This window comes from Fringilla coelebs, assembly GCF_963513975.1.
Source record: "Fringilla coelebs genome assembly, chromosome: 16".
In the NCBI taxonomy this organism is placed as follows: domain Eukaryota; kingdom Metazoa; phylum Chordata; class Aves; order Passeriformes; family Fringillidae; genus Fringilla; species Fringilla coelebs.
Window position 1 is genome coordinate 10,324,135 of NC_140042.1, and position 288,358 is coordinate 10,612,492.

At 40.2% G+C, this 288,358-nt stretch overlaps 2 protein-coding genes across 2 annotated transcripts; both read left to right on the forward strand.

Annotated features, from left to right (window-relative positions):
* Positions 1–10,849: 10,849 nt before the first annotated feature.
* EMP2 (epithelial membrane protein 2) lies at positions 10,850–28,664 on the forward strand. The gene is made up of 5 exons (XM_084216444.1): positions 10,850–11,224; positions 24,932–25,043; positions 26,969–27,062; positions 27,645–27,791; positions 28,369–28,664. The coding sequence occupies exons 2-5, from the start codon at positions 24,966–24,968 to the stop codon at positions 28,551–28,553; spliced, it is 504 nt and encodes a 167-aa protein (XP_084072570.1). The 5' UTR covers positions 10,850–11,224; positions 24,932–24,965; the 3' UTR covers positions 28,554–28,664.
* A 37,898-nt stretch (positions 28,665–66,562) lies between these two features.
* Positions 66,563–227,453, forward strand: GRIN2A (glutamate ionotropic receptor NMDA type subunit 2A). The gene is made up of 14 exons (XM_084216221.1): positions 66,563–67,077; positions 67,864–68,089; positions 69,530–69,952; positions 154,478–155,070; positions 164,467–164,581; positions 173,972–174,177; positions 175,720–175,888; positions 176,003–176,156; positions 180,652–180,777; positions 183,325–183,554; positions 189,060–189,220; positions 202,454–202,641; positions 213,370–213,608; positions 215,196–227,453. Exons 3-14 carry the CDS (start codon positions 69,548–69,550, stop codon positions 216,984–216,986), a joined length of 4,377 nt encoding a protein of 1,458 aa, XP_084072347.1. The 5' UTR covers positions 66,563–67,077; positions 67,864–68,089; positions 69,530–69,547; the 3' UTR covers positions 216,987–227,453.
* The last annotated feature ends 60,905 nt before the right edge of the window (positions 227,454–288,358 follow it).

Genomic DNA, 288,358 nt, shown 5'->3' on the forward strand with positions numbered 1-288,358 from the left:
CATGCAGCCACACCCTGCACCTGGCAGGGCTGCAGGCACTATCAAAGCAGGCAGAAAAACCACACCAGAAAGCCTGTTTCTCACCTGTCAGGCTGGTTTTAGGTCATGTGAGGGAGGAGAGTGAGGGAATGGCTCTCCAGACCTGGTCTGCAATGTTTTCAGCACATGTGATTCAACATTTTAAGAGCTGTTTCATTATGCTATGCCTTAATTTATGGCATATATTTGTGGATTCCCTGTTTGGACTCAGCTACAAGAAAGTGGGAATGCTTTGTCTGTCACAAACATAACCAAAGGAAGGAGGTTGCAAAAGCTATTCACACAGAGTTTGAAAACCAGGCTTAATCTGAGAGGTGATGCTGCTGTTTTTTCCAGTACAGACCAAAAAAAAAAAAGACCCTTAAAAAAGCCTAAAAACTGTGACATCCAAAGGTTTGAATAAAAAACAAGAGTTTGCTGTAGTCCTGGGTTAGACGTCAGAAGAAAGGAGAAGATGCACATCCACGTGGCCCCCTCACAACCCACCCACTGGATCTGGTTGCAATTCCACCCTCCTCAGGAATTCAGCAGCAGTGCCAATCAGCCTTGGCTATCTATAAACTGTCCTGAGGATTTTGGAACAGCTGCCAGCAGCTTTATTGACAGTTGATTGCTTTAAACTTTTGTTTGGATGCAAATAAAAGCTTTCATCCCATTTGCCAAACACTGAAAGGTTAAGGCAGGAAGAGGCTTTTATCTTCTACAAATGTGACGGTCAAAACTTGGAGGGGATTAAAAAGCTCAGAGATGATCTTGTTATAGCTAAGAAAACCCAAAGCAGAACACAGAATCTCTAAATTGAACAATTTTAGGATCACAAGCTGAGTGCTTTGAAGTCAAACTGTCCAAGTTAAGATAGCATCAACCAATGTCCTGTGCTCTTGGAGTAGCTGTTATGATAAAGTTTAATATATGATTAGATCCCATACATAGATTGCAAAATAAAATATCAAAAAGCCTACCCTTCTCTCTCCTGAGTGGAACTCTGCAGAAATAAGGATATTACAGGATGGCTGAGTTACTCAGAATGGTTTATATACACAAGGGGATGAAGCATAGTGCAGCACTGGCTGACAATATACAACAGATTCCATATGTGCAACACTGAAGTACTTGGAAAAAGTGAATCATCCTGCACAGAATGCAATGAGCAGTTTATGGCATTCAACATGCACATGAATATGGGTTCAGAACTTCACCACACCCTCACTCAAAGCTGGACTCTTACTTATGGGTAAAAAAGTATTTAAATTAAAGTGGACTTTTTCCTTTTTTTTTTTTTTTGTGTGGGTTTTTTTAATATAAGTGTTGTACTTTTAACTTACTGGGGGAACCGAAGTAATTTTTATTTCTCAGGTGTTAGCAACAATTTTCAAGTGCACTTTGTTAGCACACAAGCAGCAGGTTTTGGGCTGAAGACCTTAAACTGACACTGTACAGGACATTGTGGTTTGCAAAAAAGAGATAGGAGTCCTTGCTGTGCATGTTTGGCTTAAGTCTGCACCTGAAGCACACACTAAGTGTGGCGAACTCCAAAGATGAAGCTGATTTTTAAAATGCTGATGGCTGTCTGATAAGTAGAAGGTCCTTGCTTACAGTACAGCCTCATAGGAGAAAATGAGTAGTGTTGTGTACCTCCTGTGGCCTCACTGTCTCCTGTTCAAGGGCTGTAGCTCCTTTTCACCCCTTGTTTATCCTGCTGTGAGGACCAACTCAGCACCTGGTCGAGGCAGCAAGGCAGGGAGATGTTTGGGCATCACCAGAGCCAGTGCCAGGACATTCATCTGAGCTGCCTCAGCAGCTCTGGCTCACTTTGCTCCCTGCCTGTTACTGGGACAGTCAGTCAGCAACCAACATGTGCAGCCCTGAGAGGAAGGGGAGCTGGACAGAGACTCCAGCTTTAACATAAGAGGAGATGAATATATACTCTTGAAATGAATGAGGATTGTGACATGTTGTTTAGAAGGTATTGATAAATTGGGGCAGTAAGTGCTCCAATTTATCAATAAATTACCCTATGGTGGCAGTAAGCTTGTGCATAATAAAGGAATATGAGAAAAGATATACAATTTTTTTTCCCACTGTAATTTAAGAGCCTATGGAATAGGTTTTCAATGAAAGGAGAATAAACAGCTTGCTATGGTTCAGTCAAAAGAATTCAGCAGCAAAGAAGGTTCAAAGTTCTCAAATACTCCGTATCTTTTTGAAGTTTGGTACTGTCTTTGTAATGCATTATTAGAAAAAAATATGCTTTTCTGATGTAAGGGAAATGGCCTATCTTCTAAGAGAGAAGGAAAAATGTAAAACTACTCTAGGAACTTGCATGTATTTACCCTTTTGGGGCTTAAATAGAAAGCTTCACTTACCAGGTTGAGTCAAACCTGTTCATAGTGATGGCAGAATTTGATTCTAAATAGATAATTTTTTTAAAAAAGCCAAAACAACACCGTTTCTTTGAACTGAAATATATATAATAACAGTGCCTGGTCTTGTAGCTAAGAAAACAGGACATGTGGGTGAAGAGGGAGAGGAAACCACCCCCTTCGGGATGATGACTGGAGGTGCCCCACTGTGACAGTAGCCTCTCAGGCAGGACAGGTACTGCAGCTTTAGATACTGAGCAGTTCCACTGAGAGGAAAAAAAATCCAGTCTCCACTCCATTCATACTGTGTTCAAACAGACAAAGCTTGCCAAAACACAAAAATATACCTAAAACCACAAAGAGTCAATGCAATGCTTCCTTATGATGTGGTAACAAGCTGCCCAGGACAAAACTATCCCAACCTGAACGAAGAAAGTAAAAATAAAAAACATGAATGGATAAGACTAATGGGGAAGCTCAGATGAGAACACACACTGGATAAATGACTCATCCCAACAGACCTCACATATTCTTTCAGGAACAATTCAGAAGTCCTGTACAGCTTTTGAACTCAGTGCTGATGACAGAATATTGCTAAATCCCACCAAACCCACAACCATTTGCACCTACAAAGTGTTGTCAGGTCTGTATTTTCACAACAGCTAAAGGCTGTTTGATCTGGGAACTACAACAGCGTCCACATACATAAAAGGCTGCTAAGGACAAGACCTTTACCTTCCACCACCTCCCGCAGAGCAGCTCTGCAGTGAAACTGCAGCACTCCTACAAGGCTATGGAAGTGAGGAACCATCTTATTTGTCCTGTTTGCAGGACAACAGAAAAACATTTGCTCCCAGAGGAGAATTTGACTCCCATAAGCAGGAGATTATGCCCCACATATTCATAGTATGATAATTCAATTTTTTTTATAACCTACCATCTGAGGAATGAATAAACTGTTGAGATTATGCCCTTATAAATACTGCTCTCCCCAACTTTTCTAGAAGAGTACTTGATGCACCTTCAGTTATCTAAAATTTATTTGGAGAGATCCCATCTCATTTCCTGAACATCCTAATGATACTTTCTTATAAATTAAAAGTAAAAAAATACAACTTTAATATTTTTTACCTAAAACTGAGAATGCTGCTCCTTCCTTTAACAAAATCCTGCTCTTTGATCTAAATCCTAACACTGCTGAGATCACTCCCAGCGATGCTGTACAAACTGCCCAGATAATCCATTGCTATAATGAAGAGCAGATGTCAATTCTGGCCAACTGGCCAGGCTGGAGGAGCACACTCATTTCCTTTTGAGTGACCTGTGTGTGTTTCCTTCCTGTGCAAGCAGCAATTGGGCCAGAGGGAAAAGGGAGGAGGGCTGCACACACCCAGCCCTGCAAGGCTGGTACAGACTGATGTGACTTCCCAGTCCTCTCTCTCAGCCTCAGATCCTCCAGTCACTAACAGTCCTTTGCTCAAACTAATCAGTATCTCTTCTTCACTCCCTTTGTATCAACCAGACCTTTACAGTCTGCTGCAAATAGTCTAGTCTTTGCTTCTTTCCCCAAGTCCCCAAACCAGAATACACATACAAATCCCAGCTATTATAATACAGATTCATCTGCTCTGTGAAATTAATTCTTTTTTAAGACCCTAATGATAACACCTTAGTATTGGCAAGTGCCTACATTCAAAAATATTGTGTCAGGCTGCAACATATTTTATGGTAAGATTAAAAAATTATAGGTATCAAAAAAAAGAATTTTGAGCTTTATTTAGATGACAAATACATTTTCTTCTTTTTTTTTTTTTAGTATGAGGGTTAAAGGCTCTCACATATTTCTATGACTGCCTTTGAGAAAACAGTAAATGCCTGAGACTTGTAATAATGTTGCAAGAATTACAACACACTGCTGTTTCCTGATACCCTTATGCACTATTTACTTACCAAGATTTAAAATACAAAATTTGTAGAATCATTACTACTTCAAATTTATGCTTTTCATTAAAACTTCAATGCACTAAAAGCTTAGGTCTTATTAAGGATAGGGCAGCCATGCTGTGAACATTTAGTGTTAATACTTGCAATCACTATGAAAACAATTTCTAGTTTAAGAGTACTCAGGTCCAAATTTTGCCTGTGGCAACATCCATTTAAATAAATGAGATTAAAGAATGCATATCTGCAGGCAGAATCTGGTTCATTGCCATGTCCATGTCTCACACAGCACCTCAATGCTCTCATGAAGAGTTAAATGCATACTCCACTGACTTAAGTAAATCTGTTTTCTCCCTTTTCTGTACTGCTTGCTGTGGGATTTAGTTAAGTGGCCAGTAAAATACTTAAAATTACATGACAATCCAGTAGGAGTAACAATATTGGGTTTTTCTAATAGACACTTAGAAGGAGCTAACACATGCATGGAGACATCATAATAATAAACAAAGATGGACTTCCAAACGATATATAGAATTGGAATCTTTGCAGTGTGGTCCAGTTCTCAGAAGATATGCTAACCCAAAAATTCTTTTCAGATGATCCAGTTCCTGGATTTGAATTTCTATGTGTACATATTTGATAGTGGACAATGTACATGTGCACAAATTTATATGGACAGAAGTGCATCTGCACATCAGGCTTGGTATTTGAGTGAGAATTCTGCTGGAATGCTGTGGTTTACTCCATGGGGAGGGAAGCAGAACCATCCCACTGATGGCTCAGAATCCCTGTTTACTTACCTGTGTGCTCTGCAGAACAGATCCATACAGAAACTGTGTCCTCACTGGTGAAGCTGCATGTCACTCAACTTTGGCTGCAGATGGGTAAGTGTTCTTGTTTGGCCACTTGGAAAAAAAAATCCTAAGTAGCTTATTTTATTTTACAGATCAGATGAAAATCTATTAACTCCTTGCATTCTAAATATGTGCTGTTGTTTGGAGTGCATTGAGTAAGTAGTTCTCTTGGAGAAGCAAATGCCGTATTTTCTAATTAATTCTAAATGATTTAAAGTGATTTAAAAATTTGTGCTTTTTTTGGATTACAAGGTCAATAGCCAAAGTGACAAAATACATTCTTCCTCTAAGCAGTTCAAGTGTCTACTTTTCAAAATAGTGTCTTCTTGTAGGGTACTTTGACCTTCTTTTGGATTTTGTTTGTACAATGAAATCCTAGTCCTGCCACTCCAACTGCGCCCTCCTGCAGACTTCAAACAACAGCAAATTTTCTGTGGCCAAGGCCTTATTATCCCTCTGTAATAATACAATTCAGTCTCCTGAATTCCTATCTCTAGCAGAGTGATGGGTTATAAGTTCTTTTCTATGGTATTTGATTTGTAAAGCTCTGTTTGGAGGGTTGGGTTGCTATTGCAATTGTTTTGGCAGGATGGTAAGCCACACACACGTTTATTTGTAATGTATTAAGCCCTTGACATACTGCATTGTACTTCAGAGGCTCTCCTTTTTTTTTTTTTTTTTTTTTTTTTTTGTTGTAGCTTGCCTTTAGTCCTTGCCAATTTATGTCCTTTTCCAAACAAAGCTACGATTGTTAAATCCTAATATTACAGCATTTTAATAGCTAGATCCAGTTACAAAGCTAATTTTTAATTTACCATTGTCTGGCCAAGTTTTTATAAAATATAAAAACTCTGCAAAGAGACATGATCCAGTAGCCAATAGAATCAAAATACCCTCTGATTTAAACGTCTCTGGACTTAATGCTTTTGCTACTTTCATCCATAACCACTTTCTGAGGGACTGGTTTTAGGAAGTTCTCATAAAACAATCACTGCACTGGCAGACAATTTGGTTTGATCCAGAGGCAGTACTACAGTTTGCCTTGGCTACTTTTTGCCAGAATTTTTTATTGATGTTCTTAAAGTAATTATAACATTAATACAAAAAAAGAGCATTTTCCAGGAGAACACCCAACAGTGAGGAAGAAAGGAAGGGTATGCTCTTCCTTTTTACTGAATGTCATCTCCACAGATTTGCATGTCCTGCAGATCAACTTGGTAAACAAACATTTTAATTAATATTGCCTATATTTATTTGCTGTATAAACCATGGAACTAGCTCCCTGAAAATCTGTGCTTTTTATGCCTAAGTCTTATTTCGGCACAGTCTAACTGCAGCCAATGAAAGACATTAATTTTCAGGATATTTTTGGACTTGTGCAAGAGGCAGTGAAGAACAATAACTGATGGAAGCAGGGAAGGAGAAAAAGGAAATGTCTTCTGATCCCTCAGGATTTCGTAAGTTTGTCAGAACTCCTTCCAAGCTCCTTGTTCTAGACTCAGCAAGCCTGAACAAGGACTTCAGTTCTCAAGGAGTTAAGAATTGTTGGGAAGCTGCTGCTCTTGCTTAATCTCCCAATGTTTCGAGGAGGAGGAGGAGGAAACATTCCCAAGGCTGGAGTGGGAAGGGGTATGCGAGTCAGGTTCTTTACCAAGGATACACTAAGGTTTGTACAGGACTGAGACCAGGGCTCTTAGGGAGGAAAGCAAAGAACCCTCTGATCCCTGCAGAGGGAAAGGAAAAGGGGGGCAAAGGTGTGAAAACCTTTTTATGGCTCAGTGGTTTTTAGGGGACTAATGAATTTATGGCATAGCAGCTCCTTTGGATGCACTTTAAAAGAGCCATGAAACAGCAAATGTCCATGACACTCTTTTGTTTCTCATTGTTTTCTCCATCCTGCTCCTCATTAAACTATCCAACGGTAAAACCATCCTACAGCACAGTTCCTATTTATTGAATTATAGACATGGCAGCACTGCCATACAAGCCTACATTTGAACTCTGTTCCATTGATGAAACCACTTCCCAATCAGCACCAGCTCATTAGTATTACTTATGCTGGCATGGCAATAAATGTAACCTCTTTTTGAAAAGTAAGCACAGAAGGGTCTAGTCGTGTTGCATACGCTAAATCAATAATATGGAGGATTCTTGCACAGATTCTTGAAAAAAAAATACAGTGTCAGTTTTGTTACTGTGCTAGAAGTCTTTCATTGGCACATTGGTTTTCATTGTGACAAACCAACAGATTGGTGTTACAAGGATGCCTATAGAGCATGGTGCCTTATATTCCTCTTATTAGGAGTTTTGGGATAGTATTTCCATTTTGGGAGAAGTCAGATTACAGCCTGTCTAGGCAGAGATATTTTTATCAGAAGCCATTTAACAAGTAATTAAACAATCACCCAACTGATCAGCAGCTCCCTCAGTCTGAAGACTTCTCTTTCTTGGAGTCAGTGGAGTCTTGGAGTCAGAATCATGAGATTCTTTTCTTCCAGGTTCACTCGTATTCCTGTCCAGATAAATCCAAAGATCTTGGTTAGCCTGGTTTTACTTGCAGCCTCTTATTGCACAGAGCACGCCCTGATCCCTGCTAGCTACAAAAATACTGAACTTCATCTTAACAGACACATGATAAAGCATAAACTGTAGCTATGTAATCACTGTGAGTAAAAATTCCCAATTTATTATTCCACTTGTTATATTACAAATTAATGAGAACAACACTTCTATTGCCGGTTCATTTACATATCTGCAAATTGTCTGTAAATCAAGGTTTCACATGGAACTTTCACCATCCAATGCACACTGTGCCAGTAAGATCCACATTTGAACCTGTAGTTCCATTATACAGCCTCTCCTGGGCATGATGGTTACTCAGCCTGCACTTTCAGACTTTGCTCTGAAAGCTCCTCATGTGTAAAAGGGAATTCTAACTACTGGAAAAAAAGCCTTATCTCAAATACACAGGTAAATTGTGTTCACTGCATGGCAGCCGGTAGTGGGAACTGGGAGAGACACCTCTGTTCATTTATGAATTCTGGCTACTTTCAAAGATAGTGTCTAGGACACGGCAAGACAAGCAGGAAGAACTGGCATGGAATGGCATGGCTTGTCTTGTGTTTTCATGCCAGGAATTCTGTTGTCAGTGACTTTGCTTTCAAACACTTTGCTTTCAAACAGCTTCGCTGTCAGTTTAGCAAAGTAGAAGGAGGTACTTGGATGTAACAAGTTTTCCTTCCCATCATCATCCCTCCCGCAAATTAGGGAAGGGAAAGGCAGGAAAAAGGTTAACACCTCTTTCAGATAAATCACTAAAAGCACATCAGTGCAACACAAGCCTGAAAAGCAGAACCTGGAGAATCTGTTTCCAGGAAAAGCCTGTAGTCATCTGGCAGTATGTTAATATTGCTTTAAAAGCATTTATTCAGCTTCTAGCTAAGATAAAATATGGATAACAGCTATTAAACAATTAAAAATGCAATTATGAGGCATTGAGGGTGAAGAAAGGAGACCCAAATTTTTAACAGTAAATGTTTTCCTATAGGGACAATATTCGTCACTAATTAGCAAGCAGCACCTCAAATGCAGCGCATGATGAAGCACAATTAACCTCCTTCCAGTACCTTGAGTTGTAAGCAACATCTTTGGTTTAAAAATCAAGTGTTCTGTTGCCATATTCCACTTACAAACTTATCTCTGTGTGAGGGGAATGTTTTAGTGACTTCAGCTCTAATACTTCAGCTCAGTGGAAGTCAGGCTGTCATGCCTTCAGTGGTTGGCTCAGTGTGAGGTACCACTTTCCTGAAATCCCTGGAAATTGACAATCAGGGTTGTCTCCTCCACGTGATACTTGTAAGCTTCTCATTTTTGCTCCTTCAGCCCCACAGCTATGAACATCTCTCCTGAGAGCCACTTTGAATTCCCACTCCAGTCTAACCTCAAGGCAATTACCAGAAACGAGATGCTGTACAAATGAAGAAGCAGCCACTACTTTGAGTGCCAGTCTCTCCTATCCAGAAGCTTGGAACACATGAGCATAGAGAAATGTAAATTGTAGTGAACACTGGGGACTGTTTATGGCACTGGATATTCCTGTGTATGATCCTGAAGTGATTGTGAACACAAGGTGTGTTTGGCAGTTACAACAGAACTGAAGCTAATATCAGAATGCAAAAGACACCGTAAGAGATTGGAATGCCACCAAATGCCATCCACCCTAGCTGAATTGCTTGCAGTGTTTGGTAGAGCTGGTGGTGCTCAGACTGGCAATGCAACTCTTTCATAGTCATCCTATAATTCTGCTTTTTTTAGCAAGACGTGAGATTCCTAACAGCTATACAAGGGCACTAATGCTGCACATCAGAAAAAATGAAGGTCTAATGAAGTAGGGCCATGCTGCTAATTTTTGAGTAGTGACCAACACAATGTTTTTGCCCAGCATAATAGTTGCTATCTGCGTAAAGCCTCTAGGAATAGGGATGGAGTTGCTGGAATTCACTACAGTTCTAATAGAACAGGTAATCTCTGGGATTGGGAAACACTGCTCGTAAACTTGCACGTACAGTCTGAACCGAAAGAGTCATGGTCTGCTGGATTTTTAGGTAACATCCAAAACAAACATTGACAGCAACTTGCGCAGAACTGTAACAGAGAGCAAGACACAAAAGAACGTATAAAGCAGACAGCTTGGTAATCACACGGGAAGAGCCAGATATCCTCGCCAACATCGCACTGTGGTAAGGGCAGGTGAGACCTTTTAGCCACCCGACCCAGCAAAGAGGCTGTACCCACACCAAAACCTGCAAGGCAGCCAAAAAGCCGAATTACGGTCTTCAGCCTGCCTGAGTCACGGTAAATACCATCGCCCCGCTGACGAAGGCTACGTGAAAGCCAAGCTGGAAACGGGCACGGCTGGTGACTGATGTTTGCCACTGGCGATGGTGGCCGGTGAACTCTTCAGGAGAGCGGCGGGCGTGAGGCGCGGGCAGTGACCCCGCTCTCACCTGTGCTGCCCGGGGACGGCTTTATGAGCGCAGCTTTCCTCAGCCCTCCACACACACGTTTTTCTCCGTGACGAACAAGCCCAGGCAGCAGAGAGCCGAGCCTGGCACGCCGGGCTCTCAGCCAGGACAGCTCTGCCCTAACACGGCACTCGCAGCCGCCCGGGGCGGCCCCAGGCCCGTCCCTCAGCGGCGCCGCCGGCGGCCGGCCCCGCTCGTCCCGGGGCAGGGGCTCGGCCCGGCGCTGAGGGCCGGGAGCGGCTCAAGCACGGCCGGCTGGAAATGGCGCCTTCCCGGCCCCTTCCCCGGGCGGGCGCGGCCGCCGCAGCTGTCCCCGGCCGCTTTGGGAATCGCGGCTGCTTTCCCCCGCTATGGCTCCCGTGAGAGGGCTCCGCCCTGGGCCTCGCCCTGTCCCTCCTGGGAAAAGCCCTCGCCCAGCTACCATCGGGCAGCAGCCGTCCGTCCTTGCCCGCGGCGACGGGTGGCACGGCCGCCCCTCGCTGTGCGCGGCTCTGTGGGACGGGGTCCCGCCGCCCCCGCACCCGGTGCGGAGCGGTCACTCCTCCGGGAGGCTCAGCCCAGACGGAAGGCAGGGGCCGCCCGGGGAGCGGGCCGAGCGCCCGGCCGCTGGCATCCCGTACGTGGGCTCGGCCCGCCCTGTCCGGGGGCCGGCGGGGGCAGCGCTGCGGGGACCGGCCCCGGCGGACGGCGGGCCGAGCGCCCCCGGGGAGGGCCGGGCGGCGGTGCGCCTGGATGCCCGCCCGAGTGGGAACGGGCGGGGAAAGTTTCTCCTGTGCGCGCCCCGTCCGTCCGTCCGTCCCTCCCTCCGCGCCCGCACACCCTCGCAGACACACACGCGCTCACAGCCCTCTCCCGCCGCCAGCGGCCGGGGGGCACTTTTGAAAGCCCTTCTGGTTCCACACCCAGCCGCGGCTGACATCATTCCCGCAGGAGGGCGGGCGGAGGCACCGCCGCCGCCGCCAGACGGTCGCAGCCCCGGAGAGCTGCCCGCCGGCCCGCGCCCGTGAGTAGCCTCGGCCGGGCGGGGGGCGCGGGGGGAGCGGGGCGGCGGCGGGGGGAGCGGGCGGCTTCGCCGGCCAGGGGAGGAAGAAACCCGTCAGAAATGGGGAAAACTTAAAAGCACATATTTGTTTACTACGAAGCACATTTCATTTGGGTGGCTGCGGTGCTGCGCCGTCGCTGGGCCGGCCGGAGAGAGAGGTCCCGGTCCCGTCGAGCCCCGGACCGCTCCTTCGCCCCGGGCGTCCCCCGAGCGGGACGGGGCGGGCCGAGGGGCTCCTCGCCAGTGAGTCCAGGCTGGGCCAAGCCAGCAGAAAGTTCGCGTTCTTCACGGGATAGTTTCTTTCTGTTCTTTTCTGTAATGAACTCTCAGCGGAGTTCGCGTATGTTGCAGTAACGCTGTAGCAGCTCTTGGCAGCTCCCTCCCCGACAGTGGAAGGAAAATACACTTAGATGTAATTCAGTGCAGATTTCGGTTTATGAAGTTTTGGCCAGCATTAAACGTTTTTCTGCTTGAGTCAAACTGCAGTTTCACTCATGGGTGGTTTTTATCTATAGGTAATGCCCCACTTACATCGGGGATGTTGTGTGCCAGATACTGGACAGGCAGCTCTCAGTATCGTGTGTTGTATGCAATATTGAGTATTGAATTTGAGAGGTCAGCTCCTTGTTTGGACATTTCTAGGAAGAACAGTACACGGCTGTCTGTTTCTCAGCAGGCTTATCGATGACTTGTTCTTACCCTCAGAATGCTGCCATCAAGAAACCTGCAGTTCAGCCTCTCTTTTAATATATTGGCCAGAATACTTTGTTCACATGGTGCAGGAAGGTTTTTATTTTTCCCCTCCTCACAGCAGTTGGGAATAGTATGTAAATGATCAGTAATTATTGCTGTAGAGCATCTTAGTAGTGTCCTCTGACTTGATACAGGGCTGTGAAGAAACCCACTAAATAGCTGTGAAATCCACCCTGAATTTTGGTGGCATTTTCTTTAGGAACTTTGGAAGTAAACAGCTATGGTTGGCTTATCATCAGAAAAACAAAATGTTGCTGTTTTTCTTAATTTACTTTCAGACTCTCTATATACAGTGTTGGTGTGTTAGCTATATAAAATAAGCTTTCTTGCCTGACTGAGCAGATGTTTTTTCTGTCAAGTAAAAATAGTCTATAGTGACTCCTTCAACCTGACCTCCTCTCGGATGTTGAAAGCTTTGCTGTCCATGTAGTTCAGGGAAGAGCTGTGAGGCTGGGCTGCTGGGACTGAGGTGCCAGGTGGCTGCAGGTGTGGGCAGGCAGGAATCCACACAAATGGTAGGGAACTATTGGGCATGAGTTTCACTGGGGGGAGAAACAGGAATTGCAGTTTGCTGCACAGTCCAGCAAGATTTTTGTAAGAGAGTGTGTGACAAATGCCATCCTAAGGAATGCAGCTGGGGTACAGGTACTTGCCACGGCTGGTGAAATCAAAGTGGGGGTGGAAACAAAGGCATATGGTAAACATGGCCACCAGAAGCTGATATGACTTTATTCAGCATAAGATTTAAGGACTTCACTTTTGCTTCAAAGACATTGAAAGAAGGAACTCTTGCTGTTCTCTGAACCTCCTTGTGAACTTGTAGAGTTGAGTTAGGAAATAGACTGTTGGGATACCTGAGGGAAGACTCATCCTCTGTGCTGAATAAAGATGTCTACAGATTGTATCACGCCAGCTGTGTGGCTGACGGGGATGTTACCAGGTAGCTGTCTGCCCAGCCAGGAATCCAGGAATTGCTCTGCCAATAGCCATCAACATTAACTGGAGCTGAAATGCAGCAATACCATGAAGACTCTTCATGGTGATCAGTTTCTTGTTAGTATGCTCATTTGGGAAGGAAAATGTTGTGTTAATATAATTTCAAATAAAAACAACATCCAATCAGTAGACAAGACACTACTGGTGTTTTATTCTTTGTTTGTGGTCTGGAAAGACTTCTATCGTAAACATACAAACAGTGTTGATTATGCTGTGGCTTTGCCAGTGAGGAAAAACAGTTACTTTTATTTGGTTACACAGATTTAAAACCTTGTTAATAAAGGAAGTCATTCAACAGACTGAGCAGGTCAAGACTGAAGGCTGCTGCAACATTATTATCTTACACAAAGATTCTGCCTCAGTTCATAGATTCTGGAGTTACTGTTGCTGGCCAACATTAGAAGAAATGAACATCTCTATCTTACACCCACTTTCAGTTAATGCACTTGATCCCTCTTGATTTATTAGCATCTCCTGCTTCACAGTTGCCTTGTGTCTTTCTTTTACTTCTATTATTATGGCTTTTATTTTGTTGTCTTGTTTGTCTCAAGGTCATTTCCCAGCTCAGGTTTGACATTCCTTCAGTGATTAGAAGAATGTTGTACTGATGAGTCCCATATGGGTATTTAGAGAAGCAAGACCTTCCCCTACTTTTGCTAAGTATATTAGGTGTAGGCTGTCTCCTTTCATAATGCAGTTTCCCTGTCATTTAGAAAGGAGATCAGTGGCAGCACAAGGAGACTCTTCCCTTTTCACTTGAATATATTTTGGTTTTCCACTGGCACTTCACATTCAATTTGCGTCTTGAGCATCATGTAAGACATGACATCCCCACATAAATCAGGACAAGAATGTGTTTAATTAAAGAGATAAGTAGGTCTCTGGGGACAAGGTCTTTTATACTGCTAGCTGGCAGATGTACTTTCCAGGTCCTCCTCCATGTTCCTGTTGGAAGAAGACCCAGCAGAACGAGACACTGTGTTATACAGGAACTAATAAGAAAGAGATTTACTCTGAAGTGAAACAAACACTGTATGTGAAATCCATGCGAAACTTCAGCACAGCCAAATTTGAAAGTAGAAAGGAATGCACAGCTTTTATTGAAATCACATTGGTCTCAGAGGGAATGCAGGGGGAACATAAGCACAGCGCTAAGGAATTCCATTCATGGAGCTGTTCAGTGTTTGTTAGGGTTTGCTTGTTTTTTGGATGCTCAAAGCAAACCATGATCTTTGCAGTGGAGTTTCAGTTTTTGCTGGTTTTTTGTTAAAAACTTCACGGTTTTAGAGAGTATATAATTTTGTAAAATACATCTCAAAATGTCAGGTGATGCTTATGACTCCATTAGGAAGATAAGCATCATAAGTAATAGAAAATACATCTTGCTGGGTGAGACTCAAGAAAAAGCCTGATGGCCTGAATTCATCCATCAAAGGAATTATTATATCTCCACTGAATGGAGAAAATGTAATTACACCTTTTTATTTTGCTGGTGAAGTTTCATGGGCAGGTTTAATGATGGTATGTGCATGCCAGGTGAAGCCTCATAATTTGGGTGTGACCTTAAAATACAACCCTCTGGCTGTGTAGAGATCTTCAGAGGAGTCTGTAGGTGGAGCAGAAAGTGGACTGACTCAAATACCCCTTAGAGATGGCTATAGGATATATATTTATGGTTTGCTTCACTGATTCTAAACACTGTGCTATGTTTGGAATTGCATGGGCGGCAAACAGCCAAGGTGGGCAGTAGGAACACTCTCTCAGCTGTCTAATGCAGGTGTTCAGTGTCCTGAAATAGATCCAAATTCTGGTCTTCTTCCAGACAGAAGGAGGCCTTCCAAAGGCCCTGGATGTCTCTGCTGAGGTGCGTGTGCTGCCAGGTGGGCTCTGCACACCCACCTGTTCTCCAGGGCTTGCTGTGCTCAGTCCACTGAAGAGCAAGCCCGCTGTTTAGTTCAAAGGCAGAAACAAACCCAAGTCCAGAGCCTGCAGAACCGTCTGTGAACGACTGAAGGGCTGTTCACAGACTGTGAACAGGGCTGAGCCTGCCCATCTGTCAGGGTGCTTGCTGTACCCTTACCTGGCACTGTGGCTGTGCAGTGACCCAGGCACTGTCCAGCCTGGTCAAGGTGCAGCTGCAGGGTAGAGCAAAGTGACCCAGGGGCTGAGGGGACTGAGCTGTTCCCACAGAGCAGCCAGTGTAGAAGAGCTGTGCACTGAGTGTGCACAAACAAGGTACAGGAATGCTTCTATTTGGATTTGTAGAGTCCACGTGGCAACTTTAACTGCACTGATTACAAATTAGGGTGTAAAAATTGCGTTCTGGAGGTGGGCAGAGTATTCGGTGTAATCCTGTGCTACAGTGTTGCTGTCAGACAAAGTAGTAGTTGGTGGAGAGTTTAAGCTTTTTGTTTTATAACCAACTGTTGTACCACCAATAGAAATGTGTTTTCACACTCTTGACAGATGATGTGTAAACTCTGAAATAACTAAAACCAAAATTTCTCAACACAGAACTAGTCAAAGCCAAATCAAAACAAGCAGTTTGAAAATTTTACAACAGTGAATGCAACACATTTAATTGCTAGCAATTTCCACAGAGCATCTGCCAAAGTTAAAACAATATCAGCTTTTATTTCTACAGAATTAAATGCACTGCTTTCAATCTGGAAAGACAGACCTTTTCTGCCTTTGTTTGTTGGTTAATTAGGTGGAACATCATAAATCACTCGAGCTGTTCTGTTGTATCTGGAATAATCTCTGGATAAGCAGCAGTCTGTAGTCAGTAGAGCCCAGGGTCTGAGGTTCACTCAGAACTATGTTAATTTCTAGTCAATGCTGCAGGTGTGCCTTTTTTTTTTTCCTTTTCATTGACTGAGGACACATTTTATCTGTCAACCTGATATAAAGGTCTGGTATTTTACTTGATCTGACACTCCCTGCCCTGCCAAGGTATTGAACAGAGACACCCTTGACACTGAAATGTGTCCACACAGTGATTGAGCAGGGGTGAGGCCAGGCCACACCTCAGTTCAGCTGTTTGTTTCAGGAGCAGGTTCCCGGGAGGGTTCCCATAGCTTGAATAGCTTACTGGAACAGCCCTGTGTCATTGTCCCAGCTCCATGGAGCCAGAGGCAGGGCTGTGCCAGCAGGCTGCAACGGGCTCTGTGCTTGCTGACCCCTGCCCTGGGGGGCTGGCATGCAGTGTGGGGGCCCTTAGGTCACCCTCAGACAAGGGGCACAGGCCGTGCTCACTATTGGAAGCTCTGCCGCCCACCTGAGAAACAAAAGGTGCCTCCAAGCTGGCTGTGTCACGGTCAGCATGGTGTCACCGCGCTGCCCAGCAGCCTGCACTGCTGCCAGCACTGCCAGCAGCCCCTGGCGCCCGGCAGGGAGTTCAGCCCAGTGCCAGGGGCATGGGTATCATGCAAAAAGCCTGTTGTGAAATGCACAGAGGCCTCAGTGAAGCTGTTGAGAGGCTTCACAGGAGAGCAGAGCTGCAGGGTCCTCTCAGGACAGCGGGTCAGTCTCCCTGCTAGCACCGTCCCTGCATCACGGAAATCCTTTTGTGGAGCTCTCTTTTTCCTATGCTGTGGTGATTGTAAGGCTGTTCCAGAATGTGACAGCTCTAAGAGTTGTAATTTATATCCTAAATGTGCTCACATCTGATTTATAGCCATATATTTTCATCTCTAAGTTACACAGTTCTTTTTCCTTTCATGTGTTTGCTTTTACCTGCAAGCAAGTATATCCCCATTCTGTCTTGATCTTTGAAAATGAGCAAGTGAGAACGAGAGGTTCTTGTCTTGTTAAGCTTAGGAAAAATCAAGCTTTAAGTACTTTCAGACCAGCTTGATTGTTAAGAAGGTTTTAATGTACACCACAGCTTTGTTTACATTGAAGTGGTATCTGGTGCACAACAAGCAAACTAGCTGAACAGAGAGCATGCTTTGAACACCTGAAATGATCCGTGCTGTCTTTAATTTTCTAAGAATACAGTTAAGCTCTACCCATACATACTTAAGTTACAAACATTTTATAACACGTTTTGCTCATGCCTTTGTGAAAGCTGGCAGAATACTTTTATGTTTTGTAAGAAACCAGAAACTGCAATACACAAGCAGTTACTTCTTTCAAATTACTGCTGGGTTTTCTCAAACAATATGTGCCCTTTGAGAAATCCCTTGAACCATGGGGTGTCTTTGATTAAAGACTGTTTTGTTAGCATTTGCCAAAGGCATATGATGCTCAGCATAAACTGAAGGTGGAAGAATGGATGACTATGATGGGAATCAGAGATTAATTGCAACCCTTTCAGGTATTATTTAGTAATATGTCAGCCTGCCTTATACCACTGTGGGTTATGTTGGGATTAGATGCAGATATAGAACATACTAAGTATGAGACTATTATTATCTAGTATTAAAGTACAGTTACAACTATAAGTGCTTTAGGAAAACAGAAGAATGTGTAAAAGATTTACTTTTGAGGATGGTGTGATTTGTGCTGCTGGAGGAGGAAAAGTAGTCTCTTTCTGCTGACCATACAAAACCCTCTAAAAAGCAGTTTTGAGAAGGTGAAGTCTTAAAGACTTTTATTCAAATATGTCTGTGTAGGCAGCTGACTTCTCTACCTGCTAAATTGTCTTCTCAGCATATAGTGGCTGGTAACGTCTCTTCCAGATTTTGCTGGAGTATTTGAATACATCTATCTTGAAGTTTTTAAGCTTCAGGCTATTTTTTAGGATTTTCAGGTAAGCTGTCACAAGGCTCATTTTCCTGGTAAGTGACACTTCCCCACCCCACAACAGGGCATTGTGTCCCTGTGTTCCCATAGCTGGTTTTCTTCTGCTGGGTCTGCCCACAAAGGCTTCATGGCAGAGTGACTTTGCTCTGCAGTGCACACAGCAGGGCCATAGTGAAAGGAGTGGTAGGGCAAGTCTAAACCCAGTCCAAACTTGTTTGCAAATAAATGACTGACAGAGTTACAGAAGTGGCAGCAATGCTGGCATCCCTAGGTCAAAATTTTATTAAAAGCATTCCTAAGAAATTAGAAGCATCTGCTTCCTTTGGTCTCTATACTCAAAGCCAGCATGTTGCATTTTTGCTGCAATTTGCTTCTTGGTTTTGTTTGGAAATGTATGGAACAGCAGGGTTAAAATTTCCTGGACTTTGGAGTTCTGGCTTGGTAGCATAGATCTAATGAGGAGGACAGGGTGAGAAAGGAGGAAGGCTGCAGATGATCTGTCAGACCTGCCTGTAATCATAGTCTCTTTCATTTTTGGAAACTAGGTGGGGTTTCTGAAGAGGAGACCAGATTTAGTGCTTATGAAGTTGCTTGAGGAAGAGCTGAATGGGTGCTTGAGCATCCCCTCACACACAGGTGATAGGGAGGCCATGAGCTTGTTTGCTCTAAGCCTGCTGTTGCTCAGGCAGTCCCACCAGTACCAGCAGGATGGACAGACATCCAAACATGGTAAAAGCAAAAGGTTTTATTAAGCTGTAGATGTACATTTGTATTAGTTGTGGTGCACACAAAGAGCAGACCTCAGGGCTTTGGTTGCAAGGCATGATTTTCTGAAAGAAAACAGAAAAAAACTAGGTCATACTGTGTCTTGTGAGTTTCTCTCCAAGCCCGTGTATTTCACTATCAAAACACAAGCTGACTCCTGTGGTTGTGCTGGAGGTTGCTGGGTGTTAACACAGCCTGCTGCAAAGGCACCAATAAATCTAGAACTGATAGGATGACCCTACTTTATTTTCTGCCATTGTGTTAAAAAAGCCATACATATTGTCATTCAAATGGAGCTCTAGAAAAGAGAGTGGATTCATTTTTTTTGTTGTATTGATTTTTTTTGTCTTCATACAGTGGTTGGGTGCAGGGAGCTTTGATTCATTTCCTTCTGATTTCCTTGCTTTGTGAGGAAGGACTTAGAAAAGCAGGTGGAAGTGTAAGTGAAAAGCTCTCTTCCTTCCCCATAAAATAGGTAGCACAAAGAGCTGTGGGCTTGAGTGTGTTCTCAATTAAGCAAACAAAAAGAGCTGATGGTCTCTGTGCCATCTAGGGGCTCACAGGACACGTAGCCCTCTTGATTCCAAAGCCAGCATCAAGCAGGGAATGTTATTTCATGTGGAACACACATTGTTCTTCATGCTTAGCTTTACACCAGGAAGAAACTGGGTGGGAGCCCATGCACTGTGCAGACTGTTACTTGTACTTTGCATTTCCCTCCTGGGTCCCCATTCAGTATTGTAGAGGTGTACTCAGAGCCATCCAGCACTTCCTGGAGGTCTCCACGCTGGCTGCAGAGGCTGGTTGAAGGAGGACATTTAGTTTCTGTATTGACTGTTAGCTGGGTAACACCTGGGCATGAAAACAGGTCACAATTTGAATGTACACTTGAAGAGTGTTGGTGTTCCCAACTGTCTCAGACAGAAGAAATAAAGAAATGGGAGTAAATTGTTTCAACTGGTGTAATTATTCTCTTGGTATTACATTTCCTGATTTTCTTGTCCTTTATGTTGTTTGATATTTAGGCATTAGAGGATTGTTGTAATCCTCAAAGCTCTTGCTGGCTTGGGAGAAAGTCTGCTGTCTGAACTTCAATTTTGGTTCCAGTTCTGAGACTCATATAAGAAAAAAAGAACCCTTCACACTTGATAAAAGAAAAAGAAAAGAAGAAAGTTAACAGTATCAGTCTGTTTTTCATAAACCAGGGAATTTTGTGCAAGTTTAGAGACAATGGTACAGGCCAAATGTGAGCCAGCTTCGGAGTTCTTGCATGTCATGAGACACCATGAGATGTGGCACATGAACTCTGAGCAAAAACATGTAAATCCAAACAACTTATGATGCATCACAAGATGACAGATTTCTCATGCTACAAGTACACACACTTCTTCTAAATTCACATTTTCAGACTTAATTAGGGGCAGAAGAATTGATAATTAAGGTTTGCTTTGAATCAGTTTTACACCAATGACCTCAAGAAAGTTCAACTGAACTGAATACTTATTGATGGCCCAAAGACCTGCTGTTCTTGTTGCAATGAAACATCTCAGTGCAGAGAGCTGCGGGTATGGTAACTTGTTTAGCAAGCTCCTCTACCCCTTGTTTTGGGTGTGTCTTTTCAGCACTCTAAATGTGGGTGTTCAGAGTCTGCACACCCCCAGCCTCAGTCTGTGCAGAGCAGGAGCTGTTCTGCAGAGATTTCACTGTGTTTCTAAGGGTATGAACCAGGATTGTCTGTGTGGAAGATTTCTCAGACCTGGGCTCAGATGAAGATGATAAAAACCCCTGATCTGATCTTAGGGAGTGAGGGCAGCAGCCAGTGTTGGAGGGTAAGCTTCAGCCTTTCCAATGTAAATGAGCCCAGGATAAAAACCCTGCACTATGTATTGCTGGTTGCAAAAACTGAGTATGCACAAACATGAGAAACAGCCTGGCAGCAGAGTGGAACTGCATGGCAGGAAAGGAAAGCATTTGTTGTGGACATGACATCTGGGTTTGAAAGTAGTGATAAAACTTCTGTTAAGAACTGTCAAAGACTATTTTAATTTTTGCTTGCTTGCTGTACTAAAAAAACTTAAATAGTAATGTTTCTTTATACTGATGGACATGAAAGATAAACTTTATTCTGGAGATAAACTGAGGCTTTTCTGCAGGGGATGTGTTTCTGTGTGTTATGTGATGTGACATAGGGAGACAACCCCGTTTTGAAGCACTGCAGTTCAGAAATGTTGGAAACCCTGGCCTAGATACCTTACTTTACTGTGCAATTCTGTGATGGTTGTAGTGTTTTATCCTGTATAAACATACTTGTCTCTGCATGTCCAGGAGATTATAGCAGAGGCCCTTCTTAGCCACTTCTTCTAAAGTTCATCAGGCTCTCTCCCATGGCAAGTGCAAACTACTGCTTCCAAAAGTCTGCATTACTGAAGAGATTCGAGAGAAGTGTGACTGCTGCATTTATCCTCCCCCCTGTAAAATGGAGTAGCACTGGAGCATTACTTCTGCACTAATTGAAAAGAAAATATGTGTTGTTGCTCTAACTGGCCTTCTGTTTTCGATGTGTTTTGTGTAAGTATCCTGGAACTTAACAGCATTTGTGGGAAACTTTATTACCATAGCAAATCTGTAATTTACTCTTTCTAGATCCAGTGGCAGTCTGCACTTGTAGCTCAGCAGTATCTGTCCACTTCTGCCTTACAACATACCTTATGAAGTGGTACTAAATGCTGAGGCTTGCAATTGAAGGAATTAATCCTTCAATGTCATCCTTACTGTAACCCCCAAATCTGTTTTTAATGGCACATGTGATGAGCTAAGTCAAATATTATGTTCTCTTTTTTCAGAGCTTTGCTGGAGGTTAGTACAGGGAGGTTCCTGAAATAGCTACAGATTGACAGGAGAGCTGAGCTGGAAGGAGCCTCTGGAGGTCTCTAGTGCAGACTCTGGCTCCGAGCAGGGGGTTAGATCAGGACGTTCTGGGCCTTGCTTCAGTTGAGTCAGGAAGATGTCCAAGAATGGAGATCCCACAGCCTCATGGGCCCTGTTCCAGTACTTAATCATGCTCATTGAATATAATTAATACTTTTTTCACAATTGGAATATTCCTTGTTGCAACTTGTAGCTGTTGCCTGTAGTCTTTTCATCATGTACTTCTGAGAAGGGTGGCTCTATCATCGTAAGTGCAGCGTGTCCAAAAAGCTTTTCTCATATATTTATGTGTGTGTAAAAACTATTAAAAGAATTCAAGCCACTTTGGGGAATGATGGGCAATATCTGTTGCATCATCCCAGTCTTCATCCATGCCTGAAGGCAGTGTACTTTAAATTCATATGAACACCTTGACCTGAGAGCATGGGGTGTTTCAACTGCAAATGAGAGAGGGTGAAAAATCACTCTGCCCAGGAAGCAGTTCATGGTAGATAAGAAAAGGAGTACTGCTAGTGTGCAGGATAGGATGTTACCAAAGTGTTTGGTTGGTAATACATTAGTGAAATAAGAATTCTAAATGTTAATGCAAACAGTGCTCTGTAGCTGTGTCCTTCTCTTGCTCTTAGGGAGAGGAAAGGAGCTCCCTGCTGCTAGGAGGGGTTCCCAGGCAGGCTGTCCTCAGAGGATTGGGGAAGGAAGAGCTTCTTGCTGAGGCAGTGGGAGAATCTTGAGTCTGCACTGTAAGGTTTGAATTCCAGCATTTTGTGGAGTTGAGAAGGACTAGTAGCTCTTTCTGAGAGATGAAATCCAGAATTTCTGCCTAAAGGGGGGGTGCAGATTCTGTAGTAGCATCTGCAATGTTGCTGGCTGCATCTTGGAAGAGGGGGGCTGCTCTTTGTTTCCTGCCCTCAAATCACAGAGAGTTTCTCTGGAAAACCCTCCTCCCTTCATTATTCCTTGTGCAGGCTGGGGTGAACCACAGAAACTACTGGATCTCCATGGGAAGGGAAAGTTTGTAGGAGTGATTGAGGTCTGTGCACTTCTGGGATCCTGCTCAGGCATGACAGATTGGATAACCAGTTCTTGTTGTCTTTTCCTGGTATTAATTACTTGGAAATGGTCTGTCTCCTTCTTTTCCCCCAGTGTATTTAATTCCTGTCTCCATGTGTCATTGTTTAGCACTGTGTGCACAGAAGTTGTAGCAGCTTGTGAAGGGAGCAGTTGCCAGCAAGGCAGGAGGTGGAATCTAAAAGTGGTTGTTAGGAAGGGTGTTCAAAAAAGAAATGTCAGACCCATCAGACCTTTCTTATTGTCTTTTTTTTCCCTCTTTTTTTTTGCCTTTTTTTTTTTTTTTTTAGAGATGAAACAAAAATCTCTTTCATTTAATCTTTGCTTTATTTGGGTAAAACAAAAAATGTCTTCTTCTCTTATATATCCTGTCTGAAACACTTCTCTTTATGGCTGAAAACAGTAAAACAAAACCATTCATTTGATTGAAGATAAAGTGGGTTCTTCTGTGCTGGCAAGTCTTGCTTTTGCAACATTGGTTGTAATTAGGTTACATTTTTTGGTCTCTCTTACTTTATGTTACTTCATGTAATAAGATGAAATTGTATTGTTATCCTTAAAAGAATGCCGAGTAAATTTGGTTCTCTCTCCTTATATGGCAGATGATTGTTGCAATATTGAATGCTTAGATACCATCTGTGCAAGAAATGAACCTCAGAAAAATAACAGCCACAAGACAAGAGGGTGCTGTGCAAAGACTGGTATATATCACAGTGAAAATATTTTGATGTGGCATTATACAAACCCACAAAATACCTTCTTTTCCTTTCTTCTTCCTTTCATTCAAGCAAGGCTTGATAGAGAACCATGAATGACATTTCTAGAAGTGGAACTGGATTCAGAGGACCTTGAGTCATACTGTAGAATCACCTAATTGGAGGCAATTCCCACTTTCAGTTCCTCGTTGTGCTGGGAAGGCAGACTTTAACAGAGAGGAAATGGGAAGGAATACACACCGGAGTAGCTGCTTTTCCTATTTTAGGGTTTGACTTGGCTTTCCCATTCAGTCATTGTAATTAGATAGGGATATAAAGCTGTCCCCTTATTTTTCAAAAAAGCTCTTCAATGCTATTTGCCTTTGAGCTTGTTATAACTCTGTGCTGCAGTGGAGATGGAGAGGATTATTCTGGAACTCCTGGTCTCTGTTCACTCAGTTATTATGCTGTCAATTATCTTTTTGTTAAAGTTTTGCAGAGTAGTTATTATTTGCCCTGATGAGAGTGCCAGTAGAGCTGCTTTAAAAATGATGTCAGAGTAGTCCTTTTCTTTGGTTAAATTATTCATATGGTTCATGATTCCAGTAAATGGCAGTAGGAGAGAGGGGATTAGACATGAAAAAAATAATGGAAGTCTTAAAATTCCTAACTGCCCTTTCTTTTGGATATTTACTGTGTTATGTGAGTGGCATCATTTGACATCATAGAATGTGTCCAAAGCAAAGGGACAAATATGCATGAATGTACTGATGAGTGATTACATGCAGATGATGTACAGAGTGGTGCACCTTAACTGCAAAGATCTGCAAGACTGCAGACTCCTTATAGCATACATTAATTGGAAAGAATTTCTGGCCAAGAAGAAATAGGTATGTCAAGCATTTGCATTTTTCTGTGTATTAGTAGCAGTAGTTTTCCCTAACCTGTTTGTTATGTGCCCACAGATTTCCTGGGGATTCCAGTTAAATACAGTTTCTGATTCTCTTGCATATATTTTTTTTCATGTGAGCGGTGACATTGCATTAGGCAGGTTAAATAAGGTATGAAGGTAATAGGTAGCCTACAGAGAGTATTAAGTGACTGAACATAAAATAGCTAACTGGATTTTTATGTAACTAATGGGTTTATTCAGCCCTACCAGTGGGAGCAATACATTGAAGAAAATAGTAGTCCTTAGTAATTATTCAAAGGATAAAACTTATAACTGTATGAACAAAGGATGTGAGGCATAAGGTACAACATAGGTGTTACTAAATCTAGGAGGTAGTTCGTGGTGCACTTCATTTTGTTCTACAAGCATCCTTTTGAAATCTGGTTCTTCCTTCTTTGGAATGATGGTTGGAACAAGACCTTACTGCAGTCAGTGGAAATATTTTCATCACTGCACATGAGGCTGTAATTTGAAATGCACTTCTCTTAAAAGCCAATGTGAAGGAGTTTTCCATCCTTGCACACAGAATAAAACTTCTTTGTGTGTTTATTCACTGCAGCCATCATGCTGGATGGTTGCAAAATGCATCTTTGGGCTTCATTTCAAGTTGTGATTCATTTACAACTGTGATGCCAGTTAAGTATCTGCAGAGATTGAACATGTGCCGTGGACTCCAGCTGTTACAGTCTCTAACAGCACCAGAACTGCAGGTTGATCCACTGGCAGCTCTTAAAGATTGTTCATATACTTTCTTATGTTCAACAGATTTATCTCTACCTAAAGCCTCCCCAGAGCAAGGATGCTGATTCTCCTGGCCTTCATTATTGTGTTTCACATAACTTCAGCAGCACTGCTGTTCATCTCAACTATCGACAATGTAAGTGTCATTTCTTCTCCTTGTCTCTCAAACACGCTGGGATTTCTTTGCTTCATAAAAATTGAAGCAAAGAAATGAAGCAAAGACCTTTCTGTAACAAAAATTCCTTGGGTATGCATGTTGCTGGTGGATAAGGCTGTCCGTGGCATCATGTTGTAAGCTCAAGGCAGCAGTCTCTGCCTGGGAGAGACTTGGCCAAGGAGGATATTTACAGGGTGGAGCCCTGGGATTTGATTCAGCTGGACATGAAGCAGAGAAGGGGGAAAAATCTACTGTCCTTTTGTGTCAAGTAGCTAAAATCAAACAGCTGGTGATTAATGTGTGGGGATAATTTCAGTCAAGGTGTGCTTTACCTCCCAAGTGTTTGTCCAGGATGCCCAGTTAAATCATGAGCGACACCATGACTGTATCTGTGTCCTTTAAGTTGAAGTAGCTTCAGCACAAAGCTTTAGATTATTTTCTGTTGCATTGTTTTCAAATTTCTGTTTTATTTTTGTAATCAAAAAGAATTTACCTTCCAATATTTATATCTAGCTTTTAATGGAATTCTCCATTTTCCAAAACAGCCCACCATCCTGATCAAAAGTTTGTGCAATGGAATCTGTCTATGAGGTCTGATGTATGTACAGGCTTTTGATATTAAAAAATCTCCTGCTGGAAATACTGTTTAGTGAAGACCATGCTCCAAGTGAAATTATGTACTACTCACAACTTTTTATTGCAAAAGTCTACAAACTCAGGTGTTACATTTTAGTCAGGTGGTTGATTGTTCCATGGAAGTAGGTCATTATTTGAGTGCTGGAGCACTCAAATAATGACCCTGCTCCTTTGAATATTTAGAAAGCAAAGGCAGTGGGCAAAGCAACCTAATCTTATTTCAAATCTGCTACACACAACCCAAATTATTGCAGAAATAAAAGCCTGTGCACTCTACTTCATGTCATTAGCTACCTTTGAACATTTAAAAACTTAAACTGTTCAACCATCTTCTATTAGATTTTATATTATGTATCTATATATTATATAGAGCTCAGAGCTGAAAAATAACATATTGAACTGGGACTGCTGTTTATCCATATGCCTACTACCATAATATATTATAGTTTTAACTGCAGTATTGTTTGCAAAGCTGCACAGTAAGCTCTGAGGCTTCTGGAATGTCTATTTAAGCAGCAGATCCTACCAGGAATCGTATTTAAAAGTCTCATTTTGTGCAGCTCTAGTCAAAACAAAGGCCTGGGTAGCTATTGGAATGGGAATGGGTTTCCTGAGGAAATGCCACTTGTGGAGTGCTTGTCATTTTCCAGGCTACTGTAAAAATCTGCTCAGATGCTGCAGAATCATTTTGCCTTGAATGTTAAAACCTCAAAATAGAAATACCACAGGAGGATGTTAATTTGTCAGCCATTACCAGACAGATGCCATAGTGTACCTCAGCACAGCTGCATTGCATTGAGATTAATCATTTCAGTGGCAGGAACCAGAACATCTATAAAGGACTTCTGTTTCACAGGTGATGCTATTTCCTGCAAATTAGCAAATGCTGTTCCTTCAGAGAGGTGTGCATCCTAAACAGGGTCTGGGTGAACAAAGTACATCTTGTCTAGGTGTCTCAAGGAGTGAGTAATCAGTGACTATACAAAATTTCTGCCCAAACAGTGGAAATCCCTTGTGCTTTGGGATGTTTAAGATGCCCTTACGTACTTCACAGAGGTCTAAAATGAGAATGATGTGTGGATAATTATATACCCTTCATTCTGAAATGCCATGAAATCTCACATTTCGTTTGAGTGGTTAAGTATCAAAAATGAACAGAAAATTGTTACAGCTGATGTATCTAATCAGTAGACACTTGGACAACAAAGGAGTTCTGTGGGGTTTTTTGTTTGTTCTCCCAGTAAGATCCCTTTACTTTTATTTTGCAGGCCTGGTGGGTGGGAGATAACTTTTCTACAGATGTCTGGAGAGTGTGTACCACGAATACGAGCACCTGTATGGCTATCACTGATGAGTTCAATGGTGAGTGTCCCTCCATGCCTGTCTGTGTTCTTCAGCAGATCTGGTGAAATTGCTATGAAATTTACAGGGGCCCAGTGGCTACAGTGGCTGCAGATTTACAGAGAGCAGCTGCACGTGGTTAAAAAGGTATTGGTTACTTTAGCTCCCAGTTACTGGGAAATAATAGACACGATGAAAAACCTGAATGAGAGCAATCTCTAGTGCCAAGGGTGGGTATCATGTCTGGTTGCACCTTCCTGAACAGAGCTGTCTCCAGGTCTGGTGGGAGGCTGGGGTCTGCATTTGGAAGCTGTTTGGGACAGCTGGCAGTTTCACTGTGCTCTAGGACATGGATGGCAGCAAAGGGTGTAGCAGAAGAAGTCTCTTCAGTGTTTTCACTCAGTTTGATGAGAAGCTTTTTAATACCAAGCTGGCTGTATTAATACCAAGGAAGCAGAGGAGAATCAGCCTCTGCAATGCACACACAACTGCTTTGCTGCATCTGCTGAACTCCTGCTTACAGAACATGGCTCTGCCCCTTCTCTTTGCAGGAGAAGGCAAAGAGAGAAATGATTTTTAATCAAGGCTGCTTTGTTTTTGCAGAGTATCAATCAATTCAGGCTGTTCAGGCCACCATGATCCTGTCTACGATTTTCTGCTGCGTGGCATTTCTGGTTTTCATTCTTCAACTCTTCCGTCTAAAGCAAGGAGAAAGATTTGTGTTAACCTCTGTTATCCAGCTCCTGTCATGTGAGTGATTTTTCTACACTTTTGACTTTAATGATATTTTCATGAAAGTAGGAAAGTAGGAAAGGGTTCCAAAAAGAACAAGCTGCATGAGAACTCTGTAGTGCTCCTGAGGCCATAGCTTATCCTTCATAATTGTTTAAAGAGTGAGCTGTACCATTCTGTAATATATAGACAGTTAAAACATGGATGTCATCACTGCTCAGAATAAAGTAATTTAAACTTTGAAGGGAAAGAATTTGAGATGCTGAACTTCTTGAACACACTAAATAACTCTCTAATTGTTACAGGCAAGCACTCACTTCTTTTTTTTTGTCAGTCGTAAAAACTACCCAGATGTTCAGAATCATTTTCTGTTCACTGCAAATGACATAGATACACAACAGCACTTCAAATTTAAAGCCTGCCAAATAAACTGAAAATATGTCTTGAAATGCTTCCAGGTTAGTTTGAGGATGGAAAACGATCATCTGCAAAGAAAGGACATTGGAGGAAGCAGCTAACAGAAGAGACACTGAATAGATGTGTGTACTGATAATGTTTTAAGATGCTGACCTTTGTTATTTTCTTCCTCCTGCAGGTCTGTGTGTTATGATTGCAGCTTCCATTTACACAGACAGGCATGAAGAACTGCACCAGAGCCATGGATATGTAATGGAAGTTTCCAAAGGCCAATATGGCTATTCCTTTGTCTTAGCCTGGATTGCCTTTGCCTTTACCCTGATCAGTGGAGTGATGTACTTAGTATTAAGGAAGCGTAAATAAATGTCAGCACCTAGTTATTTCTGTCACTGCAGTACAAAACCAAATTCCAGTAACCATTTTGTATATAATCATTTACATGGTTTTGTAGTAAAGGTATTGTTTCTCTAAAAATGTACTGTGTTCTTGATATGAAACAGAATTAAAAAAAAAAAAATTGAAGGCAGGTGAAATGAAATGCCTGGCACCTCCAGGTCAGGGGTCGGAGCAAGACAGAGCCAAGTTGTTTCTTTTACATATTTCATCATCAGAAATGGTTTTCCTTTATTAGACATTAACAGTTTGTTCCTGGCCTCTTGTAGATTACAAATAAAGCCTGTACAAATTCATTTGTAAGCAATATACTAACTACATTTCTGGACCAGATATCCCTTTGAAATATGTTAAATAGAAGGGTGTGTAAAAAAATGAGGCCCAGATGACAGTGAAAAAGTAAATTCTAAAACAATTCTAAAGCCCAGAGCTGCACTCAGAGCGTCTGCCCTGGCTCAGGACCAGTGTTCTGCTCTTTATAATGTGCAGTAAGTGTCATCAAGTTTTTATTAAAACCACTTGCTTTGCAAAAGTAAACAAGCCCTTTTTGTACTCCAGCAAATGTTTCTCTTGATTGTCTTTCACATTTAATTTAAGCACACAGAGTCTTTGGTGGGAGCACTTATCAGCCAGTTCCCCGTTCAGCCTGGGCCCAGCACAGCTGGGGCAGTGAGAGGCTCCCCACCCCAGCCCTGGATCCCTTCAGGTTAGCCTTGGGCAGCCTTCCTGGGAGGGAGAAAACAGAAAAGCATTACTGGCCCTACATCTGCAGATTTCTAAGCAGACTAGTGATCAAGCAATGCCAAATTTAGGTTTTTACAGCCTAACTCAACATGTTTGTTACACTGGGCTTTTATCACGTAGTGATTTCATGGTTAATGTGTCCTGTACAAAAGCATTCCCTGAATCTGCCCATTGGGAAATTGGCCTTTAAAAAATTGATTTTAAATTCCTTTGTGGATTTTACTGGAACTAAACACTGCTACTAACCAAATCAGAGTGCAATTGCTATGCTTATGAATTCCAGGATAGGTTTCAAGATGAAATGACTTGATGGTTTTTATTTTTCAGTAATTTTGTGAGCTAAAGCTATGCTCTAATACCAGGCTTAACTGCTCAGCAGTGTAATACTGGATTTGGCTGATGGTGATTCTGGAGATCAGTGTGGAGAATGAATGAAGTGGCCTGTCCTGGTTAGTCACAGCTTTGATGCTTAAGTACAGATTTGACTTTTGAAAAGCTCTAACCATTTATTTATTTATTTCATATTCACTACAGCTGGCCCAATACAGAGGCAGCAAAAAAGTAAATAGGTTTTGAATGAGGTATTACACTTAAAAGAGAGCAATTTCAGTATCATAAGGCAGTGTAGCCCTACTGATGTTAATAATTACTACATTAGACGTCAGATGATGAAATTTTATCTGATTTCTTCAGATTTATCCTTGATTTATCACAAAGTAAAAATTTAGGTGCATAGCTTTCTAGGAACTGTCTCCAGCATGAGTGACAGGTTATGTAGTTCCATCTTCATTCCTTCAGCATTCTGTAATGCTTTGGCATGTGCTTGTCTTTTGGGAGCAAAGAAATCCCAATAAGACTCTTAAAAAATTAGGATGAGCAAGCAGGACATCACAGTGAAAGTAATAATAATCAAAGTTAAAAACCCACATCAGTTTGAAGAAAAGAGATTCTCCCCAGTCTAGCATCATGCTAGTATTTTGTCAGGTTTTTTTCCTCTTAGTGGGAGTGCTCTGAATTTCAAGAATTATTACCCTACTTTTTAAAAAAGTGTTTTTATAATTTGCTGAATACATTTCAGGTTCAAAACCTGAGTTTTTGCTAGCAAGCAGAATTTGTCTTAAATAAATAGATGGCAGCTTTAAGGATGAAAGTAGATAGATGGTTAGCTAGGCATTTTGCTACATTTATTAAAACATGAAAGAATAAGGGAAATTTTTAAGCAAATATGGATTAAAGCTCTAATATCTAGATGACAGTCCTGAAGAATTCTAAGTCAAGCTTTTATGCCACTGACTTGCAGAGATGCTTCAGTTTCTTGCCTTGATAATGCTCAGGTCATTTGTAGAGCAAATATTTAAAATAAAGATGTAGATATATATGAACACAGTTTAATTCCACAGTAAAAGCTCTGTCCCTTTAATAAAGTGAAAAGCACACACACAACAAATACACTGATGCACAACACCTCCACTTGTGTACAAACACCAGCATGTGCATGATGCCACAAAGAGGAGATGGGAATGTTCTGCACATGTGAACAAATCAGTCTGAACTAGAGTTTGAGCAGGACAAACATATTTTAGGGGTTTTTTCCTACCTTATATGCCTTTAAAATATACCATTTTCTATACTCTATATATTCTGAAAATGTACATGAAAATAAAGTTAAAACAAATTCTTGTACTGTATTAGCAAACTCAATACGTTTAGCAATCTGACCTTGTCTTTAAGCTTGGGATATATTTACACGATGTTGGATGAGAAATAGTTGAGTTTTTGTGTGAACAGGTAAAATTAAATTCCTGCCTGTAAGTAGAACCAGAAGCTGATTATTTTGTCCTTTGTTGAAGACCTTTCAGGGTAAGCAGAGAAAGTATTGAACTTTTAAATGTATGGTGTCAAGAGAACATTTTGAGTAATGCAAGATCCACTGATGCTCTGAGGAGTTATTACCTATAAGGTTTTTTAAATTTTCCATCATTTGCAGAAACAATCATATATTTTAAGATGAGGTTGAGTGCCTTGACTGTATGAGCAAATAATTTGAGAAACAAGTCAGTGACTTCTGTATCTGCTCCGGTCCAAGCTTTGGATTTGCAAATCATGCAGCACACTTGGGTTTGTACTGATCCATTCAAAACACTCTCCCAACTCCACAGAAATAATTTCCTAAACTCAGAAAAATTCTCCTTTGTAATCATAATGAATAAAAGGAAAAAGTCCCAATTGTTAAAATATTCACTGTCAGCCATGAACCTACCTTTATATTTTTCATCCAGCAAGTAATCATCTGCAGCACAGGAAATAGCCTTGGAAAAACAATCTGAAATATTTATGTCAAGAAAATTTTTTTTTAAAAAAGTTTGTTTTTATTTATGTATTCTGTTCAGAACAAGAGATGGGCATTACTTTGCTATACCTTATCTTTGAAAAGTATTGTAGGATCTGTGCTGCTTAGACATTAATTAGTTTTTTACCCCAGCTACATCAACAATTAATTTTATGTGGTTCTTAATGTGTTCAAAATAATGGAGGGACTGCTTGACTTGTACTGTTCTTATCTTCAGCATTATGGAAGTTTGTGCCATTTAGCTAAACAGACCAAAGAAAAGAATTCTTCCTGTAATTCCTAAAGACAGGAATAAGATGAGCCATTACTTTTCCAAACACTAAAGACAGCTAAGAATCCTAAAACCATTGAGATAAAATAATGACGTTGAAAATTTTATTATATTTTTCATTTTTTTTATAGGTGCAATAATCCCCTCTGAAGTAATAAGATGAAAGAAAATGAAATGTGGAAGTAAAGTAGTTTTAAAAAGAAGACTTCCATTTTCAAGGCTGTAGAATCAAGCTTACAAAATTAATGGAGTAACATAACAGACTGTGACAAGTAAGAAACATGAAGTTAATACTGTCTGTTAATAATGCTTTGACATGAAACCACTGCAAGTAAGTGCAGTACTTACCAGCAGTAGCAGACACTTGGTAAGGTACTCTGAGTGTCCTAAAGGGTTTTTTAAGCCTGTATTTTAAGATTGTATTATCACCAAATTGTCTAGAACATCCAAATGGATCTTCTCATTGAATGAGAAAAGGAACTCTTTTGGGGATGAAAACCTGTGATGAAGAGCTAGGCACTGGAAGTGGCAAAGCCTATATTTGCCTGTTTTCTTCCTGACTGAAGCAGAACTGCTACAAAGGTTTTAATGGAGCAGACACAGGTGATAACTGGATAGGGAAGCACATTTGGATCAGTTTTTGTAAGGGTCCATGACCCTTGGATTTTGTCATGAGCCTCTTTTAGTTTTGAGATTCTGAGAAGGGCCTTTGAACCCTTCCTGAAGCACTGCACAAAGAAGGATCCTTGGCAAGATGTGGATGCCTGGAGGCAGACTGGCTATTGCCAGTCTTTGTCTAGGCACTGGGACAAAGCCAGTTGTTAGTGCACCAACAAAAATAAACCACTCACACTACTTCATAGTCATACTAATTTAACTTAATTTAAATCTAGTAATCTTCATTTAAATCTATAAGCTGAATTTCTGCAGTCTGTACAGTTTCCAGACTAAGAGCACTGGCCCAGACTTCCTGACACTGATGAATTCATGTTTAGCATCTTGCTGGCCTTTGGTTTCTGTCTGTCCAGGCGGGTTTGCTCAAGGTAGAAAACCCTCCTGACACACTGGCAGTAGTAACTTAGCATCACCTTGTGCTATCAAAAGAAAGGCTGAGGAAATTCCCATTGCATTCAGAAGGTATTTGTTTATCTTGGATCACTACTGCACTAACTGAATTTCTAAAGGAAAATGTTCTTTTTAATCCTTCCAAAAAATTTAGCCAAAATGTCAAAAAGCTGTGCATGTACTTAGTTACTTAGTTTTAAGACAGGTTTACATTGCACAGATGAGTAAAACTGCAGGTGCCTTAATGGAATTAAACTGCTGTAATAAATGTCAGCAAGTATGAATCAATGCCAGTGATACCCAAACTGTATCATATGGTGCAGCCTTTGGTCTGTTTTACTGCTGCTGCTTGAGAAGAAAGCTTTTGTTCAATTACTCTTCAAAAACCTGCAAAAGTGAAACTTTCTAACAAAGCTTGTGCTGCTGTTGTAAATGCTAAAGTTCAGAAAACTTCATTTAAAACAAGCAGGCAAATATTGTTACAAAGGAAGGGGTAGGAATATAATGTGTGCATTGATTCACTGACTCAATTTTCTTAGTATATTATCAGCAAGAAGTAAAAAGTGTGCCATATTGAAAATTTTTTAAAATATTACTTTAGACATTTTTGTTTTCTTTTTAGCACAGAAATCTTAGGTTTAAAGTATCAGTATTGAAGACTTAAATATGCTTTGGAAATTAAAAGCCTAAAAGCTCTTAGGGTAAAAGTTTTGTCAAATAATGTTTTTACACATTTTTAGGCCTGACAGATTTGGAGGGGAGAGAGGAAAAGGAAGCAAAAGACAAAGCAGAGGAAAAAGAAGATAAAAGGGGAAAGACGGCTGGAACAGATTTTGGGGCTAGGGGTTTCTGTGTGTTTATTTCTAGCGATGGTGTCTCCTGGGGTTCACTTGCTTCTAAAGAAAAATATTTTACTGTCCCAATCCCATTCTAATGGAGCCTCCTGGTGGCCAGAGAGGAGCCTCCATCAAAGCCCAGCTTGTTCCTTTCCCTTGGCAGGGTCTTTAAAAAGCTGAGCTTTCTATCAGTCCTGAACATCCTGCAGTGTGCACAGTTTAAAAAGTGGCTCAGCTTTGGCCGTGGAAGGTGCAATTCTGGAAGGTACCGTGTAAAATCTCGTGTACTTTTCCTCAGTGGCCATGAAACAACATTATTTAAATGGGTGTTTTAAAGATTAAGAAAAAAACCAAAACAGATTTTATAAGCATGTATCAGTAGAAGTTGGGTTGACTTCTCATCTTTGCATGGTCATTTCCTTGTCTCTGTCCTCTGGAGGGAGACAAAAGCCCTTGTGTCTCCTCAGGGTCCTGACCTGAGGTCAGACTTTGATTCTGTCTCCCTTGGCAATTGAGTTCAGAGTAGTAGTGCAGTTTTGCAGGGAATGCCCTGATAATTCAATTTTGTTCATGTAGGGTCAGTTCTTAAAGCACTTATTGCATGTATGTATTAGATGCCTTTCAAAGGAGAGGAAACCAGAAGCTCCGCTCCAAATGAATTTTGATGCCTGCTGAGATCATTGTGCTCTGAATCTGCCCCCAGAAGCTCTGCAGAGGCGATGGGTGTGCTTTGGGTTCTCACTGGAGGTGCTTCATTACCTGCTAGAGTGATCAGATCCCTGTATCTGGGCAGCATTTGCTGGGGCAGCTGTAGAAGAAGCAGAAAAGAAGGAATTTTGGCCCAGCGCTCTGCCCACTCCCCAGTGGCAGAAATTGGCTGGAAGGATGGGGTGTGACACTGGACTGAGCAGACTGAGCACTTCCAGCCTCTCTTCTTTTCTCCCAGAGCACTGAGGCAGTGTTTGTCCCACAGGCTGTGCTCACCTCAGCAGAAGTGAAGCTGCCAAAGGTCTGTTGGGATAATGTTGTACTTTGGGTAGCTCACTTATGCTTTTTGGTTTGTTATATTTTAGCATAATGCTCCATCTTCTGGGCAAGAGGTGACATTTAACAGGCTTAGAATGTCTCATTAAATTGTGAGTCCTATTCAACATTTTATTAGAGAAATTTCTTTGCCACTCATCCACTTTGTCTTGCCTTCTTTCCTGCTATAGATTGTATTTGATTCTCATTAGCCAAACTTTTTTTTTGCTCCTTTTTTAGAGAGGTCTTTTAAAATACAGGGAATCCTTTTTTTCTTTCTTTCTTTCTTTTTTTTTTTTTTTTTTTAAATGACCTCTCTAGCCAAGAGTTTTAATGATTGCAGTTTTAAAAAGTGCCAGAGAGTTTTGAATTTGCATTAGTCAGGAAGCAGATGATTGTCAGTTTCCAGTCAAGTTCAGAAAGTCACACAATGTGAAAGAGGAAGCAAAAGCAAGCATAGCTAAAAATGTAGATGTAGGCTATCAATTAATGAGTGGTCAGTGCTACCCTTCTTAAAGGACCAAATCCCAAAGTTTTCACCATTTTTGTAGTGAAAATTTTTGCTCTGACTACAGTTTAAACAAAGGTCCTGAAGTTGGGGTTTAAAGTAATTTTTATGAAGTTAGAATGATCCTAAGAGGCCCCAGCTGGACTGAACTTCTGTTCAGTCCAGAATTGACATATTTATAATAGTCTGCCCTGATCCATGGAGAAAAATAGAAACAATAAGATCAAATCTTAGTACATGAATTTGGTGGAAAGAACATTTTAAATAAAACTGAATGCATTTCCTAAATATTACTGTAGGTCACCTATGCTGAAAAAAGATTCTGAAACAAAGAAAATTAATTTTCCAGCAGTAGTCACAGACAGTTCTAAACATTTTCCAAATCCATATTAAAAATGTGGCAGACTGTGTGTCTGTGTTTCACCTTTGTGTCAATTACCAGCTGTAATGACAAGCAGGTCATCAAGAATATAAACAGCATCTACTCCATGCTGTTCCGTGCATACACTTCTGTTCTCAAGTTGAGTTTAACTCAAAAATTTGCTGAAGCCATGGTTCATCAGGCTGATAATTGGAGCTAAGTTCTGACCTGTTGTTGTGAAAAATCTGCAGGATAATTGGGATTCAATTGATAGGTCCATCAGGTGGTGCAATTGCTGCATGGTCTGGATACAAAATTTTTCTTCAATGGCTGGAAGCAGGTTGTGAAAGGAGTCAGTTCTTATTTTACTGAAAAGCAGCTCAAAAAGAATGCAAACAAAATAAATGTATTATTTCATATAGGAAACACTAGTTTTGAAACTATTTTCAGCAAAAAATGATTCCTGACAGTCATGAATGAACTAGCAGGTGCATTATGCTAGAGTTTGTAATTGTTCAAAAGCTTTTAAAACCCCACAAAGCTATGTAAAATGCTAGAGAAAAACTTGTTTTCCTAAGATAAAGGCAATAAACAACCAGGGGAAAATAAAAGCCTTTCATGCAGAAAATCTGAGAACCTTTCTTCCCTTCAACTCCACATCTCTCTGAGAGAGTATATGCTCCTCTGTTTTTAGCTGTCATGCTTAAATATGACTAATAAATTTTGAATCCGCCCAAAATGTAAAAATATACCTTCCACATAAAGAGCTGGCAGATATAAGATGATATATGAAGATTTATTTGACAATATAGTCTTGCTTTAAGTCAGGAGACATTTGAAATATCAGTAAAAAGAAAGTATGCAGCTGTTCTCCTTAACTGTGACAAATTGCTCAAGCTGCAAAAGTCCTGTTCAGTGTAGTGTAAGTTTTTGATAAGAAAGTGATTTGATTTTTTTTCTTCTTTCTTACCTTTTGAAGCAAGGAAAATGGAGAAAGAAAATAAATTTTAAACACGAAGTGCAAGAGTGGAACTTGAGTTGCACAGTAGTGCAGTCCAGATCTTCACATGAGGCTTTTGCCTGTCAAGTGCCTCAGTTAGAATTAGTTCTGTTGATTTTTAACAGGCACTAAGTGTCATAAAGTAGGCTGAGAGGTGACAAATAAAATGGAAATAAGTTGGGAGGTGGTGGCAGAGTGTTGATAAATCATTTAACTGTTATCTTCCAACTCCTAATATTTTTGTCTAAATTCGTATTATGAGTCTGGAGTAGCACAAAGGGATCTAATGGAAAACTAATTAAAAATTATATTGATTAGCCAGATTAAAAGTGAAAATAATTATTTTTAATAATCAATAATTGAATGGCCTACATAAATATGTAGGGTGTGGATTTTGTTTCAAAATTTTGGAAAGCTTGTATCATCACAAAGTTAGCGGTCACGTTAAGTAACCTTTCTTGAAATGGTGCCAAGTAGCATAATTTTGCTTAATTGTTTTATTTTTGTTTTTATTGATTACCTTCCATAATTTGCTTGCTTGAACAGGACTTTGAGGCCAAATGACTTAGGATTTCCAGGAGAGTCCAAGTTATTGTCTTTCATATTAACTGTGCCTTAAAGTCAGCACTGTCTGGATTACAGACTTGGGGTCTCAGGATGAAAATCACTGAGAGTTCATTGTGTTTTTGTTGGCCTTCCCTGGACTGCAGTAATGAACTGCACCGTGCACTGCACGAGTGCTGAGAATACTAATGAAAAATGCTACAAGTGCCTCTTGGTGCTGCCTTGTCAGCTTAAAAAAGTAAGTTATATTCTCTGTGTATAATTCTTACTCTTTATGTTCTGAGTGCTCGTAGGCTGTAATAGCAAAAGTTATTTTCTTCATCTTTGTCAGCACATTAAATTCCTTTTCATACATCTTTCCCAAACAGAAGCCCTGAGAGCTGTTGTTACACCAGCAGTGGATGCTGGCATGCTCCAAGGTAAACTTGTCTCCACAGATGTCATTTTCCAGGGACCAGCTTCCAAGCTTTTCCATATGTTTTGCTCCTTTGTTTGGTCTTCCTTCAACATCTGTTAGTGTGGTGATAGAAGCAGATGAGAGTATGTTTGCCTTTATTTTGGAAGGACCAGTAAGTGATGAAGACGTGTTACTCATGTGCATGGATTTCAAAATAGCTATACCTTTTCCATCTACTTTAGAGTGTAATGAGTAAAAGTCTTCTAAATGATGAAGTTTGGGGTTTCTTTTGGCCATCTTCAGTTGGAGGGTCAATAGTCTATGCACTGGGGGTGACAACTGCTGGGAAGTGGCAGCTTTATTAATGACATGACACTGGCACAGTGTCTTGCTTGAATGTGGGCTCATGAGGATGCTGGCAGGCTGGGGACAAGGCAAGTCTTTGAGTTGTTTTTGCTTACATGATCAGTGCAAATGAGAATTTGAGTCTTGTGACCTCTATTTTAGGTTTTTATGGCTGACTTCCTTGGGAAAGCTTAACACTGTTAGAAGTGCTTAAGGCTGAAGAACTTCTGACCTTCTCATCATTTTCTCATGTTTTCACATATTTGATTTATTGTCATACCTGTTTTGTCTGAGTCATCTAATCTTTCAGTCATTAACTTGCTTCCTTTGGCAAAAATATCTGACAGCCATTTAAAACTTGGGGCTTCTGGCTAGGAAAACAGCAGCAAAAACCACACTTTTTTTGAAATCAAGGCCTGAATGGAAGGGTTTTTGTCTCATGTAAAAAGCACACTGTGGCTTGTCCTTAATACCATAGACTAGGTAACATTAAACATCAAGCCTGAGGGCAGCCTACCTTTGTATTGAAATTTTCTGTGCAATTTTTGTGCATGCATCCAGCCTGACAGAATACCATTCATTAATATCTTTCTTTTCTAATCACTTTAAGCTGCTAAATAAGTAGTTTTACATGCTGTTGCACAACAGCTTAAACCAACTCAAGTCAACACTGCTGTGGTTCCACCTTTTCCCTTCCCTCCATGTGATGCAGACTCTTGGTCTCTTTCCAGGGCACTGACACAATCCATGCAGAGCTCAGCCAGGGAGCTGACTAACAGGATGTGCTCTGTGCTTTTTGTTTTCTCCAGGGCAGTTTGCTTGGGTTGGTGTAGAGCCAGCACACGTGTGATGGACAGGCTGATGATTTAGGCTGTGGTAGTGCTGACTACATTATCATGGTTGTTTTGGGAACCCACGAATGGCTCAGCTGATCTAATAGCTTGCTACTGCTGAAAGGAAGAAAGAATTGGTAATTCTCTTCCCCTGCCCCCCAACTAGATAAAAACTTGTTTATATTCTCTTCCTGATTTTGTCATCAGTTCTGAAGTCAGTTGGATGCTGTGTTGTGCTGATGAATTTGCTAACAAGGCAGAAAAACCCCTTAAGATGCTAAGGGTCTGGCTCTGTGTTAGCAGGGTTTACCATACATTCAGACTAATTCCAGAGGCAGCATAAAACCAGAGAAGAAAAGGTGTTAATACGATTGTAGCTCTGAGTGAGAATAAACTATTTTTAGAGTGCACTTAAAAATATGCCTGGGCTTGACTATGGTTGGTCAGATCAGTGACATTTGTCATGCAAAAGAAAAGATCTTTTAAGAAACATGAGCAAAATCCATGAGTTACTGTGGAACCAAATCTCAAGGCAGTAGTGTAACACAGCATCATTAGATGGGACTGCTTGATGCTCCAGAAAAGTCATTGTGGCCTTTGAAGGAGAAATGTGATTTAGCTCCCTGCTTTTTCCTGTTTGACTTAGTTACTTTGAAGTTGTGCAATTCGATAGGTAATGAATTTCTGGCATCTCAAGGCTGAGCCTTGCATGATGGAGAAAAGGCAATATGGGATTCTAGAATGGATAACTTGGCACTGCATCATCTATGTTGGAACATCATCTATGTTGGTTTAGCATTGTAATTGTGTTTGTTATGTTCAAGGTGTTCTGTTGTTCATAGCTTAGGTCCTGCATCGTTTCCTCTTGACTAACATTGATTCCAGAAGCTGTGGGAAGTGGAGATGCCAGTCCATCTTACCTTGTGTAGGCTTTGTTAGCAAAGTGGAATCACTCTGTGCATGTGTGACCTGCCTTCAGGTAAATGTTAATAAAGATACTGTTGTACTGTTGCAGGAGAGATGTGATTTTTGGCTCTGGGGAGCAGGGAAGTTGTTACAAGCATGACCTCCAGGTCTTGTGCTAATTTGCATATATTTTTTTTTGTACAATGGAAGAATTATTTTAATTGTTTTTTTATTGCTTTTTGATTTATAGATATTTCCTACTCCCTTCTAAGGACACTAACCAGTACAAGTATTTCAAATGTTTCTTTTTAAAAAGCCTTTAAAAGTTGAGATGTATTAAAGTAAAAGAAGTAGTATGGTTTTGTATAAAGTGGTAATCAAAATGCTGATAGAAGGACTTACGCCTCTTTTTAAAGACTGAGAAAGTACCATGACTGTTTGATGAAATTTCTCATCTCCCACTAACACCTACATCAAAAAACTTGGATCTGCTAGAAAAATACCAGGCAATTTCCATTAGAAAGATATCCTTGAATCAGATTTGCATGGTTGGCCTGTTCACACAGAGAGAGACCCTCACCAGAGCCGCTGGCATTGGAGACTCTGTCCTGCTGTGGCTTCAGAAGTCAAAGGCTCTGTGCAAAGGCTCTGAGTTCTTCCTCTGAGAGGCTCAGTGGCTCCCAGTCATGTGGTCACCAAGGCAGACATTGCTGCTGTGGACAGGGGGATAAATAGGGCAACTTACATGTGGTGCCCCATAAAAGGCTTTCTTGGGAAGTACTGTGGAGCAATCCAGAAAATGGATATGTGGGTGGGATCAGAAGTGTCTTTATCTTCACTTTCAAGCTGTTGTTTTGAGGTGAGACCACTGTGTGCTGTGGCTATTAGGTTGCACTGTATGTTCTTACCTTTGCAAAAGAAAGATGGAAGTGCATGGAAATAGAGGTTTTGAGTTCTAATCTGTGAGCTGTAGAACAGCTCAGGGAGAAAAACCTTTTCAATTGCCTTGCATAAATTACCACTGCACTTTAAAATTTGTTTTAATGTAAATGCTTTCTGCATTTAGTGATTTAAATTTGTTCATTCCGAAGAGATACAAAGGCTACTTCCTGTGATCGTTCATGTTTGAAAAGAAGATTCCCACTCTCAGAAAAACACTTGCTGTCCATAGCAAAGCTCTGGAGTCTGCCTCAAGGTATCATTTCAGCCCATTCAAACCCATGCTATTAGATGAGATAGTAACCAAATATATCTGTTGAATGCTGAGATAGCATTGGGGCTTTCAAAACCACTTGAACAGTAAGTTTAAGAGAAAGTGAAATGTGTATTCACTTCATTATTATTTAGCGACGTCTTTAATTTCTTGAAATATACTATAATGCATCTCAGACTTGGAAGTGGGAAGAAAGTAACTTGTGTTAACAATTGGTTATTTTAAATACTGGGGAAAAATCCACCTACTGCATCATTTAGCATCTGAATTGGTATTCAGAACTAAGAATCAGCAGGTTGCTCCTGGGGTATTATTAAAAGTGCCCCTGAAGAAGGCTGTTTTAAAGAGGGAAACCCAAAGTGTATTTCATCTCTGTATTAAGAAGTTCCTATTCCAATTTAGCATGTATGAGAGACTGGAGTAAAGGAAGAAAGATAGATCATGGCAGGAAATATTTAGGGTAGAAAGTGATAGAGTGTAGCTGTAGGAAACAACAGCAATGGACAAAAATATGTGGAGGGGAAATTGGAAGACCAGGAAAGGTTAATAGATTTTGATAGATGAAGAGAGAGTAAATTCTAGGCAAATACAGTGCAAAGTGGAGCAAGCAAACAGTATCCAGGACAAACTTAAATGGAGATGACTCAGAACAAGCTGACACACCAGAATATGCCATAGCTGCTATATCAAAGGCAAAATGAGATTGTTGTCTTTGCCTTATTTTAGAAAGCAGGCAGTCTTTAAAGAGAAATAAGTAAACCAGAAAAGAGGAAAATGCAGGTTCTAGCATTGCTGCTTTGACTGTTGTTGTCAATGCTCTGAAGTGCTGATGGCCCTGAGCAGCTTCTGCTGAAGCCTTGGCCCCTGCCCACGGGCCCAGGCTCTGTTTAAACTCAGCCTTCTGCCCATTCCTGCTTGGGCTGGGGGGAGAGCTCCAGCGTGGCCCTGCCTGTCCTTGCCTGCTGTGGCTGCTGCAGAGCAGGACCCTGAGCCCTGGGCTGATGTCCTGCTGCTGGCCTGCCCCTCACATGCAGAGCAATTTCTTGCTTTGACCTTGGACCTGCTGCCATCCTGGATCTGCCTGATGGTCTGGGCTCTTGGCTGCGCCTGCCCTGCTGCCTTGCCTGGGTATCAATTTCTAGAAGTGAATTGCTTTAAAGGCTTTTTATCTTTCCAATAATTCCTTGCATAGTAAAATTAGAATGAACGTAATGTAAATACCTAGGACTTCTCAAATACTGGCATTAGTTTAAAATAATCACCCCTTCTAGGTCTACAGCTGTGCTGAAAGTGACAGTTTTTTAAGGACAATATGTGTGACCAGATATGTTGCTGTAATGGCTGGATGAATCCAAGAGCAGATGTTTGGAAAGCTGCAGGCAGTAATGGTACTTCATCTCAGATCAGACTTTGCAAGTGCTGAAATTCTTCACAGCTTGCCCGATACTTAAATTCATATTTTTAATATCCTTAGATATTTCAGCTGAAAATGTGTAACAGAAATTATTAACATTATTAACTCTATAAGCATGAGTTACACTACTTTGGAATAAGTAGATCTGATGTAATTCACTCAAGAGCAGTTATACAGAACTTTTCTTGCCAATGATTCACTTCTCTATTCTATTAGTAGTATATGACTTTTCAGCAAGGAAGGCTTTTGCTTTTTTAAATAACATTACTGTGCAAAACTTACTATATTCATATCCTGTTTATTTTGTTAGAAAAACTAGCCATGATGCTGCATCCAGCCTTCTTCCCTGCATTTACACTAGATCCAGCTTCTAAAGGAAGCATGCCCATGTGCTTGAACCTAAATGCTTAATAGAATGCTGTTTCAGTTGATGACAACATGGTCAATGTCTTTCATTTTGCTTCTAATTAGACTATGCAAAAAAAGTTTCCATTCTCCAGAACAGTTTTATCTGCTCAGCTTTTTCTGTCCAAACGATCCATCACACTGTCCTATTAACTGCTCTGCATTAAGGTGAAGACAAATGCTGAGGCAATAGTAGACAGGCTTTTGCTGGGAGTGCAGGCTCTGCTTTGCAAAGTCCCCTGTTTGGGAGTCTAAGACAGGGGCTGGGATTGCAAATACAGCAGCTAATATATGCTTTGAACCATTTGGTTTTTATGTAGGTATTGGCAAAATTCTACTACTTCTGGCATTGCAACTGCTTCAGGATTCCCCTTCTAAATTTTGCTTTCTAGCTCAGTAACTATGGTTTTTGGTAATGGTGGCTTTATCTGTAGCCTGACCTTGGCAGCTGATCCTGCCCATCCTCCATTTTCGGAGGTGCAGTGCATGCTTCAGTTATGTTATCAACACACTGCAGAGATGAGCAATTACTTAAATTTCTTGGCTTTAGCTATGTGCTTACTCATGAAACTAGATGCTTTACTCATCTCCTTGTGAGACATGGGAGGGTGGTTTGAGGAGTTAAATAGAACTTCAGATCTCTGATAGAGAATGTCAGAAATTTAACTAACATGATAAAGAATTCAGTCTTGTGCTGGTTTAGTAGGCCTTTAAAAAAACCATCCTAATAATACCCCAGAAGCCTGACTAATGCATGGTAGTTTGTTGCCAGCAGCTACTGTAGAATAAACAAACCCCAAAGAAGATCCATGTGGAGTGAAGGATTGAAAATGTTTTCAAAACTGGTTCTTTTGGTCAGTTGCAATGGAGACATAATCACACTGAGTACAATTACCATGTGTCTCCCCATGAGATGCATCATGGAAAAGACTAAAAACCAGGTCCCAGTTTTACTGAAATGTCATAACATTGATACTGTGACTTAAACTGTTAGTTCATTACTTATCTGCTGGTAAATTAAAGCTATTTCAGATGTGACTGCAGGGGTGTAGTGACTTGCTAGTGAACAGTTGGCTGAGTATAAAATCTCTAAAATACTTAAATTAACTTGTCCGTGAATTATTGAAAGTATATGATAGTGAAACAGATACCTCAGTGATATTTTTAATGTTATTTCCTTGCCTTGTTTAATCATGTCATTGTTTTACTGTGACTCCATAGAACAAGAGAAAAAGTGCAATTTTGACTTTTTTTTTTGAGATTTCAAAGGATGAAGTATTCCATTATTATAACTTCTCGATGTCCCTGACAAATTTTTTCAACCACATTTTAGCAGCTATATTTGTTGCCTGTACTTCCCTGTGCTTATTATTTCTTCACTACTGTACTTCCTGATATTTTTACCCTCTATTAACTGTTTTCTTTTATAGCTTTCCCTTATTCTTATTCTTGTTTCCAGAGCTTTGGTTGCAGAAGAGCATTGAACATAAATTGTCAGGTTACTAAAAATACAGTTTGCCTCTCCTACTTAATGGCTGTTACTTTTGGAGAATGTGCAGTGGTTTCCAGATGTTCAAATGAAGCATAACAGTTACATTGTTTACTGCAAATTCTAATGGTGTTTGATTCTTTCATACTTCATTTTATGTGGCTTATTAGATGTATATTTGCAGATAGTGAAGACAGTTTTGGCTCTGCTAGTCAGGTAGACCTCACTTATAATGACTGTTGAAATAAAAAGGGTTAATAAAATTCCATTTGTATTGATTTTTCACAACCTTCTACTCCATGAATATAAGATATAGCACAGAGTAATCTAGTTCTTTATATAAATGATGCAATTGTCTTGAGCAAAGATTTACAAATCCTTCTGTAATACACAACATCTAAGGTTGGCATTGCACTTCTGTCAAAATACTTCAGCCTGTCCTAAATTTGTGTTTAATATCTGTGAGGGAAGAGGACAGAGCACTGTGGTATTTTTGGGGTCCCCTGTCGTGGGGAGGAAATGATGAATCTAACTCCATGTTCTTAGAAGGCTAATTTATTATTTTGTGATATTATATTATATTAAAGAATACTATACTAAAACTATACTAAAGATTAGAGAAAGGATACTTACAGAAGGCTTAACAAGATACTAATTAAAACTCGTGACTGCTTCCAGAGTCCCAAGACAGCTGGATTGTTTGGTCATTAAGTAAAGCCAATTCACATGAAACAATCAAACAACCACCTGTTGGATAAACAATCAAACAATCACATTCCAAAGCAGCAAAACACAAGAGAAGCAATCAGATAATTATCGTTTTCTTTTTCCTCTGAGGTTTCTCAGCTTCCCAGGAGTAGAAATCCTGGTGAAGGGATTTTTTCCATAAAATATGAGAGTGACAGAGCACACCTTCCTGTGCTGAATTGCAGGACACTTGCATCTTATTCAGAGAACAGGTAAGCTAAAGGATCTCCATTGCCTCTGATCAGGAATCCTCAACTGAAGGATTCTCTCTGTAGACACCTCCAGTGTCTCCTGAAATTCAATGAATCTTTACAAGTTTATACTTATAAATGGGTGCTAATTCTGTGGTCTGAACTGGCAGACCCAGAGTTCTGTAGATATTAGATGGAGTTTTGTCCTGCTCTGGATGGGTAATATTCTAAGGGAGCACAAAACAAGTCTACCACAGATGTGCAGGCATGTAAAAAGCATAGATCAGCAATTATAGCATTCAGTATTGCTATTCTAAATCTTCCAAACATATTGCCTTTCCCAAGTTGGTCTCCTTACATAGGATTGCCTTACTTTTGTTTATGGTCTTATTATTGAAATATATATGGAAAAGCCATGTAGTGCCTGTGTATGCTAATGAAAGTGCTGCTCTGTGTATATTGTACTGTCCTACTGCCCATACTCTTTGCACATCTTAAAGGATCTTGACCTCTGGCAATCATTTTGAATTTACTTTCATTGTGCAGTGCTATTTGATCTGAAGGGATGCTTAAGTGGCTGAGTAACTGGATAAACAGAAACTGAGCTGCTTGAACAAAACTTCCTGGCAGAGAATATGGATGTGGCTGTGAAAGCAGAAGCCCATTAACTCTACTACTCTGCAAAAAACCCTGAAAATCCACTAACCTGAACACTATTTTGAATAATCAGGTAGTGTTTGTTACTGCTATTTGACTGCTCTAAAGTAAATATAAAATTGCTGCTTATCATGCTTGTATTTCATTTTTGTACTTGATGGCATAAATGCTGATGTCAGCCCATACTCATATGTATGCTAATCACTATTCTCTCCAGAGCAGTAGGAAAGCTTACGTAAAGACAGAACAATGTTGCCAGGTGTTTCTGCAAAACCCCGTGTATTGTTTCAAATACAGTGTTTCCAGTCAACTCCCACTTTTCAAAGATCAGCAAGTCACTGGTTTTCTGAGAACATTTTAGTAGGATAAGAAAATCAAGAGATACTTAAGTGTATTCTCCATAATGGATACTGTACATGACTAGGGAAGTAAATCAGCTTCAGTTTATTCCTAAGTGTCTTTACTGCACAGCTGCTATCAGATTTTCATTTAGAGATAAATGTTAAGTCAGTTTAATTTTGGTGCTAATAAGCAGTTTGCGTACTTGTTCTTGAGTAGTAAAAATACAACCCTTTATATGTGATTTTAACTACTTTTAGATACCTCATTCATATGCAGAAAAACCCTGAAATTAAAACATTTATTATCAGTGATGCAACTGCTTCTGAAATGATGCCTTTTATATATTTGACTATTTAACTAGAAATTTATGAGGAGGCTTTGAAAGAGAAGCTGGCACTGAGGATTTCCCCTTTTGAAATCATTCCTTCTCGTGCATTCTCTTTGGCTGCATGAATTCCTGCACTGTATCTTGTGCAGCTTGTGACCTGAAGAAACACTTTATATGCAAAGGCAAAGCCAGGAGTTTGTTAGCCTAATTAAAGTCTTGATAGTCTAATCAAAGAGTTATTATTAGCCTAGGAATAAGTATTTCACAGAGAGCAGTGTTTTAGAAAAGGTCTCAGTCATGATACAGTTAAACTTAGTATTCCATGCACCTTTGCATCTACCTCCTTCCCCCTGCTTTTTTATTCATCCATTTGCCACCCTTCTGTGCCCTAAGGTGAACAGGTGCAGCTTTCCTCAACAAGGAATGGGAGGGAAGTGACACCCTGGCAACGTTTCACAAGAAGGAAACTGATACTGATGATGCTGGTTTTTCTTCTTGTAGGACCCTCTTGGGGCTAATCCTGCTTTTAGTGCATGCTTACTCCTTAGTCCTTCTTCATGTGTCTGGAATTCCACATTACAGCTGAATGTCCCAAAAGTAATAAATACTGCATACATATGTATATTGAGTGCTTATTCTTCAGTTTTTTGTCATATCTGGTTTTACCCAGCCAGGAAACTTGCATGTGTTTAAGGACCAGTAATCAACTATTCATAATCTGAATGTAGTTGAGATTTCCTTTAATTTCCTGTGCTTGTACTTTCATGCCCTTTGTCATCTTGTGCCTGAGCTGTTCTACACTACATTGTTATTCCAGTGTTGTAAATAGTTTATTCTAGAATAAACTGTTATTATGCTGCATTAATCAGAGGAATATCTTGCAGTTCCTGTAACAATAGGCCTTAGACCAGCAACTAAAACCAGCAACAGCATCTCCTGTTTGATCTCCAGACAGACCAGGACCAGTCCAGACCCCTCCTGAGGTTTGAAAGGATGGGTTCATGAGAAGCCTGTGATTTCTGACTGGCAATGGCAATATAATGCTGGTTTTGCTGCAGGCCAACAGAATCTTGCTGAATATTGTTTTGAGCTCAGCTCAGCCTCTGGCCTGGCACAGAGCTGCTCCCATGGCAGTGGGGGCTGTGGGTTTCATCCTCACAGCTCCAGTTTGCTGGCTGGCTGCTCTGGGAGGAAACAACCACAATTTAAAGGGAGGCTGAGTTCAGTTTTCCTGCATATATCAGTAATGGACCCCAACCCCAAAACCTCAAGCTGAAACACAAGCCCCTGAAAGTCAACATGGAGTGTGCCAGTAGATTCTGTAGTGTAAGATACAGAGGACAGTGCAAGTACCTTTTCCCTTAAATATTGCAGAGAAGAGACAGTCCATAAATCGTTTTTGCAGCTTCTTGTTTATGATTTTTGTTTTCTTGACATCTCTGTTCTGATCTCTCTATTAATTTAATCTGGATGTGCTAGGAGCTTTTTCAAATACAGTTGAGATTCTTCTGTGTTTTCCTTTCTTGAGAGCTTGTTCAAAGGTGCAAAAGAAGGGATCTCAATTTCAGGAAAAATCCTGAATATTTAATTTTTCATATCTCATTAAAAAATGCTAACTACTCTTGAAGACCTTGGGAATGCTTTTGATACAAAGTTAATTATATCCTTTCTTAATGTACTGTGAGAAGAGAATAATGCTTTAATGTTTATGGAAGAACTGCAGATACTGTCTGAAAAACTGGTACTGAGGCAGTTCTCCAAAAATGTTTAACACTACAGCTGTGTGTTTGTAATAGGCTATTATAATAAAGCATAAACCCCTTTACAGGATTTAAAACTGTAATTAGTAAGTGTGCTGTTGAGGACTGGGTCAGCTAAATGAGTGAAGTGGGTATTAAAATTCCTGTTGTGCTTACAGGTCAGTGAAAAACTGACTGCCTGCCAGCCTCCCTGACTCATCTTAATGCCTCAGAATTAAAATAAAGCAGTTAGTTTACAGATGAACTTGCTGCCCAAAGGTTGAAGCTAAGGATGAGGTGACTGATGGGAGACTAGACTGGAGTTCTGTGGTGTAAAAAGGATCACCAGTTTCAGGAATAACAAGTACTTTTATGGTACTTGCACAGGGCTCTAGATTTCCTTGGAACTGTGGGTTTGTGGGCACAGGGACAAGAGAAAGAGGAAGAGGTTTGTGAAGGATGTTGGTTTTAACCCTTTACTAAAGACAAAGAAAGGGCAATTAATTAAATGTTTATTTTAATATATCTGTTATTATGTGCCTTTTCATACCAATCTAAAACATCTGATTAACTCTAAAATACAAAAGTCTATTGCTTTTACATCTCATGCAAGGCTCAAATGCTTTAGATGAGACAGTAGTTTCTGACATGCTTCTTAAAGGTCTTAGTACAACATTTGGAGGAAGGTCACTTTATAATTATATACTTAAATGTGAAAAATAGCTAAGCTGCAACTAGCAACAGAATGAAGCATGTGGAATAAAGTAATACACAGTAGAGAGAGGCAAGTTACTAAATTTAGATAGGCTTCAAATCTGAGGGCCTAACCAAAAATATAAATTATTACTCAATTTCTTTGACTCTGAATGAGTTTATAATCAGGGTCTCTTGAATATCAGTGTTCTTAACTGATGTGACTCCAATCTTTGTTAATTCTTGAATAAGCAGTGGTGGAAATCTTCACCATTCCCTGTATTGAAATAGGTGAATATCAAAATTCCAAACCCAAGCAATACCCAACCCCCACCCTGGGCCAAACTAAGAAAAAAAAAATCACAAATCTAATAATGACCCAAGTAAGGTATGGCCTGAAAAATACATAAAATCTTGTCTGGAGAAAATACAAGTTTTTTCCTAGAAAGGGTGTATAGAAAGCTCAAGGTGTCACATTTCAGTTGTTACTTAGGTGAAATCTATATTGAATTTGAGAAGGAGCTCTGATTTGAAATACTGATTTGAATACTGCCTCAGATTGTACATAGCAAAAATAGGAACACTACTAAGTGGTGTTCCTAATGTTTTTTGGTCTGGATGGGTATGAAGTGAAGATTTGTGCTCAGGTGTCTCTTGCTTTATCAGTTGCTGCAGAGCTTGATTGTGGAACCTGTGTCATTCATGAACCTTCTCCAGAGAGTTTGCTTTATTGGTACCCCTCCATACAGGTAGGTGCATCCCAGGGAGAGGAGAAGTCAGCTGGGGAGTAAAATCCCTAGGCAATGCAAATTAATTCCCTTTTGCTTTATTACTTGTCCTGTGAATAAAATGAAGAAACTGCCCATCAGTCAGTGGCAGTTTACTGTGTGTGTCCCAGCATGGCACAGAAGGAATGCAAATCCAGCTGCAGAATGCTCTGTGGTGTGAATCATGCACCTGGGCAATGCTTAGCACCACCATTCACTGAAGAGCATCATCCGTCTTTCATCCTAAAACATTATTTCAGCTGGGATCATAAGGACAAGGTATTAAATGTAGGTTGGGAATTCTTTTAAATTAATTTAGAAAAGCTAAAGAAATCATTAAAAATGAACCCATTCAGAGCTGGAAAAGAAACCTTTGAAAATGCTTCATCTATGTTGTTGTGTTGTATAAGTGTTAATTAGAATGGTTCATTATACCTGTCTCCCAACTGCTTTAGTGGTAAATAGATGGTTTTTAGTGCTGCTGAATCAGTACTGGATCAGGAGTGTGTAAAGCAATCCCAGTTACCTGAACTGGCTGCTAATTGTGACATTCATGCTTTGCAGTTATGAAAATCTGAGCATTAAATTTTCAATATAATTGCCAGTGTGGAGACACCAGATTTCTTTTTTTTTTCTTTTGGTAATAGAACAGTAACTTTTTTTATTTTGTAAATGACTCTGGTGAAGGGGAAATACTCTTTGCTCAAACAATTCAGCAGGAAAATCAAGCTCATATTTTGTAATATAAGGTATTACTATTGATCTTGGCCAGAATTCCTCGCAGGTTGAAGGGCATTAGTCTGTGACTCTGAGTTGGTCTAATGCCACTGTTGGTGGTGTGAATGAATATATGCTGGCTGATTTTAAACTTAGTTAGTCTTAAAGGGTTTAGTTGCATTGTCACTTAATTTTGCATGGAATTGGGCTGACAGCCCAAATGATGATAAATGACTTTAGTTGTGTGTGACAGATTGGTGTGAGGGCAACTTCTGATGCAGAATGGGAAGCAAATATGGAAATAGTCATCTGCAGCTTGTTTGATGTATTTATATTTATTTGTAAAATAACTTTATAAATATGTGCTAGAAAAGAAGCTTCTACTTGAGAAAATTCATAAAATGCATGTAACAAATAGATGCAGTACATAGGATGTTGGAGAAGAAGGCAAGAGTGGGATTATAGAGAGACTTGCATGAGTCATTAGTGAAGACTAAATTCTTCTTGCCTGTATGGGCTGTGAAGCATGTGGATTTTGATTATTCCTAGGTCCTCCTTTTTAATTATTCTTAGGTCCTCCTTTTTTCTTCTGATTTCAGATCATAGCTAACTGTTAGTATAGCAAGAGAGGAAGCTTTCTCATTTTGCATAATTTGGTTCCAGACTTTGATACATTTTTTCATGTTCTTCATAAAGATAAACCATTTTCTTCCAGAGCCAAACTGGGAAAATGGGAGCCAGGCTCTGCAGCATTGTGTAAATGGAGGCATTGTGTCAGAGATTTTGTATTTTAGGTCAGTAAAGTGTTTTCTTTTTTGGGCCATTTACTGTTTTTGACTGGGAATTTGGAAATGTGGATTATATTTGGTTTTTATTTTTTAAATTAGAGCTGATATTCCCTATGGAAACATTTCTTTTCCAGAAGAGCAGCCTTTTGAGAAATTTCTGGCATGTTCTTTCTGTTATCAATTGAGAAGGGTAGGTAGATAGTGAGAAAGCCTGGGAGAAGAAAACAAACCAAAAGGAAAATGAAGTTGATTAGCTCATAATGAAAACATGTTAGGGAGATTGAAAGAAAAGCATCTAAAGTAAACAAAGCAAAAAATGATATTTGAGTGGGAGGTAAGAAGCTTGAAGAAGGATGGATAGGTTTTGAGGTTGTAAATCTTGAGAGGGAGGAGTTATTTCATCCAGATCTGGAAAAGGTATGAGTGGTTGGAGTAAAAGAAATAAAGAAGATAGAAATGGCTTTTGGCAGGTAATGCTGACTGTTTGTCTGCATTGTGAAAGAATATTCACTCTTGGCTTTTGGGCAAAGCAGCTGTGGGACATGCCCAGCTGAAACACTTTATTGGGCAGTGTTCAGTGGCAGAACTCTCTTCCTCTCCCCCAACTGCCTGTGCTCGGTGGATTTCATGCGCTCTTATCCTTATTGTTCACAAATGTCCCAAAGACATGGGTGAGCTGTTTGGAACAAATAAACAACGAAATCCTGGGAAAGCAGGTTGCCTTACCAGCTTGTTTGTGTCCACAACAGAAGGCCACAGTTGCCTTTGGCAGATCCGCCAGAAATTATCTCTCTTTTTACCCTAAACGGTGGCTCCTATGGGTTTTTCAGAAAGAATGAATTCATTGGTCAGAGTCACTCTCCAATTTTTTTTTTTTTTTTTTACAGAATGACATTTTTTGACTTAAAATTTTAAATAACAAAGCAAGTAACATTTAGTAGAATGAATATGCAAATTTGAAGGATAAGTAGCAATTTAGTAGTGATTTCAGTGCAACTGCCAGAAGGAGAAATAAAATGAAAGTAAAATAATCCCATCCCCCCCAGTATGAATTCCCTGAGTATGTTTAATTTGGGAGATGAACATTTTTCAGCCAAGTGAATGGGTGACACATATTTGCTGCTTGTATTGAGGCTGGAGCAGTAGAATATGTGTTGTCTTGGAAAGGAAAAAGTTTTATTGTTTAATTGTGTTTATCCCTTTTTATTCCTTATCCATAAAGAACATGATGAAAGTAGAAAAGCACAGAGGCACTTCTAGTGCATTGCCAGGCAGCAGGTGTCCCTACTTGGTTATTTATAGAGTACAAGAATGCATATCATGGAAATGGGCTGTGAATGGCCAGTGACCCATCTGTTTTATCTGCTGGGTTTTGGGACTGATTGTGTGGAAACTGACTTTTTTAGCTGAAGAAATTTGTGCTCATATTTGTGCTTCTGAACAAACCATTAGATAAGTGACTTTCTGCCATCCTTTTAGTTCTGAAAATTAGTCATATATGGTTTAGGTTTTTTAACAGGAGGCTCTTGCTGTAGACCTTTTCTCATTCCTGCTGAGCAAAGAGATTTCTTCTGGCCCTGAATGCATCATTCTGGATTGTAGCTATTTAGTACAGCTGATTTACTGATTTTGCCTGTTTTTTCATTACAAGTCTAGTGGTTTTTGTGTTTGCTCCTTGTCCCTTTTGGTTTCAGATTAGCTTGAAGAAATATCATTACCTACTTCCCAATACTTTTCTCCTCTCTCTGCATTAATCTGAGCTTGTGTCCCAGAATTGTGGCTGTCACTGAGAATATGTGAGCTCTGAATGCTTGCTTAGAAATATCCATTTTTTAGGATCTAGGTCAAAAGCTGATTCAAATGCAATAATTTATAATAATGAAACTAGGGCAAAACAAACAAACCAAAAGCCCTAAATGCAGTTTTTCAAGTATGGAGAGGGGGGAATAATCCATTACAAACAAAATGAGTTGAGAACAAATTACATTCTTTACCAAATGAAGCTGTACAGACCTTCTCAAGCAGCTTTAAGCACTGGTAGTTCCTTATGGCTCAGTCTTGCATTTTCAATTTGTGCAGGATGGTGACATCTAGAAATACAGTTACAGCTTTCAAAGAGCAGAAATGAACATGGTGAAGAGAAACTGTCTGACCTCCTTCAGTGCACATTGGTCTATTATAGTGTCACTACATAAAATGAAAATCTGCTCATTGATAGAAGAATTTCTTGTGATTGTGCATCACAACAATTAAAAACATTCCTATGTGTTGTAAGCGTCCGTGGTAATCTTATAAATAAACTGATCTTGTGCCCCTTCCATAATGATGAGGTTATTGCATCTTGGAGTTGCTGATATTATTAGGTCTCTTAAAAGTACATATATGCTGATTAAAATAAAATGTTGAATTTCTTTTCCCTTTGCTTACTTGCTTCAAAATTTGAACTTCCTATGGTGATATTGCTCCTGTTGCTCTGAGGTTTTAACACAGAGCTCATTATCTATTGAAATTCTGTACAAATGATGCCTTTTCTCCCTGGGATGTAGGATCTGTCGTATTAATTCAAACTGGATTTATTGGGGGGATATTTTTATGATTTTAACTAAGTTCCTTATACAACTAATACATTTTTAAGTGCAATTTTATTTATTCACACTCTGATATCAGAGGTAGTGGTTAACATTCACAACACTGTTGTGATGGAGAAAGGTATTTAATAGTCAGTGCATAGAGATTGCCCTCCCAGGTGGAAAGACTTGTAGGATAAATATTATGGTGTACTTCCAGTGGTTAACACAATTAATCCTTTCTCTAATCTCCTCAAAATACTTGATGAGGAAGGCAGAGGAGCCTCCTCTGGAGGTGCTGGGATCCTACAGGATCAGCACTTTTCTGGAGAAGTCAGGACAGTAAAAGGGGTACATAAAGAAAAAAGTTTTTAATGTGCTCTACTTAGGAGTAGAACTAGGACATACTTTTTTCTGGCCACTTATTTAGTCAGTAGATACAGATTTGGGTCAGCCAAAGGTATTATATTGCTATTTAATCCTATTTAAATTGTCCAGTTGTGACATAAATAATTTTGATGTTGTTTTTGAAACGGTGTTATCTTGCTTAGATAGCCATTTAAAGGTCAATATCCCAGCACTTCCTTCAAAATCAAGTTTTGGTTTAAAGTGTACAAAATTGTTTTCCTATCTTGCACTAACCACTGAACTGAAAATATCCTTCATTTACACAGCGATATTTGCAATGCTTCTTCTGGGGGAAGCTACAAACAATTCAAAGCTTCAAAGTAAATCTGCTTTAATGTGTTTAAAAACATGCAAGATATTCCTTGATGGGAAATAGAACACTTCTATATTATTATGTAATATTATGTAAGGATAAAGAAGCTGAGGAGAAAGGAGACTGACTCATCACCAAGAAAGCTGGTGGAAAAACATTTGCTCCTTTTCTCCATTACAAGAGTTTTGTGGATAACTGTATTGAGAGATTGTGAGGTGCTGAAATACAAGAAGTGGGAAACATATCTCTAGTTAGAAACAATTCCACACATTAATGTTTTCTCTTCTGTCCTGAATTTTGCACAGAGATCACTTTGCTTCTCTGAGCCATAAATTTTAAATGTTTTTGTAAAGGCAGGGTAAATGTGGTTCACACTGATTGCACACACAGAAATGCTCATCTGCTGGAAGAGAAGGAAGTGATGTGGAAGAGTTAGGAGTTACAGGTTAGGTTCTGGGCATGAGCTGCAGCATCTTTCCCTTCCACTTTGTGCCTTTTCACCTATTTAAAGTGATGTCAGTTTTCAGAACTGAGGCGCAAATTCAAACCCACTGAAGTTAATCCATGGTCCCAGTGCTGAGGCAGTGGGATAAAAATGGTTGATAAAAAGATTCTTCTGTTTGTTTTGTCATACAAAGAGCTGGTTCATCACAAGTGATGGCACTAACATTTAAAAAAATGTGGAATAGCTGAAGCTTGTTTCAGTGAGACTCAGCTTGCTTTGGCTATACCTCAGGTTCCTTTTCAAGGCTTCCTCAAAATCTCATACAGGAAAAATCACATGAATTTAAAACCTATACAGGAGAATGAAAATACAAAATCAGGTATGACTTTGGGAATGGCAGCCAAAACCTGAACAATCTTATTCAAGCTCTGTGTGTAGAGATGGATACTCTCATTGTATCTCCCTGTTTGCTGTCCCTTGTTTTATTTCCATCCAGAAATTTGCAGGCAGGCTATGACAGTGATGTAATTGTAAACTTTTAAATACAAAGAAGATAACAGCTCTACTTACAAACTTGGAATGCTCTTAAGTAGATGACCAGGGTTAGATTATGGCCATGGCCTTCACAAACTGATTTGAAAAGCATCAGGAGAAATTAAGCAATCTCAATTTAACAGAGCAAAACACTTCAAAACTCCAAGAAGTGAACTGAAATGTTGGTTTCTATTCAGAAAGCGTTTGAGATGTAGTGTTTTACCAGGATGAGGGAGGAGGGAAGCATTATGTGTTGTTTGTTTTGCTTGTGTGTGCTCTTCAGAGTACTTGGAGGCAGTTCATGTGCACACATGCTGTGACTGCATGGCTGTTATGTTCTATAAATGTTCCTGTGCCCCAGCAGATTAGTCTGGTAAGGACCTAAATCAGGGGATTTGTTCAGTGCTATCTATGCTCTGCCCAATTTCTGTTTGCTGCTTATTGTGACTGTGTCTGAAGGGTTAAATGTGCTATTCTTAGCTCTGTTTCTTTGCCTGCTTGTTTCACCTCTGATGCAATGCAGTGCTGGAACTGCAATGCATTGTCAGTTTACATCACATTACACCAGTAACAATTTTTAAATCAGCACGAGGTAATGTGATTTGTTTTCCTTTCCTGTGGTTAGATGTCTACTAAGTAATCAAGGCTGCATGCTAATGACTCAAGAGTAGTTACAGATCATACCTTGACAAAGTAATTTGATGTGGACACTATGTGGATAGCTTCTCAAATAGTTTTTGTGTAAACAATATAAATATAGCTGTGCACTGGAAATCTTCAACCCAGTTTTGAATGTAGTTTCTATGCAGAATCAAACTAAAATAACTTGCTTAATGTAGCTTTGGATTATTTCATGTAGAATAGACTTTATTTTTCAAAATAATGCAGTTGACTAGGATAATCTGTTTTCCTTGTTGTTCTATCCAACTGATTTTCTTGAAATAATAGTATAGACAGGGGGAATTTTTCTATTAGTTGCTAGAGTTTTGCTCTGAGGACAAATATGTTCCAATCATATGTGTGGTATCATTCTGAACTTCCTTTCTTGACAATTGGACAGAACCACAGAGATTTTTTTTTCCTTAGCTCATGCAACAGGATTTAAATGAAGTGTCAAACTAGGAAACATTATAGATGAGTGTTCTAGATCCAACTGAGAAACTGCAGTACAGTTGCAGGCCTGGATTTTAAACTTAGCCTGAGACAATGTTAAGTACTTGATTTGAGGGCAATTTAAGGTCTCAGTGAATCATTTCACTGCTGCCTACAGAAGTGTAAGAGACTGGAAGAGTGGCATTTACACCACATAGGAATGGAGGAATTCTCACTGTGTGGAATTAGTTCCAATGAATCTATAAGCAACCTGTATGGAAGACAATTTTAACGAGCTTAGTCATCCCTGTGCTGCACTTGGAAGGCATGGTAACTGCTGAAATGACTGACTGGAGTTCTAAGTTTACCTTTCCTATAGAACAAGGTGCAGCGTGCAGTTGCTCTGTGCTTATGCAAGACTGCTGTTCTTGGGTGACATGCAGCAATTTTTAGGTAATTGCCATGCAAGGCAATGTATGGAGCTGCTTTTTGTCCCCTTGAGTAGTTTTAACATCCTTTGACTTTTAGACCATCTTTCCATCCATTTTAGGGAGTGGATTATATCCTGCTGTTCCCTTTCCTTCTCTCAGAGGGAGGTCGAACACTGGGATGCTGTTCAGCTTGATAAGAGTAGTCATAGAGGAATTTTGGGATTTAGCCAGAGCTTTAACTATTCAGCAGCTCTTGTGAGTGAAGTAAATTACCCTGAGCATATGACACTTCAAGAGGAGCATTTTATACAGTGACGTACTCGATGCTAAGAATAGCCATGACTTCATGTGGCTAGATTAACAATCACGTGCTCCAGAGGTGATGGATGTGGAGTCCTTCAGGGTGCATGTCCTTCTGCAGGATGTGCTGGGTTCTCTGGAGTCACTGGAACGTGTCTGTGTGTGACACTTGGTAGTGTGTGTATTTAGCTGCTGCAGGGCATGGTTTGAGACATGGCTTTGTAGGTTGAGTCTGCATCTTGGTCTAAGTGAACAACTGTCAAATCAGACCTTATTTTGAATGGTAAATAAGATTGTAATGACCTGTGCCCTTTTCTTCAGGAATAGACAAAAAGTAATTTCAGTATAAGAAATATAAGGGAAACAGTTCCTTTCTGCAGTGAACCCCTTGGTGTGCTTTATCAGTAAAATATTTGGTGAGTTTATAGATGATTAATCATTTGTGTTTTAAAAAATAAATTTATTTCCTTTTTAGTCTTTCTTTTAGAAATTGAGTGCTTCATACTATAATGTTTATAATGTTGTCAGATCTTGTGTGTGTTTATTCCTCACATTTATAAAATTAACTTATTTGGAAAACAATCTGAGAAAATACTATTGACTTATCTCTAGAAACTGAGCTTTATTCCTGCCTATGCTTTCCTCTCAGCAGTCTAAGTGCCTTAATTGATCATCTTGATATGAGGTTTAACTCAGCAGTTAATTGAACTTCAGGGAGTAAAATACACTTTTGTTTACTAAACTGCTGTTGGGCTGGTGAAGACATTGGACCAGCCAAAGCTCCACTGCATTGAGTTAACAATTCAGAGACAAAACATGGGTGTAGATCAAGGTAAGATGCAGATTATCTCAAAGCTTCCAAGAGAAATATGGAGAAATATGTGTTGAAAGTATCAAACCTTCCTGGACCTAGTCTGGTTGGTTGGATAAAAGAAAAATTATCAGAAGAAAAATTATCCAAGTTACCCAACAATCTATCCTGATGTGATGGGGCATATTTGGGGTATCTCCATGACATGGTGTGCAGGACAAGATAGATTTTGAGATAGTACAGTTTTGCATGCACATAATTTGGGTGATCTCTGAAGGAATACAGGTCTTTGTCATTCAGACGATAGCTAGGTGTTCTTTTTTTTCTTCAGAATTTGCCCCACTAAGATTCTTGGAGGGCATTTCTCTTGGGGGGTCTCTCTATCCACCTGTAGTCTCTTCTGAAGTTGGAATTGCCTGTGTAAGTGATGATGGTGATGTTTTAATGACTCTAAATCAGTAAGAACTGGCTATGATAAACAGCAAAGGATTGTCAGCATCAGGGAATTTTGCCTTTTCCAAATACCATAGTGTTTATCAGGGCATGGAACTGGAGTTCCATGCCCTGATAAACACCATGGTATTTTAAACAGATGTTCTAGATAACTTAGATGAAAATCTGTAAGTGTTGTTTTGCAGCTGTGCATGGTGATGACTGGTGGAGCTGATAAAGGTTTGCAGAAGATAAATCACCAACAGAATCTCTGTAAATTATAGGAAGATGTTTTCAAAATAATGAGGGGTTAAAATGATCTGCTTAAACCCCACTGCATGCCTCCTGTCTGAAGACTGAGCCTAATCCTAGCTCAGAGCATTAAGATGTCCCTGTCCCATCCCCAAAAATGGGATTGTTGAGAAAAAAAAAAATCATCCCTTCCAACCTTATAACTTACTCCTGGAGTAAACAGCCAGTCTAGGAATTACTGTTATTAAAAAAAACATTTTGTTCAACTGGGGTAAGAATGAAAGCTGAAATTTCTGCAAGGAGTAAACACAAAGTCTATTTTTCATTTTGTTTTTGAACCTTGAAGTGTTTGGGATGAAGAGCTCTTTCACCTGTGTTCAAGGACGACTGCTGATCACCAGCAGAGATGAAAAGTCAGCTGGTAAAAAATATGTTGTTTCAAGTTTTCAGAACTTGCATCAAGGAAAACTTGGAACCATGAAGCAAATCTGTGAGCTATGACAACAGTGAGATCACTAAGGTTAAGTGGCTATTTAACACTTGGGGTGAATATAAACTCAGTGTGTTTTGAAATTTAAAAAAGAATATAGATCCTGTATTCAGTATCTGCTCCATGGGATAAGAAAATGCTGTTTGTCCTGCAAATACTAACATTTTTTGGATTTTGATAAGAGAGTCTGTGTAAAGGTGAAAGCAATACAAGGTAAACACTGATGGAGTAGCTCCTGAACCCTTGTCCAGTGTTGTGTACCTTGCAAGAGGGCACTGTTCCCCACTCAGCAAGGCAGTCTGAAAAGGAAGTCTTATCTTTTTGGTTATCTTCCATCATTTTAGCTTTCTGGCTAAAACCAAGAAAGCAAGAAATCTGTCTGATCTTTGCAGATGAAAGATAAGATCTGGCAGGCTTTAAACTGGAGCAATATTCATGTTCCTACATATATCACAGTTATTTTGGAGTCTGTATGATAGAAAGGACTGGTGGGAACAGAAATAGTTGTGTGAGGGTAGATAGCACACAGCCGTCTGCCGAGTGAGATTACAGTTAATTGGCTTATAAAAATTAAGCAATTATATTAATTCCAGAAAGTGGCTCTGGGACTGATTTTTTTCAATAAGTTGGTGAAATAACTTCAGATGTTTATATTTTTTAGATGTTTCATATATATAATTGTTGCTTAAAAACCCTAATCCTGCATGTGTTTGAGTGTTGCTGAATGTTTGTAATGTATGTATATGGTCAGGTGAAACAAAACAGGATATTTATAGTTCAAAATATATACTTGAGCATATACTTGACTATCTCATGAGTTTCAGAAGTTTAATACTTGTGTTCATATATCAGATCTTGTTTAGCAGATGGTATTTAAAAAAGTAGTTGATCTCAATGCAAGAATGTCATTGAGGTAAGCATGGGTTTAATTTGTATCCATTTAAGTTGCTCTAATGAAGTCACATTTATGAAGTCATTCCAGTAGCTCATAGAAGACTCGTTATTTGAAAAAAATAACTTTTTTTTGCTTTTTAAGTTTCTTAATGGCTATTATAAAGCTCATCAGAGAGGATGCATGTACATGCATAAAAATTTAAAATGCATTTAGGCATTTATATTCAAATACAAAAACAACACAAATCTTAGTGCTAGTTACTTATGTCACTGAATGTGGGTGGAATTGTCTTGAATGTTGACCTGGCTTGGAAAGATCAGAGAGCAGCAACACTGCAAGCCAAGTCTGCAGTCAGCATCCTCCTCCTGGGTGTCACTGAGGCTCCCACCTATAGGATCCACTTCATCTCAGCCTCTGAACTTGAATTCTTTCTCAAAGCAACTTTGAATATATTTTGTGTCACCCGGAGAACCAGGAGCTTCCCATTTCTTGACCTCTCTTTGCAGAATTCATGCAGGAATTATTTTCTTTTGTCCCATTAGGACAAGAAAGGAAGGAAGAATAGGATTTGTGACAGTAATTTTTTTGGGAAAAGACCTCTTTAAACCTGTATCTTTTGGCTATAAAGAAACCACCACAAACAAAAGGTACGTCTCCTCCTAAGGATTAATTCCATAAATAACCTTGCAAGTAGACAAGAGAGCATTCCTGTGTTTTTAGAAGCCTGAAAAAAATCATTGAATCCTGGCTTCTTGCATCCAATTTGACCTCCCACTCCTAAGAAGCAGAAGCCAGTTCTTTTAGGTTTCAGAGCTGCCCATCAATCAGACAAGAGTTTAGAAGGAGGTGAAACTGCGTTTCCTTTTCTTGGGAAGACATTTCAGAACTATGTATGGTAATTGGATATGGATATCAGTTCCTAGGAATGTGGTCACCTGGGTAAGCTAAGCCTGCATTTTAGGTAGGAGACAAATGTGTTTTTATATGTTATTTTATTTAAAAAGCCCCTTTGTCTTGCTCGTTGTTTCTACCAGTGAGATTAAGTCAAAGTTTGAAAATACAGTCAAATGAAATGAATTAAATCTGCTAGTAATCACAGTGATGATTATTGTCACTGCAGCCTGGAATTCTCCTTGGGCAGGGAAAAGCAAGAGGCATTCTTTCTACAGAAAGCTAAAAATGGGATTCCTTTGGAGCAAGAGCAGATAAAATGCAGGACCTAAAAGCACCATGATAATTGCACTTTAAAGAAAGCTCATACTCAAGTGGCTCAATAGCATTCCTGTATATGAACAAAAGCCATGTAGCCTGTGTGGCAGAAATAGGTGACAGAAGGCTCTGACTCATCATGTGGAACTGTAATTTAAGTTCAAGGGGGATTTTTCTATCTTGGATCTATTCCTACTGGCTCAGATGTCTCATAAGCCTTTAGCACCTAGTTTTAATAGAGCCAGTGCCTACAATTGAGAGATGGGTTGGATGCAGGGAGCAAAATACTACTCATCTTAAAAATATCTTCCAGCTAGAGCTGAGGTAACTTTGTGCTGATAAGAAGCTTCCACTGACCTTTACTAAATTTGATTTTCTAGATTTAGAGAAGTCTCAACTCCCTACAAATTTGCTTAGTGAAGCACTGAGAAGCAGATGCAGTGTAGGCATCTTGGTGCTTCCCACTCAGTACAACTTTCTTTTAGCAAACAAGTTCTGCCAATGAACAATGTGTGAGGGGTCACTGCTGGCTCTTATCAGTCATAAGTAGTAATTTCTTTATGTTAAAACAAATTTTATATAAAATAATATTCCATGAAAATTTGTTTTACAAGTAGTACTAATATTGGTAAAGACAAGTAGCTCTCCTGTCTTTAAAGATTCATGGGGTATTTTTCTAATTATTTTCAAACTTTGCAAGTCTGTCCAGCCCTTTGAATACCTAATACATGAGTATTATTTCATCAAAAGATCAAAATTACAGTAATCTCTAACTTCAACCAATTTTTGGTAGAAAATCTGAAAATATGCATCAGCCATATATACAGGGGCCTTATAGGTATATAAAATCTTGATAAAGGTAGATAAAGGTAGGCCATCTCAAATGTGGGAGCACATAGGATGTTCCAAGTGAGGCAAGAGCAAAACTGTTGCTGTCATTATACACTTCCAAAATCTGAGCATCCTTCAGGCAGACTAACACAAGGTAGTGACTGCTTGGCTGGGAGGACCATCATAGATACATGAGGCAGATTTGTATGGCTCAGGGTGACTGAAGAGGAGGCTTCAAATGGTATTTTTAAAAATTCTGGTTTGTAAAGACTTACCACTTTAGTTACTAAATTCAGTGAGGGTTAGGAGATCATATTTTGGCCCTAAATAAATAGTGGCAAGTTTTGACTGTTCTTTTACTGCTGTAGGCACTAATGAATCAGCTGTACTGGCCATGCAAGTGGTCAGATGTTTCCTTGGGTGTTCTAGGAAGATTTTATTAGAAAATATATTAATCTTTCCCAATTTCTGAGGGGGAATGAAGCTTGGGAAGAAGAGAAGCAGTCTTAAACTAGTATTTACCTGATTCAGTTCCCTGAAGCCCAGGCAGTTCAGTGTGTGATGGGATTGGTACTGACACAATCTGCACAGGACTGCATTGCTGGGACACAGATCTTCGTTAATAGAGCTGCCTTAATTAAAAGCACAGAGTTCATGATGAAATTCTGTTTTGATCCTTAGAGATAGATTTGAATATAAAAGAATTCCTCTTGGGAGCTGCATAGAAGAGTTTGGAAATACATCTGAAGATAAATTTGATATGGGAAATTGATTACAAAACAGGCAGAGACCCAATCCTGGTGAATCCTGAATAGCTCTGATAGTCAGAGTGAGGTGGAAAGGACCAATTCTGGCTGAGCAGTCCCTGGGGTGTTCCCTCTTTGCTGGGGTTGTTTCCAGAGAAGCTGAAGTGCTGTAACAGCCTCAAGCTCCACTCAGTGATGTTGCCTCCTCTTTTTTTCCATAGCAGCTAGCTCATGTCCTTTGCACAACTGAGAGTAGCTCAAGGCCATCATTTCATGCATGACTTGGTAAATTGTGCAAGAAAGAGCACTGCCAAATGAGGAGCTCTGCCAGTTTTCAATAAGAGGGCCATCTGTGACAAAATGTTTTAGCAAGTTTGAAAACAATTGAGTTCTTTCCCATTTTTACTTTGATTTCATTTAGCATGTAAGTAACTTTGCAGCATCCCAAGAGTAAATTTATGTTACTGCATCCTTGTTTGCTCTGCATTAAGTTTTTGTTGAGTCAAGTGGCTCCATTTCAGACCTGATCCTGTGTGGTACTGAAAAATGATTTTGCATCAAAGTGACTTTTGATTCCTGTTGGACACATTTGTCAGGGTAGGTGAAATTCAGATGTTTGTGAAAGATAATAAGCATATAAATAAATTATTAGTAGTTACAGTAAAAGTAACTAAATGTAAAAGTAGTTTATTGCTGAAATTAAAACAATTTTAAATTTGGGAAGAATTCCAAGCAAGCTTCTCTTCCTTAACCCAGCCTGCAATATCTCATTACCATTTTGTTTCATGAAATTTAAGAAGTTGTTGCAATGGAATTTTCACGTAGCAAGGATTATTGATGAAATCTGACATTTGCTTGAGATCTCTCAAATTGTCTTAAACTCTTGCAAAGAAGACTACCTCTATTGCTGGTAGAGGGGTGATAATGGGACCTCTAATATAGTATTTTTTAAATTAATTTTGGTGTAATTTAATGAGAAGAGTTTCAGTTTTTTAAAGAACATGCTTACACTTAGCTTACTTTACTTAACTGCATTTCCTAAAAGCAAGAGGAAAATTAGAGTTGTTTTCTGTAATCTGGAGGTTTAATTTAACTTTTAGCTGTCTAACAATCTGAGGTTAAGAATCTTTCAGCTGGTTGAGTACAGCAAATAGAGAGCAAGTTGGTGTCACTCACTGAGGAGTAAGTGACAGAGACAGAAATCTGCCTTGTGCCAGCCCATCAGACCCTGCCTTGGAAACAGTGCCTGGACCTGGCAATTTGGCTGCTCGTTTCTGTTGGCAAGTGCTCTCTGCAACAGGTCACGTTCAGAAAGAGGAAATCTTTTTGTAATTTGAAGTTATTTTAGAAGGGACAGAGTATGAAGAAAGTTCCTGACCTTTAAATATGTGTTTATGTAGGAGGCAGACCTGGTAGGGAAACTTCAGGTGGGAAATATCCTCAGGAGCCACAATTCCAAACTTAAACTCGTGTTGTAGCTGCCTTTACAAATGGTGCAGAGCTGCCCATGTGGAGCAGGCAATGATTTAGGGGTAAATCCACCTGCCTCCCAGAATAAGGGCTGTCCATGAAGATGCTCAGTGTGCAGGGCTGTTAGTGTTTGGTACAGTGCTTTTGAAGTAAGTGTTCCCTTACACAAAATTTACAGGGGTAGGCACTTCAATGCAGGTTCTGTTTTCTTGTTTCTGCTGAGTGAAATTGACGACATACCATGTTTGCAGCTCTTTAATTTAAAACTGCAAATATACCTAGAGATGGAGTGTGAATATCTATTAAAGCAGCAGTCTTAATTTTGCAGCATTTGCTCAATTCTGTAGGCAGTAATCTGCTTGAATTTGGTGAAGCTTTTGGGAAGACTGCGTATGTATTGCCAAGATTAATCCCACTGTGTTTGCACAAAATTTTAATATGCTCTATTCGAATTCTAATTTGTAAACTTGGACTGTTTTTATCGTGATATTTCACAAAATTTTATTAGAGTAATTGAGGAAAAATATTTTGAAATAACACTAAACTATTTCTAAATTTGGATTAATAAAAATTATATAGCTCTGAAGTTAGAAAATGTGGGTATTTCTTGTATTGGTCTTTCACACCATTAGACTCAGTGTATTGTACACTAAGTATATTGTATACTAAGTATTTCCCAAAAACACTAGGGGCCTTTTTATATTTTAAACATAGGCTAATGTTAGAGCTGCAATTTTTCACCATTGTGAATTTCACTTGCATTTGAGGACTTTGAATCTGTTTTTGTTGCTGTTCCAGTAAATCTCCTGAATGATAACACTGAAATAACCCTTACAGAAGGATGGAACTGCAACCTCATCTCCAGTAACCGTGACAAACATCACTATAATATTTACAGGGGGAAAATGTTCATCCAGGGTGAAATGCAGAGATGCATTAAAACATCAAACATTAAAAAAAAAAAGAAGGCAGTTGAAACTGCTTAATTGCTTTGCTTAGAAAGACTAATGTAATGTCTGAGGAAGTAATCCCTAAATAAGTTAGGAGGTGAGATCTTTCAAAGGAGAAAAAAACTCAGGCACAGACCTATCAGGGAATTTAATGATGAGACTGTCAAGAGCAGTAAAGCTGATGTGTTGTTAAATGTCTTTGGGAGAGATTTCTTGGTGTTCTGTGTCTTAATGTAGTGAATAGCAAACTTCAGAGGGTGAACATTTGGCATTATCCTATTTGAACCCAAAAGTTTCCTCTGGCACAGGAGTGGGGTGTCTGTCAAAACGTGTGACTTTGCCTTACTCTGAAGTATTCAGTGTGGGAATGAACATGGCTGTAAAGGATGGAGCATGGAGGAGGCCATCCCTCTGTGGTACTTAGCTGGCACATTCATTTGTGCTAAACCAAATAAGTTGTGGCAGCTGGAGCAGGATGGTGGAAAGGAAAATGCAGGAGAGCAGTGGAGTGAGGCAGTAGGCACAGCAGTGTGTGGTGGAGGGAGGTTGAGGTGGGCTGTGGTGTAGGCAGGGAGGCAAGAATTGTTTTAAGGCCAGGTGGGTCTAACACCAGGGCTGTGAGAGGGGAAAGGGAGATGGGGAAACAGGCTCCAGGCTTTGAAATGGGGGATGTCGAAAGGAGGATGGAGCAGCAGGGATGCGCAGATGGAACCAACTTATATAGAGCTTTTTTGTGATATTTGGCTGCAGTCTGGAGCTTTTAGGGCTGCTTTTAGTGTGTAAGCTGCTGCTCCACATTCATTCCCCTGAGTCCCACGGCAGGGATTTCTGCTTGACAGCCTCTGCATCAAGGGAAAGAAGAACACTCTGGGGTTTCCCGGGCTACCAACCTTTGGCCGGGCATGTCACTGCGGGGAGAGCGCTGGAGTTAGCCGCTCCTGCGCCCCAAACCCGGTGTTCTCGCCGTTCCCCCAGATCTGACACCCCCTCCCCCGATTGCCTGCGTCTGACTCATTCGCTGGTGCTTGTGCAAGCAGAGCTGGGCGGGGGGGTGGGGTGGGGGAGAAGCCTTCAAAGTATCCAGAGCGGCTGCTCTGGCTTTGACAGGGCGGCCGTGAGCTGCGCCCCTGCAAGGGCGGCGGTGCCGGGGGCGGCGGAGCGGAGCGCGCCGGGCGCAGCCCGCAGCGCCGCGCAGGCGGCCCCGGGTGGAGCCCGCCGCACCTCCCGGAGCCCGTGCCGCCAGTCCCCGCCGCTTCCAGGGAGCCGAGAGCAGCGCGGGGGCTCCGTGCCTGCCGTCCTGGGGAACTGCTGCGGCAATATCGCGATTTAAAAAAAGGGAAGACAGGAAAAAAAAAAAAAAGGAGAAAAAAAAAAGATGAAGATGCTTAAATGCCTCCTGATAAAAGTAAAGAGCGAATCGCAGTTGCAATGGCTCTGCTAAAACTTGACCATGCGGGATTTCAAGCGATAAAGAGCTGCCGGGCTGCTATTTACTGCGGTGGGAACAAGTTGCAGGATGAAATCCAGGCGTTAAGAGACCTATTTTCCACTTCATTGTTTGCAAAGGAATCTACTGAAATGACTTTGAGGATCTTTAAACTGGAACTATGTGGAGGGAGAATGCAGTAAGTACTGCCCGGTGGGGAGCCCGGATCGCGCCCAGCTCCGGGGCAGGGGCACAGCGCAGGGCTCCCGGCTCTCGGTGCCGGCTCCTGCCGGCCGGGGCTGCGCTCCGAGTTCCCCGGCAGCGCCGAGGGCCGGTTAGGGAATGCCGGCTGCTTTGCCCGCCGCGCCAGCGTCCTACATAGAGCTGGGGTTGCTTGAAGAAGTGCCTTAATGCATATTTACTGGGAATTGTGAATGAAAAAAACCGGAGCATTCGAGCTTTCCGTGGCGGGCTCTGCTATAGTGTCTCCCTGGGTTTGTTTTTGGTAAATTGGGAATGAAGCGGTTGCGTTTCAGGAGCGAAAAGAGCTTTATCCCACACCGCTTTAGCTGTGCTCCAGGTTATGCTTGTTTTGAACCTGCCAAGAAAACTCCTGCCCTTGCTCATATTAATTAGATTGCTCCTAGCTGCGCTTTCCAGGTTGGATGTCTCTTCCCTTAGCGCTCAAACCCCTCCATCTCACTTGGAAGCAAACGGGCAGTTGGGAGCTCAGGATTTTCCTGACCTGGATAAGATGAGGGACGTATCCCGGACGGCTGAGGGCTCACGGAGCTGCTTTTAGCAAAGAGCTGAAATCTAAGTGAAGGGGGGCAACTTTTGAGCAGAGTCACTTTATTTCCGCTCACATACCACATGCGATCGAAGTGTATTTCTTTTTCTCCTGTCAAATCTGCAACCTGACTAACGGCTTCTCCTCGTCTCCTCTTGTCCCCCCGCTGTCCCGTCCCGTCCCCCCCGTGTCCAGCCCCCCCTTGCCTGTCTCCCTGTCCACGTAGCTGCCCTCCCGGGATGCGATGTCGCTCGCAGGCTGCGGCGGGGATCACGCGTGCGGCCAGCGGCGCGGAGGCCACGCCTGAGCCCGGGCAGCGAGGGGCGCGACATGCCCGCGGTCGCGACATGTCCTGCAGCGACACCGACAGCAGCACCGGCACCTCCGGCAGCCGCCGCCGCTCCGTCTCCTGAGGCGCTGGGTACGTGCGGCCCGCGCCCGCACGGGGGCGCCCTCGCGCCGCGGCCGGCCCGCCGGGGCGCGCTCCCGGCAGCAGCGAGCCGTGCCCGCGACGGGCTCCGAGCGGGGGTCGGGGGGCCCCGCGGGTCGGGGGGCCCCGAGCCTTCCTCGGGCTCGGGGGGAAGCCGGGGCAGTTCGGTCTGCTGTTCTACCGCGCTCCGTGAGCCGGCGGCCGGCGGGAGCCGGGCGCGCAGGGAATCGGGCAGCGCTGATGTGCAGTTAAATGCTCTGTCGAGTGCTCGTCCCCCTGTGTGCCCCGAAAGGAGGTGGCGATGTTGCGAGCCCGTGTCTGGCTGTGTGTGTCAGCAGCAGACACACAGCGGGCTGTGACTGAGGATGGAGATAGGGCTGGCAGGATGAGAGGGGAGATGTGAAAAATGCCACCCCTGATTGGACAGCCCCGCTTGTGTGCTCTCCGTGACGCTCTGCAACAAGCTTGGCTTTATGTGGCACAGGGACTCCCTTTCTGCAGGGAGCCAGTTATGGGGGTGGAAATCCCTCGGGGCACAGAAACAGGGGGAGATCTTGCAGAGTCAGACCTGCTCTCCTTCTCCCTCCTTCAGATGGTTCAGATCCCTTCTGTGGCTCATCTCTCTCCCCATCCTACTCCGTCTATATTCAGCCCCCTACAGAGATTCAGTGAAGACATGAGGTAACCGATGCAGTGATGCTCATTTATGAAACACCCTCCCCTTCAACACTAGGGACAACTTTGTGTCCGACATCAGCAGTTCTGGGATGCTCAAGTTCTGAATGCTGCATGAGAGGAGAGAAAAGAATTAAGATAGAATATTGTGCTTTTGAATCTGTTCCAGAAATGCAGTAGGATTCCTTAAGCAGCGGCTGCCTAGGAGGGATCTTCAGAAATAAAACAGCATGGGTTTGGGATGCTGTGAGATGTATGGAGCGTGTGGACTGGGGTTTCCAGCAGACCTCTGGCTCACTTCTCTCATTTTGGGCTAAAATACCTCTCTCTGATAGACCGTGACTAAAGTTTAAATAGATGTCCAGGATGAAGGAAAATATTCTGGATGGAAAAAGATTTCTTTTACCTATTTTAGCACAGCGAAGTTAAAGAGAAGGATGATAATGTCTTTTTTTTAAAATGATGTCAGTCATTTTAATTTTGTTGGCTATCCAGGAAGAATGTTAATAGGTCTTTTCTCTGAACTTCTGCTACAGTTTTTGCCTTGCTCGTGGAAGGCCAGCTGTAATACTGTCATCATGCCAAGTTTATGATAAGATATAAGAGGCTTGACTTGGAACTAAGGTGAAGGATGAATTATAAAAAGCTGCTAAAGTTTGCATTATGCCCAGAAGCTTTCTGCTTAAAACCTTTGAAGATATGCAGTATATATATTTTTCTCTATTTTCTTCTTATACATTGTGATCGCTTTTACAGGGGATAAAGCTGGCAAAGATGAGGAAAATTGGCTGTGCTCTCCTGGTACTCCAAGCTCTTCTGGCACCTTTGGATCTTGTTCGTGGAGCAGAGAAAAATTATCCCATCCTGAACATTGCAGTGATTCTGGGAAGGACCAAGTACATAACAGAGAGAGATATCAGAGCTCTCTGGACCAGGGAAATGTCAGCAGACCTGACTGTTGATATCAATGTCGTGACTCTTCTTGTGAACCAGACTGACCCTAAGAGCATCATAACACATGTTTGTGACTTGATGTCAGGCACCAAGATCCATGGAGTGGTTTTTGGAGATGATACTGATCAGGAGGCAGTAGCTCAGATTTTGGATTTTATTTCATCTCAGACTTCTATTCCAATTCTTGGAATTCATGGTGGGGCCTCCATGATAATGGCAGATAAGGTAGGAAAATTTATTAAGAGCTTTTGCTATTCTAATGTACTTCATTTTATTGGTCTCTTTCATGAATAATTGCTACAAGCAGTTAAAAAAAGATGCTCTTAATTGTCTCCCTGTACTTAAAAAAAGAAAAAAAATATGCATAATTGTGTCTTTGTTGATGGCTCATCAAATATTCAGAAATATTTTGGGGTTCATGCCTGAAACTCAACTTTCTAACACTATCAAAGCAGCCCTAATGAGATGTTACTCTCCAGCACATGGAATGGTGGTCAGTTAAAAAACTTTAATAACTAATATTATCAATACATGTAAAACCAGCCTTCTAATAGTAGGTTCATCAAATGATTTTGAGGATAAGATGTAAAACTATAAGCAGATGTTCTGTGGTGCTTATGAGAAATAGCAAGCAATAGCCCTGAGTGTATCTGGGTGCAACAGTAATAATAGGACAATCATAAGCCAGACTTTAGTGATCCACTACAGCATCTGAATTAAGTAGTCATGCACACTTGAACCACTGCATTCCAAGAATTTATTGAATGAGATTTTTGCTAACTGGATAGTTCTGCTTTGCTACTGTAGTTCATGAAAATCCAGTAAGGGACTGTCTGAAATCTGGAGATAATGATAAATGGTCTTGTTGGAAAACATATTTTTATGTAATCTGTTGTGAGACTGGAAGAGCAAAAGTGACTCATGTCTCAAGTTCCTTATGGCTGTAAGGATTTTTAAGAGCTCCTTGCTGGCACTGCAGCATTGATTTTGAGAGGTGATCCCTCCTGAAACAGGCACTCAGTGCAGCGCTCAGCTCTGCTGGGGACTCTGCCTCGCCTGGAACTCAGAGCAGCTCCCAGTGTGGTGTAGGAGAGGAGAGCTCAGAGAGAGTGCAAATGTGGGAAGTCAGCACTTGAGCATCTTTAATGTGAATTGTAACTTATTTCCTGGTATTTCTGTGCTTTAGGGTTCCTTATTCATTAATTATTATTTTTTCTTACGAGTGGCTTTTGAATAGTAAAGGGCTCTCTGAACACATCTGTAAAGGAAGTGGTCCATATATATTATTTTGTGAAGTAAGGGGGGAAAAGAAGCAGGGTTAATTATGATTGAGGAATCAGCTTTGAACTTTGGAAACTTTTTACCTCTGGAATAGACTTTTTTCCATTGGGATAAGAGGTCTGTTTCCCTTATTCTCTTATTTTGAATAATGTTCCTATAGAACTTGTCATACAAGAGGAGGACAATACGTGCTGAATTATAGCAGAAATCCTATAACAATGGCATTAACATCTTGATTTATCCAGAAAGATCATTACAGTCAATGCTGCTATCTTAAATGCAATCGCAGTGACCAAATTATAGAGGCGGTTGTTTCATGTGCTTTTAAATTACAGTGCAGATTTACTTGTCTTTTAAAGCTGGGTTTATATGTATTTAGTGCTTCTCTTTGATACATATTTCACTTAACTGTGTCTGCCAGTGTAAGAACACTTGATCTCAGCCAGGGCTAAGTGATGAAACACTGGAAGAAATTCTTACAGAATCATCTTCACTCTTGGTAGCAGATGCAGGATGTTACTGATAGAGATCTATTTTTACTTTTATGTAAGAGCCTCTAGAAAATGAAACAGTGGGGTTTTTTTTCATCTCAGCAAATTACTACCATTTTCACTGTATGCTAATATTATCATTATTGTATCACTGTCTTTTATTTTAGGGGTTATCAAAGTTTTATTAGCAAACTTTCCTGCTGAAGTTCAGCTTCTAAGATTACCATTTGGGAAATCAAAATTGTCTTTTGTGTGTTAAAACAATCTAACAGAGCAGTCTTCAGTAGCTTGAATTGGCTGAAGGAATTGTTTGTTCATGTAACTAATATTGCCTTAATTTTCAACCTGACCTTTGCAATGTGCAGTGTCTTGCAATGGGGTTTGGAACATTTTGGTAATGAGACTTGCAGGTGTCACTCAATTAACCATTCATTTAGGAATGAATTCCTTGGAGATGAAGTTGAAATTCACAGTGCTGTCATAAAGGCGGGTAGATGAAATCTGAGGGAGAGGGATTGGAAATATGAAATCTTCCAAGTCACTGTCAGGATTTTATCTGGCACACATAAGTGTTGACTGACTTGTGAAGATTATTTTAAGTCTCCTGCTTTGTCTCATGCATTGAGATGCCTGGCTGTGCAAAAGGTGCCTGGTCCCTCTCCTGCTTGTGGTTGTAGTGCTCTTGCACTCTAATAAGGCCATTTCATTTATGTCCTTATCCTGTGAGTTCTGTGCCAGGTGGTTGTTATGTGATGCTGAACTCAACTAAACTGAGGGCACAGGAATGGGAGCTCATTTATAATGCTCTGTACTGCTGAAGATTTCACTGAATGACTCAGAGGAGATAAGCTACCATATTCTCTGTGGCTAATAAATATTATGTCAATGGGAATCTTGACTGACGACCCATATCTGTAAAAAAAAAAAAAAAGTTGTTTTATATTTCTAAGAATGAGGTATGGCCACTTTTGGAGTTTGCAGTGATAAATGCAGGACATACAGCTTTTGAAGCACTGTGTCCCTATCTGAACACCTGGGGTGAGCGGTGTGTTGTCTAGACTGCCTCTTTGCCAGTCCAGCTCTGCTTCAGTTTGCTCAGAGCTTGCCTGCACCATCTGAGGAGAGATTTTGCATGATTCAGACATGGAAAATAGACAGGCATGTGAAGCCAACCAAACCGGAATGTTTTCTGAACTTGTTGATCTCTTTTCACCTGACATCAGCTGTCCAAACCCTACCAATGAACCAGTGGGACACCAGGGGGTTTATGGTACTTACCTGACCCTGCCTGTGCTGCAGAGATACCCTTTGGGCAGTGCCACATGCTCTGCTCCAGCTGATTTTATCCCCTGCTCTTGGCAGGAGCTCTCCTGCCAATGAACTGCTCCTTGGCTTTGGTCCCCAGTTCTGCCACGCACTTCAAACATATTCAGATGTGGGATAGTCTACTGAAACAAGATGAGAATTGTCTGGGGCATCTGTGCCAGCTTGCTGTGCATCAGCATCCCTTGGAGGATGCTGAAAACTGGCTGGCTGTTTATTCATCTTGTATCTCTTGACATTTGAGACATCTCAAAACAACATTGCTTAGGAACTGTTTTCTGACTTGAGCATTTGGTTTCAAACATAGGTACCTTTGTTTCACCACATGCCATGATTATAATGGTAGTATTTGTGATACTTTTTTTTTTTTAAACAGAATATCATGGTTAGTTCTGTGTCAATGCTAAAAGACTTCTTCACATGTGGGAAAATTATCCCTACGTATTGTAAATATGTCCAGGAATATTTAGTGTCTTTGAACCTTACTGCTATTGCCTATTGCAAACCTAAATGTTTCCAGAAGTCTTTCAGAAAAGTCATAATTTGAGGTATTTTATTCTTGTGGAAGCACTCACAGTTATAACATAGTCAGGAAGTGTTAAGGGTAAGGGTAATTTTCCAGAAGGGCTATCAAAAAGTGATACTTCTTGAAACAGATCTGGAAATGTTATACAAAATAACTAACTGCTTTTCCAAAAGGTAAGTGCTAGACATTATTGCATAATGATTCTGTGAGAGCCCTGGAGGTTAGACAGGGTTGCTGGAGGTTGTCTAACCCAGCCCTTGCTCTCTGACAGAGCTAATACCGAAATCAAACCATCCAGTCAAGATTTGAATCTCTCCCTGGAAGTAGATACCACAGCCTTTCTGGGCAGTCTGTTTCAGTAATTAACCTCTCTCCATGCAAATATTTTCCTTTTATCTCATTAGAGTTTCCCTTGATAGCGCAGGCTTTTGTTCTTTTGCTGTAAATCCGAGTCCAGCTCTGTCTCTGCCATTGCAGGCTGCAGTAACAGCGCTCCTTACCTGTCGCTTTCCTGGGGAAAAGATTCCTTCAGCCCTTGCACTTCCAGTCCTTTGGACTTCCTTGGATACCTTGGTGTCTTGTATGGGGAGACCCCAAATAGGACAGGGGACTGCAGATATGGCCTGGTGGGTGCTGCCAGGGGAGCAGTCCCTCCCTGGAGCAGCTGCTGCGCTGCTGCTGCCGAAGCCAGGTTGGGCTGTGCCACCGAAAGGGAGCACTGCTGACTCATGTTCAGCCCTTCCCCTGGCCCCCGTGCCCTGGAGCACTGCCGGACAGTTCATCAACAAGGCATCTCATTGCTAATAAACACCGAGCGAAATTGTACTTTGAAATCTTTCGTTCCTTTCGTGGTGATTTTTTAGGTACTTTAGTGAAATAGTTGCAGATGTTTGCATTACTTGTCATTTTCACCTCATTATAGGTATAGCTGGAATTGCTTTGTTTTAGCTCATTTGAGAGGCACAAAACCGTGCTGCACTTGTGCAAGCCAGAGCTTTAAACAACTGTGATCAGAGCCCTCCCAGACTCCTGGCTCTGGAGCATTTATGCTTCCTTATCTGTATGTGACTTAGATGTTAAAGTTCCTCCACGCATCCTCCAGCTTTGCCAAATGTCTCCATGGTGCAGGGATTCTCTAAAGGACCAAGAAGGTTCAAAAGCCACACTTAACTTTTGTACTATGTGTAAGTGTGCTACAACTCCTAATGCTTTCAACATTGTTTGATGGATGGCAGTTGTAATTTTTTTAAAATCTTTTCTGCAGAATCTTTTCTGCAGAATCTTTTCTGCAGGTCATACTACATGGAATATGCTCATTAATTCATGTGTCTGCCATCTGCATACGTAGATTTCTGTCCAGCCTGTTTAGTTGGCTTGTAAAAGCAGTTCTGTATTTCATTATAGAAAATTGTAAATGTAAGATTTTCTATAATAGCAACTTTTCATTCCCCCCCTTACTGATGGCTGATGTGTATGGCACTATGTGTCTGAGCATGATATTCATGTTGACTTTGTTACTGTTTGGAAGATTAAACCACAGGTTAATAAATACTTTAGTGCAAAAATAGCAGTATTCATATAACTGCTGTTTCAGGTCTAGACATAGTAGCTTGCACTACTACATAGTCTGTTGCACACAATCTTTCCAGCTTCTGACTCATTTAAAGAAGCAATTGAATTTGATTTTCTTGCTTTCTAGCTGTATGAAGGTCCCTATGGGAAGAATAACCTTCAGATATTCTAATTTTTATTTTGAGCTGCAATAGAAATGTAGCGCTGACCTCTGTGCAAATCTGTGTTTACTTGTTCATATCCATAAAGCCAATCTATATGTACTTTTAAGAAAGTTTTGCACATCCATAAGATTTTTAGACCTAGGATAAAATCTGTGGCAGTACCTTTTGCACATCCTGCAATTACACATTCTGTAATCAGTCGTGCTAAATGTTCACAAACGTGCCTGAGATTGGTCCTGCTGAGGAGAATGAAGTGAGTGGATACAATATTCCGTGTTTTAGCTCCTCAGGAGGCAGTGCTATGCCAGGGTGAGGTGGTTGGGATGGAGCCTGCTGGTTTAGACATTGCTATTCCTGTGCTGGCATGGCTGGGAGAGCTTGCTGCTTTCAACTGGGCCTTGGAACTCAGAGGAGCTTTATATTAATGATGTGAGCTTTGCTTTCTTGCTCTCTTTCTCCCACTCCTTTTTCTAAAGGGTTTTCCTGGCAATATATTTTCCTAGAGGTGATTATATTATTCCTCATTCTCTTGTCCATATGAGTTTATCTCTCTCAATTCAGTGAAGGAAAACATGGATGAATTTCTGCAATACTGCAAGAGTAGACTTGAACTATCACTCTTATGGGGCTCAGGGGAGGGATATTTAGTTTAATTTTCCAAAGTAGGAGGAAGATAGTTTTGAAGAGATTAGGAATTTTGGTAACTAATGAGCAGGTTGTAGGAAATAGAAGACTTCTGGAATGTGCTTGATTTTTCATGCAGTGTAGGTGTGGGTAAATTCCTGATGTTTTAGTTTGCTTAAATTTACAGCTGCAGCTGAGCTGAGGGTGCAGGGTTGGTTTCCACACCCCACTCATTTAGGAGAGAGGAGTGTTTGGCTTCACTTTAGTCCTTTGCAGTAAGCGAAATATTTTCATCTCAAAGCTACTGTTTTCTTTCTCTTCAGACTGTTCTTACAGTTTTACCTTGAAAATAAAACTAAGTATCTTTGTTTTGAGCAACAGCATCTTTAAACTGCTAGTAAGTCCCTGTTGTAGCTCACCCATGCAATCTCTCCAAACTATTGCCTGCCTGTGGCTAATTACAACACAGCAGACTCCTGGGCTGTGAAAGTAGGACACAGGACCTTCAGCATGATTTTCAGCTTCTAGAAACTCCTGGTGGCCTCTTTGGATTTTTTTTTCCCAAGAACATTCTCAAATACAAAATTAAAAATTATTCCTTCAAAGCTATAAAATAATTATAGGCCATTACAAAATGTATAGCAAGTTTCTGGCAATTAGAATTATCCAGAGAATGTACCTGAAAGTCTAAAATTATGCAGTGTACAGAACAAAAGGGCTTTGATTTAATGTCAAACACATTTTTTTGTGTTTCATCTATTAATTATTTTTGAGGATGCTTAGATTACTTGAATAGACAGTTCATTAGTGTGTTTTGTCACTTATTTGAACTAACAATTTAATTTGAAGAATTTCTCTACAATTTTTTTTTATTTTGCTTGGAAGACTCTGGTATAGATCTGCCTACATGGTGATGGTAAAAAGGGCTTTGTATAGATGCACAGAAAGAATTTGCGGAGTGTAGCTTTTATTTTTTACAAATCTGTGGTCATCTGGTTTGTGTGTACTCTTTCCCTTGCCCTCTTCCCTCCTCCTTCCTCCTTTGCCTCTACTCTTCCCTGGAGCTATGAAGTTGTGTGGATTTTACTGAGAGAGCCCAGCCTGGATTGTCTCCACACCATCTGTCACCATATTGTTTGTTTAAATCCTTGAGATATTTTCTTCTGTACTTCACTGAAATAAATACATAAAGCTGCAGCAGCATCATTGGCTATTTATATTAGATTTAGACTTAATGTCCTTAGGAGAAAACCCCTGTGCTTGCAGTTGAGGTGCATGAGCTGGAGGCACAGTTTGTAAAGCTGCGCGTGGTTCAGTTCCCTGCGCGCAGAGCTCCAGTTCTGCAGCGTTCAGTGCGTCAGCCCAGGCTCCTCTGGCTCCTCAAGGGGACACCCAGCTGGGCTCTCGTGGCCCTGCAGGGGTTATGCTGCTCAGGGGTTATGCTCTGGCTCCCCACTCTTTCAAGGAAAATGTTTTGTGCCCTTTGGGAAATGCAGGATGTATCTTCCTCTGTCCTGAGCCTTGATAGTCTGGGTCAGGGAAAAGGGGAAACTCACAGGCTCTGTGAAACCAGAACTGGAAATAAGAGGGGTTAGTTAGAAGGAGGAACGTTTTGGAGAGAAATTGAAGTGTGCAGAAGAAATGTAATATAAAAGCTGAACAACCAAGAGCAAAATGAATTTTGCTGATATGCAAATGTGATATTCCAAGTTGCTTATGGGGTTGGTTGATGTTCAGCTGCTGTAAGTTTATGATATGCAGTTAACATTGTCTCCTTTCCCTACAGCAGTTTTTTCTGTACATTCCATACAAATGAAGCTTAAGGGATCAAAATGCCTCAGTATCTGGGGGGAGGAGGAGGTTCCAGGTGTACAAGTTGTCTCTTATTTGGGGAACAGCAAAATTCCTCTGGAGAAAGGTCTGTGCTTTCTGGGCTGAGGGGTTAATGGGGTCCCTTGATCAACCTTTGTGAATGATTTAAACCTCTTGAAAAAGGAACCATTTCTAGTCCAAATTTGTGACTAAGATTTTATTTGCATACTGATTCTTTCAGCTCCACTTGCAGATTAAAGAAATAATTCATGAATGTACATATGTAGATAGCTTGTATAATCCATTTCTCTTCTGTTCTCCTCTTCAGCAGCTACAGAGACAGAACTAAATTTAGGAGATCCAGCAACACATCTGAGGTCAGACTGGCTATAAACTTCCAGAGCATGGCAGTAACTCCATTTGGTTGTACATTGGTCAGTCTTGCTTAGCATGATTAACAAGTTTTTGGATGGGCAAATTCAAAGCACAGGTACATCTAGTTGTAACACACTGAGAAACACATTAAAGGGTTCTGGATGAGTTTTGACTAAAACATTGTAATATTCTGCATACAGCTCCAAATCAATCTCCATTTCTTTTGTACAACATCTTTTGTTGCATATTTGGGTGTGACCAGACCTGAGAAATCGAGGTCTGTGTTTTTTGGTGTACATGCAGGCTCTTCTCCCTGCTTTCTCCTGGATTCCCTTGCTGAGGGTGGAGAAGGAAGGGTGGGAGAAAAACAGGTGGTAATCTTCATGGTTTTAATATTATTTTTCAATTATTTACCTACTCTTTGGGTGGAGCCTACAGGTGGTGGTGCTTTGGTGTGCTGCATTGGCCAACAGAAGTGTGATTTCCCAGCAGGATCACAGCCAGCCATTCTGGGGTAGCTTGGATTTTTTCAGATCAAGACCTCTCAACTTTGTGCATCCCTTGATTAGGGCTTTGAGTAAGCTTTCTTGGAGAGGTGCTTCATTACCACATGACTCCTCAGTCAGGGTTTTGGGCTTCCTGTCTCCATCATAGGTTTGGGAAAGTAATTTCCTTCTAGGCTTTTAATGAAGATAGGCTGAACCATTTCCTTGTCACAAGTTCCTTGCTGCAGCATGACTGAGAGCTCCAGTGCTGGTCTTGCTCCATGGCCTCTGCTCAGTGTTTGTGGCTATTTATAACCTGCCTTTTGTGCACATTGCAGCAAGATATTTCTACAAACATGTTTCATTCAAAGGATTGCTGAGTGGAAAGCTGCTTATATTCTCCTTTTTTTTTTTTTTTTTTTTTCCTTTTCTTGACAGTGATGGTTTGTTTTTAGTGTCCTAACTTTTGGTTCAAGATTTCTGTAACTTTATTGATGGCAAGTTTTGTCTATTTGTGCTGAGCAGTTTGCCTTTCCATGTGACTAAATTAGCAATAGGACTGCTTTGTTTTCACTGCATTGATTTTGTGTCTAGTGGAAACACACTGTGTATGCAGAACTACTATGAAAGTAGAAAGAGCAGGGATTTTATAGCCACCTTTCAGCTCAACAAAATTTGCAACACAATTATGTATGACAGAAAATAGAATTAAGGTAATCTCTTCTAAGTAACAAGTTGCTTTTAGGAGTTACAGAAACATATAATTACCAGACAAATTGCATGTTATTTTTTGTGTGTGAGGCTAATTAAGAGTTCTGAGTAAATTGTGTTGATACAGGCATCAGAGCTTATGAAGTACCTAATTGGGACGAGATAAGGCTTGTGAATTCATCATAAGAAAACAAATGCCAGGATTATGAATTATGTGTCTGCATTCTAGTCAAGTACCATTTAGGATGGTCTGGTTTATTTTCAGGAGTCACACTATTTTTGTAGCAAACGAGCTAACCCTGTTCTTTATTTTGTTTTGATCTGTTTCCCATCCCCTCCTCTCTCCTTCATCTGCCTTTAACTACTGTTATCTGCAAAAAGGCTGACATTTCCCTTTGTGGAATCCAGGTTCCAGAGAAAGATGTGCATGGCTCAGCTGCTTAGCATGTGAAACTTTAAGCTCTGTCCCATAACTGTGTAACAGCAAGCTGGTCCAGAAGTTGTAAAAAGAAATATTTGCTTTCTTCACTTGCTCTTAGACTGGATTTTCCTTACTCAGTCCATTGTCTGCCAAACTCCTTCTCCCAAGACCTGCTTCCAAACCCCCTCCTCAGCTGGAGCCTTCAGCTGCAGCCCATCCATTTGCTATTCCAGTTCACACTTGACTGTCATGCTTAATTTACTTCTAGCAGAAGCAAAGGTGGGTAGGAGGGAATACACCTCTCTGCTTAAAATTCTGTGTCCCTGAATTTTAGGAATACTGGGACTCTTTCAGTGTACACAGAGCACAGAAGCCAGTTGCTAAAAATCATCTTAATTGGAGCAAATAAAAATTCTTTGGGATCCCAAAAACAAAGTAAAAACTATGAATTTAAGCCAAACCTCTCCCTATTTAATAAGCAGGAAACAGAGGAAAGGATTATAAACTGAGCCAGGTGAGCTAGGGCAGTGTTGGTGGGTAACTGAGGTGGTGATAAAACAGAAATAAAAATTACTGATGGAAGTGATCTTTTGTAAAAAAAAAAAAAAAAAAAACCACAAACAAAAAACCAAAAACAGTATGAGAAAATCAGAATTACTCAAAATTCGGAACAGTTTCCATCTCTGTCTTTTCAAGGTTCCTGACCTTGGGATTTTGGGCAATCCTTTTCAGTCCTAAATCATTCCTTCTGCATTCATTAACTACTTTACATACTTGTACAGGGAGGTTCTTGCTTTTCCTGTTGCAATGTGGGGAGTCTGGGCTGGAGTTAACCATGTGGAAACTGATGTATTAGTGTGTCTACTTGTATCCATTCCAATGCAATTTAAAATTTCCCTACTGCTCTTGTTTTTTTTCCTTTAGTATAACCTCTGAGACAGAGAGTCTGATACAGGCTTTCCTGAAATAAAATCCTCCTATTGTTTTGCTGTGCACTTGGCTGGCTACTGATGCTGTTCTGTGTAAGCATTCATTTCTCTAAAAATGGAAGGAGTGTCCACTAATTCTCTGATATGTAGTAATATAAGTACTTTTTTCTGTGCATCTGTATTCACTCTGTTCAGGTGCTTTGTGGCAGTGCCTAATACCTTGCATTTTTTAGGAACTGGAGTCTCAAAATATATTCATAATTCCCTTTTATAATTTAATTCGGTTCCGAATTTTGCATCTCCCATTAGGGCCTTTAGAATACTTGTGGCAAGGACAGATTGACAGGAAAAATATGAAAGCAAATTTCTTCACACTGTCTTAGGTGATTGCTAATTTTGCAGTCTGCCCTATATGGGAATGTGCTGTTGTTACTGTAGAAATACCATCCTGAGGCTCAGGTTCACTGGCACTCGGTACCTAAATTGTTATTATATGCACTGAACAAATTCTGGATCCTGAATGACACAAACCCTGATGTTGTCTAACATGACAGAGGCTGAAAATGAGCCGTGTCTGCAGAGAACAGAGCTCAGGGAAGAGCCAGGCAAGGACAGCCTTGGCTCTTTGAGCTTACTTGTGCAGGGGAAAATACAAATTACATGATCCCCTCCACACTTTGGGTGAGATCATGACCCTGTTGCTCAGTATCTTCTCACTATATACAGATATTTTCACTATATATACTCTCTATATACAGAGATTTTTTTGAGATTCCCAATTTCTCATAAAAACACATCACATGATCTCTGAATAAAAATTTAAATGAATTTGTTGGAAGTTTGTGGCCCCAGCTGTCACCTGCAGTATGTGGGTCTTTACTCGTCATTGAAAGCCTTATCAATCTTTAGTGTGCTTTTTTAAATTGTTTTAAGTTATTCTTTGGCTCCTTCCTGGTATGGGATGACTCCTGGCTTAAGAGAAGCTGAGTTTTGGTTTATCTTTTTTACAGTATGAGGCAGAGATCTTTAAATAGGGAGAGATTTCAGGCAATAATAAAATGTGACAGTCCACCTCAGCAATCCTTATTCCAGTGTAGGTCCTATTGATTTGTTAAGCTGCAGTGCAGCCCTCAGTGGACACTGCCTGAAAAAAGTGGAAAACTTCAGCTAAAATAAGAATGAACTTTGCACATTTCCAACACTCTACTGCATTTTTTTAACTGTACAAAGTAGGTTATAGGCATGCAAAACCTTAGTTTTAAATAAGGTATGCAGAAGAAAGCTCTCTAGGTCAGCAAAGGCATTTCTAAAAGCTGAGGAGCAAAGTGCCGTGAGGAAAAGATATACAAGTCCATGTGGAAAGCAAAAATCTTGCTTGTGGGATCCTGACTTTGGTGTGATTGATTTCATTGGGAAGTAAAGGATGAAGAGCAAGTGCAAAGTAAGCAAATGCTTTAAATAATTAGTCCTTTAATGCTTATTTAATTGCTTTACCTGAACATTTCAATGCTGCCATGTAAAGAGATAATGAAGGGGGTTTTTCCTTTCTAATGAAGGGCTTAATATGTTCTTTATGTAACAGCCATAAAGATGCAGACATAGTCCTGTAATATCTTGTAATATGAGATAGAAAGGCCAAGCATGCAATAGACTTAAAGCATTTTCTGCTTAGAAGAGCAATCTCTAGCTAAAGGAATGACTTGGCTGCACTTGGGGTGTTCTCTCTCATGACATACTGGATTGCCAGTGAAATGCCCTGTTGACAAACTGGTTGGTTTAATTTGAGTTAAACCTGGTTATTTTTAACTAACTTATTTAAACTTCATTTTGATAGCTAGGTTCTGCCTTACTGGGTCATTTTGAGGTTTCATTTGCATATTCCACCCAGTTAAAAATTCTGGTAGCTTTTCTAATTCAGCTCAGATGGTGGAATATTTTCCTTCTTAAAAAGCATTCTAGTTTGTATTAAAAAAAAATTCTTCTTCCCTTAGTTTCTTTTTAAATCAAGTATGTAGAGTAAGCTTGCCTCCCTATTGAGCTGGTTTAATCATTTGTTTTTTCCATCTGCAGAGAGCCAGTTCCCAAAGAAACTTCAAAGAGCCTTGCCTGAGTAAAAGCTTCCAGCTTGGGAGCAACAAAGATTACAGAAATATGCTTATGCAACTGCCTGAAACCTCTGGCTATCTTGACATGGAGAACACAACTGAATATTTCCCTCTATTATTCTGTTACTATAGACCTTAAATATTTGCAACTGAGAGTTTTGCTGCCACTTTGCTTTTGGCTCCCCTGGTGACTGCACAGTGTGATGTGTTACACAAGTGCACAGACGTGGCATTTGTAGGCTCAAGGGGATCACTGGTGTTCTGGGGCTTGAAGTGATCTCTCATGTGACTCCAACAAGAAAACAATAAAACTCAGCCTTGATGTGAATTGTCTGTAGACAAGGTTGAAGACTGGCAGCAGCAGCAAATGCAGACTATTTGTGTGATATTTTAGATTTGTGCAGGCTTTAATCAAATGATGAAGAGGCTTCAAGTGAAATGGCTCCTGGGAGAGTGGTAACCTCCCTTCTTCATTTTTAAAATTTCCTATGCCGACATGTGTAATCTCTCAGTTTGCTAAGAATAGTCAATCCCTGCCCAATACAGGGAGATAGATATGGGATGCATACATTATATCTAATGTATATGCCTGTTTTTGAGGAGGGTAACAAATTTAAAGTAGTTAAAATTGCCAGTGTTTGTGAGAATCTGCTTCATATTAAGGTCAATATAAGTAATTGTCTTTATTTCTGTGGTCTTCCTCACAAGTCACTGTTCCTTATTCATGACATTCCAGTCCAGTGGTTGTCATCATCACTTTGGCAAAAAGCTGATTTTTTTTCTTTTTCTTTTCCTTTTTTTTTTTTTTTGACACAACTATCTGAAAATCAGTGTGTCTGGGATTTGTCCCAAATTAATTTCCTGTGGAGAGAAGAGTTATGAGTTTGGTCTCAGTACAACGATTCTTTTGGATTATAATATCTGTCAGTGGAAATGCACTACTTTGGTTTTAACTGAAGCTATTTCAGATCTTAATTTTTGGCTTAATCAAATCCTTAGCACAAGCAAATCTAATTCTGGCATACTATTTCAATTGCACAGACTTTCATTTCTGACTAAGGATTGGAAGGATTAACCCAGATTTTAGCAGTTCTCTCCATGACTGGGTGGATAGGATTAAAATCTGTGCTGCTCACTGTGGCTTTTTATTCTAGTTTTTGATTAGTTATGTCTGTTGACCAGGGTGGGAAATTTTCTGAGGTTAAGACTACAGTTAAAAGAAATATGGTGAATTCACTGGATTGCATTGTATTTTGATTAAAAACACAGCCCAGACATGCTTTGTCTGTTTACAGCACCACAATTTATAGTTTACTATATTCTAGATAAAACTTGTAGTTTGAAGTATAAATATATATAAATTTATAATCTTTTGTCTGTATAAATACATATTTTAGGAAAAAATAATTGGGTAAAACAGGAGTGGCATTAACAGGACCCAGCTGTGACATCTTGTTAAGGACTGGCTGAATGCAGCAGAAGTTTTTGGGCCAGAAGCTGGAAGGATGTTCCTGTATCTAATTTCTATCAGTGCAGCTGTTAGAAATAGAGAAATTTCTGGAATGTTGTCTGCAATTAGTCTCCCACCTTCTAAAAAGCCCTGATCCTGTAATGAGCTCAGAAATTTGGTACTTCAGCGACCATGAAATGAAAGTTTTACCTCCAGGAGATAAGGCCAGTTGGTTTTGTTTAATCTAGTAAAAATGAGCCTGGGAGGAAGATATGGTGGCTAGATGCAGGAAGAAGAAAAATTGATTAAACAACATAAAATGAGCCAGACAACTGAAACTTGGGTGGGAAATTGAAAGTGGTGAATGGTATTTAGATGGAAAATGAAGAAGCTCAGGAATGGCAAGAAGCTGGCTGGTGTTATGATGGAAATTGGTCAATGAAGAAGGATGAGCATATTCTTTCTAATTCTGCATTCTTCTTTACATTTACAGAAAGCTTGAGATGGAGAAAACCATGCAACAGTATTATAACACTGCCTCCAAATCCAGTCAGGCTTATATAAACGTTAGATTTGGTAAAGGTGAAGTGGGAGGAGTAGGATCCTGATGTGCTCCTTATCAGACAGTCAAGGACTCTGTTCAGCAGCCTTGGAACGAGACTGGCCTTGGGATCCTTGTTGGAGTATGGAAAACTATGTTCTAAAAATTTTTAAAGCCTCATCTCCTAGAAAAGAACATAACATTTCCCCAGAAGTTAGAAGTATCTTTACCTTTTTACGTGAAGGGAGAATTTGACTTTTCTTCTGGTGTTTCTGCCTTTTTGTATTTTGTTCTTTTGTGCCTCAGGCAGCGACAGAATTCTCAGGAGAGATGTGATGAAGATGTACTCTCCACTTGGAAAAATGATGCTGTTTGCTGCTTGTCATCCTGGTGTGTTAGGGAAAAGGAGAACCCGTTACCAGCCCTGGAGCTGTGTGGTTGGGAGGTTGCAGTATCCATAACAGAACCCTTGTGTGTTCTGTGATTTAGTCTCAGCCTAAGCTGGCAGTGATGATGTCTGCATGTCAGACATGCTGTGCAGTGCTTTTAGGACCTAAATTGTGGGCAGTCTGGGTTGCAGTTGCAGCTGGAACCCAAAACATTACAGGTTTTTCATGTCTGTGCTGGATGTTTGTTGCCATTGTGTGTATTTCTGTCTGTAAATAATCAGGTGTTCTTGACCAGTCAGCTGGATTTGACACTGAAAAATATCTTGATGAATATTCTGACTCTCATTTAAAACTTTGATTCATGGACTAAAATTTTTCTTGTTGTTTTTTCTTTTGCTCTGGAGAAAGGGTTTATAGTGATTGCCATGGCATGCAGGGGAATGAGCCATGGGCTAATACACATATAGTGAATATAAAGAGGTGACGATAATGTGATTATTGTGAGTAATCTAATCAAGGGAGTAGAAATTGCTGTATTATATAGCAATTAGTACAATGACATTTTCTTTTCATTACTGTCCTGAGGAAAGGATGATTTTAGGTGTCTGTTCACAGAGCTTGAAGAGTCTTCAGCTATGAAGGGTTCTTCAGAGACATCACACTTTATCTGGCCTTGTTGAGCAATTGGAAATGAGTGTCTCTATCACTAAGAATTTGGTTTTATTATTGAATAGCTATTAAAAAAGGCTACAGAAGGCAATGCCTTCCAGAATCTATAATTTTGTGCAGATTCAAGCTGTGGGAGGATGGATTCTCAGTACCTGAGTGATGCTGTCAGGTCACGATGTACAACAGACCCTTAGGAAAGGAAGACTGTAAAACCTTAGTTATGCTGCATTCTTGCCATTTTCTGTGGCTGTGTTTAAAGAATTAAAATAATGCCCGTGCAAGAACAGAATAGTCTTCCTAAAGCACTTTAAAGAAGTGGGCAAAATCTTTTTTCTGATGATTTGCTATGGCTGGAGAGGAAGGTTAAAATGATATGTTAATGAATGCTACCTATGGTCTACAACACATGGTTAGACCTGTTTGTATTTTTATCTCCAAAAAAGGTTGAACAGCAAATTGGATAAAATTCTGTTCCAAAATGACCAAGCTTGTTTCTTCCCTGAAGCAATTCACACTTTTTCCAGACTTCATTAATACTGGAATTCTAATCTCTTTAGCTCTTACAGCTGTTTCATTTTCAGGGACCTTTGTGGACCAATTATTTTGTTAAAATATGCTTATTAATGAAAATATGTTACCATGTAGAAAGGAAAGGCCAATGCAGGTAAAAAAAAAAAAGTGCTTCAGAAATTTTGAGGCCCTTCTAGCTGTGCTTTTGGGAGAGCAGAAGGAATAAAATTGGAATAGCATACTATTTTTTTAGTGTCTTGAATGGTTTTGTGATGAATTTTTTTTTTTTTTATTTTTTGGTGGGACTGATGTAAAAGAGATAAAAGGGATCCATCTGTTTCCTTCTACTTATGTCATTAAACAAGGAAGTACGAGGTGCTGGAAAAAGTTAGTGTAGCTTTGTGAGTCCCTTGCCAGGCACCAGTCTCTTTTTGAAGCACATGCCTTAACCTCTGAGTTGGCAAAGGCATTATCACTTTATCACTCAGTGCTTCTGTTTTCACTGGTTTACTGATGAGACCATGCACAGAGTCATGAAATAAAATTGTGTTGTTAGCACAGCCAAAACTCCCGGGGCTGCTTCCATGTCCACCAACATTTTCTTGTTTCTTTTATCAACTGAGGTTTCAATTTTTGATTTTGAGAGGACCACTACTTTCAGCTTTATGTTCATCAAATCAGTTGTGTCTTGATTCCCCTGATCCCTCCCCTGTGCTGCCACTGTCTCTCTGCTCTAGACCTACTTTGCTGGGAGAGCTTTGGAAAAGTCTTTGGAGTTTAAGTTGTCTCTTCCATCTTTCTTGCTCTTTTGCTGCATCTGATCTGGTCTGACTGGCACACAGAAGCCCTCAGGGCCAGGTGAGTTGCCTGTGGTTTGCCTCTGCTTTAAAAGGGAGAGTTGGCCTCCTGCCTCAGTTTCGTTGGAAATGCCTTGGAATGGCAGCTGTGCTTTGTCTGCTCTTTTGGGCAGAAAACTTGCAGAATGTGCCCTGTGTTTTTTTCAAAGGGAAGATCAACGTGCTGCAAAGAGAGCAAAACATTAAGAAACATCTAGAAAATCAGCAAATGAACAGTCTGATCTTTTATGTTCAGTGGTGGTTTTGAAAAAACCTCCATGCACTCATAATTGCTATAATTTTAGTCCAAGTTAAACAGGATCTCAAAATCAGACCCTGATTTTCAAAGCTGGCTGTTCTCACGTAAGCCTGTAAGCTTATCAGTAACTGTCTGAAAGGATATGCAGGATAATTTGTAGTCCTTAAAGGACTGAAGTACAATACAAGGCAGATACAAGTGTGTAAAGAGCTCTTGCTCACATATGAACAATTGAAATGTCAGTTGCTTTCTTTGGTGTCATCTTCTATTGAAGTATTTATTTTCTGCTCTTTAAGGGGTGATTAATGAGCTTGTGAGTGATAAATTTACTCAAAGAGTGTTGCTGGTGATATCGAGGCGTTTCTGTGACGGAGGAATTTTGAATTGTTGCAGGTGTGACTCCTAGAGAAGGGTTATGTGGGGCAGGTTCCTTCACTCCTCCAGGTATTAGGAGGTCTGAAGTTCAGGCTGGGGCTTTGTCCAGGGGATGGCCAATCTGCTTTCCCAAACTTCATCCGTGGTTTGGGAATTACAGCAGTTTTTACTTTATCATTATTTCAGACATGGATGGCTGAACCCTGCTGCAGTGTTCCCTTATTCCATGTACTCTGCTCAGACACAGCTTTTGTGGATCCTGGTAATATTTTAGGGTTGAAACAGCAGACATTAGCAGACACCCAGATTTGGAAGGAGAGACAAGCTAAAGAGTTATGACAAAATGGAGCAGAGGATGCTCTTACTCAGGCTGTCTGAAAAATAGTTTTGTAAATTACATTATTTTAGTCTTTACAGGGGATGAGGGGAAAAGAATAAATGACCCAACATATTCCCACTCTGGCACTTACTCCCAATTTCTCCTAGTCCAGTGAATAGTCTCTTATTTACCCTACCAGGTATATGAAAATCTGTATTTTCCTCTGGCATGTTGCCATGTTGATTAAAATCCCACTGATCTCATTCTCTTTGGGAGCTGCCTTGTAGTTTGAAGTTATGAACTGTGAACTGTCTTCAACTGCAAAAAGTCTATCAGGTAAATAAGCTGTAAATCCCAAATGAGAACAAATGCCCTAATAGGATACTGGGCTTGAATATTAATTTTGTTACCAACTATTCCCAGTAGACTTGTAATCTACTGGCTGTTCAAGTAACCTGGTTTTCAGGCCTGAATTATCAGTATGGCAACAAGTATGAATAATGAAATAATGTGTGGGTAAGGAAATACTCTTTCTCTGTCTTTTATTGGCCTTTCATTGAGGCTAATGCACCTTTGATTGCTGGAAAAGGCAAAACAATAAACCAGATAGTGTTTATTTCTCCTTAGCATAATTCATCATGTACACACTTGCTTGTGCATTGACAAGAAACCTAAAAAACATATTTTCTCTGCAGGGATACACTTTGCTAGGGTAGATCAGTTGAGCTGAGGTATATGCTGAAACACACTGAAGTGATACCAGTACTGGTGTAAGCTGTTAAGGAAGTGCTTGCATGCTCCTCTGTGAAAGAACCCTGGATGTTGCATTAATCCACTGCAAGTTAAATTGTAACTGTGCATGTCATTCAGTAAAGCAGAAAGTACCTGGAATCTTGAACGATGCTTTTCTTTTTAAAGAACTTATTCATTTTATATTTGTAAAGAGTATTCATCTCTGTGCCACTGGCCTATGAAAGACTAGAAATAAATCCCATTCCAGATCTCCAGTTATTATCCTTGCATAATACCAATTTACCAAATTGTTAAGGGGGAGTTACACAAGTATCTTGTGTCACACAAAGTAACATCAATCAGAAAATTTTGCATGCTGGTACCCAGTCCAGTGCACAACAATCACATCACTGGGTCTCATTCTGCTCTTTAGTTTGAGAAGGGTGAGCAGAGCACAGGACAACCACTGGGCAAAACCCAGTGTGGGCAAAGATCACTGTGCTTTGAAATGTGAAACAAAGCAAACAGCCTGGGAAGGAGGCTTAACAAGCTCAAGCTGGCTGAGGCAGCAGTGGATGTGTGTGAAATTGAAAAGCAAACAGAGCTGTTTGTGTGGTGGCCATGCTGTTCAAGGAGACAAAATTTGTGTTCCATTTGGGAATAATAACAGAGTGTGTCTGTGGAAGAAAGACAAAACTGAGAATTTTTGCTGTGTGCCAGTGTAAGTCCTGCAAGTGCTATTGAATGAGTTGGGTTTTGTCCAGAAATATGTATCTTGTTGCCTCTTTTTATTGTATGTGTTATTTTTTCCCCTTAAACTTGCTATTTGTTATTAATAATAAATAATAGTAATTTATTATTACATCAGAGTTAAAATGGCAGCATTGGTGATACTATGGGAAAATATTTGGTTATGGTGGAAAAATGGATATTGAGGTATAGTTGTAGAGTGAGAAAAACCACTGACATTTATTATATGCATAAATGCATTTTCTGGTTATCACATGAATGGTGTTATAATTGGCAAGAGAAATATGTTTTATATAGCTCATGCTATGAAATCCATTATTTAATGTAGCTGCATGGTATATGCAAATGCACTGCAGCCTAAGCAGCACTTCCCATTTTAAAGATATTTTCTTCTGGTTGATGGTAAAAGGTGAAAACAGACAATGCCTACATAAAAGAACAATCAACAACTACTTACCAAAGTAAACAGGGATCTCAACTGATATCACTCCTGTTTGTGTACTTGTGGCAGGAAATTTAGATCTTTACAAAAGATTGTTCTTGTCTGGGATACCCTTGAAATGGTAGCTACACTTAACTGTCCCTCTCTTGGAATATAGGATAATTTCTTTCTTAAAAGAAAGCAGAACAGTACTTTGTTTAAAGACAACTGATAGCTTGCCTCTTCCAAATTGTGAATAGTGTCAGGATCCCCATCTTGGCATGCACTGCTGAGCTATTTTCAGGAAAGTGCAAATAAAAGCTATAATTCCTCCTGGCACATCAGGGGTGTGATGGAGGTGTCTGGCAGCATTTCAGTGAAACAATTAGGTTTAGTGCAAAGGATTTTCTCTAGGCATGACTGTCAGTCAAACTATAAATAGAGGGTGAGAACTTACTACCCAGCCTTGGGACCTCCTGGACAGCCAGTTCCAAGCCAGCCAGCACAGGTGATATGTAATGCTTGTCCCAAGGTTTTTGGATTTACAGCTTGAACACTGACAGGCTTGAAAATTAGATGTGTTACAGTCTGTGAGATGAGGCAGAACTTCAGATGTTTCAGTGTTTGACATTTGTAACAAGGTACGTGGCAAGGGAAGGCAGCTGAGATGTGGCTAAATTTTGGGAAGAATTCTAGAATGGAACTATTTATTAAACATAAGTTTTAGAAGGAGATTTGAAACTCCATTTGGCTCTGGCTGCACAGGAGCATGGTGACATGATGATTCATTTGCTTTGTATAAGTGGACAATTGTCTTTTGCACCTTCACAGCTCACTCTAGGGAATGGCACCAATGACACAGAAACAGGTACTTGATGCTTCCTTGAAAAGAAGTGACCAGGGACATTACAGCACCTGGCCAGTGGAAATTTGGTTTCAAAGGTTTCATAATAAAGTGTTCTTCTGCAAGCAGAGTGAAATTTACTTTCTCTAACTTTTATTTCTGGCAATTCAAGTTGGTGAGATGTCAAAAGCACTTGTTACAGTGACATTAATGGTGACAGTTCCTTCAGAGTGATTGCCTTCTTTTATCAGAGAACACAGGCAGGGCTGGTCGACATAGAGCTTGCCTTGAGGGCACAAGCTGTGCTTTATACTGCGGATGGGTATCTGGAAGTTTCATTGCTTAATTATTTAAAATATGTAACAAAAAAAAGGTGAGGATTATTATATTCCTAATTGAACTTGTGAAACATGAGTCCATTCTTTTCTTATTTTGTACATGGGAGCTGGCTTTTTAGATAGGATGTACAGAACAGAGCATGAAAATGTTGGAATATTATTTTCTTTTTGCGTTATAGTGACTTTCCTTAAAATACTTCTGCATTTCTTGTTGCAGCATTAGAAATGTTTTCATTTTCCCTGCAAAATGTAGAGCCTCAGGGCTCTGCACTGCACCGGATTCCTCTGCCAAGGCACATCAAAGTGGGGAAAATTCCAGTATTATTCCCTTATGGTTAGAGTCCACCTTCCTCTCGGACTCCAGTGCTAAGTTTTGCTGTAGGTTCTGGTAGTGCCCTTCCTCCCAGTTACACCATAAAGCTGCACTTGGAGAGGTAATTTGGCAAGGGGTCTCCTCCAACTGACTCCCATTTTACCCATCATTTTACCCTCCTGCTCCCAGGAGCTCCAGTGACAGCTCTTGCTGGTGGAGACCTCCTGCAGCAACATCTCCAAAATTCAAGCTGATCTTCATGACTATGTAAATAATTGGTTAAAGCTGCAAGGTCCCAAATCCAGAATAGAACATGCTGTTTCATTCCAGGCAGTTACCCGTGGATTGTGGAATATTTAGCTGATGGCTTGAAGACAGATTTTGTGAAAAAGCTCCTGCATGCTTTAGCTCTCTGCTGGAGATTACTGGGCGAGATTGCTTTAAGCGCGTTGTGTTCAAGCGTTTTACATAACAGGGAGCAGAGGGAAGGCACGCAAGCATCAGAAAGTAAAACTTTGGTGGCAGCTTTTCCTGGTTCCTGTTTCTTAAGGATTTTAAATTTTCTTTTTTTTTTTATTTCAGGAACACATTTTGGAGCAATGTGTCTGTGCTATATGGCACGATTTCTCTGGGATGTTTATTGTTTTTTGTGTATTAAGATATGTAAATGAATCTTCCTTTTGCCATGTGCAGTTACCCTGAAGATTAGCCAGATTTAGTGAGACTGTTCTGTGGCAGGTGTTGGGTTTAATTTTTAATGTGAATTCAGAACTTGGGTAAAAGTAGTTTTAGTTTTTCTTTCCACTAGTCCACGCTATAAATTTTCCTAGCTGTGTTGTGTGCTATCCAGCCTGCTTTCTCCACTGTTATCTCTTTGCAAATTTGGTTAAATGCTGGAATAAAGCAAAGAGGTTATGTGCAGTCAAGGCTGGTTTTTGTAAAATATGTGAGTTTCTTTTCAGATTTTCAAGGTATTGGATAGTGAATGTGCTAATGTTTGCTTTCAAGTGGAGGGAGTGGATTCTGCAAAAAATAACTGATGCTTTTAGTTCAGACGAGGTGCTGTTGATTTAAAAAGCATCTTTCCTTTGTCATGTTTAATGTACATCCTCTATACTTAAAAAATTGAAATAGAAATTGAGGATATGGAAGAAGTACATCAAGAATAACTAAACATTGTGGATCAATTATAGGTTTATTTTAAAAGAGGGGTTTTAAAATTGAAAATGGATGCTACTTTACACTTAATGTCAAAACTTAATGCCTTACTTCATATAGACTGTTTTTTGTAGGAATAAATCCCATTTATTTGATGTTTTTAATAACTTTGGTTTCCTTTATGCTATTAATTATGTTCATGCATAACTGCACCACCAAAGACATCACAAGTGAAACTGGAGGCTCCAGCAGTCATTTGGGAGATGACTTAAGCTGTGGGATAAACATAATAGTTGGATATATTTGCTAGAATGAACCATAGTGGTTGGAAGTTACAATTTAGAAGTGAGACCTGCACTTCCTAATGATCCCTCTGAGATGAGACATTTTGATTATCTGATCTTCTGAATATTCAGGAAGATGTGTAATGCCATTTTACATCTGCTTGAACTATTTAAGGATAACTGTTGGGAGATGTGATGCTAACCATAAAACGTCTTACAAAAATTGAAATCTGGGACTTGTCTTCAATATTTTGAAGGAGATGAATTTTTGGTGCAAAAGAGTTCCCTTTGCAAGGGGATGTTTTGTCTCCTTTTCTGTGCTGAAGGCAAACAAGACGAATCCCCTGGTTTGCTACACTGAGGACCCAATTTGGAGCTAATTCTTTTGCAGGCTGCTCGAGGTGTGTGAACGTGGCCCAGGAGTGCTGTGCCTGTGGCTCCTGCTTCTAAAGATGATGGCTTAGTAGCCATCATTTCTCTGCTGCAGCATCATTTGCTGCGTGTGTGAGGCTTCCAGCTGCAGGCTTCAGGGACTGTCAGAACTGCTTGTCTCATGGAAAAACAAAAGTAGTCTCCAGCAGGAACATCTCAATCAGGCTGTCTCTATGATGTTGTTCCTACTACAGCTGTAGCTGCTCAGGATGCTTCAGAGCCACGGGGTGTTGGTTCTGGGCAGTTGATCCAGTATGTGGGTCTATCCATGAGCTTAAATAGGACCAGAATGGAAGTCTCCAGGTGTGGGTCCTCTATTGGTATTGGGGACAAGCACCAGTTATTCCTGTTGGAATCCCAATGGCAGCAGCCCTGGGGTGTGTGTTGGGGCAGGAGCTCAGTCTCTGTCACGGTGCAGTTGCAAGGAAAGCGCTTGTTGATCTGTTTATACCAGCTCTTGAGGTTGTTTCTAAAACTCTGTGATTCATTACTTCATCAGATCCATACCCTCAGGAATTCTCTTGTGTGGGAGTGTGCTGAATAACCTTGGGAGGAATTGCCAAGGTTTTTCATTTTTGGTCTGTTTAGAGGAATGCAATAAGAAAAAAAAGGACTTGTAATTGTGATGACAATTATGACTGCTGGTTTTCTTCAGAATTTAGCACCAGTAAAGTGCACCTCTTATATAGGGCAAGCTATGAGTTGTGAAATGACAATGCAGCTTTGGTTGTTCTAGGTCAGCATTGATGTGCATTGGATTTCAGGATCTATGAATGTCAGTCTGCCACATCATTTATATTTGGGTTTATTTTTAGTTTTTCTAGTTGAGTAAACTTTGAGTTTCTGGAGGTGCTATGGACTTCAAGTGCCCTGGAGACAGAGTTTCAGCAGTTGCAATCTTGTGCCTCACTAAAGAAGTAAATCTTCCTTGGCAGAGTGTCGTGACTGTATCAAATGCTTCTGCTCAGAATTTGTTGCTATGAATGTTCTTTTGTCCTAAGATCACGAATGCTGTTCCTACAGAATATTACAACTTGCTGTGTGGTGCAGGCTGCATGTGGACATCCCACTGACAGAGTAAGATTGCTCCTGAATGATGCCTGATGGCAGGGATTTTGTTCAGAAGGGGTTAACTCTCTGAGTAAGCATCCTTAAATGCTCAGTTACTGGGATGCTTGCCAGATGAGGCCATGGATCCAAACAATAAAAAGAACAAACTCAAGAGGTCAGATGTGTCCATACCAATGTCAATCACAAGTACCATGAATCCAAGCTGGATTTCCTATCCATAATCCTACCAAACCTGGGACATACCAGGTTCTCCAGTATTATATCCGTTCTGCACATGCTTGGTTGCACAATCCCTGCTGAAAAACTTCCTAGCAACGTTGCAGGGGGAATGACTTTTTACTTTGTGAAGGTGGGAGACAAGACAACTCAAAGAGCTGTGGGGGTTTTGGATTGGGTTTGTTCTGCAAGCTGTTTTGGTGTGCGTGACAGCCTGCCTGGGGCAGCCCTGCTGAGGCAGAAGGCAGCCCAGGGAATGCTCTGTGTGAGCTGCAGTGACCCTCCCTGGACACTGGCATTGGGAGAGGGAGGAGAAAGCCCCACTGCAAAGTGTTTGGGAGACTGGGCAATGAAAAAAATGAAGGAATGTCTGCCAATGGTTGGGACAGAGACTTTTTTGGGCTGGGGTAGAGATCAGAGATGAGTAGTATTGCTGTCTACGACAGGATTGTTGTCTTAGGCAGGTCACATGGTGGAGTTACATGTACATATATGATGAAGGGGAAAAGGGATGAAATTGTTTGGCTTTTAAAAAAAATAATTCCTGGACTTCTGAGCAAATGCTTTTCTTCAGTCAGATCCACTGCAGTTCATGCTTAGAGTATTTTTTTTCCCCAGCTCATCTGTAGTTCTCCTCAGTGCACCTTTCCCCATGAGAGGAGGGAGAGCAGCTTGCTGCTGCAGGAGGAGAGCATCTGTGAATAACTTCTAGTCATGTTCCATTCTGAAAAATCAATACAGCTGGGAGATTTCAATTGGAGGCAGTATGCTTGTTTTCATCTACAGCTCACATGAAAGTTAAAATTTATGTGCATATTTCTCACAGAATCTCCCATCTGTTACCTTAGAACATGTTTTCATATGTATAAATAAGCTTAATTTGCAGTTGAGAGAACATAAAACATTATCTATAGGCTCTGTAGGTATCTCAGGGGTTGCCTTCTGCAGTAATGTGGTGAAATGAAGAGTGTCCAAGAGTTAGTATTAATGATACAAGAAGGATAAACTTAGGCTGAGATTTTGTTTTACAATTTAAATCAAGAAAGGTATTTTTAAGAACATCTTAGTAACTTTTGCTGAGAATTTAGAACTAGTGCTAACTTATCTTCCTTGTCTAGGACCTTAGTTCAAATATATATTCCATTACTATAATTATGCTTTTAATGTGTAATTTACATTAGAGGTGAGGAGGGTCCATAGCTTTAAAGGACTATGCAATTTCTCATAAGATCTTCAAGTTTTACAGACTCCAAACCACTATCACATACCATGCAGGAGAAATCACCTCCCTTCAGCTAGCCTTCTCTCACAAAGCTTTCCTGCAGTTTCTTAAAAGATTCTCTCGGTGTTCTTGTGTTAAATATCAGAGACTATTGACCAATAGCCAGAGGCCAATAGCCTCCAGAGTAATATGCAACTGGAGGGCAGGAAAGTGAATTGGGAACGAATTCTATTTGTACTTCAGAAGTGGTCATCAACTCCAGGCTGTGGGCAGAGATGGGTAGAACGCTCTCAGTGCCAATCTGCTTTGTAAAATCCTCTTGACTGGGAAGCTGGAGAGAAAGTCTTGAGTGGTAGATTGAAAGCCTTGTCTCATAACATTCAGGAACTGAATCCTGGTAGGACAGAGAAAGCACAATTCTAGGAATTTCACCTGAGCTGAAGAAACAGCAAGAGAAAGAAAAAAACTATCTGGCTGCAGAAATAGCACAGTGAAACACTTAGAGGAAGGTTACTGATGGAACCTATTGCTGAAGGGTTTTGCAGTAACAGTTCTCAAAGCCTCTTCTGTTCCATTTGCATGGCTCAAAAACATCTTGTCTATAAAAAAACCCTGTTTTTCTGTTATTGAACAACAGCAGGTAATATTTTCTCAAGTGGTGCCCCAGTAGAGACCCTGCTTTGCTCACTGCCCTGTCTGGGGCTGTGCTAGGCAAGCCTCTGGCTGTGCTGGCAGCATCCCAAATGTGGCAGTGCCCACACCTGCACCTGTCTGAGCTAGAAACTGGTTCATTTTGAGAACTTACTGGGATTCAGAAATAGTGGCCCATTTTGCATGAGAGAGCAAGTAATGAATGTTAAAGTGCAGTGAATTTGTCAAAAAGCATTAATAGGAAAAGACTGTGTGTTGGGAAGCAATTAAACCTGAGCTGATGGAGGAAGCTCACTGTACTGTGAGATTACCTGCCAAATATGCTTAGGCAAACAAAATGTGCATTGTGAGTAACATTTCATGTCTTAGCTGTGACCTTAAGTGATATTTTAAAGGGGTACTTATTGATACTCATGAATTTGCACAAATTAGTCCTGAATGGGCTTTGAAAGCTTTAAGAACTACTAGAGGACCAACACAAACCAGACTGAAAAGGTCTTTTTCCAATACATCACTGAATTTGTGGGGCCCTGTTATATAATGAGTGATCTAGATTAAAGTTGCTGACATTCAAATAAAGGCACCCAGTGAGAAAATCCCAGCAGTTCTCTCACTGGTTCTTCTCACACTTCTAGAATGTATTTTACACTTTCTTGAGCAGATGAGATCGAGCTCTCTCATAGTGCTTACTTTACTCTATAAAAAAGTGTGAAGCAGCCTTCTGCAGAGAAATAGGCTAGAGTCAGTGGAGGTTCTCTGACACATTCTCAGTCTTCTCAATTTTCATGACTCTACAACAAGAATGCCCAAGGCCTACTTTCATAAATACAAGCTATGCATTGTGAGTTTAATTAAAATAATGGTTGCTGGTAGATGAAATGCACAAGCAACTTTATAAATATATCAGTGTTGGTTAAACATCCATCAGAATTTTCACCTGGTCCTGTCCAATTTGTCACTGTAAGTAGGAAAAAAGCTCTGAAGACTGCTAACCTTGAGGCTGCTACAACACGTATGGAACCCAGGGTGATTCTGATGATTTGCTCCTTAAACTCTCTGTAGGATTCTGCAGTATAAATTGGACATTAGATGATGGCAAAAATGGTCAGGGATGAAAAGCCTATCCATTATCTCAAGAAACATTTAAAGCCAATTTTAATTCCGTTCTTTTGGGGGCAACTATCTGGATAAGAAATAGCTCTAGATATGTCAGATATAATTTTTTATTGAGATCCTTGAAATACTTTTCTTTTTCTCTCAGCTTCTCCGTAAAAATAGACAGGAAAGTAAGCCAAGTAATTTTCATCTGAACCCAATTCCTTATGTTTGAGTTTTCAGTGCAAATTTTCAGCATGATCCTTTGAAGAGAGTGTTGGGCTACTGTACTTGTTCAATGACTGAGGAAAAAGAGTTGCTGACAAAGAAAGACTCATCTTTATAGCAAAGGAGCTTGTGAAAGTCTATGTCGGAAATTAGTTTAGATCTTGGCTGTAAATAGAAACTGTATTTTTCAAGTGAAATTTTGTTTGTTTCTGCCCTTTGCTCTCTACTTTTGAATAAGACATGAGTCAAGCATTAATCCACTTCTGCTTCTGAGTTAGGGCAATAAAAGCATAAGGGGTTAATTTGAGTAATCCAAGGAAAATGATTTATCTGTCTATTAGGTCTGCTGCTCAAGGTAGTTTATTGTATTAGATCACCTCAGCTGGTGCACATAAGGTTCTAATTCCTGTCTACAAACCTCACCAGTGATGCTTAACTGCAGCCACAGAACATGGCTTAATCAGCTCAGTAAATACTGCAGCCAGTCTGAAATGTGCTGGATCCTGTGTGTTTAGGTACAAATGCATTTGAGAATGTGGCCAATAAGTCTCACTTGTCCAGTGATATTCTCCAGAACCTGGTTGTATCCAGAGAAACAGAATTCCTCAGTGTTTGGATCTTGGTAATACCAGCCATTTTTCTGATAAATCCTGTATGAAGAAAGGATCTTCTCATGCTTCTTGGAAGCCTTTCTTTTCCTTCTGTCTTGCTACACATGCTTATAATCTCTTCTAGTCTTTGTCCCCTAGGCTGGCTTCGTACTTGCCAATTCACATATCTGCCCTATGAAGGAAAGAGATCTTGAATTCAAGTAAGCTTCAGTACTATGAATTTAATGTCTAACTAATATTTACAGTTCCTTTAGTTATTTTTCTTGTGCTTTAATTAAGAATTCATGTTCCCTGAACAGCTATTGAAGAGCTGAAGGCCATTCAGTGGACTTAAGTCAGACTTGGTACAGTGTCTGTGTAGCAAATGTAACCACTTAAAGCAGATGTTGAAAATGGGGATTTCTTTCCTGACCCATTTCATTAGATAATGTACATATTATTTCTACTCTGTATTGTGAGTTAAACTTTTAATTCTGTAACTGCATTTAAATGCAAACCATTTCTTTTCAAATTCAAGTCCTTAAATGATGTTTTTCCAATTCAAATATCATGGTAAAATATATTCTCCCAGAGGCTTGGTACAGTGTGAAAATGTGCAAATAATGGATACATGTGCAGTGTACATCTTTCTACCAGATGGTACTGTTCAAATTTATAGTGTGTTGCATAATTGCTTTAGAAGAGGTTGAATGAATTTGCTTAATTTTAAAATTTCTTTTGTAAATGTTGAAGCATTTTTCTTGCAATGTGTGATGCTCGTTCATTGGCAGTTTTGCCACAGCACTGATCTAACCACCAGAGTTAAAACCTGAGTTAAAAGAAGATACAACGTCCTATCTGTTACCAGTTGGAGGGCAAACAGTTTTTGTGATTTTTAAAGAACAAATTTAACTATTCATTCTGGCATATCAGTAAAATAAGCCATTTTGCCTTTAGATCTACAATTCACGTGAGTCAATGCATTGGTACTAGGAATGATTTTGGCTGATTAGTATAAGAAGGCTTGGAAAATTTCTTTTCCTTGCTGCTTCCCTGAGATTTCTGTTAGGGCATTGATTGAGTGTCCAAGCTGTGGTCTTGCACACGAGTAGTTAGAGTACAGCATTTAGTTACTTGTAGTGTGTGTATTTCCTAGTGATTCAGAAATTACTGAGTGATGTTAGTGTTGGCTCAGGATGCTATCTTAATGAAACATAGAGTCCTTCAAACATGCTTAACAAATTTAGAAAAATTCTCATGTTTCTTAACATTGTGTTAAATGCAAAGAAAACCAGTAAAGCTGTCTGGGAGAAAATGCTTGCAAAAGTGTGCTGGGTGAGTCACTTTGTGCAAGCAGATGTCTTCAGTGCTTAAAATGAAGACCACTTGTAAAACGTACATTTAGGGATGAATTATCAGGCTTCTGCCATTCGTGACCTTGGACAGAATTCTGTACATGACTAACAATCCATTTACAAATATAATCTGTGCATGATTTCACCTTAAGGGCAGCTTATGTTGGAGGAGGAAGGAAGCAAACCTGAAACAGTTATGGTAAAATCAAAAGCTTTGTTTTAGTTTTCTGTGAAGCTCTATCTGCTCTTTTATAGTGGAGTAGAATGGAATAAGATCTTATTTTATCACCTGTTCCTGCCCCCCACTTAATTCACTTTTGGTTTTGATAAGCACACTTGGATCCCTATAAGTCTATGGGATCTGATGGGATTCATCCAAGAGTGCTCAAGGAGCTGGCTGAGGCCTCAGTGGTTTTTGAAAGGTCTCAGGGATCTGGAGAGGTACCAGTTTACTAGAAGCTGGCTAATGTCCAAATTTTCGAAAAGGGCAAGAGGGATGGTCCTGGCTACAGGTCTGATGATTTCACTTGGATGCCTGGTAAAATTACAGAGATGATCATTCTGGGAGTTATTGAAAAAGATCTGAAAGACAACACAGTCATCTGTCACAGCAAGCACAGGTTCATGAGGGGGAAGCCCTGCTTGACAAATTTCATTTCCTTTCCTAACAAGGTAACTCATCTAGTTGATCAAGGGAAACCAGTTGATGTAATCTTTTTGGGTTTCAGTAAAGCTTTTTTTACTGTCTCTCACAGGATCCTTTTGGACATGTCCAGCCCACAGCTGGATAAACACATCACATGATGGGTGAGCAACTGGCTGATGGGCTGGGCAAAGGGTTACAGTGGCTGGGGTGACACCAGGCTGGTGACCTGTCCCTAGTGGGGTTCCACAGGGCTCCCTCCTTGCTCCTGTGCCCTTCAAGGTCCTCACACGTGGCTTGGATGGGATACTCAGTTTGCTGATGGTACTAAATTGGGAAGAGCCACTGATCCCCCTGAAGACAGAGAGATCCTGACAAAGCAGAGGGCTGGGCAATCCCCACCGTGTGAAGTTTAATGGAGAGGGGACTGCTTTGTTCCCTGGAGAAACAACAAACTCTTTTTTAAAGCCACTGAAAACTAATTTAAAATTTATCAGATTTAATTTGTTAAAAGGGAATCAAGGTGACCTCTTTGGTTCTAAAATGTTGACACAAAAATACTACTGAAAGGGGCAAAATATGAATTACATTAAAAGCACAGTGGTGACAGCAGCCACCACCTTGCTGCAACTAATTTTACAGATTTTTAGTAGAATAATTTATTTTGTAAGATTCCCTAGAAAAATCTTGAAATGTTAAAAAAAAAAAAAAAAACAAAAAACAAAACACAAAACCAAAACATCTAGAAGTTTGGAAGAAAGAAATAATAAAAAGATTACATAGCTGCTTTAATAAACTAGTGTTTGCATTCTGGTCCAGACAAAATCTGTCAAATTAAACACTCATTAACCCAAATGAACCCTTATTTTAAGCATTATCTCTTTTGGTCAAGCTCTGTCATTGGTGGATAAAATGCTATTAATGACTGTATACTGAGAATCTACTGAGGATTATCTTAGAACAGTTCTACATGTGCCAACACCAGCTTCCCATGATCTTCCTGGCACACTGATAAGTGTATAACAATTGAAATGATACCTGTCATTCAATTTGTCTGTATTTTGGAAATTGCACAGCTTGCTGAACTTTGTTCTGAATCTGTAATTAGCTACTTCTAGCAGAAAGATGAGTTACTATTCTAGTCTACCCAAGACTCATAATTGCCTAAATTTGGATCTTCCAGGAGTCAGTATGTCTGTCTGTGTTTTAGCCTCATTTATAACTTCATGGAAGACTGATCTTTGCTTTGTACTTCATGGCCCATTGTGCTCCATAAGGTTAAATGTAGCCTACTCTGTATAACTGTTTCATAGATCTAAAATAATATATTTGTTTTACTAATGGTTAGCTTCTAAGAGTTTCAGACATGCTTGCTCTTGCACTCCCAGCATGTGAGTTTCAGACTAAAAGGTTTGTACTTAATTATATGGACTTTAATAAATCAGGCAATCAAGCCATGCAAAGCAGAATGGATGTGTTGGCAATGTAGCCAGACTGTCTAGAATTCAAAGTGATTTAAGGAGAAAAGCAGGACCTTGGATGGGGGAAGGCCATGCTGTAACTTTTAAGCTTTCAGATGCAATATTTATATAATCTTTTTTTTTTTCTTTTTCAGTAGAAGGATGAAAGAATAATTTTGTTGTTAGAATAAGAGGAAATTGGTTTAGAGAAAATATTTTACAGCTGCACAAAAAGAGCAGGTTACATGCATTAGTTCTAGGAGTAGCAATACCATGCTAGATTTGTATATGGCCCCAGATATTTGTGATAATGAATGCCAGAATTTCCCATCTGTAAAACAGATGCTGAGAAGGATAACTCTTGTAATGAATTTTCTTCTGAGGTACTGTTAATTTTGTGTTCTCTGCTCAAGACTTTACTTAGTGAAGGGTTATTGTGTATAACAGAACTTTTACTGAGTTTTATCCTTTGGAACATTACAAAATTTCCTTGTTACTGGGTACAGAAATACTGTAGTCCAATCTAGAAGCAATCAAAACTGAAGTCACAAGGAAAATCATGTCTTAAGAATGTGACAGTTGTCTTGAGAAATAATTTACCAGTGTAGGGAAGTTGTGTGCTGTTTTGATGAGCTTTGTTCACAAGTCAAAGGATGTCTTGAATAGTGGAAGGAGGGCTTGGCACCATTTGTTCTTTCTTCCAGACGGTCCTGGTGACAATATAGGTTACATCTGTTTGTCTGGACATGTGATGCTGACTGGTGGTGACTTTTTGAAGTCTGGCATATGCGTCAAAGCCAAGTGATGAAGTGCTGAACAAGGCCAAACCATTTAAGGACTTTGGTGCAACCTGGAACAAGGCCTGGACTATTTTGGTTCTTGGCCTGAGTAAGATCTGCTGTGCACGTCTGCACCTCGATCAGCATTACCAAAGTGTGAGAGAGAGCCAAGAATAAAAGTGAGAAATTGGTCTCTTTCCAAGGCTATGGGCAAAGTTACTTTGGTGGAGAAGCAGCTGGGACAGTTGTGGTGGAAGGGGCAGTGTGGGGTGGGAGTGCAAGTCCTGCTGGGCTCAGGAGGAGCAGGCAGGTGCTGTGAGGAGCTGTTCCCATCCCTCTGCTCAGGCTGAACTCCATGTCTGGGGCTCTGAATGGTTCCTGGAAGCTGGGCATGCTGCAGTCCCTGGCCCTTGCTGAGCCTCTTTGTAGGCAAACTGAAGAAGCCAGAGTGAAATGTTACTGGAGAGTGTGTGAGTGTGTAAAAATCTCTATGTGTATATATACACCCATGATAAAAAAAACCATGACTTTGACATGACATCGACAAATGTGAGTATTAAGTGTTTGGAATTTCCCACTATGAATCTGGCAGATTTACAGGGGGAATATCTAAGTCAACCTGAGGCAGAAAAATCAAGAGCAGTGAGTTTCCAGCTCAGTGGAGCATATTTCAGCTCCTCCCCAAGGGGAAATGCGGAACATTTCCTTATAATTCAGGTGTGTAAATGAGAAGCACTCCGGGTGCATTATATCAGTCTTTTCTTGTGGCTGCAGCTCACTTACAGAATCATTTTTCAGCAGTAGTATTTAATCTGTGGTCACTCTTCTTATAAAATTAATTTGGTAGTTCTGATTAATTTGCATCTGATTTGATGTGAAATAAGAAATTTAGGTTATAGTTTGGTCATTTAGGTTATAGTTTGGAAATTTACGTTATAGTTTGTACATATATTGGAGCAGTGGGACCATCAGTGTATAAAAGATATTTCTGGAAAAGATTATACTATCTATGAGTGTTCTGTCTCTTTCTTCAGACTTCTGCACTGTTCCCTTAAATTAATGAAGATGCCTAATTTATTAGATAACGAAATATTATTGATGTTTGCATTTCTAAAGAATCCTGTAAGGTACATAAAAAGTGAGTTTTGATCCAAGCTGAAATGACAGCACTGTCCTACCCTTTTATTCATTAGATACTTTGAGGAAATAGCCTTTGACACATACATCTCAGAACAAATGTATTTTACCCTATTATTGACAGGCTAAGAGCCCTGCATAAATCAGCATTTCCTGCAGTTCAGCTCTCAGCCTAATTTGCTCTAATAATAAGGTGCCCATGGGCTGAGGTTGCTGTACAGGGGACTGATTCCTTGTTCTGGTCTCTTAATATGACTTTCATCAGTTGCAGCTTCATTATTTCAATACTGTTACACCATTACACCAGGACATGCACACGGGTATTGGGAGAATTTCTTGGATCAGTGAAACAAGATCTCAGAATATGTTGGAAGGAACCTCAAGAGGTCACCTGGCCCAAACCCCAGGCTCAGGCAGGGTCACCTGGCCCAGGCTGCCCAGGCTGTGTCCAAACAGCTCCTGAATATCCCTGAGGATGGAGGCTCTGCACTCCCCTGGGGGAGCTGTGCCACTGCCTGGGCACCCTCACAGTGACAGAGTGATCCCTGTTTCACTTTGTGCTTCCCATGTTTCACTTTGTGCCCTTCTCTTCTGACCCTGTCACTGGGCACCACTGAAAGGAGCCTGGCACTCTTTTCTCTGCATCCTCACTTCAGGAACAGCCAAGAGTGACAGACAGTAAGGAATGAAAGTGGAAGGACAGAGGAAACTGTCATACCACTTGCAGCTAATTCAGAACTGCTGTGGGAAAGTGTTCAGCATTTCAGGTGAAAAAACATTGCCTGCCTTGAGGTGTTTATCTGGTTATGTCTTGATGGTTGACAGCACCTTCCTTAGATTTTAATGTAAGAGATGAGTGCATTTTTATATTTTTGTTATTCTGTTTATATGGAGATTATGATATGGGAATGATCAAGTGTTACAGTTGTCCTGGTTTTCTTGTCTGAGCATTTTCAAGGGTGATGGGCTTTCCATGAGAGACAGCACAACAAAATGAGGATTGAAATATGGTGAGTGCTGCAAATCTGCATAAAAGAAAAGTCATGCAGCTGCCTGGAATAAGGTATTTGCACTCCCTACTCTTGTCTGAGAAAACATATTCTCCCTTTGCCTTTAAAACAGAAGTTTTCTTTGAAAATGGTTTTAGATAAACCAGATTGCAAATACTGGTTTATATAAAACAAATGCAAAGTTGACTGCAGGTGACTTTGAGCAAGATTTTTGAGTCCTGGAGATACTTCCTTATTTATGTATTTCATTTTGAAGGTTTTTTAATAAACATTTTCCTTTTGAATTTTGAAGAACCTAAAACTTTCCTGAGGTTCAACAGTGGAAGACATGTTAGATGTGACTTTTGTACAGTGATATAAACTGGAATTTATTTGCTTATCTTGTGCCAAAAAGTACAGAATTGCAGTACCACAGAAGAGGAGTTCATATTTTAAATATTTAGACTCTAGAACGTGAAATTAAGAAGGAAGAAAAAATGTGCAAGACTATCTGCTAAATCTGATATTTTACTAATAACTTAATCTAAGTATATTTTAAATGCTAATCTTACAAGGACTGGAAAAGTTTTGGATGAAGATGAAATAATCTCTGATGGGGAGAAAAGCCCCAACAAATGAACAGCTTTTTAAAAGTAGCTTGGATTATCAAATTCCACCAGGTCAGTTTACTATTCCAGTAGGCTCTGCAGGATATGCCAAATTAAGATAGTGTGAATATATGTGAGTATTTGTTAACAGAAGCAGTAAAGAAAACTCTGCTTCCTTTGTTTTACTCCATGAAGACCTTGAAACCCCTTTCTAGTATGGCACAAAAATGCTCCAGTGTAGCTTCTGAGCTTCCTTTCCCTCTCTCCTCACGTGCAAACTGATGTGGAAATTTTCTAAACTATAAGAAAAATGGGCTCTGGATATATGTAATAAAATTATAATAATTTGGAAGGTGTGAAGAGGTAAATATATAAATAATCACAACCCCAAGCTGAATTCTAAATTTTTTGAAACAAGTGCAGAATATAATAGGAACTCAGCAACTGCAGTTTGTTAGTGTACTTGATTACTGAAGCACAAAGAAAATCCAATAATCTACTAGAATCTAATTCAGTGTTGCAAAGTTTTATTAGCTGCTAGTTTGAATATGATTGCAGTGAAATTAATAGTGGAAGATTAACATTATCTTCTTTTCACTGTTTATGTTCAGAAATGCTTTTTTGTCTTATTGCTGAATATATGCTTGAAATAATTTTTCTCTGCGTAGCCAGTACTGTTTTTTCCTGATAGAAGGCTGTATTTTGCAACTTTGATAATGATCTGAAAACACTCAGAGAAGCTCCATTTGGTTCTCCAGTATATATAAATGAAACACACTGAGATACAAAAAGCAGTTAATCAAATTTTAGTTCCCCCTTGGCCTTTTTATTATCTACAGAAGTATAAATGTGCTTCTTCAGTATAGTCATCATAATTTAATTTCTTTAGCCATTTAGGTGATTTTCTGTTCTTTAAGTGTCCTTTTTTGTCTGACACTTGTACCAGTGTTTTGAAATGGCAGACAGCTTTATAGGTGAAATCTTAGCTGTGCCTCACAGAGATCATCCTGATTTGTGCCAAGTCTATAAAAATGGCACAAAATGATAATGGCTTTCTCCTACCTTTGGTACATTCTTTTATAGCTGGTTGAAAAACAGAAAGCTGCTTAAGTAAGAACTTTTCTCTGACTGTCATTAATATTCAGATAATTATTTTTATCCTTTCAGTGATAGTTTTCTGATGGGCCACTGTTTCAAATGGCTTGCACTTGCTTACTGTGACAATCCTGTTGCCCATTGAATTGCTCCATGTTTTATGTTTTAATCTCACTGTGAGTTGCCCTGGAGCTGTTGTCCAGCCTCTGCTGTTCTGTTCCTGCCTTTGAGATCTACAGCCAGGGGTCCTGATTTGTGCAAAGGTAACACTTGGGATGATACTGTTGGCTTTGGGTCTAATGTTAAACAGCTACTAAAATGGTCAAATTTTCCAAAAGCCAAAGTTTAATCTTTACATAGTGTTGAGAAAATAAGAGTTTCATTGCACAGCTGTTGGCATGAAAATCAATGTGAACACTGGAGTCCTATACTGCAAACAAAAGGCACATCTGTTCTCTCTGTGGAATGTTTTAACATTTCTCACTGACCATTCAGTAGGCTTATCTCTGTCTTGCTGGCCAAAAAATATAATAAAGTCTATGAGAATGTTTTAGTGGCATAAATCTGAACAACCCTTTACTTGAACAAGGCCACCTTGTAGCCCATGAGCTACGTTGAAGCTTTTGTGAGTGGGAATGCATCAAAAGGTCTTTGGTCAGAGATGAAGGTTAAAAAATAGCTCCATTCTCAAAATTCACTTAGAGTCCTTGAAATATGCAAGCAAATGATGAGATACCTGACTAAACTTACTATTAAAATATTCCTTTTTTGTTAGGGCTAGTGTAAAGAGCTTGTCCTAGCACTGAAAAAACTTATGTGAATGCAAATTTTGGGTGTGGTGTAGGATTTGCTTTTGTCACAGGCTGCAGAAATATTGGCTCATATAAATCCACAGTTGACAGAAGTCAGATCTCTGAATGGTCTTCCAGGTCATTGTCTAACATGAGAACTCAATAATCAGCTGTCAAAAACCCTCCCAGTTCTTGTAACTCAAAAAGTTTGCTGTTCATTTTAGAGAGTTTATGTAAGTCTGTTTCCCAGTGTTGGTATTCCTATGACTCTGCAGTGTTCTCATTTAACTTACAAGTTTGCAACCTGCCAAAGATTAATCTCTCTGCACCGAAGATAGCAACATCTGCCAGTATTTGTATCAGGAATTGGGAGGCAATTCCAAGCAGAGAGATGTGATAGTTTTTGTTTCAGAAAGGAAAACCATCACCCATACACCAGCACATACACTGGTGCACGTGCAGCCAGTCCTGCAGGAGGGAGGCTCCATTTTGAAGACACCATTTCCAAAACACTTGACAATGCAATTTTGCTTAATCTTTAAGTCATCTCTTGGAATTACAACATTTAACCTCTAAATCTGCTTCCATGTGGAGCAATCGCAGAGATTTACCTAATTGTTCACCAATGTTAGTCATTATGTTTGTCTTCAAAGATAAGTAAAAGGACATGAATTATTCTGAAGGAGATGCAGATTTTCTACCATCCTTTTCATCTGAAAACTTTTAATTTTTTCAAAACTTTCTCTGAGAGCTTTGGTCTTATCAAAGAGAATTCTGGTGGGAAGTATTTTCCTCTTCCAGATGTATCCATTGATATTTACTTTTTAAAGTTTTATTCTTATTTATGGTACCTGGGCAAGCCATTCCAATTTACATGACAAAGGAATACAGCTGCTGTGTGCCTAAAACACAGATTGAAGAATTCTGGGTGCTCCTAGTGAGAGGTGGAATCATCCATTTATCATTCATTCATACAGCACAGCTTTTAGAGAAATCTCTGACCCTTCCAGAGAAATATTGCTGCAGTGTCTCCTGACAAGGGAGGAGTCTGGTTACAGATGTTTGCAGCTCTAAGGAAATCCAGTAATACTTCAAGTAATGATAAATGAAACATGATATATAAAATATGAAATGGAATCAATTGCAATTTGTATTTCAGTCAGAAGGTCCACGGGCTGCAACCTGGGGTGTGTTTACAGCACACAGGCAGCAGGATCCCACCAGATAAATGTGAGAGGCATGGGAGATGTGATCCTTTCAGTGATCCTTTCTGGTTGGATGTGAATGTGCTTTCCATTGCAGAAGGCATCTTTTCAGACACATTGGTGGCTCACAGTAACCTTGTTTGTAAACCCTGGGTGATGGGCTACATGCTCTATATGCTGTGTTGGTCATCCATACAAAAACACTTTGTACAGAAGGACATTTGCACAACACTTGACTGCTGATGGAGAAGAAACATCAGAGTGGAAGGGTTCTCTCTGCTTCTGCCACATGCCAGCCTTGTGACTTGTGTGCTGGACAGGTCTGAGGCTGGGGGGCTTCCAGAGGCCTGGGGGTCACAGGTTCTTGTAGCAGCATCTGCTCACTCCCTGTGAAGTGAAAAGGAGGGACCAGGATGCTTTCTTTTAAAGTCTGTCAGACAGCAGGCAGCTGTTACTGTAAGCAGACAAGCCTTTTTTGGAGGACTTTGACTGCTTTCTGGTTTTGCTTTTCTTTTTCAGTGGCACTGCTCTTTCCACCCCTTGTCCATTATGCCTTTGAGTGTCCACTACAGTTTGAGTTCTAAGTAATCACAAATCAAAGGCATTGATTGTAGCATTTGATTAGCAGACAAAAAAAAAGGAAATGTTTAAGACAGAAGGGTTTTGCAGGTCTGAAGCCTGGTCCAGCAATTCAGTGATGCAATTTCTGTATTTTCAGGCTGAAGAGTAGGGACAGACATATCTCATTATTCTGAACCTGTTTCCTGCTGGGCAGTAGAGGTGGGTGGTTAAGCCTCAAACCCAGTTCTAACTTGTGGAGCTCTGCCACTCTGTTAATACTCACTGCACGCTCTCAGTGATGAAATATGAAAACATTTTGATGGTACTTAGGAACAGGACACAGCAATAAAATTTGCTTTCTACTGTGCTGTCTTTCTGTTGTCTCCTGAGCAGCATATGCCAGTGCTTTGCTTGTTTGCTTCATCACTGCCTGTGTGTCGGGCAAACAGGTTGTCACAGGTAAATCTGCAGATGGTTTTCTCAGCTTTGATCCAATTTGTCTAATTTGTAGGTTCCTTGTGACTTCCTGCTTCTCCCTGAACTGTGAGGCATAGCAATATTGGAGCCACATGAAAACACTGTGTGGCTCATTTTCAACTAAATTACCCCGAGCATGTAATTATAGCAATTAGTAAAGCTCCCTCTGTCTTTCAGCATTCTCCAGAAAACACCCTCCTCTTGCAAGTTGGGTAAAATGCCCTAGGTCAGTAGCTGCACAGACAAGTCATTTAAGAATTGTCTTGATGTGACCAGGATAGGGTTTACAGCATGTAATAAAACAATATATCAGCTTGGCAAAAGATGTGCAATGATGTTGTTGTTTGGGATTTGGAACTAGAAAAAACTGAATTCTTTCTTCTACAGTTTTTGTAGGTACATTTTTGCAGTGTCCTCATCCATTTCAGTACTGGGGGAGATCGTGAACACCATTGGAGAGCATTTGGGATGTTACTGAAAATATCTTTGACGATAGCATCATTCTAGGGATGTGGTTACTTGTTTACTTCATCTTTGAAATATAAACTTTTTATTTGGCTTTTCTTTTATTGGTAGTTTTTGTGGTGTGTTTTTTGTTTAGTTGGTTTTGTTCATTTAAAAAAAAATATTTAAGGTTTAATTTAATTTCATTTATCTGCAAAAGCAGAACACTTAAAATTGTTAAATACACAAACCACTGGGGTTTAAATACTGTCAGAAAACAAAATTTATATTTAAGGCTGATTCCATACTGTGGTGGGATCCTTTTTCCTTGCTGGCTTAGCTGACAGTCCACATGGCTGTGTCAGAGTTCAGCACTATTGAGAGTTGAGGAAAAGACCATTCTGTGCCCCAGGAAAAATCTGTCCAGCACTATGGAGAAAACTGAGAACACCAAAAAATGCAGCCATATAAATTACTTCAGTTCAAGACCTGTGTTTTTTTCAACATCACCTCCATCATGGCTTGGTTTAACTGTTTTGTTGCTTTAAACTGTTTTGGGCCAGATTTCTTAGCTGTGAATTTTGTGGAGGGCTGGTGAAGAGGGTGCTCCATGGCATTCTCCCAGAGTAAATCAGAGATTTGGGAGTGTTGCAAGAGGTTACCTGATGGAGAATTGGTGGCTGCCTCCCATATTTTTATCCTGCCTGTATACATATATATAACTCCAAAGAGATTTCAAGCAGAGTTTAGTACTGCAGCAGATTTCTTGCAAACTCTTGGCTTTCCTTGTGTCTTTGCATGAGCTGCTAGGGAGTGGGCACTTTTCCTCAGCAGGATATTTATATAGATGTGAGCTCCTGCGGCATGTATTGCTTCCTGCTTTTTATAGACTGCTGATCTGAAATAGAAGTGACTGGCAAAGAGAAATGTCTTGAGGCACTTGAGCATCTTAACAGAATGCAAAATAGTCCATAATATATATTTACCTACCTAAACAACAAAGCTCTTTCACGAGTCCTCTCTGAGGTTTAAGTGGAATTGTTAATGATTCTCACTGGTTTTCTCTCTCCAGACTTTATTTATTGTAACACCTTTGCTCACAAGTTTTCTTAAGATGATCATTGTACAGCACAGTTCTTTTAGAATAGCCATCATGTCAAGAAGTGCAATCTGTAATGTAATCTGCCAAGCAGTGTGCCATCCTATGCACCTGGTGATTTTTACAAATCTCACCTTTTGAACTCAAGCTTGTAACAGAAACATGCTGGTCTCTGAAGGTGCAGAGGTTCACCTCCCTCCGTGGGAGCAGAGGGATGGTCACTGTAGTGCACTTGCCACCTGAAATATGGTAGGGAATGTGAGCATGTGGTTTTCCTGCAGGGGGTTCTTTGTGTAGTTTAAAGACCCAGAACAGGCTATCAAGCAGAAAATAGAAGGAGCTACCCAGGTTAAAAACAAAAAATAGTTGGTTTAGAAGGTAGGAAAAAGCTTGCTATGCTCTATCTATGAAAAAAAAATTGTGAGCAAGGAATTTAATAAATCAAAGTTTGTAGTTTGCAGAATAGTGAAGTTAAGATTCTGTGAATGTGGAACAAGCTTTTCTGCAGCACTGCACTTGCTCTATATTTGCTCCTGTTCCAAAGTGGAGGCCTGAACCTGGATTTTTTCAGTTGAGTTTTCTTGTGTGCTTGATTACCAGTCCTCTGGGAATCTTGTGTATGCCTAAGAACAGTTTTTATTCCTTATATCCTTTGCATGCTTTGATGTACATGGAATCTTTATTTGTCCTAAAGTCCAGGATAGGATGGTGCATGCAGAAACCTCACAGGTAAGAGATGAAGTAATACTAATGATTTAATTTATAATGCAGTTTGGAGACATTCCTGTTCAGTATCTTTTTTTTTCAAATTTTTTTTTTTGACAAATGAACCTATTTCTACAACTTCATCTCATTCTCTTCACCCTTGCTCCATAGTTTTTCTTTTTTTCAAAGAGAAAAAGTCACATATTTCAACAGTTTTCTCTGACCTTTACAGCTCAGCTCCTGAGCAACTCTGTGTTTTGATGTGTTTATTCAACCACATCTCTAAACAGCCTTATGACTTAGAAGAAATATATTGTCTAATTACATCTGTGAGCCATAGGCAATTGAGAATGCTTATTTGGGTGCATAACTGGCCAAAATATTTTATAAGCATCCCTTATCTCTTGTGTTAAGCCTCACTACAACAAGATAGAATCTAACTGTTGTAAATAAGTCATTAAAACAATGAAAACCCTTACATTTATAAAACAGATAACTCAGTCTGCATCTGCTTTTGCAGCAAAGCTTGTCTTGCTGAACTGGTTGCGTCACATACACAAGGCACACACAGTTTTCTTGCCACACAAAGTATGAACATCATCTTTCCAAGCCATTTTCCTTTCTGTTTTGGTGTTGGTCTCTGAGGTAGCTCCCCCAGAGCTGCAGGGGAGGCCCCTCCTGGGCTGAAGGCAGCAGCAGGATTGCCTTTTCCCAGCTGCCAGTCCTGTGTTGGACCCCAGGGTGTGGTTTGCCCTCCTGGCTGCCAGGACCCACTGCTGACCCCTGGGGGATCTGCTGCCCCAGCACCCCCAGACCCCTTTTCCTGGGAGCTTTTGGTTGTCCAGGTGCTGTGAAACCGCATGGGGAATGTCTGACTGCTCTGCTGAGAGCTCTCCCCTCCTGTGCCCAGGCATGGCCACTCACCCTGGCTGTCAGGGGAGCTTTGTTTGCCTGTGGATTGTTCCTTGACCTTGGATGGGAATTGTGCCTGTGCTGTCAGCATCAATAGCTCTGAGGGGGTGCACACAACCTTTTCATCAGCCAACTTGACCACAGGCAGATGCTTCTTCAATGCAGACCTTAGTGACCTCAGCAGGTCTCTGTCGTTTTGAATTCTGTTCACAATGGTTGTTTTGGTCTGTTTTAAGGTCTTCTGCACCAAAATAATAGCAGGATCAAACTATTCAGCAGCTGCAGTGTACTTGTGTTATCCAGATAGATGAGAAATTCACAGAGAGCTATGCAAAGTGAGCATGGCATCTAATAGAAGTAATTATCAAGAGATTCTTGGTCCAAAGCCACCATAATTATTATTTTACTTCTCACTGTCAGGAGTTAAGCTGTGTATATTGTGCTGAGCAGGTGGAATTTTTGGTTTTTGAAAAAGGAACTTAATAACAAGAGGAGTTAGTTCTTAATGTGGCCATCACCTACTTTGCCAAATCCTGTGGCTTTGTTACCTGCCTATCAGCCATTGAAAAAAAAATTAAAAAAAACAGAGTTATGCCAGGGCCAGTTTTAGTCTAGTCAGAATCTATCTGTGGCAAAATACAACTAAAATATTTGATTCAATAAAGAATTCTTTATGTAGCTGGTCACTTCTATTGTTGCTGTCCTCTTGGAAAGAGTTTCTGTTCTGCAGTGAGGATTTCTGTGCAGGGCTGCAGCAAGGTTTTCCTGTTCAGGATAATGATATGACAAACCACTAGTGGAATGATGCTATTGGGTTTTTTAATGCAAATTTGCTGGTGTGATCTCTGCGAGAAGATCAAAACTAATCATGCTGTGTTTGATAAGCTGCAAATGTAGTGAACAGTCAAAACTGTATGTTTTCTTACTTCAAAAAAACCCCTATCGCTATTATAAATATAATTGACTGTGTTTTGAGACTCCAGATCTCTAAGATCAAGTCTTCAGGATAACACAGAGGTTTTGCTCAATTTTGTCACCTTGCAGAGATAAGAGACCTTTCTATTGATGCCTCAGTTTGTGTGTGCAGGGCAAAATTAATATCCACAATTAGGCCTAATGTACATAGGGTTTTCAATGTATATTTTAATACCTAGATCTTGCTGGAATTGAAGCCTCTGGGATGTTTGCCCAAGCCACCTGGAAATCCTTGGTATATCCACTGAAATGTGCAGATGACCTGTTCCTGTACACTGAAATAATCATGTTTTGATGTGGTAGATTTCCTGTCCTGGTGGGTAGCCTGTATAACACAGGCACAAATTTGTCTGGGAAATTCTAGAATATCCTCTGCTCTCCACATTGGAAAGCTACTGTAGAAAGGCCAGTGGGCATTATCTCTTTTTGCTGAACTGGGGGATGACAGTTTCATTTCAAAGCTTGTTTTTCTGCCTGTTTGTAGTTAATTCTCACATTGTCTTAAACACATTAAAGATCTATTCAAACAACAGCACAGATAAAAATGCAGAAGAATGATTATAGAATGATTATAGAAACTACATATGCTACACAAATGTATGGTGTATAAATGTTATGTAAAGAGAGGTATAAAATCTTTTATTTTAAAGGAGTTCACACAACGGTGAAATGTTCAAAGTTCCTTAAAAGTCAACATGTGAAGTGAGGTGGTTTTTTATTCAGTAAGCCATTGTTGGGAAGCATACCCATAGCTATTAATTATATAGCAGTTCTAGTAACCTTGAAAGTTCTATGTAATGTTTTTCCTTGTTTTTTTTTTTTTATTTTTTTGGGGGGGAGGCTTTTCTTTCTCCTTATGACAGAAAGACGGAGAACATGGTTATCTCAGAAAAAAAGAAATTATTAGACAAGCATGATCGGAGATGAGGGAACACCCAAGGGACAACTTCACAAGCCTTTGCTCAGTCAACCATGCAATGAAATGCAACCTTGTGGAAGTAAAGGCACCCGAGAGACACAGGCAAGGCATGGCCCAGAGTCCACAGGCTCTAAGTCTCCTGTAGGTGCAGCTTCATGCTAAAATACTTTAAAACTACTCTACGTGCAAACTGTGATTTGTTGCTGAACTTGCCAAAGCATATATATTCTGCTTGAAATCAAATGCATTTTCATTGTAGCACAAAGATGAAAGTATATACGATTAAGATTATTGAGTTTCATTGCTCTGGCAAATGAAAGCAGGGTCACTAATCTGAGCTTGCTAGCCCTTAACACCTTACAGGGATCCCTGTATAAGGTAAAAACTTAAACACTTTCTAACAGATGTCCCATTTGATTTGTTATTTCCTTTATTTCTTGAAATTAATTTTAAGGAACATATAAGGAGTTGCAGACTAGATCAAGTAATATTTTTTTTAGTGTGTCACATAAACCCCCTCAAACTATTTTCTCATTAGAAAGGCTATTTATACTGCATCTATTTAAATAAAAGGCATTGATATCATCTACCAGGAAAATGATTTGTTGAAACTTGGCTGGATTCTAGCAAGTGTATTTTTATATTCTTTGGGGAAGTGGGCAATGTGACTGTGACAGTGACTTGGAGGAGTGGTGGTTCAGTGAGTGCTGGTGGGATCAGTGTGAGGCAAGTGTTTGATAGATCCTGGGGATGCAAAGGCTGTTTGCTCACTGTGTTTTCCGTGTGGGCAGTGATCCTACAGTGAGTTCCTGCTTGTGTGCCAGTGTTGTGGGACCTTTGGGGGAGCTGCAAAAGAGTGGGAAGGATTTAGCCTTACTGAAGGGGTGGGCAGTGATCCCACAGTCCGGGGCAGAACTGAGACACATCCAGCTCCAGGAGAGGATTCAGCAGTGAAAGTCCATTATCCTGCAGCCTGAACAATTATGAGAGTTTCACTCTGGATGTCACACTCAGTCCACAGTCAGCCCCAAATGGCAGTACGTAGCCAGCTCCCCACTGAGCCAGGCTCGAGGGTGCCCAGGGAGCTGCAGAGGCTGCTCTGCACCTGGAGCCCACGCGTGCCCGGGGAACGGAGCGCCTCGTGACGCCGGCTGCTCACCTCATTGTGCACTGGGGCATTAGCCATTTCTGGGCTGACTTTATCTCTGCAGGCAGATGGTAGCTCAGCACCGTCAGAGAATTCATTCATTAATTGGTACTTAGTCTCCTGAAAAAATGAGCATTGAAATTTATTTTCAAAAAAATAAGATTCAGGTTTTCGCTACCTGCTTGAGATGTTATGGGCTGTTTGATGTTATTTATATTCCATATAGGTTTGGGATTTTGCAGGAAAGGTTTAATAATTTTAATTGTGTTTTGTAATGTCTTCTATTCCTGTATCCTGCATTGACTAATGCACCCAAAAATTAACTGGCAATACAACTAATGCTTGGGAAGTGGATCAGAAGTAGCATTCAGTCAGGCATAGGTATCCATAACTGTTTGGTGGCTTTGCTCCAGAGTTCCTGCAAAAAGATCTGCTTTTGCAGCTTCCTTCACAATTACAGACTGATATACAGATGGAGCAAAATGATTTCACTTTGTGTCGCAATGCTGTTGGTAACTATTTAAATTCCTGTGCTCTAAGCCTTTTAAAGGTTAGGGAAGATTGCACATGTACTTGTGTGGAGGAGTCCGTGTTTGCTCCGAGGATGAACTGCCAAAGGGCATCCTGTGCTGTAAAATTCAGCCAATGAGCATAAGAATGGCTGTCTCACTCTTACAGTGGTTTGTATAGTTAGGGCTGTCATTTTGTTGTTCCATTGTAGTTGGAGAAGATAAGAAAAGGGAAATGTTGCTTCTCATTGAGCTGATTACATAATATAGTTCCCTAATGGCTTTCATTAGACATTCTCATTTTTAACACTTGTGCAGAGAAGCAAGTAAGTAAAAGCACAAGGAAAAGTTGAGTGAAGGCCAGCAACAAAGGTGGGGTCAATTTTTACTGAGAGATTTCCTCTAGCAATGTCTATTGTATGTGTAATGTTTGGTAAAGAATTGGCAGCCCTACCTTTTTCAAACAAACACCTGCCCCTTTGATCCATGTCATGTCGGTATGTCAGTTGAAAAGTTTTGGCAGCTTTTCTTCTTACATAATTTTTTAGACAGGTACTTGCTGTCTACAAGAACTTGCTGGTGAAAACCTTCTAATTAAAGTGTATTCTCTGTGCTGGTAATTTCAGAGCTGTCCTAGCCAATTCTGCTTTCAACAGATTTTGTATTTTCAGGCTCAAGATAGGCTGCCTAAATCTTTGGCTCGTAGATAACTGTCGTCTTAAAAATAAAACTTAAGTATTTGAAATTCATATGAAGCTAGAATAGGAACAGCTTCTCTCCAAACTATGATTTGTACAAAACTTCATAGATAAAATTAAAGCAAATGCGTGTTTGCTCGTTTGAGCCTGCTGACATGTTTCCCACATGGTGCCTGCTGCGTGCTCAAGGGAGAACATTTTCTGTGCTCCACTCTGGCTTGTGCTCTCACATCCTTCTATCTCATGGTGCAGCAGGAATGCAGGGGCATGGGCTGGAAATGGAGGTTGAAAGGGACTTCATCTTGTATTTCTTGTTTCAAGTTTTCTGTAAAAGATGGGGAAGTTGTTAAAATCTGTTCAGCGCCTGCTCAGTGTTGTGGTAAAGCAGAGATGCAGCCCTGTGTGCCAGCTGGGTCGGTGTTTGCTTACCTGCCCCATGCTCTGCAGAAGCACCTTTCACACAGGCCTGGGTATGAGGTGCTGGAGCCAAATGGTAGGAAAAGTCACCTGATAGACATTGTAAGTTTTATTTTTGCTAGAAACAGTGGGCAGATATCAATGTCCAGCGGCTCAGCGTGTGTGACAGCAGCGTTACATTCTGGTGTGTGAGTGTACCTCAGGTCCCCAACCTATGCCAAGGTCTCATTGTTGTACAGAAGTGACTGGAATATTGCTGCCCAGGGGCTGAAATTTGTGAATTACTGAGCATGAGCTTTGAAACTATATAGCTGTTAATGTCACTCTTTTTGTTGTCAGGTTCTACTTTGGACTGTCATTTTCTGGAAATGCTGGCCACTGAGAGGGCAAGTGTGTGCCTGTAAAACCACTGCCTGCCTGCTGGGTTTACTTATATTGTGCATTGTAGGGGCTCTGCCAACATTTCCATGAACTCTTTCAGCTTCTGAGCTACATGTGCTCCCTGCAGCACCCTGCTGACTTGCCTCTTGGAATGGATTGAAGTGGAAAATCAGGGGCATCGCTGTGTAGGCAGTTAAACCTAGAGGTACATTTGCAAGTGATGCTCACTATTAGCTGTCAGCTCATTGTCTGCTTAAGATGCCAGTCAGCAGGGGAATATGAACTTGCTGCTATTAAAAATCCAGTATTGGGTGAGGAGTGGGCATGGTGCCCAGAACTCAGATGAAATTTTTGGCAGATCCTGCATGATCCCGTGACCAAGCATCATGATGACCATGGTAATCTTGAATATGAGAGTCCCTCCTGGTGGCAGTGCAGAGGTGGCTGCTCTGGGAAGCTCTGTGAGGAGGTCAGGAACTGGAAAAGGCAGGGCCCTTTTTTTGGAGGGATCTCCTGGGCAGGTCTAGCTGTTGGGGAACAGGACAGAGCCAGGAGTGCTGCTGGGGGTGCAGGAGCTGTGGAAACAGCCTGGGCAGCATCAAACTCCTGTGGCTGTGCTCTCCCAGCAGCATTCCAAAATGTTTTATTGCAAAGGCTTCATTTTCTTTCCTGGTCCACAACCTGCTCTGGCAATGTGTGCAGCTTGAATGGCCAAATACACATTATCAGGAATTTCAGACAGAAGAAAATGAGCCCTTTCTGCATTCAGTTACCATTTCTGTAATGGACTGGCAAGGTGTTGGAGCAGAGCCAGCTCCCTCTGCCAGAACAAACAACATTTCTGGGCCTTTGGAGCTACCCTGGTAGTGTGTATTTAGTTAAGGGTTTAGCACTGGAAATGCATGAACAATTAAGACTTCATTTCCTAAATGAGTGCATTTTGTGATTACAGAAGAGAACACTGGTTGGGATTTAGTGTATTTGGGGCTGAAAAATGGTCTTACACTGAGAAACCTGCTGTTTACAGTAGAGCTGACTGAAGACAAGAAAAAGCAAAGTTTTTCCCATAACTGTAGTTTCAAGAGTGAGATTTATCCATATCAAAGGAAGTTGCCTGATTTTGTAGCAAATGTAATTCAAAACATGCTTTTGAATTATAAAGGTTATTGCCTCTGTTGCAGAGCAAGACAAAATATTGCCATAGAGATTACTTTATCTATTATTGATCTATAAATGCACTTTCATTTGCATTTATATATTATTTTTGTCATACTCTTCTCTTAGATTTTTCTATGTAGAGATTTTCTTTTACCTTCTAAAGTTGATAATTATGATATCAAGCAGCCGTAGTGGCAGATGAAATAAGAAATGTTACATTTTAAAATGGAATGCATTTATCACAATGAATTGTTTTAATAGTATCTTTATTTACTTTTGTGGAGAAACAAAAGAAAGGTGAAAATAATTCTGAATATACCAAAGGCTTTTTTAGTTTTATTTCAGCTGTTTAGGTGCAAATCTTTCACTGTTCCTTCTTGATTTTTATATTCCCTGTAAGTGCTGAAGGGAATGGTGCATTACTACTGCAGGTGACATTAGCCACAGCAGGGTGAGCAGATGTGTCTCTGAAATTGTTTGGAAATCATTGTTATCCCCTGGCTATTCCCCCTGCCCCCTGCCATGGACTATAGCTCTGTTTGGAACCGCTGCAAAGAGGAACTGAGGTGGAGAAGGTTTGGTTTCCAAGCAGTTTGTTATGCAAACTCTCAAGGTCTTTATCTGCCAAGGAGTGAAATCGTCCAGCTCTGGAGCAGCTCTGTAGATGGCAGCATTGATAGCCTGACTCCCTCTGCTCTCCAGTGCAGAGCAGGGAGTGGGTAACTGCAGGCGTGTTCTCTGCTTCTGTACACAAATATAGAAGTAGCTCTTGGTATTTTACTTACATAATAAATTGAGGTTGCTTCAAAGTCCAGTGACTTAGGGCTCAGTTCCAGGCTCTACGAGGGTGCATAGATGTTTTTTTATAATTTACAATTTCCCTTTTATTGGGACATACTTTTTTTTTTCAACCTCTGCTCAATAAGTTTTATTTGTGAGACTGGAATCAGGTGTTAACTAGATCAATTATCAGTTCTCTGATTTGGTCAGATACATAATATTTTGTGGATTAAATTCCTTATATTTGAGCCATATTCCCTAAATGCCCTATATACTGCATGAACACAGGCAGAACTATTGCTCTGTGCTGCTGAATTACTTTATACCTGGTGTCTCCTGGCATTGACACATCCTATTTATTTTTGTAAGCAACAGTGAAACTCATTCTAAATGCCTGGACCTTCAAGATGCTGTTCTCCTACCTTGATTAGGATTTTTTTCTTATTTTCAAATAAGCTTTACTAGGAAAAGAGAATTCTTACTTAGTAATGTAGAATATTAACTCAGAAGCCTCAAATGATGTACTTGAAAACTATAGGTCCTTGCAAGGATTTTAGTTTTCTCACATCTTGTTTGTCTGCCCTGAACCTTGGTGTCTGTCTGTGCTGGTCCTTCAGGAAGCAGCCACAGGACTTTGTTAAGGGTATCAGGAAGGTCAGGAGGAACTGATTGCTTAAAAGATGTTGACTGATTAAATAGATATTTACTTAAGAGGTCCATGACACTGTAAGTTGCATGACACCATGAGAAATCTTCTTTATGTAAGTCTTATTAACCTTTTCATTTCCCTTGAAATCCATACCCAGGACTCTGCTTGGCTGTAATGTCAGCAGGGCACCCAGCAATTAGGGCAGGCAGGGCTGAATAGTTCACTGCAGATTGAAGTCAGTCAATTTTCATGTCCTTTGTAAGAAACATTCTTGCATGGAATTTTCTGTTTCTGTCCATAGGGTAGGGAACCCCGGTTTGATGTTTTTGAGTCACCTGAGCACCACTGTTTTCTAAGTATTATTTCTAAATTTAGTGGGGTCATCAAAAACTGTAGCTGCTTCTGTTCTTTTGGATGTTCATATCTCCAAAAAGATGCACCCTTTACACTGGAAAAATACAAATGATAAAAAGATGAAGCTATTTTTTTTTCTAGTTTAAAGCTTCAAGTTTCACATCTGCTTCTAGTCAAACAATTCTGTTTTCAAGGGAAGATCTTAATTATTGTGCATTGGCAGTTATACTTGCTCTGAAGTTCCAGAGTGAGAATGCTAATGAAATGACACTTAATGGAGTTGGAGGTAGGAAAGTGCTCAGAGTTTTATGATTAAAAAATTGTCACTTGTCTGTGTGTGCATTTGTAATTAGTTAGATTGTTTTCCTCGGTCATTTCTGATTTTTGGTGCGAGAATTAGGATGTGTAGGTCCTGATACCCGGCATTGTGGACAGTATGCAAGTCCTAAACCATAGCTGGAAGTTAATTACTGTCAGTTCTTGGGGTCTGCAGTCTGGACTTTGGGTCACTTTGAACATGACTGTATTTTGCTGAATACATTGCTTTTACCCCCTGGAAAACAAAGATACTTCTGACCTTGCAGGGTACTCTGAATTAATTTGTGTGTATCAGTAAATTACTTTGAAACTCTAGAGAGAAGAGTCAAGAGATTGTCAGAAAATTGAAAAGTATTAATTGTTATTGATGTATCAGCTTTAATTCTTTAATCACTGATGAATATGCTTAGAACCTGTGACTCCCTCAGTATGAAGCAAAAATGTGCTTGGCTTGCTAGGATATTAACATGCTGAACAGTCTGCTTATAACTCCATTTACAAGTAAGACAGCCCAGATATTTGATTCAATTAGGCACAAACTTGTTATGATGGCTTTTCAATCAATGAGACAAAATAAATATATAAGGTAAAATCAATGGAGTAGCAGCTGCTGTGTCCCAGCACCACAGAATGGACTGAGCAGTGGGGATGTACAGATTAAAAATGAAAAGCCTCTTCAGATATGTAGAAATCACTACTACAAAAGGTGTTAATGAACTTGTACTAAATAATAAAACAGGACTTAGGGTTCATCCTAGTACTGCTTTGATGCCTACATGGGCTTTCTGACAGTAATTTTGAGGAAAGATTTAACTTAGAGTGACTTTTTTTTTTTTTGGCAAATTAGATTTAACATGATTTGGTAAGTCATAATATCTTCCAGTTCAGAGCAGATATTGGATGGATACTTCATTTGCTGTTCCATTTCTATCAACTGCAATGAAGTCATATTATAGACTCTGCTTAGTTTCTGCTGTTAGTTTCTGCATTATGCAAACTACTAAAAAGCCATATGAATTAGGGAAGAACTTTTTATGCACAGTTGAAGTGACATAAATGCACAATCTAAAAATAAATGAACTTCAGTTGCCTTATTGTCATGTTAACTTTTAATCTTTACATGCTAAAGTCTGAAATGTTTTATTAATTGTAATAGGCCCTGGTTTTTGCTGGTCTGTGGTGTTCATTTTCCTGGCTTAGAGAGCAAAGGTCTTTTTAGGTGATTCCATGTATGCTGATGCAGAAATTCACATTCCTGGCCTTTTCCTCTAACGTTCCATTTTAATTCAAGTACATTTTGGAACATATGTTGAGACCTGGATTTTTCAACCTAAAAATGAAGCAGCATCACTTGCGCTGGATCCTGGTAGACTGACCAGGTTCAGAGGAGACATCCACAGGCCATGTTTTCTCATCCAATTTTCTGCATTTTCCTGAAGTCCGACCTGCAAGGCCCTTTGCTAAAACTTCTGGGATAATAGAACCTCTGGGACTGTTGTTTTGCCCTTTGAGTCTCCTCATGGGAACTGCTCAGCCCAGGGGATGAGGCACTTGGAAGCACATTGAGATCTTCAGAATTTTCCAGTGCAAAGTTCTGGTTTAATTGTCATCAACAAAAATGTTTTATGTTTTGTCCAATGAGATTGTGATTGCCTTTTTCTAAGATAGTTTTTACAGTGTGGCTGAAGTATTTTAAGTAAGAGTATTGGCCCTCTTAAAGCAAGTGTTGCTCCTTGTACATACCTTGCATGATTTTAAGGCAAAAGAAGAACCTGCTAATATTAGCACAGCTAATTACTTTAATCAATTAGCATGGGATTTCCTAAAATAGCAAATTACATGAGCATGATTAGTACTACTTTCTTTAGGCACTGACAGCTTTCTGCCATTGTTTCCTCAGTGCTGGATTAGTGTTTTGCATAAAAATGAGGAGCTTTTCACTGTGGGGATGCCTGTGCTCTGTGGTGTAGGGAAGGTGCAGAGACTGTGGGTCACCCATGTTCCATGGGGCAGCCTGGCTGCCACAGCTTGTCTCTCCTGAGATGGACTTTTATGATCTCTTTTTTTTTTTTTCATATTTCCTTTCTAATCTTTCTACTCTGACCACATTTTACATCATGCTTGTTACTTGAAATATCGTACCAACCCAGTGGTTCAATGAACTGAAGTGGGCACCAAGTCCAGGAGGCATTACTCTAAGTGACAGACCATTAGAATTTGGATCTAGATTTTTAGCTCAATGCTCAGTCTTTTGAGTCACTACTTGGTCTTGAAAAATGGTTTAAAATAGCCATCAAATGAGGAACAAGACAGTAAATGTAGATATTTAAAGCTCCTTTGACATGGAGAAGAAAGGAAATTGGGGCTCTTCGAAGGTGTGCCACTCAGTGTGACACATTTTCCTTGGCTGAGTGTGACACTGAAGGGCTGCTGAAGCCCCAGTGGCAGACTAGGATGTGAACACCACGACAGAAGAAAAGGCTTTGTCCATCTGTTTCTTGCTGTCTCTGAAAAAAATTGGAAAATTATGGATTTTTACACTTGATCAGGAAATTGGTATGAGAGAAGCTAAATTTTTGTCTGCGGTGATATCACTCTTTGCCACAGCACAAAGGAGGATTTTTATGATAGAAGGAGCTAGACATGGCCATTTCTCAGACTACACAGCTTCCCTTAATATAAAATGATGCATGAAAATGTTATATCCTGATAATAGACTCTACTTCAATGTGAAATGTGTCATTGGAGCTCATTTTTATAGTGTTGCACTGTTTTTTTGCAAGAAATCCTTTTGTAAAATAGCTCAGACTTCCATTAGTGCTTCTCAACCTTCTCTCCTGGAACAATTTTTGTCACACATTAGGCATGACTTTTGTGGGATGACAGAGATGAGACGTGGGATACCTTCACTTTTAAGTACATGCCATAACACACTGACTTGAGTTTAGATGCTGGATTGGATTTAAGCTGTTTTATATCCTGAGCACTAACTGACATCTGTGGGGGGGAAACCCTGAAATAAGCACTTTTCCATCTGAACAGCTTGTTTAGGAGGGCAGGTGTAGAAACAGGTGATCCCCCAGCCAGGGAATAATGTGTATTGACTCCAATGATTTCAGAAAGCTGAACAATTGCTTTATTAAGCTATGCTATATTACACTAATACTATACTAAATTACATACATGTTTATGGGTAAACAATCTCCATAACACATTCCACATGTGCCAAACAACAGGAGCAGTGAATAGAGGTAAGAGCTGTTTTCTTTTCTTCTCTGAGCTTCTCACTGCCTTTTCCAGGAAAAATCCTTAGGAAAATTGTGCCTGCTGCTCTCTGTGAAGGGAGCTGTGGCCACAGGCAGGCATTGCCATGCTTCTTCCACAGCACAGTAAGTTGAAGGATTTTGCATGGGTTTCTGTGAAGGTCTCAGTCTTTGATGTGTCCTTTAGAACAAATGCTCTAAAATTTACATCTCGTAAGGAAGAGATAGTTTAAGGTGATTTAATTGGTCATGGTGAATATTTTTAGTTGTTTTTCTTTTTCTGTGTAGTTGGACAGCAGTATTGCTCCTTATGGGCTGTCACAGAGGCTGCTGAAGTTCATTTGGTTTAAAGAGTCTCATTTTATCTCTCTTGCTTTGGCTACATGCTTGATAGCAGCACTCAACACTAAGACTCTTTAATTAGTTTGTCAGAATGGTGAAGTTCTCATTACTCATTGCAGTGCAAAGAAGTAGGTCAGGGTTTGCATGACCTGACAAATGTTTTAATTATATCTTTATTAAAACAGTTAAACTTCTGGTGGGTATTACCCAGTAGGAAATGGACAATTGAGTTGATATTTGTCTTAGCTTGTAGATTGCATGGAGTAACTTGGAAAGAACAGAGGACCTCTGAGGATTAAAGGAACTGAGGTTTTGATCTTGCTCTTGTTCTGTCCCCTCCCAGCACCACAGAGGTGATTTAGCCAGCCTGTGTAGTTTGGTGTGCTTGCAAAAGCACGTTTGAACACACCAGTGGGAAGGGAATTGTGGCACAGTGGCTGGGTTGTGTTTTGCTGGTGACTCCAGGCCACTCTCCAGTGAACAATTGCTCTACAGGGCAGGAGAACTAAACACTTCTTGGTGTCACTATTCGCCTTTCACATCAGTGAGTCCTGAAAAGACTCCTACTACAGAGCTGACACTGCTGAATCGCTTCCAATTAGAGCTGATATGATGTTAATTAGCCTGATGCTGCTTGGTAAGCTGTTTAGCACTTTTGTCTCACCTATAATATGTGCTAAGGGAATTGTGGCTTTCCTTTGAGCGAGCCAGTGAATTTCTGGAAGTAGGAAACTGCCTTGAGGGTCTTAGTGTGTTTATGTGAGGACAGATTTCAGAAGGGTAAGATTTGTCCTCCTTGGGAATTTTGCTTGTGAAGCCCTCTTATCCATAGCAAAATGATTCTTTGTTTATAATCTAAGTGGAAATTCTCAGTGAAATTGTTCACAAAACGCTAATGTATTTACCTATGTGTTTAATCAAGAAAAAAAATGAATGTGGAACTCTGTGTGCAAAGCAGCTGAATTAATGATGTTTTCATTCCACATTTCCTGTGCTTTTAGCTATGTGAGTTCAATACAGCTTTAATTGCTATGTGTGTTTTGCATATACTCCTTACAGAGATGGTGGGGATCTTGGAGTTGATGATGTTGTTACCTACTGAAGAAATGTCAAGTGCTTGAATATTAAACCTTTATATGGAGCAGGATTTTAATGCAAATAAACTACCAAACACTATCAGATGTTCTTGTTTAACTACCAAGTTGAACAAGAACACTTGATGGGTGTTCTGTCAATTTTAAAGTGCTATTGCATGGCCTAAAAAAAAAAAAATCATTAGATTACTCCAGAGTTCCTCTGCTCATTCACATGTGATCACCTAGAATGAAGCTAGGAAAATGATCTCATTCCTTGTGAGCCTGCTGTCTGAATCTGGGCTGATACATTGGCACACATTGCTTCAGTGAAAAACTTGAATTCCAGCTGTGTCTATTAAAAATGAAAGTTGCCTTATCCTCATTTATAATTTAATAAATATATATTTTTATGTTCTCTCTATGTAGCGGCCAACAGCTATTCCATATCTTTAGTATGCAAGATGTGGTTTTTATGCTTTTATGCAGGTGCTATTAACAAGGCAGCTTCAGTAGTTCCCCTTTGATTCATCTATTCTAGGGAAGTGCTTGGCAGTGCTGTGTGCTCACCTTTCTGAAATGGTGCTGGGGTTTTGCTTGGAAGTTCAGATAGACTTGCACATAGAGCAGAAACCTCATGTGACATAGCTCTGGAATGACACTTTTGTATGTACTTTAGGAAGCGGTCATGTCAGAGGAAATGTGGTTTAAATATTGGAAAGCTCTTTCTGGTCATCAGCCAAAACAGTACTATTGTACTTTTTACAGATGGATAAATGAAATTAAGAAGTCCTAGCTGATTTATTTCATGTCAGTTTCTACATTTGCATGTAATTCGAAAAATGTTGGTCAGATGTTAATAGAAATGCCACAGTAGCTAAGCATGGGGGAAGCAGCATCCTCAGCTGAGTACAGAGAACCATGAATGTGGTGGTTTCTATTTAATTAGCTTTAAAATGTCTGTCCCTTGAGTGACCTGTGCAAGAACGAATAAAAATATATGCTTGATAAATTAATAGAGCCCATGAATTTTGAATGAAAGACATTGATCCTAAGGTGGCTTTTTTCTTAAAAAGCGTTATTAAATGCTGAGGAATGGTTTTTAGCACTGACAAAGTAATTTGGTCTGTTTATGCTCAGTAGGTATTTTTGTTTGGCTTGGCATGTCCCTTAGTTTAGGCCTGTCACAGAACTGCCTGGTGAAAATGGGAACTGACATTGTACGTGACCATACTGATAACTGTGACTACAATAAAACAATTATTTTGGCATTTCCTCCTTTCAAATAAAAAAAATGTTACTAATAACAAAAAAAACACTCTCAAATCTTACAGAAACTCTTCATCGGTTGAAGAGTATAGTTTACACAATCGTTGATGCTGATGATTAAAATTTTTGAATTGCAGGAATCCTGGACAAAAAGCAGCTGCAATGATTGGTGACACTGTTCATTTGAACCCTTTCCCCCTGCTTCTGAGACTGTCCAAATAGAATTTTGTTTTGTAAGAGCTAAATTTTTATACAATTTCTTAGTCTCCTTGGTTTTGAGAAAATGGAACTCTCCAAATGATGAGGGCACAGTCAAAACCTCTCCCTGAGCTCCAGCCTGGGCACTGCTGGCCTGGAGCTGCCTTGACTGCTGATTGTGGTACTGAGAACTGATGCATTTCTGGGTAGAGACCTCACCACAAAAGGATCAGAAAGCCAGGAAAGCAGTCTAAAGGGCATTACTGTTGAATATTTGGGAGTCTGCAGACAAAATACAGAGACTCTAGAATGTAGTGGTTGGTCGCAGCTATGTGTGCTGTACCCCTGTGTCGAGGATGGGCTCTCAGCCTGGGGGCTCTGCTAAAGGGGCAGCCTGTGCACCAGGGAGTGCTGACTTCTCAAGGCTGCTCTGATGGTGGTGGCTGCTGTAAAGAGCTGTCCAGCCTGGTGCACAGAACGGTGAGAAAATGTGGCTCCTCAGGGAACTACCCTTGTCAAGCGGTCTTTGTTGGCTGGACAATCCTCTAACCGGCATGGCAGGTTTTAGTAACAGAGCAGAAAGTGTGATTTGTATAATATCAAGTCACATCAGACTCTCCTTGTCAGACAAAGCTGGGGAAGGCTCCAGCATGACAGGTGTTGCAGAGATTTTATCAGGTTCTCAGTATTAAGTAAGTTGGCATTTGCTGGTAGGAAGAGACCAGCAATAAATAAAGACAGTGAATGCCCAGAGATATTCCTATCAAATACAAATGAAGTGAGCAGTATTTGCTAACTGAGGATACTGAGTGGCAAAGGAGGGAATGTGTTTTAGTGTCCCCTTTCCACTCAGGCATGGCTCTGCATGTTTCCTACTGTTGAGTGTCAAACACCTCTGTGGATCCTGGAGAGCAGCAGTGGTGGCTCCTGTCTGGACCTGGCTCAGGGAGCTGGGAAGGGCTCAGCTCTCCATGGCTGCAGTCATGGGGACAGGCAAGGCTGAGAGTGGCACAGAGAGGGAAATGGGACTGGAACATAAAAGGCACCTTCTGATAATTTGCATAGGAAATATTGTCTGGTTTTCATCTGTCTGCAGCCACAGCGTGTCTCTTCAGTGCGTTGGGAATCTTTGTGGGAATTGTTAATGGTATACAAGCTGGGTGAAAGGCATGGGGGTTTTTTGTTTGTTTGTGTGTTTGGTTTGTTTTGTTTTTTCCCATTTAATGCTTGAGTGAGTTTGGCTGTAATTTCTTTTTCAGTCCCATTATTCTTCCTTTATATATTAAGGAGTTTCAAAGTCAGTGCCTGATTGTTGTATACTGGAGGTTTGCCAAAATAGATGCATTTCAGTGTCTCCAAGACTTTTTAATTACAGTAAGACATTCAGATACTTTTATTTCAGCATGTAGCCAAGGCTTTTTTTTTTTTTTTGTGAATTAATTATTATCTTTCTGGAGACAATTAAATGTGTAATTAGCTGAACTTGGCTTACAGGCTCTGTACAAGAACGGTGCACTAAAATGACTTGTTAGGATTTGGGTATTTGGTCTATTTTCAATGTTAGGGGGAAAAAGTACTGTTTTTTCTTTGGGGAACTGTGAAAGGCAGTAGTTGGAAGTGGAAAAAACCCAAACACCTTATCCTTTCCCTCCTTAATGAGGTCTTCCATGAAGGAACTCTATTTATTCCTCCTGCTTCTGTAGCTGATTTTGATTTACTCTTACAGTTGCTGTAGTAATTGCAGTTAAGAAGGTACAGAATATTTTAGGTCTTCTATCATTAGGAATCAGACACATGGTTTTCAAGAGATGTTTATTCTCTTGGTGGCTTGATGTTATTTAAATCTATTTTTGCATAAAATAGATAAGAAGTTAAACCCTGAAGTTTTCATAAAGCTGTAGTCAGTCAACACAGTGAGGAAATTATCAATAGAGAATAAAGTGTGTTTTATGTAAATAATGCATTTTATGCTTGAGGGTGCAGAATAATTAAATAAGAGCATAAAGTTTGATAACTGGAAAAATGCTTTCACTGTCTGAATCTACCAAAGGTCCAATTATATTTAACTAGCACCTGAAGCAGAGCAGGGCAGTGGAAGCTTCCTGCCATTCTTCCCGACGGTCCAAAAATCCTGTGCCATATTCCCATGAATACAGGAATATTTTAAAATAGTGAAATAGTTTATGTAGGAGGTAGAACCCTAGTCAAGAGGGTTTTGTTAGTGTATATTAATTACATCTGTAAGTGAAATTCCTTCTTAGTTTTTCTGATGACCATGTATTGGCTACAATCAGTTGCTAAGGGATGAAGGAGATCACATGGTAGACTTTGCTTCCAAGAGGCCCACCTGCATTTCGTATCTGCTTTTGGGCATTTAAACATTCAAAAAATGAAAATAAAAGTACAACACTGTAAATTTTGGGTTGAAAAACAAGCAATTTGTATTAAACCTTCTGCTTGAGCTGATGGCTGTGTAGATGTTTTCTTTCATTTAGCACGTCACTGTAGGCAGGCTGGGGAAGTGGGTGTGTTTCTTTGTTCTCCTCCAGAATGTCTTTTCTCTCTTCTAGTCAGCAATCTGTATCAGTAATAAGCAGATTTAAACCATATCTGATTAACAGCCTATTTACCATTATATCTCAATATTTTTGAGGACTAAGTCAGCCATGTGTTTTGATGCTGGAAAAATCCACTTTTGCTTCTTTTTGCCTGTATGCTGTTGGGAATTTTTCAAATGACTTCATCTTGTATGACTTTATTTGTATGTTGTTTTATAGAGAGGCTGTGGCTTGGTGGCAAGTTGTTTTTGATAGCAATACAACATGAAGCATGCCTGTTTCCTCACCTTCCCCCAGCCATCTGTTGTGCCAGCACGTTTGTACGGCGCTGCCGTGAACCAGAGCAAGGAACTGATCTGGCTCCCAGTCAGCATTGCCAAGTCTATATGATATATGGCCTCTTTCCAAAATGTGAATGAATTTCAGAAGACCAACAACTGTGAGAAAATGTGCCCATATAGGTATTTCCTGTGCAGGATGTGAACTTGTTTCATGATCAGGCTGAAAGCACAGGATCTTCCCTTCCAGAGTGTTTCAGATCTCTGCCTTCACACGCCTGGAAGATGTGGTGAGTGTTGGATGAGGATACAACTGGCAAGGAATCCATTCACTTTACAAGAGGAGTCTAGATGGTTTTGGGATGAGAACAGTGAGGGTTATCCACCCCATAATTTTGAGAAAATGTCTTGGAAAATGTTATACTCAAAAGAGTGAATGCTTATAAAATGCTGCAATGCCAAAACCCACTGATGTCACAGGGTACTGCCAGTTCCAAAACTGTGTATGCAGAAAATAGTTTAATTTTAGATCTTTGAGTGTGTTTGTTGGTGGATTTTGATCCTCCCCTCAGTTCCTCAATCCACCAAAGTTTCACAGCTAAGATATTACAGAACCAATAAACCTCTTCTAGTTTGAACCCCTTTGTATGGAGTATGGTAAAGGCATTTTTTTTTTCTGGTTGTTGTTGTTTTGTTTGTTCTTTAATATATAGCTATTATGGGAATTGATCATAGACACAGTATAATACTCTTAAGAATTCAGTTCTTAATTTATCAGAATATGCTGGAGGCATTCCCTCAGTTCCTCATCTATTTGATTAAGTTTTCACTCATTTTCCAGTGTGAATATTTTCTTTGTAAGAAACATATTAAAGTCCTTAGGTGTCCTCCCACACACCTAAAGCTGTGTTTGGCAGACTGAAAACACTTTGACAGCTGGCTTTTTGGGTCAATTAAAAATAATGCTACATTACTAATGAAAAATTTCTCTTTACCATGCCTAGTAAGATCCAGCAATCCTGAGGGAGCTGATGTTTGATTTCTGTGTTCAGTTTTTCATAGTACGTTGATAGATGCCATCGCAAATCAAATTTACTGCGCATTTGATCCAGTCCACGTTTTATTAATTTTAAAAAATACTATTTTCCTACCACTTCTTTTTCTACCACTGACTCTCCTCAGCATGGTTAAGGTTTTGCTCACTTGTAGCTCCTTACCAGAGACAGTCCTGTAGTCCAAAACCACCTGCTTAGACTTAAAATTAGCCAGGCAGTGCTTGTTTCTGGTGTCTACAACTGCTCTGCTCCTCACTGGAAATGGTGTAAAAGCAGCAGTTGGAGATTTCTGTTTCCAAGCACGGATTTTAGGTTGACATCAGTCCAAGGAACAGCCTTTGGCCACCCTTTTGGCTGCCCAGGTTCACTGGACTGAGTGGTTTAATCTTCTGAGTGGATGGGGTGAGGCTGAGTTAGGGACGTGTCACTGAGACATTGTTCACTCATGTACAACTCATGTGGGTAAAATCCTCTCAGAGAGGATCTCAGATGTGTTGGATTTTTCACTACTTTGATTCTGTGTTTCTCTGCCTCTGTGTATGAGTATGTTAAGAAAAGCAATTCTTTTTGGGCATGATTTTTGATATTGATACAACATATGCAACAGTTAAGGATTATCTTTGCTGGTCCAAGACAGGTATTTTGATACATTTTGCATTCTCAACTAAGGTGTTTGGTTTGGCAATTTTTTTTGTCTTAAGACACCTATCTCAGGTACAGTTGTACTTTTCCTTCCAGTGATTTTTGGATGGGTTTTAAGCCATTTATATAATCTGTTAATAAGTAGGGTACTGTGGGCTCAATATCACACAATGATTAGGAAGCATTTCTGCTTCCTAATTTCATTGCTTTCCTGGGGAAAGCAGTCACTTTTATTATAATTGTTAGACTTCTTAAGTAATTTTCCTGAGCATGCCTCAAAACTAATTGTGACCAAGGTTGGAAGAGTGAAGAGCTTTGGAAGCTGTGGAGGCACGTAGCTGTAAAAACTGCGTGAAGAAATCCAGCATTTTTCAGCCAAAATAGATAGCTTTAGGCTATAGGGACTTAGCATATTTGGGGCTTCCTTGTGTGCTGGCACTGCAGATGACTGCTGTGTCACTGGGAACTGAGCACCAACCTCCTGGGCTGGGGAGCCTCGTGTGGCACCTCAGTGACAGGAAGTTTTTGCAGGGACCTTGCACCCAACTATCGTTTTAATTAAAATTCCCATGTGCTGAGAAGGCTTCCACAAATCTAAGTTGACAAACTAGCCCAGCCATTAGGAGTTATGGATGATGCACCACTTCTTGTTGATATATGCTCCCTATCTAAAAATAATTAGAAATGCTGAAGTAACAGAACAACTGCTTGGATGCATTTCTGAAGTTCATCATGAACTGATTTTTCTTGTGCCATCCTCTGAACACGTCTGTGTCAGCACAACTGAGCCTTCTTGGAGGATGTAAATGTAAAACTGCTGCAGGTGTCAGAATAGGAGTGTAATATTTTGAAGCAGAGTACAGTGATGGCTCAAGACATTTGGGTATAGCATCAAAATTTAATACAGTGTTGTTAGTCATAAAGGGTTTCTTAGTCATTGGGTACAGCCTGTGAATATGTAGATTGAACAATCAAAGTAAAACTCAGCTTCCCAGTGGCCTCTGGATGTCTGGTGTCTGATCATCTGCTCCAGGCAATGCTGACTTTGGAGGCTGGGTGCTTTGCAGCCTTACATGGCTTTAGTCTTTTACCAAATTTTCTTCTGTTTTCTCCATCTAGATAGTTACCAAGGCTGTACTTCCCTGTAAATGTGTGACTTCCTGCAGTCCCTGCAGTCCCTTCAGTCTATCCATAGCTCTGACTGCAGTGATCTCAGTGTTGAGACATTTTTCCTTTTTGCATAAACCAGAACATCGAGGCTAAATTGTTCACAGAAGGTTTAGGATAATGGGCAGGATAAACACCTCTGCTCTAAGCATCCAACTGTTGGAAAGACAGATATTGAGCAGATTGATTTAGGGGAACTTGTAATATCAAGTATTTATTCCACTGCTATATGGTCTATTTAAGTTTATAATCACAATTGCACCATGCACAATTTATTTCAATGAAGATAATTGAATTTAATATCTTGAAATGTATATGAATAGAGGTGAATTTTATAGCTTGTGCAATCAGCAAACATTTGTACCCTGCATGACAGTAAATCAGATGCATCACACCGATATATCACACTGTTTCCTTCTTTCCTGGCAAGTTATGAAAAAACAGCTCCAGAAGTGTTGGCAGCTAGCACAGCCTTTTGGACCTAGGTAGCTGGGAATACTCTGCCTGGTTTCTTCAGTTCTTGCCAGGGCAAAGGATGAAGATTTGGAGCTGTTTCTGCTCTGTGCTGATTTAAGTTCTCTGGTTTCTGCTGAGGGAGCAGAATCCCCTCGGTGTTGTCCATGCTGCAGCCTGGGAGCAGCTCTGGCCTCAAGGACCTGGAGGTCTGAGACTTCAACACTTGGTTCTCCTCTAAGTATCAAATATTAACCTCCTGGTGTGCCTGCTTGGGAAAATACCAATTATCTGTATTAACAGTGCCTTATGTCTCAGAACCTGTTGAATTTCACCTGTAACAGAAGTTAAGCAGAGATGAGGTGACTGAAGTTTGTTCAGGTAATTTCTGCCATGCAGCTGCTGGGCAATCCTGAATCTGGCTTTTCAGACATATATTACCTTCTGCTTAGGGCAGGAGCCCTGAAGTGGCAGGTTCAAAGTATTTTTTCCCTCAACCATGTCCTGTTTTAATGGTGACAAGTGGGAGTGAGGAAATACAACTTTTGTTGCTGTGTTAGAAAATGCTTTAGTTCTGTGTGTTATGTCCCTGGTTTGGGACAGCAAAAAGAATGAGAAAATCCAAGGACACATGGGTAATACACTCTTTGGTATCTCTTGTCTCTTTAAGGCTTCAGGGAATTGGGATGAGATAATAAAAGCTTCAAGTTCAATTGCTTTCAGAGGAATTGTTTTGCCTGGCTGGAAAGGTTATGATTTAAAGGTCTGCTTTGTGGTCCTGGCCATTTAGTCTATAATGTATATTTTCTATAATGTATATTTTCTCATCCTTCAAGGAGCCATTTCTGAACTTTTGAGGTTTATTCCAGGCCTTCCCTAGGGTTGGTCAGCACAGAGGGTGGGGGAAGAAGGATGAGGCTAAAAATAGAGTTGTTAAGGACTAATTAAAGGGATGGACTGTGAGAGAGGCACCTCAGCACATGTTTAAGATACAGATCTGTGGCAGTGGTGGCCGAGGACCTAAGTGACTATTTTCCAAAAGCATGAACTGCTAATAAGGTTCAGAAGCTTAGGATTTCTTTGTTGGTAAAATATCCAAATGTTAAGATGGGTGTGGAGGTGTGCTTTGCATACAGAACTGCATTAAGTGACAGCAAATGCTTAAAGTAAGTTTGAAAGCTTAATGTTTCTGGTGTCTCCTCTCTCTCTTTTTTTTTTTTTTCAACTCTTCTACTCCCCCACAAACTCCTGTGCTTTTTGTATATGTTCGTGATTATTTTTCTATAGAATTTTTATGGTAATCTTTTGAAAGTTGCTTGGCAACTACTAATTCTCATTTAGGAGCAGCTTGCATACAACGATCTTGGGCTTTAAAGTGTTTATCTTAGAAGAGAGTTGTCCAGAAAGAATCCTGCCTTTCAAACCAGGAGGCTTCTGTTCTGGTTAGAAAGGTTCTTCTGTTAGGATTCACATTAGCACAAGGTAGTTCTTGCAAAGACAAAGATGCATTTTCAGTGTTATTACAATTGAATCAAAGGAGTCAATGAGACTCCATGCACAACCCAGGGAGTGATGGATTTCTGCTCTCTCACTCCTCAGCCCTGTGGCACAAGGAAAGGATGGGGATTTGGCCCATACAGCCATGGCTCCACCTTTTGTTCACTAAAAGCTTTGTGACTGCTGGGAAGAGACTGTGCCCTGCCTCTGGCTCAGTTCCAACCTTCTGCTGAACCATTTCTCCCTGTGAATGTGCTGTGTTCCCACAAGAGCAAGAAATGCTATTTCCTGCTTGTTTCAATAGTGAACTATTTAATATGAATTCAGTCTTGACATCAAATGAGGATACTTTCTGTTTCCTTGGTGGAGGTGGCAGGTGTTGGTACCTCAGTGGTCTGTCCTTATTTGGGTCCCTCCCTCCCTGCAATTGGTCTGACTTTGACCCAGGTTGGCAATAATGAACTGGGATGTTCCCCTCTTTGGTGACACCTGCACAACACAGCAATGTTGTTTGCCCTCTCTGTACACTGATTAATTGTGTCACCTCATGGTTTCTGTAATTCTCACCTTGTGCTTCCATAACTTGTAGCCAACGTCATATTTCAGACTGGTGTGAAAACTCTTGGGGCAGTGTGAAAACACCTATAATTCATCATGTCAAGCATCTAGTGTGTGTTCAGTAGGTAAATGACAACATGTGGCTTTGCTTGGCACTCCTAGGCTTGTCATGGCCTGTGAAGCTGCACTTAGGAGAGAGTGACAGTAAAGAATAAGGGGGGAATTTCCAAAACAATCTACAGATCGTGGATTTGTTTATACTCACCCCTTTTCTGAAGTTACTAAGAACATCAAGGCTCTGCAGCTGTCATTTGGCTACTTTCAGAAGAGCTGTCTCCACTCAAAAGCAGCCAGCTGTGGGATTTTCCTGGGATCTGTGGTACCCTTGATCCCCTGGCTGCTGCAGAGTAATCCTTAGGCTGCAGGAGCTCCGGCAGCTCCTGTTTGGTTGGCTCTGCTGAAGGTGTGCATGTGGCTGATGGTGGATACCTGTGACAGTTCTCTCAGAGCAATCCCAGCAGCTATTAAACACAGAGCCCTGCTTGGAAGTATGGGATGTGTTAGGAATATACCCATGCCTGGATCCCAAAGGAGTTTGGGCCTCTGATAATGCTTTGAACTTAACTGGACTGGGCATCTACCTGGATATCTTCAAGAATGTGAGCCTTAAACCCATAGGACATTTTAGTCCTGCAGTGGCCTTGGGAACATTGTTCAGCTTTCAGAAGATCTTTTCTCCTGTAGAATGAATTAAACCAAATAATGTTTTATTCTTGTAAGAGACTTTTTTTTTTTCCCTGAAGGAGAAAGAATTTAAAGCCTTTAGCAATGCTAAGCATTAGAAGAGTTAGAAGTATCAAAGGAGATAGATAAGGATAGATGGTTTCTTTGACAGTTTTGTCTCCCTGCTGTGCCAAGTGACAGTCAACATCTTATTTTAGAGGAAAGCTTTCCATGCTGAAAATGGTGGCACAGAAATTCTTTCCTTTGGCCTCATTCAAATGCAGCTGATCCTGGTGATGCTTTGTGCTGATGGCAATTTAAAGCATTGTGCATCCTAAGATAAATTTCATTCAAGGGTTATCATAACCAAGTGGCCCCAGTGGGAAAGGTTAGATTCAGTTTTAGAAGAGCACAGCATAAAGATCTCTTAATGAAATTAATTCTCTGGTCTCATCTGGCTGTGTGTCTGGAAAAACTGCTAAATTCAGCATTTAGTCGTGGGAGGGTAAATTATTCTAATTTTATTTATTGATTGAAGCAATGCTAGGTTAAACTAATATCACATTAATTTTTGCACTGTTTGCATTAATGTAGTATTTTGCAAAAGCATAAATAAATATGTAGGTGTCTTCTGAAAATCTGAGAGATCAATTTTTAGACTGTTTTACAGACTTTGCCAGATTAATTAATCAGTCATAAAAAATGTTTGCAGAGGCACTTTTCATTAGGAATATCAATGAAGGGTCTGAAGCTAAAAAAGGACACTTACTACATCAACTGTCATTAGGTATTTTTCACTAAGAATGCAGTGTATGCAAAGGAGGATTCTGTGTGTAAATACAGAATCTATGACCAGGCAGTTTTTGCTGGTGGACAATTAGAAAACTCCATGGTTGAGTACCCTGAGACCCTAAGAGAGAAATTGAGGGTTTTATGGAACAGTTTTTCACCAACCTCGCTAACTCCTATTTCCATCCTGTAAAACAGAAAGTCAGCTTTTCAGTCTGTGATTTAGATCTGCCAACATGTTCATTTTATAATTAAAAATAATAAACTGGGGTCCAGTTGTCATAATTGTCACTGGAGTTATGCTGAGGCTGCTGCTGCTGCCCAGAGCCCTGAGGTGAGGAGCAGGAGGGGCTGGCTCTGCAGTCAGTCCAGCTGTGCTCTGCAGTCAGTCCAGCTGTGCTCTGCAGTCAGTCCAGCTGTGCTCTGTGCTCCCCCTGGTACCTGCTTTGCAGTCCAAGCACTGCCCTGTGCAGCTTGGCCATGTGCATTCTGAATTTAAACACCGGCTTAATGAGAGTGCTAGGAGTGATACAGGACTTGCTCAGCTTTAATTGTGAACCTGTTTTGTCTTTTCCTTGATCCATTAGACAGCCTGGCTCATCCAGACAGGCTGCTACAATAAATTCTGAGAGGAGAGAGTCCTCCATGGATGTGTGACAAGCGCTGCATCCCTGCCTGAGCCACTCTGTAATCACTGCCATCTAATCAGTGCTGCTCTTCTAATCTAAAAATGAGGGTTTCCTGTTTGCTAAAAATTTAGCAATTCCAGTCAGGCATTTTATCTTAACTTACAAGGAACAGATAACAGCATGTGGCAGTTCTTGGTCAAGCAAAAGCAATCACAAAATTTATTTTGAGGTGTGGGGTCTCATTCAAGCTGTTCCTCAGCTAAACCTTCTCCTATGCAATGACCTTTCCCCAGAAATTCAAATGGCTTTAAACTCTATTGTAATGAGTAGAGGTTTTGAAAAAATGTGTTAAGCAGCAAAAATTGGCAACATTTCAAAGAGAGGACAGGAAAGGTTTATATGGTAATTTCCCAGGAATCACTTTTCTAAGATGTGATTACTCTGTTTGCTTTGCTTTCCTTCAACAGGATAATTACATACAGACGTGTTGGGATAAACTCCTCTATGTTTAGGAATCATTGAAACACTGTAATGCTATGATTATGGAAAGCCTGTAAATTAGCTATGAGCACTACAGAAATAATCAGTGTGGCTCAGCACACATGGGGTTCAACACCCACAAACAGGCTTTTCTTGATGAAAATGACATTTTTGTTTGTCTCAAATGCGCTGTGGGTCACTTGGGAGCTATGTCTTTCTTCCACTTCTAATTAAAACAACTCATTTAAAACAGGAGGAATTTAATTTTCTCTTAATTATTTGTAAAAAGCCCAAAAGTGATTTCTGTCACAGCCTTTTAATGACAGAAGAAAATGCCTTCCACAAAACATCAAGACTCCTCATCCAGGAAAGCATTATGCCAACAGATTTTTTAAAGGAGTCGTTCACAGATCTGGAAATTAGGGATTCACCTTTTCTTTAAGTGAAAAGAAAGAGGTTTGCACCTTTTTCTCCAAGGAACTGGATACTTGCTTTCTTTTAGCAAAAAATGGATGTTTTCTATTCCTGGGCATCAAACAGCTGAGCACAAAGGTACTGCAAGGCTTTAAATATAAATTCAGAATGTCAGAATTTTCCAATCTGTGATTTGTCTTGTATGGAAAAGAGAGCATGTCAGTTCTGCATAGATGAAGAGAACATATTAAGTTTTGTGGGTTTTGGCTTTTTGTTAACCACTTTGCAAGATCGGTAAAAAAGTGAAGAAGAAATCATATTATGGTTCATTTATGAAATTAAATTACACATAATCTATTTGCTATTCAAGGAGCCCTAGAACATGGTTGGGTTATGTTTGGATGTTATGGCCATATGCCAGTTCAGATATAATCCTGTCATTTAACTCCAGCAGCCCCCACCTCCTCCCTCACCACCTCCTGAAGACAGTACCTGGCTTTTTGTATAAATTTTTTCCTGAGCCAGGTGTGAGTAGTTGAACACCTCTGAGACTGTTGATGGTGATGAGTGTGATACACTGATCATAAGAAAGAGACCTGTGTGTTTTGGAGAAACACTCCTAACATGCTAATGACTCCACTGGGATCCTTCATAGATCTAGAAATAAAGAAGTTGTTTAGGTTAAAATGTTATGGGAAAAGCTTCTATAATTTGTCACAGATGGTAAATTGGGTATTTGCTTTCCTTTCAGTATGAGTGCAGGTTTTACAGCCATGGATGCTGACCAGCTGTAGGATCATTTGAGGTTTTGGATCAGGCCTTTCCTGTTTTGAGATTTCACTTCTGAAAAACTGCCTGAAGTATCATTCTGGAAATTGATGAAGTCTAAAGAGAAGAACATCCCTGCAATCTCTGTATGCTTGATCTGTATGATGTGTTATGAAATTTGCTACTCCTTTCTGCAGTATTTCATCAGTCTGCCTGTGTGCAAGTGTAGTAAAGCTGAGTTAAATTTCTGTGGGTACACAGAGTATTACTGACATGAAAGACAAGCATGAAAGCTCTGTGGAAGAATTGTAGCCTGAAGAAAATTTCAGCCAGTCCACTTTCATTAACTTTAAATGGCCTTGGCAAGTCTGAGGTGTAATCCAGAGAGAAACTTGGAAGGCAGGAGGACTGCAGAAAGGGAACTGGGATGTTAAGAGGAATTCTGAACTGGCTTGGAGAGGGAATACACACAGAGCTCAGAACATGACCTGGATTTTCAACAAAACAAGCAACTAAATGCTTTATCCCTGCTTACCTTCAACACAAGTCTTCAAAACTTTCATCCAGATTAGTGTTGCTGTTCCAGTGCTTAATTTGGCTGATGGGTAAATTATAGGCAGTATTCTGTTTGTAATGAACTAGAAATCACTGTTCTTACCCTCTTCTGGAAAATGACTGAAATAGTTCTGGCAGTATGAAACTTGGTTAAAATCAATTCTGATACTTCAGCTTTTAATGACTAAAGTAGTAAATGTTTTTGTTTCTGTAGTAGTTCCATAGTTTCTTCAAATTGTTCATAAACTCTTAAATCATCACTATGTCTGGAGTGTGACAGGAGGAATATGTTGTTGCTGTGTGTATATAAACATCTAGGTATTTTGGGTATCAATGGGATTTTAACATTGATAATGTAAGTATGATGAATTATACATGTTATTGTTCATATTTTTTACAAGCACTAGGTGTATTATGTGGGATCTGTTAACAAAGAGAGCCCACAGATTTGTTCTAAACCAGGTTTTATTACATGGCCTCCAAATGTTGGATGGAACCTAAGAATGTATAATGCTGTACCGTGGAAAAGACAGAGTATCTGCAGGGAACTGAACAGCTTCATGACCTTCTAGAATGTTCTTTGTTGAGAAGCAGATTATTCCAGAGGTTCTTGTAGTTGGAGTTGTTACTTTTAATCCTGTAACTCCAGTCACTTGGTCTCACTCACCCATAACACTCAAAATAACTGGGTTTTGGTGAGTGGGTGCTGTGCAAGAGGGAAATGTGCTGATCATGCATAATGAACTGTCATGACCTTATGTTTGGAAAGTGTATGCATTTTGTCATCTGTTTTGATGGAAATTACATGTTATTCTCTTGGTTTATTCCCTTGATGTAGCTGTACTCAGCATGTTCTGTTGATTGAACTGATTTAATTGGTTTCATCATTAGTATTTGGGTTTAAATGACCAGGTTCTCATATTTTTCTGCAAAGACATATAAGAAAACCCCCAACAAAACAACCAAAACCAAAAGAACCAAAACAACAAGGAACTTTTGATGCTGGCCTGCACAGCCAAATGAGAAATACCAAGGGATGGTCAGAGAGCTGTGTTGCCTCCCACTGCAGCAGCATTAAGTGGACTGCCTGTTCAAAGTGTGGAAAATAATGTCATATCTTTATCCTGGGCAGGAAAACCAAGGATGAAATAATTAACTTATTATTTTTTTCTGATTTGGGCAGGAATTCATCCTAAGTTGAAGCTACTACTTGGGGAGGGTGGGAAGAGGTCTGAGTGTAACATGTTAAGAAAATGTGGAAATGTTTAAATACTTTGGGAAATTGCCTCATATTCATTCATATGAAGGCATGGGCTTCATCATCTACCTGTGTGCATTTAGCAATTCTCTGAAAGAAACTGAAGAGAAGGCTTATCTCTCTCAAATTCCCAGATAGTGATGTTAGCAATCAGGACCAATATTTATCTCTTGTGCTTGTGTGTTGAAAAAATGAGAAGATTTTTAGCACTGTCTTCTCAAATTCCTCTTCTTGTTGTATCGCAATTGATATGAATGAGTTGATGAGAATATCCCTTATGCATCCATTTAATTTCCACAGGCACCAAGGTGTGTACAAGCATCATTGCTCAGCTGAGTGCTCAGTTTGATTTGGTGGTCTCATTTTCAAGTAATAATTTGAGTCCTTCTTTATGGAGAGGCCATACTTTTCCATATATGCTAGTTTCTGCTATAGCCCCAAGCATCTGTATATTACTTTAATTCTGTTATGTATTTATACCTAATTCTGTGCTTTGTGTTGAATTTTGCTCATGAATAGTTTATAAAATCTGTTCTTTCTCAGGGGTTTAGGTGAGGTTGTAAGAAATAACAATTTTTCATAGAAAACACAAATGGGATGTTGTCACTGATCACCACAAGCTGTTTGATATTTACATGGAGAGCAGGAACATGTTAGTATGTCTTGTTTCTATGGAGTGACTGTTTAATAATAAATTTAACTCCTTAATGAGATTGGTTGGGCAAAAAATTGCAAGGAAAATGTGCTTCTTAATCTTCTGCAGGGGGATGAAACTGCAGAAGTCTTATGGTGTAAATAACACTACACATATAGTGTAAAATGTAGTATGTACAACATAGTCTATTTTACAAGCTTGAATTTTTTATCAGGTGTTAATAGAATTTACAGTTTTTTAATCTTTAATTTTTATTCCACAATCAGATTGTGTTTTCAATTGAGACACTAAGATAATTTAAGTCAAGTTATTTCCTGTATTTTAGTTGTATCCTGTATGATGGGCATCAATTGCAACACATCATTATCCATATGTACTGAAAAAAACCTCTTTTAGTAAAAAACCCACTTTTAGACCAGACTTATCACTTGAAAGAGATTAGAAACTATTTCTGTTTGGATGTGTTTAAGACATTTCATGAGGTGGGGCATTATGATTTGTGCTAAACTATTCCATCTATTGTTGGGGATAAGTAAATCTTCTAGGAGGAAAGATTTACAAGGATATACGTTATTCTGTCTCACTCTAAGCCTTACTCCTTATTACAAAGGAAACCTGTTATATCTTGGAAACTGAGAGCTGTTGAAATGTAGCTTTTGTGAAAATCCCATTTTATGATCAGTCATTTTACAAATGCAGTCTGAAATGACAGACATTAGTGCTGGCTAAGCTACATTATGGAGAGTAATGGACAATTATTGCTGTAATTGAGTGAGTTAAACTTTTATTGGCTCTCACTAATTTTATTTTAAATCATGTTATTCTTACTATTTGTTTATTAATAAGAGTGATTAACTTGAAGAAATGGGCTTTTGTAAATGGCATTCTTTAACTGCTTGTGATTTGTGCCTGGTCACCTGTCACATTGCATTACTTCTGCTCTGAGCTTTTCTATTTTCTGAAAAAGAGCATGAATTCAAATGACAGGACTTCCTGTTTGCTCTTTCAAATGAAAGTGTTTCATTTAGAATTGGATAAAAAATTTCATGTTTAATACCTTTATTGAGAACCAGTGGTTGTCCAAATTTTTACTGATAATAATCCACAAACAGTGAAAGGAAATATTTGCTGATACCCATGAGGGAGTTTATTTGTTTTGCACTGTTCATCTATTTCCAACATGCTGAATGTTTGTCCCTGGCTCTGTGGTGCTTTCCAATAGCTGCCCTTCTTGTCCAGGCCTATAAAGGGGAACTGTTTCCTTTCCAGTGGGTGGAATTTTGCTCCTCTCCTCCACTCTGGTTATCCAAGATCCTCTGAGTGGCTCAGGGATTCTGAATTCCTTGCCAATGATTTTGCAGTCTGTGCCAGGCAAGCTGAGCAGAGATCCCTGCTGTGGGATGTTGGCCCACTCCCTGCAGCACGAGTTTGGTAGCACAAACAGGGTCATTTGTTCTGTGTGTGGTTTTTGGGGACACTTGTCCTGAGTACCCTGCACCTGACCTGATCAACCCAATTCCCCCCCAAGGGGAGGCAGGGTCATCAGGGAGCTTTCCTCTACATGGACATGTTTCTAATGGACTGACAGACTCTGGACATGTGGAGCAGCTGTCTGTCATCAGGAGGAGTGGCAGGTCCCATGGGACCATCCAGGTATCCATCTCCTCAAGAGCTTCACCTGGGCGAGCTATTCAACTTTCTGTGGAATGGAGCATGTCAAGCAGGATAGCAAAGATTGTACATCTCAGTTTTCTTTTCTTCCCCAATTTTCAATACATACTGTGCAGAGAGACTGTCTTACTTAGTGGGGGTTTGAAAAATCAGCACTTTTCTCCCTAATATGAGCTGTATCTGAACACAGAACAATCCCTGCTTGCTCCAGAAGACTGTCTTCCTTGCAGAAAAGGTGGTGATTTGGTACAGCTTAATTGTTTGGGTTTTTAAAAATTATCTGTTGATGTAACGTGAAGTGTTATTATCTAACAAACTTGAAATTACATTGCTTATATACAGAGAATTATGAGTCATTGAGAGGAAGGTCAGATCTGCCTAGTGAGAGCTGTGCACTGACTTCCCCTGTTCTTCCACATTTCACCTGTATTTCAGGAGTTCTTGTGGAATATATATATATATATATATATATATATATATATATATATATATATATATAATATATCTGTTGCAATATATTGCAAGGAATCAGATCATAGCTTTTATCTTATCCTTTCTGGCATTACATCACAGTAAGTCGTTGTGAAGATCAATCCTAAATTAGTTAATGACATGTGTAATAATAGTGAAATAATACACCTGCTGTGAAGATCAGGTATCAGATGGAAATGGCTGGGATGCTGCTTTCAAGTCAGTATTTTCAGACTGGATTTTGGGCACCATAGGTTATTTCTAAAGCATTCTTTGTTCTTTGTAAACTTAACTTTGCTGCTCCAGACTATGGCACTGGGGGACACAGAGACAAATGGAGATGAGCAGTTTAAGGGGAAGCACATTCCCTTTTGCCCTTATGCTGAATTCTGATCTGCAACTGCAACTTCCTTAACAAGCTTTGTTACATAAGGTCCCCCAAATGTAACAAATACTCATCTTTTATGTGGGGAACTGAAAGCTTTTAACTACTTGTAAGAACAGGTGTTTTGTTTGTTAGTCATCCCACACAAAAGGGTTTTTTTTTCAAAGGAACCCAAAGGATTGGCATCTAAATCCCTTTGTTCTGTTAATGAAAATGATCAAGAACTCCCACTTTGTGTTTGTAGAGAAACTATTCCAGTTAACTGAGCATGAAATTCTTTTCTGAGGACACACAGAGTAGCAAAAATAAAACGGGCATGGACGATCCCTCACATTTGTGCAGATGCTCCTTTCTGCTCAAGCAAACCCACCCCTGAAAACTTTTGGGCACGCTGAGCTCCCATTGAACTTAGATGTGATGGCATTTGCAATTTAATTGCACAATAGATACTTGAAAAAAAATCCAACTGTTGTTGCATATACCAAGATTAGCTATAAGTCCTTTTATGTTTCATGCCTAGCTTAGAAAAACTCAAAAGTATGATTTGATATTTTCACAGAAATCCATGGGAGTAATTTTTTTTTTTGGTGTTGTACCTATCCAGGAAAATGCTGCATGCTTTGCATAGTTAAATACAACTAATAAAAATTTCTGGGCTTAAAACCATCAACCCATATATTTTTTGTTACTTATTTGTGTTCAGTACAAGGATTATGATGTTTCTTTCTTCAAAGAGATTGTGCAGGTTCAGGAAGAGGTCTTCAGTCCTCTTCATACAGTACAAATATGGTTTTTTTATAGCTGGAAATGAGATACTCAGTTTGCTGTAGCACTGCAGCCGCTACAGTGTGTGGTATGACTGTTAAATCTATAATAATTTCTGGTAAGAATTACCGTGCCTTGTAAGGAGATAAATCGTATTTTGAACATCTCCTTTCTTGATGTTATGTTTTCCCCCTGATATGAACTGTAAATCAGAGCCATGCTTAAAGATGTTTTGCCTCTGCATAACTAAGGAAAAGTAACAAGCTAAGCTATTTCACAGAAGTAGTTTTACTGCCCATGTAAAGTCTCAGTAATTTGAATATATGTTGGTAAAGCTTTTCTGCCTGGAGTATTATTTGCTCATGGGAATAATGCTTGGGAAATCTCTTGATGTGTGATATTCTTGCAACTAAATAAGTTGGTGCATCCTTAAACAGAATGCTAAAAAGAAAATGTAGATTTAATCAAATGTGTGGAACAGTGTGGGCAGTCAGAAAAGAAGGTGCATTAGAGTTTTTTGTCTGCACATTTCTGTTACATCACCTCACCCTCCATCACAGAAGGCAGTGAATGCTTATGTCCTTATCTGGATTGCACAGGGATGGGGGAAACTGTTGGGTCTGCCTGCAGCTGAACTCCACAGCCTCCCTGAGTTCCTTCTGGTGTGGATGCAGTAGCTCTGAGCACTGGAGCCCTTGCAACTGCTTTAACACAGATGTGATTTGTTTTGTGATTGTTCAAAGGCTCTGCAGTGAGTACCAGTGAAATATTGTTCATTGTTGGTGTATTTTGTGCTGCCTTTTTATCAGTAGGATTAATTCTAGGATAAGCAGTTAGTCACCCACTCCTCTTGAGCTAGGGTGATATGTAAGTATGGATTTAGATCACATATCAGAAATTTTGTAACTGAACTTGCTTCTGACCTGCTGCTCTTAAATGTACAGTGGAAAAGGAAATTAATTTCTAGATTGATAGGCTGATCCCTCACTCTGACGAAGCCTGTAATATCTATTAGCATAACACAAGAGCAGCTGCAGTTTTGCCCAGAGGCTGAAGATGGTGCCTGAAGAGGAGAATATAAAGGATAAGCATAAATGGAACTTCCCTTGAGTACAGTCCTTTCTTCAGAGGTGCTGATGGTACCTCAGAGCATACTGAGCATTTGAAACACTTCCTCCAGGAGGAATTTAAAGGCAGTATATGTGCTTTGGGTGAGTTACAGGGGTTTTGTCACTTTGCTTTCCCAGGGCAGGTGAGTCAGGTTTGCACCTCTTCTTGTTTAGCACCCAGACTACCTGTGGAACCAAAATGCCTGTCTTCTTGATGAGATCAAGAGTCTTCAATCTCTTATCTTCCTCTGATATTTAAATTTATCCTAGAAATCTCTGTTGCCATGGAAAGCTGCTTGGAATGGCTCCCTTGAACTCTGCTCAGCCTTCCTCTTAAAAAATTCCCTTCCCATCTGTTTGCCCTCCCCAGCTTGTCTCTGGCTGTTGGGTTTCTCTCTTTGGTCCAGCGCTGCTGAAGCAGGTTCACAGAGGTGCTGGTCCAAGATTTCTGGCTCATCAAGGAAAAGCACAGTTACAAGCACACAGCAGAAAATTAAATTTGCTTTATATTTCTTTTATTCTCCTAATGTTCTATACTCACCATTTGGTGAAAGGGGGTGGAGGAGGAGGTTGTTTGTTACCTTCGTTTTTACTTGCTAAGTGGAGATGTATGGAAATGACTTAGTTAATGGTTTTCTGGCTTCTCATCCTCAACACAAGTGAGAAGTGTTTTAGCATTCAGTTGAGGCCAAATGTTTTCAGATAAGGAGATGATATCTTAAGGCATTTTTATTTATATTCACTTATGCTTATCTTTCTGTATGGTGTATGACATTTATGCTCACGTGCAATACATACTATAAGCAAACAGCCTGTTTGGCTTAATTCAGCTGCTATTAAATCAGAAATTGCTACTGATTTTGGATTTAATGCTGAATTCTTGGCCATAGTATATTTAAATGTTATTGTGGGTATGTAAGGTTTTGGTTCTGTTTACGGGATTAATAAGATTGGATAGTGTTAATTTAAAAGCTCCTAATGGCAAAAGCTGTAAATTTTTGTAACTTTTGTTGATGTGTGAGTTGTTAGTGGTTTGATATTGCAGGATTTTCTTGTGCAATACTTATACTAGAGAAGAGATTTGAATACAGAATTAAACTTATCCTCAACCACCCTAAATCGTTGTTCTAAGCAACTTTTCCTATAGGTTGGGGTATACAATACATATGAAAATGACATTTTAAAGTCATATAATTATGCAAAATGCTTAGGGTGTTGCATACTAAATACCTGGAATAAAAATTTTTTCCAGGGAGGAATTACTGCATAGCATTGATTCTTGAAAGTTTCCATAAGCTGTTCAGACAACTTATATTTTTTGATTGCACAGCAATAGTAATATAAACACATCAAATTTTACTTAGCCAAAACATTACCACTATGTCTTTTAATTTAGCAGTTACCCAAGAAGATATCAAGTATAGATTCAAGATGTCAGTATGGATTCTAGCATATTCTGTGGGTGGCTCACAGCAACTTGTGTGCAGGTTTAAACCTATGGCTGTGGTAGAGTGAAGCCAAAGTGCTTTTTAAAATCTTATGATAGAATCTTTTGGGGCAATAAAGTTTGTAAGTTTTAACTACTGGAATAAAATTTTATTTACTGAAAATCTAAAAAATGTGAATTGGGAAGCTTAAATTCTGATTTAAATAGAAAGATAAATCTCTCTTCTTTCATTTCTTTCTTTTTGGATTTGCTTGGAAGTTTTAGAATCTTCCTTTGTGTCACAGATCCATCTGACTTACCAAAACCTGTCTATCTGGGATTCATTTTGGAACTGGTTAAACCCCATGTACAGGGCCTATTTCAGGAAGCATAGCCATTATCAGCAGGATTGTTTTCAAGATTAATAATTAGATCTAGCTGTCTGCTCCAAGAAATAATATAACTCACTGTAACCTAAATGCTTTGCTTTTATATCCACTTAAGTTCCCCAAAATGCCCATGAATCAAGAGCAGCTCACCTGTGATGGCCTTATGGGAGCAGATGTGGTTCAAAGTGAATGAACTAATTGATTTGATAGATAATTCTCCACAGTCACAGAGTGCAACTGCCGGAAGGTGAGGTATTCCCCATAGCCCAGTATGTTGTTTTGGTAGTAAAAAGCAGAGTGATATGAAACAAAGGGAACATTGGTAAATAAAGTCCCAGTGGAATATGAGACATAGTGGGGATGGACAGTCTATATACAAAGATTTTTATTTATTTTCCAGAGATCTGTCTGGCTTATTTGGTTGGTATCCTTCATAAATCCTATATCTTTATGGTATTTTTTTTCAAGAGATGAATTATGTGAGTTATAAGGAGCTACCAGTTCCTTCCAGGAGAGGAAGGTTACCCAGACTTTTCCATTCTCAAAATGCCTGTGTGCATCTTTGCTGGATTTCCTGACTCTTGGCCTTTCACAGAGTTAATTCACAAGCTCACTGATGCTCTCTTAATGCTTTTTATTTCTGATACCTGGTGAACAGCCTTCTATAAGGCTGAAAAAGGGTTTTTGTTTCTGAAAATGCATCAAGGCTTTCTACGTTCCAAGTGCATTTTGATAGTTTTGCAGTAAAGATTTATATTCAAGAAATATTTGAATGTACAAAACAAATAGATTTTTTTTGAAAACACTTCTTATTCTCCCTTTATTCTTTGAGGCATCAGTACTCTACTTCTTACATTTGAATTCTTTTTGACCCCAAAAGCTGCAGAATAGCTGTTGCTTACCCAAATAGCAAAGCAGCTCCATATTGCCATTTTGTAGACCCTCAATTTTCCCCTTCCTCATTGAAATATTCCTGATAAATGTGGTAATGCAAAACATTTTTGTAACTGTGGAAATGAAAGTCTAGCTAGAAAGGAGGCATCTTGTTAATAGACTTTCCATCAAACTACCACCCCAAAATCCCTGCTCATTTCTGTGCATCTTCTCAGGATTTTATTGCCTGGTCAGTCTTGTTGGCTCATTTCAGTCTTTGAAAGCATTTCTCACCTGTCTGTCCTGGTTGGTCAGGAGCTCACACTGAGCCACCCCAATTTCCAGTGTTTGAACAATCTGTGAAAGAAAACCCAGATGGTGAGTGAGCTCCAGCCCAGGAATGGCTCATAAGCTCTGTGCAAAACTAGTCATCTTCCATAATTAGATTATTTCACTGTAATCACATATTGAGTTACTTTCATTAGACTTGAAACTCTGTTTTTTGAAAATGTAAAGGATCAAACCCAGGTGACTGTGCAATGATTGCTATAAACCCTGTTCTCATTACCTTCTCTTTGTTTATTTGCTATTCTGGTACCAAAAAAACCAAAAAGTGACTAACTTCAGCTCTTTTAACAGGCCTACATAAGCCAAATAGGTAGTATAACATTAAATGGATATATTAAAAAGGAAAAAAAACCCACAGAACCTGTTATCTAGCAAAATTCTTAGGATGAAGCCATGACCTAAAAATACAGAAGTCTTTGCAAAATGAATTTCTGCAGACTCCCTCTGGAAATGGGAAAGAACATGCTTGATTAGGCCAGTGCTAACCTTTTGAAATCATGTTTCTCTAATATTTATTCCGTGAAATAATAAAAGGGGACATGTCAGATATTGGAAAGCCATAATGTACTCCCTTGCTTTCTACTGCCCTTCTCTAACTTCAATGTTCCTCTCCTAGAGCAAACTTTTAAAATAAAAAGTAAGGCTTCGGTTTGTCCTTTTAGTTGACCTTTATGCATTTAGTGGCTGTGCATTTGCACCAGTTAAATTACAGAGTAAGAAGCTTTCCACCCTTTTTCTGGCTCTGGTTTCACCATGTGTAAGGCCAGAGAGGTGGCAGGTCCTTGGGAAGCAAGTATTTTCTGCTTTTTGTAAGAATGAGTAAATTACTTCCACCCTCACATCTTGCTGTGCTTTGTATGGAAGTACAAATTTTTGTATAACCTCCCTCAAATTGCTCCCATGGTGATAATGGAGGAGTTTTCTCCCTGGGCACCTCAGTGAGCTGTTTGTGTTGGGAATTGCCTGCTCTCCCTCTTAATGAATAGAGGCGGAATTTAATAAACTTAAGGATTCAAAAATATGCAGGCTGTCTTGGAGGAAAGGTTTTCCTTTCAGCTCTTCCTCTTCAGTGCTTGCATTTACTTGAAAGTTTGGCATGGGTCTGTGCCCTTCCACAAGGGAAAACCCTGTGCCTGGGACCTGGAAATTCATGGTAGAGAAATGCAATTCACTTCATGTTTACCAGGGAATCAAGGCACTGCTGCAAGTAATCCAAGAAAAATGGTACCAAGTTAGCACCCTGCAAGGCGCATGTTTCTATCTACATCTGAGGTCAGCACAAATAATTTTATCCAGTATATTTTTGATGTGATGCTAAATTATTCAGTAGAATTCATGACTAACCTCTGGCTTTCATTTTTTGCCAGTCTTTATAAAAATGAAAAATAACTACAATATTTCATTTAACAGGGAACAGCTTGCACTGTGTATGGAGACCTGGCACCACATGCTGTAAATCCTTATGAAAATGGGTTGTCTGATTTACAGTGGTGCAAAATCAGAGAAAAATTATTTTTGCTGATCTCTGTGAAAGAGAGTAAGAATGAAGCAATTAAGATAACATTAAAGTCCTACTTGTAGTCCTGTCATGGTAATGTTGCTATTTGAATAAAATCATCCTCTGGATTGCTTTTTAAACTCTCTTTCATATTGGTTTTTCCCTTCCTGTCATAACATTGTCTTACCAGTGAAGTGACTGTTCCACTGCTATGTCTGTGCAGTGGAAAATTGATTTGGTCCTGTATTGACCCCAATTTTGTTCTGGTTTACAGTTTAATTTAACAAAAGCTACACAAGTTTAGATAACAAGTATTTCTTTCCTCAACTGACCAACTCCTGCAGCCTTTTCCCTGGCAGGCACAAAGCAGCACCAGGGCTTCCCTCGGCTGCTAGAGCAGCTGGGAGTGACCCTGCTGGGCTGGGGAAAAGCCAGAGCTGGGAAACTGAGATGTCATGACAATAGCTGAGGATGAGGTCTCCAGAGAAATATTCCTGTAATTTGCTGGAATTGGGAAGTGAAATGTGCATTTCTGACAACAGTGACAGATTTATAGACTGGGTACACTAATTAAAAACAACTTACTCTAAGATATTAATCTCCAAGTGACAGCAGCAGGAGAGCTGGGCTGCTCTGTGCCCGAGCGTGGGAACGTTGAAGTGCCCTTCTGCAATGACAGAACTTTGTCACATACAAAATTCAGGAATAACATTAAGCAAGAAGCAAATGGAAGGGTTATTTCCTTCTGCTGTGAAACATATGGGGAGATGTTTTGCTGTAAACTGTACACTCATGTGCAAGACAGAAAGAAACAAAAAGTTGTCATTTGCTCTTGACTGTCTCTTCTCATTGCTGTTTCTTGTTCACATGGGTGTGGTGGAATCTAGCTAACAAGTTGGAAGAGAAAACTACTTCCAATTAAATCTTTACTCATACTAAATGTAACATCTTGGGATTGTCATGCTTTGAGATTTATCTGAGAAATTCCTCTGTAAAAATTTTCTTCCCCTGGATAAATTGTGTTCCTTCCTTGCAACCTCCACCAGTAACCTCAATAGTTGGAGACATTGAGGAATGAAAGAAAAATATTTCTGGTGTGCATTCAAAGTACTTCTGATATTGCATCTGTGTTCCTGCTTCAGCAATGATTTAGATGGATGTCTCAATACATGACAAGATGACAGTTAAATGAAAATAATGGAATAATTTTGTTTTTTACAAAACATCACTAGTTTGCATTTGAATGTAGAAAATTGGAACTTGGTATTTTATTACACATATGGAATTTAAGTCTGTATAGAGCAGAGGAATAATAAGGCTTTTTGAAAAGAATATGAAGCTTAAAACCCCCCAAAATGAAAGGCTCTGTAGATGTTTAAGAATGCAATAGTTGAATCTGATACAGTTTTATTTATTTGCTATTTCTTCACTAAAATTCACCCTTCCCCCCCATTTAATGGATATGTCCTTGAATCTTCTCCTTATAGTCATTTAAGAATCTGCTGAAGTTCCTAAGGCTGCAATTTCCTTGTAATCTTCCATCTGTTTCAGATGCATTGTAAATACAGTCAGGTCTTCAGCTCCATAAAGGCAACCAGTGAAGTCAGTGCAGTTACATGGAATTTCTTCAGATGAGAATCTCACTTGTGATCTTCATGTCTCCCTTTTTCCTAACCCCAAACTCCTCTTCACTGTATAATTACAGTTTTTTTCAGCATTTTAATCATAAATTGATCATGGTTGCTTGATTTTGACTAGCCTTTGCATTCACAATTACAGGAAATGGGTTCTTGTAATATGGGTGTGACCTTTACAAAAATGTCTGAAACTCCCTTCATAAACTGTTTTTCTAACATAATATTTACAAAAGGAAAGGATTTACTTTTATGACTTTTCTTTTGTTGTCAGCCTGCTGCAATGGTGACACAAAGCATTGTGCTCAAGACTGTTCTTAATTGCCAGGGAAGATGCCAAGGACTGCTCTAGGTTAAAAATCTGTATTTACTAGTTAGAAAGGTCACACTCTAAAATGTCCATGTGTTTTTTTTTTTTTTGCCCTCATTGGAGAAGTTCATTGTGATGCACAAGGAACAAGGTGTATATATTGTTTGAAAGAATTATTCCATTGCTATAAAACACATAAAGAAATGGGGAAGAGTAGAAGAATAGGATGGACATAATCTACCTAATCAACTGTAAATGGTTTTAGTTTTTACTGCAATTTAGCACAATCATAAATGGAAACCAAGATAAGTGTTGGAGAAGAAAAGGGAATTGATTTGCTTTGAATTACAATATTTTTTATGATCACTTAGGAGCTGCAGCAGAGTTGGATCCGTGGCACTGTCTGTAGATATCTACTTTACTTTGTAGTAGTAAATCAGTAATTAAATCACTAAATGCTGACTCTGAGCAGCTTTTCTGTCTGTTGGGTTCCTTTAGCTGTGAGAGTCCCCACATGAAAATCTTTGCTGGTTTTTACGGACCTAGTCCAGGTCACCAGGAAATAGCTCCTAGAAGAATTTGGCAATCACATTCACTTCTCCTCCAAAACCTATTTTATAACATTTGCAATTAAGCCAAAACATGAGGTACCAAAGAAGCCATGGCAGATCATTTCATTGCCACAAGCAGTGTGTATTTTATACCTTCAATATCAGTCTTCAGGGTCTTACACAAGTTGTAAGACCTTTATTGCTGTCAAGCTATATAAAATCCTGGTGCCAGCTTCTTAACACTTGGAAAGTAATACCCCTCTTCATATGCTATTTAAAAAAGTACACTGTTTTCTTGGAATAGATTTGCAGAGCTTGCAGAGCTGAGGTATCATTCTCACTAATATTTGTATGTGTAACACCACCCTGCCATGAAACCCAGATCAATGAATCTGTTTCTGTTCCCTGCAAGTGTAAAATAGGATAGCAGTTTGTGACCATGATCATAAAACTCTTTAAATTAAAAGCATCATATGTGTCTTCCTTCAGAAACCTACATAAAAAATCTTGAATGATTCATATCTTATTTTTAAATCATAAGCTTTTGTTTCACCAGGAGTTCATGCCTTCTGTGTCTGAAAATGATGCAAATAAGTTGCCTCTACTGGTGAAGAGTACATACTGAAGTAAAATAAAAATAAAGAATGATACAGCTTCCCATGTTAGTTTAGGCATGTTAATTATTGTATGTAAATACAGAATGTAAAATTTAAAAAATAAATTTAGATCTTAAAGCAACTTAGTAAAAATACGTGACTGAAAGTGTTTGGAAATTTAGTGCCGGCAAAATGAATTGTGCTGCTGATTTTTGATGATGTCAAAATAAGCAGCACCTGCCCTTGTGCTGTATAAAATGTTACAAATTCTGTAAATCATAAGACAAATATTAGAAACAAATCTGTGTTGGGCAACATTGCAGAGCCATTGCAGACTGAGGCCGTTGTTTGAAGTGATTTCCATTTAGTGAGGACGCTGACAGATTGCTGGCTGTCCTTGGAGTCCCATCCTGTTCATTCTCTATCAGGCATCAATGGGCTGTGTGCTCTGCACGGAGCAGGACCAGCAGTGAACTCGGTCCCTGGGGACAGAAAATCTCCTTCTGCAGAGTCTGAAAGCTTCCACCAAGCCTAGTGAACCTTGGAGATGGAGTCCCCCTCAGACATTGTGTCTGGAAGTACAGAGCTCCTCCAGCATGTGTACAGCACGTGCATTGCGGTTTATTTCTGCTGTAACTACAAATTGCTGTGAGTTTGTTGGGTTGCATTCCCCCGTTTACAGGAATGTAAAACTTCCTGCTGGAGAGTTGTTTAACTGTGGGTGGCTGTCCCCAGGGAGCTTCCTCAGTAGCTACTGATATGAGTTGTCTTCAAGTGATCCAGCACTTGGAAATTTCCTATGTAAATATCGGTTTGTTCTTTTTGGTAAATATTTTGATTAGCTGTAAGTACCTATGATCAGTGTTGCTTACTGATGGTCTGAAAATGATAAGCCACAGAAAGTTACTGGAATGCAATGGAAGTTTGGCAGCTCTGGTGGAACAGAAAGCAGGAGAATTAGAGATTCTGTTCCCTTTGGAGCTGTACCAAGTTGCTAATCTTTTGCTGTGTTTTGTATTCTAGGATGTCATGTCCACGTTCTTCCAGTTTGGGGCTTCCATCCAGCAAGAAGCCATTATCATGCTGAAGATCATGCAGGATTATGACTGGCACGTGTTCTCTCTGGTGACCACCACTTTCCCTGGATATCGAGATTTCATCAATGTCATTAAGACCACTGTGGAAAACAGTTTTGTGGGCTGGGACATGCAGAACGTCATCATACTCGATACTGCCTTTGGAGATGCCAAGACCCAAATCCAGCTGAAGAAAATCCATTCATCTGTCATCCTGCTGTACTGTTCCAAGGATGAAGCTGTCTACATCCTGGATGAGGCTCGGTCCCTGGGCCTTACCGGCTACGATTTCTTTTGGATAGTTCCCAGCCTGGTTAGTGGCAACACAGAAATCACTCCCAAGGAGTTTCCTTCAGGACTCATCTCAGCAGCCTATGATGAGTGGGACTACAGTTTAGAAGCTCGGGTACGGGATGGCCTCGGGGTCATTGCCACTGCTGCCTCAGCCATGCTGGAAAAGTACTCCTTCCTTCCCGAGGCACGGACCAGCTGCTACGGACAGCTGGAGAAGAACGACCGGCCCTCTCAAACCTTGCACAAGTAAGGAGGGTTGCTTTGGGTCATTTTAACCACTGCAGCCTTGATAGTTTTATTGCCACTGAATGTTTCTTGAAGGAGGATATTGTTTTTTGCTAATCCCATCGAGCCCTTTTTAGGCAGCGGTTTTCAGGTGTTGCAGGAGAACGTGCAGGAGGACTTGCTGCACTGATGGCTGTGCTCCTGCAGGTGATGTGTGCTGTGCAGAGTAAACACTGCTCTGAATCTAGAGTAGGAGATGATAGAAATTGGTCTGAGAGGGTATGAAGCTGAGTGAACAAAATTGGACTGTTGTGTACTTTAACTATGAGGTAAAATTGCCAAAATGCTCTGGAGGCTGTGCCTGTATCACTTGCATCAGCAGGAACCTGGTAATATTTTAGAAGACAAGCAATGTGCAGCATTAAAGCACTGTCCCTGGAAATTAGAGAAGTATTAGATTAGTTAGGCAGCTTTTATCACATAAGAACTGAAATCTGTCCCCTTTACTTGTAAGGGTATATTTTTGTCACCTCTGATAGAATAGCTGTGAAACTTAACCAGCATTAATCTGAGCTGATATAGATGTTTTCTCTAAACTGTTTGTCAGATGGGAACTCCTAAGGTTTAAATCAGGATTCTTTTTTTGTTATTATTATTTTCCTTTTAATTATCCCTTTCAGACATGATACTTCTGATTACTTCTATCCAAAATGCTGCATGGTTATATATTTCTTTATCTGGTCTGTGAGAGGAAGTAGGGTATATTGCATATTTTTTAATATCTCCTGTCAATATGGAAGCTACTAAGAAGTATTTATGACCTTTGTTCTAACCGAATAGTGCAGATGAAGTGCTTTCTACAAAAAAGCAGGCACAGGAAGGAAATTTGGTGCTGATTTTCAAAAGGAGATTTTGGAACAGTTTTAATCTTGAGATGTATGTGCATATTTAGATTAGGAGTTGATTACCACACCATGTCCTGGAAGAGTTGTTTTCCATGAAAACAGCCTCTTTGCACACAGCATTCTTCAGAAGCCTTCTTAAAAGCCAAATGCAACTGAGTAAATGGATTTTAACATTTCCTTAGTGAGAACTTGCCTTTAGTATGACGCTTGCAGGTTTTTTTTGTGCTTCCTTTCCTAATTTTGAACCTCTGCCTTTAAAACTACAAATTCCCTGGAGACGTTGCAGAAACCCTAAGGTTCTTTTCCTGATTTTCCTCGTTATTTTAATTACCAAAATAACAAGGTAATGCTCTAATCCAGTAACTGGTGCTTTCTGTTTCCTAAGCTGGGAGAAAATTCTAGTACAGGTTTTCAGTGCTTTCTGGAGTCAGTTTGTAAGTAACAAACGGGGCAGCCTTTGCTCCTGTGGGTGCTGTGTGGCCCAGCAGGGCTCTGGGGAGCCAAGGTGTGCCAGGGCAGAGCAGGGGGAGGCACTGCTGGGACTGTCCCACCCCTGTGTGTGTGTGTGCTGACAGGGCCAGGGGGCAGTGGAGCATCCTGTTAACCAAACTCTGTGCCTGACCTACAAACCAAGCAGTCCCCTATTAATAATTGAGCTCCACTTTCTGTGAAAGTCAAGTTGTGTTCTGTCAGAAGTGTTGGGGTTTAAAATACTCTTGGAAGGGGCACAAAAACTTGAACCTGTCTTGAAAAAGGCTCCTACCCTATTGTTTGGCTAATACACTAGTGTAGACTTGAATTAAGTATTCAGTGCTCAGCATAAGCTGTATTTCTCTAAATAATCTTTATTTTCCCATTAAACCTGCATGAGAACAAGAACAGGGCTTGTGAGTGCTAGGGTAGTGAGATTAGACTTCACCAGGAGATGCTGCAGCAGGCAGTGCATGATGCACCCAGGAATTATTAATAGGAGAAGCTGTAGTGCACTGTGGTTAAAAAAGTCTCCTCCTGATGTGAAACACTGAGCTATGAAGTAAAAATACCTTTTCTGTATTGGAGATTCTTTGAGCTTCTCCAACAGCACAAGAACAAGAAGCAGGCTGTTTTTAATTTAGAAATGTCAGAATTATGCTAAAATAAATAAACTTTAAATAGTCATTCTTATGTAATAACTCCCCAAGACTATTCCTGTCACATATAATCTGCTAGCAAGGCAAGTATCTACAAGCATTTACCAGTACTAAGTAATCCTGGGGAGCTGACCAGTCTCTCCATGCCAAGGTGAATTACATAAATTTATTGGACTATTTTATCCTCATCACTAAATTTTTCTCTTCTACTTTACATGAAAAATCAATTTCCTAATCAGGGTTTTGTTGTGAAGTGGAATCTTCACTGTTTCAGGTCCCAGACAGTGCAGTTTCATATTGCAAACTACAAGATAAATGTGTATGTGCTGTATTAAGAAACTAACCTGAGGAAAGGATTTTGGAGCATGTTCCAGTGGAAAGGCTAAAGTAACTGTAAATAGCTTATGGACCTGGATCTGCTGTGCTCTGCCCCCTGTCCATCTGGGAATCCGTGCTGGAGGAGCAGGGCTGAACAAGAGGACACTGCTGCAAGCTCAGAAGCAGAGAACTCAGTGGAAGTCAGGGAAGAGGCTGTGTGAGGGGATGCCTGAGCAAAACAAAGCTCAAAATAGAGAAAAACACCAAGATTTTTAGGCTCCATCTATTGTAATGACAGTCTAATTCAGCTTTAAACCCAGGATAGTATTCTGAGGCTATGCCATAATAGCTAATTTGCTTGTAAATGGAAGTTAATAATGCTTTATGTGTGACTTCCCACATCTAGATAGCAATTTTATCTCTGTTTGTGAAGAAATTCTATGTAAAGAAAGCAGCGAAGTAAAAGCTCCTCCTCTCTCTTTCTCAAATCCTTTGAGTATTAAATTGGTTTGAAGATATATTTGTTTTGAAGCACACAATTTGTCTTTCTCCCATCACTGCAATTCTGAGATGCTTTTATTGCCTTCCTAGACCCAGAAGAAAATCAGGTTTGCTTTAGTTTTTGGAATGATCTGATCAATGCTCATTTCTGGTACAGATAGGAAAGCCAGTTTTTCTCTATGAATAAAGGATTTATAATAAAATACAGAGCTCATTTTCAATGCATTAAAACCACAGATATATATGTATATTTGTATCTGTATTGATTCATATCATCTTTTTCTATCTGTGTAAGACCCAGATCTCCCAAGGCAGAAAACCACTATTGTGTGAAATACTGGCACAGCAGGATAAATAGAATTAGCACCTCATTAATGCCAAGTCAGTTGAACAAACTCTTGTTCCTCTGAAAAAAGGAAAACACAGAAGCAAACAAACAGCAAAACACAATAACCCTGCCAGTCATGGAAAATGCTGCTGCTTTGTGCATTGAAATGGTGCTGCTTTGTTTACAAGAGTGCTCATGGTGTGTGTGGAAGTCCTGACCCTGGGACAGACATTTCACTGCAGCATTTCCAGCCCTGCTGGTCCTGAAAAGCAAAAAGATTTGTCTGTCCACAGGTGTTTGCCATGTGGGGCTGGCATTTGGTGAGATTCTGTTCTGAAATACAGCCCAGCTACAGGCAGGATTTAGAGACCCATCCTTCAGCAATGAAGGTGTAAGTCCAGAAAGTATCCTACCCTTCCCAAGCAGAATTTCCTTTATTTTTCATCCCTGAACCAGGAGCAGGAGCAGTGGGCAGTCCACAGGGCCAGGGACAAAAGCTCATTTGTGCTTGCTGTCGTGCTGCTGCCATCCTTCAGCACAGCACCTTCTTCAGAGGGAGAGGGTTTGCTGTCCCCCTTGTCATGATTCTCAGTCACCAAATTCAATATTTTGATTCCAGCTTCCATCATGACAGATTTGCTTCTTTTGAGCAAAATCTGGGATTAAAGGGAAACAATGGTTTGATGAATAATCCAGCAAATCTGTTTACTATTTTCCCACTTACAGATCAACAGCCAATTTGTAGAGGATTTGTCCATTTAAGTCAGAAGGCTTGGGAACAATAGGTATCATCTTCTTTCTTGGATGATTGAAGGTGTACAGGTATTTAACTAATTATATATGAATCCAGAGTGAAACTAAACTTCACAGGCAACAAAGGAGGGATTCTGTAGGGGAACCCTCTGCCCCAGTGTTCCAACATGGGGCTGGTTTACTTACAAAGTGATTCAAGGAATTATTGAAAATCTGTGTTAGAATTTTCTCTTGGGTTTGTTCAGCTTAGGAAACAGAAAGTACCAAACAGTGACTGTGTTAGAACATTACCTTGTTATTGTGATAATTAAATAATTTAAAAGCAGAGAACAAGCATGGCCTCTGGCAGTGGAGAGGAGCCTGCCTGCAGGGCTGTAAGCAGGGCTCAACATCAGCACATCAGTGAATGTTCCTTGAGAATGAGCTGCTGCAGGCTCCATCCTCCTTGCAGGAAGCCAGGCACACATCGTGGGGAAGAGTTTGGGATGCTTCTGAGGTGCTGCAGCAAGATGTGATCAGATTAGGGCTGGCTTTCAAATGTTGAGGCTAATAACAGCATTAACTTGCTAAACATTCTGGTGCTCAGTTACACTCACCTGTGGCACATCCCAGGGAGTTGGGCCCTTCCTAACTTTGCTCCCTCCCTCTCAGAAGGGTTCCCCAAGAGTTTTGCTGTTTGTAGAGCTGGGGCAGGATGACTTTCCCAGAGCCAGGGGCAGGGAATGCTTTAAGGAGCAGCTGGCAGGAGGTCCCAGAAGCTGGCATGCTGTTCCTTTTGCACAGTCACTGAGCAGATCCCTCCCAAAGTTTTACTCATCCTGCTGGCTCCAGGCCCAGGGAGACACAGCTCCAAAGCAAGGTACCCTTGTGGAAGAGCAAGGGCTGGGAGGGGGAGGAGGAGGAGGATGCACAAAGGGGAAGAAGTGACTCTGCATCACTGCAAAAGATTTGAATTTATATTAAAAAAATCCTACATAGCACAAGATATAGAATATACTTTAAAAAAATGCATCAGTACCTTGTTTAATAGGGTTCTATTGTAGATGCATTTCTTTATCTACTTCACATATTATATATTCTACATTAAGCATTTTTTGATCTAATTTTACCAAGGAAATCTGTTTCTTAATGATAAATAATGTGTCTTGGGGGTTTCTACTGATAAGTGTCATTCAAATGTCATGGTTGAATCATAGCAAGGAAGTTCAGCAGTTCAGAGCCTCAACAAGATAGAGAAGAAAAGACAAAATTTGGATTCACTCCTGCTTTTTTAGGTGCGAGGCTGAGTGAATGCCAAGCCCAGATAGGCTGGCTGTCTAGGTTATTAAAATGGTTGGGTTTACACTGTTTGCAGGAAAGAGAAATATTGCCAGATAACATGTTGGTTTTGAGGCATTTCATCTGCTTTAAATCTCAGTTTGGAAACTCCTTCTTTGAGAGAGAAGAGGGAGAGTTTCTCTTATGCAAAATGAATTTCCCCAAGCCTCTCCTGCTTCTCTTCATTGCCTGCAGTTCTCAGAGATTTGAAACCCTGCCCCACGGTGAAGAAGACGCTAAATAAAATTGATAGTCCCTGATGATGGCACCTGGGGAGTTTATCAAGTGTGATTATCTCATCTGAGGGCAGGAAATGCAGCTCTGAACTCCTGGCAGAGAGGAGTCCCCTGGTCTTTCTGCTCCCTGCAGCTCTCAGGCCCTGTGCTTCGTTTTACAGGTCTAGGGACTGAGTTCCCTCCTCAGAAGGTAGCTTAGAACTGACACACTTTCATTACTGACTCTGCCTGCCCCAGTCTATTTTTTCCAGCTGCTGGTGTGTTTGGGAGTTGCCTTCTAGGTGAATTTCACACTAATTATAAACAATCCTCTTACTGCAGAGCTGATTGTGTTCCTGAGCCTGGCCAGTCCTGGAGGGTATTTGGGACACAGGTGGGTGGGCAGGAGTGTCCCTGCTGAGGATGCTCCTCCCTGGCAGCCCAGGGAGAGAACCTGGAGGGTCCTGAGGCTCCTCAGGTGGGCTCACACCTGCTCTGTGCCATGGCATTGCTCTGCTGTGCTTCCATTCTGTCCTTGTTGGCTTTCTCAGGTCACCCTGAAAAGTTTTTGAAACCAGGGCTAGGGTTGATCTTTGTTGGTAACAAAGTGAGCTTAATAATTTACATAACATTATGGGTTTTTTCCTCAAAATAATGCCCAACACAGAATCCACTAAGCCCTCTTGGTTTTGCTCTCAAATCCTTGGATGTGTTAGGAGAACACTTGTGTTTCTTGAATAGCCATATATATGGTAAACCTCAAAAGAAATGCCACAGCCTGCAAACATACTTGCTTTTTCTACCAGAGAAGCAGAAAACCTCAAAGGCTCTGCTCCAGGATTTCAGCTGTTCTCCTCCAGTATAGGCAATCCTTAACAAACACTCATGGATGAGGAAGTCCATGTCTCCTGTGAGGAGTCTGGCCAGACAGGTGCCTCTGTGTCAGCAGAATTGTATCCAAGAAAATGGTGCTCTGAAAACTGAGCCCTGATCCCTTTGGCAAAGTCTTCACCCATTTGTTAATTGAATTTGAGTCAGTGAAGTTGTGATACTGCAGTTACAGGGCAAGACAACCCAGCTTTTTCAGTATGTTCTGGCTTTCTGGGTAAAATTAGAATTTTGACAGGGATACATACTGCAGTTTTGGCATTAATCTGATGCTCTGCTTGACCTTACTGAGGCTTATGAAAATAAGGTTGGAAACCTTTAGAGAAGTTTGTAACCTGGGTGCTTCAAAGGCTTGCTGTGAATACAACAGCAAAAGTGTTCTGCTGTGGTGGGAAGGTGACAAGCAAAAAAGAATTGTATAAATGTTTAAAAGTGTTTTTAAATACTTAGTTAAGGTTTGGTTCTTAACATGATAGAAAACCTGTTTTGGATTTGATGTGAAACTAGCTTAACTTCTGTCGGAAAAAAAGTGCCATTTTGTATCACCTGGGGAATCTTACAAATTTCAGTTTGCAAAAGTTAATTAAGACTTCAGTGTCATAATACCATCACAAGGCCTTGTGCTAGCGTGCCTTTGCAAAGGCTGTAGCTTTAATGAGGAATGAAAACAGATTAACTACAAATCCAAGGTATGTTGCTAATTGCCCCATCAAAGTAAGGAGTTCAAATAACTAAACACCTCATTTAGTTAAGAACGGGAATTTGCATTTCCAAAGCTACTTCAGAAAAATATTTTATCCAGTTCAGAAGCCGAAGACCTCTTGCACAGAATTAACCTTGGATAAACTTAAAACTCTAGAAGAGAAACATAAATTCTTCACAGCATTATTCCTAACCAGGAGCAGACAAGCACTGGGCATTTTCTGTAGGACAAGCAGTTTGGGATCGTGGCCAGTAAAAGCAGAGCAGGACTTCTGTCCTTTGCAGAGGAAAAATGACAATTCAAAAGCTAGTGTAGGTTGTAGGCATTGATTTCTGGAGAACACAGCAGCTGATGAATTTTGTACAGAAGAATGTGCTTGGGGAAACAGGAATCTCTTTGAAGTTCTTTTTTATTGCTGCAGTGTGAGAATCTGGGGTAGCTCAGAGTGCGTCACTCACACCTTTGTATCAGGATCAGAGAATACAATTTTAAGAGACTTTTCAGACTAGGGAATTAAAAAAACCCACCAAAACCTTGCAAAATGTGTTTCCTTACTTAATGGCTGGTAAATTCACATGATTTAAAATATGCACTGAGCTCAATTTTCCCCTTTAGAGTTGTGGTTCATATTAGTCTTTTTGGAACACCTGGTCAGGTGATGCATTCCTTGTGAGGGGTGTCACCTCAGGGCTGTGAGCTGGGACAGGGCGCAGAAGTGCAGATGCAAGCATTGCCTTTTTCACAGCGCATCCTTGGTTTCCTCTCGTGCTCACTTCCCAGGCATTTCCCTCCCTGGGTCACAGTGAATGTCATGCTGGTTCCTTTCTCGTGAGCACAAGTAAATCCTGCTTGGTGTTTGCTGCCTCTCAAGGTGGCAGACAAGCTCTTTGTTCCCAAGCAAGATCTTTCACTGTTGGATGAAAAATGGAATATACAGGAAATTAGTTCAGCTGGACAGCAAAGTTCTGTCAAGGGGAAAATTTTGACACTGGAAGTCTGTAATGAAATGTGACTTATTACAATGGGTGAATTTACAAATTGCTGTCAAACTGGTGCTGAATGATGTTAATATGGTTATTCAGGTGTACATTTATTTATTAGCTGTTAGGATACAATGCCATTATTTCTTCTGGGTCTATATATGTTTATTTAATGTGCATCTGCTACTGGGATTTTCAGGCAGCTATGTCAATACAAAGCCTTCTCCTTTGAATCTGGAGCTGAGGAATTTTGTCTGTGTCACGTTCCCCAGGAGATTATGCTGCCACTACTGTTAAAAAAGCCAGCCATAACAACCAACCAACTAACTCAAAAATTCCCTCCAAACCCATATAAACATATAAAACAGTATTGGTGTCTTGTGGGTAAATCACTACAAGTAATGTATGAAGAACAGTGAATTTCTGCCCTTCAGAACACATCTCCCTATAGGACGGACATCTTCACTTTTGTCTGCATCAGTCATGGGCTGAATTTCCTCCAATTAAATACAGTGAGAATTCAGACCAATTCAATGTGAATAACTTCAGACCACAGAGATGGGCTGGGGGATGTATTGTCTTCTTCCCAAGACTTTGAATCGCAGTTTTACCTCTTACTGTGGGGATAGCCCTGTCAGCTTTACACTAACAATGTGGAGCTTTGATTTTCTTCAACAACATTTTAAAGCTTTTCATTCTTTAATATTTTATTTTGTGTCCTTCTATTTTTTTTTCCCTAGTTAAAATACTAATTCATATGTCTTTTGAAAACCATTGAAAATTGAGCTAAATACAAAAGAATAAAAACATAAATCCTTTTTCTTTTGAAATTACTGAACTGAATATTTACCATCACCTTCAAAGCTTTCACATCTGGTTTTGGCATTAATGGAATTTATCCTCGTGGCACAACAACACTGTGTGTAGCTACAGTTTTGGGAAGAGCTCACAGGTCTCCTGAAGGTCTGAACAGGGAAGACAGGTCAGATGCCCTTTGCTCTGAGCATTACTCAGTGACACAATAGTACAATGCTACCCACAGAGGTGATGTGGGTTTGTTGAAAATGCTCCTGAAAAGCTGGCGGGGTTGTGCAAAGCGCCAGAAAGATTATTCAGGGAGGGGAGAGATTATTCATCTATAATGTGGAAGCTGTTAAAAATGATGTCTGCATTATAACTCATACACCAACAACGTTTTGCTTTGTCTTGAGCTGTGAACTGCCTTGAAATGCCCCGAGTCCCCACAGCCCTGGCAGGGCTTGGTGCACTGAGTAATGCACAGAGCATCTCCTCAGTGCTGCCGGTGACTGCGCTCGCTGCTTGTTCACTGCTGGACAGCCCATTAATTTTTCAATGAACTTTCCTTCCTTGCCTTGCAGGTTTATGATGAATGTGACGTGGGAAGGCAGAGATTTGTCCTTCACAGCAGATGGGTACCAGGCCCACCCCAGGCTGGTGGTGATCGTGCTGAACAACGAGCGGGAGTGGGAGAAGGTGAGCGCGGCTCCGGGACTGGGGGGGCTCCAGGGTCACATCTCAGGGGTGCTGCTCCAGCAGGTGTGGCACAGCACTCAGAAGGGACAATTTTGCACCATCCTGAGTATATCTGGTGTGTTTTAACAGATCAGTGAAGAAAAGCCACGTGGAGTTCAGATTTCTATGAAACGCACCCTGAATTTCCAGTTCTTAAAATTTAGTAATGTAAAATGGATAGCTGAAAAATGTCCAAAAGCTTGGTCCTCAGCTACTTGGATTTGGATGGGTTTTTATATCCTGACAATTCCATTCCTTTTATTTGCTTGATTTTGTGTCTTTGACAGATTTTATAGTAAAAAAAGTGTGCTTTTTACTTTTAGGTAAAAGCACACTTAAAAAAAACCCGACTGTGAAGTTCCTGTTGAATTGGAGAATAATCCTAGCAATGTTTGCCTAAATATTTCAGAATCTTGACTAGTCCAGGTAGACAAGTGATCTCCATATAGAGTTCTACATAGACTAGAAGGAAAAATGTCGTAGCATCAATGTTAATCATATATGCAAGTAGTAAATGAAAAAGTTTAGCACAAGCATCATTTCAACTCCAGTCTCAGCCTGTGATCATTTTGGCTCTGAGTTTTGCAGGCTGTGGCTCTATGTTTAAAAACTTGTTTTAAGAAACTGTTTTTAATATAAGACTGTAGGAAAACATACATCTAAATTGTCCAACAGTTTTATTTTAAATTCATGAAATGTGATTCTGCATTATCTAAATAGCTGCTGAAATTTATGAATTCTTTTTGTTATAGTTTTAAAAACCCATTAAATCAACTTAAAACTCCAGTTTGTAAGACTACAAGACTCTTCATGATGATGAATAATAATGACAAAATCAGAATTACTGAAGGACATCTCAATAAATATGCTAGTCATGCAGAAACACAGAGAGTAGTCCTAGATTATGCTGTGTATTTCTTTATGTTCATTTGATGCAAATTTAATTCTCTGGATAAATTTAATCCTCTCCAAATGTGTCAATCTGAATCTTTGGAGGAATCATTTGCTCACTAACTGTTATGAAAATTTCTTACCCTATTTTAAAATTCTTCAACAGTCTGCATATCATATATAATGTTCTGGAAAAATATAATACTGCTTGGGGAGTATTATTAGCATGAGGTGCCAAAGGAAGGAAATGCTCAGAGAGGCAGCCAACAATGCTTATGTTAAAATAATTTCATACATTTTGTACCTTGAAACTTCTCTAAAGAGACCATTCAAAGGACAAGGAGAGATGGGCTTGATTTTTTTGAAAAATAATCTAACAGCAGCAAAGAAATACTGGATATATGAACCAAGATTATTTCCAGGAGATAACTGGAGCCTGTTTTAACCTTCCAGTGAGTGTCTGTCAGAGGATGAGGGTTGGGGTGGGTTGTGCTGTGCCTGCCATGGCTGTAGGGCAGCAGTGCCCACTGCCCTGCAGTGCTGGGCTCAGCATCCCTGGAGGCTGATCCTTGCCTTGTCTGTGCAGTTTTCCAGCTGCTGAATCCCTCCCTGCTCTCTGTCAGGTTTGATGGTTTCTAGGAGGAGGAACAGAAAGGGATGTGTGTGGTGGTGTGTTTGGAGCCCTGCTGGTGGCCAATGAGGTGGAAAGGGGGAGCTTTAATGAGGAATTCTGTCAGAGTGGAGACGTGAGGGGCGGCCAGGAACGCTCTGTCACCACCAGACTTACTCTCCTGACCACAGGCTGGTCCTGCCTCTGTGGATGAGGACAAACAAACTGACTAATCAATGATCCTGGCAAGCTGGACGTAGCTCTGGGCTGCCTGGGCACACCCCACATTTTTCAGCAGTGTCCCTGTGCGCTTCAGCTCCATTGACTGAGAGATTGAGGAGCCCTTCTCTTCCACATGGTTTGTCTGAACAGCTCTCTAGTGTTGTCTCAGTGTTCTCTCCAAGTTGCAAGTTTTACCCCATATCTCTTAGGCAATTTCTGTCCTCTTGTTCCTTTCTCCTTGAGCTGTTTTGTTCAATTTCAAAACTGTCAAAGTTACTCATCTGAGATCTAACATTCGCTGCTCTGAGTTTCCAGACAGGCAAGTGCTTCTCCTTTCTCTTACAGTGTAGCAGGAAGTATCACAGAATGGTTTTATTGAAGTCTTATTAAATATCCTCAATCCTATATGAAAAAATCAAGTCTTAGTATCTAATTAAATAATTTATTCATGTGAAAAAACGACAGTGCAACAGCCTGTAAATCCTCATAATGTAACTAATGTGCCTACTGCAAGTAGCTAATTTATGTAGGAAGAGTAATTGTGGTTTATGTGAAGAATTTTTTTACCTGGTATCCTCCTAAAAATTCAGGATTTGTTATTGAAACCAATTTTTCTTGGTTTTTAAACTGTTTCTATTCAAATACAAATTTTCTTTGTTTTCAGAATTGATATACTTCACTTTAAGGTTATAGAGGAGCTGTTCAACCATAGCTGGAGAACACTTATCTTACCCCTCAGAAAATAAGTTATTTTTTCTTTATTCAGTATTGAAACTTTGAGGTGGTAACTTCACATGTAAGTGGGGTTGACTGAGGGGCTTGTCCTAAATCAGATGCTGAAGAAAGCTGTTTGAACGATAGTAGTTTGAAGACTGAAAATCACTTTTTGGGTATGTTTCACAGGCATCCAGCAAGATATTTTGACAGATCCTAAAGCAGCTACTCAAACTTCTGACACCAACATTCATATTCTTGCTGCTGATCTTGACAGGCAAAGGGGATGCTGTTCTCAGGCAAGAGATTTTTAAGAAGACAAGATTAATGAGCTTGTTAAAGTGAAACTTGATGAATTTACCAGAGTTAGCAGTGTTGCCCTGGTATCACCAAAGCACTGCAGGATCACTGTGCCAGTGCTCAACAGCCCTCAGAGGTTCAGCAGCCCCAGCTGCAGCTCCCCTCTTCATGTTACCTCAGAGAGGTGGGACCTGCGTGTTCCACCTGGCCCATCAACTTCACTGAGCTGCCAACTTCACAGTCTGCTAGTCTGGCTTTTTTCTTTTTATTTTAGCATATTTTTAACGTGGAAATAAACCAAATCAATCCAATATTAAAATAATGTAGTACAATATGATTAGCAGTGGCAAAAGTAGGCAGCTTAATCAGCAGTATGTATCACGTATCCTAACTGAGGTGGGGAAGACTGTGTTTAAAGATGAGTGTGTTCCATGTGTAAAGATGAGTTCCAGGGTAAAAACAATTTTTACTGATGCTCTAGGTGGATACGGATAAAGTTACCATGGTGGGCTGCATTCTGGGGGAATTTGTGTATTACATGGCACAATTGCTAATGACACACCACTGCAAGAGCTGTTCCTTTACATCCAGGTTTATTCTAAACACAGCCTGTCATCTTTACCTTTCCACTAATGCAGGATTTAATGCAGAACTGGATTTTTCTCTGATTAAGTAGCGTATGCCAGGTTTACCAGCTCGGTGTGGGGTTGTACACATTTGTATCTAAGGAGGAAAGAGTGGGCAGAGGGTGCATGGTTCCTGCCTGGAATAAATGAACCAAGGTCGTCCCAGAGAGCTCCATCTGGCTACCAACATCCACTGCCATGTAGCCCAGAACAGACAGCTCCTGGAGCTGACTTCACTGGGCAGGAATTGAGAAAACCAACCCAGTCTCAGGCAGATTTCTGACAGAGCTTTTTGTCAGAGTACAGTGGAGGTAAAAGAATCAGTGAGGTGCTCCATGGTAATTTCTTGTGAAATCTTGATTGGTTTGAGCAAGGGGCATGAAAGCTGAGGGATCTTCGTGTGTTGGGAAGGATGAAAGTTTGACAAGAAAGTTTCACAGACATGTATGCTTAGCAGAAAGATTTTTAAATGTAGAGTCTGATGAAGGAATAGAGATGGAAACAAATTTTGATATAGAAGAAAAGAATTGCTGAGCCAGTCTCACTGGATAACCAAGGAGGCAAAGGGTGTGTTAGTTAGAAGAGATTTTTATGGCTTAGAACAAAGGATAAACCCACCCCAAACAAGAGGATGTTTTTACCAAGCAGAAAGAGAGCACAGGCAAACAAGTCAGCAGATGTGGCAAGTAGAAAAAAGGTCTCAGAATTTTCCACTGCAAGAAAAGTGAAAAACAACTTCTAGCTTAAACTGTAATGTATTGACTTTTTGTGATTGGAGAATAGTAACGTGAATATGGTAATTACAGTAGTTATGATAGGCTACAGATAAAAGTTAAGGTATACTTGGTTCTATTGTATTAAGATGTTAAGCAAAGAAAAGTATATAATATATAAAGAAAAGTATATAATGTAACCAAAACCAAAGGGTCTCCAGGCCTGCCTGCAGCTGGAGCTGACAGCTGTGGGCACAGCTCTGTCGCCCATGACCCGGGACTGCTGGAACACCTTGGATACATAAACTGCATTTTGGAGAGCTGCCTGGAGTCCTGCATCTCTCATTGAAGCTCTTACGCTTGTGTCTATGATAGATGTTCCCTAACACTTGTGAGAAATGCAGATATTTTAACTAGAACAGATGAAATTGCCTGAGCTAATAATCTGTTTGCTGGGGTATCTTTTGTCAGTAGCTCTGTGCTGTAATGTGATATATTCTTTTTGCCCACAGCAGAAGCAGCAGCGTGCTCTTTAACATCTGTTGGGTTGTCATTCCCTGTATTCCATCCTTCTTGTTTTGTGTATTTAGCCTTCCTGTAAATATGCCTATCCTGACACTTACTGTCAGCTGAAAATTGCATGTTGTTTCTGTATCAGTGAGCTTCTGCCTAGCCTAAAGGCCTTTCCTTTGACCTTTACTCTGCTGAATTGTTTGAATTGCACCAACTATTATGCAGCATTTCTTAAATCATGTATTCCCAAGGAGGATCCCACCTCTTTGCTGCTGTAAAGGAATCATAACTCCCATGGAAAGCAAAGGCGGTGTGCTCTGCCCCTGTTCTTTACACCTATATATGAGAGAACAGGAAGACTTGGAGGGCAACTCTCCCTCTCTGAAGGTAAAGGTATGTCTGTCTGGGCATTTCTGGAGAGCTGTAAGCTCTTCACTGAGTGCAGAGGTGACAAAAAATCTTCCTCCACTGGGAGGTGAAAGAATGAGCTGTCAATTTGTTTAGCTCTCTTCCTTTCTAATGACATAATCAACTCTTAAAATGGCTTCTCTGGTACGAGTTTGAGCTCTGGCACTGCACAGAGTTATCTGGGACATGGCCCAGGACCAAAACTGTACCAGCCACTGAGGATTTGGTGAATGCTAATTAATAATTCTGTATGGAGAAATGAGGCTGCAGGAGGTGGCAGCTTTTCTTTCTCCTCCTGTTTGTTTATAATCTCCCTGGATCCCGTGTTTTCCTTGGAGCCCTGCTGGTCACAGGACTGGTGCCTTCCTGATGGTGTCAGCAGCAGCCATGGGGGAAGAGCAGGACATTTGCATTCCCCACATGAGATTTTGCAGCAAATTTTGGAAACTTCAAAGTCTTCAAATGGATGTCTTCAAACCGTTCAGGATTCTAAAACACTTCTTATTAATAAGACATGGGACTGCTCATTTCATATTTTGTCATTTAAATTTGGAGTGCCATTGTGAAATATGGACCTCAGGAACATAAAAGTGGCACAAAGGTTTGCAGCAGGTGGTGTACAGCAGATGCTGTGTCTGGAGGAAGGGTTTTGCTCTTGTGCTTTGTTCTGCAGCTGTTATTGCTACCCTGACAAAGTCTATTTTAGCTTTTTAGTATTGATTTAAAGCTTGCCAGAGTAGCTCTTCCTTTTAAGTGGAAAAGTGTAATGAAAAAATAGTAGTAAATAGTTTTTCAATAGAGCAAGATGGGCTAGATTTTTTATTTACTCAGCACTATTTTCTTAACTGAGGCAGCTCAAAAAGTATGTTGTGCAATGTATGTGTGTTAAATGTAAAAGGAACATCCCTGAAAATCTTTCTCTTTTGAAAGGTTTGGCTGGCTTGTCCTGGGAGTGCATTTAGTATCATTGTTGTCATGTAACATTTTTTCTAACAAAGGGATGATGGGTGTGTGCTGTGTACAGCTCCCATCTGCTGGGAGGAGGGTGACAGGACTGAGGTATTAGTTTGTTTTTGGTGAGATATTCTGGTGTGACAGACTCTCTGTCTGTGCCAGCACTGGCACACAGTGAAGCTCTGCTCAGGGTCTGGCCTTGCTCTTTTTCTCTGGTGTGATGGCCTCTGTGAGGTACAGCAATGTACCTGTGCAGGTCTCTGTCTGCCTTTGGCTGACACACCAAATTCTTCATTATCACACCCAGTTCTTCATTCTCACTCTCCTTGGCTGCAATCCTCCAAAGATAACAAGGCTTGGATGGGGTGGTCAAAGCTCATGTGCCAGAGTCAGCTGTGGGGAGCTTTGGGCAACAGTGGATGAGATGAGATGAGCACCCTGTGGCTGCTGCCTCACTCTGACTTCAAACCAGCTCTTCCATGATCTCAGCTATTTTCCCCTTCCCTTCCTGCATCCTGTAGAGATTAAACCAAAGGGAATATTCCAAACTGCATGTGAAGTCAGAGAAAATAGGAAAGAATGTGCAAATTCAAAAGAAATACAATGGTTGTATGTACCATTGCATGGTTTTACTTGAAGATGAGTTTTGCACCTACCATAGGGAATCAACAGCTTGATGTGTTGATTAAACCATATTTGTAATGTAATTTCCATTCTTTTGGCTATAAATGAGGATTTCTATGGTTTGGGACACAATTTGTCCCAAAAATGTTTCTATTCCTTTTTCCAAGTGAAGGTCACCTTCTGTATTTCTCTGGGATCAAACCCATATTTATTATCAATATAACTAGGAATGAAGGAAATTTTTCATGCATGTATATGCATGTATTTTTGGACAGTTCTGTAAACGGAGCATGTCTGCATTTTTAGTGTGTTACCCACAGCTAGAATTTTATTTTTAAAAAATATTTGGTTTACAAATACATACTACTGTGTTATTACCTCAACACAATAGTTTCATAGATGCAACTCTCAAAATAAATTAGCATTTCTCCAGATCCAGGTATTTAAATGTGTCTGGTTATATCCTCCTCAGAACAGTAAAATGGAGTTGCTCCCATTGAAGTAGGAAGAATATCAGAAATTATATCAGAATATCATCAGCTTTGGTGGTGTTCTGTTAATAACACCAGAGCAATCACTGTGTTCTTGATAGGAGCAGGTGACCTCACTGGGGTGGTTCCAGGTGCTCCCTGTGGCAGGGACACAGATTCCAGGGGGGGCTGCAGAGGGATGTGTCCCAGGATCAGGGGTGGCTGGCAGGGGGATGTACCCTGGCATCAGGGGTGGATGGCCGGGGGATGTGCCCTGGGATCAGGGGTGGATGGCAGGGGGATGTACCCCAGGATGAGGGGTGGATGGCAGGGGGATGTGCCCCAGGATCAGGGGTGGATGGCAGAGGGATGTGTCCCAGGATCAGGGGTGGATGGCAGAGGGATGTGTCCCAGGATCAGGGGTGGCTGGCAGGGGGATGTACCCTGGCATCAGGGGTGGATAGCAGGGGGATGTGCCCTGGGATCAGCGGTGGATGGCAGGGGGATGTGCCCCGGGATCAGGGGTGGATGGCAGGGGGATGTGCCCCGGGGTCAGGGGTGGCTGCAGAGGGATGTGCCCCGGGATCAGGATCTGCCTCCTCCCAGCATCCTGCCCCAAGTGGTTTGGGATCTGCTGCTCTCCTGACCACACAGATGCCATCTTGCTGATGTTTGGAGTAGGCAGACAGGCACATTTTCCACTTCTGAAATCCCTGGTATCCCTTGGCACATTTGCTGTTTGTCTGAGGGCCTGGGCTGGCTGGAATCCTCCCATTCCAGATGGCCACCTCCATGGTGTGCCCAGGGCTGTGACGACACCGTAAGCTCATGTAAGCCAGCACACACTGCTGTCACTGCCACTGCTCACCACACCTCAGCAATTAAACTGGTTTCTTTATAGAAACAATGGATTGCTCCCCTGGGGCTGAACTAGATTTTCTCCTAAAGGCTTTGTCCACTGTGTTTTGGATAAATTTCATACTAGAAATATATATATACAGTAATCATATATACAATTCCCATTGATTTAAGTGAGAATTCCTACTTCCCTCGAGATACTTTGAATTTCCTAATTTAAGTGAGCAGGGATTTGACATTTCTGCCTCCTACATGAAAGTTCAGTAAAACATCTTGACTTATAAACAGGATGGAAAGAAAACTGCAAAGGTCATGTGCTTATAGGCTTCCCAAAATAGGAATGGATATAAATCATGTTCTTTGGGAATTTTTGTGATTAACTTTCAAGTTTTTAGAAGACAGAATGTAGTTAAAAAATTAAAAAAAATAATTTAAGGCCGGATTCTCTTATTGTACTGTTAATTCCCACCATTTTCCTTGCAAAAGAAATATTTGAACAGTATTATGATTATGTTGTCATTTGTTTAGCTTAAGCAGCTCAAGAATTATTAAAATGCATTAGGTTATAAATTATGTGGATTGCTAGCTCATTTATATTATCTGTCATCAGATAAAACATGTAATTAGATTTCTGGATAGAAAGTAGTTAAACAATCTGAGGAGGAAAACACTAGACTTGAAAATATTTAAATCATAAACCTCCTTCTGGTGATCTGGAAATGGAAAGAAATGTGGGTTAATTTAGAAGGGATATTTTATAATAGTAAGTAAGCTGGAAATTTTCATTTGCAGTGGGGTTTGCTTACTTTAAAGTACCCAACAGTTGGCAGAATAAAAAAGTTATGAGAAATTACTCTAATGGAAATTCTTACTAAAAATATGGTTTGGTCTGGCTGCAGTGGAAGCCTGGGTAAAGGCTTTTACAATGGCCTTTCAATGGATAAGAGCACAAGAGTCTCCTCTTTGGGAAGATACAGAAATGACATTGTGAAATTTTAGTTATTGGTCAGATGAGTAGGAGTGTGCATTAGGGTTTTTGTTAGGGGTTTGTTTGTTTGGTTGATTTTTTACAAATAATTTTTTATTACTTCAAATGGGTCCTGGTTACAAATAGAGTATCTGGTTGCTGTTCTGAAATAGAAATGCTGAATGTCAAATTTCAGTGCATGTAGCACCAGATGATAGACAGTGTTACCTGATGACATCCAGTCTGTATGAAACAGTCACCTATTAGAATAATGTTACCTGATTTGTCTTTACCACTGTGCATTTTCTCATTTCATGCAATTGCTAATCAATTTTAAAGTAATTTTAACAACAAATCCCCAATCCAACTGTCCTGGCCATGTAATTCCCTGGACTTGTGTCCCAGCCCATTTAACATTGGTGTCCCCCTTGTCCAACACCTCCAAGCAGCTCTCAGCAGCCTGTGGCTCTTGGCCTTCCAGGTGGGCAAGTGGGAGAACAACTCCCTGAGCCTCAAGTACTCGGTGTGGCCGAGGTACAGCTCCTTCGCAGACAGCGACCCCGACGACAACCACCTGAGCATTGTCACCCTGGAGGAGGCCCCCTTTGTCATCGTGGAGGACGTGGATCCTCTCATGGAGAGCTGCCAAAAGAACACCGTGCCCTGCCGCAAATTCGTCAAACTTAAGTGAGTAAAAACACAACGTTCCCTTTTCTTTTCCTGACTGCAAAATATAGTTCCCTTCCCTTTTCCCTTTTCCCTTCCTCTTTTCCCTTCCTCTTTTCCCTTCCTCTTTTCCCTTTTCCCTTCCTCTTTTCCCTTCCCCTTCCCCCTTCCCCCTTCCCCCTTCCCCCTTCCCCCTTCCCCCTTCCCCCTTCCCCCTTCCCCCTTCCCCCTTCCCCCTTCCCCCTTCCCCCTTCCCCCTTCCCCCTTCCCCCTTCCCCCTTCCCCCTTCCCCCTTCTTCCTTCTCCCTTCCCCTTTTCCCTTCCCCTCATGGTACGTTCTTTGCACGTCCTCCTTTTTAAAAAGTTGAGAGTTTCTGGTTATACACGTGTAAGTCACATTGAGTTATTAACAAGGTAGTAAATTCATAGTAAATTCAAAGTCAATGAGAATCAGCCCTTTTTAGTCACATGGAAGAAGACTGTGTTCCGGAATGGGACTGTTTTAATGAGTCCTCTTTGAGTTGTTTCCAGTTATGTTGAGATATGCCTGCTTTCATTAGTCTGTAGCAATTTGAAAATGTCTCCTAATGAAAATGTAAGTTTATGCTGCAATTTGGTAGAGAATAAACTACTCCAGCATAAAATACCACTGTGACTATCAAGAGAAAAGTCCCCTTCTGTCAGTGCTCCATAACTTCCGAGCAGTCATTAGAAATCACTGGAAGAGTTTCCACGGTACATTTGTCAGCGGTGTTTCACCTGCTCTGTGCCTTGATCTGTGTATTTATGAACTGAATATAACAGGATTTTTACTGAGCATGTGTGAGGGAATATGATGCATGATTCTGAAGATTTCCAGAGGCTGCTAAATGGTTGTGCACATGATTCCTGGAGTCCAGAGAAATTAATGTTTTTAGTTAAGTTCTAAATTAGTTTTATTTTAATTTTGAATTTTTCCAAAGGCTATATATACCTTCTGAAGACACATATACTAAAAGGTTCTAGAGCTCACAAAATGAACATGTCAGAAAAAAAAGACGAAGAGAAAACTTGCATCCTTGCACTTAAAGGCAGCCTGAAGTTCACCTTCTTCTAGTGCAGGGAAAGGTGCACTTTGAGAAGATGCATCCATTTCCAGCACGGTGAACTGCTGTGCCTTTTTATAGCTTACATGCTCTTTAATTACTAAATGACATGTAGTCTGATGTCTTGAGAGTAAAAGTAATAAAAGTTTAATCCAATCCTAAGAGAGAGATTAGTAAGAGCAGGCTGTATGTCTTGATGGAGCAGTGCAGTGCGTGAGGCTGGATCCTGGAGTAGAAGGATGTCATGTGAGGTAATGTTGTTTCTGTGTCTCACCAAGCAACTCTGTCATGATTAGCAGGAGCTGCAAACACCATATAGCTATAAAAGCATCCTGTGGGTTATTTTTGCCTTGATTCAGAAAAACATGGTCATTCACAAGAGTGGCAAAATGTTGTTTCACAGTGTGCTGTATCTTGCTGTTGTGCTGCCTCTGTTTTTCCCAGCAGGAATATTTACGTGTGTCTTCTCTGTTGACAGCAACAAAACTAATGAGGGAACGAACGTAAAGAAGTGCTGCAAAGGATTCTGCATCGATATCTTGAAGAAGTTGTCTAAAACTGTCAAGTTCACATATGACCTGTACCTGGTGACGAATGGGAAGCATGGCAAAAAAGTCAATAACGTGTGGAACGGAATGATTGGTGAAGTAAGTTCTCTTTTAGGTGAAAGAGTTCCTGAGAGCTCAGCGATGTCTGGTTGAGCTCTCTGGAGGCAGGAGGAGTTCTGTGCTGACAGTGGTGTGCCTTGTCCCCGTGACCAGGTGGTGTACCACCGGGCAGTGATGGCTGTGGGCTCGCTCACCATCAACGAGGAGCGCTCGGAAGTCGTCGACTTCTCGGTGCCGTTCGTGGAGACGGGGATCAGCGTCATGGTGTCACGGAGCAACGGCACAGTGTCACCATCTGCCTTCCTAGGTATGGTCTCCAGCCCATCCAGATAGCCTAACTGCATTCCTGTAGAGTTTGGTAGATTTAATTGTGTGTTAGGATATGTAGTACATTAACACCGTTCTGTTAAGTTTTGAATTTTGCATTATGAAGTTTGTGCTGTGTTGATGTGCTGATTAATATAACCATTAACACATGGACACAGTGCTGTTGGGTTTGGATGCTGAAAGTGAAAAACCAAAGACAATGATTTCAGTATGAAAAAGAATCCTCTAAACTCTTCAATCAGGAAAATTCCATCCTCAACTCTGCTTCCTTACAAACTAACTTATGCTGGTTTAGCCCATCATAATTTGCTTAATATCTTTTTAGTATTCACAAAATAATTGAAAAACCCTTTGTAGAGTTGAAGAGCAACTTCCTTATCTTTAGATATAATTTAAAGCTACTTTGGTAACAGCTGCCTCTGGCTTCTGAATGTCACACTGCTGCACTGGAGAGCTGAGTGTTTTCCCCATTGATGCACCTGAACAGCAGAGATACAGCAAAGAAATGAAAGGCTGGGCAGACAGGAGGGGGGATATAAAGAAGCAAAGACTCTGGTCTTTTTTTCTTGCATGCTTCTTTCAGTTGTGCATTTTTCCTTTCATTATTTCCCTCTCCTCTTTAGTATTTGTAGTTTCTTTTAATGTTTGGCCAGAATTTACCTGAAGCTGAAAAGAGAATGAGCCACGAGGTGGTTCGAAAATGCCCAGAATGCTGTTAGGTTCTTCATAATGTATTTGGGCCTACTATTTTTAAAGATATCTTGTACTAGAATAGTGACACTAAAACCATTAAGTGGAAAAATAAATAATAGTATATTCCAGATATCTTAGGGCACAGTTTAGAATGTTCAAGTCCATTGGGTCAGCAGTGAAACCAGTCCTAAATTGCTAAGTGGAATTTCTTCCCTGAAGTTGCTCACTGACATTGAAGAGGGGATTAGTGGTGTAGTATCAGATACAAGCAGGCAAATAATTCAGTTTTCTTACACAAGGATCATCATTTAACCACAGAGCTTATTTCTCATATCTATTCCATAAAAGCACATTACAGAGATGATGCAAGTAAATATGACACAGTGAGTAATCAAATAATTTCCCAAATGTGGTGATACCTAAGTAGTTTTTGTTGATGTTTGATATGAATGAAAGACTTTAAGTGAAATTGCAAGAAACTGTACTTGTAATGAAAATACTCAGAGAATATCTTATATTTCTTTGAGTCATTGAGTTGTAAAGTTCATTTTTTAAATTGCAGTAGCAGCATGTTGAAATGACCATTGAAAATAAAAATTGGGGTGTTTTCTAAAGTGCAAGTGCAGTTGATTTTTTACCTCCCCTTAAAATCTGTTTACAGCCACCATCAAAAGAGAAGCTGCTTTTGCATTTTTCACAAGCAACAGAGTTATTAGATTTCTAAAATGCATTTAATGTTATTGGTTTAGTTGGATGTGTATATAATTCAAAAGAAACAAAAAAAGAGCCCCTTCTCATAAAGCTCTCTAAAATAGCTCTACTTTTGAAGAAATCTGATTTTACTGCACCAATAAATCAAGTCTGTGCTCTCAGAAGGGTGCTCTGTTTTTTTCAGGCGTAGATGAAGCTGCCAGTTTGCTGGAATTGACTGTGTATTTTGATGAGGTGTGCGTAGTAGTAAAATGTTTTGCCTTGCAAAATACTATCAGGCAGATAACTGAATTTATTCACAGACTGATTTTGTTTCAATTCAGTGAATGTCTGAGAATAGAGTCACCTTATGTAAGCCTTTTAAAAGACATTTAAAAAAAAATCTGTCAAATATAGTACTATTTTTAAAGAATAGCACTTGATTACAGTTCCTGAAATGTAGGGGTTTGTGAATTGTTTTTATGAATGTGGACAAGTACAGGATTTTGAGTGACTGGATTGTTCCAGTCAGTTGTTGTGTCCAGTAGATCTGAGGAACTGATGGGCTGTGACAGCCTTGTCCTCGTTATCTGCTGTGTTCTGATTCTGGTGTGTCTCCTTCAAATGAGAATTTTATCCATGTTAAAAACATTTTCACATTGTACCAGAGATAACATATACTAGATCTACAAATACTTTTTTAATGATTCTGTGGAGTTTTGGTTCAACTTCATTTAAACAACCAAATAAATAAAGGAAAACCTTAAATCACCATTTCTATATTTTTCAGAGGGAGAGTTCATAAGTGAGGTCAGTTTTCTTTTCTGGAGGCATCGATGGAATACAAAATCTATGCCCCTCTTTATTTAATGTATTCCTGAAGTATTGGTTTTGGTGGTGGGAGGTGGGACTCAAAGACATCTTTTCCTTGCTTGATATTCTCCGTTGTCAGTCATTTGAAATATACACTAACAAGTCATATATTAGTTTTTTTCTGCCATATTATAGCTTTACTGAAAATTCCTCTAAAACCTGCTGCTTGCCTGAGGGAAGTTCCCTTCCTGTCCTTTGAGAATCAAAGCACAGTGCTGAATGTGTAATTGGATCTCTGATATGACAGGAAGATCGACTTTGTTATTCAGTTGATTTTGTACTTGTTCAATCTTACTGCTTGCTATCCCAAATAGCTTTTTGTTTTCCTATTGCTTCTATTAATTCACCACCTCATTACCAGATTCCTTAAATTATTAAAGAGAATTCTGCTTAAACTCTTGTTTATAGCTCACTTCTGTACATTGGCTTGTTTTGCCCTTTGCCTTCTTTGGATTTTGACAAATTACCATTGCTGTTTCTACACTGTTGCTTTTGATAAGGGTTTTATCAGCCTTGCTTTCTTCTGTGAGAATGCTGTCAAAGTTTTATAGTAGTTCCACATGAATGCCAATTTAATCCAGTTACTAACTGAATTCAGAAAATATTTTTTAGCCTGTATTTGGCTATTATGTCCCTTCCCTGGCTGCATCTACATAGATCTTTCTCTGCCTTCTACAAATTCTGTTATTTTCCTAACTTACCATTCTCTCTCAAACAAATAATTACAGTACTTGAACAAACTTCATACCCTGTCTTAAAAATAAAATAATTAATTGAAAAAATACTGCTCCTTTGCAAGAGGAAACCAATTTTGTTTAAAATGTCCATGCTTTGCCTTAGTTACATGCAAAAGCACCAGTGGGGCTATTTGTTATTTAGCCTTGTCTAAGTCACAGGTTTCTGAAGAAATCATAGCAAAGACAAAAGATCTCATGGGTTTTCTATGCTTGGGCACAAATTATTACATTTCATTCTATTCTGGGGGAATCATCTGAATTTGGGCAAGGCTCAGATTGGGCTGTTGGGCTTAGAACATCTCAGCTCTCAGTCATTGTCCTTTTCTGCAATGAGGGGAGAAGTTTCAGTGATTCTAATCTTAAATTCAAAGAATGAAAAAGCTACAAGAGAGGAACTTCTTGGGCTTTCAAAAACAGGCAAAACGTTTTAACACACTTATTTTCTGTAATTTCAATTGTTTCTTGATTCTGTCCTAATTAGAAATAATATACTAAGATTTGTTTTCTCACACTTCAGAGCATGCTCACACTTGCCTTATTTGCACAAGTTTTGATGTGAATTGCCCCAAATAAATTGGCCTGATAAAGAGATATCAGTTTGCCATGCTAAACTTTCTTAGAGATATCCTAGTACCAAAGCAGCTACCACAGGGACCCTGAAGTGACAGAGAATCTGTGGTTGGGAAAGATAATATTTATATTGGTTTCTGATATTGATATGGAGTCCTTTCAAAAAGTTGGTGCTTAGTCTGGTATTTGAAACTGCTTTTAGTTTTATGCTCCAACCTACTTCTTTTACTTAATTGTTTTTCTTCTGTCTTTCAAACTGATATCCAATTTTCCATAAACCCTTTTGCTTTCAGTAATTTGCTCCCAGATGAGAATGAGACATTCAAAAGGATGTGGTTGCAATTGATAAAAATATCATCTTTATTGCAGATAGATGAAAGTAAACATAGAGAGAAAAGAATCCTTAAACAAAAGCGCTTAGTTTGAATGCAAGTATTTATCTTTCCTTCTCTAACACTTTTTGTTGGATAGAAAACGAGAGAGAAGTCTACTTCCCTGAATTACCAAATGTATTAAACATATGCTTAATTGCTTTTGCTTTTCAGAAACACAGCCATAGTGGTTGGACCATTCTGTTGATAAATTTCTATAACACAGGATGAACAGACGCAGCAACCTGGTTGTGGACTGAATGAGCAGCGAGTCAAACCAATTATGTGCCACTCAGTGTCAAAGAAAAGTGTGCAGCCTTTTGTCTTTAATTGCAACTTACATTTCAGCTTCTGAGTTTATGGATTTTGTCTATGTATACTAACAGCAGTTCATTATATATGGCTTAGTTATTTTCTAGCAGTTTTGTTGGAAAAAGCTAATGTAGAGGAAGCTGCTGGGCTTGCCTGGTGAGGACATTAGAATTCTTGTGCTGTGACTGGTTTAATGAACTGTGTTTCTGTTTCTCCTGTTTTGCTGCAGAGCCTTTTAGTGCTTCTGTCTGGGTGATGATGTTTGTGATGCTTCTCATCGTGTCTGCCATGGCTGTCTTTATATTTGAGTACTTTAGTCCTGTAGGATACAACAGGAACTTAGCACAAGGGAGAGGTAAGATTTGCATTTTACTCAACTCCATGTTTATTAAAAATCATGTATTTCCTATCCCTGGGCTCCATCATTTCAAATAAACATAACATAGGAATAAAACAATGAAATTAGCTATTAAGCTGTTTATTTTCTTCATTTAAAGTACGATTTCTTGAAGGCTTATATGCTCATGTTTATAATTCCAATTCAATGGAATAAAGACAGCGGGCAGGGTAAGTGGTGTCAGAGTTTTATTCAGGCAGTGTTTGTTAAGTACCTGGCATCAGTTGTAAAGTGTCAGCAGTGAAATATATTCTACTCCTGGCTATTACATATTGATGACCAGTTCAGAGAAAGTTACCTAAAATCTCATGGTCTGCTGGGCAGTTTGAAAAATAGCAGTTCCATTGTCCAGAGGTTGGTATAGTCCCTGTAAATATCAGTACTCTTAGCCTTGAAATGAGGCCCCTGGCAGAAGGGCATCTCTCCTTTCTGTGTAGCAGCCTCAGTTACAGAAACTTCATTTTCAAAACAGACAAGCTTTGCATTAACTCTTTCTCAGTGAAAGCTGCACTCAAGAGTGAGGATTCCATATCTCACAATGCCCTCATCCTCCCATTTCTTCAGTCACATTTGAGAGTGCAGCCTTTGTTAAAATTTCTAACTCATTCTTGCTTTGTTTCATAACAAGAGATCTTCCAGCTTGGTGAACACAGTTCTGGGCTCTGTTAAAAGCAAATGATTTCTTCTAGACAAGGGCTGGCTTGTTCCTTGAAAAAGTGGATTATTGTAATGTTCAGGTGATGTTATCATTTTAATAAGATGGTAAATGTGTAACCTCTGTCTGAAATAAACACTGTGTTAAAAGAGGTGAAATCCAAGGTGAATGTAGACACTGTGGGGTCCAGGGGCTTGCCTGTTCTATTCTGTGCCTGAATTGATTATTTAGTACACTGACAGCTACAAAGACATGTTATGGCACTAGACCATCCCAACTTAGCTCTAAGGACTTGCCACAAATCCAGCTGCCATTAATTTCAAACCTGGAATAGTAAATAAAAAAAAAATATTTATCATCTCTCATTTCCCTAGGCATTTTTTGCAGGACAAATCTCAGTGGTAAAACAACCTCCAGTGGCATAAACAGGACTTTAGATTGCTCCCTTGGCATATAATTTCTGTAACACTGTTGCTGAGAAAAATGCACATTATCCCTGTATCAGCTTGGTCCTTAATATGTCTAGAAGGTAGTTGCATAAACCAAAAGTCAGCTCCATTGTGTTTATTTTACTGCACTCTGTTTTCATAGTGCTGCTGCAGAATAGGGGCATAATCTAAGATGTAGAGCTTGGCTGCATTGTGAAATATTTGCACTGCACTAGAGAGCATTTCTACTGAAATGAGAACATACACTGAACATACCCACTTAGGGTTTTATTATTTTAAGAATCATTGAATTATTATTAAAATAAATTATAGTTTAAATGAATAGCTAAATCTATATTTGTAATGTGCATCCCCTTGGATAAAGGGGCGGGGCAGGAAAGGAGATAAAGTTACAGATTTCTGCATCAGAGCTTATTGACTAAATTGCAATTGAACTGAAAAAAGATAATTATAAGTAGGCCAAATGAGTCACAGTCAGGGGAGGGCTGTTTCTCTGCACTGAGGGTGCAGGAGTCTGGGTGATGAGCAATGTGTGATTGTATTTTGCTTACCTAGAGCTGGGTGAGAAGAACTGTCCTTGGTTCTCCCAGGGCTCTACCAATGGGGCCTTTGGAGTGGATAATGGCATTGTTAATTCACCTGGCTGAGCCTGGGGGCAGCATCCAGCACACTTCCAGCTTTGGGGTGAATTAAAAGATGACCCAAAATAGAAATAGCAAAAATTACAGGATGGCTTAGCTGGGACAGAATTTTACCTGTAATGTCAACGCATTTGGAGCCACAGGACATGTGAGGCAGGCAGAGCCAGGCTTGCTCTAAATTCCCTGTCTATAGAGGTAGCTCCTTTCTTCTGTCTTTCTGATTCATGCTCTGAGTACAAAGGTGCTTAAAAGTAGGTGACACATTCACACACTTTGATCTTAAAAATGCTTACATAATGTTCAAAAAGCATAATGTTGGATGACTGGAGATGATAAAAATAATTTGGGTAAGAAAAGTACTAGAATTGAATCACTAAGACTTAAACCTCCAGTTTTCCATTTCACATGTTTGCTGGCACAGAAAACTGACAGGGCAACACTGTGGCACATTTCTTCCTGCAGGAGACACAGCAGCCTGCTTCTCCTCCAAACCTATCCTTTCCATTTTCATCTTCAAAATCTTGAACCATATGCCACGTAGAAAAATGTTGAATTATGTTTTAAAAATGTGGAACTCGTTGTCATTGCAATGGAGGGTACCTATGGTAAATCCAGGGAGTATATTTGGAGTAAAGAGAGTATATATATACACCAAAATATTTTCTAACAGTGTCTCTGGGACAAATGGGTTTTCCCTGCATGGTATATTGGCAAGGTTTAATTTAAGTGCAGCTGAACTAATTGCTCTTTGAACTTGCAGATCCCCATGGGCCATCCTTCACCATTGGAAAGGCAGTGTGGTTACTGTGGGGCTTGGTCTTCAACAACTCTGTGCCTGTGCAGAACCCCAAGGGGACCACCAGCAAGATCATGGTGTCAGTCTGGGCTTTCTTTGCTGTCATTTTCCTGGCCAGCTACACTGCCAACTTAGCTGCCTTTATGATTCAAGAGGAATTTGTCGACCAAGTGACTGGGCTGAGTGATAAAAAGGTAGGTATTCAGCTCAAAAGATGTCAGTGGGCATTCTCCATAATCCTTCTACAAATTTGTACTTTGTGATAAGAACTCTGAGTGAGATAATGAACTAAAACTGGATGGTTTCCTTCTGAGTGCAAGTGCAAACTTTACTAACAAACCTAAGAACCAAAACATGAAAACATCAGTCTGTTTTCAAAAGCCTATTCAAAAGTAGCTGCATTAACTGAAAATTACCTTTATTTTATGATAGAAATCAATTAGTGCTTGGTTAAAAAAAATACCTCACCAAAATAAAAAGCTTGAAAAATTTGGTGGGATATTAATAGTATATTAATAGAAAAAAAGTCCATTTGCAAAATTATTGTGATGGATATGCACAAGATACCTGAAGGGCATGCTTTTGTTAAGTCTGTGCCCAGTTGTTTGAAAATGAAACTAAATATTGGCATTAAGAAGAAATATTTAAATACAGTATAGCCCAGGGGACAACTTCACAAAGGGTTTTTTTCTCAAAGGACAGAAAATAAAGGAAATTGTTACTAAAAACAAACCAGAAAGGCAACATCTCAGCCTTGTCTGTTTTTTTTTTTTTTGTTTTAACCTCTTTTTATGGCCAGCTTTTGATTGATTGCCTGGTATATCAAAGCTAGCATGGCTAGAGGAAAGATAAAAAGAAACAAAAAATGATAATAGTTTTGTTTTCATTTAATTGTGTTGTCACACAACCTTTGAAAGAGCATGAAGATTGTTAAATATCCCACTGTTTTAAGATAATATTCTTAGAAGAGACAGATTAATGGCATTCTCTCTTGGGGATAAAAAAAAAAGGAGATTTGAGAAATGTCTTTCTGCTGTTGGTGAGAAAGAACAGAGCATTTTCCTGGGCCCTGGGTTCTGGCAGGCTCTGCCTTGCACCTGGCACAGCAGTGGGCTCAGGTGGGACTGACCCTCACCTTCCCTCCTCGCTGGCTCTTTGCCACAGGGCTGGAAATGTCAGCTCCTGCTCTGCAGCTTTTGGCTAATAACTTCCTCAGGTTTGTCATTTTTTTCTGTTCTGACTGCTAAGTAGGATTTCGTTTCCACAAAAAGCAAAATAAAAATAGAAAAATACTTGAATCAGAAAATACCATCTGCTCTTGTGTGGTCTGCTGATCATTTATTTGATCTGCCACCTTTGTTTCTATTTTTTGGTTCTTCAAACTTTGCCTGAAGCACATAGATATAAGGCAGGGAAGCCATGCCTTTTCTGATTAAATAAAAAAAATTAGAACTCCAGAAGAGCAATGCACTATTTCAGAACATTCTTCTTGTCATACATAGGTTTTGTCTCCTCCACAATCCTGAGGTTTCTTGGATTTTGAAAACCAAATCATTTGGGATAATTTATGGGAATGTAATCTGATTGATGTTAAATTATTTTTCTCCCCTCTTTGCCATGTTTATGCAGTTCAGTACAGAACTCTGACCCAGGGCCAGAAATGTGGGTATAACCAATTTTGAATAATTAATACCTAAAAGTTCACAAAAGTTTTTACAAAAATTTTAAAAAAAACCCACTAAACCCCACTTCTGGCCTGGTAAATCAGTTTGTTATTCTTCCACTTTTCCCACTGCAATACCTGGGGAGTCAAGCTCTTCTTTCAACCAGTGCAACAAAGTGCTTTCAGTTAGAGATGCTGGGGTGTGATGGAAAAATCAGGAAACCCCCCCTCTCTCTGAGCAGCCTGACCCTCAGCACTCATAATTCCCATTCAGGAATTATGTTGTCCTCTATCAGCTGGTTCAGCCCATTTGCTGATGTGATGATAATGTGTCATTTACCCCTTGATGCTCCAAGACCTCTTTATATTTTCCTCATCCCTTGAAATGTTGCTAATGAATATGTGAAGGCCATGTCATCAGAGTGTCACCCAGAAATCCATGGCACAGCACGTTCTGGAGCTGGGAGGGGTGGGTGTTCATAAACTCAAATGATTCAGCAAATGAGAGGAAAATTATATTTTGACATTCATGTGTATGTAATAGATGTTCAAAAGCTTTGTCTTCATCAAAAGGTACAGAAAATGAGTCCAAAGTATCCAGCAAAGACTGAAATTCATGACTTTTGTACTTTTGAGACCTTTTGTGCCTATTTCATGCAATGAAACAGGAAAAGGAGGCTGAGGGAGGGTAGGTAGCTGTGCACAGAGAGTTCTGCTGGGCTGCTGCCACTCGTAGGAATTGCCTCACATACATGTGGTCCAGGAGCTTCTCTTCAGCTTCAACAGGAAACCCTAATGATGCCACTGTTATTTTTATTATTATTATTTATTTATTATTTATTTATTAGTGTTATTTATTAATGATGCTTGTTATTTCTGCAGGACTCAGAGTGCAGCCCTGGCTCTCTGCCCCTGTGCTGGGGATGGCCCAGGCTGTGCAGGCACTGATGTGTCTGTGTGAGAGCAGGGCAGGGAGGGAGAGCCCCTGAGCCCAGCCCCTCTCAGCCTTTCCAAACCCAATCCCAAAGCCTTGCTGTGCCTCCTGGGCTGGGCAGGCACAGCTGTCCCTGCCCTGCAGCACCACTGGGACAGTTCTGGAGTGACCAACAGCTCCCTCTTTGTGGGATCACAACTCAGAATGCCGTGTTCCCATCTGGTAAAAGAGGAGAGGAAAGGTTCAAATATGGGTGTTCTGTCACTCCAAATGAGTTGTAATTCCTGCTCCCAGTTTGAGATTATTCACTGTTCTCTAGTATTTTAGCAGTGTTTCCCACAGTTCCCTTAAAAAACTCCAGAACAAAAACAGCTGCTCTCAACACCAGCCTTTTCAGGCAAGCAGTAAATCTTTAAATTAAGTCAGTATGTAATGCTTCTGGAAGATCACTTTGCTGACTTAATGGAATTGCCAGTTTTATTAAAGCATATAGAAAAAAAAAAATAAAAGCAAAGTACTGGAGTTGTGCTGCCATGTGCTACAGTTCTGCAGGGGGGCAGAGCAGGGGGAGACAACAATGAATTGGTCACTCTTCAGAGGGACAGCAGATCTCTCTGCTGTGACTCAAACAAGGGCCTTGTGCATTCAGCTCAGGAATTCTGTCCATGATTTAAAATATCAGTGTTTCATGAAATGTCTAGGAAGAAAATGATTTACTACCAAACAAGACATATTTTGTTTTTCATCATGGGGTTTTAGGGAAAATGAATACATGTAGAGCCTTGATTTTTATTTTTATTTTTTTCTTTTCTTGTCTCTTGCCTGCCACAGAGATCTTTGCTGCAGTCACAGAGACAGTCCTGTGTGCTTCTCCAGGACGTGGCAGTTCACAGAATACAATTTTAATATTATTGATGACAACTTCATTTATCTAAGTGTTAGAGTGCAGTGTTAGTAAAAAGATTTAAACCTCTTTCTTCTTTACAAGTAGTCTGTGAACAGGCAGTATAGTAGCAGATGATGGTTTCAAAAATAATCTCCTCGTGAGTGATAAAATTTGTTGGTTGGTGCCAAGAAATTCCAGTCTGTGGATGGGATTTGGAACTGTTAATCTGCTTTTTAACTCTGTGACTTTTGAATGAACTTGGGCTTTTTATTCATCCTTGCATTCTGCAGAAATATTTTTGTCTTCCATGAAAGTTCAATTTGAACAGATGTGTTAATTCTTTCAACTATTCCTATGAGAGGAAATGCCTGCCAACATCCTAGATTCACATGAATGTTTTTGAAAAGTGAGACTATTTAAAAACAAACTCCATTTTGAAATCACCAGAATACTCCACCATAATGTCCCTGTTTCCCCAGTTCCCCTGCCATTCCCCCAGTTCCCCTGCCATACTGGGAACTGAGCTTGCAGAATGCTCACCACAGCTGAATTCCAAAAAATGCCAGCAATACAAGGAGCAGCAAGTCTTACAGGTCCTGAAATTGGCAGTTCTATTTTTTCCAGTTCTATTGACTGGCAAATTCAGGAGACACATGAAGCCATCTCAATACATCAGAGATACATTATCTCTAGATTTAAATAAAGTTGATAGCAAGCTCCATTTATATCAGTAGAATCTCTGGGCACATATTTAAAAGCAGGGTTTGTTTCAGTGCTGCATAATAAACTCAGAAAAGGAGATAGCAAATGTAGACTAAGAATCATGAGTAGTGTACAGTGTAATTTTGGTGCATGGGTCAATTACTATGTGTAAAAGTAGTAGCAAAGTTATAATTTAAACAGTAAAGCTCTGAAAAGGGAAAATGAGGAAAGTAAGACATCTGTTAGCTAAACAAATAGAGAAAAATAGAGTTCATTCCTTTATGCTTTGTCAAAATATGCTTAATTAAAATGAAATATTTAATTGTAGTTCTGTAACAAGGAAATGGTGTTGCAGCAATAATTTCACAGTCAAGGTTTGATGGAATTGAAAATACTCCCAGTTTTTGTACAAACCCATTTGTATTCTCTTTGTAAATTGGCACTGGATCTTGGGAATTCTTGATGCCCTGAGACCAAATGTTAAAAAAGAGGAATATTTCATATGGAGCCCCAAAGGGATCAGCAGCTGTATAAATATTAGGCATCTCTTGCAGCATAGGATATATAGATTGCTCTTCTAACTTCAACAATAAAAACAGAGTGCATTTAAAGTGGAATTCATGGGTGGCTGCTTTTATCAATGCTCAATTCAATTTCCTCATTAGCCAATAGTTCCTCTAATCTGAGTGACCTTTTTCATTTGTTTCTTAAAGACACATTTTCATCCTAAATCGTCTCTTGGGTTTCAAAGGAAGATGTTGAAAAGGTGCATATAAAATTTTCAGATCTGTTAGCAAAAAAATGACGTGAGATGATTTGAAGGATTGCCAAGTGTGAAACCTGAATACACCCTGAGCTATTGCCTTTCCATTGCAGATCCCCCCTGGCTGGTTCATCTGTGCTGATGAAATAATGATAGAGAGAGTAAAATTGTAGAATAAACCCATATGTCCTCAAGCAAATGGTTTTAAACAGTAGGGTTGAACAGGGACTAGGATTACAGGTGTGGGAGCTCCAGAAGCCTTTCTCATATCAACCTATGAGTTCTGAGCCCCTGTGGTAGCTGCAAGAGCTTTTATCCCCTCCAATCATGAGTGGATGATCCTTTTCCCATCTTCCTGATGGGGAATCTGAATGTCCCAACTGAGGTGGAAGTGTGAAGTGGCTATCAACAAAATACTCTTTTCCTTTGGTTGCAGTTCACCAGTGTGTTTGGGTTCCCTAGAGAGATGCTGGCAGATGAGGATCTGCTCCAGTTTCTGTTGTCCTGCCAAAGTGCAAAGCATGGGAGAGTCACATTTGAGTGGCAAAATGGAGCTGGTTTTACCTTGGATGTGGATAATGTTCAGTTACTGTGAGGACAGTTTCTGGTATAATAGACCTGAACTGACCCACAGCATTTGCCTAAAAGAAATTTGAGGCAATTTACACAACTTCTGTCTTTTTAAAGCTGAAATTGCCCTTCTTCACATTTTGGATGCCTGAAACACTTTGCTTATCCCCTTTATCTCCAGTTTCAAAGGCCACATGATTATTCACCTCCCTTTCGGTTTGGGACGGTCCCAAATGGAAGCACTGAGAGGAACATCCGGAACAACTACCCTGACATGCACCTCTACATGACCAAGTTTAACCAGAAAGGAGTTGAGGATGCCTTGGTCAGCTTGAAAACTGGGTGAGTTTTTTTTCCTGTGGTTTTTAAAGAATGCTGTAAACTTTTCAAAAACAGAGAACTATTGATCTGTAATTTCTGTGGTACTGAACAGATTGATGTCAGGCTGCTGTGTGGTACGTGTGCTTTTTTTCACCCCAACAGTTATCAAAAAGGAAAATGATAGGCTGTGATTTTTATGGTTATTTTAAAATTACATGGTAGCTTCAATGTCCTGTGAGAAGTAGTTGCAAAGGGCAGAATTAATGTTTCTTGAATTTGAAGACAGTACAGTCTCTTGTTATCTTTGCAGTGCTGCCTAATCCTGCTTCTGACAATCTTGGTAAATATTCTGGTAAATACTATTGTCCTTCTTTCTTAAGATCTGTGATTTAGTCTTGAGTGCCATCCATCCTTTTTTCTCTGAAGTAGCCCAATCTGCCTGTTTGGACAAAGAGACAAATTTCCATTCTTAATCCTCCAAAGGTATGAGAGTGACTCATTGCTCATATCATTATTCATCTGGGTGACAGGAATCTGCTGGCTCCAAACATTTAGGCTTCACAGCAACATGATTATATTTGTTAATACAGTAATAATGTTAATTTCTCAATATAGGTTTTTTAGCTTTTGTTTTGAGGTGAGAAGTTACTTTAGTGGGTCTAAGTGTATGCACTCTAGGGGCTGTTTCAAGGAACATCTCTCCTTATTTATGGTGAACACAGGACATGTTTCTTCCTATACTAAAACACCCTGTTTTGATCCTATTTGGGGAACTGCTTATCCTTTTAATTTTTACTCCCCTTCTGCCAAACCTGTATAGGAGTATAATGTATTACTTAAGCACAACACCTTGAAATCCTGAAATCTTTCCTTAGAATGAAGACTCCTTCTTTAAAAAGTTATCCTTCCAGCTGCTTCCTTCTCTTCTGTCTCCTTGCTGCTGCCTGGACTCTGTGCCCTCATTTCTCCAGGCATTCTCAGCTGGCACTGCCCAGCCTGGTTGTCCCATGCCAGCCCAGATGTGTGACATTGCCTGAGACCAGCCTGGCCCAGGGGCTTCCAGACTGCAGCTCCTGCCCTGACCCAGCCTGTGCAGGTCACATTTCCTGGGTGGCAGCTGAATTATGCATTAGAGACAGACAGCTGGATCCCACCTTTCCTGCTGGAGTTTTTGAAGAAGGAGATGTCCTGATTTCAGCTGTTTGTAGGACTTGTTCTGTTGGATGGGCAGTTTATTTAGGGGATGTATACTGCTTGTACTTTTCACCAACCATTTGTGCTACTGAAAGTCCTGAAAAACTGCTGTTAGCTTGAAAATCAGGCCACTCCTCTGACACTTAAGTGTGAAAACAGGGGGGTCAACCTGACTGCAGAGCTGTTCAGGATGTTCACTGAAACCCAGGCTGGCTGCTCCTGGGCCAGCTGATGGCCCTTCTCAAGAGCTTTGCTCTTTTTGACAGCATCAGCTATTCATTTTTGACAGATTCCTTTTCCCCTGCTGAAGTTTCTTTCCTCTTCTGAGTGATTTCTCTGTGTGGATACCCCCAGGTGTCTGCCTGGCTACCCTTGACTGATATTTCTTTAGCAGATGGTACAAATAAACTTCTGGGTCAGTACAAGTAACTGCTGCCTCCAGCTGTGCTCCTTGGGATTTTGTCTGGTGGCACCTGCAGAAGGGTTGAACAGCAGGATGTCAGCTGCTTTCAGACTCATATTCTTCAAAAACAATTTTTCATTTTTTCTGCCAAATTTTCTGTTCTTCAGCATACAGAATTGTATCTTGTTTCTCCCCCCATCATGATTTTGCTGACCAAATTCTTTCCCTCTTCCATGTAAGATTTGCCCTTTCATCTTTAACCAAACTTGATGAAGTCTAGTTGAGACATCTTTAACTTCCTCCCCTCCCTGATTCACTGGATTCCATGATATTTAGTACATCTGGTCCCATGGAGTCTGTGTTTCTATGGCTCTTTTGAGGATGACTCATCTCTTCCTCAAACTGCTTCTGCTTCCAAACAAATATATAATTTCTATTTTCCTCTTCAATGTGTGTGTTCTGTTCACCTTATTACAGCTAATTTGTCTTTTTTCATCTTTATCTCTTTCCAAAGCTATTCTTGTACTTTTAATTTTTTTTCTTCATCCTTGGGGATACAACAAGCAACTTCCCTTATCCATGGTAAGACTTGCTGCTTCTGCACATCTTTTTGAAAATGAACTATCTGATAATTCTAGTCACAGTCTATAGACTGAGAAGGACTTGCAAAGAATCTGGTTGATAATTGCTGCTGTGAGTTAAAATAAATATGAACTGTGCTATCCCTGAAGAGTGTTTGTATAACCTGTATTTCCAATCTCACTTTAAAAACTGCTTTTGCTTAATTGGAGACATGAGGTTTAGTCCCTTTTAATTACTTTTGTATAGTGTTTGATTCTAATTTCAAGATGGAGCAAAAAATACCAGCAGTGAAGCAATGCTAATGACTGAATAATGCCACACATGTGGCCCTTGTGATCCAAATAAAGTTAAATTATGAAGTAACATCTTGTTGCTGTTCAGTCTGATTTTCCTGCTTCTCAAACAAAGTCTTTTGAACAACTTTAATTAGCATTAACAGCTTGAGATGTATTGGAAATATCTTGATCTTTGAGACCATTGTGTTTAATACATAATGTTATTGAGCTGAACTAGAAGGGGAAAGCAGGAAGAGGACAAACATAAAATTTCAGATGCTCAGATTTCTAAAAAATTAAAAACCAAACTGCTGTGGCTTTTTGTTTGTTTTGGGGTTTTTTTTAATCTTGCTTTCTTTCAAGAAGTGGAAAATCAGCTGCTAATGTGGCCAGAAAAAGCCTGGGGATGGAGAAATATGGATAGAACTATATATAAAATAAATGGTATTGCTGCCTTTATTTCCTGGTCAGGTGTAAGGGTTAGATAAGACTTGTTTGGAGCATTGCTGTACATGCAGAGGTGAATGTGCTCACATCTGTGTCTGGGAAGCCTTGAAAAAACCCAGCCCCTTTCTGGTTTCATCTTTGAGAGCTGAGGCTGGTTCTGTTTCAGAAATTAACGTACAAGGAAAGCATCTGCCGTTGTTTTTTTTAATTAGAACAAGCAACTTCCTTCATGGCCAATAGGCTTGGACCTATTTTGTTCAATTAGCATCAAAAATGTTTGAGAACATCACCTGGGAAATGCTGCAAATCAAAGTGGCAATGAGATTTTTGTGTTAGTCTGACACTGACATTATACCTGCTCCCTCAGGTGAATCCCCACAGGGCAACAAGCTTTCACTTGCAGTTATTTGTGAAAGCTTGTTGCCATCAGGGGTGACCACAAAGTTATCAGCTTTATTGGTTTTTCCTCTTTGATCCAAATTCAACCTTTGTTTCTGAAAAGATCTTAAAAAAAACTCTGTAAAGACTCAGAAATATTCACAGTAATATTCATCTCTTGTCACTAGAGTCTTATTTCTGAGACTCACAGATGTGTTTCTCAGGAAGCTGCTGTAATATCATTTGAACAACAGCAGAAATTTTTTAATTTAATGTCTCACTTTGCAACCAGGCCTGTTAAAAAGGAAGATCTTGTTATTGAAGTGCTACTTAACAATTTTCAAAATGGCAAAATATTGTCCCTCCTTCAACTCAGTTCACTACTGACAGCAACCTTGATCTTATAAGCTCGTCAGAACGTGTCCTTGTGTTTTTCACTAAATTTCAGGCATTTAAGGGATCAGGTGGTCCACATGTGCTGTGCTACGTGCAGAGCTTGGGATTGTTCCCTAGGCAGGACCAGCTCAGGCTTCTGGAGGGTTTTGTTCCTTAATGAGAAGAGAAATGGCAGTTGTTGCCCTGGGCATTGCTCAGAAGAGCAGAGTCTGGAAGGCATTAGCTAATGTGCCCAGCTCTGCCAGAGCCATGGAGGCTCCTCTGAGCTCTTGAGATATTGATCAAATACAGCCTTGAAAATGCATTGCAAGCATTGCTGTCCATGCTGCATTTAATTGATCTACATTTCTAGAGCCCTCTGTACCAGGGAGACAGGTCCTATTGATTGTGCTTTTTGAAGAGAGAATGAATTCCCAAATAGGAAGTTGTTAATTATTGTGTTATGTTTGCAGTGGCTCTTTGGGTGTGCTTCCTTCTGCTTGCCTGGCTGTATTTTTCCTGAAGAGATCATAGTTAAAGAATACCATCTTTTTTGCAGGCAAAGCATCCTTCCAGTTCTTTGGTGTGGGTTGTATGAGCTCATAGCTCTTGAGTTTGCACACAGCGTTTCTATTTGTGGCTGTAAAACTGTCAGGAGGAGAAATTGCAATGGCAATAAACTGGAAATGCATTTCACGTTCTCACCTTTGCCCCAGCACATCTACAGTGGCATATAGTCTGGGATTTAACTGCTAATGGCTGAAATGAGAAAATTTAATTGGGAGAGGCTCTTTTTACTGTAGGGATAAAATGGGAAATGTTTGCTTGCCTGTTGCCCGTCACTTCCTTTCAAGGGAGCTGCAGGAATGAGTCCCTGGTGTTCCCCAGGCAAGCAGCTGCAGATCCCCTGGCTGTCATGAGTGCTTTACAGCTTTTATTGCCAGCCACAGCTGTGACTGTGTGTTCAGGGATTTGATGCTAAAGTTTACTTGGGACTTCATCTGCCTTCCCGTTAAAGACAGCAGGGCTTGTGTTGATTCACATCAGCTGAACACCTTATTCCCACGTCCTGTGTGACATGCTGATGGAATTACAGAGCTGCTTGGAGAGGCTGCTGGGCCACAGCCACAGCAGGAACAGCCTCAGCTGTGCTGGGTTATCAGATGTGAAGGGTTACACCCCATGGTGGATGAGCTGCCCCCAGGAGCTGCTCTCAGCCTGCAGGCTGTCCTGAGCTGTCACTTTGACAGGGACACGGGGTGCTTGTGTCCTCAGCATCCTTTAATGACAAGGTATGATGCCAGCAGAAACACCTGGAAGCAGCACAAATGGCCTGAGGAGTTATTTCCTCCCTGCAAGCCCACTCTCCCATGTGAGAAGAAGATGATTATTAACATGTTTTATAGAATCTTATGGCACTAAGCTCAGAGAGTGCATGAGAAGACCCCAGAAGGCCCCAATGGCCTTTTAACCCCATCTGTGAGTTTATTGGCCTGAATTGGATTTTTGTTGCTCTCACAGTGATTATAAATTATCCAATTCACAGCCTCTCACACTCTGTTATTTGTTGAACAAACACAAGCAGGTCAGAGGCTGAGCTGGCAGCCTCTGCAGCGTGGCACAGGCGTAACCAGGAGGCAAAATCCCTGATTCCATCAGCTGCAGCACAGTTGGGATTGTGCCCAGCAGGTGCTGCTGCTAATTAGGACTGCCAATTAAGTAGTGATGTGCCTAAAGTTAAAGTCAAACCCAACTCATCTTTTAGGCAGCCAGCTGACATCTCTCCACTTCAATGCAAAACCAATTTCAATATTTTTGTTTTATTTTTACAGAAAAAAAAAATCAAAATTTTCCCCAAAGGAAAAACTTCCTAGTTTTTGTTCTTTTTGTGGTTCATACCTTTTCACCTCTAAAGAGGAGGGCAAGCTGTGAGAGAAGTAGTCAAACAGTAGTCAGTTTGAAAGAAAAAGGAAATATTTTAATTTTTCATTAAAGGCACAAATTCTTTATTGCTCTCTTGGGTATACAATAGCAGCTTACAACCAGAGCTCACAGGAATGTCCAAATCTTTAACCAGATTTTTAAGAATTTTCCAGGGATGGTTAACTCTGTTAAAACCCATTTTTTAACAAGGATGGTTAACTCTGAAGAGTGTTTGAGGGAGAAAGGAAAAGGCCTGCAGGCAGCATGAGATATCTGTAGTCATAATAATTTACTGCTTGCAGCCCTCCAGGATGGCTGCTATGACACATGAAGAGAGAGCCCCAAGTATGGGTGCTCTCATCACATAAACACAGGGGAAACATCCAAAGAGCACTGAGCAAAGATCCTGAGCTACCTGGGACAGGCAGGTGTGTACTGTGCTCCAGGGTGTTACTTACCAATATCAATGTTGGCAGTAAGCACTAAATTATTGTACAAATACAAATACACTTTCATTAGAACTGTCTGAGAGAGCTAAAGTGTGAATAACTGTTTTCTTCCTGACCTTCTGTGAAAAAACATCTCTGCTGACAGTTTGGCCCATTCAGGATTTTCTGTCCTGGCTGACCAAGTTCAGACAACTTCTGCAATCAATAACTTCATTTAATTTGGCATCAGATGGCTGGGGTAACTTAATTTCAATTTACATTATGATGCTTTCTGTGGTGCTTTAATCTAATATATGTTTCAGTGTTCACTCTAATGCTCATTTTGGCATTGTGCTCTGCAGGGAATGATTTCCAATGGATGTTCCAGCTGTAGCCACATGAGCTGGAAAACTGGTTTGCAACTGGGCAACTGCTGTCTGTGCTAGAGGGCTGCAGAGATGTGAAAACATTTAAATTTGCTGTTCTATCTAGGAATACTTTTCAGAGGGAGCTCTTCAGTATCAATTCTGAAATCTAGTATCTTAAAAGAAACGTGTGGCTGAATGAGCACAGCTTTCATTTCACTGCTGAAGTGAGCAGAGTTCAGCACTACAAGCTTCCAGCTCAGACTTAAAGACTCCTATGGCATTTCCACTCATGGCAGGATTTTCTGGCAGCAGTTTTTCTGATGGCTGATTCCTCTTTCCCCATAACTTGCTGTGTTCTTGTAATTCTTACATTTTCAGGAATTTCTTCCTGGCCAGAAGATTGCTTCTTTTGCAACTTTTTTTTTTTTTTCTTTTTTTTTTTTTTTTTTTTTTTTTTTTTTTTTTTTTTTAAGAAAGAGAAACACACAACCCTGTTTCTCCTGTTCACCTGTTGCATAGAAACTTGCCTCTAGGAAAAATAATTTTTAGTAATTTATTTCCAATTCCTTTACTCAGTATGTGAGTACTGGAGTTTTCTTTTTGATTGCAAATTTTTTTGTTTAAGATTACTTCCTTTGTCTGCATTATAACTTTTTTTAGGTAATGCTGTTATCTAATATCTCTAAATATTGCAAGTAGCCTGGAAATAAAATGAACAGGTGGAAGTAGCTGTGTGCCATCTAACCCCCATTCTTTTCAGAAGCTATTCTGAGTTTTAGTCTTCATTTCATTTGGGGTTGAGATCAGGTACTTGGTGAGCTGTGCTGAATTTATCCTTCATTATGCTATTGTAACTGGGACAAAATCTTTAATCTAAAAATATATTCCCCCCACTCAGCTCTTCAAGTTTTGTGTTTTGATAAACTGATGCGTTGCAAAAACTTCTTGGCTTGGCTTCTGAGATGTGAAGTGGGACAATCTTCCATTGTATAAATTAATCATAAAGGCACAGTAAATTTTCCATTATTGTGTTGCTAAGGGAAATGTTACAGGGACTGGGAAGGTGTTTGGGCAGAGGGGTGGTGGATGGGAGCTCCTGTGAGTGAGGAGGGTGAACGTGCCCATTCAGGTAACCACAGCCAGGGGAGGCTCTCCATGGATTTCCTGGCAGCTGGGATTGCCCTGACAGGAGAGGTGAAGCCTCCACAACCTCTCATGCTGGTGTTAAAGTCTGTCAGAACCTGCTCTTCCAAATTTGGTCTGTGTTTCCTGTGTGAAGATTGAAGTGAGGGTAGTTTAAGCTGGGAGAAAAGCTGAAAGCTGGTTCTGTGCTCACGGGTTCATCATTTAGCAGGGTTATACTTGGCTGACCTGTGTTGTTGCAGGGGGTGGTTGTTCAATTTTCCCCTAATGAATTGGCAATATCAAGATGTCAAGAAATCCACTCAGTGTGTGTGAAGTTCAGTTCTGTGAGGAGCCCTCTGAATATGTACTGAAAGATAAAGTCACTGCTGGGGATGAAGTGCATCAGATAAGCTGAAATGCATTTTAGTCAAAACTGTGTCAGAGGAATCAACAGTCCTTCATGTTAAAGGTTAAATATCTGCTTTTGCTCCAGCAGTATCAAAGTGCCACTTTAGAGACTTTCATGGGAGCCTCATCTTCAGAGCAGCATTCTTTCCCTTTGATTGCTGTGCCATTCCACAGTGACCTTTCAGCACTGGATCCCCAGGACACAGAGACACAAATGATGCTCTAACTCATTGTTCACTCTTGACACACTTTTTTATCTCTTCTGTGGAGAAAGAAGGGATGAGATGAAAGTTTATGATGTAAACCCATCAGATCTTACAGACAGTATGTTTGTACTTGCTGCCTTCCCAACTCTGCTATTGATGATCTCCAAAAAACATATGCTTAAATTTAATCCAGCCTTAAGTCAACACTCAACACCTTTTCTTTTTTTTTTTTTTTTTTTTGCCTAATGTCATTGTGGCTCCAGAAGTTCTGAGCAGATTGGCATTTTAGATTTTTACTTCTCCTTCCATCAAGAGAACAAAGTCATTGAAGGATCATGTAGTTGGTTAAGGAAGCAATGGAACATTTTTCAATTGTGTTATAATTCTGTTGTAAGGGAGAAGTGACTAATAAAGGAGCATTTGCCTTGTCTTCCTTTTCAGTTTTCATCATAGGAATTTTATGAAAAGTTGTGTCAATAATAAAGGTGGGGAAAATTATAGGGAAGCGTTTTCAACTTTTCTGAAATTGCTTTTCTGTACCTTTTTCTCTAACTTAAATTTTCTCGACAAAGGCAATTTTGCATGTGTGCAGCAATGCTTGAGAATGAGTTTTTGCAATAGCTATTCTGATTTTTCAACTCTTATCCTTCTTGATGAATCATAAATGTTTAGTTATGGGACTGTCCATATTTATTTTTCACATATCTCCCACTTCAAATGATTACATTCAGTAATGCCCTTTTGGGTTTTTCTAGAACTACTCCAATTCATGATTTCATACCACCTGATGTTCTCTGATGCTGTGAGATTAAATTCTCCCCATGGCCTTTTCTCTTGGTGCTTGCTCGATGAAGGACATTTGCCTTTGTAGTCACTGTTATATAAATATTCTAAACTGTTTATTTTTCCTGCAGGCCAGGATTATTGCAGCGGTTGTGAGGAGGTTTGCAGACCTGCCTGCAGCTCAGATGAGCCGCAGCTCTGTGGTCCTGCTGCCCTGCAGTGGCTGGAGGTGCCTGGCCAGTCTGAGCAGCTCCTGGCAGCCGGGAGCCTTCTCTCGCTTTGACAGTTCTCTCAGCTCTCTAATATTTCCTACCTGTTCAAATAAACCTCCACAAAGTGACAGAGCTGTTCACTCCCTGCTGAGGCTGCACTGAGCAGACAATGGTGAATTTGTTCGTGGCTGAGGCTTGCAGGGGGCTCTGAGCCCCTCTGGGTGCGGGGTCTGCGCTCGGCGTGCGGAGGCTGCTCTGAGCTCAGGGTGTAACCCCGGTGCTCAGCTCGCAGCACACTGCAGTTCTGCTGCCACAACAACCAACACCTGGGGCTTGCCATCTCTGTAGAAAGAACAGGGAGAGCTGGAGGTCCAGGCTTCCCAGTCCTGCCTGGAGAATGACGAGACAAGGAGAGGCTCCTGTGGCCAGCAGTCCCTGCCATGCGCCCAGCCGGGTGTTCCATCAGAGCCCAGCAAAACAGCAGCTGTGGCTTTCCCCACACAGACATGGCAGGAAGGAAAGTCCTCTGTGTTCCCAGCAGCCTTCTGGCCTGCACACATCCTTGCCTTGTCTTCCTCCAGGGCTGATCTAGCTGCCAGCTTTGCAAACTGTTCAGAAAGGGTCACATTTTTGGATTTGCCCAGATTTTGCTGTTTCTGTTTTTGGAAACACTAATTGAGAAGTGTTTATAGTTATCTGAAAGTTCTTAAAAATTTGGAATGCCAGAAATTCACCTCCCAGTGATGGAAGAGTTGGGTGCCCTAAAATCTGAGAGCTTCAGTTGGGGCTCATTCCTCCCTGCCCACGCTGCAGGGGTACAGTGTGTTCTGGAGCTTTGCAGGAACAGTACTTCTGTAATCAGCACGATGAAGAGATGATTAAGCCTTGAGAGGTTATAAGAGTTATGTGGGAAATGCAGAAAATATATTGTGAATATAAGTTTGTGTTTGTGTATACCGAGAGTTTTTCAGGGCAATCAATTTTTGATTTACAGTTAAGACATTGGGCAGTGACTGACAGCAGAACCTTCAGCTCTCAGCATCTGTCAGGAAAGTACCTCATGTTTTTAAATTGATTCGAGTAATGGGATTTGTTGTGACCTTATAGAAGTAGTATAGGAAAAGTCCTCAAAAGTAAAGCCTTCTGCATCCTCAGAACCTGCTCCCTGTGTGAGCACTGCACTGATCCCAGACCCCTGGGAAGCTGGGGAGGCGCTTCCACAGCGAGTGAGTGAAACTCTGGCTGTGCTTTGTCTTTCTGTCCCAAGGTTTTACTGCAGTGCTCAGTAACTAAGGAGGCAAACTGCATGTGAAGAGTGTAAATTCAGAGGCAGCACAAGGCTTTTGCCCTGGAGTCTTTAGCAAAGAGATCTTCTTCCTTTGTGTTTCTGACTGAGACTGTTTTGACAGAAGAATAGCTGACTCTCTCTATTTTCTCTGTGTTTAGCAGCATGTGTTTTATGTGCTTGCATTGCAAAACTATAAATCCCAGAATAAACAGACAAATTCCAGAGTATGTTTGAAGTTGTCTGGCTGCAGCAGTGTCTGTACCCACGGAGAGAGCAGCACCTCCCAGTCCCTGAGCAGTGAGCATCCTCTGGGAGGGGAAGAGTCCTTCCTTCCTTCCTTCCTTCCTTCTCTCCCTCTGCACAGATAACTGCAGATGTCAGCCAGGGAGGCTGGGCTCTATTGATTCTGGTAATTGTCTGCTGTAGATCAGAAAAGCTACAATGTCCTGAGGGTACAGCAAGCGGGTTTGTGAGGCTTTTTCCCTGCTGTGAGCCTACCCAAAGGACACAGATTTTTGTTGTTGCTCTCCATACAAAGAAAGATTGTCTCTGAAGTGCTGCATCAAAGCCCATCACTTAGAAAATGGTGATCTTATGTTGAGGGCTGCAGGCTTGGGCAGTGCCATAGCACCCTCTTGACTCTTTCCAATTTAATTACCCCCAGTGCCAGGTAGCCATCCATGTTTTATTTATGGATTGAATTTGTGACATCGCCTGCCAGATGTTTAATGATTTTCTGCATATTAAATTATCCACTTAAAGTAAGGAGGAAACCAGATGTTGAGCATTGGTGGAACTAATCTGACTTTTAAACTGAGGGTTGCACCAACTGAATTTTAGGGAAGAGGGGAAAAGCAAAAGAACTGATGGCCCAACTGTTTTTTTAATGGTTGCATGAACTACCTCTAGTCTGAACTAACCACTTCACTAAATTTCAATTAGATGACTTGAATGGTGACTGTTGGGATAAATATCCTGGAAGGAAGGCAATAAAGAACAGTAATTAGTGACAGGAATTTCCCTTTTTCATGACAGCAGACAAAATCCAACAACTTAATTCTCTCCTGGTATTCCTCTTGGTTTAATGTGAGATAGGCACAGATTTCTTCAGTGCTACACTTTTGGAGTCTGATTTAGAGTTCTGAAAAAGTTAGTGTTCTGTTGATTGATTATTTATGAATAAACTTTGAATTATGACATGCATGAAAGCTTGTTGGGGCTTTTTTTCTGTTAGTAGTCAGAGTGTGATATGTCCAGGTCCTTCTCCATTCTGTGGGTATAAATGAAAAGCTTTATCAACATAAACTGATTTCAGCTTAGTGTAGCAAGCGTGACTCCAAAACTTCATAGCAACAGAATTCACAACTGCTGCATCCTGATAGAATGTAATTGAAGCTGATGCTGTTGTACCTGTTTGTGCCACAGTACATTTATTTTTATAGCTGCCTTTCCATAGAGACAGGCCCCAACTGTTGGTGGGCAGTGTTGCGCCAAGCTGTGTCAGCTGCAGCCCATCAGCTGGTCCCAGCAGCGCTGCAGGTGATGCTCTGTGCCTCTGCAGAGGCTCAGCAGGCAGAGCTGGCAGTGCCTGGGGCTGCACAGCCCCTGGGGGAGGCAGGGGGGACTCCCCCATCACCCAGCAAAGCCAGTGGTGTGGTCCTGTCCCTCCTGCTCATCTGGCTTCCTGTGGGAAGGGAGGGTGTGTTCCTGGGAATGGGGTGGCTTTGCTTTGGTGTGTTATTCAGGTGAGGTTGGAGCTGAGGCCCCAACAGCTTTTTCCTCTTACTGTTGTAGGCTGCTGCTCTTCTGCAAGTAGTAAACACCTTAAAAGGTTTTGGCTGCAGATGAGGGCAGTAATGCAAAATAAAGCTTTATCTCTTTCTTTCTGAAGTTTGCATATGAATTTCTGGCAGTGTAAGAATGCCTTTTCTTTGACTGGGATCTGCTGCTGTCAAGTGATTGTCCTTCCAAATGGCCTCCTCCTCTTGTACGTGCATTTTCACTGCCTACATTTGTGAAACATCCATGCACCTGCCTTCTAGCTTGCTTTAGGGTGCTTCTGAGAAGGTATCCCTGGAGGACATTGCTTCTTTTCCTTTCTTTACTGGATTTGTTTTCCACTCCTATTGTGTTCCCTGTATTCTTTAGAGAATGGGATTATCCCATTCTTCCATTTTTAGGTGGATGGGGTAAAAGGCTTCAACTTTTTCACAAGTTCTTTCCTTCCTGCTGTGCTCCAGATACACAAATAGTATGTTTGGAACTGTGAATCACAAAGAAATATTTTCTATCGTGTTTCACTGGGATTTAGGTAGCTCTATGACATATGCTCCAGTATATCAAGGACTTTGACATACTGGAGCATACCAAGGACTTAACCTCCACCTTCACTGTTTATTTCTGGAAAGAGAAGTAAAACAAGGGTGTGTATGTAAAACTGGTGAACATTTTCAATCTCCTTCAGTGTTTGAAATATACTAATTGTCTATTTGTGATTCAATTCTGGGTTGTAATTTCTGTTGGTTTTGGAGACCATTTTCCATCTCAAGATAATTATTGCCCATACCAAGAGCAAAGATACAAAGATATCAGGGCAAGACATTTTGTAGATCGGTTTCTCCTGCTCAGTATTTTTTAACGGCATCCCTTAAAATAGAAATGCAAAACTCTGTGTCCTACTTTCCCCTCACTAAAATAGATGCCTTTTGTTAATTTTAGATACAGCAGAGCAGGATATGTAATTAATGATATCAAAGAATCCATATGATATTCAACAGGGTCCTAACATCAAGGACAAAAGAAGTCTGACAACAGCTGTCCCTAATGATTTGGTTTGTAAAATGTTTTCTTTTATTTCAGGAAGTTGGATGCTTTCATCTATGATGCAGCAGTGCTGAATTACAAGGCTGGAAGAGATGAAGGCTGCAAACTTGTCACAATAGGCAGTGGGTACATCTTTGCCACTACAGGCTATGGGATTGCTCTCCAGAAAGGATCACCTTGGAAGAGACAAATTGATCTCGCCCTCCTTCAGTTTGTGGGAGATGGTAGGGACCAAGCTTTTTCCTTTCTTTTCTTCCTCTGTGTATGCACACTTAGATCAGTTTTAGTAGCTCTGACCCTGCTAGTACTGTTCTCTTGAAGTCTTTAAAATGAAAAAAAAAAAAAAGTAAAACAGAGTAAAATTACTTCTTGGTGCTGAGACAGGAGTTCTCTTCCACTCACCTAACTCACCTCACCACCAAGGCATCAACCTCTATTTTCAGAAAGTGCTTTCATATACATCACAAAGTGAAGCTGGCCTAAGTGTTAGAGAGCATTTATCCATTTATTTATTTCCTTTGTTTTTGTTTCTGAGCAATTCCTTAGTAGATGAGTTATCTTTCAGCATGACTGTTGTGCTATTAAGAAGTGTTTAGCTCAGTTCTGAACTGAGTGATCCCTAATCCAGGATGGTTTCATTCAAACTTCTGGTGAAAGGATGCCTATGAAATTGAATTAGGGTGACTCGTTTCGTTGTACTTCAAACAAATATTTTTTATCCTAACATGAAATAGAAGAACTGTAGGTCCTCTTGGCACTTCTGCCCTGCAGTAAAAAACTTGCTGCACATCTTTGATATATTTGAGAGCAGCAATGATGACTCAGTCTCCACAGAGGGTATGAACTCCTTTTTGATTGTAGAAAGCTTCGTGTTTCACCCGTGGAAGCAAATAGAAATATGGTAATTAAAAATTTTCTGTGGTGTGACTGATGAAATCCTCTATCAGATTGGAATATGGTGTGTATTACATAATCTTTATTTTGTTTTCTTACATAGATGTGTGTGTTGACTCTGCATTTCTCTATCAGTGAAAGAGAGGACTTTATCAAAAGATAAATATGGGTTTAATGTCACCAGTAACAAGTAATTGAGGGTAAGAATGGTGAATTTCAGTGTAACAGGAATGACAGAGAGCAGAACTTAGCATAGTGGCCCCCTGTTCCATAAACCACAGGACATTAATTTTCATGGGGCAGACAATGAGTGTGTAAGTCTTCCAGCACATGGATTTTACTCCTATTATAACATTAAACAACTGGAAGAGGTGTCATCATCATGACTGATGCATTTGGTCTAGTGTGTATATGGAAATAATAGTGCCATCATATCCATCTGTTGGGTTTAGAGAGGCTGTGGAAGAAACCTCTCTGACCTGGTGAAGGGATGCCTAGATGACCTGCAATGGCTGCCTTTCAAACAATCATATATTCCTGAATATAATTTTCTGTTAGGAATTATTAGGTGCTATAATTCAGAGCCATTTTTAAATGAGGAATTTGAATCAGAGAAGTTGAATTATTGGTCCTGTGCTAAAGAAGAAAAATCTTCTGTAGCCTGAGGGAGGATCTGAGTTGTCTTTCTCAGTGTGGGCTAACCCTTCTAGATGTAGCCAGAGCAACACTTGGGTTTTCATTCCTTTCACTTTGCATTTCCTTCATGCTTACTACTTCAGCATTTTTGATACTTCTCATCCAACATAAAAAATTAAATCACAGAGAAAGGAAATAAACTAAATAGAAGGGAAAGCATTTGAAGCTATTTAAGAAAAATCTCATCAAAGTACTGAAGGTGGTGCATTTTTATGCTTCACCTCAACTCTGAATATCAGGTACAAAACAAAGTGGGTGGGAGCAAAGTGTGAAAAGTCTTACCCTGTGTTTACACTTTGACCTGTGGACTTCCATAGCATAGAAATCCTTATATCTTTAACCCATTTTTACTTGCTTAAAATATTACAAATGAATTGCCTACAAAACTCAATATTAAAACTTACAGAATAGCAATAGTTAAAGGGAGCACCCAGGTGAATGAAACCTCATTATGAAATGTCTGTGCCCTGCTCAGAAGATAAGCAAACATGTTGAATGCACAAACCATGGGAATTGTGACTACATTTATGGCATTTTTTTCATTACTATTAGAAGTTACTCTGAACAACCCAGGAATGCTAAAATATTATTTTTCTCAGTGAAGGATCCCTACATTTGTTCAGAAAATGGTGTGGTCTCTAGTAAAGAGAATAGTAGTTGGACATATAGGATGTGTAGAAATTCTTGTAGGTATGTTTCCTTTAGTCCCAGAACTGCCTCACTTGTCTCACTTTGTCTCACAGGTCTAGATGACCATTTTCAGGGAAAACAAACCCCAACCACCATTTTTTTTCTTTTGTTCCACCAAATGCAGGGGGAAAAAAAAGAAATCCACAAAAAAGCCCTAATAATGAAATTTCTTCTACTGAGTTACAAAGTACATTGCAGGTGAACTGGAACTAAACACCAAGAAATTAAATGTAAAGAGTAATTGCCTGGAACTAGCTCGACCTGATTTTGTAATCCATGTCTAACTTCAGTAGTTCGATGGATAATCTTTTTAGCTGTGAACTTACATAACTCTGTTTTGGTGAACCAGAAGGGATGAACCCAGAGTTCAGACCAACATCACTTTGCTGTATCACTAAAAATCTCTTTGAAGTTCTCTAGACTAAAAGGAATTATGGTTGGGGGGAAAGTTTCATCCTAAGAGAGTACTCCTGGGAAAGGCTCAGTGGAGCCTGAATGAGGTTGTTTAAATAAATAGGCAAACACAAACGAAGGCAGAAATCTTATTTCACATGTATTGCTTCTGTAGAATATATTATTCTCAAAGACTAAGCTGTAAAACAGCAGAGCCCCAAGTAGGATTGAATTATTCTTCAGTATGTGTAATAGGGCATTCATCAGGGTATGGAATAATTTCAGTGAATGATTGTAAACCTAATGAGTTCCATAACTATGAGAAGAAAACATTCTAATGAGTTCAACAAACACAGTTTCTTTATATGAATAATATGTTAATAAGAGGAAAAACCTTTTTGGATCATACTTGGATAAGACCAAGTAATTTGTGTAAAAGTATATCTGATTGCACATACAAAAAGCCACGATCTCATTTCTTTTTTACATTTACCCAATACTGAAATGGCCTTTTGAAATGTATTTTAGAGCTTCCAATTTCCTCTGCACGTGTCTTTCTCCTGTGATTTTTCTCATTTGATTTTTTCCTTGCTGCTTCTCTATCATTCTCCTATCTAAGCCAGTTCACTTACACATTGAAATGAGTTTTTTGTGCAGTGGATAGGAACCTCTTCCCTCTTCCTTGCTGATGTAAAACATCCAACTGAAGAATTAATTGCTTGTTCATGCAGGGGCATCTTTTCATACTCCTCAAAGCATGATGCTGTTTCTGCATTAAAGCCAATGACTCTGAACCTCTTTCTAATCTTGTTGGCACTGGAAAAAGAGTTAACTAAATACAGAGGGATGTAGGCTTGTGTTAGGGATAACTTCAAGCTCTCACTGGTGGTTTATCTACATGTTTCTACATGAATAGTGTTCCCATCCTGAGGATAGCTCTACTGGGTGGACCAATTACACTGACAATTATCAATCACACTGTAGGAGCAGCTCTGAAGTCTCAAGTGTAAGGAGCTGGCTACAAGATGCCAAATTTGTTACTCTAACAAGGAGGAAAAGAGACAGAGGAAAGAAGGATGGGAATGAGTTGCTGAGGAATTTAAAGAATAGCTACTTAATTGTCTCAAAAGTATAGTTGTGCTCACAAGGTTTCATCCCTTGGTCTGTCCAAGTTCACATATGTAGCCTAGCTTATGGGAAGTTGAGATGAATGAGCAGCTGTTAGTGTAAGATTAATTGCTTTGGAACTCTGAATCTTTCTAGCAGAAAGAGTTAGGAGTTGCTTTTTCTTGTATAAGGGATATGAGTGAAGTGCATTGCTAGTGAATTTCTGGCGAATTTCTGGCTTTGTTCATCTTGCTTTCTGTACAGCACATCTCATTATCTGTGAAAGCTTCGAGTTGGTGATTAGCATCTGCAGCTTTGTTTAAGATCGTTGATCATTGGGATGATTCTCTAAAGCCCAGTGGTGGTTGTGCTGCTTTTTTTGTCCTGCTGTGGTCACAAGATGAAACTTCCATTGTTTTTTAACAGAGAAGTAAAAGTATTTCTACTGAGACACAGAATCTCAATCTTCTGTTGAGAAATAGAAGCACCCAGGAGTTCAGAAGCAGCTCAAATGATACGGCTGCTAAGAAACAGCACCATCATTTTGTTTGGCTCCTCCGCCCACGGCCGCAGGAATGTGTCAGAACAGAAATGCTGGGGAATCGCATGATCCCTGCTTTGATTTCTGCTCTGAACCTCTGCAGGAGCAGCTGGGCAGGCTGATGTCCCCAGCAGTGGTACCTGGCACTGTCACTGCTGTGTGCACAGAGGGGTGAGGTGCCAGCAGTGGGACAGGGCTCGGGCACAGCCTGCGGCGTTGGGAACGCACCCACCCCTGCTCCTCCAGGAACAGCAGGAGCTCCAGGCAGCTGTCTGCAGGCCCAGGTGTTGCTGATACTCCTCTGGCTTGGGCTGCACGGGCCACTTAAAGATTAGCACTTTCTCTAAAAATATCCCACTAAGTTATTTGGGAAGCATTGTTTCTGAAACCCATGGCACTCAGTCTTTGGGATTTGGTGTAGAACCACTGGTGCATAGAAAGTGAGGAGAATTTAGATTTCTCTTTCTCTCTTTTTCTTTCAGTCTTTCTCCCATCTCTCTTTGAGAAGATGAGATTAATGAACTACAAATGACAAAGCTGCTTCAGAATTAAGAGAGTAAGAGGGGTTCTGAGTGTGAATGGGATGAAGAGAAAGACTGCAAGGAGCCTTTAGCTCTGAGGGATGCAGCAGAATAGAGGGATAAAACACTCATGGCAGCAGAAGTGGTTGGATACAAGGAACAGTAAAAGCTGGGTAAAGAGCAGTTTTGGGGAGGAGTGTTGAATACCAGCCAGCTGGCCAGGTTATGCATCTACTTGTCTGAGGTATTTGTAATGTACTGCACTACCTGCAGATTAAGAGCTCAGTTCAAAAGACAGTGTGGGAAGAGATCTCCAGGAAGAGGGCAGATGGTGCAGCTGTATTAAGCCCTTAACCCTTGAAGCTGAAAACTTTAAAGCAATTAGAGACTCAGAGACATAAAGAAGAAAACTGGTTCTGGTCTGAGTTTCCACAGAGTCTGTTATCCCTTCCTAATAACTTTCAGTTCTGGTTAATCTTCATGTGCTTTTAGGGCAGCTTAGTACACTAAGAATTGTTTTCCTGGGTGGATAATTGCTTCCCAGTCCTTATGGGTAATAGGTAACTGTGGAAATGAGATTTGCCCCCTTACATCTGGAAGGGGAAAGCTCTTTGCTGTTTTGTTCATATTTTAGCATAAGCCTTCCAAATCACCGTCTAGATTATAAGGAAGTGTAGCAGTGTGACTCACACGGGTTGATAAAGCCCAAGAAGGAAATACGTATGTGATTATAAGGACATATTTTCAGTGTGTGCTGCTCAGGCAGAATACTCCCACAATCACAGTGATTTTCTGTTTATATATTTAGTGTCCTCCTTAAGCAGTGGGTGGAACAAATGTGACTGAAGAGTGTGAGTGTATAAGTGGAGGGCGTTTGTGTAGCTGAACAAGAGTTAGAGGGATTGTAATATTGAAAGTCGTGCTTAGCAGTTCTGTTAATTCATCCTTAACTAATGGGGACATGCAGAGTGAAGTCATTAGCTCACAGTAAGTTTATTGCTGTCAGTCATCTGTGTTCCTCTTGCTATTTTTACAGGGGGAAATAACTCAGAAAATAAGACTGAGAGAGATTGTTTTGGGGGATCCAGGCTGAATTTGAAAAGTTGCTGTGCTTTTATATAATCTCTTCTCTGAAGCATTCTGTATGGATCATATAACTGGGTCAAATTGGAATTGATGAGCTTATTGAACCAAATGCACATCAACCCATTTGGCTGCTGACCCCGCTATTCAGGGGGAAGCACCCTTTTATTCTGGAGTCCCCAAGTGGTGGGGTGCTATCCTCCTGCTCTATCACTTAGGGGGAGTTCTACCACAGTAAACATGGAACAGTCCCTAAATTTGAAAACTGCCTTTTGTCCAGCCTGAGAAGCAGGTGATTCTGTTAGTGCTGCCAGGGTCCGTGAAGATGCTGCCCTACCCCTGACCAGCGTGAGTGACATATTTAACCCTCCTGCTGGGTACATTGCAGTTTGCTGTGCTGACTGCTCAGGCTGAACCTCAGGGTAGGGCATTGCACCAGAGCCCCTGCCACTGTCACCAGCAGCCAGCTCCTTTGGCACCTTCTGCTGTGACACATGCGCCGAGATCTCCTGCGGTGACCTGCTCCTGGCCCGTGCCTTATGCAAGTGCCAGGGAAATGCTGACACCAGAGGTCTGCTACACTTAACCAGCAAAGCAGCAAGGGCTGCAGCTCTGCTGTCCCCACCGGGACAGGGCATCCTTTCCTCCTGCAGGATGTGCAGGCTGCACGGAGCAGGGATGGCTGTGATTCATGACACAACACAATGTAAGGAGAATTAATTTTTCCAGACGACTCTCATTGGTGTAAGGCAGTGTTTTTGGAGTGAGGGCTGGGTGACTGCATGTGCAGCTGCAGTTGCTGAAGGGCCTGGCAGTTTGGTGCAGGTGTAGCCAGCACTGAGGGTTCCAGTGCTCAGGTGGTTGCAGGTGCCTGAGTGCCACAGACACAAAAGGAACTTGGGTAGACCCCTTAAAAGAGTCCCAGAGCACTGGCACATCTCAGGAGCCAGTGACACAGGCTGTGTGAGTGTCAGCTGGGCACCAGGGAGAGGGGGCAAACCCTGCTAAGGGCCCTGATGAGGAAAACCATGTAATTCTACCCTTTATGGTTTCTGTGTCTGGGTAATGAAATTTTTATTGTGACAAAATTGTTCGGGGGACACAGTGGACAGTTTATCAGTGCTTCCCAGGATGATAAGGTGTGAAATAGGCCAGAGGAGTTCATGTAGAAAGGAAGGCCCTTGTGGGATATGCAGGCCAAATGGCCAACTGGCACGTTTCTGTGCAAATAGCAGCCAGAGCAGAGAGCTCCATAGCCACAGGAACAAACCCAGGAGGAGCACAAAGGCATGGGAGCACTGTTTGCACTGTAGCCTGAACCCACTGTAAATAGTGCTGGATTACCAGTGAGAGAGCTGGAATGTTGCAATTTATTGGAGAGTGTTTTGAATGAATACTGCAGGTACTCAAGACTGCTTGAACTGAGGGTTTTTAAAGCACTTGCTTATGCTCATTCTTACATTATAAATGAAGCAGATCTTTTATTATACAGTGCTATAGAAGTTTTAAAATATTTCTTAGTGTAGGAATCATGTAGTCATTTGTGAGTTTTCCAGGTTAAATAGATTGTGGATGTGTTAAACAGAAGATAAACACTGTACTTTTTTTGTCAAATACACAGTGACACCTTATTTTCTGGTCTTTGCTAGTGTCACGATGTACTTTGCTGCTGAGATCTGCAGCTATTCATTTACACGTTAATCTAGTCCACACATGAATGAAGGTAGGAAATGATTGTGGCATTAGTTTCCTTTAGCAAGTGCCTGAAGTGGAAACAAAACCCCTTAAAATAAATCTGATTAATATTTATGAGTAACTTGAGACCCCCCCCCATAGATGCAGGCTTGAACTCCATTAACACTCAGTTCAGTGAGGCCTGGCATTTATGGATATTGAGGTTGCTGACTTAGAATTTCAAGGTCTGTTTTATGGGATGTTTGGAGCTCCCACTTGCTAATGAGTATTATGCACACACAGGGATGACTGAACTCTCCAGTGCCTGGTAATCACAAATTGCTGGCCTTTCAATTGCCAGCTGTAATATATTGCCATAGGTGTCATCACCCTGCACTTTCAGCTCACCCAAAAAGATTTGAAAGTCAGACCACCCAAAAAGATTTGAAAGACAGCATTCCTCCAAATGGACTTTGTTCTTTTAAATTAATTTATTTTCTGAACCAAATTCTAACTAGCCTCAAAGTTCAATGTTTTGAATTCAAACTCCAGGCCAAGTTTGGAAGTGATAGATTTCAATAAGGACACCACAGATAAAAAAGTTTCTCATGCCTGAGGATTTTGTAATAAAAATGTTATGGCTTCTGTGAATATCTGGTTTAAAGTGTAACGGGCAGGAAAAGCAATAAGAAAACTGGGCGATTTTGCCAGTTTTATGGGGTCAGCTATGCTGAAGTGTTATTACACTTAAATTATTGCCAGTTTTGTCTGTGTTTCTGTGTGTACACACACACACACATATATAAATATTTATGCACATGTATAAAAATATATACTGGAAAGGGCAACTGCTTTATATGGAGAGACCAGAATTCTCAGTCTAATATGTCCATTCCCAGATAGCATCATCCCATAGGTATGATAATCCAATGATTAACAGTGCTTTGCTATCTTTAAAAATGCAGATTCCTTTTGGGCAATAATTAACAGTGACTGCTGTCATTGTCAGATGTTATGGAAGGGATATTGCAATAGCAGGATCTGCAAGGCTCTGGGATGCTTTGTTCTTCTTTACTTGCCAGGGCACTGTCATTTATCTTGACTCAAAACAAGCTTAGTTCATTTCTGTCGGGATGTTTCTGGAAAGGTTGCTGGATTATCAATAGTTATTTTGGATGTACATGCCAAAGGGAAAGGAACACAGAGGAAACAGTAATAAAATAGAGGTTTAAATTCCTTCGTGAATTTTGTTATGAACAGTGAAAGGGCACAGCAGTCAAATCAAATTGATGCCTGACAATCATGGGAGATGTGAGTTTTCCTGTGGGAAGTAATGAGATCTGATTGGCAGAGCTTCAGCTAATGCACAGACCAGAAATATTGCTCTCTCTTTGGACTTGGGTTCTTTTCTCTCCCAGAGTCTCTGTGAGTTTTATTCATAGACCTTGGGGAGGACTTGAAAGAGAGACAAGGGAAACAGTCCACTGAGGTTTAGCAGAACAAAAGAAATTCAAATGTTCTAAGATATGGAAATGCAATAATGAACCCCAGTTATCTATGTGTGCAGTATCTATACTGTTACAATTAATAATTTATTGTCCCAATGTCCTGGATTAGAAGATTTTTAAAGATTCATTAGGATTGACTTTCTTCTTTGGGATGCTCTTAGGTATTTTGAAGATTGAGCACTGTAATTTGGGAGAAGACACATTGCCTTTTACAGATGTAGAGGTTCAATTCATGCTTCAAGCACAAAATTAAATTCGGAATTAGCTAGAGACCGAATAATCCCTCTTACAAATTTGTGAAATGCCTTTGCTAAAGTGCAGCAGAACTTGTCCTTTCTACTTCAGTTTTTCATTCACATTCTCTGAGAAGCAATTTCTCCATCACAGTGTTGTGTTCCATTTTGAATTGGAACTCACATCCAAATTATCTGTGGGCTGCAGCTTTTCTGGTGCCCTGGCACTCTATCCTGCAAAATGCTTTTTCACAGCAGGTCATTGATCTTCTAGTCTAGCTTGAAGGTAGCTGAAATGTCAATATAGCTTCTACCCATTTTTTCTGTTCTTTTTTCCCAGTGATGAATGAATTATAATAATACTGAAAAAGTATTCCCTAATCACTGTCTAAGGATTAGGGATTTGTACCATGGAAATTCTTCCCCAATATTGAAGCCATATCTTAAACTGGAAAACACACCAAGAAAGAGAATACTGTCCTTTTAGTACTGTCCTTTTTGGCCCCCTACATGGCCTGCTGTATTTTCTATAAACAATGAAGTTTATGATATTAAAAAAAATAAAATAATTACTCAGCTGACTATATCCCAAGAGAGTAAAAAGGCCTGTATGCCCATGCAGTGCTTCAGTGAGAGCAACACTAAATGTTTGAAAATTAGTCAATCATGCAAAATAATAATAATAAAAAAAAATGTTGGCAGGAACAATTGCAGTTTCTTGCCCACCTCTGTCCATGCTGGCAGTAGCAAGCACTGCTAGGTGACAGTGTCCTTCATCTGAGGCCAAATCTCATCAGTGAGATATGGATTCCAAGTTAAGAGTACACAAGAGAGGGAGGGAGTGGATTTACTTCCTGAGCTGTTAGTGAAGTTTTTTAATGGCAGTAGGGATGTGGCACAGCCAGAACCAGAAATCTCAATTTCAGGCACATGATGAGGCTGTTGGTGTTTCTGTTGCTGCTCAGGAAGCTGGAATGGCACAAGGGAATAGATACCAGAGATGAATGCAGAGACCAAATGTGTCAGGAGAGCTTCAGCCACAGCACTGCAGCTTATTTGCAAAGAAGAAATAATGTCATCATGGATCGGATGAGAAAGAACAAACTTCTCATGGCACACTCTAAAAGAATCACAAGAATTTGTGAAATGGGTCTTGTGATGTTAAAGGGAAGGGCCAGAGTGGATCAGGGAGGTACAAGTGTAGGGCAGTGGAGAGGAGGGGGCATGAAAGGGTCTGGTTGAATGTCAGGATGCTTCTCTGATGAGTTCTCCCTCTGATCACTACAGCCTGTCCCAGCTCTTTACTAACTCATTCCACTCTCTAGAACAAGTCCTAATACTTATATCAGGCAGAAGAAAGTTCTATCTAAACCACAGTTCCTGCTTTCTAGAGCATCCAGCTTCCCACATAATTTATGAAATATGAGGACATCTGAAACTAGGGTGCTGTGAGTTGAAATCTGCTATATTTGCAACTCCTGGCTGGATGAGTCTGCAGTGCTCCACGAATGAAGCATTAAATGGTGCTGTATTTTTAAACTTGCAAAGACTTTCGAATTCTGTGAGCAGTGATTTTTGCATTTTAACTGGTTTGACTCCTTGCTCTCCCTAGGGGAAATGGAAGAGCTAGAAACCCTGTGGCTGACTGGTATTTGTCACAACGAGAAGAACGAAGTCATGAGCAGCCAGCTGGACATCGACAACATGGCAGGAGTGTTTTACATGCTCGCAGCAGCCATGGCACTCAGCTTAATAACCTTTGTCTGGGAGCACTTATTTTACTGGAAACTCAGATTCTGCTTCACTGGAGTCTGCTCAGATAGGCCAGGACTGCTGTTCTCAATCAGCAGGGTCAGTACTACTTTCATTTTTTCCCTTTAGGCAACAGAAGGAATAAACACTGCCTCCCTAAAATATTATCCTTCCTTTTATTCCCACCTGAACATTTAAAATCCAGGTTAGAGCAGCAGTGTGGTGCTCTGGAGTAGTCAATGGGCTTAGCATGTACTTGCACTCTTTGGGAAGTCTTAATCCATTGGATTTTTTAGGGTATGAATTATCATATGCCAGGATAATCAGTAATTGAATGCTGGAAACAAATAGAGGAAAGGAAAATTTCAATGAAGAAATGGTAGATGGAGGAAATGTATTAATTTCCACATTAAAAATCCAAACAAAATAAATACTAATTTGATAAGAGGCATTAGCTGTCAGCTTTGTGGATTTAATAAGCAAGAGAATTTTAAGTTATAAAAGTACAGTGGAATATTTTTGTAAGCTTGTTTTGATAAAAAACTTGAATAAACTCTATGAGAAAAGGTCAAACACAGGCATCATTTATGTTTGGTTGGACACTAAGACAAGGTTTAATGATAACTTTACCAGACTCAAAGGGGATTTACATATGCAAGAAACTGATACTTGTAACAAAAATGGAAATGTGGCTTATTCTATTATTTTTGACAAATTGGTTGGATTTTTTCTTTATATATTTTTAAAACAGATAAAACTTTCATTAGGTAATTGATTTTTCTGGATTTTTTTATACAGCTGAGGAGAACTGAAAATGATACTAAAATGGCTAATTGCTTTAAAGTGTGCTGCAATTACCCTGTTGAGTAGATTGGAGCATTTTGGAACTGCATTAAAAATAGTCTGCACTACCCTGTTGGGGATTGTCTAGAAACCACATGTACCTTAACCTCCATATTTTGTATTTGAACTTTATGTTTCTGGCCTTTTAAATAGAAATTCTCCTAAGAAATGCAGGGGAAAAGAAGTATTTATGTCAAAGGTAAATGTCTGAGAATTGCTAGTTCAGAGGGTTGGAAATGTCAATTGGGCTCACAGGAGTGACCAAAGAGGTTGAAGTGAGAAAATGGGCTTCAGCCTTTTGCTCAAAATTAACTCAGATGCAGCTTTAAAAAGAGCTGGGTTTTTTTCACGTGTACTGGGGTAGGGATCAGAAGAGCTGAAATATGATGACTAGAAGCCTTTTTATTTCAGTACAAGTGAAGAATGCCTTAATCTCCAATAAAATAGTCCCACTACAGGCCTGTTTAGAGGGGAAACTTAATCACTGGTTTAAAATATGAGAGTATCTATTACTGAAGGTTAGTTTCATTTTGTGACAAGATTAGGGAAGCCTTTGGGGTACCTTCTAATCTTGTATTGTGGAATAAGCTGGGGAGGCCAAGACAGACGACTGATTTGTGAAACACTGGCAGTTTTTCTCCTTTGTAGTTCTAGTAGATATAGCAGAATATATTCCTCCATTTCAATGCAAGGAAATGATAAAAAGTTGGAGAGTACTTTTAATCTTTCCAGTAATGAGATAAGAAATGTTTAATTTTTCTGTATTGCTAATTAAAACTAAAATGGAAGTTGTAAAAAGTTATACCTAGTGAGTTAATTTGTTTTATATTACTCATATTACAGGGTATTTACAGTTGCATTCACGGAGTACACATTGAAGAGAAGAAGAAGTCTCCTGACTTTTCTTTGACCAATTCACAAACCAACATGTTAAAACTGCTGCGAACAGCGAAAAACATGACCAATATCAACCCTTCAAGAATTGACTCCCCCAAAAGAACAACTGATTTTATTCAGAGGGGTTCTTTGATTATGGACATGGTCATGGATAAGGGAAACTTGATATTTTCTGATAACAGATCTTTTCAGACAAAGGACAACTTTTTTGGTGACAACATAAGTGAACTGCAGACGCTTCCTGGCAATCGACACAAGGACAATCTGAACAACTATGTTTTCCAAGGACAGCATCCTCTCACGCTGAATGAATCCAATCCAAATACAGTAGAGGTTGCAGTAACAACAGAAGCAAAAGTGAACTCCAGACCCAGGCAGCTTTGGAGGAAATCTGTTGAATCTTTACGCCAGGATTCTGTGCGTCAGGGCCAAGGTTCCCAGAGAGAAAATGGGTCTGAGGAAAACAGGCAGCTTTCACTGAAAAGCCAAAGATACCTTCCTGAAGAGATTGTCCATTCAGATGTCTCAGAGACATCAAGCAGAGCTACTTGCCACATGGAAGCTGAAAACAACAACAAGCACCACAAAACCAAGGACAATTTTAAAAAAAGGACAGTAGCATCAAAATACCCAAAAGACACTAGTGATGTGGAACTGACATATCTGAAAACCAAACAGGGCTCTCCACGGGATAAAATCTACACGATTGATGCTGACAAGGAGCCAGGATTCCGCTTGGACACACCTCAGTACATTGAAAACATCGTCCTTCCAGAACCCGTAGAGCTTCCCGATGTTTACCAAGATCACAACGACAACTACAGGAAAGCCGAACACGCCAACAGGACTCCCTCACATAATGAAGACAGTCTTCCAAATAATGACCAGTTTAAACTCTATGGAAAACACTTCACTCTCAAAGAAAAAAATACTTCCCTAGGTGACATGAACGATAGGTACAGGCAGAATTCCACGCACTGCAGGAGCTGTCTCTCCAACATGCCCACCTACGCGGGGCACTACTCGACCAGATCTCCCTATAAATGCGACGCGTGCTTGCGGATGGGGAACCTCTATGATATTGAGGAAGATCAGATGCTGCAGGATACAACGAACTTATCGCTTCCTGAAGAAATATATGAGCGTACTTGGTCACAAAGTAGTGCTCTGCAATATCATAAAAAGAATAAACTGAGGATTAGCAGGCAGCACTCTTTTGATAATATCGCTGATAAGTCCAGGGAAATTGATATTGGAAGACCTTCTCGTAGTATAAGCTTGAAAGAAAGAGAGAAATTTCTTCAAAGTAGTCCATATGCAAGCATGTTTAGTGTTCCCTCAAGCAAACTGTTGAGCAACAAGGCCTCACTTTTAACTCATGCTCTGGAGGACAGTAAGAGGAGCAAGTCCCTGTACGCTGTTCACTCGGATGATAACCCCTTCCTGCACTCCTATCGTGATGACCAGCATTTATCCCTTAGGCGAAGTCCAGCTGATCTTTATAAACATTCATTGCCAACAAGAGGAAGAAATGATAATTATTTAAGGTCATCCATACAGTCTACAGCATCATACTCTTCCAGGGATGGTCGGATCCATAATGACATGTACATTTCAGAGCATGTTTTGCCTTACGTTGCAAATAGGAATAGCTTGTACTCAACTCCAAGGGTTTTAAATTCCTGTAGCAATACACGTGTGTATAAGAAAAGGCCTAGCATTGAATCAGATGTTTAAATTTTCCATGAACACTTTATCTATAGGGAAAGAATAGTTGCCACCATCTTAGAGGGAGAATTTTTCCTTTAACAGTATCCTGCTCTGGTAAATGATACGTAAACCTCTCCCTTTCCCAATGTACTTTTGTACATGAATAGGTAAACTGGTATGCTCTGATCTATCCTTTTAAAATATGTCTTGTTAAAAAGGATAAAAAATAGCCATTTATGTGTGCTTTATATATAAATGGCAAGTTGTACTGAAATAGCCCCAATATATGTTGGCAACTATGCTGTTTTGTACCTAATTATTTTACTATTTCGGTTATTCTAATTTATGTTGCTAAGTATCATTCAATGTACTTTTGTCCTTAGAAATGTTTAATGATTTTCTAGTACTGGATAAGCAATATGGTATGCATGTAGTATGACACAGACAACAAGAAATAGGGATGCATTTGCACAGATTCAAAAGTAACAGAGAACAGAAAGCTAAGACTTCCAAAAATATATTTTAGCTTCATAATTATTTTCAAAGCCAAATAATAATTTTAAAAAACCCCAAACCCCAGGACCTTAATAAATAAAATATAGTGTGTTAGCACAAAATTAGGATGTTCCTTCTAGACTGACAGACAGTAGATGGGAAGGCAGTAACCCCAAACATGTGAACTGCTGTGTACCAAAAGGAAGCCCCATGGATATTGGTTAATGTTCATGTACAAATGCTTTTCTTATATTGCACATGCACTTACCATTACAAAGTAAGTTCATTGAAAAGTTTGCAGTAATCTTGTCAGAAATTTCACAGCTGCCTAATCCAGAGTATATATTTTTAGATATCACTATATGGCACTTACTATGGAGCTGTGGACTTTATTAGTAACCTTGAGGCCTATTGTGTATGTAAGTTTGCATTTGCCCCTTACTGGTGATTACTCAGGGCTGTATAGTATTTCTTTTATTCTTTCACTTCCCAAACCAAATCCCAACCCACTGTAGTTCTTTGTTCATAGTGTATTAGTGACAACTGATTAATTGTATATTAATAGTACTAAAGCTGTTAATACAGTATCAAACACCGACAGCCATAAGTTCAGTGTGGTCAGTGAGGAGTGTGGTACCATTTATTTCCATACACAGAGAAGGATGAACACCTTTGGAAGGACTTCTTCCTTCCACAATATTGTGCATATTTGTTGAACATCAGACCATTTTTCTAACCTCTCCAATCAAGTCTGTTGTATAAAGTGAATATATGCACATGTAACTAAGAAACAGTATCTTTATTATCACTTACTGATACACAGGTATTCACATAACAGGGATGCATTGTTATATGACTTTTCCTTCTATAGATGTCAATCAGATTATTTCACAAATAAAATGTCTGTTACACACCCCTCCATACCCTCACTGGAATAAAAAAAACCAACTGGATTTTAACCATAAGGGAGCATGAAAGGGAAGAGAGGAAGCCTTTCAGGAGAAGAGTGTACAGCTGCAAATTTAATTTCAACTAAAGAAGTAAATATAATTACTAATACATTTAACTACTGAAAGTGTTCCAGAGGTGGTGCTCTCCCATTTTCCTGCTACTCTGAGAATTGCTTTAGGATTTTTGTGTAGAGGAACTTTAGACTATTCAAGCGTTATTCCCTCCATTTCACTGAAGAACAGTGAGCAGGGAAACCATTACCACTGTGAATTGGAAAATGTGAATATTATCCTAACTTTTTTCTAAACTGAAACTCTTTTCAGCAGAATCGTGCCTGTCAGCTGTAATTGAAGCATCTGCATGCCAGAGGTGCAGTATGCAAGGTGTTTAATTTAGAACAGCATACTGCAGAGCAGAGTTGCAAATGGGAGATAATATAAATTATGTGTAGGGATAGTCAAAAAAAAGCTTCTTGAATTTTGTTTACAGCATTTTTTTTTAATTATTAAACAGATTTAAACTGACTTTGGCTATCAAAGTCCAGAATGAGTTCTTGGTATTTGCAAATGTATTTGTACCTTCACCATGATGGTGAAGGATGATATTTTTTAAGGAATGAAATGTAATGAGATTTGGGCTTCCGAGTCTCTTTCCAGCTTCCAAAAATCTCAGTATACTTTATTATAAGTATGATCAGAAAGCATATCTATGGGTATCTCTATGCTGTTTGGGTAAAAATATGTTTTGTGTATTTTTTATTCAACATTTGGTCATAATTATTGGCCCTGATTCACATGGGATGCTTTCTGATTCCTCACTGGAGGGAGTTTTTAAAAACAGAAGTTCCTTACCTGCCCTTAGAGAGATTTCTTAGGAAGATTTTTGTGAGCTAAGCAGGGTTAGGATCTCTGTGGGATGAACACTACTTGTCATGAACCCAAACCTTTTCCCAAAGACACAAGTATGCTTTGCTCTTATGTCTACAGGAAGGCAAATGCACTGAAGGCATAATGTTGTAATGACTATAATAAAAATATTTCAGCCAAATTTCAATATCCAGTCCAAATCATAGTATATTAACCAAAATCCAAAGTGTTCTGAACTATCTGCTGTGTTTCAGCAGATATGATATTTGCTGATGTCGTGCCAAATCCTGCCATGGAAGTTGCTGAGCATTTTACCCAGTAAATCATAAAACTCAGTGGTGGCTCTTGTCTTTCACATCATCATTAAGCTCTCAAGTATTTGTTGATCGCTCCAAGTCTTTTGTATCATCATCTCTATCTAACCAGACACACATTATTCAATATTTATATGAGTACTGTATGGGAAGCTGTGGGAAAGAAAAATTCCCATTTACATTTTCTCTCTTGAGATTCAGTTGTAAACATCCTCAACCCAGGTGGATTTATCTTTCTGTGAAATGTACAAGAAAATTAGCTGCAACAAAATATATTGCAGTGTTTGCTTTTTCTGATTTGAGCAGATTTCTGGTGACTGTAGAAATTTATTACTATTATCTGCAATATGCAATACAACCACCTGCCCTAAACCAAAATAACGAGACTGAGGGAAGACTTGATAATGTTGCACATCAGTTGTTCACATGGAAATATAAGATGCTGCCTTAAAGAAGGAAAAAACCCCACCAGATACTGAAAGTAGAGGGAGTAAGAGGCTGCATGCTTTTGTTGTTTTGATCTTGGCATAAATCCGAGCGGATAAAGGGGGAAGGAGAGCTGAGGCAGGGCTGAGGGCAGTACCGGTGTGCTTGCAGATGTGCTCGTGTAAAGAAGAAGCAGCTGAGAAGTTGAAGAAAAATCTTCAACAGAGCCACAAGCCACAGCTTGTGAGGCTCAGCCTAGAGCGCGTGGAATTCTGAATTTTGCCTGAGCTTTGTTGATATATTTGCACTGACTTTCAATGAAACCGAGATCAAGACTTTCTGTATTTCCCTCTCTCTCACTCTAGCTGCTGCTATACTTGAAGAGGAGAAAAGAATCTTCCTGCATAAGTGGCCATCCTTTCTGTACCTTTCTGGATGGTGCTGGTGACTTGTTACACATTTTCCTGATTACAGCTCTAGCAGTTTGTTGGTCATTCCTATCACCACGGTTTCCTGTGACTCCAGCTGGAACTGAATCAGGCTGTAAATGATATGGGCCATTCTTGGTAGCATGTCCTGTAGTGTTACACTGCTCCTGGACGACACCTTTTGTGGAGGCAGGATATTGAATTGCTGAGGAATGCAGTAGGTACATGGAGGTAAAAACAGATATGTAGACATACCTGCCTCTTGCTTTTTTTCCTCTTTTAAAGATATTGTAGAATTTCTTCATGTTTTTGTCTTTCCCTTTTCGCCACAGTAAATTTTCCTTTTTTTCTCTCAAATAGATTTTGTGTTCTGCTTGTGTTTCTTAGAACAGTGTAGCCACCCACTAATTTAAAAGCATGGAAATAAGATATTTTAATATATAAGATAAAATTAAGGAAAATTAAGAGATTTTGCATTTCTGGAAAATTTAATTTAATGTTTTTGCAGCTTTTGCTCAGAACTCATTACTCTGCTATCTAAGAAGCTTGGTTAGGAGAAAGAGTGCTGTGGACAAACAGAAATGAAATCACCGCCAGCTCACTGTGTTTTGGCAGCATCTCATAAATACATGTCTCTTTATGGTCTTTCAGGAACACTTAAGAGGTAAAATAAGGCTCACAAGAGAAATCAGGTGTGGTTGTTTTGTTTTTTTTTTTCCTGATGAAAACAAGTCTTTTTATGCAGTTTTAAAGGAAGCAAAGGCTAGAGCTGTGTGAGTAGCTTTGGGTTCCTGTGCTGGAAGGCTAAGCTCTGTTACCAGTGGGGAGAGAGAGAGAGAGAGAGAAAGCCAGAGAAAGCAAGCTCCCTCTGGATGGAAGTTCAGAGGACTGAAGGCTCTGGAGCAGTTATGTGGGGGTTATGTCCAGAAATAAATTACCTCTCTCTGTTGACTTTTTAGAAAGTATAGGCTCCCAACTCACATAGCTCAGTTAGGTGGATTTAGAAAAGCAATGGTCTGTTTATCCCCAGCCTCAAAAATCTGCCTTCAGTATCAGGTTCAGCCTTGGAGGTATAATAGGTCCCTGTGCTCATGAAAATAGGATTTTTTATTGGGGTTTGAAATACCCCCTGCATAGTTGGGATAACAATTTGCTTTACACCATGAGACTACCCAGCATGGGAGAAAAGTGTCAGAATCTAATTCCTGTGTATGAAGTTTATACTTTCATATTTCTGCAGTGTAGCATAGGCACCTTAGAGATGGGGAAGATTTTGGTACTGTTCCCTCCCTTGCTGGGTTTATCAACGTAGAACAGAAATTGTGTCACAAAGCTAAGGGTCTGAGAATCTGCCTGGATTTAGGAAGAATTCAAGAGATGAAGTTTTTTTGTTATTTTACATTGCATTTAAGATGTTTGATATATAAAAACGAGTGAAAACAGAACTTTTATGAAAAAATCCTCTCCCACTTAATATAAAGAAAAGAATAACTATCCTGTGGCTTGGCTAGATTGTGTCAAATGTTAATCATCACATTGTGTGCTTCTTTCGAGATGAGTGTCATACATTCCCTTCTTTCCCAGCTCTGGTCCTATCTTAGCTCAAAAGTCCTTTTAAAGCAGATACCTTTCCTGAGTAGGACAGTCTGGTTTCAACATAAAAACAGTTTTCCAGGGATAGACTTAAATTATTTTCTCAGCAATGATTTTTTTTTTTTTGGTTAATCTAAACTTCCTTTCTATTGAGAGCTGAGCCTTCCAAACTTAGCAGTACTGAAGGAACTTCTGAAAGAACATAAAGGCCTTTCAAACTGCGACTTATGATATGAGCCATTTCCCTCCCCAAACTCACCTGTACTGTCTTATTTAAATGTATTGGCAACATGTCAGCATTTGAGGGAGCTCAGTTTAATCACAGCTGTGTATTTCTTCATGGTGTGGGTGTAAGTACAGGCAGGAACGTGGTGTGATGGAAGAAAGGCTCGATGTGCTGTGGCTGGAGTCACCTGTGAAGCTGTGGTTAAATGGGAGTAGCCTCAGGAGTGTGCTGTCTCTTACATGTTTCTGGTCATGCAGAGTCTCTGTCTGATGTGCCCATACTGTCCCTGGTGTGAAGCTCCTGTGGAGTTCCTCTGCTGTCCTTGTGGAGCTGCCCCCATGCTCGCCCCATTCCCGTGTCGCAGCGGTGTCTGTCAGAGGGGAGGTGGCTGCTTGTGCTCTCAAGGGGAGCTGCAATCCTGCCCTGCTTCTCCCTGCTCTGCTGGGGAGGGTTCCTGCACTCTCTGTAAATAAGCTCTTCATTTATTTTCCTCACTCAGGCTTTAACTTTTTTTTCCCCCCTGCTTCTCTCGACCTGTGTACAGAGAATGCGCTCTAAAAATATGTGCTCTTCCAAAGTCCTGTGGCTTTGGAAGCCAGGAATACAGGTGTGCATCACCCTGCAATGCAGTGAAAATGCACTTGGTTCTCCTCGTGGGATCATCAGCTTTTTTGTTCCATAATGCAGAATGTATCTGCCATTGTTGAAACTGTTCTTTTTTTTTTTAAATTTCTGCCATTCTAACAGCTGTAAGAATCCACTGCTGATTTTGTGATGATTTCGTCATATCTATAATTTAAGAACCAGAAATAATATAAGTAAAAATAAGTTACCTCACTATTTACCAGGTTTTTGTTGTTTTGCGCTTAAATGAAAATTTTTACTCCTTTTGCTTAATTCTTTACCTGTATTGGAAACAAGGCTAAATTAGTAGAGAATATAGCCATGCTGTAACATTGTCATGCAATACCTTTATTAATAGATAACCACACTAAATATAGTATTACATATTTAAAAGAGAGATGGGTTCGACTCTCCAACTCTTAAAAAGTAGTGGTGATAAGCAGTTATACTACTAGATGTTTTGTCCTTTCCCTTTTGTATTAGTATTTGTTTTCACTAATATATTTCAAAAACTATATTTCTGTGCACGTTAGAAAACTGTGAAAATAAATACCAATAAATATTGTGATACTTATTCAGTGCACTGTAAAGTTCCAAGTGAGATGATACTTTGCTTTTGGGAATTGACGAAAGTTTCCTCACTTCTCAGAAATGGTACTAAGCTTTAATGTGGGAAAATGGTAATATTTACAGTGACATGAAATTTTAATGGAGAATGTCTTGTTTTGCACTTCTGGTACTATTAGAAGAAATGATATGTTTTTCTCAGAAAATGCATTATGAGATTACGTTTTTAAATTTGTTTTGTGCATTGCAGTACATAAGAATAACCGCTTTGAAGAGATTTGTGTTACTTCATTACGACAGCATTCTTTTGTCTGATAATTTTTTTCTCCTGAGCCCGTTGAATAATGGTATTTAATGGCAAAAACCTTTTTGGGAATGTATTTTGGCTTCTGTCTCACATTGCAAACCCTGCACTTGGACTCGTAGTGATGCAGTCGAAGGCCCTGCTGAGGCTGCTCTGCCTTTCTGCGCTCCTGGGGACGGGGACCTTCCTTGTTCCCAGCTGGGACGAGTTTAGAGGAGTCCAGGACACTTTTGGAGGATGTGCTGTGCAACAATGCAAGTGTAAATGATCTTCAAAAGTGAAAATAAAAAGAAATTGGAGGTTCACAGTTAGCCACACTAATTGGGGGGGGGGTGGTCTGTGACAGGGGTCTGCAGTTTCTGGAGGAGATAATAGCTTTTAACTAAAGTAATTTGAATTCTACTTAAGTTTCTGAAAGTAACTGAAAAAGTAGGAGTTTCCTTTTTCTTTTAAAGCCAAAGTCTTTACATTTTCATATGAGGTTTCACAGGAAAATGGGCCAAAGAATACAATTAAATATGCAAATGGTTAATCCTATGGAAAAGGGTATCCTGTTATCTTGATATGCACAAGCATATTAATGGTAATAGGAACAATGTGTGTAATTTTCCTGTATATTGCTATGTAGGTTGCACTATTTTGAATGACACAAGCCTGATATTTTGATTACCAAATACCATAAGATGCTGTTTATTAATAGTTTAAACTTGTTAACCTAAATATATATACAGTATACCCAGGCGTGCGTGCATACACCTTCCAACCAGTCATGCGTGAGTAATCTCCCAAAGCTGGGGGACACATTTCAGCAGTGCTTTATTTTAAGTGGTTTTCTTCTTTCCAAACCTCCCACATCTAGAAATCCTCTAGCAGCTTTTATTGTAGTGTTTGATACTGGGTACAGAAGGGGCTAAAGGACTGGTTTGGGTCAGGATTGCTCTGTGCTAGGACACATGCAAACATTCAGAGAGCTGCTGTCCAAAAGAGCTGGAATTGATGCTTGCTGTAATCACCAAGCCATAGGAAAAGGATTGCTCTTCATGCTGCTTTGAAAATCTTGGCCAGAGAGGCTCTATTGGCCTGGTGACTGACCTTAAATTCAGTCTGACCTTAAACTCAGACTGACCTTAAGCTCGGTGTCAGCTCATGTGATCCACATCTGGTCATCTCTTACTTAAGGCAGCTGAGGAAGGATCCTTCAGAACAAAATCCCCAGGGAAGAGGAGCTGGTGTGTGCACCAGTGTGTTCTACCACGCAGACTGGGCAGGCTCCAAAATGGGGTTTTTATGCCAGGCAGGATTGATCAGTGGTAAGGCACACTCACATCTCTCCGTGCACAGGCTTTTGTGCTTCCTAGCACTGGTGATGTGGAGATTTCCACTGAGGGATAAGTGTGGAAATAGCTTCTTTTCTAAATTTATACTGCTCTAACTAAAACTTAAAAAAAAAAATAAAATTCCTTGGAATCATTTGTTGGAAGTAATTACTAAGCTGTTTTTGAAAGAGAAAGCTGTATAATTACCAATTTTTCCACCTTAACCAAGAAACAATAAATTCTGTAGGGTCAGATTTTATTTACTGCTCATTGCAAGTATGTTTTGGAGCAGAACTTTGTTTCAAGAAAATTTTTGCTTAGCTTATTATTACCTGGTCTAGGTCTGGATTCCAAATGTGGACAAAATACCTCTTGACTTAAATGGGGTGTTTGAGGGAGAGATGGGAGGGCAGATCCTGAGTACAGTTCACACTCAGATTTTAGAAATCCCCATGTTTTAAAACCTCATATTGCAAAGGTTTGGAAATTGCATCATGTTAAATTGTGTGCATCTAGGAAAGAAAGCAGTGCAATTCCAGCAAGAGCTGTTAGCACTTTATACTTGATATTAGGTATAATATTTTGGAATAGTCTTGCTCATTTCAGAACATCCATTTTGCACCAATGATGAACAGCCTGATCTCTCTGTCATCACACTCACACCCACTTGTACAGTGGATCTCGTGCCTTCCCTGCTAAAACCAGGAGGCACAAACAGAATTCATTAATCTGTTAGGCAAACTCCTACTGATCCTTAACCCATCACTGCATTTTATTCAAAATTTCCATCCATACGTGCCAAGCTCTCACAAGACTTCACCTGTGAGTTAATAATGTTGATTTTAATTCATCAGATTCAAATTCACACTAAACCTCAAGGGCATTTTGTGCTTCCTTTCATCCTGTTTAAGGATATTTGTGGGCTTAGATGAAACACCAATATTTCTGTGCTGCTAAACAAAACTCACCAGAAATATTTTAAAAATCTCAAATTACGCTTTGAAAAACATTTTTTACCTGTTTACTTGAATAATGTCAATTTAATGTGTTGTCTTGATCAGTTTTTGTACATATACATGTGTATATATATAAGCTATATATAAATATGTATATGTATAAAGTTTTTTGGGGAGAATGAGGGGCAAGACAGAAATCCAGAGTTGTGTCAAAGATTCTACAATAATTTATTAACAGTTTCAAGTAACGTATTGTTGTTTTGAGTTTGGTTAGAAGTTAATTGCAGTTGAACTATGAAAAATGAAATGCAACCGAGAAAAAGAGAATTCACAATATTAGCTTAGGATTTTTTTAACAAAGAAAATTAGTTACTAGTACAGTTGGAAGAATATTATTTTTTTTTTGATTGGGGAAAAGAACTCCAGGTGTAATAGTTTGTATCAATTACATGGAGCACTAACCTACATTGCACTAGGAAAAATTTGCATGCCAAAAATAAAATTCTACCAGAAATCTTGGAACCATTCAATTAATTCCATACACAGTAAACTAAAAATCCTGTCACTTCTGTTATTTCCTAGTACAATTTGTTGTAACAGCCTCAAAGTGTCATACTTCATACTACCAAAGTGTAAGTCACAAATTTTTGATTGCTAGCAAAGAATAGGAGAGATTTGAAGAGCTCTTAATACCTGGGAAAACAAATCAGGATGTTAGAGAAGAAATAAAAGAATATTGGTGAAGTGGAATCAACCATAAAATAATGATTTTTTTTAGAGAATCCAGAATTTCATTATTAAATTCACAGTCTAATGGATTCTTCAAAAGAAAGGGTTTGGGGGAAAACAGAAGTTTAAAAATCTAGTTTTGACATTCCAATTACTGCCTGTTTTTTTAGCTAGGTTTAGCAGAGTGAAATGAATTGGAACACAGACAGTTTCAGCTGCTGTGTGGCACAGACACGTGAGCGCCCAGCTCCCCCTGCAGCCTCTGCCCCTTCCTCCGGGATCTGGGGGAGGCTGGAGCTGCCCCAGAGCAGCGTGGGGGAGCTGGGAGTCACACTCCTCTCTCCTGTGTTCACATCCTGTCTCACTGCAGTTCACCCTGAACATATTCTAACCCAGTGCATGACTGAGTGCTAATACTGTATAAATATTTTGAAACATATCTTTAAAAAATAAAAAAAAAGTTTGCTTCAAACTTTTTATGATAGAGAAATATATAATTATTATGGTTGTCTGACAAATTGTATTGTGTTCATTTTTTTTTTTTGTTAAATATGTAGAAAAACATTAAGGGAATGGGGGACTTGAATGTCTGTGTGTACTGAAATGTATATAACTATTTGGAAGAACACATGTGCCAAGTATAACATGATGTAAAAATTGTAAATATATGAAAAATTCATTTTTCTAATAAAGATAATTTCTGCCAATTAATATGAAAAGGAACAATGTTATTATTCTGGTCTGTCTTCCTTGTTAAATGGGGCAAGAGGAGGCATCACCTAGGAAGAAGGTTTACATATTTTTTTCCTTAGCCATTGATGTGATTTGAAGGGTGTTAACAGCCACGTGTTTTGAGACATCCTTTGTTGTTAGAAATTATCTAAAGGTGAAGATGCCCGAAGCGAAAGCTGACGGTATGTGCTTGGTGATCCCAATTTAATTTAATTCACAAAGAGGATCGAGACAATTAACTTATGGAAAATTCCTTTGTTGTGAGAATGGTGCTTTGAGAGGTGCTCCCTCAGCAGAGGGAGCAGGAGGAGCTCAGTGAAGGAAGTCCCCTCACCTGGGGCACCATCCTCCCAAATCCTGAGAGGCGTCGGATGCACGAGGCACGGTGGGCCTGCGAGAGGAGGTGATCTTGGCTACAGAAAGGCAGGAGCTCTTTGGGCCCTTGTGGAGGCAGCATCCAGCCTGAGAAGGAGGTGTCCTGCCAGGAATGATGCCACCCCTGAGGAGAGCTGGAGAGCTGGAGCTGTGGAGCTCAGTCAGGTGAGGATGGAGGAGAGCAAAGCAGGGGTGAGAAAACAGCAGTGATGTCTCACATCTGCTGTGGCTCTTGGTACCCACAAGCTTGTCTAATGTTCTGGTTAATCAAATTATAAATCAAAATAGAGGTTTTAATGGAGCATTTAAAATTAGTTCTAAGGTTTGACTATTTGCCTGGCCATGGGAGCTAAAGAATGAGGTTCACACTGGGCTCTGAAGTGCTTCCGTAGGACCCCATTTTCCATGATGTCTCATCAGCTAATTAAAATCTTTGAATCCACAGAATGGGCAAAAACAAACCTTTGGCAATTAGAATAATGTTCTTTGAGGCAATGGGAGGAAAGTCGTTACAAAAACCCAAAGTATCCTTTTGATATAGGGGCTTTGTGTTGAATGTAAATATAATGATGGGGTGAAAGGTGGCCCATGGATATCTCACAGCAGAACAATCTATTTGTTCCCAAGATGAACACGACTGCATAGATAATATGAGAGATACAAATTTGGACTTCTGTCCTTAATGAGGTTTTTAATGAGGAAAAACCTGCTGGGCTTATGGTCTTCTGCTAGAAGATTCTTTCAAAGGGACCCTGCCCTATTTGTATCCAAACATCTCCATTTCATGAAACAACAAGAGATGTGCCCCAGTTACTGAATCATTATGAATCATTATCTGAGCTTGGATCTTTGTTTTTATGTGATAATGGTGCTTGTATCCAGGCTGGTGTTGGCATCAGGGCTGCTCCTCCCAGCTCCACCTGCCAGCAGAGCTGATTCTCTCTGTGTGTCTCTGAGTCAGCTCAGCCTCGGCTTTGATTCCCTTTGGGATCTGGTTCAAAGACAGTCGCATTCCCCCACATCGTTCTTTTGAGTCTTTGCTGATGTGTCTATGGCAACTACCAGTCTTCTAAGACTTTGCTTGCTAAGAAAAAATAAAGTTTAAGTGGTGGCTGGGAAATGGAAGCTTTTTAAGTATGACATATTGAGCATGGCACTGCCAGCAGCATTCCCAGCGAACTGAGCAATGCACCCTGTACCAACACAAGTTTTTCCCTGTAATTTGGACTCAAAAACAGCTGTTCTAAGGCCAACTGCTGAAGTCGGCTCATGTCTATATACAGAAACACAATTCAACCTCCTTGTTGTGGTGAGCTTTCCCACTGATCATTCTAACTGCTTGTTTCTCTGCTTCTTCCAGCAGTTTACAAACAGCATTAGCTTCCCCTTGCAGACTTGTTGCAGTACAAAAACCAAACCATGGTTTCCACAAATTGCATTATTGATCTATCCTATGATTCTCTGTCACGCTGTGCTTCTCCCACTTCAGCAGGCACCTCCTCATGAGCAGCACTCTGGTCCTGTTTTCCACTGGGGAAGGGAAGTTTCACAAGCTGCACAAGGGTCTCTGCATTGATTTTCATGTTTTCTCTCTAGATGTTCCCAAAGAAGTTTTCAGGTGGGTGGGAGGATGGGGTTGTATGTGTGTGTAGTATACTGACTATTTATTTGTTTGCTGCTAGTTAGCTTACACAGGATGATCATTGCAGATATTGACTGCATTCTGTTCAAATTAACATGCTCAAATCTTTTTAAAAATAATGCATGTTTATTATGTAAACAGTGATTGTTCCAAAACTATGGCAGTAATGATTCTGATGCACTGAGGTTTCTCAGCTTTGCAGTAAGCAATAGGGGATGCTAAACCAGAATATAATAGTGATTAGCATTGTTTAGACAAGGTTACTGCAAGGTCAAAGGCATTTTCCAGGGGTCTCCATGCAGCTCCAGGTGTAATTTAATAGCAATAATCCTTAAAAAACTTTTGGCACTGCAAAAGCACATGGTGTTTTTAGAGTAGACCTCAGCCTGCTGGTTAGATGTGACCCACCTTATGAGATCATTGAACCCTTTCATAGTCCAAAACTGCATAACATTTACACTGTCTGTAAAGAGCTATGAAAGATATGAAAAGCAAAAAATCTGAACACAAAACTCCAGAGACACAAAATACAATATTAACCAGGTTTGAAAGTCTCAGGCCCTCTCGTTATAGAATTGTGCAGTTCCACTAATTACTTTGGGGACTGAAGCTGTTTGGCATTTCAGAGGCTTGGATGTGAGCAGCTGTCTCCCTCCATCCTGCATGGGGAAAAGCAAATTGAGTAGGAACCATAACAGGCATTTCTCTGTGCTCAAGGGAAAGCAGAGACCTTGGCTGGGTTTTCCTCCCAGTTCCTGAGATGGTGTAGTTTTATCAGTTAAGAGGTTTGCCAACTTAAGAAAAAGGTTCCTCAGTGTTATCACAATAGCACAATGCTGATATTACCCTCCTCTTTCCCAGCAAGAGAAATGTGGCAAATTGCATAATTCTCCTGGTAGCTGAAATGCCTTTAAGTCCCTTTTCTGCAGTTATAAAAGAAGAACCATTTGTATACCTTGGAGAAGATAAAAGTAGTAGGAGTGAGGATGACAAGAATAGCTGATTTTCCTCTAAGAACAAAACTGCTGTTGCATTGATTTGGCCACAGTGAGTGTTTCCCAATATGGGCTTCAAAAGCTGCAGAGCATGTTAATTCCTGTTACCCTTTTTATTTTATACGTAAATGTGCTAAAAGCTTATGTTTAAAAATAGGGGTGGGGATGATGCTGAGGGTTTTTGCTATGGGGGAAACTTTCAAATAGGACTAGACAACTCAAAGTATCCTGCAAAAAAATTGTGCAAGTTGCTTTGAATATGCATCTTGCCAGTAAGAACTTCTAGCAGTAGCTCTTAACAAACCAAGAAAATAATTTATTTTTAATGAAACATCAAATCTCAAATTGTTAGCCCATTTAGATTTTTACTTTAATTTGAAATGCTGAAATGATATTCAGGTCCTCTTTTCCTCACCTTTAAACCCACTGCTGTTCTTTTCCATGGATGCACTGTTATCTCAGCAAATGGGAGCAGCCAATGTGACCTTAATTATATTTGTACTTCTCTGAACTAAACAGCTGTGATCTTATCACCTTCCTTCTTATTTCCCATTCCTTCCATCTACTCCTAGCAGTTTTCTTTATTTCTGTCCCTGTTAGATTGTGGAAGTGTGAGCTGCACCTGCATGATCAGCACGTTTCTCTGTGTTACAAGCATTGTAATCTCCATGTTCTTTTCTATTCCTGTCTTTATACAAAATAACATTTTGTTTATTTCTCAACTGCCACTCTGCAACGAGATGATTTCAGTATTCAGAGCATAATGGCATCCATAACCTTCTTTTTCAGATGTTGGTTTTGCACTCAAAACATTTGGATAGGTTGAACTATTTTTCCTTGCATATGTTTGTTTTTATGACATTTCTAAACACTAACATACTTTTTTCCCCTAAATATTTGAGTCTGACAGGCCATTTCAGACATCCTTCACATTTGTTGAGCCTGGAATAGCAAAGAAATGCCAGAACATTTACAGACCAGGGCTAGGGTATGAGCTGTGTGTTGTAAAGGATGCACATTACATACCTCTGTGGCCTGAATGCCTGCATGTTGTGGAATTGCATCCTGTGTACTGAGGACTTTCTGAAATAATGTTTAGCATTTAAAAAAGGTTGATTATGTAATGTGATGTACTGGGTTAGACCATGAAATGCTTTGAAGTCAGAGAAAGAGAAACCCACAGTTTAGGTGATCAAGGAAGGTATTAAGTATTGATACCTTGAGAAAATGGCATGTGTCTTCAATTCTTTCACACTGCAATCTAAATAAATCACAAATTTATTTCTTTGGGGAGCTGGATGCAGGTAGCAGAAGCAGTTTTATAGCGAGAACTTGAGGCAATGGTGAAAATTGCCATATTGAACCATGGTATTTTACATATTTCTCAGAGCAGTGGGTGGGTACATTCGAGTGTATAAGAACCAGAGTTGCCAGCTCATTGCTCACATCTGTGTATTCCCCAGCTGGTTTTGTGTCTTTCTCTGGAAACCTTTCTTCTTCCTGAGGCTGGGGGGGAAAGTAGGACATGAGGCTCTGTGCAGCATGATGGTTGTACCCTTTTGCTGTCTGTGGGCTACAGCTTCACATTGGTTTAACAGGTGGACTCGATGATCTTGGAGGATTTTTCCAACCATATTAATTTTGTATTTCTAGAACTGTAAAGCCTCAATGCTGGAACAACAAAAGCCCATGATTTTGGATGGAAAGTTGAGATGTAGTTATATACACACAGGCAGCCCAAGAGGAATTAGCTACAAATGAGCTGCAGTGAAGTGCAGCCTCTTAGCCCCTGTGCCAGCAGTGGCTGTGGCTCGGCAGCCCGTGCACGAACAGCTGCGCTGATGTGCACAAAGAACAATTACCATCCTTCTAATTGCAAAGTGTTCCCACTGGCTTCATTGTGCTGGTGTAGCCCAGGGAAAACTTGGTTCTGGATCCTTGGTCTTCAGCAGGCACTGGCTTTGCAGCAATAAAATAGTTACTAATACTAAATTACTAATTTTTCTCCTAACATGCAGTCTACTGCCCTACCTTCACCACATCTGTCCCCCAGACAGCAGAAGCCTAAAGTATGGGGAGGTGTAAACAAGCAGAGAGTGTCACTGAGCCACCAATATTCAGGATGAAGTGTAACAATGAAGGTAAGCCTCCAAAATTGTCTTATTCCACAATTACCTGCAGAGCAAACTATAAATCCTTGACAGGACTGACACCATGTTTCTCTCCATACTGTGGAGACGTATTTGCAGTATGAGCACACAAAGTACTGCTTTTAAAGCTGTGGACATGAAATTAATATCAACTCAAGGAAAAGCTGGTTTTTTTGACCTTTGTGGGATGCTTTGTCCTGAGCTTACACAGAAACTTCTCTTTCTTTTAACCTTATATAAGTTATGTTGTTAGATCATGTTTTTAAAGACTTTTCCACATGATATTTTCAGGGGACACGCTTGTGACATTTGCTGTTCTTATGACCCCTGTGAACTCACAGAAGTGCCCTCAGGGAGTCATGAATATGAAATTGTTTCCTTTTTTGGCTTCATTTTTCACTGTTTTTGCTGGCTGGTTGGTTGTGCAGCTGTCCTGAATGTCATTGTTCTGTCCTCCTTACAAGGGGCACAAAAGAAGAGCCTTCTGGAGAAAGCAGCTTTGTTTCCCCTCAAGAACTTCAACATGAGAAAAATGTCAGAAAAAGAGGACTTAATGAAAGAATTTGAATTGTTACAAGAGTGGTCAAAATATTTTTATAATGAGGTATGTTATAAAAGAAGAAGCAATGGTAGTAGTAATGGTTTTGGAGATTTAAACACAGAAGAGTTGATTCCTATTCCAAAAATGATCTTTGCACTAGAGTTGCATCTTAATTAAGGGCCTGCATTTTAATGGTCCACCACTCAAACTAAAGATCTCTTTGTGGATATAAGATGGTGACAGTCCTATTTTAATATTGTGATGTTTTTAATTGCCTTCCCTGCACAGTCTGTGCCCACACCCCACCACATCTGTCCTTAGAGCCCTTTGTTGAACTGGCAGGTGAGAGGGAGGGACAGGAGGGACAGTGTCACTGGGTAAATCAGTGTATTGGCACAAGTGTCCATCCACTGGCAGAAAATAAAATATCAAATGTCTGTTTCAAAGGGAAAAAAAATGCCCAGCAGAAACTCTGCTTCAGGAGAACTGAAACTGTGAGTAAGGAGCTGCATTTGCAATTGAGCCTTGTCTGCCAGTGCAGAAAGAGGCAGAGTGAGAGACTGACAGTGGTGGGGATGGAATGGAACGGCCACATGGCAGCTCCATCAAATGTAGCAAAGCCCCACTCAAATTTCTCCAATAAATAAGGAAAATAGTACTCAGCCCATATAACAAGCAGAAGAAATCCCTCCTTATGTTGATAAATGCTTCCAACTGCTGAATCAAATTTTTATATTTTGAATAAGAGATGCAGCAGAATATTCAGGACAGCAACTTTGATTTAGGGCCTGAGCACTGGGAGGTGCAGTGCTGTCTTGCTGTGTGCCATTGAGTTCAGCAGCGTTGCCATCTGATTCAAGTGAATCTCCTGAGTGTGAGCAAGCCAGTTTTCCACTCCCTGATGTTCTGGTGTAAGTGTTACACTTCCCAAAAGTGATATAATGCCCCCAAATATTTGGTTGATTTATTTTACTTCTTGTATTTATTTACATTTTAATTGCTACAGATGGAATAAATTCTCTACTTTGAAGTTTTATTACATTAATGAAGCTGGCATAGTGTAGCCTAACTAATTTTGGAGCCTCTCTTCAGCCTTTCCAGTTCTGTGAAAGAGAATTTCAAGTAAAACACAACGAGTCCCGAAAAAGTTGTTCAACATATGGCACCCTGGTATCCTCAGAGGTACAGAGGGGAAGAAAAAGATATGCATCAAATTTTATAGTCAGCAAGAACATTAGCCCTTAATAAAATTGAGCGTGGTATTTTGGGCATTTTTTTAGGAACAAGATTTATAAATAATTATACTTATTTTTTCTTTCAATATTTTTTAATCGTTTCTAATTTTTTAAAAAATTTTTCCAGTACCTTTTCTCCTATGATATGGTCCCTCTTCCAAGAAATAAGCACTGTGGTGTATCCTGACAGACAGAGACAGAAGATATGTTTTTAGGAGCCATGTGTATGTGCTGGACTCTGACAGAGTTGTTTTCAGGTATGTCATAGCCTTTTATGTTTGCACCCATTTTCAAGTACATTTTTTTGTTGTATTAAACCTCCAACAAGAACTAATGAAATGCAGACCTGGTGAAAAGTGGCAGGTGGGAGTGCAGGACCCCCTTGGGGTTTGGCACAGATGACCTGACACTGAATTTCAGCCCCGTGAAGGGGACACAGCCCTCTCCTGTGACTGTCCTGGTGGCAGCAGGTTGTCCTAGTTGCAGTTTAGTGTCAGAAGAATTGGTTTCTGTTCAGCCATCCTTGATGTTTCATACCTATGAGAGAAACTGTCTACGCAGGTGCTGGTGCAGAAATACATCAGCTGAGCTGTGAACAATGAACAACATCCTTTCTTCTAGCACTAAATTCAGGTCTTGTTAAAAAAAAAAAAAGAAAAGGACAGGTTGCACAGGGAACAAGAACTTTCAGTTCAGACTGTGCCAGGGGAAGTAGTAAGTGGTGGGTTTGAAAGTCCTTGTCAGATTTCTGTTCAGCTGGTGTGTGCAGTGTCAGAAGGAGCAGAAGTGTGTGTATGGCACAGGCAGGCACTGAGGATGCTGCTGACTCCTCTCACTCCTGTACCAGCCTTTCCCCAGTGTGGATGTCTTATCTGTTGAGTGTAACATGTACTAGACATTTTAAAATCCTTGTATTTTCCCACATGACTTCTTTTGGAATAAAGTGAAGCTGCAAATGGATTTCCACTCTCTAATTTCCTTCCCTTGCAATGTGGCAACTTGAAGCTTGGCAAATGCAGTTTTTATAACCTATAACAAATGTGCTTATAACCTTGTACTTTAACATCAGCTGCTCACTATTCTTGCCTTAATCTGAAAAGCTTGATAACAAACATTCAGGCAGGAAAAACTACTGAGACTATTGAGTGTCTGTTATAATAACTCTGATTCAGTATCTTGAAGGATTAAAATTAAATTGAACCTGATAACATCAATTTTGTGCAACCTGTCCTTTCTACCAGCTTTTAATCATTTTTCATAGCAACTCTGCATTACCACCCTATTCTGGATTCCTCTGTTGCATTCCTCTGTTGTTCTCACACTCTTTGTTTTGCTTTCATAAGTAATATTTCTCCCTCTCATTCATCTGTGCTCCCCACATATCACCAGGTAGATTTGATGGATTTCTCCTCCTGAAAGCCATCTGCTCAGTGATGTTAGATAACATAAAGCCATCCACCAAAATGCATGTTGATAGAAGTTCCTGCTAAACCCAAGCATTCATTTCTGATCCTTCTTTCCAACACTTCCAACTGGCCAGGCCTTCCCAGCTAGAACCTTTCAGACACTGCTGGGACTCAAGACACATTTTGGAGTTGTCCAGTTGGGCACGGTAAGAACTCCTGGGGCCTGCCTGGGGAGGCTGGCCTGGGTGCATGGAGAGAGGTGGATGAACTGTCCCTAAAAGGGGAGTCACATACTCACTGCTGCAGTGGGTTATTGTGCCCAAAACAGAGATGGATGAAACTGGGAGGACAGAATTCAGAGACAGTGGAGAAAGTAGGGTAGACAGTGTGCTCTTGGAGCTGGGGGTTGGGTGACCCTAAAGAAGAGCAGCAGCAGGATGAGAGGCTCCTTTCTGGTCCAGGGAAGGTCAGCTCCTACTCTTCTGGCACAAACCCTTGCGCAGGCCACCAGAGAACTGGGTATGATGGTAAAGAGCTTCACAGTGGAAACAAAACTAAATAAAACTATGCATTTATTTTAATCAGGCCTTTCCCTGCCTTTTTTGCCCTGCACTTGCAAGGTGGGGAGTTGCTTGTGCACGGGGCCGTGGCCTGTCCTCTGGGCTGTTGGATGGAAAATCCATCTGCCATCAAGACCTCAAGCTGAGGTAAAAGCCTGAAGGGCTCCAAGACATTCAATCAATTTTGTAAGAGCAATATAGTGGGTCTGTCATGCTTATGACTGAACAGTTGTATTTCCACTGCGTTTTGACTGAAGAGATTTTCTGTTTGACCTGCCCATGTACAGAAGCACTCTGGCATGAACCAGATGGGGCCCACTCAGGCTAAAAAGGAAGTATTTTTTACTTTTCCTCAGATATTTCTTGTCCCAGTCAGTCAGAGTTGCTGAGGTCGCTGGTCAGCAGTACAGGGGTACGTGCCAGAGCAGCCCAAGCAGTGGGTCAGGCAAGGGAGGTTTTTGGTCAGGGTGATGGGTGTCACCCTCAGGTAGGCATGGGGGAGGCACAGTTATGAGCACCAGGTGCCCAGGTTTTTTCAGCCTGAAAAGACACTGAGGTATTACACAGAGCCCAGCAGCTACTGGCTGCATCCAGCTGCAGGAAGAAGTGTCTTCAGAGCTTCTCGAACATGCAAGTCGTGGTATGTGTAATTTTCACCACTTCCCACCATGGGAGAGGTGGGATTTCTCACTCAGAGGGATGCATGTTGTACTGACTCTGGAGACTGAATATGTGCCTCCACGAGGAATTTCACAGCCTGGCCCTCCTCCTCAGAGCTCACAGGGTTTCTGGTTTCCTATGGCAGGAGGCATGCCATGGAAAAAGTTACTCCTGGAGGGATTGAGTATTTCTTGGGCTAGTTACCTTGCATTGTTTGCAATCCTTGAAGCATCTAAGTTGATATGCTGAGTGCAAGAAGGGGAAAGTGGCTAGAACCTGTAATGTAGCTTAATGAAAACTAATGCAAGTTTAAATAAAAAGAAGCAAACAAGTCCCTAGTGAGATACCTGAGCCACGGTTCCACAAAATTTAATTAATCTTTCCTTTGTATTAAACATTATGTTGCAGGGAAGAATCTATGCCAAGGACAGCAGTGACTAATTTCACAGCAAGGAGTAAACTTTTGTGTGTGATTTTGTCTCACCACATGCCTGGAAGCAGGTACAAAGGAATAACAACTGAGGACTTCAGGTACAGAGACAGCTTCTGGATGGGCTAGGTCATGAGCTGACATCATCAGGTAAATATAGGCAGGAGGTGTTTGGTTTTTTTCAATCAAGAAGTAAAGGGAAATATTTTTAGTGCATGTTTGAAACACCTCTGCGTGCTCCAGATGGTGTGCCATTGGTCTGGGCTCTGACCTCAGGCCCTGGTAAAGTTTGGTTCTGCACAGCACTGGCCACAGTGCAGCCCTTTGGCCAAATGTCCCAGGAACACCAGGTATTTAGAGCTTTATGTCTCACGTTAGCTACATAAGCCTTTCCAGAGTTTTACACAACCATTTGCAGGGCAAGAACATTTAGTGTGTCCTCACAACAGGCAGAAGTTGTTCCTGAGGAGCCCCTACCTACAGCTCTTTGCTTCCACAATTACTAGAGAGGTAAATATTTGTTTGCTCAGGAGATCCATACCAATATCTATGAACTGGGTGAAGGTTTGCATTTCCCTTAGCCAGGATCCTGTTTACTGCCCCACTTTCAGACCTCCTGCCATAGCCTTAGAGAGAGTAAATATGCCTGAGATTTGCTGAATTCTGCTTTTTTTGTGCCTCTGCCTCTGGAATCAGCTTCCTGTGCTGGCAGGAGCACCTTCACAGGAGGAGGCAGTTCCTCAGTCCTGAGGAGAAGGACTTTGGTCTGAGAGCAGCTGGGGGATGCTGGCAGCTGCACCAGCTGCTGCTGCAGGCTTGCTCTGCATGATTTCCTTCTGGCAGCAGCCAATGCTCTCTTTTTTCTTAAAAAAAATAAAAAAAATCCTCCTCCCACTGACTGCTGCATGAATGGATTCCCTGTCCTGGAAAAGGAAAGTAGACCAAGAAAATAAGAGTCCTACAGGCAGGCATTTTAGAGGGGGCTTGAAAGGCTGGAAGGTGATGCCTCAGCCCCAGCCCCACCTCAGCCTGGTGTGAGCAGCCCCAGCAAGCAGGGAGGGCAGGGAGTGAGGGCTCCTGGCCCCCAGAGCTGCAAGGTTTGAAGGGCACCATCTCACACACTTTGACAGTGCTGGGGGACAAGCAGTTTACAAACTCTGACATTCCCTCTGACACCTCATCTGCTGTTTCTCACCTTGACCATTTTTGGTGATACCAGTAGTATTTCTACCCCTGCATATGTTCCACAAATCACTAGAATCATTAAATGTGCAGCTGCTGATGGAGACTGTGACTCCCAGAGCCGGTGGTCAGCCAAAAGAGCTGGATTTGCGCTGGGGAGTCAATATTTGTAGAGCTAAAGACCCAAAATAAGAATGAGGAAATGATGTGACAGATTTCATGAGAGAAATGTCTGAACTTCTCTGATGTGTTTATTTTGCTTCTCTCTGATGCCACTAACCTGACAAAAAGCAAGTGGTTGATTAAGTGTCACAGTCAGCCCCGTGGCACTGGTGATCCCAGGGAGGACACTCTGACAGGTAAAAGGAGCTCTGTTTCATCCTCTGCGTGTCTTGCACATAATTTGCTGCATGGGCTGAGGGCACTGTGAGAGATAGCAGCTCATCACTCCTAGGGTGTCTCCCTTGCCTTTCCCATCAGACATTTAATGGACAGTGTGTATTCCTGACCACTGCAATGCCAGGAAATCTCTTGCCACAGAATTTTGATTGAGTTTGGGTTTTTTGCATATTTTGAAAATACGGTTTCATAAGAGACACAGCATTGTTGCAGATCTTTCATTACCTGTTGGTGCATGACAAGAAGTTAGAATACTTACAGAAAAACCTGAACATATGAACACAGGAAAATTAGCAAATATATTTATAAATTAATCCAGAGGAAAAAACTCATGGCTCGGTTTTTCTAATGGGGATGGAAAAGCAGACGAGCTGTCAATATTATTTTATGCCAAATAAGTAATGATAACAAGGTCAGTCTTTTTAAAACCCTCTTTCCTCTTTGACTTATACTTGACTTATTGAAGCCAAAGACCTGCATTATTTCACAAATGCATTGGGCACAAATGCTCTGATGGGGGAGAAGTTAATTAGGATGAAGAGGGAAGCTGTGTTCCAGGTGCAGGAGCCATTAGTATTCTTCTGCTCCAGTTCCCTGAACTGCTGCATTTATTAACCTTTAGCCAGATCAGAGCCGATCTCTCCTGTTTCTTACATAATGTTGGAATTCTAATTGACAGTAGTGATGAAAGGGAAAAGTCTCTCTGCAACTCAAATTTTTCTTGCTTTCATGTAGAGGGCTTTAGAACAAGAGTCTTATCAGCTGTGAATAATTGCATCTCATTAGCTGTGTACTGGAGTTATATGTATATGCATATTGGAGTCGTGTATATATTTGGCTGGGAAATGTTATGGCTTGCTTCAAGTGGCACTGGGGATGTGAAATTCAGTGTGCATGGCATGTTTATGTAACTGAGTGACATTGCTGAAGAGGTAGGAGATGATGGTTGCACATTTGGGTGTTTGCAGTGGTTTTCTCCGGTACCTCAACGGGTTTTGTGCTTCTAGGAAAATTTAGTTCTGTGCTGATCTTGTAAATCCAAATTCACAGAAGGTTTTGGAGTCTCTAACACACAGAGAAAGTTGCCAAAAAAGTAATTTGCATAAGAATGCTGTTGTCTTAGCCCTCAAATCCTTTAGAACATTAGGAAATTCAAATAATCAATTTACAATCTTTTCATTGCACCCTTTATTTTGATTTTTTTCCCATATGGCTAGAAGAGGGCTCTTTTTAATAAAATGACGTGGTTTATATCCAAGAGGGCAAGTCTCTTCTTAAAGGGGCTAAGCATTTACTCAGAGATGAGTTTCCATTGCGCAGAACCTGCAGCTGCCACATGGCTCTGTGATAGGGGCTCCCAGCCCTGGGAATAACCTGGCTGCAGAGCAATCACTAATTGCTTTCTGGTACAAGGATTATCTTGTTATTGCTCATAGTTCAGAGACAATTCAACTCACACACACATATATTGGCATGAAGAAAATGCCAACTGCTCTTATTTCCAGCAAAACGGTGACATAATTGTCAAGCCGATGGAAAACAAAAGCTTCCTCATAATTTATTTGTTATTAAACAAAGAAAAAAAATCTGCTGTTTAACTAAGAAGGGCTTTCCACACTTTGCAGGAAAAACAGCTAAAATTTAATGCTGGGACAATTCATGATGAAGTTGTTGAAATATGAGTGTTACATAAATCCTCATGGATTCTTTCTTTCCAAAATGCAAACTGCTGATTTCTTCTTGATCCCATTGGATTACAGATATTTAACCTAAGCAGAGCTTTCATGTAGGGTTCATTTTATAATATTGTTTTCTCAAAATTACAATTGCAGGCCCCTTTATATACAGAATAACATTAAATATAGGAATATTTCTTACTTCAGGCTACTTTATACTCTCTCTTAAAGAATGAAATATTTTTTTTTTCTTAAGACAACTTATGTTTGACAGCTTTGTCTTTGATTCAACTGCAGGATTTCAGTACCAGACCAGAAAGTTCTGGTAATCAAATTCCCAATACTGCCCAGCATAGTGCACAGCAAGGAGATAAGAGACCAGAAATCACATTTCCACTTGTTGTGTTGAGATGAACATTTGAAGGACAGGATTGCTGCTGACTGCAAATAGTGGAGCCTGCAGGACTTTTTCCAGAAACAAATTGAAGTATGTTCAGCAATATATTAATTAGCAGCTGGAAAAAAATATTAGGAAGGTTGTGGTAGTGATTAATTATTTGGCTTATTAAATTATTTTCCTAGCATATGATTTTTTTTTTGCAGAAATACATTATTTTGAGTATTATAGCTCATGCTTATGTGAGGAAAGAAGGTATTTTTCTAAGATAGCAGAAGGATTTTCTCCTGTATTTCTAAGGAAAGTAATAATGAAGATCAACACTTGAGAACTGCCTGGAAGAAAATAGATAATTATAGACTTCATTATGCTTTCAAACAGGCAAGCAAAATTTTAAATCAGACCTTTAAAACCACAGGAGTGCAGGGAAAAAAACTGTGAGGAGCACCAATTTTCTGATCAATCAACACTTGCATTGAAAAACCAGCGTTATGTTCCTAGAGGCTTAGTGACTATTTTCCCTTCAAACTCAGGATTTTAATGAAGCAGAGATGGAATTCTGTGCATGAAACCTTCCAAACCATCAGTCACAACCAGAGGCTGGAGTTACAAACTCCAGGCTGGACATATTACTGACAAATTACATAAAACTGAGGCATGAATATAAACGAAGAAAGGAAACCAGGCTGCATGAAACTGCAATTAATCCAAAGATTGGCTTCCAAACAATATAAGCCCCATTCCAAACAATATAAGTCCCCTTCCAAACAAAATAAGTCCTCCAGGCTGTTTCTGGCATGGGGCAACCTCTCCAAAGGAGTCAGTTCCCCGGGAGGTCACAGGGAATATTCTGTCCCTTGGAGTTTTCTTCTAATGTTTGGTACACACTTCATTACCCATTAAAGTTTCACCTTGCCTGTGAAAACCACTGCAATTAATGCTTTCTCAGTAATCAGGACATAAAGACTCTCCTGGGGAAGCAGGTCATATAATGAGCATTTAGCTTTTCATTAGGGAGATTGCAGTGTAGCCTGTCCTTTTCAACTTTGTGATTTAGCAGGAGGAATAGACCAGCTGGAACAACTTGACACCTTCAGCTGTTACCACCTTCAAACTCCCAAATAAATTTCTGTCACAGGGGCTATCCTGCAGCTTTGCAAAGCCCACATTACTGATTATTTTTATCTTCCTGATCTTGGTAATGTGGCAACAGGGGACCTGCCAGATGCAAGGATGGGTCCTGGTCATGCAGTGGGCTCTTTAATGCCCTGCAGCTGTGTTTTCCCCTCCATCTGTACTGAGGAAGAGTGACCCTCTTTTCAAGATGTGCTAAGAAATAATCATAACTTGGCTGAAGAGCACTATAAAAAGCTACAATGTTTGGGCTTGCTGAGCTGGGCAGAAGAGCTCAGCACTACTGCAGTTTCATTTTGGAGTCCAAGGCACCCAGAGGGATTGAGAGGTATGAGTCAGTGCCCGTGCTGGGTGTTAGAGCCTTGCAGAGAGCTGAGTAAGGAACTCCTGCTGAGATGGAGGACGCAGGAAGCACAACTGGCTTGGTTCAATGTTAGCTAAACAGTTAACAACAGTCAACAGCTCTGTGGCAGGACACACTTTTTAGACAGTCTTTACCTGTTTTATAATCCTGCTGAGCCCTGGTATTGTCAACATTAGTCCGTGCTTGCACTCTTCTGCTGCTTGTACTGAAAGGGGGAATATTATCTCTAAGCTTCAATGAGGATAGGAAATCAGGCTAACTCATCTGATGGGAATCCTCCACCTGCTCACCTTTCCATGGGTGAAGCACTGGAGAAGACTGTTCTTCCTCCAATAACATAATTTGGTCCAAGGTAGGCCAAGCAAAAAGTCATCTAAAATGTCACACTGGTGGTGATAGTGGTATAATTTTACCAGTTACTTTAAAGCCCATGCAGACAAACCTAGAAGAACAGGTCTTAATCAAAGATGAACTTAGATGACACTTTAAGTGATCAGATTCATGCCTTTTTAAAATATGTGTTTAAAACAGGTAGTTTCTGTAGTTTCTGTTTTGGTCCTCTTTAGTGCTGTCTATAATCATGCCCCTATTAAAATGATACTTTTAGGGACTATTTATGTGATAAACTCTCAATTATTCATTATCTTAATTACCCACTATAAATTACCCACGATACTCCATCCTTGTTTGGTGCAAAAATAATGACTTGTTGTGATTCAGGTGCTAATCACCAAATCTTAATCCTTTGCTAGTTTATTATGGATTTTCAGAGGAAAAATTAAAGGAGAATCTTAAATATGTCTGTTGTCTAACTTGTGTTTTAACAGCAGTGCATCCATTCTGCCTCTGGACAGCTTCAGCAGGTGGTGGTAGGCTGCAGAGCCAGGGAATTGCCTGCCTGTGGTGCTGGGAGGTGACAGGAGGGGTGTCCCATTGCTGTGGGATGTGATGAGCTCCAGCTCACTGAGAGCTGTGCATCAGCACTGCTGGATGTGTGCTAATGGCATTTCTTGCTGGCACTTTTTATACAGTTGTTTGTCATTCTCCAGCGGTGCCAAATCTTGCCACAGCAAATGAAGCCAGCTCCTGATGGTGCCCTGGCTCAGAGCTGGGCTGGGTGCTGCCTGCTCACCCTGCCCTGGCACACTGGGGCTGGTCAGCTGCTGGCTCTTACTGGTGCAGGGGACAAGGATTGATTTGTCCCTGTGCTTTCTGTCAGGGTATGAAATGAAATCTGTGGGGCTGAGGAGTACTGGGATGCCCAGATTTGCTTCATGGGCATGAGGAAGGGCCCTAGAGTGACTCTGGTTGTGCTCTGCAGGGAAGGTAGCACTGAGGGAGAGGTGTTGCCCATCTCCAGTGCTGAAGGAGGGACACCTGTGACAGGCAGTCTTTCACAGGCCTGGCTGGGTCAGTGCTGTCTGCAGCCAGGCCAGGGCTGCAGAGCAAGTGCTTGGAGTATGAGCCTTGCAAGGCCCTGAGCCTGGAAGGTGTGCAGGAAAGCGAGCCCTGTCCTGTTCTTCAGAACATTTGCCCTGTGCTCACTGAATATGAGAATGTGTGTGGGCAGAGTAGAGTTACTGCACATTTATGAACTGGAAGAGCACCTTACTCTTGCTTAGCTTTTTCTGTGGAGACCCTGTAAGCATAGTCACAGCATGGGACAACAGACACTCTCTATTCCCGGCCAGAAGGTCACACTTTGTTCTGGCACTACAAAATCTGCCCATTGCTGATGCCATGTGCCCCTCACAACTGCAATCTTTGACCCTTCTTAGCCAGCCCATCTCAATCCAAACTCACTTATAACAGAGGTAGTATGAAAGTCCCAGTTTTTGCAAATGACTGCAAGAATTTTCTTAAGGTCACCTATCAAAGAGCAGAAATTAAACCATCATTTAGGTTTTGGTCCTATGGTGCAGTCACTAGGCTGCAGTGCTTCACCTGTACACAAAACTATACAATTAATCATATTCTAAAGATATGGTGAAGACCAACAGCATGAAAATATGGAGAAATTTCTCCATAGCTTGTTAGGATAGTGGAGGTTGTAGTGTCTGTAGATGGTTCACTGTAATCTAACAGCTTGACATGTGCCAAATGAAGCCCACAGGATTTTATTTCAGTAGTGTTATCACTGGAATTATTTATTAATGTTCCAGTCTTACTCTAGTGGAAGAGTCTTTTTATTAAATCAGATTTAAGACATTTTTATCAGTGCTATTTCCAGCTGACATGATTTTTCATGGCAATTGGTTAAGCAAACATTTACACAGTATGATGTTGCGGGTCTGAAAAAATTCATATATGCCATGTTGTCTATAATGCTCAAAATACTTCTGATCAAAAGATGGTGTGAATTGTGTGGGAATTAATATTATCACACAAATGTATTTAAGTGTTAATTCTCTTTGATGTGACCATGTAGAAAAGTCTTAGGAATCAGTGAAGATTAGGGGAAAACTGACTATTTCTGGTTACTTGCTCATAATAATACAGACAGATTGTCTGTGCTAAATTGCTAAACCATTTTACCAGGCTCTTCAAGGTCTTTTTTTTCTTGTCCTTTTTTTTTCAAACTTGATTTTGTTCATATTTGCCCATCAAGATGTTGGGAGTAGAGAAGAAGAGAAAGTCTTCAAGGCAAATATATTTTCTTATTACTAAATGTAAACAGCAGCTGATGTTGCACTCAGATTTGAATTTCCTTCTTCCAGAAATGTTAAAGAATTTTTATAGTCAATGAGTGAAGGGAAGGAAAGCTCTGCATTAGAGTTCATTGGGCTTTATAGCTGTACAAGTCTCAAACTCTTGACTTCTACATGCCTGACACCTGCAAGGAACCCCTGCATGTGAAGGTCTTTTATTTCTAAAAACCTTCTGGCTGAAAGAGACCTATTTCATTCCTGTCAGTAAGGCTTGGCATTGAGCCTGTTGTAAACTGACTAATATGTGTTTGGGTTTATGCCATTCTAGATGCTTTAGAAGAAATTAGTTGGAAGTATTTCCAGTTTGTCACTGAAAAAAAAAAATTGAAGTAATTTTGAGATGAAACTGAAATATATGATGCTAAAGTGCTGATTGCTCTAAATGCCAGTTGAACACTCTATTTACATAATAACCTGATTTTTATGGCACCTGGCCAAATGAGAATGTAAATGATGGTACAGACAGGCTTTTATCTGAATTTCATTGTTTGGCTAGTGTGGCAGGACAAAGCTGAAATACTAGTGAAAAAGAAAAGTAACTTATTGTGTACATTTGCAAATGGCTTTTGATGATAAATGCAAATATTCTCTGATTGACTCTTTTGATTCCGTGAGTTGTATCTGTATGTTTCCTTCCCTCACATGCAATAGGGGTCTGCTCTTGAAAACCTGCCTACTCTTCTTAATTGAAACTTTAGGTTTTTATACTGTGAGAACACTTTCAAACCAGTGCACCTGTTCGTAATGGTACACTATTCAATTCCTTGCAGGAGTCAGTAATTTTACTGATATTTGTCGCTATGTGTCTTCAAAATTAGTAGTGCTGCTGTTTAAATATGAATGCTACTAAAATTACATATTAACTAGCAAGCTGTTGGAATCTCTGTTACCAATAACTGCCAGGAAAAATAATTTCATGCTATAAACTTAATTTGGAATTCACTATGGGCCAAGAATTACTTACAACTGTCAGGGTTTCCCAACAGAAGACTCAGGAATAAAATAAGTATTATTTAAAAGTTCCAACTTTCTTTGAATAAATTTCTATACTAATATCTTGAATGTTTGCTGTCTGGCAAGAAATAACATTTTCATATATAAAAACACTGCAAACTGAAATTGCTAATGATTACTCCATGGTGCATTGGACTGTGATGGAAGATCTGGACAGCAAGGTCCTACTGGGTTTGGGTTCTATCTATAAAATAAATTTTCTTTCTTCTAGGAAGAGAGATTTCTCCTAGATAGTCCTTGTTGCAAATTAAATTCACTGGAGTGGGTTTCTTTGGCAGCAGCACTTGCTGAGGCCTTTAGGAGGAGCAGAGCATCCCTGCTCCACACCTGAGCTGGGCTCTTTTAGATCCCCAGGGCCTGAGAGTGACTGTGAGTGACACTGATGGACCTGCTGCCAACTGCTGCACACTGGTGTTTTAGAAAGCTCCTCCCTTTCTGTGGTCAGACCCAGAAAATTGAATTCCTATAAACTGTCTAAAATGTCATGGCTTTATTAAAATAAATCCCAGACACTGTGAAGGAAGGGAAGCACTTGAAGCTGCAAATGCATTGAGGTCTGTTGTGGCCGCTGCTGAAGGCAGGAGACTGAGTTAAATGGACTCTCAATCTGAAAAAGTGCAATATCCTCATATGTTTGTTGATTTCCAGCTGTGTATCTTGCTTAAATGACTTAGTGTAATTCAGTTAGTGATCTAGTCACTATTTGCTGCATTTCTGTGAGCCTGAAAAAGGCTTTAGGGTGTGGCACACAGGCAGTGGGTTTGACTACTGATGTTGTTGCCTTCTGGTTGTGTGAATGTTTATAGGAGACCACAAGAAAATTGGAAAGCTCAATGATTTTGGTTATAGTAAATATGACACTGAATCAATGCTTGTGAGGAGACACAGCAGGTCCTGTTCCCATTTCCAGTCATTCCTACAGTGCTTTGTGTGGGCTCACTTGTAAGGTCATATATTGTGTGTGGGTATTGTGTGCAGGGTCTCAGGTGCACCTTTTACTGGTAGTAAATGCTGAGACATTATTTTACTGGGAAAAAAAGAAGTTTTACTTCCTCATTTTCTAAGAATTTTTGTGTAGTTTCATTTTTGCTTTTTCAGAATAAAAGGGAAAAGCAGTGAAACTCTCTGCATTGTGCTCTTGGAAGAGGGAAAAGAAAAATTACATTAACATGCACAGTATTCTTTTATCAGTGTTCCCATATTATCTGAGAAACACATAACCTAGTACCTTTTTTTTTTCCTTGCAAATTTTATGCAGTTTAGGAAGAACTTAGAAACTAAAGTTTCTAAAAAGAATCTGATAGCCCCAGGTGCAAGGCCAGTGAGATAAGGGTACATTTGAGGCCACTCAGCTAAGATTGCAAGTTTAACTTGCTAAAGAAAGTGTTAGAAAATTAGAAGGACAATCTTGAGGATGTTTAGTCTCAGCTTCTGGCCCTGGCTTCCTGGTCTGCTTAAGTATTTTTGTGAATCCATCCCAGGATAATGTGTATTGTCACTACACTTGCAGCTGTCAACATTTCTCTGGTTTGAAACATGAAGAAATTCCTTTAGATGACCTATTCATGTCTGCTAAGTTTCATTCCTTCAGGCCATATTTCCATGGGGTTATCAAAGATTTTTATTATCCTTTCATGAGCGCATAGCATTTGAGTCTTAAAATATGCTCTGGAATGAAATTCTGCTGGAAAGAATAGTTTTTCTTTTGTCCTTTAATTCTGTTGTTGTAGCAAAGCAAAAACTGCTGCAGACAGTGCCATAAACGTTAAATAATGAATGTAAAAATCTTTTCCCAGCTGTGACAGGGCAATATCAGAATGTTCTGAATTGCTTATCTGTTTCCTAATGAGAAATAAGGAGTATTCTAGATATTAAGAGATTCCCTAGGGCTAATATGTTTGAGGACCATGTACTGAAAGTATCTAATGTTTAATAAATACAAACTAGCAATGTAGAATGATTTCAAAGAGAGCTTAAAATATTTTTATTCATGGGTTTTGGGGGGTTTTGCCCCAGATTTTATTTCAGTAATGAACACAAATGCATTACACCTTTGCAATTCCTGTCTACTCCCATATGAAATTCATGTTCACATTGAGAGGCCAGTTCCTATTTGGGAAAGGCTGTGCACGCAGGCAGTGGAGTTGATTGTCCCCTCGTGCCTGCAGAAAGCAACCAGAGAAACATCTGTGCTAAGCTGGGGCTGATTTTAATGGGTTGGGCTCAGATGTTGGCAGAAGGCACATGCTCCAAGAGGCACCAAAGATGGTTAATTGGCTTTAGAGCCTGACCATTAGCTGGGAGACACTTCTTCACACAGAGTTACAATAGTTATTTCCAAGGCAAGCAGAAAGCTGTGTGTCTGTATGGCTGGGAGGATTGGCAAGGGAAAGCCAGAGGGTGTGTCTTTGTCACAAGGGGTACACCCAACACTGCTGTTAGCTACAGCCCTTATTACTTCTCCAGTCAAAAATAAATAAAAAACCAAAACAAAATTCAAAGAAAAAGATAAAAGAGCAAAAACCTATAATCATTTTTGTGAGGGACTTTTGATTTGAAGTTTTTAGCACAAGTTGTTGCATTTCAGGAGTAGGGGGTTGTGCCAGGTTTACTGAAATTGTACTACTAGTGGCTAAATTATCAATTGACACAGGTGTGTCTCTGCTTTAAAGGGGATTCAACTACACTTTAAAGCAAGTTAATAAATAATATTGGAAGCAGCTGATTTTGCTACTTTTTTAGAGTCCTGTCACACCCCTTCCTGGGAGAGAAGTTAATGCTCCCTTTATTTTTCTCTTGTCCTTGACACAAAACTGACTGGGCGTGGAATCAAATGCTTGATGGGGTGAGTTATGAGTACAAGTTTGTCTTCTCAGTGTGCTAGGACTTGATTATTTGGCAGTTCCTCCTTTTTTTAGATGGGGTATTCTTGAGATTCTGTAAAATGCTTGTTGTAATAAAAAGAGATCGGGAAAGGGAGGGACTTCCGCCTCTGCATTTCAGGAGAATAAGTGTGCTCAGGCTGCTGTAGATTTTAAAGTGATGCATGAAAATGGAGCTGTGTAACTGGAAAAAACAGGTGGATTTCAATGTTTTGGAGGAGTTTTCCTTTGTTTGGCAAAGAACAGGGCTCCAGCCTGGATGACTAGTCTGGAAATTTCTTATTGGAGGGAAATCTGTGCTGTGCCTTTGAATGGAGGTCAGCCCCATAACAGCCACTGCCAGCTGCTGGCACAGTCATAGCTTTGAGCCCCTTCCCCAGGGCTGCGCTGTGCTCAGCTCCTTCAGGGAAGGAGGTTCCAGGGCTCTTGCCCTGTCTGGCCCCCTGTCTCACTGCAAGTTCAGTCCTAGGGTAGAGGAGGAAAAAGCCCTATGGCTGCCCCTAGAGGAATTCAGATGTTAGTTGAATGCCTATTAAATTTAATAAAATCCATTTAGAGTCTCATCCTCAAAAGCCAGTCTGATGCTTTACATAAATCTTAATTTGTTTACCACAGTTGCTTTAAAAACAAACAAAACCCCCACTACATCAGAACAGACACAGCCCCTGCTAATTAGACCTTAAAGTACATTGAGACAACTTTGGACAGATGTGCCAATATTTCAGTATGCCAATTTTTGGCCAACATATTTTTTAATGTGTGTAGGCCTGATAAACTGCAGTTTTTAGGCTTTTGGTTTACTAGACAGTGGTAGAAGGAGTTGGAAAGGCTGGCATGCAGTATGCTTTTTTCACAAGCAAGAAGCAATAAACTCCTGAGACCTGAAAAAACCAGTTCTTCCTTCAGTTTGACAGAATGATATCTGTTCAAAACTGATACGTTAATTGAGTCTGGCAGCCTCCATTTAATTGTGACTCATTGCAAGTGATCGAGTTAGTCAGCTCCTCAGTTGCAGTTCTGGTTTTGTCATGAGAATAAAAGAAAATAGGTAGCATGCATAGTTTTACTTTCTTTTTGTTCCTAAAAAGCTCTGCACTTTGAAATATTTAAAGATTTGTGAGGTTCTTGGAGTTTGTGTGGTTTGGTTTTTTGTTGTTGTTGTTTTTTGTTTGTGTTTTTGTTTGTTTGTTTTTGGTTTTTTTTTTGGTTGGTTTTTTTTGGTCAGTCTATTTCACACATTTTTGACCATGATAATTTAGGCTCTACCTGTGAAATTCCATCTCACAATTTGTTAGCTGTTATCACAACCATTCCAGATTTAAATGTACATGGGAAACAATTAAACAGAACTAAATTTATTTGACACAGTTATGCTGTAACAATAATGCCAGTAAATTTCAGCACTGGTTAGTAAAAAGAGGAATGCTTGTGACAATGAGCAGCCCCAACATCTGAAATCAGATTCAGCCCACTGTGGCTCACATGTGGCTTTGGTTGGATTAGAATAAAAAACAACTTCCTTCAACAAAGACACCCCTGTAGATCAACCTCATGAGAAATATCCATCCTCTAAACCTTTTTAGTCTGAGGAATGGTGCTAGAAAATAAGGAAGTGATGAAGGTTCCTTGCCTTACCTGCCTGTAGAAAGTAATTGCTTGTTTTTATCTCCTGACTGGTATTATGTTTGCTGTTAAGAAAACTTAAGCTAGTCTGAAGTCTTATTTTGCTAGGAGTCAACACTTTGTTTAATTGTACGTGTATCAGAAAGGCTTTTAGTCCAAAGTAACCAAGCTGGGAAAAGAGAGGGTGGAAGGGAAAAGAGGGACAAATGAATAGTGATGTTGCAAGGTCTTAGCAGAAACAGAATAGTTCTAAATCCATTTGGTTACTACCAATAACCTGCAGACATAAACAACTGCTCTCTCTCACACCAATTTGGTACTGTAGTGTGGTTTATAAATGTTAAGCTATACAATGGCTTGGTTAAATTCTCCAAAGTATTTAACATTTAGAAGATTCTTCTTGACTTTTGTAAACTGGAGTCCTAAGACACCTGTGAAATTCTGACCAAGGAGTAGAAACTCTTCTAACAACTACAGAATAATATTCAATGCTTTTAAAACGGTTTCCAAGGAGAGGGTAGAATAATTTTGTTTAAAATTTCAAAAAGGAATGGGGGAGAAATTGGTGTCAGATACAAGTTCACAGTGATCTGCATTGGCGTGCTAAACTCTTGAAAGGAGGGGCCTGTTACAGCCCCTGCTGTAGGGTCAGGGATTGAGTCCCAGATCTTCTGATGGTGAAAAGAATGTTTGGAATTACTGTTTTATGAGTGTGTTCATATATTAACATACTATAAAAATGCATAAATAAATAATAATTCGGATAAAAATCACTTGATATCAGAACAGCTTAAAAGATTACAGTATAAATTGGCATTGATGTGCAATGCTGATTACTTTAAAGTCTGCTACTCCCACAAAAATATGGGGGGGGCAGTGAATTATCTTCATCTGCATAATAGCTCATGTCAGAAATATAGGCTAGTAGGACCTGATTCTTTATTTGAGATTAAAAGTTTAATGCTTACATTCTGACATCATATGGAGAGTCTAAAGGTTCCCTTTTCTCTGGTGTAAGACATAGCAATCACCAGGCTTTTATATGCAAAGGAGCTGTGTGTAACTTATGTGCTTCCAATGATTAATGTTGTAGTTATTTCTATTGTGCTAATTCATAATGCTTCTTGCATTTGCTTTTGTGGGACAAACCTCCATCCATCAGTGATGCGTTATCTTGCCAGTTTCTCCACTATTTTTATTTAGCTAATTCAACCATTGCATTACTTAAAAGGATCTAATTAATCATTATGTTAGTAATCTTGGCTTTTATTGAGACCACAGTTAATTAAGTTTACAAATTGACATGGCAAAATTTGATCCAGACAAATTACGTTGGAAGAGGATTTGTATCAATAAAAATCTCTGGACTGATAAATTGCCGGCTTTTCCAGCTGGTGACAAAGATCTGTCCTGGGCTGGGGAGGGCTCCTGAGTGCAGCCACGCAGTGCTGAGCATTCCTCTGCAAATGAGAACTTGGAGATGTCAGGAGCTCTTCAAAAGCACTCTCTAGTGAGAAGAGGCTGATCTTGAAGGCCTTCAACACCCACCTCCTGCCTGAGTCAAGGGCTTCTCTGAGTCTAGCAGGCACTGCTGAGATAATGGGAATGAGGAGCTTTCCCTGCATTTCCCTGGGAATTGTGCAGCTTTCCCTGCATTTCCCTGGGAATTGTGCAGCACTGCCAGGCACAGGCACCTCCCTCTACCCGAGCTATGGGCGCTGAGGGCTGAGGATGGCAGCACAGAGGAGCTGGGGCTGTGATGGTGAGGAGCCAGGAGCTGTGGGGAGCAGGGACTGACAGGAGGATATTTTTCCATGGAAACTCAGGGAGGCAGTGCTCCTGTGGGAGGCAGCTCCTTCCCCAGCAGCTGCAGATGGGGCTTGGGAGCGCTGAGGGCTGGGCCAGTCTGCAGGGCCCCAATGGCCCCTGTGCAGGGGGGCTCCGGGGGCTGTGGCGGTGCTTCTCTGGGGCCCGGGGGGCCGGGGAGAGGCTTCGTGTCTGTCTGGGGCTGTTCCCCACTGTTTGTCCTCATGAGTGTCAGGGCAGGGCTGGAGGGGCCCAGGTAGGGGCCCTGGAGGGGTCTCCTCCTGATGGGATCCACCTGGAAGAAATGGGGGCAAGGCCGCGTTTTCCAGCTGGGTGCCGGCCTGCTGAGGAGAGATGGGAACTTGGGAGGCCACAGGGAATCACAGATCAATGAGGGTGGAAAGGATCTCTGAGATCATCGAGTCCCACCTGTGACCAGACAGCACCAGACCAGACAGTACCAGCCAGACCATGGCATTGGGGTCCTGAGGTAGCTTTAAACCCCACTGCTGCTCCTGGGGCTGCAGAACACATGGATATGGCATAGACAGATGTCTCTGCTCCTGTTCAGCCACCAGCCCTTCCCTAAACACCTCCAGGGATGGGGACTCCATCCAATGTCTAATCACCCTCTCTGGGAAGCAGATATTCCTAATGTCCAACCTGAACCTCCCCTGGCACGGCTCAAGACTGTCCTGTCGCTGGGTGCCTGGGTAAAGAGGCTGAGCCCCAGAGTGAGACAGGACTGAAAGGGTGTGGGGACAGGGGAAGCCTCAGGAAGAACAAAACAGGGAGATGTGTGTGCCTGCACAAACAGGAGAAGTACCCTTGGAGTCACAGAGACCAGGCTGGGCAGCTCAGGTGGCTGCAGTGCTGCTCTGGAAAAGGAGGCAGGGAAGGGGAGGAGGAGCAGGAGCCATGGAGGAGCAGGCTGGGTGTACGTGGAGCTGAGGAGTTCTCTTGGAGAGACTGTGGGGCAGGGCTGGGGGAGACGCCTTTGGGTTTGGGGTTTGATCCTCTGGTCCCCAAACAGTTCAGTCCTGGTGTTTCCAGAGTCATAGGTCAAAGGAATAATTTGGTGATTTTGTGTGTGAGGTGAGGGGGAATACATTATTGCAGTTAGAAATACATTTAGCAATCTGGACATTATTGATGGGAAAAAAAACCCATGTGTAAAAGTCATAATTTACTGGATCTCTTATTTTTTTCCCCCAATACAATCAATGATGAATGTATTTAGAAGTGTTTTCCCTGCACTATCTGCAGGCTGTGCCAATTAGATACAACAACTCATTTAAAGTCTATTGTCCTTTGCAGAGGCTGGATGAAGCACTGCAGGGGTTTTGTGTATTTACTGTGGTACTGCTGGTTTCATCCCCATTGCTATCCTAAAGCACTTATTCATATTCATTCTCCACCTTGCTGCCTGCTCTTGTGGAGCTCAGCAGATGGCTCTGACCACTCCTCGAAGGGCTCTCAGGGTCCTGAGGTAGCTTTAAACCCCACTGCTGCTCCTGGGGCTGCAGAACGCATGGATATGGCATAGATAGATGTCTCTGCTCCTGATCAGCCCACTGCTGAATGGTCCTGGATGCCATTGGACCCGTAAAGGGCAGGATGTTTGATGTGTTCTGAGGCAAAAAATGTATCTTTTGGGCATGTTTGAACATTTTAGTACAGAATGGCTGAAGGAAGGCCTGAGTAGTTTGCTGAGTGACAGCACAATGGCTCTGAAGCAATTGATGAGGTGGTTCCTTTGAAAGGCGGACAAGTGAGTGAATGGAGAAATTCAGGCAATGCACACTGAAATGTTGCGCTGTTTTACTGATCTTTAGCAGTATTTTAGAAATAGTGGGGGAGTAAGAATAAGAACTCCAGTGTTTTATGCTTTAAAGAATCTTAAAAGATTACTATATTGATTTTCCTTTTTTGATAGAAGTCTCTTAAGTGTTTTGATTCTTAGTTTTTATGTATTTTGGTCTCCATCCTTAATTAAATATTGAAAGAACTTACTGGGAAATAACTTACTGTTTTATTCTGTGTCAAGTGCTGTTTGAATCAGGGTGATCTTAAATAAATTGGCTTTGTGTTTTATTGTTTTCTAGCTGTCCAGCAAACTAGAATATTGCTGATTCACCCAGCTTTTCTTTTCAGCTGTGTGCCAGGAATACTTATACATGTAAGTACTTTTAAAAAACCCTTTAAACATTAGTTATTTTTGCACTTACTATGAAAATGGTTTTGAGAAAGAATTCTGAATTTAGATATACTGTTATCTTTTGCTAATTTTGATAACAATAGGTAAAAATAAGCTTGCTTTTTAAACACTTGTTATTATGATATTTCAGTACAGAAGAGACCTCTGTGGTTATATTTTTCAGAGTAACGTGCCATTACTGGAAGTAAATTATTCATATGAAAAGGATGATTGATCAAACACAAGCTACTCTAATGTGAGGGTTGGAACAAGGTCAAACTTATTTTACAGGTGTACAGAAACTCATAAAATCAGTAAATTGGACATGCAGGCAAATATTTGAATCCATGAATGTAATTGTTTTCATCGTTATATTTTATAGTCTGTTTTTCTCCTCTTTCTCATAAACTGCAAAGTACATTTATTCATCCTGGCCTGTAAGCACTTTAAAAAATCCTTTTTAATGGTAATTTTAAACCCCTGTCCTCACTTAGATATACACTTCTATACCCCAGAAGAATTGATGTAAACTCCTTGCAGTCTCTTGACGTGTCAGGTAAAGATTACACTGGTTCAGTGATCTCTCTCCCAGGTACAAGCACTCTGCCCTCAGAGGTGGGTAATTCACAAAGAAATTTAGAGCCAACAGAATAATAATCATGAATAGTTTATCTAGTGAATTTCCCAATCAGTTGTGATAAAAATCATTGATGTTTGAATTTCAGCATTGCATGCATTACCATTCCTAAGCAGTGATTACATCTCATTGGAGGCTCTGGACTCCAACTGTTTAATAAAGCCAGTGCAATTTAGGACAGGTCAGAGAGAGGCTTTGTTAAATATGAGAGATCAGGGGGACAGCATCCAAAACCAAGAAGTGTTTCATTTAGTTTTGTTGCAGTAAAGTTCTGTGAATTTTCCATGCTCCTTATATTAAACTGAGGGAATTGTGTCTTTATTTAGAGTTTTATTCATTGATTATGGCCTGTTATATTAGTGCACTACAACATGGCTCTTGAATTCTTCCTGTTGATTGACTTACTTCAAATCTTAAAAAAAATTTTAAGAAAATTTTTACTTCAAGTGGCAAACCACTGACTTGTCTCTAGTCAGCTGCAGTTACAGTTTAGATTTTACCATGACTTTAAAAAAAATTGGTTGCTGTAACAACTGTGTTGAAGTCTATTTACTGCCCATTATCTGAGACATGGTTGAGAATATTAGTTCTTTTACTTTTTTTGGTGAATATTTTAATCAATCTTCCATTATTTTAGTTCCATAATACGTCCCTAAATTAATGTTTTAATTGTGCATTTAAGCTCTGCATTTCTCATCTCCTTATTTTATTAATTTTTAGATCTTTTAATCAATGTACAGAAGCCTGATACAGTTTCTTATGCTTACTGTCAAATAATATGATTAAAAATTAAGGGAATTTGTAAAACAAATGAATTCATAACATGATTATTGAGCTAAATGACGGGTAACAAATTATGGATATTTGCAAGTCTGAATCATGTTTTCTATCATGCATTTCTAAAAAAAATTAGGAAGATCATGACTTAAAATTTCAGCTTATTCAGTGTTCACTATTCTAGTGAAGCCTCATGGATATGATTATTTTATGGCACTCTTCAGTACTGGATGTTGGAGAAAGAATTCATGTCCAAAAAATGAAGGTGCAATAACCAGTGCAGTGCCAATTGTGCTATTACAAGATCTAAATTATCTGTAAAAATGAATATACCATGCTAAAATGGCTCTATTTGGGCAGCACCAAGCTTCACAGGACCAAGTTTAAAACACTATTTTGCCCCTCTTTTATTTGGACTAGCAGTTGAATATTCTGAATACCTCTGTGAAAGAAGCAATGACATGAAAATTATTTTGTTTGCAACACAGGTACTTTTTCTGCCTGCTATCTCCTCACAAATCCAGGGAGCAGCTGGGTCAGGATTGGTTCCTTGCAGTGAGTGAGTAAGGCTCCTGTAGCCATGTTCAATATTTCATGATTTGAGACCCAGCTAAAATATACTTCATCACATAATTTCACTGCTCACATTTTTGATGTATTTAAATAGAACTGAACAGGATGTTTTAGAAGAACATGCTTCATCTAGAAATGCCAATTTGTCAAAACCGGAATTGTGTGGGAAAGGGCTGTTTCGATTTTTTTTTTAATTTTTGTGTAGAAGAAGCTTTAAGAAACAGATTTCAACTGCTGAGAGCACCTCATTTCAACATTTGCAACATGCAAGTGGCAGTTTTCTTGGCTCGGAGAAATATTTAAACTATAATTAAATGCTATAAGAATAAAAAATGCAGAGAATTTTAAGAGAATGAAATAATCCTATTGAAGAAAATCAGACTTAAAGCACTTAAGACTTTAATTAGACTTTATGGCTCTGCATCCACATTTTCTTCAGTACCCTTGTGCTTAGATGCAGCCAGCTCATATTTCTTAATTTTGCATGACGTAGCCTTAGCCTGATGCTGCTTCCATTTGTACTAAAGAAAAGCTGCTCTGGGATGAGGTGGGTTGGACACTTGAGCAGCCAATCTTGGCTCCTCTGGTGATTTGCCCCATGCAGAATTTGAGTACTGACTCCAGAGCTGCACTGCTATGAACTGCCAATAACATATAATATAAATATAATGCAGAACATATATAAGTATAGAATATTCATTAAAATATCATAAATAATACAACAACCTCAAAAAAACCCCTACTACTTAAATGATAATCTGACTGGGAAGACTGGAATACATTGCAATATAATTTTTTGTGATCTTTTGGTGATGTTTGAGTTAAGCAATAAATGCAAAATTTTGTGCACCATTAGTTATGAGAAGTGTTGTTGTAAAGAAATCTCACTTACCATCCCTTGGAATCACATCACAAGGGTTAAATCCAACAGGTTTCCCTAGAAATAACCCTGAAATCAGTAAGTTATTAGAATTACTTTGATTTTCAATTGGCAGAGACAGACTATTGTGCACAATAATAACCGCCCCAAACACCCACTTGGCCTTTGTATTGGGTGCCATTATATTATTATATATTCTCTCTTTTTTTTGGTAAAACTATTGAAAAGTCACTCCTTTTGTTAAATTATACAGTGTTTAAAGGCTTGAGTATATTAATTAAATATTACTGGCATAATTTGGTTAAAAGAGAGCTCAGGGAATATAGGATTTTATTTTTTCATGCTGTGATTGACTGGAATGATTTCCTTTTTGGCCAGCTGAGTATTGTTAGAATTGATGTTATCATGTAAAACACTGCTTTGCTAGACTTTAGAGGTTTCTCTGTGGACCTGTACAGAAACTGGCTGTGGAAGGTTATTTGTATGCCATGATCAACCCTCTCCTTATTCTAGAGCAACTGTAAGAAGGAAAGGGTTGTTTAGGACAATCAGTGGCCTCACTATCATTAACTGAATTACAAGACCTTATAATGTGAACCTCACAATACTGAGTCACTGGCTTTAGAACCTTGGGCTAAATGTAGATGTAATGCATGGCAGAAAAATAATAATGCATCAATGCCTGCATAATGATGAGCTGTACACACAGAGATTTTGAAATATTGGTAACTCTGTGAATATATCAGTCCTGAGCTGCTTAGTAGTAAAATGTAAATACAGTCTTAGAAATTATGTGAATTTGAACACAATTTTCATTCTGTTTTTTTAAATCATTCTTACAGAGGTAGATTCACGTGTGGAATGCTACACATTTTTCTGATTCTCATTACCTCACAAAACAGAAGTAGAGAAGAGGGGTGGTGTGTCTAGAATGAAAGAGATGGAGTGGCTTTCATGTGTGGGTAAAATAAAAGGATTCTAAACAGAGTTCTGAATAGGTCTTTGAAAGGATTGTTTATCTGTGTAAATTACAGCTGCCTCTAAAACCAGGAGTAGTGAATTGAACTAAGAAAAACAGTACAAGGTTTAAAGCAAAAAAAGTATTTCTCCATTTAATGCAAAATAAAAATCATGGAACCACTCAGTGTAAAGAGCTGTGAAGGCAAATACACATGGATTCACAGTGGATTAGAGAAATCCATGTTTAAGTGTACCAGGGGCTGTTGAATAAGAGGTTTAGAAGAAACTTCTGGGTTGCAATACCTAAGTCAATCCAGGCCAGAAAGCCTGTTCTCTGGCCTGTGAGAGGACAGAAACCATTTGAATTATGGAGAAAGCTCTTAGGATCATATTAGGTGTAGCATTCATACCTCTGTGTGCACATGAATGCACAATGTCAGCAGCTTCTGGAGTTTGTGAGTGTGTACAGAAAGAGAGTTCTGTCCTCAGATGGGCACAGCTGGGCCATGCACATGTACTGAGTTCCTCTGCTCATCACATATTTCTGGGTATTATTTTCCAGGTGTTACAGGTTGTCCTGTACTTGTCAATTATTATCACTGTAAAGCTGTGAGGTCTCTTTCTGCTCTCTTTTAAGTGGAAGCTTTTCTTTTCTCTCATTTCTGCTGTCACCTGTTAGAACTTGGCTTTGAAGCCTATTTGCTGTGGAGGACAGGATCATACAGCTTAACTACCCACTTGGATGGGAAGTGCAGTTTAGAGATAACATCTGTGCAGCTGCTGGGACATCCACAGCACTGCCAGCCTGTGAATTCCCTGTGATTACAACTTGCATGTCCTCTGCTGGTTTCCTGCTCTCAAATTTGAGAGTGGAGATCCTGGATCCTCCCTGTAATGAAGATGTCATTTAAAGATCAAATTTCTTACTTGAGTTTGACTTGAGCCTTTTGGGGGTTAGGTGTATTACAAGGGTTGAGCATGCCCATGGGGAAGGAGTGCTGTGTGTTGGTTATCTCTGAGATGCAAAGCACTCCTGGGCAGGGCACAGAGAGCTGCAGGTTCTGTCTGGAGAGTGGTGGGGTCACAGTGATGCCAGGCTTTGGATGGGGAGTTGATTAGAAAATGTTAACCAGGAAGCAGGAGTATTACACTGCCCCAGAGCAAGCTAAAAACCATCTATTTAGCTCTAAATACAGGCTGTGGCTTCAGAATTTGTGGTTTCTGGTGCTTTCCAGGGTGTCATGGGCTTGGTTTTATATGGCCAGCTGAAATTAATGTCAGAAAGGACTTGCAAGCTTAGAAAGGCTTTCATATATGTGTAATATAACAAAATGCAGGAAGATGCACTTGGAACTTTATAGATTTATGTCTTCATTTTAAAAAAAAGCTGTTTCACACAAGGGATGGTTTTTTAAGAGGTTTAGGATGATTTCTTTATGGGGGGGGAAAATGCACTGGGACAGAAACCTAAATGGAGACAAAAAAAATTGCCTTTTTTGAAACAAAATTCAGCTGTGTAAATTAGAGATGGGAACAAAATTAACCTTTGTAAATAAGAGATGGGGAGCCTTGAAATTAAATAAATTAAAACAATTTTTTACTTGAGGAGCTTTTAGCAAGGAAAGGATCTTTCTATGGCCAGGCCTAAAAAGGTCTTAATGCTTGCAGCCCCATGGGCCCAGGCAGTGTCTGTGAGCCCTGTGCCCAAAGACATGCAAGGCATGGGGTCCTTCTGTACCAAAACTGCAGGTTTTTGACCAGAAAGGCTCTGCCCTCCTTCCTCCATCCTGAGAAGATGAACATGGGGTGAAGAATTTGGGAGGGAGCACAGAATGAGCCCCAGTCACCAGCACACAGTGCTCAGCCTCGCTGTTGGATCTCTGCAATCACAGCAGCACACCAAGCACAGCCAGGGCTCTGAAAACTCATACCTAGGCTTGAATAGAAAGAGTCAGACTCAGTCTGCAGTCTGATCACAAATAAAAAGAAAGTGCATGTTGGAAAAACAAGCTCTTAATCTGGTCTTGAATAGCAATTATGATGCATTTAGCATAAAATAATAGTTACGGGAAAAATAGGTTTTGTTTTCCATTTGCAGCAATGTGGTTCCCTGTGAGATTTAATTAATGGCTCTCATTTATTCTCTTATTTCTCCCTATTCTGTGAGTGCTGAGTATAAAAGAGCACATTCAATTTGGCTTCTAGGCAGCAAACAAGTTCATTTAATGTTGATATAGAAGCATCTCTGGATTTTAGAGGGAAAAGAGAGGAAGGGCCATGGAGGGGAAATGTGATTAGTACCATTGATATCATAGACAGCTTGAATGGCTTTAGCAATCAGGGGGAATTTTACTGAAAACCAAGTTTATATTACTGCACAACAATTCAGAGAATGGGGAATTATCTCCCACAGCACATTAGATAAATGGAGCCTGGAAGTTATAATCCACTTAACCTGGATGCAACATTTTGTCTTCTAGGGGATGTAGGATATGTTTGAGACACACACACCTATGCTCTCTTTTATCTTTTTCAATTAAGAAAATAAAATTTCCTTTGGATAATGTTATCTTGGGGAATATATTTCAGGTTAAGCAAATCTTCCTATTGGATAAGACAGGCTATAGTGCACATTTAAATGTGATATGGAAAGGGTCAGAGTGGACAATCTGCAAAGTTCCTTCCCCAGATATAGAAACCAGGGAATGGGGAGGGGTTTGATTGATGGTTTGAGCAAGTCAGCTAGAGGAGGGCTGTATTCCTTAAAGTGAGGGAAGCTTTGCTACCAACTTGCATTTATTTCAAGATCAAGGCTTCAGGCTTTCATTTCTACCAAGCAGAGCCACTGGCATCCGGAACAGAAACCCAGTGCTGTAAAGTCAAACCTGATTCTTTTACAAGAAAGATGCTGCTCCTTAAAGGCAGATTAACTTCTTTTGAGGAGTGTGTGGTTTGCAGGAGAGGCTGGAACTGAAAGGAGCAGCCTATTGTTTCACCTGGCAATTATTTCATGCTTTTATTTGGTTCACAGGGTCTGGAAAGATATCAAAGTGAAAATGTTTTGTTCCTATCTTGTAATAGCAAAAGAGATTAAAAGAATAATAAAGCCCTGGAAGCACATGTTAGGGGTAAAAATTTCTCCTGATCTTTTGCAAAGGACATCAGTAGGTAAGACAGAATGCTGAGCAGGACATGGTGCCTAAAAGCAGTAACATTTCAGTTTCCTGACTGTGCATAATGGGGAGTTTGAATCCTGCTCAGTTGTGTCTAATATCATCTGCTCTTGGTGTAGATCAGCCAGGATGGAAGCACAGGTATCTCTGCTTCTGATGACATGATTAATTTGTTAAAAAGATTTGGAATGGGAAATAGGGATTTATATTTTGTCTGGTGTACTTGTGTCATTCATCAACTGCTTTTTTGCCTTTGGCAATGGACATATTGTCCTCTGGCACGAATACTCATTTGGACTTTTAGTTGAATGGGGAATTTTTTCATATTTATTGCTACTTAAAGATGTGGGACTCAGGCAATTTATGCATGCCATAGGCTTGGGCTGTTTATCCCCTCCTCTCCCTGTTCCCTTTTAAAAAAATCCTCTTTATTATGTTTTCTGATGGAGTTCTAAAACCCAACAGTATTGGCAGGAGTGGCTGGCAGAGCTGAGTAGCCAAGAGCCTTTTGGCCTTTGTGCAGATCTCTCTGCCCTGTAATGCTGTGCAATTTTCATCACTCATTCATCTCACCAAATGTCCTCCATGGTCTCTCCCAGCCCTGGGAAAGGCACAATAGCAGCACATTTGCTCACCAGATGTTCTCCTATCTGGTCTTAGGAATAGCTTATAATATTTGACTGGAATACCACCAATGATTTGTTATTGTCATTTCCCACCACCTTGTGTGGGAAATGGGTGCTCTTTGTATTGGTGGGAGCAATCTGGAGTATGAAGACATTGGAGGGTTTTTCAGGCAATTTTTGAATGAGTTTGAGACATGAAATAGGAGATGATTTGACCTGTACCCTGTGAGGTGAAAAGCAATGACTGCTGCTATTGACTCCTGAGTGGATATGCAGCTTTGTAAATAAAATGGTTAAATACAGCAACATTCTGGACTTAACATTGTGTGCTCAGTTCTGTTATATGAAGGAAAGGATGAAAAAAATGAGGGTGAGAATTAGCGGCTCCCTGCATGCATTTGTGTGCTGGATTTATGAGGCACCCAGCCTCGGAAGCACTTTGGGTAGAACATTGTAGATGTGCTTTATTCATCGTGTTTTATGAACTGCATTTGGAGAGCATTATTTAGGATCAGAGAAGTTCTTTTTATTTTATTCCCTTACATAGTTCTCAGTTTTATACCCAATTGGTTGAGTTATCTGACCCGGTACAATTTTTATTTTTTTTTCCAAGAGAAAAACCACAGAGTTGCTCTGATTTGCATTGGCTTTCAGATTCATTTGGCTTGGTAGAAAGTGCCTAATACAAAATCAAAGCAACAGATGCTCCTTGCTGGCTTTCTCTAGAGCTCACACACCTGCAAGCGCTTGCCATAAACTTGCCATAGGGGCTGCTCTTGGCCATCCTCCTGTTTTTTTAATGTCACTGTCCTTTGGCAATACATAGATCTTAGTGAAACAAGATGTTTTTTTTCTCTCCAAGCTGTATGCATGTTTTTTCTGCAGTCTGCTGTGCATTTTAGGCAGGCTGTGAGTTAATGATAAGATTGCTAAGGTGAATTCCCAGATCACTATGCTTTCTGCCAGACATGAAAGGCCATGCTTTTCTGGCTCCTTTCTCAGATATAATTTCCCTGTTCTCTCTTTTTCCTCTTCACTCTGCTGGCAATAGGGAGTTGTAATACCTGTGTTTGCCTGCATGACCTTCTGCACAGTATTATCAGGGTGCAATTATTAATTGAGCATTACATGCTTTCACCAAAGTTCCAATTTATAGTTGAAACTTTCCTCCAATTTGACTTTTCTATTTCAATTTGTGCTAAATACTTCAAAATGTTATAATAAAATTAGCCTCCAAAATTGTTAGATAATGCCTCTTCCAGAAGAAAAATATCTGTTTTGAAGAGACAAAATCAGATATTTTAGAGTTTGCTATATCCTCAACCAAGCAAAGGCAGCCAAACTAACCTTACAAACAGGAAAAAGCACTGAGAGCTCAGTTTTGAGCTGGGGATTCCAAGACTGCCAAGACTCCTGATCTTCAACTGGAAACCTAGAAGCTTAGGACAGAAACAATTTGATGCTGAATGTCTGCAGTCCCATGCTAGCGCTGCTCTGTGGGACCTGGTGCCATTAGGGAATTCCTGATCATCTGTCCCACAGACCCTGGATGTGGCAGGGATTTTACCATCTTACAGAATGCAAGTGCTTAGCAAGTAAAATATACCTTAGCTCACTTTGATGGCAGTAGAAGTTTTGAATTTAAACAATTTCCTCATTGAATAGAAGTATTTAATTAGGCACATAGGGCATGTAGGCAGAAGGAAGAGGATGCTTGCTCATACATTAGTTTTAAGGAACAATACAATTCCTTGGCATTCAACTGTAAATGCAAGTTTATGCAAGAACTGCAGCACATGTCCAAAGGCAAAACTGAGGTCCATTTGAAAATTTGAATCTTGTTAAATTCTTTCTGCAAACTCTTTTGTTGGGGTCAAGTGGTAGAAAGAACAATTTAACCCTTCTTGGTTCATATGCAGTCAGGTTATTGGTGTTCCTATTATTTTGCCAAGTATTCAGCATATATGTGACATACATATAACTGTGGCATTCCCTCATGGTAGGTTCACAGACACTGAGAGAGCTGATGACATTTTATAAAATGCAGTTATGTAAAGCATTGCTGGAGGCAAGACTGTGAAGATAAAGCTTTACTGTTTCCAATGCAGAAAGAAGTTCTAATGTGTTTATCTGGTTTCAATTGTCATCAAAACTAGCCTAGGCTTATTAGTTACAGTTAACAGGACTCTTCAGTTCAGCATCTGAAGGTATTTCTTAATTAGTGGAACAGGAATGCAAAATTATTCTTCATATTTAAAGTTGGTTATACTCATTCATAGCTTATTGAACTAATTAGAATCCCCAGACAACCTCTTATTTTTATCTAAAATAATAATGTTCCACATCTCATCACTGATTTAGTATTTCTTTTTAACTGGAGTGCTGTGGAATCTAAATTTACACAGGAACTCTGAACAGGGACAGTTTTGGCATAGCTTACCAAGGAATTGCTCATGCATCATCCCACGACAGATTTGGATGAGTAATGTATTTTTGTAATGAGCAGTGCATCTTTGTCAATCTTCAGGTGTAATTGGGAATGCACTCAACTCTCTTTAGTGCCACATGTAATACAATTTTGGGGTCCTGTGTGATTAAAATGGGAATGACACGTCAGTGACATTACAGCAGTATTAACACTGTGAGTTGGAACTTGGCAGGTGTGAGCAAGGAAGGAAAGGATCTCTTTGCAATGATACCTATCTGAAGGTGTACTGAATTTCTGCAACTGTTTAAATTTGGTAAAGTTAGTTGAACTTGATCAATGAAAGGCAGAAGTAGATCTTTTCATTTGTCTTATCAATGTTTTAAAATGTTTTCTGGTCCTATTGCTTCTCTTGGTAACCCTGTTAGCTATGGTTAAGCAATTCCTGTGAGTGTGGTAGGGTTGCAAGTGCATTCACCTGCTCAAGAATTAGGACTTTAATGGCAGGCCTACTAATTTTTGATTACTTATTTTTTAGAGGAAGATTCTCCAAAAGATTCTCAATGGCAGGCTGCAGGAAGCCTGGGATTAGGTTTTATTCACTTTCACTGACTTATGGTGCAGTTGATTTGTGTTGACCATTTAGTTTGCAGTGTCTGTGTACCTCAAGGTGTGCAAATATTCTTTGAAAGCTACAGTAGATTCATGCTTGGAAATTGTTATAGCAGTTAATGAGTGACTAAGGGAGAGCAGAGAAGAAAATTATGAGCCAAACAAATGGATTGTGACAAGCAGTCTTTGTGTAAATTACTGTACATAACTGCGCAGTATTTCCTGCAAATTGTGCTCTACAAGTTGAAGATGTAATTAATGAAGTACTATAACAGATTAGTGTTTGAGTCATTTTTCTTATTAGTAATTGTTAATGCCAGCTAGGAGAATTTTATTACCTTGCCTGGGTTTGGAGATTTATTTATGGAAGCTGTGGTCACAGACTCGTAGAGGCTTTGTGGGTGGTTATTTTTTTAGGGTTTTTTTTGACACGTCAGTCCAAAGTAATTATTGGTTAGTCTTGGTGTGAAATACCAACTTTTTTTTTTTCCCTAAGTCATTCTAGTACTTGGAGATTTCTAGGCTTGAAATAACATCTGCAGACACACACATACATCTATCAGGCATCTTATTTCCAGCAGAAACCCCTTGGAAAACCAAACTGGGAAATGGCTGCTGGCATGTAAAGACAACCATGTTTCAGTGGGTACAGCAACCTTGTACTGATGTGGATGGAGAAGCCAGTGGCACAGATCAGTGACACAGTGCTTGGGCAGCTTTCACACATGTCTGCTTGCAGTCATGAGCTGGTTCATGCAGCAGAACATGATACTCCAAGTCAAGGGATTGTATTTAGATACATAAAAGTATGGGAATATATCCTTTGGCTTCTACTATTCCTTAAATCCTATTCTAACACCCGTGAAATTATGGAGCAGTCTGCTGCAGCTTGAGTTTTGTGCTGGATCTCTTAAACATGTGGGGCACAAGAGCAGTGCATACAGCTGAGCATGGATTGATTTGAACAGGACTTAGTGATTTATTGCATCAGGTGGAACAGCAGGGTACAAGGCAGCACGCTATGATTAGATTTAAGCAACATAACTCAGTGTGATGCCTGACATGTCGAGAGGGGAAGGCATTCATTTTTCTGGTAAGCCAGTATTAATTCCCCTACCTGATGTCCAGCATAATTTTTCAAAGAATCAGAAGAGTGGGGGAAAGTTTACAAGGAGAGATAAATGTAGTTTTTCTGACCAAAGAACGTCATGAACAGAATGATTTATAATAGATGGATAATCTAAGTTTATATCTGGCTGTTTTAGCTGTAACTAGCAGTTAGATGGAATCCTTCAAGACCAAATCATCCCTAATCCTAGTTCAGAGCTTCTGTTCTTACAGCCCATCTGTTCACATGACAAATTTGTCAAATTTCAGAAGACTGTTGCTCTGTAATTTTACATACCCCAAAAATGCTGCTGCATAAATAAATCAAAGTGAAAACTGAAGAACTTTGGCTTGGGATAAAATATTTTGCCCATTATATCTTCAGAATTTTTTTTTAAATTCTCAATTATTTCATAATAACTCTGATATATTTATTTTTGTGTATGGTAAGGATGACTCATTAATTTACTAAATTTTTTTCTCACCAAATATTTCTGTTCCAAACCATTTGCATGAGATTTTGCTAGCCTGTGCCTCCAACCCTTAAAGGTGAGACAATCACCTTTTTCTGAATCAATCCAGGAAAAAAATCAAGGAATTCCTCAGAGAAGAGATTATGCCCACTAAGCTAGTTAATTAGGACAGCTTTGTATTTAATTTATTTGGTTTTATCGATCTTTTTTTGCCACAACAGAGGTTGTGGTGCCAGGAGAAATGCCAGCAGAGTTGCAGGGATGTTTAGTGCAGTAGGCCTGTGTGTGGTGGGCACTGGGCAAGGCTGGGCTGTGCGCCCAGAGCTGGTTGTGCAGCCCAGCACCAAGGTGGGTTGTGCAGCTCCAGCTGAAGTGGGAGCATGGGGAGGCTTTTCCTGCCTCCTGCCCTTCTTCTCTCTGTGCTGCTTCTGGGGATAAGGTGGAGCTATAAATGTTTCTTCACCTTAGCAGCATCTCTGATTTCTCCGTTGTGTAGAATGGAGGATAGAATAGGATTTTAGCTAGTCATGGCAGCTTATTTGTTTTACTGTGGAAAATTCTCCATGGGAAGAGATCCAGGCTGCCCCTGAAGAGAGGTAATGAGGTGGTACATGGAAGTGTATTCCTGAGGTGTGCATCATGCCCACTGACACCTGCATGTGTTTGCTGGGTGCTGTCTTGATCAACTGAGCTGGTGAAAATTCCCTGCTCCATTTCAAAAGCAAATGAGTGTATGCAGGTCATTTGTCCATGCCACTGAAATTGTATTCTCAGTAATGGACTGGTGTGCCAGGGTGCATCATACAGAAATGGCTCTTAGAGTGAGCAGTCCTCATTTAGAGGGTATCAAGTACCAGACTTTGTGAGCAATATCAGAACTTCACATCAGGTTCTTCTATGGTCATAGAAGATTCAGTGTTTGAGCACAGAGTTCAGGAAAGACATTTCATCAGTGTGTTTCTGCTGCTTTGCATGTAAGGGATGTAGAGAATTCTGAAAACAGAATGTGCTCTCTGTTTTGAAGATCTTTGCGAGACACCTCCTGCCAGCCAGCTCTAGGCCTGTGGTCCCCATTTAGCACTGATCCCTTCAAATGCACAGCTCTGCTCAAGCAATTTTTGGCTTATTTTGTGCAGTGGTCTGTACTCTGAAGTGACTCCTTGCTTTCTGTACTAAAAATACCCATGGCCTCAGGGTGTGCAGGTGTTCCAGGTGCTGTTCCAGCATCTCTCTCTGCTGGCTGGTGGGATGCTGAAGCAGCTGGTGGCTTGTGCTACAATCCACCCCTGTGCTCCACCTGCCCAGAGGGCTCAGGTGTCTCTGGCGTTGCCAGCAGCCAGCTGGGCTTTCTTCCACAGAACCTTATCTTTGCATGTTAGTGCAGCAGCACGACCTTAATTCCTGCACCATGATTGAATCTGTACAAAATCCTGAGACTGTTTCTCTTTTGCCCCTCTCTCCCCCTCCGGATGATATCTGTTTCTATTTCAATTTTCCTGCTCCCTCAAAAGAAGTTTTAATGCAGGATCTTCACAAGAAGGAAACATCCAAGAGCTATTTCTTTGACAACCAGTGAAAAGTAGAAGCAGTGTGTGTTAATTTGTTAATGTTTGTTGGAAAAAAGCTCCAATTAACTTCTAAAAGTTCAGCTCCAAAAGAGATTTGACCTTTGTGTCTTAGGATGACTATATCAGCTAAAGCTTGTGACAAAATCTTAGAAGGGGCCTAATTTCTACTATTACCATGATGAGATACAATTTCTGTGGAGCAGAATAGGGTCCAGTGTTTGCCACAGGCATTTTTCTGACTCTGCAATGGAACTGTCTGTTGATAAACTTTGGTATATTAATTAATCACAGTGATTTGATTATTGAAATTTGAGCAAATTTCAGCTTCTATATTTTATGGATATTGTTCACTCAGCCATTCTTATTTGAGTATTTTCTCGTTCAGATCTTGACAACCTACCTGGATCAATGAAAATATTTAAGGCTTGTTCATTTACTGTTTGAATAAAGCCACACCTGCTGCAGCTTTTAGCTGGCAAAGTGATATTGTTTAGAGATATTATGTTATGCCATTCTGTCTACAGAAGCTCTTAAAAAGGACACAATTGCTGTGGCAGAAATGTGTTCTTAGAACTAAATTCTTCTGTTTGTGTGTAGTTCATTGGAACACCAGCATGAAACTGAACTCTGATAACACAAATATGTCGTATTTCATTGTTACAGCAAATAGTTGGAGAAAGTAGTTGGGTGATTTTTTGTCGTCTTTTTTTTTTTTCTTTTTCCTTCTAGAAACCATGGCTAAATCATTCTGAATGGATTTATGACTCATTTTTCTTCTGTGGGCATTCTTATGGCAGCAATATGGTCTCAGCACAGTGTTAAAATGCCCATATTGAAAGAAGGAGAAATAAAAACACCACTTGCAAAAGCAGATTCATGTGAAAGAAGTGAAGAATAATCCTGACTTCCAGGGGGGGGTTGAAGCTCAAAACTTCACAACTTTTTTTTTTTTTTTTTTTTTTTATGAACACAGACCTCCCACTGTTTTTCCTTCTTCTCATTTCCTTATTCTTGAGCTTCCTTTTCAGGGGCTAATCTAGGCCAAAGAAGAGAGAGGTATTAAGGGAATAGGCTTCTAAACTATCCATCTTTTTAATAATCTCTTTAATTACCATGACTGTTTATACATTTTAGCTGAAACTGCACCAAGTAATTTGGCTTTTGCATCACTCTGGCTGATATTGACTGTTCATGCAGTAGCTTGAAGAAGTTTATGGCAAAGGACAGTCATTAACCTGTCAGTGAGAAATGGCCTCATGTATAAATGTAGATGTATAAACTCAACACACCTTCAGCTCTGCTTTCAAATGCTTCACTGGAATAATGTCTGAAAAACTAACAAAAGTGTTTAGCCATGAATAAATTCTGATGTATAGATCTTCTATCAGCCTGCTTGTGCCTTTCTGAAATGAAGCAATTATGTAAAAAAATGATACTAGGTGCACAGATTCTTTTATGTAGGAATTTCTTATTGATTTTGCTAAGACTTTCTGTCATCTGGAAGAAACTGAGGCTCTTCATTTGGCAAATATGAACACATTATTAAAGAAAAAGAAACCACTCCACTAATGTGGGTGCACTTCCAGTCATCTGCCAACACTGACAAATTGAGCCAAGATTATCAAAAATAGCACTTCTCTCTCTTTTTTTTTTCCTCTAGATGCTCCAAAGCAATTACTGTGAAAGCTCTTCTTGGTAATGAGTATTATCTCTGTTTCAGAAATGGAGAAATCAAAGTTACAGTAAAATCTAACCAAGGGCAGAAATTAAATATCAAAAATTAGAGGAAAAACCCCATGGTTATTGAAGATTTTTGGTTCCCTCACCAGAACAGTGCATATTCTTTGATCAAGTGGTCTGGATGCCCTTGAATAAAATTAAAGAAATCTTTAATGAATATTGTAGTAATGTCAGCCTCTGCTCTTACTCTACTTGCTTAAAAATTATACTGGTTTCCCACTCCAAATGGTCTGGGGATGTGAGAGATTTGTGTCCTCTTTGCCAGTGTTGACTTAGGGCTTGACTGGAAGGTGCATGCAGCATTTCTTAGGGAAGAGTGCCAGTTTTTGAGTTCCACAGAGATTAGTGAAGTGTGTTTAAGTGTTAAACTGTTGGTGCCTTGATTCCCACCTGCACCTTCTGCCCTAAGGACTTGGGTAGGGGTGTGGAAGTCAAAGGTTTCATATGAGCATCTTGGGAGGATTTCTTCAGGCATTTGGATTCATGTTTGGATTGTTCCTCACCACCAGGGCCATGTCAGTTTTCAGACAGAAGTTTGTCCAGGTATTACTTCTGCAAAGCAGGAACAAACCAATCATTAAGAGACTGTAAATCAATATGGGGACTGTGATGACTTAATTCAATACAGAAATGGGATTTCCCCATCTCTTGAAACTGTTGAAAGTGCTGCTTCAGCTGAGCTACCTGCAATTGTTAGGTACTGCATGTTTCAGGATTTCTCCTTATATGTAAGCATAGTCCAGATCTCCACAAACAGAGAAACCTGGCCTTCACTTGGGTCCCTGAACTGGAAATGGGTCTGGTGGGGGCCAGTTTCTCATTGCTTTTACTTCACTAAGTTTTTTAGTTTAGTACACCTCACTGTACCTCACTGAAGAGATGAGATACCCTGTCATGCTGTGTCCTAAACACAGAATAGAAAGGCAGACTGTGCTCCCAGTGATGCCTTAAGGAGCTGGAACAGAGGCTAGATGGAGCTCAGAGGAATAAAGTGGATTTTTATTGAAGAGCCTTCAAAGGCCACACACAAAGGCAGTAGTGGAGCCACAGTTGGGCTCTGCCTGGATGGCTTCAAGATGGAAACAAAAGAGCTTCTCATGAGACCTCACGTTTTAGTCCATTTGCATGTAGGAGTTAACTGTCCAATTAACAGCTTCAAATGATGGAGTTTCACCCTCCTGGCTTGCTTGCCCACCCTCCTCTTCTCACATTGTTTATGCTTTGGGTCTGAAGTATGAAGAGGTTGTCCTTGAGTCTCCAGCTAGAATAGGATTGCTTTGTCTTCGCCACCCTGTGGAAACACCCCAGTAACACTTAATATGAAGCTAAAGCTGCACACCAAAACAGAACAGAAAAACTTAAAATCTAAGGTATCACCAGGAGACTGGGTTCTGTGTGGAAATGAAGGGAAAACAGGTAGGGAAGGAAGCACAGGGGAGCAAAAGAGTTAACATTGGTCAGACTGAGAGGGAGAGGTATTGGCAGCGGCTGAACAGTTGTTGTCTTTGTTTGTGTATTAAGCTTTAAATGAAAAAATGTTTTGTAAAAGAAAGAGGGATTATTAATGCTGTCTGGCCTTTGTTTGTCCTTATCTCTGTGAAAATATTTTCAAAAATATTTTTAGTAAACAGTAAAACCCTTTGGAGCAGATTGCTGCAGATGGTTTTGCTTAACAAGCTGCATCTGTCTGAAGATTACTAGTACTATTAAGTTGCCCTTTATTCAGCTGATCTTTTGAGATGGAAACCCATGTGTGATAATATTGACATATGTTGATATTAATAAGTTCTCATCAATATAAATAGTCAGAATTGTATTCAGCCTGAGGAAAGGAGCAGCACACGAGGCAGGGGTGTTAGCCAAGGTCCAGAGGAGGCAGTGCATTGGGTCAGAGAGCGGTGCCTTGCCCCAGGAGCTGTCTGCCTGCACATCCTCAGCAAATGTCACTCCAGCTGGGGGGACACTTCCCAGCCTGGCTGCCAGCCAGGCCTTGTCCAGAGCAGGGCATGTCCCTGCTCCTGCTGCCACAGGAGCTGCTGGCAGAATCCCTGAGCTGCTTTGCTCTCTGCTTGCTCCTCACTCTGCCCATGGGGTCTGCCCTTTGTGGGTGTTCAGTCCCTTTTTTTGCCTTGTTTTCTGGTTCTCTGCATCACTCTGTGTTTTACAACACAGGTGACAGAGTTGCAATAGAGCTATTATTTCTGTCAATATAGCACAGTGTTTTTACAACAGCTTTTAGTGACTAAGACACCAAAAACCTGACAGATTAAAAGAAAAAGTGGGGTTTTTTTCCTCAGTAAGTTTCTTGATAGATTTTTGTATATATCTAAGAAGGTCTTTGGAATTCAAACTTAAATTGCAGAGGTTTTTTTCTAGGTCAACATCATTATTTTGAATGTTGCTTGCCTACTTCAGATTGTGTTTCATATGTAGTAAAACACAGGGTAAAAGTTCAATGATAGCCACAAAAGGCTGAGGATTATAGAAAATATTTTATGGGGAGGGGGAAATTCACCATTCAACGAATTCATTTAAAGTTATGGTGGATTTATCCCATGTTGCTTGTAAAGTACAATTCAAGTAAAAAAGAAAAGCTGTAAGGTTTATGCAGAAATTGCTGGTTGATGTTTTACTGTCTGTTCCTTGTAAGTGGTCAGAACAGATTTAGATGTTAATCACTGCAGACTGTAAAATTAATGATTTTAAGTGTGAATCAGAGTGGTAAACTTCTGCAAATTTAGTTTCAAAGATGGATTGTTGAGACTTGTTGCAGATTATTGAGAAGCTGTATGCCTTCTGGCATTACCCTTGGGCAGATCTATTTCATAAAATCTCTTCAGCTTGTTGACTTATTTTAAAAGCAGAGACATAGAAGGGTCAAGAGAAATAAAAGAAATAGCCTCTTAACTAAGTTAGTTGGGTTTATATAATAAAAATGAAACTGAAAAACCTTTCCAGGGAGGTTGAGCTGGTAGACAGATCCCTAATGGGTCAGAAATAGTTGCAGGTTGCTGATCAGCTGGCAGTGCCTGGTGTTGGGGCAGCTCCTGTCACTGTAAGCACAAATACACAACCACACTCCTGTTAAGGGAGCCTTGAGGCCCAATATTTCTGATGTTGCAGCAGCTTTTCACAGGGGATGACTCAGAGGATTCAAGGAATCCACATTTTTATTCCACTTACAGACTGAGGGGCATTATCAGATGTACAAACCAGTTGTCTTTCAGTGAATTACAATCCCGCTTTAGAAGAAATGACTGGACCATGCTAACCCAGCTTGGTTAAGGACAGGTGCTTTGAGGAACAGAATCACAGCATCTGGATCCTGCTGTGTGCAGGAATGGCTGAGAAAGACAGAAGACAGTTTGGTGTTTCCTTGAGTTACCCTCCCCTGCAGGAATGTTCAGAACTCTCCTGGACAGAATTGACTGGAGGTAATAGGAAGTACTAGAATGGTGCAGGCAGTAAAATTGCAGTGTCAGAGCTCTGTCATGGATCACTGTGGGACTTGGCCAGTGAGGTGATTCCATCTCAGCCCACCCCTCTGCAAAGAACTACTCATTCTCCATCACTAACTTCTACGAGATCATCATACTAAATGAAGAAAAGCAAAATATTTATTTCTAACTCTCCTCACTTTGTGGTCATGTAAGAGGGAGTATATTGCTTGTTTCATCATGGACATATCTGGAATTATAGATTATTGGGTGCTATTAGAAAGGATTAATTTTTTCAACACTAGTCTCAGCTTTGCAAAATGGTTAAGTGAATATTTTTAAACCAGTGGAAAAAAAATTGATGTATTTAATATACTTATTTTATTTAAGTATATACCCCCACAAAGGTGTGGCTTTGTTGGCTGCAGTGAAGCACTCAGAGCTCATCAAGTAAGTACGCTTTGGTGGCAAAGGCATTCTCTCCCAGGAGAGTGGAGCAGTACCTTTAGACTCTGTGAGGAGAGGATATGACAGTGAGCAGTAACAGAAATATAGTGCTCAGCATTGATAGTATAATGGAGATATTTCTAGGCTAAAGAGCTGTAATTTGTGGAGGCTTAGGGGGATCTTCTGACCATATTGCAATCAGGGTTTTTCAAATTAGAATGGTTTCTAAATTTTGAAACAAGAAAAGGAACAAAACTCCACCAAACAGTTTAAATTAAATTATTCCCATTTAAAACTGCTACTGCTCTCTTCAGATCCTGGCTGATTCTTAATTCAAGGGATGTGCAGCATTTAGAAAAGGGTGAGTGCCTTTGAAAAGGACATCACTGTAGATGGTTTTTGAGGTGCTGCTCAAAAACCTCTATATACCCTCTATAGTCCTTGGATAGATTTCAGCAGACATAAGCCCTTTTTATGGTTTATGAATGTTGGAATTCTTTATATTCAGGAAACAAGTAGCTGAGGGAGAATCTTTGTCAACTCTACAATAGCTTCTTATCATCTGTTTTCATCCTGAACCTTGCAACATCAATCAAATGAAAAATAAAAATGGCTTTTTCCCTGAGCTGTTAACAAGTGCCATGAAGATGGATGTACAGATACAGAATTGAACATGACTGGCATGGGAATCTTCAGGGGGAAGCATCATGGGTCAGAGGACTGGCAATGCCAGGAGCAGCCTCAGTTCAGAAATGAGGAAACCTATATTCTGCTTTTAAAAAGGAAACAAATCCACAGTGAGAGCAAACCATGACTGAATTGTGGAAGCCTTTTCTGTAGTGCAGTGAAAATCTGTGTGTGATTATGTGTGAGCTGCTTAGAAAGGGGCCTGCTGAGACAGGGACTGCAGCTGGGGGTTGAGGTGTTGTGTTATGCTGAGCTGGCTCATTGATTTGCAATTAGATATTTCTATTGATGAGGAATCTGGAAAAAGACACCCTGGAACTTGCTGCTCTGCCAGCAGTAGATATTAAAGTGCCAAAGTATTGGTGAGACAGGTCAGTGCAGCAGAGACACAGTGATGATTGCAGCTCAGGATTCCCAAAATATACTTTTGGGTTTTGTTGATGCCCAGAAACATCCAAGATCAGATTATTTAGGTGACTAAGTGGAGCAAAAAAATGCTGAAGTTGGCACAGAGCCAGGCTGTTCACAAGCAACAGGGAATGAAGGCATTATTATACCAAGGCACAATTATAATTGGTGTGGGACACCTGGTAAACCTCCTAAATATTCTTTCTCTTTCACTTCAGCTGCAAGCTTCCTGTTCCTCTTTGTAAAGGTTACTGCAAAACCTCAAAGCAGTGCTTAGAGCAGTTGATAATTTTTTATTCTTTCTGCCTGGTGAGTATTTATTAGTTTGTGTGAGAGAAACATGTTTGGCATAAAACAGATATGGAAGAAGACCTTACACTGGAGTTCTAACTGGTACTGTATGGAAAATGTGTAGCTAAAGAAACCTCTCTAAAGTCAGATACTATTTGGGTATTGAAGCATGCTATAATTTGAAATGCATACTAAAATATTTTTTCCCCACTTCTACTAAGCATTTGTGGTGCATCCAGCGCTGGATGTGGATACACCTTGTGGAAATAGCATATTTTTAGGAGAACATTTTCTGATTTCCCCTGACTTTTGTTATTTTTAAGACTAAGGGAGCAGACAGGTCCTATTGAAAATGTGTTTGTACCTAAACTGAGCAAGAATAAATCAGGTTCATGTAGCTCTAGATTGACTATTCAGTATTTGACCACTGGAAAGCTTTGCATCAACTTTGATGGAGCATATTTCATAAAGGGTATTGCTTGAATGGTTGTCATCTTTTTCATGGCAACTTGATGTCAGTCATTATCAACTGCATTGCCAAAAATTCACTTTAATTTTAATATCACTGTGATGAAGGTGGGAAAATATTAATGTATCATAGTAATTAATGCTTGGCATCAGTTATCTGTAGGTTTATTTATGGAAATAGTTTGGATCTACAGTTTTCTAGTGTCATCACTTATCACTTGTCCTCTGCTGACAGATCCCTGTGGTTTCATCTGGGATTTGTCAGTTGTGGGAGGTTTGGTCCAGGAGTTTGAGTGTAAAGCAGATGACACAATTTGCACAGGTAGATTTTAAAACTCATGTTTGTTGGAGAAATTATCTTAATTAGGGATCATTTGGCTTATCCTCATAAGATTTTTCTTATTATAAAATCTATAAAAAAACCACTGTTGTGCTATGTAGTGTCCAGCATCCAATGTTATATTTGCCATTTCAGAGCTCAAATCTTCTGAAAGGACTCTGAAACTTGACTTGGCTTTCAGATTATCATTTGATGTTTCATATCTAAAAATTTTGGCTCTTTTGCTTTAGTAATTACAGGCGCTCTGCTGTCATCTTGGATATAGTTGTCTCTACCTTTTCTATAGGAACAAGATTTCTGTACCTAAAAGTTTATTTCAGGAGTTACTTCACAGTCACTTCAGAGTTACTGAGAAGGAACTTGATTTGTGAGCCTTAAAATGAAGGGAAGAAAAAGGACCAAGGGTCCAATCAGAAACTGCAGATTCTATTCAGAAGCATCTTCCCAACTTATGTATATACAGTAATTATCATCACAACGTTTTAACTAATCACAACTTTAAGACATTTGTTTGTACAATGACCCTATAATTAAAGTTTTTTTTAATGTAAACATAAAATTAAATTGTATATTAGAACCAACAGGTCACTGTTCTTTGGAAACACCAAAATCTCCAATTTGTACTGAATTCAGAAGGCTTTTGATCATAATCATGCCCTGAGTCAGTAGAAGGGTAAATAAATTCCAGTTCTAACTCCTGTAGTGTCCATATTCATGTGCCTCTAGAGAATGGGTATTTCTGAATACTCAATGCACATGCAAATTGAAATGAAATTGAATCAACTTTTAGAATCTGAAATTCTTAAATTGAATGGTTAGAAAAACACAGGTGTTCATCTGGATCTTAGAAGTAGCTTGTAGAATTAAGGTTATTGAATAGTCTTGTACAATCTTTGACCTTTTTTGATAAAGAGGTTGTGGAAATTCTTAATAATTTCAAGGATACATCTGAATTTACATTTATTCTGAGTCTTTTCAGCTCATGACCCCTTTCTGTGGAGCCACCTCACCTTAAAAGACACCATTTCAAGGTGACCAATGCAAACTTAGCAGCAGAGTATTTTGATCAGCTGATTTTTCTTGTTTCCTTCCATTATTTCCCCCCCCTTTATTTTCTTCACACTATTACCATTGTGGATTTTATGACCAGTACTTATCTTGTCATTTTCAGCACAACTACTTTTGGTTTTCTGGACATTTTTGTTTAACTTTGTACTACTCTCCTGTGCCTGTAAATTGATACATCATAAATAAATCAGGCTGGGATGTTAGTATGGATATGATTGAAGTTGAATACAGAGTCAATGTCATTGCAAATGATAAAGGAAACAACCTGAAATCATATTCTGAGTATGGATTCGTCAAGCATTGGTAAATGCTAATAAATAAACCGAAGACAGTTTCTATTGTATACCTTTGTTATTGATATATACGCACCCATATTACTAAAATATTTATAGAATGAAATGGGAAAATTTATTTGCTGCTCATCTTTCATCAAGAAGAAACTATCAATAAAAGAAAACACAAAGAAATTAAGAAAGTACATAAAAATAAAGTAGCTTGGAGAAATTCTGTCCCTGACAATTCATCAGGCAGGCTGAGCAGAGTTTTTTCCCAAGTTTGAATCACTCAAAATTTGCCTGTATAGTGGCAGGGAATTTCTCAGTGTGTGCCTGATCTGCTCATATTCACACAGAAGAGAATCAGAAGGATGGAAAGGGTTAAAAAGCTTTGTGCTGAGGTGAGTGTGCCCAGGGGGCTGTGCCAGGTCTGTGCCAGCCAGGCACCACCAGCTGAACCAAGTATGCATTATCTAAGCAGGTTGTCTGTGACAAGACACCACAGAGCTGACACTGCAAGCTCTGGTTTTGTGTCCTTCATTGAGAAAAAGAGCTAAACTTTTTCTGCTGGTCCCTGTAGGTTACTGTTTCTCAATACACCATGGAGGAGCTATTTGATTTCCTGTAATTTTTTCCTTCATGGGATGTAGATAGAAACTGAAATTCTAATAACATGGACCATGTTATCACCACGGTAATGAAATGTCTTGTCTCAACCTGCGAGGTTTTGTTTATCATTAAGAATTTCATTGCTTTACAGGGAACAGCAGGTGAATTTGCTTGTATAGCTAAAGAGAAAATGAGGGCTGCTTTTTACATAATCCACTACAGATGTTATCTGGAATTTGCTTCAGAATACATTAATATGGCTTTTTTAAGCAGTCTTATAATTGGCAATATGTTTCAAATGCCTTGGATGTTTAACTTGGGCAGGAGAGGAAAAGTGATAGCACCATTTGCAGAAGTTGCTTTGTAAATTCAATCTGTGGTCAAACTTTGCATGCCCATAACTTTCAGGGGAAACAAATTAGAAAATGCAGTCCATCACTTTTCTGTGGAGGGTTATATGAGGCAGTTCAGGAAAATCACTGCCCTGAATGCAGCAAGGCTTGAGATCAAGAGAGAAGGATAGAGGTTGTAAGAGGTGGCTTTGGTGCTTCAGGGAAATCTTGTTTTCTGCCAGACTGTTTTGAAAAAAGAGTTGCATGCAGGAACTGATGGGTGGCTATGGGTGTGATGAGCCAAGCTGCCTTCAAGATGGACACAGTTGGTTGTGAATGGGAGAGGGTGATAAAGCCATTAGGAGTCCCAGATCCATGAGACAAGGCACCCTGTGATTACCCCAGACACCCTGTACTGCACACTGTGCAACCCCACCTGGTAACTCTTGCTAAAATTCATGTCTCATCTAGAAAGATGCTCAGTATTGAGTGAAAAACTTCAATAACTGGAAAAGTGCTTTAACAAGTAGTGCAAGGGTAGCACACCAGAAGAAGTTAGAGACGACCTATTTTGAACTACTGAGTTTAGGAATCAAAACAATTCTGAACAAGAAAACTGTTCAGAAGGAAAAAAAAACCCAAACAACAAAAGGAAAACCAGTGCATTTAGCCATGAATATTATTTTAAAAACCTTGTTTTTTTTAAAACTCCTGTGTTTACTATCAGTATCCTGTGTGTCTGAATTTGATGTATTAAGTCTTCCTGTTTGTAGTGGGGTATAGGGTATTAAGCTCTGCTCCTGGGAGAATCTGCAATTTAAAGAAGGAACTAAGATAAATGGTGTTAAAAGGAAGTAGTGATCATCTTTGTGAAGGATAATCTTTCAAAAAATATCCATGAAATTATAAAATTAATCATTAACTCTCCAATGACAGTTGATAACAGCATTACTTTATTGGACAGATTATGATGATCTGCAAAAAGGAGATTTAATAGATATTATACAATTTCTAGCAGGTTAAAGGCTGCGTGAAAACCTTTTAATTATTAGAAATAATCTAGGCAAGCAACACCTCCTCCTCCCCATTTGTAGCACTGCTCAAGTGCCTACACAGTCCTATTCTTTTCTAGCCATTATGGACATATTAGGTAAAGGTACACTTCAGAAATAGGAAGCTATATTTAAGGAATCGTGTCTCATTTCCCAGCTCTCTGTAGGTTTTCAAAGACAGCATTGCTTATATTTAGTAGCAGTTTTACTGAGAGAAAAGGAATACTTCTTTCAAGAGAGGTTGCCTTTTTAAAATGTTTTTCAAAATAATTTTCAGTCTTCAAGAAGATATGCTAAGAATCCATAGCAGTGCCCTTGCAAAGGAGTGAATGATGGCTGCAAGGGGCCAAAGGCTAAGGCAGGTTAGGGAGTGAATTTCTTATGAAGTTTGCTTCTGTATTTAAAGTGGAGATGACCTGATTGAAGTGATTGCACCAATTTCTTTGCTGGTAGGAATTTGTACTGTTGTACTGAGCATTGAGAGGCTACTGGTGTCTGTGCACATGCTGCAGTTTCTCCCTAGGGACACCCTCTAGGGAGACAGCCCAGATATTATATAAGCTGCCTGTGTCTCTCCCACAGCAAGAACTGCAGGCAGAAAGCAGAAGGTGGTGGTCTAATTATTTGGCTCTGAGTTGAATCATGTGTGACACCAGCATGAGCTAACAGGAGGGTCCATCTGGTTCCTGTCACTGGGCCCCTGGCTGATGGCAGCACAGACCTTTGAGTGCTGCCCCAAGAATGGAGGAGAGGGGTGGTGGAGATGCTCAGGGACTGGAGGATCGGATTTGCAATGAGCTGAGGGCCCAAATATGAAGTGGAAAGAAAATCAAGTAAAAATGCTAAGGGCTCTGTGCAGCTGGTGGAGACACAGGCACAAGCTCATTGCTGTTTGCTTTTGGTTGGATACAAACAGCACAGTGATTTGGAACTGTGGCAGATCTGCTCTTAAGGAAAACATAGAAATCCATTTTCTGGTTGTTATTTGGGGTTTTATTTAGTGTTGCTGAATTTATTTATTTCCTAACTCGGAGCAATCCACCAAAGGCCATATTACAAATACTATTTTAAGAAGTTCTTTCTGAGAATTGCCTATTACAATGTTTTGCCTTTCACTTACAAAACATGAGGAAGGAAAGGACTTGGACTACTTAGAATTCCTTATATAATCAATAGTGAGCCTTTGGATATCCAGTAAATGTATTTATATATTGAGCCTGCAATAGATACACACATAGCACCATGGACAAAATATTCTATCTGTGAAACACTCATTTTTGAAGCCTACATGTAAGCTGAACTTGAGATTTCATTAACACAAGGCAAGCCATATTAATATTAAAAAATAGTATATTCCAGGGCTGAAAGTAATGAAATTAACTCACAACATTATAACTTGGGTTGTAGTTCCGTCCTGAGGCTGCCAAAGAAGCAATCCATCTTTTATTATTGCTGCAAGATAGAAACATTATCAGCTTTACATAGGATAGTTAACACCTGGTGTGGAGGAATGCACAAGTTCTGAATTCTGATCATGTGAAAAAGTGATGATGGTATTCAGGAATATTCTCTGGAGTGGGTTTTTGTTACAGGCTGAATTTCATGTTGCAGTATTTAATCATTTATAGTATATGATTTCTTACACCATTGTTCCTTTCTTTTTAAGCTATGAAAGATAATTGTATCTCAAAGAAGGGACTTATCTTTCTTTATCTAGTCCTCTTTACTCTTCAAGCAAAATTATAATGTGGATTTCTGATGGCTGGTTTCAGGCAACAGATTATTTTAAATCCTAAATAGAGAAGAGATTTTAATTTCATTGCAAGAGCAGTCAGGATAAATTAGTTGGGAGGGGAAAACCTCGATAAATGACATTTTTTTTTTCCAAGGGTAATTATTTTGAGAATATTCAGGATAAGCAAAGACTTATTGACTAAGCAGAATGGTATTGCTCTGGGGTTTGGGGTTTTTTTGTATAAAAATATTTCTAAATTGGATATCTCTGAGCATCTTCAAGAAAGACATCTATTCCTGTTAACAGAGTAATAATTTAAACTGTTTTTCACTCTGCCCTAAAATTGCCCCTGGAGCAGCTCCATCTTTCACAGGATAAAATCCCAAGCAGCCCCCTCCCTGCTGCCTGGCTGGGGGAAGCTGTGCAAGCTGACAGCAAGCACCCACCACTGCACCCTGCAACTCCTCAGCTCTCCACAAACCCCCCACGGAACAGAAGAGGCACAGAATCCTAAAATGACAGCATGGGCACTTGTCTGGGTGCCATAGAAACTGCCACTGCAAGGAAGAGCTTTCCCTTCCTTGGCTTTGCCACTCAAATACTGAGAATGCAGAGACTTTATAGAGGAAAATAAAGGTGCCTGTGTGTTGTTTCCCTGTCAGGAGATTGTCCACTTGCTGCATATTTCATTTGTTTCTTGTGCAATTGACTGTAATGTCCAAAACTTGTGTCTCTGTTCTTTTGTGTGATGAAATTTCCTATCAGAACCTCTCCCAGTGTGTTCCTTCCCAGTGCTGGCCTGCAGGCAGTGGGTGCCTTGACCTTCCTGGCTTTTCTCCTCCTGAGAGGCAATGAGAGCAGCCTTTCTGCAAGCCTGCAGTGCCCGTGGGCTCTGTGCCCTCCTCTGTGCTGGCCTGTGCTGCTCTTGGCATTAGCAGGGCTGGAGAGGTCTCAGTGACACCAACCCCTGGCCCTGAGTGCCTTCAGTGGATGCAGTGGGACAGCCAGCAAAGCCTCTCAGCAGCCTGGGAGCTGTGTCCCTTAGAGAAACCTCTCAGCTGGGTGCAGGGAAGGCTCCACAATGAAGGCAGGAATGGCTTCAGGCTGCTCAAACAGTCGCAGTGTGTTTATTACGAGAAGGTTCCCAGGCCAGCCAGCTGTGCACAGTGTGCTCTCACACCTGCACTGAGAAGGACATGGCAGAATCCAGGACACACTTCAACATGACAAATAGCTGCCCAAAAAGAATCCACAGGGGCTTGCTTCAGGTCAGCAAGCTTGTGCTTGGGTGGGGAAATCTTTAATTTGCTCTAGAGCTGCCATACAGAGGACAGGCTTGTTGGACTTTGCCTTGCCTTTGCCTGATTTCCCTGGGCTGTTTGAATTAACCTACTCAGTGTTGGATGAGGGCTCACCAAGGAATGCTTTTTGCTGCAGTTGGTGGCTTTCCAGCTAAAAGCCTCCAGCAGTGGAGTTAATATGCAGTTGCTATATCAGGATGGTGGGGGGAGATGGACTGATCAACTCATGAAACATCTCAGATCTTGTTCTTTCAATGACTTGTTGTAATTTCCACAATATGCAGATTTTTTAAACTGAATATCCTAAGCTAATTTTGAAAGGAAAGTTCTACCTATCTAGATTTCCTCCCACATTTCATTTAAATAAGTTATTCTTCACCTTTTGTTCCAGGCTGCTGTGCTCTGTTAAATGCTACTTCAGAAATGACTGCCTTTTACTGATGGGTGAAATAATCTCTGTGCAAAGTCTGGAAATTATTTTCAGTCAGGGAGGTATTTTAAGCTGCTTTGAAGAGAGAAGTGCAGGATAAGGGGGATAGGCAGTGTGTAGGACTATGAAGTAAGTATTATGAGTTTATTGGCTTCTGATATTTTGTGCTTCATGGGGTATTGAGAATGTCACTTACTTTCTTATTATTGCCTGCTTTTTTCCAAAAAGATGTTACATTATTTTGCCACAAAACCTGAAAGAGGTTGAATGGAACAAATATGGTCATGGAATCAGAAAGCTATTTTTTTATCAGCTCAGTGGGATAGGCATGGGCTGTTCCCTGTATGATTTTGTTTGAACATGCATCTCCTCAGATAAATCTAGCAGGTTGAATTGGAGCAATGAGCAGACTGTACCAACATCCCTCTCAGACACCAAGATGTTTGTGGGGGTCAGGCAGTGCCTTGTCTTTGAATATGACTGGTGCCAACATCTGATTCCCCAAATTCAAAGTGTTTGTGCTTCCTTTCCCATATTAATCACACTGTGGCCTTGCTCTGGTGTGGGATAGATTTTGGTCACTCCCTGTGTGCCCCTCCCACGGCTGTGGAGGGATTTGGGTGCCTCTGCCCAGGACAGTGTTGGCTGCCCTGCAGGTTAGAGCTGCTCTGACACCTGCCCTGCTGCCAGCTCTTCTCCTCTCTCTGCTGCTGGAGCTTCAGGACTTGCATTGGCAGGGACAGAAGCAGGGATTTCCTAGCACTGCTGGTTTCTGCTGGATCTGCTTGGTGACAGTCCTGCCCTGAGGGCTGCTCCTGGGGGATGGGGACAGGGAGAGCCACAATCTGTGCAGTCACCAGGGTCCCAGGGGTGTCACACAGCGATGGCACAGGTCTGTGTCCTGGGCTGGGAGCTGCTCTCTCAGCTCCAGCGCTGCTCAGGCTGGTTCTGGTTTTCAGAGATTCAGTCTCCACTCAGGGATTTGTACATCCGTGCTCGTGGAAAGTGATTTTGCAGCTCGTGTGTTATTAACTCTAATGCTGAGTGAAACACAGTGCAATTCACATGTTCCTGTGAAATCTACACTGTGCTTGCTCTGATCATGGTGTTTGTTTCCTTATCTGGTCCAGACACGTGCTGAAAGAAACACAGAAAATTGGTCCCCTTGATAAAGCTGGTGTTCACAAAATGTTAATAAAATTAAAATGCAATCTCAGTTTCTCCTTAATGCTCCTGTACCCTGTATGCCTTTAATCATCTCTACTGTTTACTGCCAGTTCAATTATCAGGTATAATAAGTGAGCCTAATGCTTTAATGTTTGTTACTGGCCTACTTTCAAAATCCCTTACCCATGCAAGTTGTATACAATTTAAATAAGAAATGCTGCTTGGAGTCATCACCACTCTTACCTAGAGGAAGAGAATGCCATTCCCTTTATTTAACCCACCAGCCTGTAACCCCTGGGTACAATTCTTGGAGTTAAAACCAATAGTGATCCAGTTTGTAGATTGCTGTTGCTCATTAGCTTTGCAAGTATGTCATAATGCTGGGTCTTCAGTCTTGCTCTAAGTAGTCTTACTGCTAGTGTTAGTCTTAGCCAGAATGCATATTAAAAAAAAAAAATTGGAGATTTGAATGGTGTGTCAGTGTCATTTTTACAGTACAGTGGACCAGAAGAATAACAGCCAGGCCTTTTTTTTTCCCCCTTTTCTTCTATTTTTTTTTTCCTTTGAGTATTGTTACATATTTGTGCTAAAACAGAGTCAATTTCTATTTGATTCTGCTGCAAATATCTTCCATGTTTTCTTACTCTACCATTTCTGTGTCTGTTTTGTTTTGGGGCCTTGAATTCTGTGTTTTAAGGTTTGACAACTTCTAACCACACAGCATGTTGTAATAGCCTGTAGAAAGAGCCTTTTTGATTCATGGGTATCAAAGAGCATGACTAAACCCTCACTGTATATTTTGCTGCTGTCTGCTATTAAACTTCTTTATGCTTTAGTCACACATTAAGAAGTGATGCATTTATTTTCATAACTGAATTCAGCATTCTGGCTCTGCACTTTGTAGAAGGGAAGATAAGGGAGGAAAGCAAACATTTCTATTGACTGCCTGTGATGTGTGATCTCCCAGACAGAGGAATTTAGAGTTTTTTGTTTAGAAGGGAAACGTTCAGAGGGAGGGAAAGAGAACTGCTGAAAGCAAAAATTGCAGCTATTTGCTACTAATTTCAAATCTTTGTCCTGCCTGGTATGAAGCTTAGAGAGATCTTTTGCTTTGCATGCATTAAGTTGACTTAATGTGTGGATACATTATATTCTTGTCCTAGTTGTAAGCATCTTAATGTAATTTTAGGGGTTTTATTGAGGTAGAACTCTTGGATGAGTGTCTATTTCCCTGGGTTGTATTATTTATACCTTTTATATTTTTCATTTGCTACTGTATCACCAAACTTTCAGTTCTGTTTTGGGCAGTGAAAATACAGTAATAATGAAAATTATTCTCTTCATCTTGGAAATATCCTTTTGAAGTGCAGATAGTATTTTTTTTCTGTTTTGAAGTCAGTGAATCAGCATTAGTAGCTGACATGTTGATTAATATCTACTTGTAAATCTTCTAAATACAGTTTCTGTTTCAGAGTGTAATTTTCTTGAAAGGAGTTCCAGGAGGTTCTGAACCAACATGCAAAGCTGAAGGGATGTGACAGTGCCCTTTACTCAATTTTTCAGATTTTCTGGATATGCTCTAGGATTATCTCCCTGCATTCGAAAGCTTTTTAGCTAAACCTCCTCAGACTCTTCTAGAGAAGAACTCTGACTTTTGAAGAGCAAATGGTAGGTCAGGAGCATCCCAGCTTTGGGGTCAGATGGAATAGTTTCTGTAGCAGTGGGTTCTACTGTTGGATACACAAAAAAGTGCCAGCAGGGAAACCAGAAATGTGAATTACCATGGAGATGAACACAAACTGGGTAGAGGAGCTTTCAGCAGAACTGTCTCCTTGGCAAATTCATCAAAATGAAAACTTTTTGTGGAAACATATCAGTTGACAGGAGGAAGATCTTGGAACAGATGCTTGCTTAGAGCCCAGGATATTCAAACTGAGCCATGAGGAAACCAGATTCATGTCTTTACCCTGAATAACATCTCCAAACCCTGCTCTTTTTGTCTCTGGCTTCCTTTTCCTCTAAGTAAAAAAAATGTTGAAAGCTTTTGAAATCTTTACGTTTTGGGTGGAGTTCACGTTTTCTGATTCAGGTCACCACCTTGGGAATAGTGACAGAAAAATCACATTTTGTCATTCTTTGGTTAAAGGAAGCAAGCTATGTTTGCCATGTAACAGCAGGTAAATAATTTAATGCAGTTTCTTTGATTTGCATTATTGCTGCCAATAATTGTTTTGGTCAGGCTTTTGTGGGGGTGGCTGAAAAATCAAATTCTGTCTGCTTAGGGGTTTTACCAATATTGCTTCCCACTGAGGCAGAGCACAGGAAATTACATTAAACACAGAGCAGAGTACCAAGGCTCATTCTGGAAGTGAATATGAAACTTGGGACTGGAGGAAGCTGTAGATTTGTCTTTGTTGCATAGCTCAGATGAAAGAAAACAGATGAGGGGGAAAGGGAATTGTTTTGGAGAAAAGTCTTGAAGACTGGGAAGGAAAGCTAAACCCCATGGTTTGGGATAATCCTCAAAAAGTTCCCAGTCTTTGGGGTGAGTAGTTGAAATGAACTGATTTTTCAGAGGCTTTTCAGATTCAACTCAAGCTATTGAAATGTCAGAGGAAGAGAAGAAAATTTGCTTTCACACAGGAGGATAACTTTAAAAAGTAGTAGAAAGCTCTTGCATTCATCCATCTTCAGAGAGCAATGGGCTGAGCAGCACTGGCAGGAGTGAACGTGGTGAGGAGCTGCTGTAGAAATCCAAGGGCAAAAATATCTACAGTTTTGTGGAGCTGAAGAAGCCTGCAGAGCTCTGAGTGTCCCATCATCAAGATATTTTCCAGCTCTTAGAAGTGCAGGGCTGCAGGAGTTCTGTCTTCTTGCCATGCTCCAGGAAGGCATAGGCTGGGGAAAAAAAGAAGAAAAAACCCTGTGGCAGCTGATACCTTGCATTTAATCTGGGATATGGCAGTGAAACAACAGTGCTGGGTACCAGATACAGACCCCTTTGGGATGGCAAGTGGCTTTTCTCTGTCCTTCCTGGGAGATGATGTCTTCATGGAAGGAGTGGGCAGATGTCCTGCCAAGGGAGCCAGGGAAGTGCAGCTCAGGGCAAAGGCAGAAGGAATTAAACCTTCTGAACTAAACCCCACCCTTGTATTCTTTGGCCTTGACTACTTCTTGAGTATAGGCAGTGTACAGAGAGGAGATATTAGCTGAAAATTGAATCTCCTAAGAAAATGTCTTCAATTTGTTCAGCTACATTACTGCACTGTTGGCTTGTTCCATAGAATGCTAAAGAGGAGATGGTTTTGTTCCAAATTTTTTTTTTTTTTTTAGGAAGAGAAAATGTAGCAATCTGCAGGGCTCTGTGCTGAGTGCTAGCCAGGGTGAGGTGAATGAAAGTGAGCCTCTCCTCTTCTGAACACATGTCAATTAAATATTTCATTTCAAGAAAGCTGAAATCTTTCCCTAGGAAAAAAAAAATCTTTATTTTCATACATTTTAAACCTGAGTTTTGACTGTCACTCTGGAAATGGCATTTTTCAGTAAAATATGAATGAATAATGAAAAATAATTGGAAGATTTTTGTCCCATCCTTCTTCACAATACAACGAAGAAGAACACAACCAGAAATACTTCAGTTTGAGGCCAAAAAAACCATTTTTAGTTTAGAGCTAAATAATGTTTTTCTCTTTTTTCCCCAAATGAATATTATGGAAAATATTGCTGTATTTTCAATAATTTCAATGTTTCCTCTTTCCTCCTTTTTTTTTAAGATGAACTGCCATATAAAATAAATCAAAGCTCAATCAACTCTTGTTCCAAGTTTTAAGGTTAGCTGGGAGACATTTTATTGTCAAGTAAGTCTATGCTTACTAAGTTCTTTGGAAATAGGCATTGA

Bases quoted from the DNA above. Each gene is read 5' to 3' on its own strand.
- EMP2 (XM_084216444.1), top strand. From the start codon at position 24,966: ATGCTGATTCTCCTGGCCTTCATTATTGTGTTTCACATAACTTCAGCA. The intron at 27,063-27,644 runs GTGAGTGTCCCT...TTGTTTTTGCAG, and splicing joins TATCACTGATGAGTTCAATG to AGTATCAATCAATTCAGGCT. The intron at 27,792-28,368 runs GTGAGTGATTTT...TTCCTCCTGCAG, and splicing joins TGTTATCCAGCTCCTGTCAT to GTCTGTGTGTTATGATTGCA.
- GRIN2A (XM_084216221.1), top strand. From the start codon at position 69,548: ATGAGGAAAATTGGCTGTGCTCTCCTGGTACTCCAAGCTCTTCTGGCA. The intron at 176,157-180,651 runs GTATGGTCTCCA...GTTTTGCTGCAG, and splicing joins GTCACCATCTGCCTTCCTAG to AGCCTTTTAGTGCTTCTGTC. The intron at 189,221-202,453 runs GTGAGTTTTTTT...CTTTTATTTCAG, and splicing joins TTGGTCAGCTTGAAAACTGG to GAAGTTGGATGCTTTCATCT.